General features: G+C 43.7%; 22 protein-coding genes, 2 long non-coding RNA genes and 1 other non-coding gene across 55 annotated transcripts in view; 14 read left to right on the top strand and 11 right to left on the bottom strand.

Annotated features, from left to right (window-relative positions):
* Positions 1 to 20,349: 20,349 nt before the first annotated feature.
* LOC135500013 (uncharacterized) lies at positions 20,350 to 24,049 on the top strand. Its single transcript, XM_064791140.1, has one exon. It carries the CDS (start codon positions 21,590 to 21,592, stop codon positions 23,135 to 23,137), a length of 1,548 nt encoding a protein of 515 aa, XP_064647210.1. The 5' UTR covers positions 20,350 to 21,589; the 3' UTR covers positions 23,138 to 24,049.
* Positions 24,050 to 32,243, bottom strand: LOC135500012 (F-box/LRR-repeat protein 6-like). Of its 2 annotated transcripts, none has more exons than XM_064791139.1 (11): positions 32,122 to 32,243; positions 30,361 to 30,502; positions 29,341 to 29,652; positions 28,863 to 29,052; positions 28,563 to 28,694; positions 28,021 to 28,143; positions 27,305 to 27,469; positions 26,622 to 26,734; positions 26,114 to 26,276; positions 25,623 to 25,777; positions 24,050 to 25,200 (listed from the first exon to the last, which is right to left on the bottom strand). In XM_064791139.1, exons 2-11 carry the CDS (start codon positions 30,498 to 30,500, stop codon positions 25,044 to 25,046), a joined length of 1,650 nt encoding a protein of 549 aa, XP_064647209.1. In that variant the 5' UTR covers positions 30,501 to 30,502; positions 32,122 to 32,243; the 3' UTR covers positions 24,050 to 25,043. The 2 variants fall into 2 exon arrangements, with proteins under 2 accessions (XP_064647209.1, XP_064647208.1); XM_064791138.1 differs by lacking the exon at positions 32,122 to 32,243 and adding an exon at positions 30,879 to 31,039.
* Positions 31,924 to 43,932, bottom strand: LOC135500007 (dnaJ homolog subfamily C member 10-like). Of its 5 annotated transcripts, none has more exons than XM_064791115.1 (18): positions 43,860 to 43,932; positions 42,935 to 43,301; positions 42,339 to 42,504; positions 42,036 to 42,086; positions 41,459 to 41,544; positions 41,156 to 41,281; positions 40,743 to 40,911; positions 40,363 to 40,406; positions 39,179 to 39,391; positions 38,471 to 38,705; positions 38,118 to 38,254; positions 36,646 to 36,762; positions 36,380 to 36,481; positions 35,886 to 36,041; positions 35,080 to 35,213; positions 34,410 to 34,611; positions 33,845 to 34,051; positions 31,924 to 33,661 (listed from the first exon to the last, which is right to left on the bottom strand). In XM_064791115.1, exons 2-18 carry the CDS (start codon positions 43,136 to 43,138, stop codon positions 33,578 to 33,580), a joined length of 2,433 nt encoding a protein of 810 aa, XP_064647185.1. In that variant the 5' UTR covers positions 43,139 to 43,301; positions 43,860 to 43,932; the 3' UTR covers positions 31,924 to 33,577. The 5 variants fall into 5 exon arrangements, with proteins under 5 accessions (XP_064647185.1, XP_064647188.1, XP_064647189.1 ...); XM_064791118.1 differs by having other exon boundaries at positions 43,856 to 43,916; XM_064791119.1 differs by having other exon boundaries at positions 43,898 to 43,916.
* A 2,290-nt stretch (positions 43,933 to 46,222) lies between these two features.
* LOC135499280 (band 3 anion transport protein-like) lies at positions 46,223 to 69,404 on the top strand. 6 transcript variants are annotated; one of them, XM_064789958.1, is made up of 24 exons: positions 46,223 to 46,297; positions 48,335 to 48,659; positions 49,824 to 49,965; positions 50,218 to 50,384; positions 51,159 to 51,194; positions 52,565 to 53,162; positions 53,381 to 53,522; positions 53,806 to 53,999; positions 54,251 to 54,402; positions 54,653 to 54,833; positions 55,074 to 55,209; positions 55,580 to 55,738; positions 56,979 to 57,180; positions 57,428 to 57,733; positions 58,499 to 58,718; positions 61,740 to 61,955; positions 62,436 to 62,584; positions 62,777 to 62,971; positions 63,229 to 63,612; positions 63,778 to 63,935; positions 64,201 to 64,454; positions 64,610 to 64,779; positions 65,061 to 65,234; positions 65,647 to 69,404. In XM_064789958.1, exons 2-24 carry the CDS (start codon positions 48,615 to 48,617, stop codon positions 65,833 to 65,835), a joined length of 4,569 nt encoding a protein of 1,522 aa, XP_064646028.1. In that variant the 5' UTR covers positions 46,223 to 46,297; positions 48,335 to 48,614; the 3' UTR covers positions 65,836 to 69,404. The 6 variants fall into 6 exon arrangements, with proteins under 6 accessions (XP_064646028.1, XP_064646025.1, XP_064646030.1 ...); XM_064789955.1 differs by having other exon boundaries at positions 56,979 to 57,192; XM_064789956.1 differs by lacking the exon at positions 46,223 to 46,297 and adding an exon at positions 46,298 to 46,416 and having other exon boundaries at positions 56,979 to 57,192.
* Positions 69,405 to 72,233: 2,829 nt separating this feature from the next.
* Positions 72,234 to 74,613, bottom strand: LOC135499801 (uncharacterized). Its single transcript, XM_064790756.1, has 3 exons — positions 74,404 to 74,613; positions 72,889 to 72,996; positions 72,234 to 72,706 (listed from the first exon to the last, which is right to left on the bottom strand). The coding sequence occupies exons 1-3, from the start codon at positions 74,453 to 74,455 to the stop codon at positions 72,534 to 72,536; spliced, it is 333 nt and encodes a 110-aa protein (XP_064646826.1). The 5' UTR covers positions 74,456 to 74,613; the 3' UTR covers positions 72,234 to 72,533.
* Positions 74,614 to 76,330: 1,717 nt separating this feature from the next.
* On the top strand, positions 76,331 to 79,387 carry LOC135499991 (uncharacterized). Its single transcript, XR_010449378.1, has 3 exons — positions 76,331 to 76,556; positions 78,176 to 78,451; positions 78,840 to 79,387. It is a non-coding gene; the product is annotated as an uncharacterized LOC135499991 (long non-coding RNA).
* A 1,704-nt stretch (positions 79,388 to 81,091) lies between these two features.
* Positions 81,092 to 84,366, top strand: LOC135499561 (mucin-17-like). The gene has a single exon (XM_064790414.1). It carries the CDS (start codon positions 81,110 to 81,112, stop codon positions 84,236 to 84,238), a length of 3,129 nt encoding a protein of 1,042 aa, XP_064646484.1. The 5' UTR covers positions 81,092 to 81,109; the 3' UTR covers positions 84,239 to 84,366.
* A 2,086-nt stretch (positions 84,367 to 86,452) lies between these two features.
* Positions 86,453 to 91,479, top strand: LOC135500014 (uncharacterized). Its single transcript, XM_064791141.1, has 11 exons — positions 86,453 to 86,552; positions 87,097 to 87,123; positions 87,329 to 87,571; positions 87,969 to 88,246; positions 88,447 to 88,536; positions 88,842 to 88,927; positions 89,332 to 89,490; positions 89,661 to 89,855; positions 90,120 to 90,297; positions 90,415 to 90,534; positions 90,874 to 91,479. Exons 1-11 carry the CDS (start codon positions 86,516 to 86,518, stop codon positions 90,940 to 90,942), a joined length of 1,482 nt encoding a protein of 493 aa, XP_064647211.1. The 5' UTR covers positions 86,453 to 86,515; the 3' UTR covers positions 90,943 to 91,479.
* A 28-nt stretch (positions 91,480 to 91,507) lies between these two features.
* Positions 91,508 to 94,981, bottom strand: LOC135500006 (slit homolog 3 protein-like). Its single transcript, XM_064791114.1, has one exon. The coding sequence runs from the start codon at positions 94,959 to 94,961 to the stop codon at positions 91,515 to 91,517; it is 3,447 nt and encodes a 1,148-aa protein (XP_064647184.1). The 5' UTR covers positions 94,962 to 94,981; the 3' UTR covers positions 91,508 to 91,514.
* Positions 94,982 to 95,405: 424 nt separating this feature from the next.
* LOC135500010 (uncharacterized) lies at positions 95,406 to 98,723 on the bottom strand. Its single transcript, XM_064791132.1, has 3 exons — positions 98,572 to 98,723; positions 97,823 to 97,977; positions 95,406 to 97,514 (listed from the first exon to the last, which is right to left on the bottom strand). The coding sequence occupies exons 2-3, from the start codon at positions 97,967 to 97,969 to the stop codon at positions 95,577 to 95,579; spliced, it is 2,085 nt and encodes a 694-aa protein (XP_064647202.1). The 5' UTR covers positions 97,970 to 97,977; positions 98,572 to 98,723; the 3' UTR covers positions 95,406 to 95,576.
* LOC135500008 (islet cell autoantigen 1-like) lies at positions 95,415 to 137,231 on the top strand. Of its 11 annotated transcripts, none has more exons than XM_064791123.1 (18): positions 95,415 to 95,432; positions 106,961 to 107,052; positions 109,606 to 109,780; positions 110,177 to 110,249; positions 110,620 to 110,743; positions 110,973 to 111,171; positions 111,416 to 111,640; positions 111,874 to 111,959; positions 112,258 to 112,404; positions 113,676 to 113,750; positions 114,383 to 114,513; positions 114,700 to 114,828; positions 130,145 to 130,423; positions 131,699 to 131,833; positions 132,452 to 132,526; positions 133,235 to 133,359; positions 133,596 to 133,646; positions 134,347 to 137,231. In XM_064791123.1, exons 2-18 carry the CDS (start codon positions 107,048 to 107,050, stop codon positions 134,458 to 134,460), a joined length of 2,148 nt encoding a protein of 715 aa, XP_064647193.1. In that variant the 5' UTR covers positions 95,415 to 95,432; positions 106,961 to 107,047; the 3' UTR covers positions 134,461 to 137,231. The 11 variants fall into 11 exon arrangements, 10 of the variants coding, with proteins under 10 accessions (XP_064647193.1, XP_064647192.1, XP_064647191.1 ...); XM_064791122.1 differs by lacking the exon at positions 95,415 to 95,432 and adding an exon at positions 106,301 to 106,343; XR_010449382.1 differs by lacking the exons at positions 95,415 to 95,432; positions 106,961 to 107,052 and adding an exon at positions 108,862 to 109,293 and having other exon boundaries at positions 134,347 to 136,476; positions 136,542 to 137,231.
* LOC135500011 (tripartite motif-containing protein 2-like) lies at positions 115,296 to 129,532 on the bottom strand. Of its 4 annotated transcripts, XM_064791136.1 has the most exons (3): positions 124,969 to 125,129; positions 122,294 to 122,338; positions 115,296 to 119,745 (listed from the first exon to the last, which is right to left on the bottom strand). In XM_064791136.1, the coding sequence occupies exon 3, from the start codon at positions 119,721 to 119,723 to the stop codon at positions 117,705 to 117,707; it is 2,019 nt and encodes a 672-aa protein (XP_064647206.1). In that variant the 5' UTR covers positions 119,724 to 119,745; positions 122,294 to 122,338; positions 124,969 to 125,129; the 3' UTR covers positions 115,296 to 117,704. The 4 variants fall into 4 exon arrangements, with proteins under 4 accessions (XP_064647206.1, XP_064647204.1, XP_064647203.1 ...); XM_064791134.1 differs by lacking the exons at positions 122,294 to 122,338; positions 124,969 to 125,129 and adding an exon at positions 128,901 to 129,532; XM_064791133.1 differs by lacking the exon at positions 122,294 to 122,338.
* Positions 137,232 to 138,745: 1,514 nt separating the features above from the next.
* On the top strand, positions 138,746 to 150,947 carry LOC135499539 (vesicle-fusing ATPase-like). Of its 2 annotated transcripts, none has more exons than XM_064790354.1 (19): positions 138,746 to 138,935; positions 139,877 to 139,974; positions 142,645 to 142,741; positions 143,001 to 143,119; positions 143,359 to 143,504; positions 143,722 to 143,756; positions 144,128 to 144,216; positions 144,358 to 144,500; positions 144,851 to 145,050; positions 145,313 to 145,387; positions 145,646 to 145,736; positions 146,151 to 146,413; positions 146,630 to 146,725; positions 146,892 to 147,048; positions 147,469 to 147,602; positions 147,820 to 147,886; positions 148,089 to 148,168; positions 148,520 to 148,716; positions 148,966 to 150,947. In XM_064790354.1, the coding sequence occupies exons 1-19, from the start codon at positions 138,924 to 138,926 to the stop codon at positions 149,096 to 149,098; spliced, it is 2,232 nt and encodes a 743-aa protein (XP_064646424.1). In that variant the 5' UTR covers positions 138,746 to 138,923; the 3' UTR covers positions 149,099 to 150,947. The 2 variants fall into 2 exon arrangements, with proteins under 2 accessions (XP_064646424.1, XP_064646423.1); XM_064790353.1 differs by lacking the exon at positions 138,746 to 138,935 and adding an exon at positions 139,040 to 139,540.
* A 3,465-nt stretch (positions 150,948 to 154,412) lies between these two features.
* Positions 154,413 to 157,610, top strand: LOC135499986 (uncharacterized). Its single transcript, XM_064791078.1, has 5 exons — positions 154,413 to 154,503; positions 155,900 to 155,974; positions 156,170 to 156,336; positions 156,556 to 156,741; positions 157,061 to 157,610. The coding sequence occupies exons 1-5, from the start codon at positions 154,489 to 154,491 to the stop codon at positions 157,401 to 157,403; spliced, it is 786 nt and encodes a 261-aa protein (XP_064647148.1). The 5' UTR covers positions 154,413 to 154,488; the 3' UTR covers positions 157,404 to 157,610.
* A 467-nt stretch (positions 157,611 to 158,077) lies between these two features.
* On the bottom strand, positions 158,078 to 181,065 carry LOC135499584 (thyroid hormone receptor beta-like). Its single transcript, XM_064790445.1, has 8 exons — positions 180,231 to 181,065; positions 167,021 to 167,136; positions 166,524 to 166,665; positions 165,420 to 165,622; positions 164,467 to 164,556; positions 163,025 to 163,171; positions 162,571 to 162,838; positions 158,078 to 162,305 (listed from the first exon to the last, which is right to left on the bottom strand). The coding sequence occupies exons 1-8, from the start codon at positions 180,376 to 180,378 to the stop codon at positions 162,058 to 162,060; spliced, it is 1,362 nt and encodes a 453-aa protein (XP_064646515.1). The 5' UTR covers positions 180,379 to 181,065; the 3' UTR covers positions 158,078 to 162,057.
* LOC135499585 (uncharacterized) lies at positions 172,029 to 179,053 on the top strand. The gene is made up of 3 exons (XR_010449309.1): positions 172,029 to 172,437; positions 175,227 to 175,309; positions 177,011 to 179,053. It is a non-coding gene; the product is annotated as an uncharacterized LOC135499585 (long non-coding RNA).
* A 420-nt stretch (positions 181,066 to 181,485) lies between the features above and the next one.
* Trnan-guu (transfer RNA asparagine (anticodon GUU)) lies at positions 181,486 to 181,559 on the bottom strand. Its single transcript has one exon. It is a non-coding gene; the product is annotated as a tRNA-Asn (tRNA).
* Positions 181,560 to 191,578: 10,019 nt separating this feature from the next.
* On the top strand, positions 191,579 to 218,422 carry LOC135499752 (retinoic acid receptor gamma-like). 4 transcript variants are annotated; one of them, XM_064790695.1, is made up of 11 exons: positions 191,579 to 191,646; positions 193,987 to 194,061; positions 199,180 to 199,289; positions 199,938 to 200,099; positions 210,697 to 210,887; positions 211,338 to 211,509; positions 211,763 to 211,929; positions 212,690 to 212,857; positions 213,223 to 213,427; positions 213,733 to 213,891; positions 214,104 to 218,422. In XM_064790695.1, exons 3-11 carry the CDS (start codon positions 199,190 to 199,192, stop codon positions 214,226 to 214,228), a joined length of 1,449 nt encoding a protein of 482 aa, XP_064646765.1. In that variant the 5' UTR covers positions 191,579 to 191,646; positions 193,987 to 194,061; positions 199,180 to 199,189; the 3' UTR covers positions 214,229 to 218,422. The 4 variants fall into 4 exon arrangements, with proteins under 4 accessions (XP_064646765.1, XP_064646766.1, XP_064646764.1 ...); XM_064790696.1 differs by having other exon boundaries at positions 210,694 to 210,887; positions 211,338 to 211,479; XM_064790694.1 differs by having other exon boundaries at positions 210,694 to 210,887.
* Positions 218,423 to 218,999: 577 nt separating this feature from the next.
* On the bottom strand, positions 219,000 to 222,595 carry LOC135499743 (ankyrin repeat and SOCS box protein 8-like). Of its 3 annotated transcripts, none has more exons than XM_064790685.1 (3): positions 222,570 to 222,595; positions 221,030 to 221,284; positions 219,000 to 220,856 (listed from the first exon to the last, which is right to left on the bottom strand). In XM_064790685.1, the coding sequence occupies exons 2-3, from the start codon at positions 221,255 to 221,257 to the stop codon at positions 220,221 to 220,223; spliced, it is 864 nt and encodes a 287-aa protein (XP_064646755.1). In that variant the 5' UTR covers positions 221,258 to 221,284; positions 222,570 to 222,595; the 3' UTR covers positions 219,000 to 220,220. The 3 variants fall into 3 exon arrangements, with proteins under 3 accessions (XP_064646755.1, XP_064646754.1, XP_064646756.1); XM_064790684.1 differs by lacking the exon at positions 222,570 to 222,595 and adding an exon at positions 221,613 to 221,698; XM_064790686.1 differs by lacking the exon at positions 222,570 to 222,595 and adding an exon at positions 221,418 to 221,440.
* On the top strand, positions 221,793 to 226,580 carry LOC135499742 (syntaxin-17-like). Its single transcript, XM_064790683.1, has 8 exons — positions 221,793 to 221,882; positions 222,296 to 222,528; positions 222,819 to 223,137; positions 223,516 to 223,652; positions 223,853 to 223,903; positions 224,142 to 224,228; positions 224,735 to 224,864; positions 225,394 to 226,580. Exons 2-8 carry the CDS (start codon positions 222,388 to 222,390, stop codon positions 225,507 to 225,509), a joined length of 981 nt encoding a protein of 326 aa, XP_064646753.1. The 5' UTR covers positions 221,793 to 221,882; positions 222,296 to 222,387; the 3' UTR covers positions 225,510 to 226,580.
* Positions 226,581 to 228,342: 1,762 nt separating this feature from the next.
* LOC135499536 (lariat debranching enzyme A-like) lies at positions 228,343 to 234,366 on the bottom strand. The gene is made up of 8 exons (XM_064790348.1): positions 234,226 to 234,366; positions 233,336 to 233,535; positions 233,014 to 233,138; positions 232,749 to 232,829; positions 232,439 to 232,524; positions 231,826 to 232,128; positions 231,377 to 231,519; positions 228,343 to 229,880 (listed from the first exon to the last, which is right to left on the bottom strand). The coding sequence occupies exons 2-8, from the start codon at positions 233,530 to 233,532 to the stop codon at positions 229,085 to 229,087; spliced, it is 1,731 nt and encodes a 576-aa protein (XP_064646418.1). The 5' UTR covers positions 233,533 to 233,535; positions 234,226 to 234,366; the 3' UTR covers positions 228,343 to 229,084.
* Positions 234,367 to 236,308: 1,942 nt separating this feature from the next.
* Positions 236,309 to 245,376, top strand: LOC135499534 (armadillo repeat-containing protein 8-like). 2 transcript variants are annotated; one of them, XM_064790347.1, is made up of 18 exons: positions 236,309 to 236,403; positions 237,003 to 237,076; positions 237,427 to 237,498; positions 237,774 to 237,916; positions 238,890 to 238,987; positions 239,351 to 239,443; positions 239,832 to 239,988; positions 240,077 to 240,167; positions 240,573 to 240,852; positions 241,078 to 241,170; positions 241,435 to 241,599; positions 241,763 to 241,942; positions 242,265 to 242,414; positions 242,812 to 242,907; positions 243,715 to 243,810; positions 244,018 to 244,090; positions 244,492 to 244,585; positions 244,907 to 245,376. In XM_064790347.1, the coding sequence occupies exons 1-18, from the start codon at positions 236,386 to 236,388 to the stop codon at positions 244,935 to 244,937; spliced, it is 2,004 nt and encodes a 667-aa protein (XP_064646417.1). In that variant the 5' UTR covers positions 236,309 to 236,385; the 3' UTR covers positions 244,938 to 245,376. The 2 variants fall into 2 exon arrangements, with proteins under 2 accessions (XP_064646417.1, XP_064646416.1); XM_064790346.1 differs by having other exon boundaries at positions 244,474 to 244,585.
* Positions 245,377 to 246,219: 843 nt separating this feature from the next.
* LOC135499522 (actin-related protein 3) lies at positions 246,220 to 253,146 on the top strand. The gene is made up of 11 exons (XM_064790329.1): positions 246,220 to 246,350; positions 246,900 to 247,068; positions 247,174 to 247,284; positions 247,589 to 247,684; positions 247,842 to 247,949; positions 248,405 to 248,548; positions 248,827 to 249,000; positions 249,271 to 249,363; positions 249,718 to 249,843; positions 250,051 to 250,134; positions 250,525 to 253,146. Exons 1-11 carry the CDS (start codon positions 246,307 to 246,309, stop codon positions 250,618 to 250,620), a joined length of 1,245 nt encoding a protein of 414 aa, XP_064646399.1. The 5' UTR covers positions 246,220 to 246,306; the 3' UTR covers positions 250,621 to 253,146.
* A 1,101-nt stretch (positions 253,147 to 254,247) lies between these two features.
* On the top strand, positions 254,248 to 262,314 carry LOC135499750 (uncharacterized protein DDB_G0283697-like). Its single transcript, XM_064790692.1, has 13 exons — positions 254,248 to 254,364; positions 255,003 to 255,048; positions 255,396 to 255,451; positions 255,768 to 255,911; positions 256,497 to 256,633; positions 256,819 to 256,995; positions 257,270 to 258,297; positions 258,472 to 258,669; positions 258,755 to 258,853; positions 258,983 to 259,239; positions 259,518 to 259,640; positions 261,096 to 261,158; positions 261,657 to 262,314. The coding sequence occupies exons 1-12, from the start codon at positions 254,248 to 254,250 to the stop codon at positions 261,144 to 261,146; spliced, it is 2,433 nt and encodes an 810-aa protein (XP_064646762.1). The 3' UTR covers positions 261,147 to 261,158; positions 261,657 to 262,314.
* Positions 262,315 to 262,842: 528 nt separating this feature from the next.
* The window catches only part of LOC135499695 (NADH dehydrogenase [ubiquinone] 1 beta subcomplex subunit 3-like), a 1,271-nt gene continuing 508 nt past the window's right edge, over positions 262,843 to 263,605 (bottom strand). The window contains exon 2 of the mRNA XM_064790619.1: positions 262,843 to 263,527. Within this exon, the coding sequence (XP_064646689.1) occupies positions 263,374 to 263,527 (154 nt within the window). The 3' untranslated portion in view covers positions 262,843 to 263,373. The remainder of the gene's footprint in view (positions 263,528 to 263,605) is intronic.

Below are 263,605 nucleotides of genomic sequence, written 5' to 3'. Positions count from 1 at the left end.
CCAAGGGTTAGTTGCCCTTAGGGTTAGTTGCCCTATGGTTAGTTGGCCCTAGGGGTTAGCTTGCCCTAGGGTTAGTTGCCCTAGGTGTATTTTGCCCTAGGGTTAGTTGCCCTAGGGTTAGTTGCCCTAGGGTTAGTTGCCTAGGGTTAGTTGCCCTAGGGTTAGTGTGGCCTAGGGGTTAGTTGCCCTAGGGTTAGTTGCCCTAGGGTTAGTTGCCCTAGGGTTAGTTGCCCTAGGGTTAGTTGCCCTAGGGTTAGTTGCCCTAGGGTTAGTTGCCCTAGGGTTAGTTGCCCTAGGGTTAGTTGGGGTTAGGGTTAGTTGCCCTAGGGTTAGTTGCCCTAGGGTTAGTTGCCCTAGGGTTAGTTGCCCTAGGGTTAGTTGCCCTAGGGTTAGTTGCCCTAGGGTTAGTTGCCCTAGGGTTAGTTGCCCTAGGGTTAGTTAGCCCTAGGGTTAGTTAGCCCTAGGGTTAGTTGGCCCTAGGGTTAGTTAGCCCTAGGGTTAGTTAGCCCTAGGGTTAGTTGCCCTAGGGTTAGTTGCCCTAGGGTTAGTTGCCCTAGGGTTAGTTGCCCTAGGGTTAGTTGCCCTAGGGTTAGTTGGGGTTAGGGTTAGTTGCCCTAGGGTTAGTTGCCCTAGGGTTAGTTGCCCTAGGGTTAGTTGCCCTAGGGTTAGTTGCCCTAGGGTTAGTTGCCCTAGGGTTAGTTGCCCTAGGGTTAGTTGCCCTAGGGTTAGTTGCCCTAGGGTTAGTTGGCCCTAGGGTTAGTTGGCCCTAGGGTTAGTTGCCCTAGGGTTAGTTGGCCTAGGGTTAGTTGCCCTAGGGTTAGTTAGCCCTAGGGTTAGTTAGCCCTAGGGTTAGTTAGCCCTAGGGTTAGTTAGCCCTAGGGTTAGTTGGCCCTAGGGTTAGTTGCTGGGGGCCTAGGGTTAGTTGGCCCTAGGGTTAGTTGCCCTAGGGTTAGTTGGCCTAGGGTTAGTTGCCCTAGGGTTAGTTGCCCTAGGGTTAGTTGGCCTAGGGTTAGTTGCCCTAGGGTTAGTTGCCCTAGGGTTAGTTGGCCTAGGGTTAGTTGCCCTAGGGTTAGTTGCCCTAGGGTTAGTTGCCCTAGGGTTAGTTGCCTAGGGTTAGTTGCCCTAGGGTTAGTTGGCCCTAGGGTTAGTTGCCCTAGGGTTAGTTGCCCTAGGGGTTAGTTGGCCTAGGGGTTAGTTGGCCCTAGGGTTAGTTGGCCTAGGGTTAGTTGCCCTAGGGTTAGTTGGCCCTAGGGTTAGTTGGCCTAGGGTTAGTTGCCCTAGGGTTAGTTGCCCTAGGGTTAGTTGGCCTAGGGTTAGTTGCCTAGGGGTTAGTTGGCCTAGGGTTAGTTGGCCTAGGGTTAGTTGCCCTAGGGTTAGTTGCCCTAGGGTTAGTTGGCCTAGGGTTAGTTGGCCTAGGGTTAGTTGCCCTAGGGTTAGTTGCCCTAGGGTTAGTTGCCCTAGGGTTAGTTGCCCTAGGGTTAGTTGCCCTAGGGTTAGTTGCCCTAGGGTTAGTTGCCCTAGGGTTAGTTGCCCTAGGGTTAGTTGCCCTAGGGTTAGTTGCCCTAGGGTTAGTTGCCCTAGGGTTAGTTGCCCTAGGGTTAGTTGCCGTAGGGTTAGTTGCCCTAGGGTTAGTTGGCCTAGGGTTAGTTGGCCTAGGGTTAGTTGGCCCTAGGGTTAGTTGCCTAGGGTTAGTTGCCCTAGGGTTAGTTGGCCTAGGGTTAGTTGGCCTAGGGTTAGTTGCCCTAGGGTTAGTTGCCCTAGGGTTAGTTGCCCTAGGGTTAGTTGCCCTAGGGGTTAGTTGCCCTAGGGTTAGTTGCCCTAGGGTTAGTTGCCCTAGGGTTTAGTTGCCCTAGGGTTAGTTGCCCTAGGGTTAGTTGCCCTAGGGTTAGTTGCCCTAGGTTTAGTTGCCCTAGGGTTAGTTGCCCTAGGGTTAGTTGCCCTAGGGTTAGTTGCCCTAGGGTTAGTTGCCCTAGGGTTAGTTGCCCTAGGGTTAGTTGCCCTAGGGTTAGTTGGCCTAGGGTTAGATGCCCTAGGGTTAGTTGCCCTAGGGTTAGTTGCCCTAGGGTTAGTTGGCCTAGGGTTGGTTGCCCTAGGGTTGGTTGCCCTAGGGTTGGTTGGCCTAGGGTTAGTTGGCCTAGGGTTAGTTGGCCTAGGGTTAGTTGGCCTAGGGTTAGTTGCCCCTAGGGTAGATTTTGCCCTAGGGTTAGTTGCCCCTAGGGTTAGTTGCCCTAGGGTTAGTTGCCCTAGGGTTAGTTGCCCTAGGGTTAGTTGCCCTAGGGTTAGTTGGCCTAGGGTTAGTTGGCCTAGGGTTAGTTGCCCTAGGGTTAGTTGCCCTAGGGTTAGTTTCCCTAGGGTTAGTTGCCCTAGGGTTAGTTGCCCTAGGGTTAGTTGCCCTAGGGTTAGTTGCCCTAGGGTTAGTTGGCCTAGGGTTAGTTGCCCTAGGGTTAGTTGGCCTAGGGTTAGTTGGCCTAGGGTTAGTTGCCCTAGGGTTAGTTGCCCTAGGGTTAGTTGCCCTAGGGTTAGTTGGCCTAGGGTTAGTTGCCCTAGGGTTAGTTGCCCTAGGGTTAGTTGCCCTAGGGTTAGTTGCCCTAGGGTTAGTTGCCCTAGGGTTAGTTGCCCTAGGGTTAGTTGGCCTAGGGTTAGTTGGCCTAGGGTTAGTTGGCCTAGGGTTAGTTGGCCTAGGGTTAGTTGCCCTAGGGTTAGTTGCCCTAGGGTTAGTTGCCCTAGGGTTAGTTGCCCTAGGTTTAGTTGCCCTAGGGTTAGTTGGCCTAGGGTTAGTTGCCCTAGGGTTAGTTGCCCTAGGGTTAGTTGCCCTAGGGTTAGTTGCCCTAGGGTTAGTTGCCCTAGGGTTAGTTGCCCTAGGGTTAGTTGCCCTAGGGTTAGTTGCCCTAGGGTTAGTTGCCCTAGGGTTAGTTGCCCTAGGGTTAGTTGCCCTAGGGTAAGTTGGCCTAGGGTTAGTTGCCCTAGGTTTAGTTGGCCTAGGGTTAGTTGGCCTAGGGTTAGTTGCCCTAGGGTTAGTTGCCCTAGGGTTAGTTGGCCTAGGGTTAGTTGCCCTAGGGTTAGTTGGCCTAGGGTTAGTTGGCCTAGGGTTAGTTGCCCTAGGGTTAGTTGCCCTAGGGTTAGTTGGCCTAGGGTTAGTTGCCCTAGGGTTAGTTGGCCTAGGGTTAGTTGGCCTAGGGTTAGTTGGCCTAGGGTTAGTTGCCCTAGGGTTAGTTGCCCTAGGGTTAGTTGGCCTAGGGTTAGTTGGCCTAGGGTTAGTTGCCCTAGGGTTAGTTGCCCTAGGGTTAGTTGCCCTAGGGTTAGTTGCCCTAGGGTTAGTTGCCCTAGGGTTAGTTGCCCTAGGGTTAGTTGCCCTAGGGTTAGTTGCCCTAGGGTTAGTTGCCCTAGGGTTAGTTGCCCTAGGGTTAGTTGCCCTAGGGTTAGTTGCCCTAGGGTTAGTTGCCGTAGGGTTAGTTGCCCTAGGGTTAGTTGGCCTAGGGTTAGTTGGCCTAGGGTTAGTTGGCCTAGGGTTAGTTGGCCTAGGGTTAGTTGGCCTAGGGTTAGTTGGCCTAGGGTTAGCTGGCCTAGGGTTAGTTGCCCTAGGGTTAGTTGCCCTAGGGTTAGTTGCCCTAGGGTTAGTTGCCCTAGGGTTAGTTGCCCTAGGGTTAGTTGCCCTAGGGTTAGTTGCCCTAGGGTTAGTTGCCCTAGGGTTAGTTGCCCTAGGGTTAGTTGCCCTAGGTTTAGTTGCCCTAGGGTTAGTTGGCCTAGGGTTAGTTGCCCTAGGGTTAGTTGCCCTAGGGTTAGTTGGCCTAGGGTTAGTTGCCCTAGGGTTAGTTGGCCTAGGGTTAGTTGGCCTAGGGTTAGATGCCCTAGGGTTAGTTGCCCTAGGGTTAGTTGCCCTAGGGTTAGTTGGCCTAGGGTTGGTTGCCCTAGGGTTGGTTGGCCTAGGGTTAGTTGGCCTAGGGTTAGTTGGCCTAGGGTTAGTTGGCCTAGGGTTAGTTGGCCTAGGGTTAGTTGCCCTAGGGTATTTTGCCCTAGGGTTAGTTGCCCTAGGGTTAGTTGCCCTAGGGTTAGTTGGCCTAGGGTTAGTTGCCCTAGGGTTAGTTGCCCTAGGGTTAGTTGGCCTAGGGTTAGTTGGCCTAGGGTTAGTTGCCCTAGGGTTAGTTGCCCTAGGGTTAGTTTCCCTAGGGTTAGTTGCCCTAGGGTTAGTTGCCCTAGGGTTAGTTGCCCTAGGGTTAGTTGCCCTAGGGTTAGTTGCCCTAGGGTTAGTTGCCCTAGGGTTAGTTGCCCTAGGGTTAGTTGCCCTAGGGTTAGTTGCCCTAGGGTTAGTTGCCCTAGGGTTAGTTGCCCTAGGGTTAGTTGCCCTAGGGTTAGTTGGTTAGTCGACGAAATACGAAGACGACGAAAGACGAAGACGACAAAAGACGAAGACGACGAAAGACGAAGACGACGAAAGACGAAGACGACGAAAGACGACAAAAGACGACGAAATACGAAGACGACGAAAGACGAAGACAGCGAAAGATGAAGACGGCAAAAGACGAAGACGACGACGAAAGACGACGAAAGAAGAAAACGAGAAAAGAGGAAGACGACGAAAGACAAAAGACGACGAAAGACAAAGACGACGAGAGACAAAAAATCACAATCACAATCACAATCACAAAAGACGAAAGACGAAAGACGAAAGACGACGAAAGACGTAAGACAAAAGACGATGAAAGACGAAAGATAACGAAAGACGAAGACGACGAAAGAGGAAGACGACGAAAGACGAAGACGACGAAAAACGAATGACGACGAAAGATGAACAATCACAATAACAATCACAATCACAATGACGATAGACGAAAGATGAAGATGACGAAAGACGAAGACAACGAAAGACGAAGACGACGAAAGAAAAACAATCACAATCACAATCAGGGTCAGAAGAAACAGTTGTTGGCGCCGATGATGTCAGCAATATGGCGAATTTCCGCCCCACCCGTGAGATTTGCTCTCGTCACGTCATGAGCACATTGAACTGCTGGTGAACCGTACTCAATATGTACCGGCTACCGCTCTCTCCATCATCAACGACGATATATGTCGGTGCCGGCCGTGCGAGGTCGTTTCAATGAAAAAGACGCACGCCACTGCCGTACCCGTACCTGAGAAAACTTGCCGTTTTAGGCAGATTTGCGATGATTGAAACAATACATCTACCTCGTATAATTCATGTACTCGAACGCCCGGAATCAGTATGTGCTGGAGTTTGAAAAGTTTGGGTGCGGGCTATGATAATGATGATAATGAAAATGTTTACATCTGTACATGGATGATTAGATAACAAGACAAGGAAGAAGAAAAAAGGAAAAAAAAAGTTCGGCAGATTCACCGGGGGTCGAACCCGTGACCTGCCGATCCACAGTCAAACACCTTCAGCGCTGAACCATCAAGGCTTTCATGTTGAAATGGAGATTTTATTCGCCTCTTATATGCGGTATGCAAACGAGCGCGCCACAATAGTGACAAGGTCGCGCAGGTGGCAAAGTGATTAGCCGAAATAGTTCCAAGTAATCGTATATTTCGATAGTTGTACAGATTTTTCTCAACATATCGTATGTATATACCTCAGTGATATAAAAGATTATCTTTGCAGTTGATTTAACCTTTGAATGACCTTTTTTAAAAAGTTTTTCAAAATCGAGGTCAGCAGGGTCAGACACAATCATTTATTGTTTTGAAAGACTCCGGCAGGGTCAGAAGAAACAGTTGTTGGCGCCGATGATGTCAGCAATATGGCGAATTTCCGCCCCACCCGTGAGATTTGCTCTCGTCACGTCATGAGCACATTGAACTGCTGGTGAACCGTACTCAATATGTACCGGCTACCGCTCTCTCCATCATCAACGACGATATATGTCGGTGCCGGCCGTGCGAGGTCGTTTCAATGAAAAAGACGCACGCCACTGCCGTACCCGTACCTGAGGAAACTTGCCGTTTTAGGCAGATTTGCGATGATTAAAACAATACATCTACCTCGTATAATTCATGTACTCGAACGCCCGGAATCAGTATGTGCTGGAGTTTGAAAAGTTTGGGTGCGGGCTATGATAATGATGATAATGAAAATGTTTACATCTGTACATGGATGATTAGATAACAAGACAAGGAAGAAGAAAAAAGGAAAAAAAAAGTTCGGCAGATTCACCGGGGGTCGAACCCGTGACCTGCCGATCCACAGTCAAACACCTTCAGCGCTGAACCATCAAGGCTTTCATGTTGAAATGGAGATTTCATTCGCCTCTTATATGCGGTATGCAAACGAGCGCGCCACAATAGTGACAAGGTCGCGCAGGTGGCAAAGTGATTAGCCGAAATAGTTCCAAGTAATCGTATATTTCGATAGTTGTACAGATTTTTCTCAACATATCGTATGTATATACCTCAGTGATATAAAAGATTATCTTTGCAGTTGATTTAACCTTTGAATGACCTTTTTTAAAAAGTTTTTCAAAATCGAGGTCAGCAGGGTCAGACACAATCATTTATTGTTTTGAAAGACTCCGGCAGGGTCAGAAGAAACAGTTGTTGGCGCCGATGATGTCAGCAATATGGCGAATTTCCGCCCCACCCGTAAGATTTGCTCTCGTCACGTCATGAGCACATTGAACTGCTGGTGAACCGTACTCAATATGTACCGGCTACCGCTCTCTCCATCATCAACGACGATATATGTCGGTGCCGGCCGTGCGAGGTCGTTTCAATGAAAAAGACGCACGCCACTGCCGTACCCGTACCTGAGAAAACTTGCCGTTTTAGGCAGATTTGCGATGATTGAAACAATACATCTACCTCGTATAATTCATGTACTCGAACGCCCGGAATCAGTATGTGCTGGAGTTTGAAAAGTTTGGGTGCGGGCTATGATAATGATGATAATGAAAATGTTTACATCTGTACATGGATGATTAGATAACAAGACAAGGAAGAAGAAAAAAAGGAAAAAAAAAGTTCGGCAGATTCACCGGGGGTCGAACCCGTGACCTGCCGATCCACAGTCAAACACCTTCAGCGCTGAACCATCAAGGCTTTCATGTTGAAATGGAGATTTTATTCGCCTCTTATATGCGGTATGCAAACGAGCGCGCCACAATAGTGACAAGGTCGCGCAGGTGGCAAAGTGATTAGCCGAAATAGTTCCAAGTAATCGTATATTTCGATAGTTGTACAGATTTTTCTCAACATATCGTATGTATATACCTCAGTGATATAAAAGATTATCTTTGCAGTTGATTTAACCTTTGAATGACCTTTTTTAAAAAGTTTTTCAAAATCGAGGTCAGCAGGGTCAGACACAATCATTTATTGTTTTGAAAGACTCCGGCAGGGTCAGAAGAAACAGTTGTTTGCGCCGATGATGTCAGCAATATGGCGAATTTCCGCCCCACCCGTGAGATTTGCTCTCGTCACGTCATGAGCACATTGAACTGCTGGTGAACCGTACTCAATATGTACCGGCTACCGCTCTCTCCATCATCAACGACGATATATGTCGGTGCCGGCCGTGCGAGGTCGTTTCAATGAAAAAGACGCACGCCACTGCCGTACCCGTACCTGAGAAAACTTGCCGTTTTAGGCAGATTTGCGATGATTGAAACAATACATCTACCTCGTATAATTCATGTACTCGAACGCCCGGAATCAGTATGTGCTGGAGTTTGAAAAGTTTGGGTGCGGGCTATGATAATGATGATAATGAAAATGTTTACATCTGTACATGGATGATTAGATAACAAGACAAGGAAGAAGAAAAAAGGAAAAAAAAAGTTCGGCAGATTCACCGGGGGTCGAACCCGTGACCTGCCGATCCACAGTCAAACACCTTCAGCGCTGAACCATCAAGGCTTTCATGTTGAAATGGAGATTTTATTCGCCTCTTATATGCGGAATGCAAACGAGCGCGCCACAATAGTGACAAGGTCGCGCAGGTGGCAAAGTGATTAGCCGAAATAGTTCCAAGTAATCGTATATTTCGATAGTTGTACAGATTTTTCTCAACATATCGTATGTATATACCTCAGTGATATAAAAGATTATCTTTGCAGTTGATTTAACCTTTGAATGACCTTTTTTAAAAAGTTTTTCAAAATCGAGGTCAGCAGGGTCAGACACAATCATTTATTGATTTGAAAGACTCCGGCAGGGTCAGAAGAAACAGTTGTTGGCGCCGATGATGTCAGCAATATGGCGAATTTCCGCCCCACCCGTAAGATTTGCTCTCGTCACGTCATGAGCACATTGAACTGCTGGTGAACCGTACTCAATATGTACCGGCTACCGCTCTCTCCATCATCAACGACGATATATGTCGGTGCCGGCCGTGCGAGGTCGTTTCAATGAAAAAGACGCACGCCACTGCCGTACCTGTACCTGAGAAAACTTGCCGTTTTAGGCAGATTTGCGATGATTGAAACAATACATCTACCTCGTATAATTCATGTACTCGAACGCCCGGAATCAGTATGTGCTGGAGTTTGAAAAGTTTGGGTGCGGGCTATGATAATGATGATAATGAAAATGTTTACATCTGTACATGGATGATTAGATAACAAGACAAGGAAGAAGAAAAAAAGGAAAAAAAAAGTTCGGCAGATTCACCGGGGGTCGAACCCGTGACCTGCCGATCCACAGTCAAACACCTTCAGCGCTGAACCATCAAGGCTTTCATGTTGAAATGGAGATTTTATTCGCCTCTTATATGCGGTATGCAAACGAGCGCGCCACAATAGTGACAAGGTCGCGCAGGTGGCAAAGTGATTAGCCGAAATAGTTCCAAGTAATCGTATATTTCGATAGTTGTACCGATTTTTCTCAACATATCGTATGTATATACCTCAGTGATATAAAAGATTATCTTTGCAGTTGATTTAACCTTTGAATGACCTTTTTTAAAAAGTTTTTCAAATTCGAGGTCAGCAGGGTCAGACACAATCATTTATTGTTTTGAAAGACTCCGGCAGGGTCAGAAGAAACAGTTGTTGGCGCCGATGATGTCAGCAATATGGCGAATTTCCGCCCCACCCGTAAGATTTGCTCTCGTCACGTCATGAGCACATTGAACTGCTGGTGAACCGTACTCAATATGTACCGGCTACCGCTCTCTCCATCATCAACGACGATATATGTCGGTGCCGGCCGTGCGAGGTCGTTTCAATGAAAAAGACGCACGCCACTGCCGTACCCGTACCTGAGAAAACTTGCCGTTTTAGGCAGATTTGCGATGATTGAAACAATACATCTACCTCGTATAATTCATGTACTCGAACGCCCGGAATCAGTATGTGCTGGAGTTTGAAAAGTTTGGGTGCGGGCTATGATAATGATGATAATGAAAATGTTTACATCTGTACATGGATGATTAGATAACAAGACAAGGAAGAAGAAAAAAAGGAAAAAAAAAGTTCGGCAGATTCACCGGGGGTCGAACCCGTGACCTGCCGATCCACAGTCAAACACCTTCAGCGCTGAACCATCAAGGCTTTCATGTTGAAATGGAGATTTTATTCGCCTCTTATATGCGGTATGCAAACGAGCGCGCCACAATAGTGACAAGGTCGCGCAGGTGGCAAAGTGATTAGCCGAAATAGTTCCAAGTAATCGTATATTTCGATAGTTGTACAGATTTTTCTCAACATATCGTATGTATATACCTCAGTGATATAAAAGATTATCTTTGCAGTTGATTTAACCTTTGAATGACCTTTTTTAAAAAGTTTTTCAAAATCGAGGTCAGCAGGGTCAGACACAATCATTTATTGTTTTGAAAGACTCCGGCAGGGTCAGAAGAAACAGTTGTTTGCGCCGATGATGTCAGCAATATGGCGAATTTCCGCCCCACCCGTAAGATTTGCTCTCGTCACGTCATGAGCACATTGAACTGCTGGTGAACCGTACTCAATATGTACCGGCTACCGCTCTCTCCATCATCAACGACGATATATGTCGGTGCCGGCCGTGCGAGGTCGTTTCAATGAAAAAGACGCACGCCACTGCCGTACCTGTACCTGAGAAAACTTGCCGTTTTAGGCAGATTTGCGATGATTGAAACAATACATCTACCTCGTATAATTCATGTACTCGAACGCCCGGAATCAGTATGTGCTGGAGTTTGAAAAGTTTGGGTGCGGGCTATGATAATGATGATAATGAAAATGTTTACATCTGTACATGGATGATTAGATAACAAGACAAGGAAGAAGAAAAAAAGGAAAAAAAAAGTTCGGCAGATTCACCGGGGGTCGAACCCGTGACCTGCCGATCCACAGTCAAACACCTTCAGCGCTGAACCATCAAGGCTTTCATGTTGAAATGGAGATTTTATTCGCCTCTTATATGCGGTATGCAAACGAGCGCGCCACAATAGTGACAAGGTCGCGCAGGTGGCAAAGTGATTAGCCGAAATAGTTCCAAGTAATCGTATATTTCGATAGTTGTACAGATTTTTCTCAACATATCGTATGTATATACCTCAGTGATATAAAAGATTATCTTTGCAGTTGATTTAACCTTTGAATGACCTTTTTTAAAAAGTTTTTCAAATTCGAGGTCAGCAGGGTCAGACACAATCATTTATTGTTTTGAAAGACTCCGGCAGGGTCAGAAGAAACAGTTGTTGGCGCCGATGATGTCAACAATATGGCGAATTTCCGCCCCACCCGTGAGATTTGCTCTCGTCACGTCATGAGCACATTGAACTGCTGGTGAACCGTACTCAATATGTACCGGCTACCGCTCTCTCCATCATCAACGACGATATATGTCGGTGCCGGCCGTGCGAGGTCGTTTCAATGAAAAAGACGCACGCCACTGCCGTACCCGTACCTGAGAAAACTTGCCGTTTTAGGCAGATTTGCGATGATTGAAACAATACATCTACCTCGTATAATTCATGTACTCGAACGCCCGGAATCAGTATGTGCTGGAGTTTGAAAAGTTTGGGTGCGGGCTATGATAATGATGATAATGAAAATGTTTACATCTGTACATGGATGATTAGATAACAAGACAAGGAAGAAGAAAAAAAGGGAAAAAAAAGTTCGGCAGATTCACCGGGGGTCGAACCCGTGACCTGCCGATCCACAGTCAAACACCTTCAGCGCTGAACCATCAAGGCTTTCATGTTGAAATGGAGATTTTATTCGCCTCTTATATGCGGTATGCAAACGAGCGCGCCACAATAGTGACAAGGTCGCGCAGGTGGCAAAGTGATTAGCCGAAATAGTTCCAAGTAATCGTATATTTCGATAGTTGTACAGATTTTTCTCAACATATCGTATGTATATACCTCAGTGATATAAAAGATTATCTTTGCAGTTGATTTAACCTTTGAATGACCTTTTTTAAAAAGTTTTTCAAATTCGAGGTCAGCAGGGTCAGACACAATCATTTATTGTTTTGAAAGACTCCGGCAGGGTCAGAAGAAACAGTTGTTGGCGCCGATGATGTCAACAATATGGCGAATTTCCGCCCCACCCGTGAGATTTGCTCTCGTCACGTCATGAGCACATTGAACTGCTGGTGAACCGTACTCAATATGTACCGGCTACCGCTCTCTCCATCATCAACGACGATATATGTCGGTGCCGGCCGTGCGAGGTCGTTTCAATGAAAAAGACGCACGCCACTGCCGTACCCGTACCTGAGAAAACTTGCCGTTTTAGGCAGATTTGCGATGATTGAAACAATACATCTACCTCGTATAATTCATGTACTCGAACGCCCGGAATCAGTATGTGCTGGAGTTTGAAAAGTTTGGGTGCGGGCTATGATAATGATGATAATGAAAATGTTTACATCTGTACATGGATGATTAGATAACAAGACAAGGAAGAAGAAAAAAAGGAAAAAAAAAGTTCGGCAGATTCACCGGGGGTCGAACCCGTGACCTGCCGATCCACAGTCAAACACCTTCAGCGCTGAACCATCAAGGCTTTCATGTTGAAATGGAGATTTTATTCGCCTCTTATATGCGTTATGCAATTGAGCGCGCCACAATAGTGACAAGGTCGCGCAGGTGGCTAAGTGATTAGCCGAAATAGTTCCAAGTAATCGTATATTTCGATAGTTGTACATATTTTTCTCAACATATCGTATGTATATACCTCAGTGATATAAAAGATTATCTTTGCAGTTGATTTAACCTTTGAATGACCTTTTTTAAAAAGTTTTTCAAATTCGAGGTCAGCAGGGTCAGACACAATCATTTATTGTTTTGAAAGACTCCGGCAGGGTCAGAAGAAACAGTTGTTGGCGCCGATGATGTCAACAATATGGCGAATTTCCGCCCCACCCGTGAGATTTGCTCTCGTCACGTCATGAGCACATTGAACTGCTGGTGAACCGTACTCAATATGTACCGGCTACCGCTCTCTCCATCATCAACGACGATATATGTCGGTGCCGGCCGTGCGAGGTCGTTTCAATGAAAAAGACGCACGCCACTGCCGTACCCGTACCTGAGAAAACTTGCCGTTTTAGGCAGATTTGCGATGATTGAAACAATACATCTACCTGGTATAATTCATGTACTCGAACGCCCGGAATCAGTATGTGCTGGAGTTTGAAAAGTTTGGGTGCGGGCTATGATAATGATGATAATGAAAATGTTTACATCTGTACATGGATGATTAGATAACAAGACAAGGAAGAAGAAAAAAAGGAAAAAAAAAGTTCGGCAGATTCACCGGGGGTCGAACCCGTGACCTGCCGATCCACAGTCAAACACCTTCAGCGCTGAACCATCAAGGCTTTCATGTTGAAATGGAGATTTTATTCGCCTCTTATATGCGGTATGCAAACGAGCGCGCCACAATAGTGACAAGGTCGCGCAGGTGGCAAAGTGATTAGCCGAAATAGTTCCAAGTAATCGTATATTTCGATAGTTGTACAGATTTTTCTCAACATATCGTATGTATATACCTCAGTGATATAAAAGATTATCTTTGCAGTTGATTTAACCTTTGAATGACCTTTTTTAAAAAGTTTTTCAAATTCGAGGTCAGCAGGGTCAGACACAATCATTTATTGTTTTGAAAGACTCCGGCAGGGTCAGAAGAAACAGTTGTTGGCGCCGATGATGTCAACAATATGGCGAATTTCCGCCCCACCCGTGAGATTTGCTCTCGTCACGTCATGAGCACATTGAACTGCTGGTGAACCGTACTCAATATGTACCGGCTACCGCTCTCTCCATCATCAACGACGATATATGTCGGTGCCGGCCGTGCGAGGTCGTTTCAATGAAAAAGACGCACGCCACTGCCGTACCCGTACCTGAGAAAACTTGCCGTTTAAGGCAGATTTGCGATGATTGAAACAATACATCTACCTGGTATAATTCATGTACTCGAACGCCCGGAATCAGTATGTGCTGGAGTTTGAAAAGTTTGGGTGCGGGCTATGATAATGATGATAATGAAAATGTTTACATCTGTACATGGATGATTAGATAACAAGACAAGGAAGAAGAAAAAAAGGAAAAAAAAAGTTCGGCAGATTCACCGGGGGTCGAACCCGTGACCTGCCGATCCACAGTCAAACACCTTCAGCGCTGAACCATCAAGGCTTTCATGTTGAAATGGAGATTTTATTCGCCTCTTATATGCGTTATGCAATTGAGCGCGCCACAATAGTGACAAGGTCGCGCAGGTGGCTAAGTGATTAGCCGAAATAGTTCCAAGTAATCGTATATTTCGATAGTTGTACAGATTTTTCTCAACATATCGTATGTATATATCTCAGTGATATAAAAGATTATCTTTGCAGTTGATTTAACCTTTGAATGACCTTTTTTTTAAAGTTTTTCAAAATCGAGGTCAGCAGGGTCAGACACAATCATTTATTGTTTTGAAAGACTCCGGCAGGGTCAGAAGAAACAGTTGTTGGCGCCGATGATGTCAGCAATATGGCGAATTTCCGCCCCACCCGTGAGATTTGCTCTCGTCACGTCATGAGCACATTGAACTGCTGGTGAACCGTACTCAATATGTACCGGCTACCGCTCTCTCCATCATCAACGACGATATATGTCGGTGCCGGCCGTGCGAGGTCGTTTCAATGAAAAAGACGCACGCCACTGCCGTACCCGTACCTGAGAAAACTTGCCGTTTTAGGCAGATTTGCGAACAATACATCTACCTCGTATAATTCATGTACTCGAACGCCCGGAATCAGTATGTGCTGGAGTTTGAAAAGTTTGGGTGCGGGGTATGATAATGATGATAATGAAAATGTTTACATCTGTACATGGATGATTAGATAACAAGACAAGGAAGAAGAAAAAAAGGAAAAAAAAAGTTCGGCAGATTCACCGGGGGTCGAACCCGTGACCTGCCGATCCACAGTCAAACACCTTCAGCGCTGAACCATCAAGGCTTTCATGTTGAAATGGAGATTTTATTCGCCTCTTATATGCGGTATGCAAACGAGCGCGCCACAATAGTGACAAGGTCGCGCAGGTGGCAAAGTGATTAGCCGAAATAGTTCCAAGTAATCGTATATTTCGATAGTTGTACTACCTATTCAGGTTGCCTCAAGGACAATAGGTTGTTCTCTTCAAAGGGTGAGATGTACTGGATGAGGAGCTAGCTATTCAAAGTGTCCCAAGGACAGTAGTTTGTTCTCTTCAAAGGCTGAGATGTACTGGATGAGGAGCTAGCTATTCATGGTGTCTCAAAGACAGTAGGTTGTTCTCTTCAAAGGCTGAGATGTACTGGATGAGGAGCTATCTATTCATGGTGTCTCAAAAACAGTAGTTTGTTCTCTTCAAAGGGTGAGATGTACTGGATGAGGAGCTAGAGCTATACATGGTGTCTCAAAGACAGTAGGTTGTTCTCTTCAAAGGGTGAGATGTACTGGATGAGGAGCTAGCTATTCATGGTGTCTCAAAGACAGTAGGTTGTTCTCTTCAAAGGATGAGATGTACTGGATGAGGAGCTAGCTATTCAAAGTGTCCCAAGGACAGTAGTTTGTTCTCTTCAAAGGGTGAGATGTACTGGATGAGGAGCTAGCTATTCAAGGTGTCTCAAAGATAGTAGGTTGTTCTCTTCAAAGGGTGAGATGTACTGGATGAGGAGCTAGCTATTCATGGTGTCTCAAAGACAGTAGGTTGTTCTCTTCAAAGGATGAGATGTACTGGATGAGGAGCTAGCTATTCAAGGTGTCTCAAAGACAGTAGGTTGTTCTCTTCAAAGGGTGAGATGTACTGGATGAGGAGCTAGCTATTCAAAGTGTCCCAAGGACAGTAGTTTGTTCTCTTCAAAGGGTGAGATGTACTGGATGAGGAGCTAGCTATTCAAGGTGTCTCAAAGACAGTAGGTTGTTCTCTTCAAAGGGTGAGATGTACTGGATGAGGAGCTAGCTATTCATGGTGTCTCAAAGACAGTAGGTTGTTCTCTTCAAAGGGTGAATTGCACTGGATGAGGAGCTAGCTATTCATGGTGTCTCAAAGACAGTAGGTTGTTCTCTTCAAAGGGTGAGATGCACTGGATGAGGAGCTAGCTATTCATGGTGTCTCAAAGACAGTAGTTTGTTCTCTTCAAAGGGTGAGATGTACTGGATGAGGAGCTAGAGCTATACATGGTGTCTCAAAGACAGTAGGTTGTTCTCTTCAAAGGGTGAGATGTACTGGATGAGGAGCTAGCTATTCATGGTGTCTCAAAGACAGTAGGTTGTTCTCTTCAAAGGATGAGATGTACTGGATGAGGAGCTAGCTATTCAAAGTGTCCCAAGGACAGTAGTTTGTTCTCTTCAAAGGGTGAGATGTACTGGATGAGGAGCTAGCTATTCAAGGTGTCTCAAAGATAGTAGGTTGTTCTCTTCAAAGGGTGAGATGTACTGGATGAGGAGCTAGCTATTCATGGTGTCTCAAAGACAGTAGGTTGTTCTCTTCAAAGGATGAGATGTACTGGATGAGGAGCTAGCTATTCAAGGTGTCTCAAAGACAGTAGGTTGTTCTCTTCAAAGGGTGAGATGTACTGGATGAGGAGCTAGCTATTCAAAGTGTCCCAAGGACAGTAGTTTGTTCTCTTCAAAGGGTGAGATGTACTGGACGAGGAGCTAGCTATTCAAGGTGTCTCAAAGACAGTAGGTTGTTCTCTTCAAAGGGTGAGATGTACTGGATGAGGAGCTAGCTATTCATGGTGTCTCAAAGACAGTAGGTTGTTCTCTTCAAAGGATGAGATGTACTGGATGAGGAGCTAGCTATTCAAGGTGTCTCAAAGACAGTAGGTTGTTCTCTTCAAAGGGTGAGATGCACTGGATGAGGAGCTAGCTATTCAAAGTGTCCCAAGGACAGTAGTTTGTTCTCTTCAAAGGGTGAGATGTACTGGATGAGGAGCTAGCTATTCAAGGTGTCTCAAAGACAGTAGGTTGTTCTCTTCAAAGGGTGAGATGTACTGGATGAGGAGCTAGCTATTCATGGTGTCTCAAAGACAGTAGGTTGTTCTCTTCAAAGGGTGAATTGCACTGGATGAGGAGCTAGCTATTCATGGTGTCTCAAAGACAGTAGGTTGTTCTCTTCAAAGGGTGAGATGCACTGGATGAGGAGCTAGCTATTCATGGTGTCTCAAAGACAGTAGTTTGTTCTCTTCAAAGGGTGAGATGTACTGGATGAGGAGCTAGAGCTATACATGGTGTCTCAAAGACAGTAGGTTGTTCTCTTCAAAGGGTGAGATGTACTGGATGAGGAGCTAGCTATTCATGGTGTCTCAAAGACAGTAGGTTGTTCTCTTCAAAGGATGAGATGTACTGGATGAGGAGCTAGCTATTCAAAGTGTCCCAAGGACAGTAGTTTGTTCTCTTCAAAGGGTGAGATGTACTGGATGAGGAGCTAGCTATTCAAGGTGTCTCAAAGATAGTAGGTTGTTCTCTTCAAAGGGTGAGATGTACTGGATGAGGAGCTAGCTATTCATGGTGTCTCAAAGACAGTAGGTTGTTCTCTTCAAAGGATGAGATGTACTGGATGAGGAGCTAGCTATTCAAGGTGTCTCAAAGACAGTAGGTTGTTCTCTTCAAAGGGTGAGATGTACTGGATGAGGAGCTAGCTATTCAAAGTGTCCCAAGGACAGTAGTTTGTTCTCTTCAAAGGGTGAGATGTACTGGACGAGGAGCTAGCTATTCAAGGTGTCTCAAAGACAGTAGGTTGTTCTCTTCAAAGGGTGAGATGTACTGGATGAGGAGCTAGCTATTCATGGTGTCTCAAAGACAGTAGGTTGTTCTCTTCAAAGGGTGAATTGCACTGGATGAGGAGCTAGCTATTCATGGTGTCTCAAAGACAGTAGGTTGTTCTCTTCAAAGGGTGAGATGCACTGGATGAGGAGCTAGCTATTCATGGTGTATCAAAGACAGTAGGATGCTCTCTTCAAAGGGTGAGATGTACTGGATGAGGAGCTAGCTATTCATGGTGTCTCAAAGACAGTAGGTTGTTCTCTTCAAAGGGTGAGATGCACTGGATGAGGAGCTAGCTATTCATGGTGTCTCAAAGACAGTAGGTTGTTCTCTTCAAAGGGTGAGATGTACTGGATGAGGAGCTAGCTATTCAAGGTGTCTCAAAGATAGTAAGTTGTTCTCTTCAAAGGGTGAGATGTACTGGATGAGGAGCTAGCTATTCATGGTGTCTCAAAGACAGTAGGTTGTTCTCTTCAAAGGGTGAGATGTACTGGATGAGGAGCTAGCTATTCATGGTGTCTCAAAGACAGTAGGTTGTTCTCTTCAAAGGGTGAGATGTACTGGATGAGGAGCTAGCTATTCAAGGTGTCTCAAAGACAGTAGGTTGTTCTCTTCAAAGGGTGAGATGTACTGGATGAGGAGCTAGCTATTCATGGTGTCCCAAGGACAGTAGTTTGTTCTCTTCAAAGGGTGAGATGTACTGGATGAGGAGCTAGCTATTCATGGTGTCTCAAAGACAGTAGGTTGTTCTCTTCAAAGGGTGAGATGTACTGGATGAGGAGCTAGCTATTCATGGTGTCCCAAGGACAGTAGTTTGTTCTCTTCAAAGGGTGAGATGTACTGGATGAGGAGCTAGCTATTCAAAGTGTCCCAAGGACAGTAGTTTGTTCTCTTCAAAGGGTGAGATGTATTGGATGAGGAGCTAGCTATTCATGGTGTCTCAAAGACAGTAGGTTGTTCTCTTCAAAGGGTGAGATGTACTGGATGAGGAGCTAGCTATTCATGGTGTCTCAAAGACAGTAGGTTGTTCTCTTCAAAGGATGAGATGTACTGGATGAGGAGCTAGCTATTCAAAGTGTCCCAAGGACAGTAGTTTGTTCTCTTCAAAGGCTGAGATGTACTGGATGAGGAGCTAGCTATTCAAGGTGTCTCAAAGACAGTGGGTTGTTCTCGTCAAAGGATGAGATGTACTGGATGAGGAGCTAGCTATTAAAAGTGTCCCAAGGACAGTAGTTTGTTCTCTTCAAAGGCTGAGACGTACTGGATGAGGAGCTAGCTATTCAAGGTGTCTCAAAGACAGTGGGTTGTTCTCTTCAAAGGGTGAGATGTACTGGATGAGGAGCTATCTATTCAGGTTGCCTCAAGGACAATAGGTTGTTCTCTTCAAAGGATGAGATGTACTGGATGAGGAGCTAGCTATTCAAGGTGTCTCAAAGACAGTAGGTTGTTCTCTTCAAAGGATGAGATGTACTGGATAAGGAGCTAGCTATTCATGGTGTCTCAAAGACAGTAGGTTGTTCTCTTCAAAGGATGAGATGTACTGGATGAGGAGCTAGCTATTCAAGGTGTCTCAAAGATAGTAGGTTGTTCTCTTCAAAGGGTGAGATGTTCTGGATGAGGAGCTAGCTATTCAAGGTGTATCAAAGACAATAGGTTGTTCTCTTCAAATGTTGAGATGTACTGGATAAGGAGCTAGCTGTTTAAATATGGGATCTGTAAAAGAAACGGAAATGGATACAAATTTCCAATTCACAAGCCCAAGCCAAGCCTTGTGAACAACGAAAAAAATTCCAAGTCCCAAAAGTCAACAACAAAACGTGAGTAGGATCCTTAAAAAGATACAGTCCAGCCCCACGAATTCCCGCTATTTGTGGCAGTCCATAAGGAGACCAAATTAGGATGACGCGATGGGCTGCCAAGGGAGTCTAATCAAAACATGCTCTCTCCCGCCTATTGGTGCTTAGGTTGTGTAGCGAGAAGTAAGGAGCATTTTAATCGCTTTTAAAGCATTTATAATTTATATATGTCACCGTCTCTGGCATGAGACCCACGATATGGTTGGTAGGTCACGACCCCTCACGGGGGCTTTGAGAGGAGTTCTCGCTCATTTACCCAACTTGTAAGAAACCTTTGATAAGTTATCGATGTGAAGGAAAGAGTTCTGGCAAGACAAAATACGCTATCGTCATTCCTTTTTAAACCTCTTAGCATTGGTCTCTCTCACCATGCTCCCGTCAATACGACAACACATCATTTATATAATCGATGAATACTGATAAATAGTACGCGCACAGCAGGAGTTCCAAGTTTTTTACCAAAGTGTCATCTATATTCCTCGATATAACATGGCCCCTGGTTCAATGGCAACAACCAGCCAGTGTTCGAACTCAGGTGCCGCCGGGCGAACGTTCGTACTAGAACAAGACCTATCTCCTGTCTGAAAACAAATCGAACAGGCCGGTAATCAAATCAGTAGAGGCCAAATGTAGGCATTCCACGGTTTGTTGCATAGGAAGACGTCATTTGCGTCATTACCATTAGGAAAACCAATGTCACGTAGGTCGTTCTAGATCTGAAAAGCACGAGGTGGAGAAGCCTTAAACCTCCCTCATCTGCGCGACTATGCTCACATTGTCCCAGGGAGTTGTACAACTCCCCGACTGTCAAAGCTGTTAAGAGTCCCAGGTAAATCAGCTTGAGTGGCTGTGAATGAGGACATTTTCTATTCAGCCTTTGATAGCGCATATATCATGATCTACTATACGCCCACATCATAACTCAAGCAAAGTTAATTGGTTTTGCTCGAGTGACTCCATTATGGTTTTGAGATGTGGTCTGTTTGTCTTCACAGCATTTGAAGTGGCGGGGACACCGCTGGGGACAGCCGAGGAAGATTGTCGACATGGTACAAGCACTTGAAGTATATCATGGGCCGACTGAGGACAGACGATATGACGGTTTACGCGATGTAAGTCACGATCGCAGCAACAATTCTAGACATCAGTGAGCACGTGACAACCAAGTAATGCAGTCCTTAGCAAGGTGTACATACCGGTACGTTCAATGGACTGCGGAAACGACGAGCTGAGAGAGCCTGGTTTAGTTCACAGGATTCCTTGCTGTGCCGCTGGACAATATAATCCTGTCACGTATGGACAACAGATCAGATTTCGTGAACAACATCCTGCCTTGCCTTATCCCACATCTTTCAATCATAGCCTATAGCTATGTGTCAATTAAGAGACAAGAGGCGTCTCTTGTAGTCAGTCTTGCCAGTATATGGCTCGAATTTGATGCTGGCATCTCAAAAGCGCATTTCTCCGCTTTCAGGAGAGCATCGAACCGTTCAAGTTCGTCATGGCAGACCTTTCAATAATGGATCTCTGATCCAATCTGCGAAATGCTGCGAGTCGTTCATAATTGATACTTCTTCGTTGATTGCGAATTATTATAAGCGCACGTTCGGAGAAAAAAATATGCACTCTTACTCGAAGGATAGCGATGAATAATTAGTAGTTTAAAGGGATTTGTTTCGATCGTGAGTCTTGTTTCCAATTCATAACCAGGTTCATCACGACATCAGGAGAGAAATGTCGAATCTCACGGGATACACAGAACACCAACTCGAGTGGTAAATAGGTTGGTACGTCCAGAGGAAATCAGGGGAGACAAACCCAATATTTTATTCGTGTTGACACATAAGTATTCATTGTGCGTTTCAAAACCGGTAAGTTCCGTCATAAAATGTTACATTCGAATCCAGCGGCCGCAGTCAATTTATGACTTCGTCTCAAATAATTTCACCTCATGTGAACCAACTGGATAGCAGTATTCACTTGTACTTTGATTTCTAACACGTCGTTTCAATCGTGGGGCGATTGACAGGAAATATTGCCACCGAGGCATTCATCTGGCTATGTCCTCAAGTAATCACATACTCAATATCACTCAATGGACCGAGGACGGACGCTGGCACCTATTCAAAGGAAGTGTGTGAAACGGAAGGAATAATGTGACTGGTATAGCTTAATGCTATAGACAATGCGTTACTGAAAGTGACTTGGCTTGGTCCTTTAGACAGTGTGTACTGAAAGTGACTTGGCTTGATCCTTTGGACAATGTGTTACTGAAAGGGACTTGGCTTGGTCCTTTAGACAGTGTGTTACTGAAAGTGACTTGGCTTGATCCTTTGGACAATGTGTTACTGAAAGTGACTTGGCTTGATCCTTCAGACAATGTGTTACTGAAAGTGACTGCTGGTAGGTTGATGCTATAGACTGTGTTACTGAAAGTGACCAACTGGAATTGGTAGTGGATATAGGAGGAAAATTGGAATATTGAAAGTGACTATTTAGAATAAGTGAAACGATAGTATTTAGTATTAAAGAAAGTCAACATGGGTGAGGATTTTGTGGCACACCGGCAGCAACGGACGGTCGAGATGGTCCGCATGATGAACGAGCGCGAGGAGAAGAGACTGGCGATGAGACTCGGGGTCAAGGGGGGCCTGGAGGGCGCTAGAAGGTATGAACTGAATAGGTTTAAGAAAGAGAAGCAGAGGTTAATGAGGGGGTTGGACAGGATGAAGAGTCTAAAGGCAAGACCTAGGTATAGTGACAACCTCCTACCTGACATACTGACTGTCAATGGTAAAGAGGAGCACAATGCAATTGGGGACCAGAAGGGGCTAGGAAACGATGAGAAAGGACCAATAGGGGAAGAAATGCATGTGGAGAATGACGCTAAAACTTATGATAGGACGAAAGCTTTGATTGGGTATTATGCACTCGATACTCCTAGGAGAGACAGTGATCAGAATAACCAACTACCTGAACTTGGCCACAGTTCAGGGTCGCTCCCGGAGACAGAACCCACAGATCTCGACTCGAAATCTCCTCAACATTCAAATCCAGAAAAGTCAACTGAATGCACAACTGTCGCGCCACAAGGTGATACTAACTCTTGGTCTAACATGTCCAGTTGCACTTCACCACGTTCTAAGACGAGGCACAAGAAAAGTAAGATTGAACGGATGCATGAGCGGAGTACCGCCGAATTCAAACGGGCTGAAGAACGGATGTATACCTTCATGGAGGCCTTGGACGACGGGGAGAAGTGGGAGCTCTTCTCTATGCTAAATAGTACTCTTCATAGAAAGGAAAGAGGAGATAAACCACCAAACATGTCCCCAAATGAACAAAAGAGGATAGAAGCATTGCAGAGAAAATCTAGTGTCCCATTGAATGAGATTAACATCGAGGCCATAAAGGAACATATTGCGAAAAGATTGAGTCTCGGGCAGGAGAATCAGGGGAGTTCAAGCTCACCACCTTACAGGTCGAGTCCGAGGTCAAATGGACCGAGGAAGCCTGTCATCGCCGTCAATACACCAACAGAGAGTGTGCAGCCTGTTGGTCCCAGACCCGAGCTTCCTCTCATCCAAGAACATAAACATGATAGGGTCAGACGGTGGAATAACCAACAGCAGACGATCCCGGAGGCAGAGGAGCCAACAGAGGAGAATCTCCACGGTGATCACAAACCCCGGCCGAGGAGGAGGATGTCTCATCGAGGCAAGCTGGGCACCATCCAAGAGGTGGAGCAACAAGTCTTACATCAACAGAACGGGGACCATGGTGACTGGAGTAAACGCCCGCCACCCTCACACGGCGTGTTCATTGACAACTTTGACGGACAAGTTCTATACGACCCGGAGATATTCAATCCAGATGGAAGTTTCCGGGCCAAGCATTTGGTGCCAGAATTCGCGCAGTCTTTGGCCGTGGCGCAAAAGGCGAGGTATATTCGTTACGGAAAGGACGATATCCCCGAGCATGAAAAAGACTTATCATTGGATGAAATCTTTGGCAAGTCGGAAGCGAACGACGAGATTTATCAGTTAAACGAAAAGGAGGGAGAGGCAACAGAGCACTTGTGCTCATGAAATACTTGTGTCCCCTGCTTCCAGACATTGTTTTCCCTAGGCCACATGATTTGGAAACAGAGTATTGTACATTTTACATGTAAGCTGCACAATAACCCATTTCCAAATCGTGCGACACAGGGAAAACAATTCTGGGCCAACCTGTACAATCAGCAGCTCTTCAGTCATACCTGTAGCTTTGTTTCTGTGAAACTTCACTCAGGACTTCAGAACGTGTGCAATGGGAGGAGCATGCGACTGGGATGATGAAGCAGTTGATATATATAACGGTATCTCTAGCACCCACTTAGCTTTGTCCAGAAAATGGAGATATTTTTCATAAAAGTGCACAAGTTCTAAACGGTTAATTCCATACTGAGGCCAATCAGTTACTTCCTTGTCATTCTGAAACTCAAAGAGAATATTCTGGCGTTTCAAAATGAAAACACCCCTGACACTTATTTATTGCACACAAAATGAGACTGGCCAAGAAAAAGGAAGGTGCTGCATGCTGGGAAGGGAAGTATGGAAATCAATGGCCAATGGTTAATCATGAGGTTGTGGGTTCGACCCTCCAAAGGATCACCGCCGTTTCATCTCTGTGTCCTTGGGCAAAACACTTAATCCTACTTCCTTCTCTCAACCCAGGAGTAAATAGGCACCAGGCCTGCCTAGGAAGTGGACCTGCACTGGATTAGCATCCTGTCTAGGAAAGTGATTCTCAGTTGCTTAATGCTTCCAGAAACCAAGACAAGCTGCAGCCAACATGAGCTGTTCAGTAGCACAGGGAATAGCCCAGCCATCTTTAACTGATGCTTGGTGGCGTCCTTTTGAAAAGAGGATGATCTTGACCCTTGCCCTTGGTCTTGTGCTCAATTAGAATCTGGCCAACAATCACCACAACAAGACAATAAAGTCATGTTTTATAATAGATTAGAGTACACAAATAAATTTATTTTAAAAAAAATCTATTGGTTCATTGCATTGCATTTTCTGTGTAAACGTCTCATTACATTAACATTGGTCCACGATAGAACACAGCTGCTTAAAGCCAATCAACCAACTCCTTAGTACACTTCAGAAAACAAGAGTACATCATTGTGGGGTACAAATAAATCATAATAAAATAGCGTAACATGAGCATGCAGTTTATTCAGGTGTGTCAGAAATAACTTAAAAGTGATCCTCTAATGTCGGATTTCATGCTGTTATGAGTGTTTGAGGTTCACAAAGGTGCTGCAGTCAGTCTCAAAATGAAACACCCGTACTGTAACCTTTCACTGACCAGCGGTCATTACGATGGGAAGAAGTGTTTCCCTTGTGATTATCAGTTGACCATCAGACGGAGTCATCTACAATTGCAGTACGAATACCCTGTTTTGAGAGTGACTGTAAATGGCATGCAGTTTGTGTGAGAATCTCCTCGCTTCTACCTTTAGGTGATAAACGTTCCCTCTCCTTCAATGACATGAATGAAGAATGAAGTGTTATCTGACACATCCAAGTACCACAGCTCTCCTTCAATGAAGAATGAAGTGTTATCTGACACATCCAAGTACCACAGCTCTCCTTCAATGAAGAATGAAGTGTTATCTGACACAGCATATCCAAGTACCACAGCTCTCCTTCAATGAGGAATGAAGTGTTATCTGACACAGCATATCCAAGTACCACAGCTCTCCTTCAATGAGGAATGAAGTGTTATCTGACACAGCATATCCAAGTACCACAGCTCTCCTTCAATGAGGAATGATGTGTTATCTGACACAGCATATCCAAGTACCACAGCTCTCCTTCAATGAGGAATGAAGTGTTATCTGACACAGCATATCCAAGTACCACAGCTCTCCTTCAATGAGGAATGAAGTGTTATCCATATATTGTATCTCCAGTTTTAAGTTTTCGACTCCAAAACAAGAAGCAGGTGTCACCTCCTGTCATCATGTTCATCACCAAATGTCACAATCTCCTCCCTCAGTCTATTTAAAGTTTCTCCCTCAAAGTCCTTTTTCATACCACGTGGTAAACCACGACACGATTGAAGGTTTAACTTCTTGAGATGAGGACAGCCTTCCAGAATAGACCTGAAACAGAGACTTGAGTTGAAAGCTTGGTTGCAGAACTGAAATTCAGGCTCTCCTTGCAGTGAAAGGAAGGCAGGAGCCAAGTATGGCATATCATGTGACCAATACATGTCTGAACTGTCTCACACAGAACCAGCACGATTCACACTGTACAAGGACACTGTTCATTGCTTCATACGACCCAGTTTCCTTCCTGCATGGTCACCTGGAGACCATTTGGTCATGCACTCCACACAATGCATTGCTCACACACTTTACACAATGCATTGCATCATGCATTGCTTCATTGGGACATGCACTGCCCTGTATTGCATAATGATGTCAAGACTTAGCAAAACCTGTCATTGTACTTAAAGTATCAAATATTTGTTGCAAAGCGCATCAAGCGAGTGGTTAAGGCACTGTCAAATGAACCAACTTACTTGAGCCTGGGGAAAGCTATTGACGTTCCACTCAAATTGAGGATTTGTAGTTTGGAGTGTTGTGGGTTGCTAGCAATCTTATTCATGGCAATGTCGAAAGATGCACCAGGGTAGATATTCCATGAGAGGTCCAGCTCCACCAGACTGTGCTGCCACTGGAATAAAAGAGGTGATATTGTAGAGGATTGCTAATAAGTGACATCATTTATACAAGCTCGGCTCATCATTTTGGTGTGATGGAAACCTCTTGGACCTTTATGTCACATATGTGATTCCTTTGAAAGGGTTCTCTGGCTTCAATTGCTGGGTACGTACCAACAAGGTCACACTCTGGACCAACAGTCAGGCAGAATTAGTACCAGGCTGCATTGTTTGGAAAACATAAACTTGGGGAAGGCGAGGTAGATAAACCTTCTTTCCAAGAGACATCACTTTGACATCAAGATACATCAAATCTAGCAGCGGACTACTGACATATGTGCGTTGTTTACCTTTTGCATAATGACTTGAATGCCTTCAAATCTGGCGATGGAGCACTGGGATATGAAGAGCTGTTGGAGATGTGTCGCCGGGAGGTGCTGGATGCCGTGATTGGTCACGCTGCAACAGCTACGTAGATCCAATAACTTGAGGTGCGATGATGTCTTCAGCATCCTGAAGAAGGACAATGAAACAAAACATGCAATTCTACATGGAAGAACTTTAAATTACACTATCAGGCTTAGCTGAGACTAACTACAATAGAAATCCAGTCTGATGACATCAACTTTGAAATAAAGGGTTATAACATGCAAGGGTTACAAAGATTACAGTGGGAACAAATTGTGTACAGTTGAACCTATCATGGCAATGATTTCCAATTATGATGGCTTACTTTGGCAAATTGACATAAAGAAGTTTCCCATGAAGAGAATCCTGAATTGATCATCAGATTCAACGGCCAATATTGAAATGTTTTGAGAAATAATCTAGAGAACTATATCAGATTGACTGTCATACCTTTGCAAGAATTCATCATCAATGCCGATTCCTCCAGCACTGGTTACAGGAGACACACGGGCACCAACTGCCAGGCTCAGCTCCTGCATATCGGTGAAACCAAGTGATTGGTCCTGGAATGACGAGTCGCAAATCAAATCACAAATAGACTTGCAGAGTTTATCCCAACCATTTACAATTGGTCAGCAGCGAGCTGAGATGCAGCGGCACGTCATAATGGACCGACCTGGTGTCATGCAAACAGCTAGTAGACTGCACACAACAACGCCTCCCTACGCTGCACACAACAATGCCTCCCCACGCTGCACACAACAATGCCTCCCCACGCTGCACACAACAATGCCTCCCCACGCTGCACACAACAATGCCTCCCCACGCTGCACACAACAATGCCTCCCCACGCTGCACACAACAATGCCTCCCCACGCTGCACACAACAATGCCTCCCCACGCTGCACACAACAATGCCTCCCCACGCTGCACACAACAATGCCTCCCCACGCTGCACACAACAATGCCTCCTTGCAGTCAATGGTTGCACCTCAGGCACCACAATGTGCTGCACAGTCTCAATGAGGGGAAAAGATGTTCTAAGGTCTCCTGAAGTTGTCTAGGGCAGATAGATAGGAGAGACTACTTTCACTTGTCACACCTGCACTTGAGTAATGTATTCAAATGCCTACCTTGGCAGCATTCGTTACGTTCGATCCTCTCAATCTCGTGTTGGCCAAGCGAAGAATGCGTAACTTTGGACATCCCATCTGGAACCTCTCAATATTCAGCGAGAAGAAATCTGACATGAAATTGGCATTGGACGCATCAAAACACAGGAGATTTGAACAATGTTCCTGAAACAAGTTGAAGGGAAGTGAATGTAAAGAAATGCATTTCAACAAGGTATGGTGCTAATTTATCCGAACATCCGATATCTGAAAAGCTACTCTCTGTGGTCATTTTGGAGTCTGATTCAGAGTTATTTACCTCAACACAACCATGTGTTGCAGCAAGCACAGTGCAAGGGAGTCTGTTCCTGAGCAGGGTTAAGGTAATGGAGATGAAGTGCACCTGTAGGAGAGAGCTGAGCAGGGTTAAGGTAATGGAGATGAAGTGCACCTGTAGGAGAGAGCCGAGCAGGGTTAAGGTAATGGAGATGAAGTGCACCTGTAGGAGAGAGCTGAGCAGGGTTAAGGTTATGGAGATGAAGTGCACCTGTAGGAGAGAGCCGAGCAGGGTTAAGGTAATGGAGATGAAGTGCACCTGTAGGAGAGAGCTGAGCAGGGTTAAGGTTATGGAGATGAAGTGCACCTGTAGGAGAGAGCCGAGCATGTGCTAGAGTGAATGCGAAGAAGACTTCATAGTCAACATCTGATGATTTTTGATGCATTTCCTGAATACATACTATAATACTGTTAAGTGAATTATTGAAGCCTTTCAGCGTATTACAGCCAACAGCCAAGGCCTGGAGCCGAGGACCAACTTTCTCCACCAAATATTTGAGAGATTGGCTGGATACAGCATCTGTCTGAAATCATCAAGAAGAGGTGTCATTGAGAACAAGGCACAAGTATGTGAAGACCCAACATGCCAGCAAGAGTATATCTCACCCAAGGTGACAAAGTGTCTCTCTCACTGATCACATTTTTCATCAGTGCAATCCTATGCCTAACGTCTCACATAATGCACAGCAACACAGGGCCATAACCTCAGGCAATGCAATAATGACAAGGCCAGCTGGCCAAACTTTGTACCGTTAAGGACTGATTGTGGCTGAGGGATGTCATCAACAACCACCTTCCAGGAGACAGTTGTTGTACCACTGGTACATGCAGTGTACAAGTGTCACCACAAACTGAAATCAAATTTCCTCAATGCCCGTTTTGTTTCGTGATAAATGGCCCAAAAGCCGTCATCAAAACAAATCATCATATTAGCCAGACTTACTGAGGTAGCAGAGAGGTCCAAAGAATGAAGACAGTCACATCTGTCAACAAGTACTTTTACCCCAATCGAGTTGACTTTGCTGCAACCGGAGAGATTGATGGTGTGTAGCTCTGGGCAGTTGTCAGCTATGGCCTGAAAGACAATATATAGATTCAATGCCACATGACGTCATTGTGTTGGGCAGTAAGGTTGACCAATGACTGGTCAGTTTTAAACTCAGATTGGCAAAGCAGGGACCAACCTCACAGAATCTGCTCTGTAGTGTGGACCGACTAATAGGTTATGCCACTGTCAACTTACCTGAACACCTGTATTGGTGAGATGCTTCCATCCATTCAGCTTGATTTCCCTCAGACACTTGAATCGATTTGGACAGAGATACACGAGTGTGCTGTCAGTGGACTTGACCCAGCCAAAAGACATGTCCACAACATGCCAGAGGACTGGACTCTGGGACACCTCCCTCCACAGGCGACACGTCTTAGATGCTCTGAAATAGTAAACAAGCTGGATTCATTCCTGGCCACCATGAAGTGCTCTCATGGACTGCAAGTCCAAACCAGCTCACACGTACCACTTTCAAGGCAGCACCTGGCACACTAACAAATGCATGGTCAAGGAACTTAATAACCCAATGTGATGCTCAACTATCCCTCTAAATCATTACACAGAAAACAGAATTATTAGATGACCCAGAGACTGTTTTCAGAAGAGAAATGTATCTCTAGACATCCTTATCCTGTCTCAATGCTGTGTTCTGACCACTAAGACAACCAACCTGGCTAAGAAAGGTAGTGCCCCGCCATCCATCCGACAAACACACTGGAAGATCTTGAGCAGAATCTCTGGAGGCATTTTCTTCGCCCAGACATCAGTGTACCTCTCTCCACCTGATTCGAACGTTGTCTTCTGACCATTATTTGACAAGGACGACTTATCATCAAGTCTACTGGGTTTCTTTCTCCTATCTTTGGAAGACAGTCGTTTCATTGATTTGGAACGCTTGCACCGTTCACTCTCTGAATCAGTCTCTTGATTTCCCGAAGACTTTCGTTTATTTTGAGCCTTCTTTGAGCCGTTGTCAACTGGGCTGAAATATAACACGCATGACTTAACACATTGACCCGGGATTGAGCCTTTTACTTTTTAGTACCAAACCATTGATATCATCAAGCAGAGATTGATATTAGTCCGCAGAGGAAACAAGCAATGTGTAATAGTGTAGGCCTACCAATTAATTTAATTAATTAGTAGCGGTTGATCAATTGCTATCATTCTGAACTATCTTCATTGCACCGGAGTCGACTCCACTATATCGGAATAAGATCACAACCTGTGTTGGCAGTTCGCCAGTTGTGTAACATTGTAGTCTACTAGTACTACCAGTAATACCAGTCATGATCGGACGGTACGGGGTACTCAGTCGGTGTCTACAGGACTGCGCTGAAGGGCCTACCTGTCATTCTCGGAGGGTACTCAGTCGGTGTCTACACGACTGCGCTGAAGGGCCTACCTGTCATTCTCGGAGGGTACTCAGTCGGTGTCTACACGACTGCGCTGAAGGGCCTACCTGTCATTCTCGGAGGGTACTCAGTCGGTGTCTACACGACTGCGCTGAAGGGCCTACCTGTCATTCTCGGAGGGTACTCAGTCGGTGTCTACATGACTGCGCTGAAGGGCCTACCTGTCATTCTCGGAGGGTACTCAGTCGGTGTCTACACGACTGCGCTGAAGGGCCTACCTGTCATTCTCCGAGGGTACTCAGTTGGTGTCTACATGACTGCGCTGAAGGGCCTACCTGTCATGATCAGAGGGTGCCCAGTCCGAGTCTGAGCTATCAGACTGCCATTCCTCTCCCTCGCGTACACTGAATGAAAACAACATCGGATTCTTGCCATCTCTCGGTGCTCCCAGGATTCCCTTCTCACGACGTGGCATGGCTGCAGAACAAATATCACCAAACAGTGTAAGGGGATTGTAAACTCGTTCCCAAATATCACCAAACAGTGTAAGGGGATTGTAAACTCGTTCCCAAATATCACCAAACAGTGTAAGAGAACAAAATAGTATAAAAGTAGGAAATTCTTAAACTTTAAGAATTTCCTTCCCTTTCCACAGGGCTTCAGTGGTGCCGCCATCTTGGATCAACGAAAGTTGGTCTGAGAGAGGGCCAACTATTTTTGCCTACAACTGAATGATATTGTCATTGTCATTCAAATAAAAGTAGTTTTTGTGAAAGAATATTATTTGGACTAGTTAGAAATATCACAGTTTCAACAAATTATTTGATAATTAGTCCACATTTGGAGACTAGACCTCGCATTTCCCCGTCCACAAAGTCAAAGGCCACTTCGAAAACCTTCAAAAAAGCCCGTCCACTCATTGATCAAAATCACCCATCAAAATAATTTTTTTTTCTTTTTATTTCGCTGACCCATTAAAAAGATTATAATGCATAATATACTGCAATTTCTTTTAAATATATTGAAAGACAAAGAAATGCCAGCCCACCGTCCACACTTTCGTCCACAGTTTACACATACCCGGGAAGGTCAATGTTATTTTCAATCCACGACTGCAGGTCACGTGATCATTGAGATTTGGCGGGAATGAAATTGTAAACAAACGCACGTGCGCAGTTCAAATGTCAACATGGTTCGATGGGATGTTTTGAAAAGGATTTCTTAGCATTTGTTAAGTGGGGGACGATCGGTAGGAGCTGGGTGACACATTTGTGGTAGTTTGTCCAGTTAGGGGATGAGGACTGTGTCTTGCAGCGTATATTTGTCTTTGTGTATGTACTACATGCAATACTCGTACATTGGGAGCGAATAGGCCTACTGCCCATGCCGTACTGGCAGCCTGAATAGTATCGACTGTATCGTTGTTGCTTTGAAGACTTGAGATTTCGCAGGAAATGTAATTGTAAACTAACGCACGTGCGCGGTTCAAAGTCAAATGTCACCAAACTGACGCGGGTGGTTGCTGGACTTGGGTTTTGGCAGGGGCTGAGGGTTTACGTAACTAATACGGTATGTACAATTAGGAGTGGGTTGACCGTGGACCGGTGGTGGTGGGGGGGGGGGGGGGATTTTGTGTACCGACACTGTACATTTTTTTAAACGATTTTTTGGCATACGGGGATTTTTGGGTACGTACTTTATAGTAGGCCTATGGGCCCTTAGAGATGAATATATCAAGAGGCAATGCGAGCCGGAGCCATTCGACAAGATATTGAATTGGGGGTAAGCTGGTAAGATGATCTCGACAAATGTGCAAAACGTGTAGATGTATTGCCACTAGGCCTATATATTGCAAAATCAGCTGAAAGTCACCAGTTAAAAAAAGGTTAATCACGATATTCCATCAAGAATGTATTTATTGCTAGATGCATGTACATGGATCAAATATTATGAAAAAACAAAAACTTTCAGATTTAACACTGTCATATCCAGTGAAAACATGTGAGTAAAAAGTTCTAATGGTTTAATCAATACCCCACTTTAGAAGTTGGCCCGTACCTGACACTGGTACGGTTTGAGTATAGTCTCGCACGTACCGTATATGACCTGTAAGGCATATCTCCTTCAAAGAAAACACTGTTGTTTCGTTGGGCAGGGCCAGTAGCAATAGAACAGAGACTTATATCGGAGGAAGACTTCCAATTTATTCTTGCTGAGCAACCACGCTGTTACAACGACCACAACAACACTAATTCCAGAACGACCGGGTGTCTCACACTTCAACCGAAGACAGAAGCAAATATTGATAACTGTATAATAGCATCACGCAACAACTGTGTTGCGCTCAAATCAAATCATGCATAATCGGCATCCTCACTTTGCCAGTTGTCAATCATTCCTGAGTCCACATTTTAGCAGTCTGCCATTATCTCAAACCGTACCGTCGTCATATCCGGGCCAACTTCTGAAGAGGGGTTAGCCCATCATATAGCCTCAATCCACCACGCTGTACATAGAGTCTATGTGCTACCTCGAAAAAAGCCAGGAATTCCAGCCCAAACGATGAAAAATGGGAAAACCCCTCGGTGTAAAAATAGTTTGACATCACAAGGCTAGCCAACTAATCAGGCCATTGTTTCATCAACTTATCATTTTCGCAATAGGCACCTAGCACTTCGTCCCATTTTGGGACGAAGTGTTGGTCTAAAGAGGGGTATGCATGCCAACCTGTTTAATTCCCGCATGAAATTCCCAGGGGATAATCCATATCCATATATGGTATTGAAATGTGGGCCACGTGCGTTTATAATATACATCACATGACCTGGGATCGCATATTGAAAATAACATTGACCATCTTATGACAGACATTAATACAGACATCTGGGAACAAGCTTACAACCTCCAGTCCCCAAAAAGTCCCTAAGCAAACATAATATTCAAGCATATTACAATAAGTTACCGCCTCATCACACTACCAGCACTGCGCAAGGAGTATGATTTGGTCCACTACGCAGTCTTTTGTGTAGATGATTTACATTTCCTGCACTATGGATGGGGGGGTCTTTGAATGTGACGAAATACAAAAACGGCTTGGTATGCCGAGACGGAGCAGGAGTTCGGCATGTGCCGAGGACTGGTAATGATTCTGTGCGCGACCGTCATGGGCTTCTTGGTTGGTAAGGAAAAGGCAAATTTCTTGTGAGAAAAATCAGAAATAGAAATGAGATTTGTGCTCATTTACAGAAGAAGAGGCTGGCATATGGCAAGACTAGGGTGTTGAAGTTCATCTTCTCACAAAACAAAACTCGAGGTTACCAGTTACGAAACCTTTCTTCATTCAGTACATGCATACAGGCAGATAAAACCTTAACAATTGTAAGAAACCAAGAGGTTCTTTCTAAATATGACTTCCCCTGACATTTCTCTCCCCAAACTCACAAGTGATCCTTCTTAATTCATTCAAGTCACAGAACCATGGTTTCATCCATAAAAAATTGCCTTCTTTCCTTTACTGCATAATTTCACGAAACTAACGAGGAAGTGGAAAGGTCAAAGTTCATCATGAAAAAACATGTCCATGAAGTCATCACCATCACCTTCACTTTCACTTTCTTCCTGTGTGTGTCCATCTCCCTGAAACAGAAATCAACATGTCATTGAGAAAGAGAAGTATTGCTTAGAGAGCTGGGCTCATGATCAGGACATTGCTTGTTCTTTGAAGGACCCCTGTCACAAATTAAGCACACTTCTGGCAAACTGTAAAGCACAAAAAATGTCCGTGTTTACCGTAGCCAAAGTTTTAAGTATCCAACTTACCCGAGGAAAGTGATGGTTAATAAACTGTATGATGTAGTCTCCATCCGCCTGTAAATCCTGTCCGACCGGACTCTGCTTCCTGCCATTGCTAGCCCCGCTATAGAAAAAGACTGATGGGTAACCTTGGATTCCAGCTCGCCCACACAAGTTCTGGTTCTTCCTCTCATCACAGTTTACCTTCCCACAGCGGGCTCGACCTGCTACCTCCTGAAACACACCCAGTGAGATCAGTAAAAATAGAGAGACAGTTTACAGAAATGGGGGGGGGGGGGTTCCTGCAGAACAAACTTAGTCTTATCGGCCAGAGCCGGGATGCAGATAACCCAACTCCCATATCAGCATGGTTATCATCTACAGCCTGGTTGGTGGATAGTCTCGCCTCCCTCAGGAACAGACACAGAGTCTAACCCTGGATTGAAGAGTTTATCAAACTGATGACTGGCCTCCTGCAGGAACAAACTCGCATACTCTAGGAGGGGACAGCGAGCAGTGACGACTCATATACTATATTCTGTGCAGTTCAACAGAGGGCATATCCATGGTTACCGGTACTGAGTATACTTACATGAGCAACTCTTTCAAAGTTTGGTGCAAAATGTTGACAATGCCCGCACCAAGGGGCAAAGAAGTCAACCACCCAGGGTTCTTTACTTGATAATACAATTTTATCAAAGTTGCTGGCATCTATTACTCTCACTCGACTTGGAAGGTATTCGTAGATCCATGCCCTGAGGTTTGGGGCATTTCTGAAGAAGCCGTTGTATGTGCTGGAATAAAATAGAAAACATGCGAGTGCATCAACAATGAAAGCCTAACAAACATGCCTAGCTTGGCATGAAATCAAGTGAGCATTGTTTGATGGTATCCTTATGCACAGTTAAGACTGTCTTCTCCTCTATATACATGTAGGAATATGTGATGACCCCCAGCCAGTACCACTTGCTTCACTTGGCAAACTCATTCAACAGAGCTAGGCTTGTGTCATTGGTAGAACAGAGAGTTGGTACTAACATGAATGAACAGCACATCATTATTTCTTTGAAGTCTCTTGAATGCTTAAGATGAAGCAAGATGAAGCAAGATGTGGATGATATGATGCGCTACCACGGTAATCGAACAAATCAATAGTCATCAGTATGGCCATTTACACTCTGCTGAAATGACTTTAAAAGTAGATGAGAAATGAAGGTATGAAATCTTTTAGAGGAGGTTGACAAGAGTTGGACATTACTTACTAATACGTGCCAAAAGGTCCGTTTGGATATAAGCGGATGGCTGGATAAGACTGGACACCATTACTCACGCACAGTGGCTTGTGATCCTGGCAGTTGACATGGCCAACTTTGACCTGCTTACTACCAACAAACATCTGAAATGAAATAGCGTTGATCAATCAGGGAGGTTTACTTGAGCGTTGATCAATCAGGGAGGTTTACTTGAGCAGAGTGAAACTTGACAGTAAAAGTTTAACTGGCTGGTCTAGGCATGTGACCTACGTGAGAAAGCTCGCCAAAGGTCATCCTGGCTGGTCTAGGCATGTGACCTACGTGAGAAAGCTCGCCAAAGGTCATCCTGGCTGGTCTAGGCATGTGACCTTCGTGAGAAAGCTCGCCAAAGGTCATCCTGGCTGGTCTAGGCATGTGACCTACGTGAGAAAGCTCGCCAAAGGTCATCCTGGCTGGTCTAGGCATGTGACCTTCGTGAGAAAGCTCGCCAAAGGTCATCCTGGCTGGTCTAGGCATGTGACCTACGTGAGAAAGCTCGCCAAAGGTCATCCTGGCTGGTCTAGGCATGTGACCTTCGTGAGAAAGCTCGCCAAAGGTCATCCTGGCTGGTCTAGGCATGTGACCTACGTGAGAAAGCTCGCCAAAGGTCATCCTGGCTGGTCTAGGCATGTGACCTTCGTGAGAAAGCTCGCCAAAGGTCATCCTGGCTCAAGGCATTGTGCTACCAGTAACCCACTGACACAGCAACAATGTCGCAAGGAGCAGTGCACAGCTTACTCCAAATTGAAACTTAAACCTGAGTGCCGTTTCGTTACCTTTGCCAGTCGTGTCCATTCAGGTGCTAACTGCTGACATGGACCACACCACGGCATAAAGAAGTCAATCGCCCACATTGTGCCAGCATCTTTATTCTCAACGAGGGACTGGAAATTTTTGGGCGTCAGGATGATCACTGGTGGATTCAATGTATCCTACAAGTAAAAACCTCATTATGATAACCATTTCGTTACAGGCCAACCTTGTTCAGGTTAACATAGAAGTTTCTTGTAGCTCTGATGAATCTGGTAAGGCAAAAGGAAACAATCAATAAGACTTCAATGTATAAGCCATCATACTATTGTATGTTACACAGTTAGATAAGTCCTATATAGACTTGTGTTCTGTGTGTGGTGCAGTGTTTGTTACGGCGCCTTGTCAAGGATACGCCTATTATGTAAACTGTCTCCCTGCGGAAAAGGTTCAGTTTTATCTCAGAATGTTGCCCAACACCCGCACAGGGCTAGAGATGACAATGCAGACACATTCTTACCCTAATAAACTCTACAATACTCCTCGAGTTATGGCGACCCCTGAATGTATGTGGGATGGATCCATTATAGAATACTGTTGTTGGATACGAGCGGATGTTGTACTGAAATCAATCAAATAATAAGATATTTTGATAATAAAATAATAATGACATATTTTACAAAGCGCCACTTAAAAATTAATTATCTGTGGCATCAGACTGTCTATTCATGATGGGAAGGGTTTGAAGGATTGGGGCAAGCTGTCTTCGCAAGAGCTCCCACTTACATTTTGACATAGAGTACCGTGAATCGTACAATCAACTGTTCCAAACTTGGTGTTTATTTCTGGTTCCTTTGATGCCTTCCTAAACTCCGGCAAGAGCTGCATACATGGAGGACACCACTGCAATGAAAGGAACAGGCTTATGTCTACTACTTCTCTGACCAGTATAATGTATCCCTTGGTTCATCATTACATAACAGAGCCAGGCATGCATCGCAACCTTATACATATGTATCCCTTGGTTCATCATTACATAACAGAGCCAGGCATGCATCGCAACCTTATACAGTGGAACCCCGGTCGGCGACCACGTCAGTAACGCGACCACCCCGCGAACACGACCAAAATTCTCCGGTCCCGAATGGTTTTCTCTCTAATTCCCATTAACTGGCCCTCGCTAACACGACCACCCCGGTACCCAGACCGCGACCACCAGCTTGGTCGGTCCCAAACTGCAAATTAACCCCGCTAACGCGACCATGAGGCCTAATTGCCGTAATCAACCATGACTGCATGGTATCAATTGGCACCTTCTCGCAAATCCGTGTTGATAATTAGCACCTCGAACACAATGACCATGGGAATCCATATGAAAATAAATGATGTGTAAGTGAGTTTGATCTTGGAGGAACTATACTTCAAGTATAATTCCTCCAAGGTTTGATCAAATGTAAGCGCAAATAAAATGAAGAATAAACTTTCTTTTCGACTCACGGTTTGTTTTTTCATCATTTAGTATTAAATGATGTCAAGAGGCATGCACACGTAGTTTTTAGGACAAATAAATTATGTTGATTAGTAAGAGTACCGATACTCAAAGTAAAGAATGCTTACTACGTCGTAATGTTGATAAAATATGTTATTAAAAAGATGATTTAATCAGTACCAGTTCAAATTGGCTAATGTTAAAGCAGGAAGACATCAGGAAGAATTCTCAACATCTTCTCACATCACCTCTCTCAATGTTAGCGGGAATATTAGCTTGACATCAAGAAGGGCAGCTGCCGATGGTGTGAATTACATGCTTGTTCTAATTAGCATGCTCAAGTTTTAATGTAATGTTTGGTCTAATTAGCTCTCGTCAGTTTATTTACTCATTTACATAAGTTGCAAATTAAACGCAAAACACTCAAGAAAATGATTTTTTATTCGTAATATACACACAGAATTATCGAATCACCCGGTGGCGTAGTCATTAATGCATGTCAATGTACACACAGCAGGACGATGTTTTGGCGGGAAAACCTACTTATGATTCTTAAATTCACTAACGCGACCACCCCGGTAACACGACCACTTCGGCTTAGTCCCTTGGGTGGTCGTGTTACCGGGGTTCCACTGTACATATTGATATGTTGCACTAACTCTAGGTGTCAAACAAGCTTTCCTTTCTATCTGAACACGCAGTATTTCATCTTATGATGTCCTCGCAAATGCTCTGTCATCGACGAAAAACAAGCATTACTTGTACTTACTGGAGCATAGAAATCGACAAACCAGTTATCCTTACTCTTCACAACGCGATCAGGGAAGTCGCCAGGGCCAAGGATGACAACTGGAGTGGTTGCACTGTCCCTGGCAAACACAACAATATCATGGGCAGTCTGACGACCTGTATTGGAGAATAACTCATCTTAATCCAACAAGTCATCATAATGAATTGATCTACCATAAGTATCACTCTGTCAACTTGGGCACTGGGAGACATACTGTAAACCAGGAGACTTTGTTCCATCGCAAATTAGTCTTTACTCCCGAGTACAATTTGAGAAATTTCAAAACCAGCCTTTTGAAAATTGCCGGCAAACAGTGTGATTTGAATACCTACCATGGTGTATTTCATGACCTCCACCCTTCTTGAACATGGTAAACGTTGGTAACTTATGAATGTGGAGATACTGACAATCCTTTATCTGTATCCTGCAGTCCACCCTACCAACATTAAGTTGGTGGTTGTCCAGCATTGCAGGCAGTTTACGTAGTTCTAAGTCATGTGTATCTCCATCCGTGAAGTGGATCAACCATGGCTTACCCAGGTTTGCCTTCAGGGCTGTGCGAGCTTTCTGTAATAAACATAAACATACAATAATTGGTCTAAAATCCAGATCAGAACTAAATTGGATGGTTCTAAATTTAAGAAAGGTTGGAGCCTATTGAGGTTTAGGGTGACCATGGACATAGCAAGAGGGAAGTCAGAAATCACCAAAACATGATTTTGGCCAAAATATTTCAAAAAGTGTCATTTTGTCCTTTGCGTCTCCAAGCCCCAAAAGACGGCTACGCCCCTTGACTGATGCACAAGTGTTTTCACTAACAATCATGCCTGAAACCTTCAAGAACTAATCACCAAAAATAACCCACTTAGGACGTCTGTTTGGTATTCCAACAAAGACCAAAACAGATTTCAAAACATAAAGACCTGGCTGTCACAACTGAAGCCAAGTCGCAAATGCAAAGCCTTTTTGTAACTGTAGAACCTAGCCCCTGCTTACAGTCCCTTTAAGAGTACATGGAAGTTACAAAATGGTCGACTCACACTGAATGCATCAGCATCCAACACAGGCATATCAGGTAGCTTCTCAAGGACGATGAAGGCCAACTCCTTCGCATCAAGTGTCGTCATCACTTGACCATGTTTCTTTGACACCTCTCCGGCTGGGAAGAAGTATGTTCCATATTCATAGCCAAGTTTTGAACACAACGCTTCTTGCTTGTGGCAGTCGACCATACCAACATTGATCAGCTCATTCTGTAAGCAATACCAGAACATTTACCGACACAGATGACAAAAAGTGGGGAATTCTAAGCACCCATTGACATCGGCACTGAACATCACATTTATTTGCCCCTGCTGGATTAGGTCGGACTATAAATAGAAAGGCGGGAATAGGGCTCATTCAGTTTTGTTTTTCCTGGTGGCTCACTAAAGTCACTTTCTGCACATGGAGCTCACGCATATGGCAGGGCAGATGTTGCATGCACATGGAGCTCACGCATATGGCAGGGCAGATGTTGCATGCACATGGAGCTCACGCATATGGCAGGGCAGATGTTGCATGCACATGGAGCTCACGCATATGGCAGGGCAGATGTTGCATGCACATGGAGCTCACGCATATGGCAGGGCAGATGTTGCATGCACATGGAGCTCAGGCATGTGGCAGGGCAGATGTTGCATGCACATGGAGCTCACGCATGTGGCAGGGCAGATGTTGCATGCACATGGAGCTCAGGCATGCGGCCGGGCAGATGTTGCATGCACATAGAGCTCAGGCATGTGGCAGGGCAGATGTTGCATGCACATGGAGCTCACACATGTGGCAGGGCAGATGTTGCATGCACATGGAGCTCACACATATGGCAGGGCAGATGTTGCATGCACATGGAGCTCACGGATATGGCAGGGCAGATGTTGCATGCACATGGAGCTCAGGCATGTGGCAGGGCAGATGTTGCATCACATGGAGCTCACACATATGGCAGGGCAGATGTTGCATGCACATGGAGCTCAGGCATGTGGCAGGGCAGATGCACATCAGTTTTCATGCAAATATATGCTGTTCTGATCATGTAGCTGTCGGTTGTTACACGCAATGGAGGAAACCCAAACCCCACTTTTCAATAGCCGGCAGAAGCGGGCCTCCAAAAAATGTTGTTCCTTATTCTGACCAAAAGCCGAGTTGAGCAAGTTTTCTATGAGGGTCAAAGGTCGTGACTTACCAACATAGCAGCCAGTTTCAGGCATGTTTTGCTTTCCAAGCAATCTGAAAAGACAATTTCATAATGTTCAGGGTGGGGCTGAATGTGCAACTGCTTGTCTGGAGTCATGGCACAGAGTTGCATGCGTCAGTGTTGCTTTGCGCTGCAGTGCGTCTGGACTTCTGGGCCAGAGTTGCATGTGTCAGTGTTGCTTTGCGCTGCAGTGCGTCTGGACTTCTGGGCCAGAGTTGTATGTGTCTGTGGGTGGGTGAGTTGGCCAAGGCCCTGATCTGTGTTTCTCTTGGGTCATCAGACTGTACACCTCAACTAACATGAATCCTCACCAGGTTGGGTACATAATACCAAAAGAAAAAGAGAACAACAAGCGTTGATTTCCTTACCACCTCCTTCACCACAGAATGTAATCAGCCACGGATTGTTCACTCTATTAGCACTCTTCAGCTCAAGATCAAAGTTGGACAATGTCAAATCAGCAAATGATGCCTTGAGAAACTTCAGCGCATACTCGACAAGGTTCTCTGTGTTGCGTTGTCCGTGGTATTTCTCAGCCTGAAATTACAAATATAATTACAGGAAACGATATGCCTGATCATCTGATTTGATTGTTTCCCTCATTACACAAGCTTTGTTGTCAAACCAATAACTTGACACCAACAAAATAAATCAAGCGGTTCCCAGTGTAGGGTGTTGATTTTCTTAACTTTGTGGATCACCACATCACTGATTGTTGAATTATCTGCCGCCCTAACCCAAACTCTCTCCCAAACAACCCTAACACTAACCCACAACTTACCGAGGGGTACATAAGTAGGGATGGATATCCATTGATTCCCTGCTGTCGACACAGTTGCCAATCATCGCCACAGTTCACCGCACCGATACGCACCACACCCTCAAGTTCTCGAGCAACTTCACGCCACTGAAAGAGGGAACATGCTTCAATATGATTAATAACACTGACAAGGGAATCCAACATCACAAATGCGAGCAGAAACTAACTCATCATAAAGAAGATGAAGGGAATTCACATTGAGCTCACAGGACACGGCTGACTCTTATCTTAACATACACAGCCACACATGCATTGTATACTTACAGATGGTGCCAGATCGTGACAATGACTACAGTGGGGCGAGTAAAAATTGACGAACCAGATGTCATCAGAAGCCTTCACAGATTGTTCTGTAAGAGATAACAATGGGAAGATAAGCTAACCCTGCCACAGGTGTCACTGGATGACAGATTTGATTAGCACTGATCAAAAGATATTGTGCTTCAGAAGAATTACACATGAAACGTAAAGGAGAAATGTAGGCATTTCAAAACCCCCAAAACTACACTGAAGATGTTAAAAAGGGTTAGGGTTAGTTGCTACCAGTACCATAGCTAGGTCATGGCTAGAGCTGCTACCAGTACCATAGCTAGGTCATGGCTACAGCTGCTACCAGTACCATAGCTTGGTCATGGCTAGAGCTGCTACCAGTACCATAGCTTGGTCATGGCTACAGTTGCTACCAGTACCATAGCTAGGTCATGGCTATAGTTGCTACCAGTACCATATCTAGGTCATGGCTAGAGCTGCTACCAGTACCCATAGCTAGGTCATGGCCGGAGCCCCTACCAGTTGTACTGTACAATAGCTAGGACTAAGCCAGGGAACGGATTCTCCTTACCAAAATCTATTCTGCTAAGAGTGATGATTTCTTTATCTTCATCATATAAACCTGAAAGAAACCAAGGTCACAAATAATAAAAGATGATCACAAGAGACTCGAGTCGTTCTTCCTTCTTTCCATATATCTCCATTATGATTATTTGTTGAACATGGTTATCAAAAAAGTGCTCACAGATGACTTTTGATCTGGAATAGTTTTGGTATTTCTCATCAATGTTTCATAACGTTTCTTTTCGTTCAGGTTGAGCCTTATCTATCATATGATAATAGCCCATAAACCAGTTGCCATGGTAACACGTACCAAACTCCTCCTGATAAAAGTTCCAACTTTGATACTGATTACTGGGGTGATCATCCTTCAAGCCGGCCTCGCCGTATGTGTCATACTTTTTACGAAGATCTGCATCCTTCAACACTTCATAAGCTCGGTTGATCTTCAGAAACTTGTCGTGAGCTTGTGGATCATCCTGAAGAAGAAGAAGAATTCTATAATGGTTTTTTCAATATACAAAGTTCATTTCCCTTGTCAGGTTGTCACACTTGCCTGGAACTTGACCCAGGTGCATTTAGAAATGGATTCCGGTGCCAAATGCTTATGTTGTAATGCTGATTGTGCTTATGTTGTAATGCTGATTGTGCATCTCATCGGAGTTCTAGAAACTGGGCTGACGTATAGAGTCGGATAACATCCCCGCTTGATATCAGACTTTCAAACCAAGCTTTAACTTTCACCTATTCAGAGACAAAGGCACATCCACATCCATCTACACAGCGACCATTGACTTTAACTTTATTCAGAGACAAAGGCACATCCATCTACACAGCGACCATTGACTTTAACTTTATTCAGAGACAAAGGCACACCCATTCCCAATCCCATAGTGACCAATGACTTACCGTATTTTTGTCCGGATGATGAGTGACCGCTAACTTTTTAAACGCTCGTCTTATATCTCGGTTATCAGCATCCTTGGCGACGCCGAGTAACTTATAATAATCCTCGTCTCCATGGACTCGTATTGAGTCCATCAACAAGAGCAACGTTAATAAGAATATTAGAGAGACTTTGTTAAACTGTCGACGAGATTCCCACAGCACCATGTTTGATCAGAGATTATGCGGAGATTGGAATGTAGAGCGTCTGCTGGTAAACCAGGCTGAGCAATGATACTTCGTTGTGGACAATTTGTGGTTCAGTTATTGTTCCATTTTCATGTGGAGATGTTAAATCACGAGACCAGTTTTCTCAATCCATTCTCTACACCTGAAGTGAAATATAAATGTGAGATGAAATTCATAATCTAATTCATAAAAGAAATTCGGCAGAGATTTACTGAGAATTGCCATTTTGGACAGACACAAATGACAACACACATATCCACACTAGAAACAATCAACTAATTCCTTTTGTTATTAATATCATGACGTTTTTGACTTCCAAAACCTTTCAACTGAATACAATAATACTAAACACAAACCACATTTGGCTAGCCAATACTATAATATAGGGCCTAATCACCACAGAACAAGAATACGACTGGCCTACACGGACCCACATAAACGGCCTATCACATTATTCACAGTTCCACACGTGGCACACTGTCACTGTCCCATGTGTTGAGGACATCAATAAACATGAGTGTCGAGCATGTGTCGTCCTGTTCATTGATCAGTCAAAGCAGGACTGTCATTGAAAGTCAAAGCCCAAACCAAAACCATCCAATCAAGTTAATTTTGGTTATGGCTGTAACACAGTTACAACATGTTTGATCAGTCAAATGGTCCAAGAGAAATCACAATATATCTTAGGAATTGTACCAACAGCATATCTTTAGACTTTACCACAAGTGGACAGTTTACCCATTTCGGCCATTTTCACGGCAGGGTCTATTCTACAGACCAAAGACTTTACAGACCTCGTTTTTTGGCTCTCACTTTTTTATTAGTGGAGATTTTCATAAAATCTAAAGTGATATTAGACCAGAAACAGATTCCGCATATGCTCAGAAAGAATTTTTTGAAAAAAATTAAATTTTAGTACCTTGATTTTGAAGAAATAAAAGTCTGTAATTCTCAGAATTCTAAATATGAAAAAACAGACCAACTTCAAAGGCAAATAAAGATATGTTAAAAACATTTTTTGAATAAAAGATTAAGTTGATTATGTGAAGTGATACAAAGATTATGAATATGTCAACAAACAATCGATAATTTCAATAGTTAAAGAAATATCACGAATTTTCTGAACACTTTTCAAAACGTCAACAACAAAAAACATGGTCGCTGTATGGTCCAGAGAGGTATTGCGGTCATGTCTTATCTGTGCTGTGTATGGCTCATCAAACAAAAACAAAACATGCATTCCAGATGTCTTTGATGTGGCACACATAGGAGTATCAATCTACGTGTCCTTGATATGCTACACAAGTGTCTTTGCTTTGGTTTGTCTTTATTTGCGGTAATAACCGCCCATAGTAAAGGCCTTGACACAACCTAAAAACTCTGAAACAACTACCCTCTGCCAGCTGGTTATCTGGTCAGGTTGGGAAGACCTTGACACAACCTAGAAATTACACCAATGTTACCACAAATAAACTTTCGAGACGACAGGACAGCCTATACGTGACAACCATAATCTTCCAGCTGGTTATCTGGTCAGGTTGGGAAGACATTGACACAACCTTCAAAGGGTCATTTAGCTGTAGGAGACAACATTACACTTGCGTTCTACATGGGTGACACAAGACAACTGATTTGGTTGTACCATGGTAATCATCTCACAAGGACGGACAATGAACAACCAACCTCTGCCAGCTGGTTATCTGATCTCACGAGACTGGGAGTACACAATATCTACCTGACAACTCTTTAAGTACAACTTGAGTACTACTTGGGACCACAGTCATCTTGAACGTGCCACCAAAATAACGTCAATATCTACATAAATATACTTTACTTGATCAATTTGTCTACAGTGTAATTTTGGAAAGAAGCTCTCAAATTCGTTGTCAGTCCTCGTTTGATTTTTAGCCGTAGCAGCCAATAGCTGGTCTCAAATCATCCACAACAATCAACAGAACATTGGGTTTCTGGGAATGTGCGAGACCTGAAACAAATGCCAACACAACCGAGATGAAAGTGGATATACAGGATCGTGACAAAGATACTGATGATAACATCACACATGCCAATGGAGTATTTAATTGTGCTGACTCCTCAATTAAAAATTACTCGAAGAGAAATTTGTCCAAGAGACATCTGCAATAATCATATGGACAGTCTCATCAGTCAGTCGGTCCTCAAGACATTTCTAATAAACATGGGGACAATCTCTTCCGAGTGGTAATCTGTCTAATTGACCAGGACCAAGTATCTGATTTATAGTAGGGGCCTATATGTAGACTAGGCCTGTGGTCTGCTCGTATGACCCATATTTTGGGTATTGTAAAATTGTTATGACAAATATATTGAAAAACTCTTACATTAGAATATCGATTAGTGTAAGAGGTATCTATCGATAAAATCAATATCACTTTCAGGTTGATATTTCTTGAGATGAAAACGAAAGAACATATTATTGAAGGCACATTAGCAAAACCACAATATTGATCTTTTAGAAATTAGTTATTTAAAGTAGACGTGATCGCGTAATAGACGAACGCCTGCTGACCAAATACTCGTTGCACAGTGACATGTGCATATCTTTGTTTATTTTGCTTATGCAACATGTAGTTAATTTATTCTAAGACTGCCTCATCTCTCTCACCATGTTGACAACTTGGCAAAGCAGCCAAGACTAATTTAAGTTGGTCTGTTTTTTCTTATTTAGAATTCTGAGAATTACAGACTTTTATTTCTACAAAATCAAGGTACTAAAATATTTTTTTTCAAACATTTCTTTCTGAGCATATGCGGAATCTGTTTCTGGTCTTATATCACATTAGATTTAATAAAACTCTCCACTAATAAAAAAGTGAGAGCCAATAAACGAGGTCTGTAAAGTCTTCGGTCTGCAGAATAGGCCCATAATTCAGACCAATCAGAAGCCAGAACGTCTCAAATACTACCTATCCTAATATTTCTGTTCGTCACTGGGCAAGGTATCAGTCAATTGCATCACATGGTCGAAATCGCGCACTTTGATTGGTTCCGAGCAATATGTGGTAAACACGGTAATAATGAGTTGGAACATGGCGCACGAACTCTAGTAGGGTTGTGAATGATTTGCTCTACGAAAGCGTTGTATGTTGTGCAGTGTTGGTTAGTATCCATGCTTACTAATATCAACATTGTAGAAAGGAGTATCAGGCATCTTGCTGATATATTGTTATCGATGCATTTGTTGTCGATTTGGAGATATCTTGTACGAAACTAGGCACGTGAGTGGGCGGTTTTATTTATTATTTTCATGTACATTTTGTGTACAAATGCACGTAGTCGCAAGACATGCAAATTTCAAATTCGCCTACTAGGCCTAGCCTATACCTACTGTACACCCGGAAGTATTTGAGATCTCATTTTATTTCGTGGTTCAACTTGGCATACTGCAATGCAATCTATCAGTCGTAGGCCCTGTCAGTGTCAGTCGATCCTTTAACTTGCTGGCAGTGGCAGTGACTGCCAAATGTACAAGCTAGATCATTAGATGATGGGATGTACCAAAGTATGTAAAAATGTATGACTTGATGTTGATGATGCAAGCTATCTACCATCATGCCGTAAGCCTTGTTAGTCTATCCTTTAGCTTGCTGGTAGTGACCGCCAAATGTACAAGCTGGATGATGGGATGTACAGAGAGTGTATGACTTGATGATGCAAGCTATGTGCCGTAAGCCTTGTTAGTCTATCCTTTAGCTTGCTGGCAGTGACGTCATTTTAAGTCCTACATTGTGGGACTAGTCAGCACCATAACAAACTTCTTTGCATCAAATATAGAGAAAAATGCACTGCTGGTTTGTCCTATGGAACTTGGAAGCGAACAAATTGTAAAATACGCATTGATTGATTTGTGCGTACACCACAGACATGACAGAGTAACCAGCTGGTTAATGTAGAGTAGTGCATATGATGACATATTGTCCATGTTACCAGATGGACACAGTTTAATTTTGGCCAACAAGTGCACGTTTTGGATGTTTTCCTTGTGAGGCAGCCATTCCCCCAGGCCTCAAGAAGAACTCTCCAGGGCAGTCTGCTCTGTTAGTTGGAAGGCCTGCTAATGCTCGGCAATCTGGGAAACTCTCCAGGGCAGTCTGCTCTGTCAGTTGGAAGGCCTGCTAATGCTCGGCAATCTGGGAAACTCTCCAGGGCAGTCTGCTCTGTAAGTTGGAAGGCCTGCTAATGCTCGGCAATCTGGGAAACTCTCCAGGGCAGTCTGCTCTGTAAGTTGGAAGGCCTGCTAATGCTCGGCAATCTGGGAAACTCTCCAGGGCAGTCTGCTCTGTAAGTTGGAAGGCCTGCTAATGCTCGGCAATCTGGGAAACTCTCCAGGGCAGTCTGCTCTGTAAGTTGGAAGGCCTGCTAATGCTCGGCAATCTGGGAAACTCTCCAGGGCAGTCTGCTCTGTAAGTTGGAAGGCCTGCTAATGCTCGGCAATCTGGGAAATTCATTCTCCACCTGGTGATCTTTGTTCTGGTGCCCTTGGTGGATAATCTTAGATTCCAGGAATGTGGGCAAAACATCCCGTGAACCGTGAATTTGATGTGGGGGGTAATGTGAGCTGATCACTTGTGCCATCTTGCCTGGACAGAAAAACTTGAGGCGTGGGAATGAGTCCTTGTGCGAGGAAGGTGTCATGTTTGATATGCAAAAACAACTCGATGCTTCAGGGCTGAGAAAATAGAAGAAAGTGTGTTCTCTGCCCCAGGATGTTCACTCTTACATTTTCAAAGGTGAAATATGATCTGGGCAATTATGAAATTGTAAGTTGTGAAAAAGTCAGTAAAGTGGGTGCGGGTGCATGTGAGTAGCCTGGCCTGGGAATGTTAGGTTTATGGTTTGGGGTAATGAGATATGAGAGCAGGTCTGCTCACTGATGTTCCATGGGTATTCTATAGTCAAACTGAGCTGAAAGGGAAACAAGTGTAACGATGTGACCACCAGAAGGATTTATTGACAACTCTGGCCACCTTTCCCTGTCAGTATCAGCTAATTTGACTTGTTCCTGGCAGCCACGACAGCTGGTGCAAACCCTTGCATTTTGTGACAAATCATAAATGGACAAATCTTTTTTAGTACAGATCGTGATTGACTTTTTTCCACCTACATTAATTTACATGTCATTGTTTTATTTTTCAGGGAGTTTCTGCAAAATTTGATGCCGATTAATTTTTCGAGTTAGAAAATTCATGAGTCAAACCACGCACAACGGCGAACGAAGTGGGACGTGGAATACCTGAGTTGACGAAAGTCATCGGCGGCAGGTTTTTATTGGAGACAATGCTAACAGGGTCTGTGCTGTTGGAGCTTATCCTCCACGGTTTAGCAACGCTGTGCTAAGCTGCGGGTACGTCCAGCACCCGCAGTCATCTCTTTCAACGAATCCCTGCACATCCTCACAATAAACACAAACAGCAAGATGGACGAACAGATGAAAGCCCAAGAGGACATTATTAAAGCTAAGGTAAGAAGACTTCAGCAGCTGTAAAATGAAGCAAGGTCATTTTGGACAGTCAGTTTGCTCAAACACTTCACTAAACTATCAGTAAGTGGATACAAAATCATGATGGGTCAAATGTGGGTTTCTTGATAATTGTCCAAGTAATTCATGATCAGTCATTGACCTGGTTTATGTGTTTCCTTCTGTCGAGTGACTGATTAATTCAAATGTAGATCAGCTGAAGTGAATCAGGCGGATGTGATCGAACTCTTTATATGGTATCAACATTGATCTTAGAATAGGCTGACTTAAAACAAAACTGATTTCAATTCTTTCAAAGTGATAAGCTTTTGTTTTGTGTTGAAATCTTAATCACTTAAAATTAACTAAAGAGTGGGTGAGTACAATACATCCATTTTAAAATTTTGGCTATTTGTTGAAACTACTCGTACCTCACAGTTACCAAGTTTTAGGTAAGGGGGGGGGGCTTTGTGTACATCTGTCATTTGCTGGCAGTGTCATGATCATAGAACTGAATCTAACATCAGTCTAGACAGTATGCGTGGGCTCAGTCACCATGGTAACGATATGGCTACTGGCGTGTTTGAATGGGATACTGATGGATCCAGTGCCAATGCTGTCATTCATGTTAAATGTGATCAACATAATCAACGGCCAGTGATATTTTTTGGTAAATCACCCAGCCATTTGACATTTACTGTTACAGGCTGTGGTTTCATTGAGTGGGGTTCATGCACATGATGTCAGCAGGCAATATATCTGCAAACCTCCCCAAAAACATGTTCCGCATACCCTGAAGATCTTGAATGAGTTTTTAGAGTGATGTCTTGGATTGTGGGATACACAGGAGTACAACAATTGGCCTTCAAACTTTATTGCTGTATTAATGTTATCATCTGCGCCCAGTGACGCTGGCTAAATTGATAAACTGAAGGAGATTACAAACAAGTTTTGAACAACCTGGCCCTGGGTACAAAAATGTAGTGCTGAAGCTCGAATCCTCCACTTATTGCAACCAACCAAGCCTTGGGATAAGCCAAAGGAAACCCATCAACTTGTTCATCTTGGCCTTTGTTTTATCGGGTGGCGATTGATCTAAACCGTTGGCTATTTTCAATATTTTGTTTTTGTTCCTGACCAGCTGAATGATTTGTCATCTTTCTTTAGGAGCTTGAAGAGAAGAGGAAGATGGACCGCGAGGAGAACTTCCACGATATTTTCAGACCAGTCGGAAAGTTTGACGTCTCGTATGCAGACTGGGAGCCAGTGCCTGAAAATCGACATAATTTCTCTGAGAGGGATTATAGTGGTAGGTGAATATTGACTGCCGTCAACAGTGATCAGGTGATCAGAGATAACCAGTATGTGGAGCTGTCTCTTTCACTAAGGTCTAGTATAAGTACAGGTGTACCCTTTGTGGTGTGCTAGTTGTTGATCATATAGTCTATCAGCAAACATCAAAGATAACTACCAAATTGGAATGATGCATAGGCCAAGTAGTTCTGAATAGGTATTGATTGACTTTCATGTGTTTGAAAGCAGCTCAATTGCTTGTTTTCAGTGCACAGAAAGCGTGAGTTTCCTCATGTCCATCATCCCCTCAAGTCACTCAAGAAGAAGAAAAAGCGCAGGGATCAGCGCAAAAGGAAGAAGAAAAAGAAACATGAGGTGAAGTTTACCCCGTCTTTACCTGGAGTGGAAGAAGATGATGAGCCCGATTACTCGTTGGTAGGTATATGGCGGTGGTTATCTCTTGCTGTGTGTTGCAGTGACTATAACACTAGCAGTGATAGTGACACTCTTCTTCATATCATCATCATCATCATCATCATCATCATCATCATCATCATCATCATCATCATCAACACCGGCATCGTAACCCTATTGGATTTTTGTGCCTGAGGTATGGAGTCCACTCCAGGCTGCTGTCAACCTATGCGGGATCTTTTACTTGCCCTGGCATAGGCACTCAGATACAAGGGACCACAGCTTTCAGTCTCATCCGACAGGCCCACGAGTATTTCATACGTTGTATGTGTTGTGAAGAGCCAGGAAATTTTAGTTACTTGAATGCCATGCCGATTCATCTAAAAATACAATCGTGGGTTCTCCCGAGCCATATTGCGTGGTAGCCAGCAGTATCAACCACTAGGCTATGAGGCTCCTCCAGGAGAAGACTGTCCCCAGGATCTAACCCGGGCCATATTGCATGGTAGCCAGCAATATCAACCACTAGGCTGTGAGCCTCCTCGATGCTAGAACTATTTACATCAGTTTTTGCTTATTCATCGGTTTCATTTTGTTTTTTGAGTATACATGTAGTATTTTACAATCTTAGACTTGATCATCTTCACCCCTGCTTCTATACCAGATGATTTTTTTGCACCTCAGTAGGCATGGCTGTCTTCCAATAATTTTTACTATTCGCCGAAATCGCCCCCCCCCCCCCCCCCCGCCAGTGCTTGCAGCCCGTTTCCTCATTGATTTCTTTTCTTGTGACAGTGCCCCAGAGGCCGTTCATGTAGTTTTGAATCGTGGGTGAGTAGTATTCTCACGTTAGATGTGTTTGTCTGTTTTGTCACACACTTCACCACTTGGGCTTAATATCATCTCTATTCTTCCACAGCCGTGACCAAATAATCTGGACGCATCAGCGCTGTAAACCTTCTAACTTTTGGCATAAAATGCATTCAGTAGTTCACCACTAAGTAAACATGGTGGAGGCGGGCCAGAAAGTGACTGCTTCTCTGGCTTGGAAACTGCTCTCGTCATCCGACACTTAGTTAGACTGGTTTAATCAAAGCTGCAATTTGAGAAGTGAATGCAAGCCTAAAATGTGTAAACCAAGTTACCCAAATGCAGTCACCATCCGCCGAGCTCCCTGCATGGTATGGCCTGTACCAGCCACTATGTGTCTACACATAGACAGACCTTCAGTCAGAATGATCCCTCAAGCTCCCTGCATGACATGACCTGTACCAGCCACTACACATAGACAGACCTTCAGTCAGAATGATCCCTCAAGCTCCCTGCATGACATGACCTGATTTATCAGCTTGGCCACTAAAGGGAGACTTCTCGCTGTCCAACACGTTCCACATAGAAAGTTCAGCTTTGCTATCTTTCCAGTTCACCCAACATTCTTATCTGCAGAAACTCCTGGTGAGCACTACCCAGCATGCTCTATGTTCCTATGGTTACAGTTGTTGTGTCACCTTGGTTACCAATGTTGCAGACATACAAAGTTGCTATTGCAACCATTTATAGTCACCATGGCCAGTTTTCCATACATTTTATTCCTTGGTGACAATCCTCCTGGAAATCATTATCAGTGTTGTGGTGAGTTTGATCACTGCCATCATCATTCACAACAACTGTTGCCATGGTGTTTTCCATCGTGACTTGATCACCCCCCCCCCCCCCCCCCCGAGATGTTCTGACCTTAGTTGATGTGTGTTATCGTAGTAAGATGACAAGTACAGTGATTTTGCTCCAAGGTCTGTTGAGCATTGCAGGTCTAATGGCTCCATGTGGCTCCTTCTATGTCATGATATATTGTAGGTGGTCGGTGAGTTTGGTGTTTGCTGATGATTTGATAAGTCTGTGCTGGCTACATGTCAAGAGAGGCTTTCGTGTGAAGTTGATATACCTTGTTCACAGTTGTACATAGTGATGGTTTGAGCATGCATTCTGATTTCAGCCTGGAAACGGTATCCAGTAGAAACGTTGTGCTGCTGTGTTATTGCAGGGAATCACAAACGTTAACAAACATTCATTGTGGTACTGAGAGCACCTGTCACAGACAGACATCCTAATTAACCTAGATCTACCATAAATTATAATAAAGCTGGATAGGATTGTCTGAAGTAGAATGTCATTAAAGGGAAAATATGCACTTGTTATTGCAGGATTCTGACACTTCCAGTTCGAGTCTCAGTGGTGAAGATTCCGACATCCCACCTGTGTCGAGCGTGCCATCGATCCAGGTCGACCCACCTAAAGATGGTGAGACTAAGAAACGACCGACACATATCGGCTTTAAACCTGAAGTGGGTGAAAGTCCAACACGACACCGACCACCGGGGATGGATGAGGCAACAAGGGTTGGCCTACCATCTGTTGATAGTCCTGATGGTTTATTATCACCTGCAGATGGCACCAGGAAGAAGTCAACTGGCTCACTTCCAGGCAGTAGAAGGAACTCAGATTCTACAAAGCTTCCTGGCACAGGAACACCTCGCAAAAGTTCTATCAAAAACACCGATTTGAGAATGGCATTTTTGAACCGGAAACTTAGTGAGACTGGTCTGCCAAGTCCCATGTCAACGGATTCTTTACGGTCGACACCAGAAGTAGCAGCTGAGGAGTTCCATGTCGAGTCCACCTATGTCCCAGAGCCATCACGCATGTTTGCCAGTGGTAGTGACCCAGTTGTGTCCATTTGTAACCAGCAGGAGTTGCCTGAATTCTCGGCCGACCCTGCCGCCAAAGTGAAGTTTTCACTTGGTAAGAGCTCTGCTTAATACAGTGGTCAAATTGAACCAAATATCATTCAGTTGATCAAAGACTTTTTCTATCCAATTTCAGGTTGATGAGTTAATTCGCGGTTTTGAATCGGTGTATGACTAGATTTGAAATAACTATAAAAATACTTTGAATAACAAATTGTTTTAAAGTTGAAATTGGGTAAAATTGTGAACTATTTCTGTTTCTCTGTTTCCAAGGTGACGATGATGAGGAGGATCATTTACGTGAGACTGAGGCTCTGATGGCTAATTATGACGCAGAATCGCCAGATATCGCTCTGTCCCCGGCGTTGGAGAGTGACGAGAGGACCACATCGCAGCCTGATGCTAAACCTAAGAAGTAAGATTGCCTTTCAGAAGACTATGTTGATCTTGACCTCAATTAGAATAGTATATAGATATCAGCTTTGCTGCAGATAGTAAAACTGTGCCCATCCTCATCATTCTCTTACTACTCTATCTACTGGTAAACTGGTGCCCCATTTGGATTCACAGGAATTCAATCTTCTCTACATTAACCTTGGCAATATTGTCTCAATTATACGATAATCTCTAGGATCAGAGGTAGTTGTCCTTTCAGCATGTAAGCGTGTACATGTAAGTGATCTCTCTCTCTCTTCCAGACACAAGCACCACCACCACCACCACCACCACAAGCGGCGCCACCACTACCCACAAGAGAACTACAACCTGGAGGACCTATTGGAGCGCCGGCACGCTGGCAGTGAGACATCAATCCATCCGTCGCTGAAACGAGTGCCAACAGAGCCTGATGAAGCCGCACTACTACATCTGGCTGCTCTTGATAATATGAAAAGTAAGTGACAGTACTCAGCCGGCCGTTGAAAGGCTAACTACCTCTTACAGCACATACAAGTAGTGACAGTACTCCTCCCACCAGCCGGCTGTTGAAAGGCTAACTACCTCTTACAGCAGTGACAGATCCAATAGAAACCGTGGTTACACAGATGACGTAGGAATGTAATATCAAGCACTCGGAGACACGCTGCCACATAATAGGCTGCTTGGTTTCCCAACAGGGTTTATGTGTTCCTTGCATTGTTGCAGGTCATAGGTTGGAAGATGCCCGCGGTATTCGGCGTCACAAGATCCGCCACAGTGCCATGGCTTCTATCGTCTCCATCGGCAAGGCTGAAGATCCTAGACGACCATCGCACACTCCGGCCAGGATGAGGCAGTATGATCATAGTCCACACGATGTAAGTCATTCCTGTTTTGAACATGGATTGAGCTTTTTATTGTCTGTTAACCGACTCCAGATCAGAGCATCAGCTAGCATTTTAGAAGACGTTCAGTAGTCTTGGTTCCTTGGCAAGTCCATCTGCCGTGTCCAGCAAGAAGCATGTGTTGTGACAGACCTTGAAGGAAATCCAGCTTCTTCACTTCATTGACATTGAAGACGACTCTGTTCAGAAGGGAGAGTTTGATAAAAAACTTGCTTTCTTGCAGGTGTTTGTTGAATTAGACGAGTTGTTTGTTGGTGACCAAAACGAGCTGGAATGGCGTGAGAAGGCGCGTTGGATCAAATTTGAAGAGGATGTTGAGGAAGATGCTGAGAAATGGGGCAAACCTCACGTGGCCTCTCTCTCATTTCATAGTCTGCTTGATCTGAGGCGATGTCTTGAGAAATGTAAGTGACTGAATCACACACACGGGCTCCTGGATAGTGAATATCAACGTTTGGGTTCTACTTGGTCCTGACCCCTTTCTGTCGATGTGGATAGGAAACACCACTCCACAAATAGAAAGTCCCCTTGTCACTTGGACCTTCTTCTCACCATTGCCTCTGTTCCGGCCTGTGAAATGGATACAACGTGAGCACACTCTGAGAAGAATGAACACGAGAGTTTTATCTTGATCTCCATTGCAGGTGCCATCCTCCTAGATCTGGAGGCCAGCGACCTCACCTCCATCGTGTCACAGACCGTAGACAAGCTGGTCATCGCTGATCAAATCACTGATGACGACCGTCCCAAGGTGTTCAGGGCGCTACTTCTAAAACACAAGTAAGTCAATCTACTCATTTCTCGCATGTCAAATGACATGGATTAGATGTTTGAGTTTTCTAACTATTGCACATCTGTCGGCCAAAGTTCAACCGGTGAGTACAATGGCCTTTATTCTTGTAAGACGTGCTGACGAGGGCCATACTGTTAGCACCATGTCCACTTCATACAACAGTGGTTAGTCTTATCTCATATCTGTCTCTCCATCTAGACATGTCGAGACAACAGTGGTTAGTCTTATCTCATATCTGTCTCTCCATCTAGACATGTCGAGGCAACAGTGGTTAGTCTTATCTCATATCTGTCTCTCCATCTAGACATGTCGAGGCAACAGTGGTTAGTCTTATCTCATATCTGTCTCTCCATCTAGACATGTCGAGGCTCAGCGTATCAGTCGTCGCCGTACTATGCCAGCTGTTCATATTGAAGCTCTCAGCGAACTCGGGCGCCGTTTCTCTTCATTCTCACCAGATAGAGGGCGCTCAGCTTCTGTTGCTAACCGTGATGCGATCGAGTTGGAGGAATTAGTGTAACTTGATTTCGTTATCTGCTTCACCTCCATTGGGAGAGTCACAGAAATTGTATTGTAATAGGAGGCATCTGATTGGTTGGAAGGTTTTGCTTTATATAAGCCAATCCGGTCTCTTATTACAAAACATCTTGCTGCAAGACTCTTTCCTTTGAATGGCTCTGTCCATGTATATGTCTCCTCCATGTCCTCTGTGTGGAGCTCTCCCTGCTTGGTGGTGACTGACATTCCAACATCACAAGCTCTCAAGCTCCCTGCTTGGTGGTGACTGACATTCCAACATCACAAGCTCTCAAGCTTCCTGCTTGGTGGTGACTGACATTCCAACATCACAAGCTCTCAAGCTTCCTGCTTGGTGGTGACGGACATTCCAACATCACAAGCTCTCAAGCTTCCTGCTTGGTGGTGACTGACATTCCAACATCACAAGCTCTCAAGCTTCCTGCTTGGTGGTGACTGACATTCCAACATCACAAGCTCTCAAGCTCCCTGCAAGCTTCCTGCTTGGTGGTGACTGACATTCCAACATCACAAGCTCTCAAGCTCCCTGCTTGGTGGTGACTGACATTCCAACATCACAAGCTCTCAAGCTTCCTGCTTGGTGGTGACGGACATTCCAACATCACAAGCTCTCAAGCTTCCTGCTTGGTGGTGACTGACATTCCAACATCACAAGCTCTCAAGCTTCCTGCTTGGTGGTGACTGACATTCCAACATCACAAGCTCTCAAGCTCCCTGCTTGGTGGTGACTGACATCCCAACATCACAAGCTCTCAAGCTTCCTGCTTGGTGGTGACTGACATTCCAACATCACAAGCTCTCAAGCTCCCTGCTTGGTGGTGACTGACATTCCAACATCACAAGCTCTCAAGCTTCCTGCTTGGTGGTGACTGACATTCCAACATCACAAGCTCTCAAGCTGAAGTGTGTGAGAGTTGAAGTGACTGGTCATGTATCCCCTTACTTCTCCAGAGCCAGCTTGTTCAGAAAAGACTTGTACATAACCAAACATCCTTGCCTCCCTCTTCCTCTGTCTGGACATAATGTTTCTCCTCCCAGCATTTTCATATCTTATATTTCGTCGTGATTTGCAGATCTGATATAAAACTTGTCCAACCAAGGTGCACCTACGACAATGCAGCATAGCTTAACATGACTTTATGTTGGGTTGAAAATTGGGTTCAAAATGAACTGATATTTTCAATGTTTTGTAATTTGATATGAAAATGTCCTGTTTCAGGCACATGCACGATGATAAACAAACAGCTGCTAATGTTGTTAGGAACCTCTCCTCGGCAAGCCTTACTAGGGTCCTCGGCTCGAGCCACAGCCTTAAGGAAAAGGAGAGCAAGTTGCCATCAAAAGGTGACTCCACCAGTACTGTTGAAGCGATCTCATACACTAAAGTGGACGATGTTCATGTTGATATTGATAATAACACAGTAAGTGCACAAGTATGTACCAAAGGTTTAACTGCTTTTTACACCATTACGCTCCACTAGGTGATGTAACCGTGAGTCTTTCATATGGAATGTCTTCAACGTATTGAGCATGCTGTCAAAAACGTTGACTAAGCCATAACTGAATTGCCAGTCAGTTACATACATGTTTCAGAAAATGTGTCTGCTCACTTTCAAGTTGTTTTATTGTTGTGACAGTTAATAACATATCTGTTCCACTTTCATGAAGGATGAGACAGTATCATTAGAGGTACCTAAACTGAAGCGGCCAGAGACAGCTGGTGGCAGGCAGCAGCATGACATCATGAAGAAGATCCCCAAAGGTTCCGAGGCAATGACTGTGTTAGTCGGTGCTGTGGAGTTTCTCGACAAACCCATCATGGCTTTCATTCGCTTGGCTGAAGGACAGTATTTGGCTAATCTGACTGAGGTGCCATTGCCAGTGCGATTCCTCTTCATACTGCTGGGACCTGAGCATGCTGGTCTTGACTACCACGAGATGGGCCGCTCTGTTTCTACACTTATGTCCAATAAGGTGAGCCTCTCTCTTTCTTGGTTTAGGAATCAACTCTCAACACCCTAACCTTAAACCTAAATTTGTTTTTCACTGTTTTTTTGTTTTCTGTGCCTTGAAATGAATGCCCACAAGCCTCTGGTATGAGCTCTGTCGATGTCCGTGTGCCTTGAATGCCCACAGTCCTCTGGTATGAGCTCTGTCGATGTCCCTGTGCCTTGAATGCCCACAAGCCTCTGGTATGAGCTCTGTTGATGTCCCTGTGCCTTGAATGCCCACAGTCCTCTGGTATGAGCTCTGTCGATGTCCCTGTGCCTTGAATGCCCACAAGCCTCTGGTATGAGCTATGTCGATGTCCCTGTGCCTTGAATGCCCAGTCCTCTAGTATGAGCTCTGTTGATGTCCCTGTGCCTTGAATGCCCACAAGCCTCTGGTATGAGCTCTGTCGATGTCCCTGTGCCTTGAATGCCCACAAGCCTCTGGTATGAGCTCTGTCGATGTCCCTGTGCCTTGAATGCCCACAGTCCTCTGGTATGAGGTATGTCGATGTCCCTGTGCCTTGAATGCCCATAGTCCTCTGGTATGAGCTCTGTCGATGTCCCTGTGCCTTGAATGCCCACAGTCCTCTGGTATGAGCTCTGTCGATGTCCCTGTGCCTTGAATGCCCACAGTCCTCTGGTATGAGCTCTGTCGATGTCCCTGTGCCTTGAATGCCCACAAGCCTCTGGTATGAGCTCTGTCGATGTCCCTGACTGATATCTCAATCTCGTCACTTCCCATCTCTAGATGTTCCATGACACTGCTTACCATGCGGACCGGCGCCAAGATCTCCTCTCAGCCATCAACACTTTCCTGGATGACTCGATCGTGCTGCCCCCTGGTGAATGGGACAGGGACACGTTGCTGCCGATGAAGGTGAATGAGGTGCGTCAGCGGAGACGGAAACAGGAGAAGAAGGAGAGAGAGGAGAAGGAGAGGAAAGAGCCAAAGGACGAGGTGGATTCCAGTAAGTATGGTTGGTCTGTTCTCCGAGCTTGACTTGTAAGTATGGTTGGTCTGTTCTCCAAGCTTGACTTGTAAGTATGGTTGGTCTGTTCTCCAAGCTCGTCTTGTAAGTGTGGTTGGTCTGTTCTCCAAGCTTGACTTGTAAGTATGGTTGGTCTGTTCTCCAAGCTTGACTTGTAAGTATGGTTGGTCTGTTCTCCAAGCTTGACTTGTAAGTATGGTTGGTCTGTTCTCCAAGCTTGACTTGTAAGTATGGTTGGTCTGTTCTCCAAGCTTGACTTGTAAGTATGGTTGGTCTGTTCTCCAAGCTTGACTTGTAAGTATGGTTGGTCTGTTCTCCAAGCTTGACTTGTAAGTATGGTTGGTCTGTTCTCCAAGCTTGACTTGTAAGTATGGTTGGTCTGTTCTCCAAGCTTGACTTGTTAGTATGGTTGGTCTGTTCTCCAAGCTTGACTTGTAAGTATGGTTGGTCTGTTCTCCAAGCTTGACTTGTAAGTATGGTTGGTCTGTTCTCCAAGCTTGACTTGTAAGTATGGTTGGTCTGTTCTCCGAGCTTGACTTGTAAGTATGGTTGGTCTGTTCTCCGAGCTTGACTTGTAAGTATGGTTGGTCTGTTCTCCAAGCTTGACTTGTAAGTATGGTTGGTCTGTTCTCCAAGCTTGACTTGTAAGTATGGTTGGTCTGTTCTCCAAGCTTGACTTGTAAGTATGGTTGGTCTGTTCTCCAAGCTTGACTTGTAAGTATGGTTGGTCTGTTCTCCAAGCTTGACTTGTAAGTATGGTTGGTCTGTTCTCCAAGCTTGACTTGTAAGTGCGGTTGGTCTGTTCTCCAAGCTCGTCTTGTAAGTATGGTTGGTCTGTTCTCCAAGCTTGACTTGTAAGTATGGTTGGTCTGTTCTCCAAGCTTGACTTGTAAGTATGGTTGGTCTGTTCTCCAAGCTCGTCTTGTAAGTGCGGTTGGTCTGTTCTCCAAGCTCGTCTTGTAAGTATGGTTGGTCTGTTCTCCAAGCTTGACTTGTAAGTATGGTTGGTCTGTTCTCCAAGCTTGACTTGTAAGTGCGGTTGGTCTGTTCTCCAAGCTTGACTTGTAAGTATGGTTGGTCTGTTCTCCAAGCTTGACTTGTAAGTATGGTTGGTCTGTTCTCCAAGCTTGACTTGTAAGTATGGTTGGTCTGTTCTCCAAGCTTGACTTGTAAGTATGGTTGGTCTGTTCTCCAAACTTGACTTGTAAGTATGGTTGGTCTGTTCTCCAAGCTTGACTTGTAAGTATGGTTGGTCTGTTCTCCAAGCTCGTCTTGTAAGTATGGTTGGTCTGTTCTCCAAGCTTGACTTGTAAGTATGGTTGGTCTGTTCTCCAAGCTTGACTTGTAAGTATGGTTGGTCTGTTCTCCAAGCTCGTCTTGTAAGTGTGGTTGGTCTGTTCTCCAAGCTTGACTTGTTAGTATGGTTGGTCTGTTCTCCAAGCTTGACTTGTAAGTATGGTTGGTCTGTTCTCCAAGCTCGTCTTTGCTTGTTGAGTAGGATTCCCAAGTTTATATTACACTTCTGTTTGACAAAGTTAAACAACTTCAATGTCAGAGCTGGGGTAGCTAATCAACTTCCATTAGGGGGCATTCAGTGAATCAAATTTTTTAAAGATGATAGATGAAAAAGGGAAGTGATGTGATTTGTGGCATATAAGCTTGTGTATTTATGCCAGCCATCTTATTTCCATCATTGCCAAATCAAAGGAACTGAAGGAATGGATGTGTTCAGTTCAAAGTGTAAGTACATGCTCTTGGTTTGTAGCGAGTAAAGTTAGCACCTCTTTCCTTGTTTCAGGGAGCGTCTCTGTTATTCTCAATCACCTGGAATTGATACATCAAGGTTGACACAGAGTTCTCTTTTGTTGTGTTTTTGTTGACCATTTCAATTACATTTGAATGTTTCTTGAGAGGTGGGGCTTGTTCTAGTTTATGCTTTGGTTTCTCGTTCATCTATAGCACTGTACCTTCAGGTACTGAGGATGCGGGCCAGAAAATAAACCCATTCCGAATGGCCGTGCGTTCTGGTTCTGGTCCTCGACCTGGACCGACACCAACACTCTTCTCTTCTTTAGCCGTGGATGAGACTTACACTTCCCATTGCATTGTCGAACATCGGCAAAACTTGGCCTGGTTTACCTAAGGAGTCCTCCGGCCAGACTATAGTAACCCGTTATTGGTTTCCTTGACCTTGAACATCTCATGATATTACACTTCATGACATTGAAACTCATAACCCACAGTTCACCTAATTCGACTAGTCTATCTAGGTCTTGCTGTGGCGCTAGTTGGTCCATTAGATTGTGAATGACTCTGTACAATAGGCAGTTATCTGCGAATAGCCTTGATGTTAAACTGATGACATCCGCTAGGTTGTCATGTGGACCAGGAATATCAAGTGGTTTAGTTTCCTCACAACCTTTTTGTGCCGAATGGCATTGTTCATTCCTGCCCCGTTACCGTGGGAGATCATGGGTGGTTGTCAACAGCTGTGTTTCACATGGAATCCGTTTATGTTTGGGGGGAGAATATTATGCTGGTTGAGGTGGTTGTGGATCTGCTTGTAGATGATGCGTTTGAGGACCTTGCATGTTATACACCCGAGGGATACTGGACGGTAGTGGCATGCTTCGTTCCAGTTTCCCTTCTTGAAGATTGGTGAAATGTTGGCCTGTTTCTGGTCTTGGGGTAGTTTGCTGGTAGACATCGATTGCTGTCAGGCAGGGTGCCAGCTCCTCTGCTGGTTCTTTCAGCATGCGGGTAGGTTGTCGGGTCCCGAGGCCTTGTTTATCTTCCATTGATTGTTTAATATGTCAGTTGATTTTGTTGCATTTAAAATGTTCCAGTTGTGTTAGTTCTAGAATCAACTGCATTGTGTATTTGTGTGTATTTCCTTATAATTGGAAGCGTGAGTAAATGGATGTGGTGTTGTTACAGATGCTGTGTCCACTATAAACCTCCGAGACGTTACCGTGAAATGACAATATCATTCCATTTCAGCGTCACTGTTGGAGGCTGAGAAAGCTGCAAAGATGGATATGGATCCTCTACTCCGGACCAAGCGTGTGTTTGGTGGCCTTGTCAATGACGTCAAGATCCGATACCCATTCTACCTCAGCGACATTAAAGATGGTCTCAATAGTCAATGTTTCGCTGCATTTATTTTTATATACTTTGCGTGTCTGGCTCCTGCTATCACATTTGGTGGTCTCCTTGGTAAGTTAGCAATTCTTACTTTAGAGATACCAGACAGTTTTCGAGCAGCTCATCAGTATAAAATGTTATTGATCCAGCCTAGACACGTACTCACATGACAGCAGTTTCCCAATGGGCAAATCAAGCTGCGAGTGAGCCGAGTTGTCCCAGTTCACAGACTCTTTGCCTCACTGATAGTCACAGACTCTTTGCCTCATTGATAGTCACAGACTCATTGCCTCACTGATAGTCACAGACTTACTGCCTCACTGATAGTCACAGACTCACTGTCTTACTGATAGTCACTGTCTCACTGTCTTACTGATAGTGACTGTCTCACTGATAGTCACAGATGCTAACTGATGCTCACTGTGAGGAGAGAAACTCAAGGTCTTCAGTTTATTTGGAGTCTGAAACATGCAGTGGGGCAAGTTGTTGCACTTCTTCTTTCTAAAAACCCATTCCTGGACTTGAGTTTACTCTCGGTCATTTACATTTCAGGTGAGAAAACGAATGGTTGGATGGGAGTAGGTGAAATGTTTGTCGGTGTTTGTGTTTGTGGCCTCATCTTCACAGTCTTCTCTGGTCAGCCCCTCCTCATCCTTGGACACACTGGACCCCTCTTGGTGTTTGAAGAGGCCATGTATGGGGTAGGTAACTTTCATGTGTAGTTGACTTGAGTGAGGGCTATGTTGCTTTTCAGCCCATCTGACTGCATGACATACTCATATCATGAGGAGAATTCGACTTCTTGCAGTTCAGGCTATGACATGACTTGATGTTGCTGAATAACTATGCAAGTTCATCCTTGACAATATTTGAGGTTTTATTCTTGATTTCAGTTCTGTTCGAGTAACAACCTCACCTACATGCCGATGCGAGCATGGATTGGCATATGGGTGATGCTCATCACAATCGTGGTGGTGATGTTAGAAGGCAGTGTCCTTGTCCGCTATATAACAAGTTTTACAGAGGAGGTCTTCGCTACCCTTATCTCGCTGATCTTTATATATGAAGTATTTAGAAAGCTTTATGTGGTGAGTATCCAAACTGCTACTCTTTGGCTCACATATTGTATTGAGGTTGCGACTGGGAGGGGTATTCTGTTGGCATAGCTATGAGATATTTGAGGTCATATGATTATGGGGGGACAGTCTGATGAGACAGTAAGCCGTCGTACATATCTCGTCATTGCAATTGAATGGAAACTTTTCTGAAAACCTCTTGCATGTTATTGTATCGCTATAAACATTGAAATTGTTCCGAATTTAACACGTCGCATTGTTGTTTTCAGATATTTACCCAGCATCCTCTGCTGTCAGTTTACCCAGGTCCGTGTCTGGTTCCTGAGGCATCGCTAAACAACACCACAGATGTCTTGAACGCCTCCTACCTTGTCATGACCACACTAATGCCCTCGACAGTGGATTATGCAAACCTGTCATTGGGGAACGAGACAATAGTGAAACCAGCGGAACCATTGAACCAACCCAACACGTTCCTTCTCTGTGTCATTCTCACATTTGGAACATTCATCATCGCAAATCTTCTACGGAGGTTCCGCAATAGTAATCTTCTTGGCCGGACAGCTCGGCGGGCAATTGGTGATTTTGGAATCCCGATAGCAATTATTATTATGACATTGGTGGATTATTTCATTGCCGATGTTTATACACAGGTGAGGTCATAGATCCATCCATTACTTTGTACCATGACTGGAGAAGTGCACTAGGCAATATCTGGAGTAGCCGTGTCTCAAACTGAAGTTACCATGAAACCTTGGCAGTGTAATCTTCTCGTAGAAATCTTATACATGTAAACAAATAATGTTGTTTTGTTCCAGAAACTGAATGTTCCACCAGGAATCCAACCAACATCTGCTGAGCGGAAGAGTTGGTTTATCAACCCAATGGACGAGATCGAAATTTGGCAGATCTTTGCTGCTATCATTCCAGCTTTCCTCATTTTCATCTTGTTCTTCATGGAGACATCGATTACAGGGTAGGTCCCCCCCCCCACAACATCCCTTACAACGTTGGTACTTCTTCAGACTTGTCACAACCGTCATGGTTAGACACATGTTGCTCAGCGGAGAATTCGACCTTTGAGCCAGTAAACATAAGGGCTGAACATATTATTGTCAGTGAAGGTGTGCTACAATGAACAAATACTCATCTATTGAAGACATGAATGCTATATTTGCTTCTACGCATTGTAAGGAAACATGTCCAGGAAAATCTCTTTGCAACTTGATGTATCTTTCCAGGGTGATCGTTAATAAAAAGGAGCGGAGGTTAAAGAAAGGTTCAGGCTTCCATCTTGATCTATTCATCATCGGTATCTTGAATGGATTCTGTGGCGTCTTCGGCCTGCCGTTTATGACAGCTGCCACGGTGCGGTCGGTGACTCACGTCTCGGCACTGACTGTCTTTAGTAAAACGCACGCCCCTGGTGAGAAACCAAAGCTTTTAGAAGTGAAGGAGCAACGTCTCACAAACTTCCTTGTCCATGTATTGATTGGTAAGTACATGTTAATCAACAATCATTTCCTCTACTTGAATTGTAGTCATTTTACAATGAAATAGAGTTGTAACAGCTCGGAGGTGAAGGAACTTGCTGGAAGCGCGGTGGTGATGAGGGCCATGTCTGCTATAACATTACCCACTGTTTTTCAGGTATATCGGTGCTAATGAGTCCTGTCCTGAAGGAGATTCCTATAGCTGTACTATTCGGTGTCTTCCTCTACATGGGCGTGGCCTCTATGAGTGGCATTACATTACTTGATCGGTGCTTGTTGGTCTTGATGCCAGAGAAACATCATCCCGAGGTGGATTATGTGAAGAAGGTGAGTGATCTCAGAGTGGCACTCTGATGAATTGATGAAAGTGGCCTCTGCTCTAGCTGGTCATCTCGTGCCAGAGACTGCATACACACTCTAGTCTTCATATTGTTACATGACATTGTCTGTAAACACTGCTGCCCTTGCTTGGCTCTCAAGTTACTATCAAATGTCTTCAATGTTGGATTCTTGTAGTGTGACCAGATAAACTCACTCAATCCCTGAGGATAAAGTATTTGAAAATGTTGTGTGTTTTCAACTTGAATGCATTTGAGATCATGTTTCAGGTGAGAACACGTAAGATGCATTTGTTTACGTTCCTGCAAGTTCTCTGGCTGGTCATTCTCTGGATCGTGAAATCAACAGCCGCTTCACTAGGCTTCCCATTCTTCCTGCTGATGATGATACCATTCAGATTGTTTCTCCTCAAGTTCATGTTTGAGAAGAAGGAGCTTGCCGCGGTGAGTACAGCAGTCTCTGAGCAATAAGCTCTTATAAGTTCAGGTTGTTTCTCCTCAAGTTCATGTTTGAGAAGGTCGCTGCAGTGAGTAGAATCAGAAAATCGGATTGAAATTTGGTGTGCGGTGGCAGAGTAAAAGATAGTCTGACTTGGGATTGGAAGGTCATCAGCTCGAGGCCGGGCCAGTGCCAGACACTCACTTGATCAAACTGGAATGGCCAGGGCTTGGTATGGTAGAAACGACTCGTCTTCTTTTATATTGACCTGGCAACTGTTTTCTGCTGGGAACGAAATGAGAAGGTCAGTCTTGAGGATGAACGTACACCATTCTCTATGGTGAGAATGTGGTAGAGAAGACTCTCCCAACTTCTCTACTAGTGGCCAGATATTCTCAAGTTTGTCTTCATTTCCAGCTTGATTCTGAAGAAGTTGAGGTTGAGGAGGATGATGGGAACGAGGCTGATGACGAGGCAGGTGATGACGAGCCTGATTTCTACCAAGGCAGCCATCTTCCCTCTCACCCCAGATTGTCTATGGCCCACTTGTACCAACACCCTAGCAATGCCAGCTTCACGCGCACACCAAGCCTAGTGCCAAGTTAGTTATTATCTTATCATGCCAGTTGAGATTGTCTTGATGCTCCAGTGGTATGTTGACCTGATGACTGTCGACATCCATTCAGGCACGTTAACTTGGCCATTTGAAGCTGACTTGTGCTGCTCTAGCTCCGTGTACCTATAGCACTTGGATTACTCGAGCTCAGCTCTTGGTTGAAGTTTGACTCGTTATAAACTAATTTGATCTTTGTGTATCGTTGTCATGCTGAAGTTGGGAGTGTGCTGGTCACATGAACTATGGAACCAATGTCTGTCTGTCCTATATCCAAGCTCTCTTTATTCATGCTAGCTAGACTTGAATAGAAGCTTGCTACACCATGGGGTGTATGACATCGCCTGCTTGTACATGCCTTGCCTGTTCCCATTCTTTAGCCAAGCTTCACTTTACTAAAAGATGGGACCAAACTATGTACCTAGGAAATCTGGGTTGCTTGCTAGACAAGTTCATTCACCTTAAAACATATACATGTAGCTAATTTTCCAACAATGAGCATTTATTGTGTATGTCATTTGTAAAGCTTGCATGCTGTTTTCTACTTGTTCCTTTCACATTTTGTAAATTTTATATTTTGTACCAGTGTGACTAGGGCTTTCTGTGCTAATTTCTAAAAGATGTTTGGGATAGGGGAAGTGTCTGATAGAGCTGTTTATAGTCAAATCAAATAAAATAAGTTCATTGATGTCTATTAAAAAATGACATTTCATATGAGCAGAAGATCCACTAACCTTGTTAGAGAAGAGGTGAAACTGTCACATAGGATGCTGAGCATATGTCAAAGACATTAACAGTAAAGTGCTGACTTTTTATAGTGTATATTATAAGAGATATTGTAGAAAACTAATCATATATGGAGATGCGTAGAATTTGTCTGACAGTCAGATGGAAGCGATTGGCTTCTGCATGGTGTGCAATAAATAAACATATGGAATGTTAAAATAAATATACTGTGCAGGCACTATTTAACGTGTTTAGTGGGTCTGACTCACATTGGCCTAATACACTTCATATTACAGGCCTTCTGCACAGGCACAGGCTAAATAGTGTCTAAACAGTATGCTATGTCTAAATAAACACATAAAATGTTAAAATAAACCTGTGTAATATCTATTGAGTTGAATGTTTGGGATTCATAGGAATAGTAAGTGGGTGGTAAGCACAAGTACTGGTAGTTTCTGCACACCATGACCTAGATGTATGAAGAGGATTTTGCTTCTGCTAATGGGAATTGTAACCTTGGTATTTTGTTCATTTTGCTACAGTTGTAGTTTAAAGATAAAATAGTGTATTTCATCGATCATGTGAGGATGAAGTTAACCTTTACCAATATAATTGGTAGTTAACTTTGTTAATGAATATGTGGTGAACTAATGTTCACTTTAAGGATGGAGGTTGCATTCTTTGAGAGAAAAAAAATCGTGAAATCTATCATCTGAAAAGATGAGATTTTCTGCTGGATTGACCTCGATCATTGAAGTGTCCAAGAGCGGCCATGTTCCAGAGTCCTCCAGAGACCTGGCTGGTTTTGTAAGTTAAGCATGTGATGCTCTCATAGTACTTGTTGATAGTAGAGGCGAGAAAATATGACAGGTATTTATTTGTCTCTTGTTGTTTGCTTGTCGCAATATGTATGGTGTGAAGTGGACATTCTCTACTGATCATTGAGGGAGCAAATGATTTATATGTGTGCTGTTCCAAGCGTGTCATCGAACTGTGTGTGAAATATACTGTGTTCAATGCTCAATGAAGACAGTGAATTCAGTTTGTATAACATGTTTGGTTGGCCTGACTTGTTTATAAAGGTGATTCCTCCAGAGGCCATCACACTCACTTGTAGACCTGTTCTCCTCAGGCAACACTGAGGTGCCACCATCAGTAGAGTGAATAATGTTGGGTCCACACTTGCCTTACAAATGAGTGATTGCCTCAGTATGTTTTACACACCAGATTGACATAACCACAAGTAGTTTTTTATGTGTTCAGAGATACATTCTTGTAAACCTGCGCAGAGCAGTCAATGTGTAGCAAAAGGATTCAACGCTTAGATTTATATTTCTAAATGACAGACTGTAGTGCATTATTTTATGGAAAATAACTTTTGTAAATAATGTACATTTGTAAAAACAAAATTGTACAGAAAATAACCTTGGGAACTTTGAGTAGTTGATGGGGAGAGAGTTTATTATTATGTGGGCTGTGCAAGTGTTTCTAAAACATATGATTAGTATCAACAGTGATCGGCTAGCAGTGTCAAGCTGGATATAGATGGTGGATGCAGTCTGAGGTCTAAATCTCGCACAACCAGCTGAGGCAAGCAGACAGAGAAGCAGCGAATTGGTGCATTTCTGATCTGCACCAATAACTCTCCCCTTTGCCCAATTTCTGGACAAATTGTTTTGAGAAATTAGAATCATTCAGCTGCAGTAAATGTTAGCACCTTGTCAATGATGACATCTGGCAACAGATAACCCAACTATCAAATTATACCCTGGTTGTTTATCCAGTTGCCAAGCTGCAGAATTGGTGATGATCATAATGCCACTCGGCCTGGAGGAACTTTATGTTTACTTGACCAAAAGAGGGAAGTGCCTTCATCATTAAGTCATAGTGGGAGGTTCTGACTGATGGCTTATCTCTGGTCCACGTTGGTAATTAAAAAATTAGAGAGGGATCTGTAATTATGGCCAAATTTGTAGTTCAATAGACTGGGATAAAAACATATGTACAAATTTTCTGTGATGATAATCAAGACTGCTTTGTACATAATAACGTGTATGTATTGTTTGTATCTGTGTATCATATGAGAAGACTTGATAGTTGTCAAGTGCCTGTGTCTCATTTATGCTTAGACATGTTGTCAGCTTAGCTGAACTAGTTCACCACTGCTACAATAGCCAGGGGGGATCTAGGCTATTGTTCACTTCTTGAGGGGGGCCTGCCTCGGCACCAGCGACCAGGAACCTTGATTTTACATTCAAAGGATAAAGCTTTCGATGCGTCTGCACGATGAACAATACGAGGTGTTATCATTGAAATGCTTCTCTCCTGATGTGACACAATGCCAGATGTTAAGTGGTTTGTGAGCTTTGTTATATTCACCCTTCAATGTTTAGGAATGGTCACGTCTGCTGGGCCGCTCTGATGACTAATGAAATCCATCATATGTGGATCAAAAATCTACTCGGATCAATTTCCACTTCATTTTAAAACCATTGTCAGACCAAGCTGATGAATATTTTTGAGTATCAGAAATGTATAATTTTACCAAAACTCCAAATATGACACCAATGTACTGGTATGGTTGTGTTGGTGAGTTTCAACAATCTTAGGACAATTAGACTTGACATCTGTTGTGATATGATATTGGCCTGAAGCTGGTGTGTAGTACATACATCATCAAACATTGAAGGGTTGATCATTTTGTATGCTTTGTTATATGAATAGCACTTGTTGACCATTTCTGTGCACTTGTCATAACTGATTGACTGGGTGCGCAAGCCCAGTCTGCACAATTAAAAACAGAAAGAAAAAAATTAAACAAAATATATTTTGAATGCATTTTCTTTGGCTTTTTTACTGATTCTGGAAATCACAGTGCCCAATGGAATGAACTAACATTGTGGTGTTCGGCATCCAAATCATGGGTGCCTGACCATAGGAGACCACCAGACAATCCTTGAATCTGCCTGTACGACCATAGGAGACCACCAGACAATCCTTGAATCTGCCTGTACGACCATAGGAGACCACCAGACAATCCTTGAATCTGCCTGTACGACCATAGGAGACCACCAGGCAATCCTTGAATCTGCCTGTACGACCATAGGAGACCACCAGACAATCCTTGAATCTGCCTGTACGACCATAGGAGACCACCAGACAATCCTTGAATCTGCCTGTACGACCATAGGAGACCACCAGACAATCCTTGAATCTGCCTGTACGACCATAGGAGACCACCAGACAATCCTTGAATCTGCCTGTACGACCATAGGAGACCACCAGACAACCCTTGAATCTGCCTGTACGACCATAGGAGACCACCAGACAATCCTTGAATCTGCCTGTACGACCATAGGAGACCACCAGACAACCCTTGAATCTGCCTGTACGACCATAGGAGACCACCAGACAATCCTTGAATCTGCCTGTACGACTATAGGAGACCACCAGACAATCCTTGAATCTGCCTGTACGACCATAGGAGACCACCAGACAACCCTTGAATCTGCCTGTACGACTATAGGAGACCACCAGACAATCCTTGAATCTGCCTGTACGACTATAGGAGACCACCAGACAACCCTTGAATCTGCCTGTACGACCATAGGCGACCACCAGACAACCCTTGAATCTGCCTGTACGACCATAGGAGACCACCAGACAACCCTTGAATCTGCCTGTACGACTATAGGAGACCACCAGACAACCCTTGAATCTGCCTGTACGACTATAGGAGACCACCAGACAATCCTTGAATCTGCCTGTACGACTATAGGAGACCACCAGACAACCCTTGAATCTGCCTGTACGACCATAGGAGACAACCAGACAACCCTTGAATCTGCCTGTACGACCATAGGAGACCACCAGACAACCCTTGAATCTGCCTGTACGACTATAGGAGACCACCAGACAATCCTTGAATCTGCCTGTACGACTTGAAGACAGGACTGGTGACTGCACCATTGGAGACTGCTAGACTAACGACCTGTCATTGTGACTTGAAGACAGGATAGCCATACAGTACAGTACCGACCTCCTCAGACAATGCACCCTTTCAATGGCTGTGTTGCCCCTCTTTTTGGAGTACTTCCATTGCTGTAATAGAGTGGCCAATGCTAGTTGCAGCTTGCAATGACAGTGAATGCAATATAAGACCGCAGGTATATTCCTCTCCTTTTGATTTGGACGACCGCTGGCTGAGTTTACAACATGTCATTTTCCACGTATTTGCATTTGTATGCTATACTGAACGAAAATAGAAAATTACGGCGACTGATGACTGTTGATCTTTATTTACCACTCAGTTATTGAAATACCCAAATGAAATTCCTTGTTCGATTGTTCTGCATATTATCAAGATGTTGAAGTACTCATACTTGGGACACACTTAACAACCATATGTGGCTACGACATCAGGCCAATGCTGGCATCGGCCCAATGTCATTTTGCTCATTGGTGGCCAAGAATATGGGATGGTGGCCTGGAGACTGTAGGGCCGCTCTGGAACTTGGATTATCATTTATTCATTTAGATGATCCGATTAGGTTAACCTTTCCTTATTTCAGCAAGTCCCTCAATCAGTGAGACCCTGGGAGTTGGGGGAGATGGTGAAGGGTAACCCTCCCGGGGTAATCAAAGGCCCAAAGTCGTCTGCACTGGCTTTGTGAAGTGGCTTGTGGTCAAAGGGCACCAATTATGCCTGGAGTTGACCGCATTGAAATTGAGATTATTTACAATATAATCAAAAATGTTTTTTTCATCCGATTGGTTTTTGTAATGACGTGGATCGTTTCTTCTAGCAACCCGTACATTAAAGTGGGCTGCACGTTTTGCAATATTACGTGTTATTTCGGTAAAGGGCGATATTGTGTACTTTTCTGAAATTTTAGAAATACTTATTTTTCAATGCTTATAATATTTTCTGATTAGGGCAGCCAAACGGCCCGATCTTGGCCCAACGTTGGCCCAGAATATCGCCTGAACCTTGGCTGGAGTCTGACGAAGAAACATATTCCTGCCGATACTGACCCGATACTGGCCGGCACCTTTGAGTGAAATCTGGAGGGAAAGTGCCGAAATTGGCCCGATATCCGGCATGTGTTTATAAGTCTTTAGAAAAAAAGCCACTTGAGACAAGATCAATCAATGAGGCATGTGTTTCGTGTGAAAGAGAAAGTGATATATCGTGAAAGGTGTCCCGTTTGGGGTCTCCAACCGCGTGGAGAAGGTGCCTTTGCTATTGTATTGAACTCGCAGTCTCAACATGAGTTCGGCAAGTACATGTTATTACTGTAACATTAGACAGTTCAATATGTTTACTGGATTCAAATTTACTGGAAACTGTCTACATTTTCCCCGCGCAGTGTGTTCTACTGTATTCAACCCGTTGCATCATTTCAGCAACAGGTCTGCAAGTTAGAATTCAAGATGGACAACATATGGCTGACCCCGAAAGGGAATTCAGTCCATTTGAATCAACTGCGCCGGGAAGCTAAGAGGAAGATGGCCGCCAAACCTTGGCGCCATATTGGGTGAGCCCGGCACAGCAACATCGCACACCACCGTACACAGTGCCTCCGCAAGTGATTGGTTGGCAAAGACCGGTGGTTGAAGTCCTTTATGCTTCATTGAGAAAGAACAAACTACAGAGAGTGTAACATGATTGATCGCCTGTTTATCATTAGGTGTCCTCAGCTCATCACAATCAATTTCTCAATGTTGAATGTTATAAGAGATGTTGAGATCCAAAACCTAAATTGTTCTAGACGTATACGGATCGAAATTACCAGCCGGTGTCGGCAAATCAGAACTGTGCATCGGTATAACTTATCCTCCGTAGTGGGGTTTAGTGTAGCGGGGTTTAATACGTATCCGTAAACATACGTTGAGGATCTCAACGTCTCTATTTATGTTGTTGTCGATAACTATTGCATGAAGAGACCACCCTTGGTCTATGATTCTACTTTTCCTCGCTGCTTTTGGCGACTTCCTTAGCGAACATGTCAAGATTGAAGTGTTTAGTCTCGAAGACTGACGCTCCGTTCGACCCGACCGCATTACAGCACTCGGCGTTACTCATCTTCCCAGCGACGATCCCGTTCCCGATCTCGGCTCCTTTGATATTACAGCACTCTGAAAAAAACGAGGAAGCTGACCGAGGTGTTTTAATTGCGTGCATTAATTGAAAAGTTGAGTTTAAATAAGGCATACCAAAGACCTGCTTGGGTCAAGGGAATAAGGTTTGCCGCGGCGACCACCAAAGCGAAAAACTGCAAAAGTGGCATCAGTGCTTTACACCGGTCGTCTGAACCTACCAATCACGGAAGGACAGATGTTGTTGTTGCAGACGATCATATCATAGCCGCTCTTCATACAGTTCTGGACACATTTCCTCTCCTGTTCTGGTGTGCCGGCATTGCCGCCTGGAAAGACCGAGGGGAGAAGGGCATCACATATATTCCCGCAGCACCCGAGACACCAGGATCTAAACCGCCCGCCCTCCCACTCATGAAAATGACACAAAAAGGTGTGGCGTCGGCATCACCTCTCGGTGATCTATGTACAGTGCAGTTACATTTTCCCTGCAAACTGGATCGCATAGGTTTGTGTCAGGGGAGTGAGCGTGGTAGAGTGCGGGCCATATAGGATTACAAACACTTGCCAATCTGTTGAAGATACATTACATGAGCAATCAATCGTTTGTATAGAATTTCACAGACGTTGAGTTTGAGGCTTTGTGTCTTCGGTTACTTTGTGGTTGAATGGGCTTGTACTTAACAAACCAACAATGCTTCAAAACAAGGGGCGTATGTGCCGTATTCACCACATGTCCAGGTCATCAAACAAGGGGCGTATGGGCCGTATTCACCACATGTCCAGGTCATCAAACAAGGGGCGTATGGGCCGTATTCACCACATGTCCAGGTCATCAAACAAGGGGCGTATGGGCCGTATTCACTGCGCACCTGGTTACCGAACAAGGGCCGTTTTCACTGCTGACCTTATCAAGGAATAAGGGTCGTGGGCCGTATTCACTACTTTTCAGGCTTCCAAATAAGGGCGAATGGGTCGTATTCACCGCTAACCTGAAGGGGCGTATGGGCCATATCCGCCATGTGTCCAGGTTACCAGATAAGGGGCGCATGGGCCATATCCGCCGTGTGTCCAGTCCAGGTTACCGTATAATGGGCGTATGGGCCATATCCACCGGAGTCCAGGTTACCAGATAAGAAGCGTATGGGCCATATCCGCCGCTTGTCCAGTCCAGGTTACCAGATAAGGGGCGTATGGGCCATACTGCCGTGTGTCCAGGCCAGGTTACCGGATAGGCTAATGAGCAAATGGGCCATATCCACCGCTTGTCCAGGTTACCGAACAAAGGGCATATGGGCATTGTTCCTTGCTCCCAGGTTACCAAACAAGGGCCTTTTGGGCCGTAATCACTGCTTTTCAGGTCCCAAATATATGAAAGGGGCGAATGGACAATATTCGCTGCTTGTCCAGGTTACCAAACAAGGTCCCAACGGGGTCGTATTCATGTTTTTCGTCGCGGGTGGGACTAATGGGCCATAGCGCTATTAGTGCAAGTTTTAAGAAATTCACCATGGTAGTTTTGATCACAATCGAAGGGATACACTCAGCCCCAAAGGCAACCATCATCAAAAACATCAAAGCCTTTGCAAACTCGGGGAATTTAAAAGGTCATTGACAAAATATTTTGGATAAGAGATTTGAAATTCCAATCGGGAGTCTCTGGCGTTCATACTGCCACAGACGAGAGTTCAGATAAAAAGTTTCTTATTTCTCAGAGGAAATCAAATTGTACTTACATTTCAAATAAAGAAGTCCCAAAACCAGAATCGCCGCGAACAGTCCTTTCATTTTGTTTGATTTCCCTAAAACTTTTTCGGTTTACTTGTCCAAACTAGGTTTTTTGATGGAGACTTGTGTGAGAAGTTCGGTATGCACGGCAGCTGCTGGGGTGCAGTGCGACCAAGCTCGGTTCAAGGGGCTTTCAATTCCCCCAAGTTATCACGTGATGTTCGAAGCACGTCACACGATATTGACCCCCTCATACTCCGCGCAGCAGAGACGAGAAGCGCACGCTCGAGCTGTGATATCATGCAGGGAGTTTGGAAGTCTCAGCCTTTCACTCGGTTCCCCGCAAGAGATGCGGATATCAACACGTAACAAGAGTAAGAAGTGATATTGTAGGGACTGAATCGAATCCACTATAAGTATGAGAGCATCCCTGTACAAATATACAGGCTTTTCTTGTAGTAATCTACTGTCATGTTGAGGTGGACGAGTTGGCTCTTACCAACACATGCTGACGGTGCTTGAACTTGCGTTATAAAAAGGGTGGACTTTCACATATCGACCACGCACATGCTTTGCCAACATTTGGTAATACAACTCTCTCGCCACTCAATTAGAGTTTCGTCACCAGGACGGAGTACAGCTTTACAATAAAGCGGGGTGTGTACTGAGATAACACATATTGGCCTTTTGCAGCGTGAAAGGACATTCTGTCCTAATAAATAAAATCCGCGGCAGCAAGGACGTCATTATCATCAAGATAACGGTTTTTGGTTTCTAATTATACCGATTCACTACGATCCGTCATCAAACACATTTCAAAAACTCTAGATCTGTTACAATACACTGTAGCTGACGACACACTTCATAGAATAACAATGGAACGAGACAGAGGAGTTCTCTATTGACCTGGGGGTTATGTTCATTGTCTCCAATAAGGAGAAATGTACAATACACTTTAGTAAGATTATAGTCATAAACATTAATTTTATCATAAAGTTAGACGCGTGCATATAGGACTACTCTGGTGACAATGTATTACAGACAGTTCATCAATACAAACGCGTTCTAGTTGAACCGGGTATCGCAGACACTACGCATCAACGTTTCCCGACTCCAACATCTGTCTTGATGACCCAGAGCTCGTGTAACGAGACACTTGGACAACCCTGTTGTAAGGAGGCGACACCTTCACTAACAGGCATACGTCTGAGATACCTTGTCACAGTCATCACCACTCAGAAAGACTGAAAACTAACAACTGCGGTTGTTAGAGACGGCGAGAAGTCCACTTTGTCATTGAGAACTGTACATATTATCTTGTGCCCATGTTAAGGCTTAAAGTCATGGTCGTAGTATACCGGTGTGCAAGGGATAGTAGTCCTAGGGCTGATAGTCCGTGTAACAACAGCCCGCATTGCTAAATGTTTTGGTTAGGGTTAGCGGTACAATAGATCATGCTGCTTAATTGATCAAATACAATACTACCGGACTATGACTCCAGGGGGACTATATCCGCTGTCACACCGGTTACTTTCAAACATTTCTCATTCCCGAGTGCTCGACTTCGGCTTTACTCGGGAGAGTATAGTTGACCCGCCAGCTATAAGAACTTTGCATTACACTAAAAGGACGATAGGTCTGTGGTTGGGTCCTGTGCTAAAGTCTTTTCGCGACGCTCATTAAACATCTTGTAAATTGGGCTGTGGGAGCAATCGAGGAAATGCTAAAAAGTCGTCGATAAAATGCTTTCAGATGCTTCGTCCTTCGTAGGTGTTTATAAGGCTTGCGAAACCTGCCTATTGTCTTTCCATCCAGTACAGTGTATGTACGCTATGGGCCTATCCCATATTTTGACAATGCCAGTCAACTGTTCCAATGACAGAACAAGCTGATAAGCTGATAAAACATAATGTGCAAGTTGGCACTAAGCCGGTCTGTCTTTAGAGGGGTGGAGGAAAGAAAGGACGGAAGGAAGAAAGTAATGCCGGGTGGTGTGACGTCAAATGTATTGTCTCTGGTCATAATCGGTCGCGGTTGATTTGAATGCCAGCCAGTTGGTGTGTGAACTGCGAAGAACAGAGCTGGAACACTTCCTCCGATTTCAAACAAAATTACCCTTTCTAATTTCGGAAATCAAGTCAAAACTGCTGCCCAGCAGAAGGTAGGGCCATATACATATATCTCTGCCTGATGATGGCCTGGTTTCTCGCAGGTTTTTATTGTCGTATAGTCAAACAGTCAAGTCGGGATGAACTGCGCAGTTAGAAATTTCCTGGGACATTTCAGCCACAATTGAAGCCATTCACGGATTATGTACATTACTGCACTACATGTACAGGTTCAATGGCCATGCCTTATCAAAGACCATTTGCTCTTACAAACTGCGTCATTTCCGATTTTAACCACGTAATCTGACAAACTCCAATGAATTGATGAAGGTTTGTCTATAACATGCTCGCCTTTATCACTTGCAATAATTCCATTAACTGTGGAATTGGTCAGGAGCCGTTGAGGCTGTCAATGATTGCGATATGTTGGCATGTGCCATGTAAACCAGAGAAAGCTTTCACTGAAGTCAAATCTCGTCCAACAAGGGACGTTCAGAAAATAATATTTGCATATGTATATGACTGAAGGGCATTGTGACATTCAATTCTTGTCTGTCATATTATTTTAAATGATAATGTAAAATAGAAATAATCATTATTCGTTTGGCTCCACTATCCCGACTGTGGTGTAGCATCCGACTATAACTGGCATGAATAGGGAATACGCTGGTTATGGATGTCAGATCGTGGTTCCCTGATATTTGCAAACAATTTCACTGGGCGTATCCCACGCGGCGACACCAAGGACCGCTGGCTGATCTATTGATATGTTCGCAGTAGGGTGTCAAAGTCGGAGAGACGAAGGGCCACTCGTCTCTTGTAGGGGGTTCATTGGAAGTGTTTGCATTTGTTAGCCTATAAACACAAGATTTTAATCCTTCAGTCTCGAGTTTGGCGGAGAAAACTAATCTTACATAAGTCCCAGAACAATATCATATGTCTTTATGGCAATATTTATTACTGGGAACTAGTACAGTGCCGTTCTATCCAATATTCTTTGAGGCTGTTGGAGAGACTTCTTGTCTAAACAGTACCATTCCGCCCCCTCTAAGGCATACAATGGTAACTTATAAACACAAGATTTTATATCCCTGTCTCGGGTGTCTTTGAGAGAACTGATCACACACAACTCCCAACCTACTCGTCAGCCAGCTGACAGATTACCTGGGTCGAACGTGTTGCTGAGATGTTTTTGAAGAGATTCTTGTGGCTGTTGGAGAGACTTCTTGTCTAAACAGTACCATTCTGCCCCCTCTAAGGCATACGATGGTACCAAATAATTGACTGCGAAATGAACGCAGGTTGAACACTTTGGTTTGATAATTCAGTCTCGGGTTTCGCGGAAAAGAAGGCCGAAGCAATATAATTTGTTATCCTGATAACATTTATTTCTGTGAGACATTGAGTGAATATGTTTGATCCCACATACTTGGACGTGGTTGGAGATGCTTCCAGTCTCAAGTTTACCATTGTGCCTCCTCTGATTTTAAAGGTATACTATTGCTACCTGCTGCTATTCTGATAGACCATCTGCGGTCATCATGAGACTGAAGTGGCAGTCCTGTAGTCCCAAGTCGCATTGTGATTGTCTGAGTGGAAGTTAGGCTTTTCGGTTGTTTTATTGGAAGTTAATTTTGTTCTTGTCTCTGACCCTGACTCTGACTAATTTCAGATGTTTGTCCCTTGAGCTCGCCCCATGAGATGTGAAAGAGAGACGATGTTTGTCCCTTGAGCTCGCCCCATGAGATGTGAAAGAGAGACGATGTTTGTCCCTTGAGCTCGCCCCATCAGATGTGAAAGCGAGACGATGTTTGTCCCTTGAGCTCGCCCCATCAGATGTGAAAGCGAGACGATGTTTGTCCCTTGAGCTCGCCCAATCAGATGTGAAAGCGAGACAGAGTGATTAAAGTCTTCACAGTGACGAGGTGGCAGTGACCAGTTAAAAAAGGTAGGAATACGTAGACATCGAATTCCTCGATGATAACTTCATGTGAATGAAAAATGCAACGGAGATCCAATTGCACTATGATCGTATATATATCAAAGTGCAAGAATAGAAACCGCAAAATGGAATCGCGAGTTAACGGGTTTGAGCACAACCACCCTAGAGCGAAGAATTAAAACACATTTAAAACTTACAAGCTAGATGCATGAAGACTGTCTTCAGCCACCAATAGCAAATGACGATCTCCCAAAACTGCTAGTCTCTGCTCAGTTAAAAACCGATCTGCGACCCTAAAATATGTTTTGAACCAAACTCTCGATGGACTTTTAGGATGAAGCTTCTAAGACACTCCCTCCGATATCGATATAAACATATCTTATTTCATATTCAGGGCCAGAACGACTGACCCTGTCGATGTACACAAGCCTCGAGGCCAGGGGAGACTAACTGCCTCCAACGACTGACCCCACTCGATGGACACAAGCCTCGAGGCCAGGGGAGACCAACTGCCTCCAACGACTGACCCCACTTGTCGACTCGATATACACAAGCCTCGGGGCCAGAGGAGACCAACTGCCTCCAACGACTGACCCCACTCGATGGACACAAGCTCTCGTGACAAGACCTCCTCAACCGAGAGTATACTGATAAATCGATCAGGATGAATCGGTGTAATACGCTACAAATCCAAGATATTGAAAGTCTTTGGTATCAGTAGAACCATATCCATTCAAAAACAATAAAGGACTCTTTTTTCAGGGGAGCATTCCAAACTGCTACACTTGGATACGAATTCTACCAAACTGGAGCGCCACCTGTTCCCACACTAATTTCGGCACTGAGGCGAGTTTGTGTGCGAGTTTGACGGCTTTTGTTGGAAATCTTTTTGTTAAACCGATCAGGGTTATTGGTGATCAAGACACTAACTTATTGAGTGAAATGGACATTTGAATGAATTTGTCTTCTGCATATCAAATAATAAATGCAATTTTCACAATCTAGGTTATTGTTTGTTCATTTCATGATGATCCACGACAAAATTTGTAAAAAAAAGTGGAAAGTAACGGGCATTGGCAGCCTTGACCATTTTACAGCAATGTGGTGATGCTGGTGTGCCATCTTACGGCATTTATATAAACTGAAGTGTGTTCTGGTACTCACCGCGTACTCCATTTCACCACTAAAAATCGTAACATTTGACGTACGACAATGTACGAGAATAGAAATTAAAGGTACCTTTTGAGATGTGAACATCTTTCATAACAGAAGAGCCGTACGGGTTGGTTTGGAAATCTGAAAATTACCGGTATACCCACTGCCACAGGCACAGATCATTCATATCATGCAGATTGAGATTGACAAAGCCACACTCGCTGCATATACTGCAATACATACTATAGCCTAGTCGATAGTGCATGCTACCAGTCGTCACTGGTCATTCTTACTCCATCCCCATGGCAAAGGCCGGGGTACATCATGTCAACAGTATCCTTGTATGGAAAAAGACCCGTGTAACGCCATCCTGAGATCAGGTTTTTGATACTCCGGTACCGCGGTACCTCGGCCTACTCGGCCTTGTATACAAAATTTGAAATGGTTGAAATATAGTTTGAAATATTTTGAAAATCAGTGGTTAATATGTCCAGGCCCTGGGTCAGGGACAGTGGGTAATATGTCATGAGGTGGTGTTGGGCAAGTCAGACCTCTTGTCAGTCAACTCGAGTCTCCAGCCCTGCCATAAAGCCAGGCCCTGGGTCAGGGACAGACACCGGTATGCCGTCGGTCGGCTAGGTAGCTAGGTCACTTATTTTCGACTCTCCCATCTCAGTTACTGACAATCAGATTTGGTAAAACTTGAGTTGCAGGACGTACAGATTTGCCTGTAAAACGAAAAGGGTTTTCGTATGCAACTGTATACCATATTTACCAGGGGCACGGCAATAGCCTGAATAGGGATGAAAAATATGTCAGCAAATTGGTGCCTGGGTGGGGATTTGAGATTTTGGAACCGGCTGGAGGGGGTCTGTCAAAAACTCTGGGCACAAAGATGCTCTGCACATGATGATGAAATTGAAATTGCCACTCTAGCTCTGACCTCGGAATTTAACTTAAGCCATCTTGTTCCTCAGCATGCTCCAGTGGGTGATTAGAGTAGGCCAGACGGGCCACAGCCACCACACTGACATTCTCTAAAGTTTTACTGATCATTTCAGCCCCGGTATCCGTGAACCACAATATCTACAGAGTTGCTATGCAGTCATTTCTCAGCTCCAGTTGTACTCCTTCTTATGAAGATGTAAGTGTGGTGTTAAAAAACAACATGTCATTTAATTTCTCTTTTACATGTTTAATTGTAGGTGTCATTACTAGTCAACCAGAGATCAGCATGGCCGGCGTCCCAGTAGCTGGAGGACCCACCACACAGCCAGAGATCAGCATGGCTGCTGTCCCAGTAGCTGGTGGACACATCACACAGCCAGAGATCAGCATGGCTGCTGTCCCAGTAGCTGGAGGACCCACCACACAGCCGGAGATCAGCATGACTGGCGTCCCAGTAGCTGGTGGACCCATCACACAGCCAGAGATCAAAACAACATGTCATTTAATTTCTCTTTTACATGTTTAATTGTAGGTGTCATTACTAGTCAACCAGAGATCAGCATGGCCGGCGTCCCAGTAGCTGGAGGACCCACCACACAGCCAGAGATCAGCATGGCTGCTGTCCCAGTAGCTGGTGGACACATCACACAGCCAGAGATCAGCATGGCTGCTGTCCCAGTAGCTGGAGGACCCACCACACAGCCGGAGATCAGCATGACTGGCGTCCCAGTAGCCGGTGGACCCATCACACAGCCAGAGATCAGCATGGCCGGCGTCCCAGTAGCTGGAGGACACACCACACAGCCAGAGATCAGCATGGCCGGCGTCCCAGTAGCTGGAGGACACACCACACAGCCAGAGATCAGCATGGCTGCTGTCCCAGTAGCTGGAGGACCCATCACACAGCCAGAGATCAGCATGGCCGGCGTCCCAGTAGCTGGAGGACACATCACACAGCCAGAGATCAGCATGGCCGGCGTCCCAGTAGCTGGAGGACCCACCACACAGCCAGAGATCAGCATGGCTGCTGTCCCAGTAGCTGGAGGACCCATCACACAGCCAGAGATCAGCATGGCTGCTGTCCCAGTAGCTGGAGGACCCACCACACAGCCAGAGATCAGCATGGCTGCTGTCCCAGTAGCTGGAGGACACACCACACAGCCAGAGATCAGCATGGCTGCTGTCCCAGTAGCTGGAGGACACACCACACAGCCAGAGATCAGCATGGCTGCTGTCCCAGTAGCTGGAGGACACACCACACAGCCAGAGATCAGCATGGCTGCTGTCCCAGTAGCTGGAGGACCCACCACACAGCCAGAGATCAGCATGGCTGCTGTCCCAGTAGCTGGAGGACCCATCACACAGCCAGAGATCAGCATGGCTGCTGTCCCAGTAGCTGGAGGACCCACCACACAGCCAGAGATCAGCATGGCTGCTGTCCCAGTAGCTGGAGGACACACCACACAGCCAGAGATCAGCATGGCTGCTGTCCCAGTAGCTGGAGGACACACCACACAGCCAGAGATCAGCATGGCTGCTGTCCCAGTAGCTGGAGGACACACCACACAGCCAGAGATCAGCATGGCTGCTGTCCCAGTAGCTGGAGGACACACCACACAGCCAGAGATCAGCATGGCTGCTGTCCCAGTAGCTGGAGGACCCATCACACAGCCAGAGATCAGCATGGCTGCTGTCCCAGTAGCTGGAGGACACACCACACAGCCAGAGATCAGCATGGCCGGAGTCCCAGTAGCTGGAGGACCCACCACACAGCCAGAGATCAGCATGGCCGGCGTCCCAGTAGCTGGAGGACCCACCACACAGCCAGAGATCAGCATGGCTGCTGTCCCAGTAGCTGGAGGACCCACCACACAGCCAGAGATCAGCATGGCTGCTGTCCCAGTAGCTGGAGGACACACCACACAGCCAGAGATCAGCATGGCTGCTGTCCCAGTAGCTGGAGGACACACCACACAGCCAGAGATCAGCATGGCTGCTGTCCCAGTAGCTGGAGGACACACCACACAGCCAGAGATCAGCATGGCTGCTGTCCCAGTAGCTGGAGGACCCATCACACAGCCAGAGATCAGCATGGCCGGCGTCCCAGTAGCTGGAGGACACACCACACAGCCAGAGATCAGCATGGCCGGAGTCCCAGCTAGCACCACACAGCCAGAGGTCATAGACATTCCTGTTTCTGGAGCAGGGATCACTCAGAATGTTGAACTGATCAATATCATAGACTTGAATCTAAAAAATTTTACCAACCTATTTAAGAGCTCTGATGGAACCTTCATTCTGGTTTGTTCAGACAATCAGAGTCGGATGGATGGACAGTCACCAACCAGTATATCAACACCTCAACCAACACCCAATCAGAGTCAGATGGATGGACAGTCACCAACCAGTATATCAACACTTCAACCAACACCCAATCAGAGTCAGATGGATGGACAGTCACCAACCAGTATATCAACACTTCAACCAACACCCAATCAGAGTCAGATGGATGGACAGTCACCAACCAGTATATCAACCAAGCACCCAAAGCTGAATGAGATGGAAACAAAGCCAAGAGTTTCGAAAGCACGTGTAAAGAGCTCTAAAATGAAACAGAAAAAGATTCCTACCACTTCAGACGTTACATGTAAGATTGCTAGCAAAGACAAGCCGAAAACTTACGTATGTCAAATTTGTTATAAGAGTTTTTTAAAAAGTGATCATCTCGAATCGCATTTGCGTATTCATACTGGTGTGAGACCATTTGAATGTGAACATTGTTATCAAGCATTCAACACTAAGAGTAGTATGGTGAGACACATCAAGATCACCCACTTGTTTGAGAAGACCTTTCTTTGTAGTCACTGTGACAAGAAGCTCTCATCCAGCACTCATTTGAAACAACATGTGATGAGGAATCACTCCAACGATCGACCTTTTAATTGTGAATATGTGGGTAATGAGTGCGACAAGAAGTATTGCACCAAAGAGGAACTACTGCAGCATATCCAAGCTGTACACAGTGTGAAGCGTGCTTATCAATGTCAGTTCTGTCAATCAAAGTATGCCTATAGTCGCAATTTAAAAAGGCACCTGCGGAAGGACTGTGCTCTGGTACCAGCTGAATATGATCATGCGAAATGTGATCGTGTGGTTAGAGAGTGTAAACAAGACAAAAAGACAGTATCAGGTGAATCATCAACTAATGCCATTGAAAAAGAGATGAAGGTGGAACCTCTACATGGTTCAGATAGCAACCCTAAACGTTACCAGTGCCATATTTGTGGCAAGAAACTGTCTAAAAGTGATCACCTGACAATTCATCTTCGGATTCATACTGGCGAGAAACCATTCAAATGCAACGATTGTGCCCGCTGTTTCAATACCAAGAACAGTCTCGTCCGACATGGGCGCGTCCATTCAGGGGAACGCCCATGGAGCTGTGAATATTGTGATTTTACATTCTCTACAAGTGGACATAAGACTGTCCACATGAGACGTGTCCATACGCATGAAAAACCTTATCATTGTTTGTCCTGCCCAAAGAAGTTTTCAACCCGTGATTGTTTGACAGTTCATATGCGATGTCACACAGGCGATATGCCGTATTCATGTCAGTGGTGTGAGAAAGAGTTTGCCCGCAAACCAAACATGAAGAGACATGAGAAGAGTTGTGTCCTGCGGGAATGATATACGAAGCTTTCTTTGAAGGTGTTGGTCATTGGGCAGGCACATGTCGTATGCATTACCGAATAGGAGTAGCTGTTGTACAAATGTACCATTATCTCCAATGCATGAATCCACAAAATAAAATATTATCATAGAGTAATGCTAGTACGTGTGTCTTCCAGTTTATATCCGTATATCTTATTGTACCTGCTCATCAACATGAGCATGGTGAGATGATAGCTCAGTCTGGTATGCATGTCGTCTGGAGCACATTGAGACGTTAGGTCAGTCCAAAGGCACCATGCCCAGATAACTTTCTAATTAAGCTTGGGGTAACCAGCCTATTTGAAGTGGCTGTTACTTTGCAAAAGTCATTTCTTTAGAACACAGTCATCTCCAGCAGTTGTATAACATCGGGCCATGGCATATGAATCCATCTGACGTTTGAGCTTGTCGTAATGGCCCATGTATCATGACCAATTATCCAGGGACGAATTTTCCTTGGGGACGAATTATCCGGGGACGAATTATCCTCGGGGACGAATTATCCGGGGACGAATTTTCCTAGGGGACGAATTATCCCCGGGGACGAATTATCCGGGGACGAATTTGCGGGGACGAATTTTCCGGGGACGAATTATCCGGGGACGAATTTTCCTGTAACCTTTGAGGATAGGTAAGGACATAGTCAATTGAGACAGTACCCATTCTGTCGCTGGATGGTTGAAAGATCGGGAACCATCATGACAATAGGTCTCAAACTGACCTGTCTAAAAGATGGATCTTGTCCTCCCATTAGACTGGTGCCCAAGAGAGCACTCGAACTTATCAGTCTCCAAGATGGATTGTTCCCCCAATACACCGCCGCTTAGAGCTGGCACTGATCTGTCTTCAATTCAAGATAGGGTGGTCCCCTGATACACCATCGCCCAAAGTTAGCACTGAAGCTTGTCTTCAGGATGAATTGTTCCACCAGTTCACCACCGCCCAGCGCAAGCACTGATCTGTCTCTAAGATAGGTCCCCCCCCCCCCAATAAACCATGGATTGCCTCATGGATAACTTAAGAGTAATAGTCGCGATACACTATATCGTGACGTTGGGCAGTGGGAAGGGGCCAGGCCGTTACTGTCTCATTAGCAATAGTCATTTCTGAAGAACATGGCCCTCCCCAGCAGAAGTACAACCTAGGGCCACGGTATATAAATCGATATGACACTTGCCGAATCTTTACGAGTCCGTCACTGTGAAGTGCTGCCATCTGAGCTAAATAATTGTAACTAGGCTTTTGAATGGAATAAAAAAAATCACGCCCATTTTTGGGCGGGGGACGATCTATAGCGGAGGTGCAGTAGAACAATTCGACCCCAGAACGTAGCGGATCCAACCTTTTTTAATGGAACGACCGCCGTTTGAACTTTCCCACTGCTTTGGGAGTGTAACTATTGGGCGGCAGAAGCAGATAACGGCATGAGATTGCCCTGTCTCGATGACACAGTAATGACACCACCATCCTTAATTGAACTGCTCGGAACAGGGTGCGCATTCCCGGAGGTCAGGCATCTTCCACTTGCCGAGTCATTCTATGGCTCATTCTGTCTCAGTTGTACTATGTAAATCTTTCCCAGCGTAAATCATACACTCGCCACTTTCTTCAAGAAGCATTTTATTACACCCCATCGTATTGTCAAATCGGCAGTCCTCAACCCGGCTTCCCAGGAGCAGGTTTCAGAAGTGAACCAATCAGCGACCCTCAAGCATGCTTCACCGCTTCAGTTCTCAGAATTGAACCAATCAGTGACCCTCAATGCTGCTTTACCAGAGCAGTTATAAGATTTGAACCAATCAGACGATCTATTGATTTATGACTTCTGGTCAATCTTGCTTCAGGAAAGTGGTGAATGCATTATGGCCGATGGAAAACGTGTCAACCATCTTTTACCAACGCTGGTACAAGTGCAAGGAAATTGACTTCCTATGAAAGGAAATAATTATAGACCATAGACTGGGAGGGTGGCTATAATGGTTCGAGAGGTTGTGGCAATTGTAGGTCTATCATCCCGTGGAACATGCACAGACTTCGTAATAAGCGCTAGTATTTTCGGACATCAGTCGTCATCTATCACAATACTAGAATAATAAACGTAGAATATAACTGTCAATTACCCCTATTAGCTTGATAAAAATGCTCCAGGCAAATATTAGTTGATAGTTATGGATGGAAATGCTACTGAAATTGGCTATCTGTTCCAAAACTTTGTCGATCTGTGTTTACTAACTAAAGGCATCTGTCACAGCCATGAACTCACGTGGATACCGCTGGTTCACATTAATACGTAAGTAGGCTTGATCAGAGTAGTTGCATTATGTAGAAAGGTGACATTCCTTTCTAAGAAGGGTAAAAGTTGGCCGAATAGAGTATAAACGTAGACCGCAGTAGATGAGCTTTAGTGCTTGATCAGCGCTACAGGCCAAGCATTTCTGACCGGTCCCCATTCTACACCAGGTTGTTGGAGTATAAGGAAAGTTAGACAAAGATACTCTTGCCCAGAGTCTCACGTCGTCAACGAGGGACCTCTTGCCATAACTGTTAGCGAAGAGTCAGTGCTGCCAGTTCCTAGCGGCTCCTTTTCCACTACATGTTCTGCCATCAACTTGCTTGATGGTAGAGTGAACATTCACCGTAGGGCCTACTCTCGGTGAACCTTTGGGCGCGGTCCACCAATGGTTATTCTTGACGAGCCAGCTAATGTGCTGCATGTAGTGAGACCTTTTGCCAATTCCAGCGAGAATGGGTTTGACAGTATTTTGTCAGTGAATGCAGGAAAAGGGTTAAGGGTATTGTGGGTGTTCTAAACCTTCTGCATTTCTCATTTCCAGTGATAACACTGACACTTGTATTCGAAGGTAGGTAGACACGGTCAAAACCTAAAAAAACCCCTCTGAATGAAGCTTCTCACAGCCAGCCCATTTTCGTTCCTTTCTTGGTATCTACCCTCGAGAGTTTTAAATTTCCAACCCTTTCACCCAAAGTTTTATTCCGTCAATTGTACCCTTCGAAAAACGTTTCAAGTATGGTTAGCATTGAACTGACTGTCATCTTGCTCTTCAGTTGAAGGAGGCTGGAAACCTTACAAGAAGAACCTAGTGAAGAAGTTTTGCTACAGCGTGTCTGGCGCGCGCAGATTCATCCACCCTCCTTCCGTTAGAAAGTGCTTGATCTTCTGCCGGAAGTATGGCTTCCGATTCTGTGAATTCGGCAAACAGGACGGGTTCTGCTACGGGAAGGACACATGTACTAAGATGAGAGAGTCGTCGTCAAATAGGGTGCTTAATGTTTACATTTTCACCAAAGGTAGGAAACCTTCCTGAAGTTTCTCATGATCAGTGGGCGAGTGGATATCACCAAGGTTTGACAATCGCCTTGAAACATGCGAGAGAGATGTCTTGGTCAACACCCTGGGCCAACACCGACTCGAAAGCCCAAGTTACCGCTCGCCTGGAGGAAAGCGACGATCGTTTGCCGCCTTGTCATGAAAAGGTAGGCCTGCCGGTGTAATTACAGCCCTGAACTTTACGACTTTTCGAGATGGCGATATACTGAAACAGCAAACTGCCCGGTATTCAAACCATCTCATGCTGACCATGTACGTTGCATGTCTCTCGCGATATTTGTGAAATGATGTTTGCCCGGTTGCCTCGGTGAAAACGGGTTACTTTGTATTGGTTTATAATTTAATCATTATTTTCAGGCAACATCAAATTTCCAAATCGACCTCAAAAGCCGAATAGGCCGGAGATACCTAGCAATCCGAAGGAAACAGGTCCTGGGAATAAACCGAGCAACCCGACTGACTCTAAAGGCAAACCGAAGCAGACGAGAGACCCATCGCGCCCTCTAACGGTCAAGATGGGGATACTGGTGGCGAGTGATCTGGCGGATGCGTTTTACCGTCTGTACGGCATCTCGAGCGAGACGAACAAGGAAGAAATACTCAAGGCGCAGGTTCTCACCAACTACTTAACTGGGGTGAGTCAGACGTGTCCTCATGCGTGAGTTACCAGACATACGCATTCAACATCAACTGGCCGAAACGCTTTCTGTGTGGACCCTGACCATGAGTTTGTAGACTTGATTGCCCTGCCCGGCCAGCCTGTTGATGGGATTTGGCGAATCTTTGTTGCGTGATGATGCTGTCATCATACAGCTGTATTCTTTTTCCGTTTCAGTTAAACATGGAATATTCGCACAAATCACTCGGAAACTTGAATGTCAAGGTTGTCTTCACTCTCTTCAGCGTCATTTCTGAGTCAACTTGGGTGAGTAGCCTCGATGTTACACGGGGAAAGCCACGGTCTGTAGTGGCAATGATGTCATACGAGAGGTAACCAAAATAATTAACCTATCTTTGGGCCGTCACCAGACTTTCAACAGGGACATTCAGAATGGCCAATAACAAGCGGCTATATTCATCATAATCTCAGCGTAATACTTCGAAAACACTACAGACTATTCTAAAGAGTAGACCGTTACACTCTCTTCTCTGAAGTGCTTGATTTGGCAATTCCACCACCACATGATACCAAACCAAATTCACTTCTCTCACTTTCCTGTTCTTCCGCAGAGACAATGGAACGATGTCTACTCTTTCTGCAAGTCCTCCTTCCAGACGGCCTTAACGGATGTGGATGTCGTCATGTATCTTGTCAAGTGCGTAAATCAACATAATCATGATAATCATCGTCATCGTCCAACATCATCGTCATATATGACATCGGCATCGTTGTTATCCATCGTCATCGCGTCGTCGCTGCCGTCGTCATCCTCACCATTTGCAGCTTCGTCACGTAGAAGCAGAAAAGGCGGCTAATGCAACACCAAGTGTTGGCGCATTCCGTATCAGGTTCTGTTGTCAAGTTAGAAGTAGTTTCAGAATAGGCCCATTTTGATATCACATGACGAACTGGGGCAGTGAAGAATAAGCTGAAATTCATGAAGACAGACGCACTGGATTTGAACTCAAGGTGCATCTTTATCTCCATTTGCCTCAACCGCCTTCCTCCTTCTCCAAACACCTTCCCTTTTTTTTCTCTACCTGCCTCTTCCTTATAAAGGAACGGAGGCTCATCATCAAAGGGGGTGAGACTGACGTCTGCAGGCCGCTCCATCACAAGTGGGATATGCAAACTTGAGTCCAGGTGCGGCATGGTGAACGAGGTTGCCTCTGTTGATACAGCCTATAGGAAGCTGACCGCGCACGAGCTTGGTCACGTGTAAGTATGCATTTTACATTGTGGATGATGATGGTTTCTAAGTCGTTAAGGCGTCCAGCTCGAGTAGCTGAGAGTGAAAGGTTTGATCCCGGTCTTACTGGTGTTTAGTTCTCCACAGTGCGAGATCACGAGAGCGCTGCTTAGACATATAATACTCCACACTCTTTCAGTATCGGTTTGATAGATGATGGCCCGGGCCTCAAGAGCAAACTGCGGAGGAGTCGTACAGCGAGGAAAAAGGCCACCAATGGAGAGTACCCGTATGATGACATGCGCTGTGACGGGAAGAATGTAAAGAGCATCATGTCCGGTAAAGCTGACGTGTGGTCGGTATGCAGTAAAGATCGATTCAAGACAGTTTTTGGGTAAGATAGGCGACTAGATCGAACACACTCCTCAACAGCAACATAACACTTGCATTCAGTCTATAGGTTTACTGGGAACTGTCTACAGTGGTTTCCTCTGGTTTGATGTTGTCTACGTTTGATCTCACAACCGTACATGAGAAGACTGAAGTCACTGTCCTCATGACACAGTCCCACGAGTGGGATGCGTTGAAAGGCAGGCCGCCGTGTCTATCGAGGGGCCACACCCTTAACCAAGACTAACACGTCCATGATCATTTCCAGCTCCGACTTAAGCAGCTGCCTCGACACTCCTGCCAAGTCTCCCATTCTGCCCAAGCCATCGGACCTGATTGGCCAGCACAAGACATTCACTCGGAAGGAGATGTGCGAACAGTTGAAAGGACAAGACCCGACCACAGCTTCGTGGAGCATTCATTACAAGAAACCCGTCACACAAACGGTCAGTATTCAGTCGGTGAGGTCGACTAGCGATACCAGATAATCGCGGACATTAGTCGCTGAGGTAGGCTTCGCAACACAGTTAGCCTCAACCAATTCTTCACCTTATTCCTTTCAGGAATGTAAGTTTTCTAAAGGTGAATGCTACGTCCAGGCGCCCTCTCGCGGCGGACGCTTTGCCCCCATGAAGATGTTCGATGACGTTCCATTTATGCAGGGAGCAAAGTGTTCAAAGGGGGTATGTTACAGCCGTATTTCTCTTTGTTGGCTGCCTTGGGTTGGCCGCACCCTCACTCTTCGAATGGTTTTTGTAATGGGGTGATTCGTATGAGATGGTAGACCCTAACCTACGCGACCTGGCCGAAGACCTTGAGCGAAATTTGAGCTCGACCCTGTAGTGTGGTGTGAATTGGAATCTATCAGACCTAAAATTAAAATTAACAAGTTGTCCTCAAAAACAAACTGAAAATTCCCTTCATTGCCGCCTTTCAGCAATGCTCAGCGAATGTCCAACACGAAACTGATAGGATATACTACTTCGATGACCGATATATGTTTCTACTCTGTTTCCTTTCAGTCCTGTTACTTCGGGAAGTGTCTCACTGGCGACCAAATCATCGCCAAAATGAAGAAAATGATCAGCTAATCTATTGGTGACATGAAAACATCAACTGTGAACTGAAGGTGAATCTCAATCGCTCCACATCCTGGTGCACCTCGTGGCTACCATTTATGAAGGAATGACCGAACTTTTTCGAAAACTCATTCCGGAGTTGTGATATTCTGAAGCAGCTGAAGAAGACATGTGACGTTTCTTCTCCAACTTTTTCCGTTTCGAACGAAGCTGCTTTAGATGGCCATTGGACCATTGAACCATGGCACTGTTGGTCTTGTTCGTTTCGTTTTGGTAATGACAGGTGAGACAGGGTGTGGTTAGACTGATCCACTAGAGTAGTCGAATTCGTTGATGTTGATCTGACGGCGATAGGTGTATGTCCGCATCATCGCTGTGGGCACAGGAAAGACGAGCAGGAACACAAATATTAACAAGCTAGTTATCAGTCATTGGCACGAATCCAGAGCAGACCTTTGCAAAGGAAGCTTTAAGAAAAACAAAAGACCTTCTTGCATGAGGACAGAATTTCGTCTGCCTGTGTCATAATTTCTTAATGAACATGGTCTTCCACAAATATAATAAGCATTGTGCTATGTAAACTGTTAATTCATATTATTCAAGAGAATCGCCTGGTGCTGATGACGCTTCTGGCGCAACCGTATGTAAAACACTAACATGATGACAACAATTATAATAACAGTCACGGCTACGCCAACCCCAACATAGGTGGCCGTATGTCCTGCCAAGTGGTCGTCAGTGGGCGGTGTGTAATCACGACTGACCTCTATTGTGTACTTATTGAAACTACTGCCCATCTTATTCTTTGCAACACAGCGGAAAGTCCCGGCATTCTCTGACCGGATGCTGTGAATGTTCACTTCCTTTTTGTCTTCGGAGTAGAATGTCTGGTTTTCTGGGAGGGGGTTTCCATAATCTACGACGTAGGTGATGTTAGGTTTCGGGGTTCCCTCCGCCCGGCATTTCAACGTTAGATTTGTTCCTAACGGTACTTCGTATTTCCATGTACAGCATTTACTTATAGAGGGCGCTAAGCATCCTTCAACGAACTGCTCGTCTGGTATTTGACGGATGTTCTTTTCCTTTAATGCTTCCGGGCTTGTACATATGATGTCCATACTCGCTTGTGTGTCTAGAATCCATTGCTTGACGTCATACATTGCGCAATCACAAACAAACGGATTCCGGAAGATATCAAAGTCTATTGTTGTCAAGGTCAGACGCGAAAAAGCCTCGGTTTGGATGGTTTTAAGTGCGTTGCTATGGAGGTTTAGACGCTTCAGATTTGGAACATCAGTAAAGACCTCTGTTTCTATGCCTGTGATTCCACAATTGCGCAAGTTCAGAGTCAGTAAACCTGTGAGACCAAAGAATGTTTTATCCTTCAAGATCCGGAGTGGATTATTCTCAAGGGTGAGACTTCCGAGGGACCTTAGCCCCCAGAATGAGCCTGGTGCAATGCTACCGATGCTGCAACTACCAAGGTCTACTGTTTCAAGGTTACCGAAGACCGTGAAATCGTTTGCTAAGAGTTCCACGAAACTGTTCCTGCTGAGGTCAAGACTGCGTAGACTGATACTGACTGGACCCCAGTTGATACACTGCATGCAGCTGATTCCATTCCCACTTAACGCAAGCTGCATCACACTCTGCAGCCCATGGAATACCCACTCTGGGAATTTTCCGTCCGCTGTGACTTTACTCAAGGTTAGATATTGGAGGTTTCGGAGGTTCGTGAACGGCATGACGTCTTCCCGCCCAAATAAACCATAATTACGTCCTAGGTCGAGATTGACAAGTTCCGGGAGGTTATCGAATATATCAGCAGTGACATCTTGTAGTTTGTTATTGCCAAGGTTGAGCTCTTTTAACTTCAGTAGGATGACCTTGGTGAAATTCTTAATAGAATTTCCACTCAAGTCTAACGAAAATAGTCCCTGGCACGTATTAAGTTGTTCGGCGGATACGGAAGTCAACTGGTTTGAGTCCAAAGTCAAATAGGTCAAATTAGCTAACGCATCGGCGGCACAGAGATTGTCAGGGATCACCTCAATATAGTTTCCAGGTAGTGTGAGCGTTCTGAGGTTACCAGTGTTGGAAAAGGCGTTCGATTCTATTATGGTGATGTTGCAGTCGCCCATGTTCAAGGATTCAACGTTCGGTAAAGAGTGAAGGAAATTGTCTTTCAACGTTCTGACGTCACCGCTGAAAACCAGTTTCTCCGTAGCGACCGGAAGTTGCACAATAACCTGCTCAAATGTATCAAACGTAACCATTCTACAATCAATGCTGCGTTTTCCATCGGTCAAGGTGTCGCATGTGCAATGCTTGGGGACATCGCACGTTTTCACCGATAAATGGTAGGTTTTGGTTCGGTTTTCTTTGCTGAGGAAATCTGAGGCGAGACAAAAGATGTCGCCACTGTCGCCATATTGCACATTGACAATGGAAAGCGTGTATTTGCTACCGATGTGAGAAAGGAATGTCCGATTCCTTGGCAGATCCCCGGACACCATCCCGAACTTCACTCCCGGTGTTGGTATGCCCGACACTTGGCATTGAAACACAGCCGTATCGCCACTGTTTAGTGCTAACTCTTCGCTGCAGCAGTCTTTAATCGTGGGAGCAGAGCAGTTCTCGAACTCGGAATAATGAACACTCATCAAATCCTTGTTTGAAAGTGAGGCTGGTTCAGAACAAGTGACGTTGACGGGGAACGAGGTGCTCTCGAGGAAACGTTTGAAATCTGCGAAACGACAATCACAGAGCCATGGATTACGATCCACGTGAACTCCACGTGACAAAGGCCCAGTCATATTTCTGAAGTCTTCAGGAGTCAAAGTTGTCAAGCTGTTGTCCTCCAGATGGAGCTCCTCTAGTTTCAACAACGAATCGAAAGTGTCCGTATGTAGTGCGAGGAGGTTGCATCTGACGACGGTCAAGGATTGTAAACGAATCAGCCCAGCGAACGTCTGCGGAGTTAGATATCTGAGATAATTTCCGCTGAGGTCAAGGGTCACGAGGTTCGAAAGTTTTACAAAGCTGAAAGGGACTATTGTTTCGATTCTACAATGTTTTAATGAGAGTAATGTTAGGTTAAAGTCTTGGAAAGTTGCTTGGTTTACATGACCCGAAGCACCAAAACTATTGTTGTCGTAGACTAGTTCCCTCAACGAATCCTTGAATGACGTCATGTTGATAGAGTCAAAACTGGAAATGTTATTTTCACTTATATCTAACTTGATGATGTTCTCTAAATTTGCCAAAAGCCCGTTGTTCAAATTGCCTGTGTCCGTGATATGACCAATCGAAAGTGAAGTTACGTTTGGAATCGACGCCAAAGTCCCCGGGTGTAGATTGATTCCGAGGCGAGGGTTGTCTGAGAGGTTGAGGCTCTCAAGATGACGCAGTCCTTGGAACGTGTCCAAAGAAACTTCTGCCAAGTTATTTCCGGACAAGTCGAGCGATTTAAGTTGGTCTTGGTTTTTAAAAGTTCCATTCCCCAATTTCTGCAGAAGATTGTTTGCCAAGTTTAACTCACGGAGACCAGGACACGCCGTAAACGTAATCGGGTTAACGTCGGCTATTTTTGTTTTCTCAAGGACCAAAGTTGTCAGTTGTGGAAGTGCAGTACATAGATCCATTGTTAGATTAGCAATGTTGTTATCAGAAGCTTTTAGGGTGGTGAGGTTGACCAGTCCCATCAAGCCATCTTCTTCAATCACCCTCAGCGCTGCACTGGCTAGTTCGAGATGTCGGAGTGACGCAGCGAAAATGGCGTTTTTGAACGTACCTTTGGCAACGGTTCGGAATGACCCTTCAAGCGTTACAGACACTGCCTGCTCTGGGATCAGTCCAATGATGGCAGCGAAGTTCGTGTCGGTGACATCTTGGCAATGCGCGGCGTTCCCTATAAACGTGCATGGAGGTTGCGGAGAAACGGCAGTCGCGTGCGGAACTATGACGCCCACCACGGACATCAGGAACAAGCGGTAAAATGCCGCCATTCTGCTTTTTAGAAACAATGTCATTGTGGTATGGAACGGACTTATCAGCTGATTTGGTGAAACTGGGCCATTAGATCGATAATGTCTATTGATAATGCATGCACACATCTATATTTAGACCAAGTGTCATCACTTGTGTCGTTTGTGCAGGCTATAGATCAATCATGAATTGTCCACGACCTGGTTGTTTGGAGTGGTTGAGACGATTTCCCTATCCTGCTGCTGTCACACCCCATGGCCATGCCGTGATTGGCGGTTATAGGGACACTCGAAGATTCTAGATATTCTGGGTGACAGCACTCATCACTGTCCCAAAGGGTTTTTCGTTTAATGACGGATTAAAAACCTGAGAGTAAATCATGCAGTGTGTTACATCGACATCATGATGGAGAGCGTTCATCACCACGTTCGATACATCTTGGGGGGGGGGCCCTGATCGGTGTGCATAAGAAACAGCAAACACTTGAGTATCATTTACAGTTCTTTATTTCTCAGGTAGGTCTAATCTTTCATTATTTACACAGTTTGAGTTCAACAAGCTTAGGCGGCTTCTGCTGACCTGCTCGGTTTGTGCTCGTGATGACCCACCCAATACCAGTCAAGTGATCATAAAGATAGGCGCCATGGTTGTTCCTATAATTACTCTACAAGCACAAGCGTGACCAAGGCAACATGCCCAAGGTGATCATTATAACCCAACAAGAGCTTATTGTCTCTAACATCAATGCTTACCCTCCAGCCATCCGCCTTCAAGCCCAACTCTGCGCCCTTTCCATCGACAAGAGCAAGACCCTTCATCTCCCAGGCCTTGACTCCGTCACGCTCCGCCTCTATCACTTCAAACACCCCGACCTCGCCCTCACCAGCCCGGCCTGCCACATACACGTGATCCTTGAGGGTGCAGATGTCAGTCACAGTAAACACGCCCTCCACGCCGTGCTCAAATGACATACTCTTCTCCACTGTATCGCCTTGGACCCTATAGGCAGAGATCTCCCACTCTCCACACGAGTACAGCACCATGCCGTAGCTGGCAATCCTCCAATGCTCCCCCTCGACATTCAGCATCTGCAGGAGCTCTCCCGACTCTGCTATGACCAAGACATGGCACTCAGGCCAGCCATCTAGTACAAGGAATCTTCCTCTGCTGTCGACAGCAATGGACCACGGACCATCTAGGTCGTCTTTTATTTTGATGGATCGACTGTTCCCATTCTCTGGATCGAAGAGCTTGATGTAAGGCTTCTCTCTGCGCACTACAACCAGTTCGCCTCTAGTGGTGACAGCCATGTCCTCTGCTGGGCGGACACCATTGCTGATCATTCGGCAGACATGGCAAACTCCATCCGGACCTGCTTGCGATATGAAGATGGTGTCCACCTGTTCCACCCATGGGGAGAGGAGAGGATTTCTGTCTGCAGGCTCAATCTCGCCAGGTACTGCTGCAAGCACCGCGAACCGTTCATAAGGGAGATACGTCACACTCCTGACGTCATGACACTGAAGATTGACAGGGAAGTGTAGACTGAGAAGTTTTCGGAACGACTTCGTGGTGAACCTAGCTTCTTCTGCTTCGACCTTCTGCATGACTTGGGGTTTCCGCTCCGCCACGACCAGGTCTGGCTGCCGGAGAGTACCAATGTTTACTTCAGCAGCGCAAGGTTCAAATGAAGACATTTTCGCCAGTCGTTCCTTGTATTGGTCGTAGTCAATACTCTTCAGATTCGACTGTAACTCCTTCATCTCATCTTTCAAGTTTCTGATCTTCTTAATGTCCTCCAGGGTAGTAACATTGGTCTTCATCTGAACCTCCCCACGTTCCGTCGCATTTTCCATCTCCTGTCTGCTGCCTTCTAAATCGGAAATGACGACACACACATCCGTGACATCACAAGCTGTTTTGATGCGTGAAATAAGCTTCTGTTTTTGTCTTTCGACTGCTGTTTTAAACAAGTCTGCATGACCTTCGACTTCCTGCACCAAACCACCCATTTCCTCATAAATAACATTCCTAATGTCAACCATTTTGTGCTCTTCGGCAACAACATTCAAGATGGTGGATTTTGTTTCTGAAATCTGTTCTGTTAGTTCGGTTTTTAAATCTTTGATGACCTCTGCTAACTCCGCGATGTTCTCCCCCGCGTGACCTGGTTTGCACAACTCACACAAGACTTTGTCACACTCCAAGCAAAATAACTCCAGTCCCTGGCCTGGATGCTTTTCGCAGACACCAAAGTTCTTTTTAACCGAGATCGGGACAATCTTATGTCCAGAGGTTATCTCATTCGTTCCATGTGTGGCTTTACATTTGACACACAGACGTGTATTCTCACAGGTTTCGCAGACGAACTCTGCTGCTGTAGCTGTGGAAACTCCCGCGCTTTTACACGACGTGCACTGGTGCTCTGCCGTCACTTCACTGCTGGTTCTTGACAGTGACCGTCTCCGCAGTGTCCGGGAGAGTACATTTGAGATGTTAGCGATCAAGAAGTTATCAGGTAAACCCGAAATCCCCCCTGGCGGCATGGTGCAGCCCTTATGGCAGAGAGGACAAGAGAAGTTGTCGCCTTCTCGAACCTGCAATCAGGAAAATCAAATTGTCTACAGTTGTGTGTATTTGATGGATCATGCATCCACGAAATGCCCTATTTGGTGCAAGCAGTAACAGTAGCTGCTTTGCCAGCGTAGTGTTAATTTCCCAATGATGACATGCCCCAGTCACCTTGGGTCGAGTAAATCTCCCATAGCTCGACATCACAGAAACACTAACCTGTCTTTCTACATTGCTCCTGAGACATTCCTGGCAGAAGGTATGGTGACATGCCCCGGCCACCTTCGGTTGAGTGAAGCTCTCATAGCAGATTCGGCATCACACAAAAACTAACCTGTCTTTCTACATTGCTCCTGAGACATTCCTGGCAGAAGGTATGCTGACATGCCCCGGCCACCTTCGGTTGAGTGAAGCTCTCATAGCAAATTGGGCACTGAAGGTTCTCAATGATCTCACTCCGTAACAGGTCAAACTGCGACATCGTGGTGCCTTAAAATGCAAAGGCCAATGTGTCAGTAAATGTATTTGACACGACCATGATTGCCAACGCCATCCTATTGAACAAGAATGTAAACCCAGACGTTGCAGACCTGAGTGCGAAGTTCTGGCCATCCAGAACCTGTAAGGCAGGAACAGCTTACCGACCATGACCAGGATGAATATGGATACGACAACCGTTCGACACTAGAACATGTCCATCTGAGATTGAGAACGCAGAAGCACAGGACTCTTTGAAAAACCTTGGACTTTCCTTGCCATTGATTTGATGTAATCAGGAGAGTTGTAACGTTGTTCTTGAGAGCCAGAACCTTATTTTCATTTACATTTTGTTCTTTGTCTTTGGGTTAACCACCTGCCCCAACCGTCATATTCAGCAGATCTTACCAAAAGAATCGGTTGGCCTCAATAAAGTAATAGTTACTGAAAGACTTGCTACAAATGCTGAATAAAAGGTCACATGCCTGTATCCTGTTGATATATGTTACCATGGACCAGGACCACGTCGCCCACGTTCGTCAAATAGGCCTAGTCTTAGTGTGGTTTAGGCCTTTCCTGTCTAAACCCCAGCCACCCATCACTTACCTCGTCTAATGTCTAAATGGTGTCAACCTCTGCCGATCAGCCTCTCCAAGTCTTTGAGGTTATTATGATGAAAGATTTGTGAAGTCTACAGTAAAGTCTGCTTAGATTATGGTAATGTCCATTACCAAGCTGGTTTCGTCCGAATAAGAAAACAGTTTGCTTTTATCTGATATACTCGTAATGCAATGTTATACATTGTGTGTTGAAACGCCTTGGCATATTTGAACACAATCAAATCGTCAACGAACACAAAACGCATTTACTATACGAGACCTATATTGAGAAGGACGGGAATTGGTGAATGGTGAATTGATATGATAATCTTATAATATGGCAACTGTTATAAGCGACAAACCTTATATCAGATATGGAACAGGCCTGATCTTTTTGTGGTTATGAAAAAGAGGCCTATCACTCCCCCCCCCCCCCCCCCAAACTTTTGGGAATCTCGATGTACGATGTTGTCAAACTGTTATCGATGCCAAGTAAGGGAAGGCATCCCCAAACCTAAATCAAAGGCCAACACTAACAGTCAAAACATACTCATACAAAAACACGATAACGACAAAAACAAAAGGATAATGATGTGACTTTTTGGATGATCACTATTTTCAGTCTCCCAGATAACTTCCTGGGGATTCAAAGAGCAACTACGAAGTACTCATTGAACTCAACCAGTCATGCTCGTTGGAGAACCAACTGAAGCAGTGACTCGGCCGGGAGTCGAACCATCGACCTCTCGATCACGAGGGAGACGCTCCACGGCGCATGATCATAACATTTCAATACATTATACCGACGCAAGGCAATACGATATAAAAATGCATGTATATCACAACGCAAAATAAAGTGCAAGTGCAGACTGATGTCTTCCCCTGTTTAATACGATAAAACCTAATAGGTGAAAGGGATGGGTTGTAGGCCCTCTCACACCAAGGCGCCACGCCCCGGGCCGTATCCTCACTCGAAATATCCCAAGTGAAATCCCAAGATGATGGGACCCCGATATTGTTACACGACTGTGATTCCCCCTCCATTGTCCTGCGCCCGATCAACAGAAAGATTAAAAAGCTTTTAAAAACTTTTCTTAATCTTTCTTCGCTTTTCGGGACATTTCCCACGGTTGCGAAGAGCCTGGTATGAAAGTGCCTGGCATATTAAGAAAAACAACAGGGGACATTCCACGATCTGAAAGAAAGACGAATGTGCAATTTCAAGACAACTGATGGAATGTCCCCAAAAAAATATATAACTATAGTGTACTTACTTGGTCTTGAGACTCTTCTCATTTGAAAAGATGAGTGGTTGTCCATTTCACAGATGTTGGAACCTAAAGGTCCTCCTTTGAAAAGATGGCTAGTTATCCATGTCACAGATTTTAGAATTTGAAGGTTCAGAATCTCCTTTGAAAAGACGGCTAGTTATCCATGTCACAGATTTTAGAATTTGAAGGTTCAGAATCTCCTTTGAAAAGACGGCTAGTTATCCATGTCACAGATTTTAGAATTTGAAGGTTCAGAATCTCCTTTGAAAAGATGGCTAGTTATCCATGTCACAGATTTTAGAATTTGAAGGTTCAGAATCTCCTTTGAAAAGAAGGCTAGTTATCCATGTCACAGATGATAGAATTTGAAGGTTCAGAATCTCCTTTGAAAAGAAGGCTAGTTATCCATGTCACAGATGATAGAATTTGAAGGTTCAGAATCTCCTTTGAAAAGACGGCTAGTTATCCATGTCACAGATGATAGAATTTGAAGGTTCAGAATCTCCTTTGAAAAGAAAGCTAGTTATCCATGTCACAGATTTTAGAATTTGAAGGTTCAGAATCTCCTTTGAAAAGAAAGCTAGTTATCCATGTCACAGATGATAGAATTTGAAGGTTCAGAATCTCCTTTGAAAAGAAGGCTAGTTATCCATGTCACAGATGATAGAATTTGAAGGTTCAGAATCTCCTTTGAAAGGATGGCTAAGTATCCATGTCACAGATTTTAGAATTTGAAGGTTCAGAATTCCTTTGAAAAGATGGCAAGTTATCCATTTTACAGATGTCTCTGCTGCCACCTATTGTATGATTTAACAACGAACGTTTTCGATCCTGTGTTCAGAGGCCAACAAAACTGCAACATGGAGTAAAACATCGTTGTCATAATATTGGAAGAGAGAATTTTGGAAGATGAATGAAACAGAGCGGTAGCCAGTATATAGTCAGCAAGGTTCAGCAGTTCAATGTGCTCATGACGTGACGAGAGCAAATCTCACGGGTGGGGCGGAAGTTTCAGATTTGTTCCTTGGGGCATTTCTACCTATCAGTGTCAATTCATCAAATAACTTTTCTGCTAGAATGAAAGCACAGGTCTAGGACAATATTACTTGACAGAGGAAAACTGTTTTGTCTTGTTTTTATCAAAGGTACTATCATGGCTTCTAAAGATAGCTTAGCTAAACACCCCGTGAACTCCCGTGAAGTATGTCTTGGGATATTGCTTATAATTAAATTACCATAGAGACCTGGGTGTAGAATAAAGAGGACCCTAGGATTTGGAATTGAAAATAAAACCCTTGGGTGGTCTTATCAGAATCGTGTATTGACATGTTGAAGTTGCTCAATTTCACGTCGTTGGGGACCGGTGGGATTCGAACCAGCGCAAAAAGAGAAACCAATCGGGTCAGCGCCTCAGACCACTTGGCTACCGAAGTACAATTGGAATGGAAGGAGCCGTAGCCACTACATATTCAGTCCGGTTCAGCAGATCAATGAGCTCATGACGTGACGAGCGGGTGGGGCGGTTGACCAATGTTTCGTCCCGGTGGGGCGGTACACCAATATTTCGTCCCCGTGGGGCGGAAGTTTCAGATTTGTTCCTTGGGGCATTTCTACCTGTCAGTGTCAATTCATCAAATAACGTTTCTGCTAGAATGAAAGCACAGGTCTAGGACAATATTACTTGACAGAGGAAAACTGTTTTGTCTTGTTTTTATCAAAGGTACTATCATGGCTTCTAAAGATAGCTTAGCTAAACACCCCGTGAACTCCCGTTAAGTATGCCTTGGGATATTGCTTAGAACTAAATTACCATAGAGACCTGGGTATTCACACTTCATATGTAGAATAAAGAGGACCCTAGGATTTGGAATCGAAAATAAAACCCTTGGGTTGTCTTATCAGAATCGTGTATTGACATGTTGAAGTTGCTCAATTTCAAGTCGTTGGGGACCGGTGGGGTTCGAACCAGCGCAAAAAGAAAAACCAATCGGGTCAGCGCCTCAGACCACTTGGCTACCGTACAATTGGAATGGCAGGAGCCGTAGCCACTACATATATTCAGCACGGTTCAGCAGATCAATGAGCTCATGACGTGACGAGCGGGTGGGGCGGTACACCAATATTTCGTCCCCGTGGGGCGGTACACTAATCTTTCGTCCCCGTGGGGCGGAAGTTTCAGATTTGTTCCTTGGGGCATTTCTACCTATCAGTGTCTATTCATCAAATAACTTTTATGCTAGAATAAGAGTACAGGTCTTAGACAATATTACTGGACAGAGGAAAACTGTTTTGTCTTGTTTTTAACAAAAGTACTATCTTTTTTTATAGCTTACCTACTCCCATGTGATACACCTTCTGCAAAGTTACCTATCTCATTGGCAATACAGTGGTGTACAAAATACATTAAATGTAAATCTGCCAAACTCAGAATCTGAGTTAGGCAATTAGTCACGGGGAAAATATCTGCGATAAGGACACAAACCGGGGTGGCCCACTCTACCGTCTGAGAATAGACACTGCGGCCAGCCAGCCAGGACACCTGTACCTGAATAGACTCAATTCAACCGAGCGCCATGTCTGACAAGCAATGCTGACACCCAGTCCATGACACACTGCTTCATCACCTATACCGTATAAATCAAATGGATTAAAAATCGATCACACGATAGGCTCAATGCAGAAGAGGGTACAACATTTGGCTCGGTAATTTGTCTGTGCCGAGTCCCGACATTTTCAAAACATCGTCGTACCTGCATCAGCATGCGCCTGCATGCATGCGCCGCCGCGCCGCCATTGCTTCAATGTTTTGTATCAGCACGAAATGTTAAAAACGCTGTAAACGGAACAAATCAGAATGGCACCTACCTTATCTCGTTACTTGTCGCCGGCAACAACATTTGAATGGCCTTAATTATACGAATTTTTCATCAAAATAGTGCGTCAACAGTAAAATCCAAACTCGGGAACACGTGCAAATCTGCCCGCCGAAACATACGATGTGTTATTAACCGTACTATAGATAAGCGGCGCAGTGGGCGCGCTGCGAAAATCCAGCGGTAATGAAAGTGGAATGGCGATAACGTTGGATATTTAGCCCAGAGTATAGTTTACAGGTGTGAAAGTGATAACCCATTGGGCGTGTGTCATGGACTTGGTTGCAAAAAAATTAAATCGACCCATTTCTTCCCAATTGACCTCATACGGTATCTTGTAGTTATCAGAGTCATCTCCAAAGGAACTTTTGTAATCAAATTAACCGCTTTATTCCAAAGGACGGTAATTTTTTGGTGTGACTTTGTGTCAACGTATCATATCACTACCACTAGTCAGATTTTGGCTCATTAGTGTTGGAAGGGCCTGATAAAACTGATCTCTGGTCCATGTAGGCACGCCCGGGCTAGTTCGCCCCCGGGCACGTTCGCCATTTGCGTTTTCTTCGAAAACCACCATCCTGGCGTGATTTTCACACGAACAAATCCACAATGCATCTTCTAACCAAAGTTTTATGCATCTATCCGATCCGGATTGATTTTTAGGAGCATAAGTTAATTTTGTGCCCCAAAAGTGAAAATCGTTTTTTGACATGTAGCATTAAAGTCCTAAATATTGTTCCTATATCATATGTTTAGCTGACTGATGTAGAATAAAAGATACAATTTTATGCCAGCATTTGGATTCTTCGCCAAAAATCCCCAAAAGTGCTCGTGGGGCACATTCGCCCCTTCCATTCGGGGCAAGTTCGCCCCCTCCTTGTGAACAAAAAAATGTCCTCCAGCTTGTTCATTAAGTGTTTGTGTTTTCTATAGCAATAAACTATGTCCCTCATTGCTTTGAATGGTCGATTTGCACCTTTTCCCACTGAATTGGTCCTCTGACCCCAACCCAAACAAGAGGCTAATGGCGAAATTAGCCCGTTTGGGGGGCGAACTCTACTTCGACCAAAAAAATGTAACGTTCAATAGTCGGACAAATCAAGGTACAAGGATCCAAAAGTGTGTTCTATTTATAGCCAAGACCCGTTGGTATCACACAGAGGCCATTTGGTTTCATTCATTCCAATATTGTGTGAAATATGACCATTATTCTTAAAAGTACGCGAACTAGCCCGGTCGCGAATTTATAATTCCCAAACAAAACTGACACGGAGAATAATTCTCGGAGTTTGATTGGCTGATCATGGTCACGTGGTGTAGCCTCAACCGCGCACACTTCTTCAGCGATCTGGGGGCATCCTTTGGCGTGGGTTCGAATCCGCCATTGGGATGTTTTTTTCTTTTTCTTATTTTGCTTTCATTCATATCTTACATCATGTATGATAATTTTTTAACATGTATTTTCATTTTTAGATTATATCAATTTCATACCACTAATTTCAAATAAAAATCTCTTCTCATGCAGCCTATTCTATTAGACCTATATGATAATTTAGATGCCTCAGCTCTGTTACTGGTTACACAGGACATCCACTCCATGAAGGACAATCATTATAATGTCCTCAGTCATCTGGAACACCTCTCTATAGAGGAGAGCACATTCAGTTCCAAGGCGGAGGCTGTTGAAGGATGTTTGATAATATCGGGATTTTAATTATTTTGTTTGCAGACGAATTCTGGTGGGGTGGTTGTTCCGTTGTCTTTTCAAAGACAATGCATCCATAATATTTAAGCCCAAATGCTTTGCTGTAATCCTTCCTTCCCGCTTTGTCCTTCATGAACAATAATCTTACGCAGCATTTTGCATCCCCGTACTGCAATGTCAATGAAGGTAATAAAGACAAAATAGTCAGCAATTTAATTCAAACAATTGGCTTTATTCAAAATTGCTGGAGAATCTTTTCAAGATGACATCTTGGAAACAGTCAGAACATTCATACATACGTATATATATATACATACTATATTTATTTTAGTTTTATACTATTATGTAAGTGCAAGCTCTAGTGAGCTCACGCGACTGTTTGACAGTCGTGGCTGCTCCACCGTGCTGACAACATGATGAGAGAGATGAGGCAGACACAGCCAGGCCAAAACAGCCCTTGCTGCTCCACCGTGTTGCCAACATGATGAGAGAGATGAGACAGTCACAGCCTGGCCGAATCAGTCCTGGCTGCTCTGTCAAGTTGTCAACATGGAGAGAGAGATGAGACAGTCACAGCCAGGCCGAATCAGACCTGGCTGCTCCACCGTGTTGACAACATGGTGAGAGAGATGAGACAGTCACAGCCTGGCCGAATCAGTCCTGGCTGCTCTGCCAAGTTGTCAACATGGAGAGAGAGATGAGACAGTCACAGCCTGGCCGAATCAGTCCTGGCTGCTCGATCGTGTTTACAAGGCCGACACTAATACTTTTTTTGCCCCAATGTATCCTTGAAAATACCAGCTGCCGATTCGAACAACCATCCTCGGTAGTACTCGAACGCCCGGAATCAGAATGTGCTGCAGTTTGAAAAGTTTGGGTGCAGGGTATATGATAATGATAATTATAAAAATTTCGACATGTGTACATGGATGATTATATAACAAGAAAAGGAAGAAGAAAAAAAGAGAAAACTCCGACATATGCACCGGGAGTCGAACCCGTGACCTGCCGATTCACAGTCAAACACTCTAAGCGCTGTACCGTCAAGGCTTTCATGATAAATCGTGATTTTATTCGCATTTTATATGCGGTATGCAAACGAGCGCGCCGCAATTGTGACAAGGTCGCGCATGTGGCAAAGTGATTTGCCGAAATAGTTCCAAGTAATCGTATATTTCGATAGTTGTACAGATTTTTCTCAACATATCGTATTTATAAACCTCAGTGATATAAAAGATTATCTTTGCAGTTGATTCAACCTTTGAATGGCCTTTTTTTAAACTATTTAAAAATCGACGACACCAGGGTCAGAGTCAGTCAATCAATCAATTGTTTTTGAAGACTCCGGCAGAGTCAAAGAAATAGTTGTTGGCGCCGACGATGTCAGCATTATGGCGGATTTCCACCCCACCCGTGAGATTTGCTCTCGTCACGTCGTGAGCACATTGAGGTTGCACTGAGGTGCTATTACCACCTTCAGATAGCCAAATGCATTTAGTTTCTTTATTGGATGTGAAAACATGGAGTCATCTCAACTATTTTTTCGCTATATGGCATCTAGGAAACATGTCGGCGCTTGTTGAACATAATTGACCTGATAACTATTTCTGTCCTTACAGTTGGGGACGGCCCCTAGCCGAGTTTACAGCCATCACAGTGCACGGCTATCGAATCGCCGTCGACCTACAGGTTGTGACTACGTCTATAGTAACTGTCAGCTTGGAACTGAGATCGACAAAACCTGATATAACTCCCGAATAGGTGGAAAAATGGTCCCGAAAGCGGCCAAGAATGTAAGAATATTAATGAAATTGATAAATTCGCGTCGTCTGCTGCTGATTTATTCGGCAATTTCCGTGATCAATCGGCATCCCACGTAAACAACATCACCAATTCAACATGGCGGACGTTCTTCCAAGTTCTTAGTTTGGTACACTGATTTTTGCAAATATTTCAACTAGGAGCCGCCAAAATTATATATTAAATGCCAATAATGAAAGAAGGGGTTGATAACCATCCATAAATATCAATTACACTACCCTAAACTCTGCACGCGCTCTAGATAATCGCAATTTTTGAGACCACCTGGCACCTTTTCTAAACCTACTGTATATTCGTGTGTACATCATACATGTACATTCATCATACATGCATTGTCAGTGAGCTCTGGCATGTTACCTGAAGACAAACAATCTTTGAGGAGAGGGTGCAAGTCACAGCCCTTCTTAAAAGACAGTCGCAATCGTTGAGAGACTGGAGGTGCAAGTTTTACAATCTCAGTCGGAAGAATACGTTCACTAATTCAGTCACAACTGCGTGAACTGGACTCGAGATCGGGAGGAGACACAGTCATCACTGGCCTGAGGATGCTTAGATGGTGTATAACATATCAAGGGTGTCGCCTGGCAAGCTTACAATATATCTTCCTCACTAATGATGACTATGTCTTCACTAATGATGACTATGTCTTGTCTAAATGACATTACTAGCAAGCACTCGTCTGTCATCTCAAGCTTCTGTTCTGAATTATCTTTTATCACTTTTCAGAGTTGTCTCCTGTGTGGGCTGTGATTGAAGTGTAATAAGTGCCAGTTGTATTTTCACGTCACAAGGATTACAAATAAACACATCAAAATGAAGTAAGTAGCTTTATTGTCGATCTGTCACAAATCTTTGCTACTCGTGCATTATCATTGACTTTGTACGAGTCCGTGGAGGCCTTAGAGACGGCTAACAGCACACGATGTCAGCGCAAAGGATAGGACGATCGGGGAACAAAGGGTTAAATGTATGCGTTCTTAATCTCTTGAGGTATTGACATCACAGTCTCTCTACAACCATTTGCCATGATCTGTCAGAATACAAAAGGGCCTTAGACCCTTTTTCGAGAAGGGTCCCTACAGTCTCTCTGAACAGCTCCCACCAACTCTTACTGATACAAAGTCCGCTGATGTACTAAAGTGATTTGAGACAAACTGGTCAGTGTAAACTGGCATAAAAGGAACTGTTATTTTACTTGTAAAATGAAATGCTGACCAGCATTTACCTGTCTAATCTGACAATACTATTGTACTGTTCAAAACATGCAAAAAGCATGGGAAGCAAATGCCTCTGACCAAGTATAGATCTTTAATCCATACTTGCTCTGACTGACATTGACAAACTGAACGTGAAACAGTTAAAGTAACATTGCAAAATTTCAAATAAAAATGGAATTGTTCTCATATTATGGTCATACTATGGTTCTATAGTTCCAATCCTCTTTGTTGATACAGGTGGCGCTTTATTGATCTCATTAACAACAACACCAGGCCTCGTCTCGACTGATTGAATTGCATCAAAACCTCTCTGGTAGCACATGGTACCAATCATACACAACTTTGAAAATGTAGACTTTTGGGAAATTTCATTTCGTCTAGGTTACATTTAGTGCTATTTTAGTTACATACCATACATGAATTTGCGACCATATTTATCTGAGAAAATCAATGACACGGAATCGGTATCTCTTCTAACATTACATACAATAATTGTTTGTTATTTTATTACCAGTCCATTCATGTTCATGTATGTCTGTGTATGATATTGATGAGAACTGATTCAACAATTATCATCAGATGGTGCGAATGCTCCTCCATTCAAATGCACAAATATTAAAGAAAAGTTATCGCAACAAAACTCTTGTGTGAATTATACATGAAATATCTTGGTTTGGCTCTTTGTGTGGTGTATGGATTTCACAAAAATTGTTTCTCTGTGATATTTATAATTCATAGTGTTTGTCCAGTCTTATACAACACCTGTACACTGCAGTTGTTTTATTCAGTGAGGACTTGTGGAGAGACGTGACAGTGTGTTTGGTACCTTTGCTGGATATTACCTATGCAATTCTCTTGGTGTCAAATCCATTTCATTATCGTTACAAGTCCGATGAGTTACATGACATCTGATGTCTCTTGCGGTGTCGTCAGTCAATGAATACAGTTTGTTGTAGCCTGCAGCAGTAGCATTCAGAGTGGACATATCTGCTGGGGGCCGCTCGATGTTCTTTCCTGATGTTCATGTCAGGCTTATGCCAGGTTCTGTCCATGATGTTTTCCAACATCTTATTTCCTGTGTCACTGTGATAAACTCATGGCTCAAAGCAAGTCATTTCTAATCATCTGCTTTCACTATGGATAATTGAACTTGGCAACTTTGCCCCTCATATTCTTCAACTGAACTGGAGGTTGTAAGGTGACCAATACCAACCGCACACCACAATGGTCTTTCTGATCATTTTTCATTCCTGGAATGTGTGAATCACTGTTCAACTCAAAACACAACGACTGCATATGCCTGACTGGCTAAAGATAGGCAAACAGCTGGGGGAACCATCTGTGACCCTCATTACAGCCCACAGGTTCATTATGCCATCATATGCACAATCATTCATATAGGCCTATCGATGCATCAGTGAATACAGTAGCATAGGCACTGTGCACCATTTATGTACACAGACAAGGACTTAGCAATGTACTGTATTGTATGGAGATGATCCAGCCACACCGGTATAGATGACACTACACTCACACACCAGTATAGATGACACTACAGTCACACACCAGTATAGATGACACTACAGTCACACACCAGTATAGATGACACTACAGTCACACACCAGTAGAGAGCATCTGCCAGGATTTAGGAATAACACAAACATAATCTGGATATTTACTTTAATACCAGTAACTATGGAAGTTCAGCTTACTTGTTGACAGTGCTCTCATAAAGATTGAAATCTGAAACTGTTTTGTGACGAACAAAATTCCATCTGGATTATAAAAACATTAACTTGACCCAATGTTGCGACTCGATGATGCTCTTGCTAATATGCGACAGTAGGTATACGTACATGAAGGTCTCTTTCTTTTCAGGACTTTTTGAAACAGAGTTTAGGTGGGCTCATATGACAAAGCCTGTATCATCATCGCCCTTGTCCATGATAGCTTTGCTGACTGACTGCCTGTCAGAATCTCGATTTCCCCCTGGCCTCTTTTAGGTTGTTTCAATTTGAGTTTTCAGTGAGAGGTGTGATACAACTTTTGTGAGGGAAGTTTTAAAACCACCTGACATGACCATTCCTTGGGCACTTTCTCATGGTACCAGTTGTTTCCTGAGTGATTTGCTGATTGATCCATTATGATTTCCAGTCAGGGTTACAGTGGCAGTAACTATGACCGCTACGTCGAGCGCAATGAGCAGTCGACCCTGCATCAGATGAAGAAGACATACTACACCACCAAACAGGCCGTATACAAGAAACTCGGAAAGAAGGAAGATGCACATGTGGTGGCATCCGATTCAGAGCTGGATTCTAAAATTGAGGTGAGTGGGAGGATGGAGCGGGTTGGTGTATAGGTGAAGATATCCTGAGGTAGTTACCAATCAGAAACCATGGTCATCCACCATGTATACAAGCACCTGTGCTTCAGTCATTTCAAATTCAGCTTTAATCATCAAATGGTTGCAATGACGATTAAAACTCCTGCATTCTGGTTAGACAGCTGCTTAATGGTGGGTGAGCCATATGCCATGGATTACTGCTCTTTGAGATGATGGGTGAAACTATTATTAACTGTGGTAGTTGGATGATATGAGTTTTGTGAGTGCCTTGAATTGAATTTAATGTCCATGCTCAATCTGCATCAATTCATAAGTGATAGTTGACCATTTCAGAGATAAAATCATTCCAAGTGATTATACTCCTATTGTCTTTTCCAGGTCTTCAAGGCCATTCAGAGGTCATGCATGGACTTGCTGAGGAACATTGAAAAATATCAGGACAGACTATGTGGTAGGTTGTGCCTTTGTCCTTGAAGGCAGAATATGTTTTAGGTTGTGTCGTTGTCTTTGAAGGTACCTGAAGACTAGGTGTTGGCAAGGAATGAGGTGATGTCCTTTACTCAGTCTGTACACAACAACAGTACTGGTTGTTCTGTACTTGAGTGACTGGTTGAGACAGCCTATGGACAAGACCATTCATCAAAGAGATCTCAGTCAGATAGATTGAAGTTCAGGAGAATATCAGTAGTTTCTCCTGCTTTCCCTTGAACCTTTTGGGATGTTCCATCGTGTTACTCCAGGTGAGAGTTTCTGTGATGCTGACATCCCATGAGGTTGAGCTTTGGTCTTCTTAGATATAAAAGGATATGTTTTGGTTGTAGCACTTTCACAAGAAGAGAACGCGATGGGTCGCTTCCTCAAGACACAGAGTCAGCTGGATAAGACACGAGCCGGCAAGATGATGGCGGCGGTGGGCAAGTCACAGAGCTTCTCCTCTCAGCAAAGGTAGGTGATCGATCAGAGTGGCTGGCCTGGACGTCACCAGGTGTGATTTAAAAGTCTGGCTGGCATCAGTAGAGAACTTTGGAGTATGTGAACCATGATATCCACGTGGATTGCTCGAGATATAGAGGCGTCCTCTCCTCAATGAACTTCGCCTGGATATGCAGGTTTCCTCCTACTGTTGCATTATGCTACCCTCCTCTGCACTAACTTGCATTTCGTCTGTTATCAGATTAGCCTTGCGAGTTCCACTTGTTCGACTCTACCAAGAAGTTGAGACATTCCGTTACCGTGCCATCTCCGACACACTGATGACCATCAACCGGATGGAAGCGGCCAGGACTGAATACCGTGGTGCCCTCTTGTGGATGAAGGATGTATCAGAGGAGTTGGATCCCGACACGTATAAACAGCTAGAGAAATTTAGAAAGGTATGGTTGGTTTGTTGGTTGGTTGGTTGGTTGGTACCAGACGTGTCTGGCTGATGCTCTGATCCTCCTCCCACACTTAAAGTGTTACTTTCCAGGTGTCTCTCATGTAGCACCAGTCAGTGATCTTCCAACAGTAACAGCTGTTTAGAATACCCAGTCATGAAACACATTAGTGCCATCTCTAGGGTCTGTTGGCCAAGGAAGCTTTCTAACCTCACTGATGTCAGTGTAATGCTACTTTCAGGTCCAAGCTCAAGTGAAGAAGACAAAGGCCAAGTTTGACAAACTCAAGCTCGACTCGATGCAGAAGATCGATCTGTTGGCTGCGAGTCGATGTAACATGTTCTCACACGTTCTCGCTAACTACCAGACGACGTTACTTCACTTCTGGGACAAGACGTCACGTACGATGGCGGCCGTGTCGGAGAGCTTTAAGGGATATCAACACTATGAGTTCAACATGCTGAAGGTAGGCTTGGGTCGGTTTGAATGACGGGAAAGGATGACTGTGTGTTGTAAAGTCATGTGTCACATATTTGCTGGTGTTTTTAAGAATGGCATCGGATTAGAGAGATGTAAGTCTGTGTTCATGGTAGTCCGGTAACACGCATTGTTACATCTATGCTATAGATGGTTTCTATAGAGTCAGTTGCATGACATCATTCCTAGGATGACCTTGGAAATCTTTTTGGCATCTTTCAGGAGTTAGCTGAACCAAGTCGTAAACTTGCTGAGGAAACGAGTAATCATGAGGCTCCGGAGCGGGACACAGATCGCAAGAAAGATGGGTAGGTATGGCTGTGATAGGTGGCGCTTCAGTATGATGATGTATATAGTTTGTGACCAAGTCATTTCTCCTTTACCTTGCCTACCATTGTAAATATTTTAAAATTGGTTAATGTTGTAAATTCCTTTGTCTTGGAAGGGATGTTGTGTCTCGGTCTGAACAAGCCTATGTGTGACATGATGTTGTGGTTTTATGTTGGAGTGGGCACAGGTTTTACACTTGAGGCCAATGTTTAGCAGATCCCGTGACCAGGGCTGGCACTCTCTGAAATATCAACAACTCGTCTTCAAATTCTTCAGCCGAAAGCAACAAATTCGTGGGGACATAGTCGATAGTTTTGTAGATGAAAAGTTTAGCCTCCTTGAGCCTGGTGATCCTACTCAGGATGACAAACCTGAAAGAGATGTTGGTGATGAAACTGACAGTGAGAAGATTCACCGTGAACGGTATGAGTCCTATATGGAATATGCTCGGGTGTGGTAATGGTTTCTCATTGTGGCGGTGGTCTAATCTCCTTGAAATCTTTCCTATCCTTAATCTGTGCATCATCAATTAACCGTTCAAAACTAAATTAGCTGGGCTGAAACACATTCCATTTGTGCATGAAATGTGTTGTTAAAGACCCCTCTCTCAGTTAAATTATGGCCAATGTTTTGAACCTTGTGTTGACAGTTTCTGTCATTCGGTTGATTTTATCTTTTTTTGTTTTTTTTTCTTTTTGAATTGGCTGTAGTGATAAGACCCTCGTTATTTCACTCTCCCCTTCCTCACCCTCCTCTTCTACTCTCCCACAGAACCCTTGGTTTGTGTTTTATTTTGGGCACATGTTTAACCAGATAACATCATGATTATCATAAAATCATACGTGAGGACAGTTGCTTGTAAATTACTCCATAAACTTGTATCACCCCTTGGTTGTTGTCCTGTAGAGTGCCATCGATGTCCATCGCAGACATCCTGTATCACCCCTCGGTTGTTGCCCTGTAGAGTGCCATCGATGTCCATCGCAGACATCCTGTATCACCCCTCGGTTGTTGTCCTCTAGAGTGCCGTCGATGTCCATCGCAGACATCCTGTATCACCCCTCGGTTGTTGCCCTGTAGAGTGCCATCGATGTCCATCGCAGACATCCTGTATCACCCCTCGGTTGTTGTCCTCTAGAGTGCCATCGATGTCCATCGCAGACATCCTGTATCACCCCTCGGTTGTTGCCCTGTAGAGTGCCATCGATGTCCATCGCAGACATCCTGTATCACCCCTCGGTTGTTGTCCTCTAGAGTGCCATCGATGTCCATCGCAGACATCCTGTATCACCCCTCGGTTGTTGTCCTGTAGAGTGCCATCAATGTCCATCGCAGACATCCTGTATCACCCCTCGGTTGTTGCCCTGTAGAGTGCCATCGATGTCCATCGCAGACATCCTGTATCACCCCTCGGTTGTTGCCCTGTAGAGTGCCATCGATGTCCATCGCAGACATCCTGTATCACCCCTCGGTTGTTGTCCTCTAGAGTGCCATCGATGTCCATCGCAGACATCCTGTATCACCCCTCGGTTGTTGTCCTCTAGAGTGCCGTCGATGTCCATCGCAGACATCCTGTATCACCCCTCGGTTGTTGTCCTGTAGAGAGCCATCGATGTCCATCGCGGACATCCTGTATCACCCCTCGGTTGTTGTCCTTTTGTTGTTTATGTTTTGTTGTTTTGTTCCTTCTAAAGGCTATCGGTAGAGGAGGAGGGGCAAGATGCAATATGTCACAAATGTGAACAAATTAAATCTTCAGCAGAGTCTTCGTGAGTATTCATGTGTGTTATGTGTTGGTTAGTCGGGCGGTTTGAACTTTTCACCATCGGCAACATTATCAGGTTTCATAATCATATGGGCTACGTTGTTTATAGAGCTTCAGTTTGTGTTGTCTATAGAGCTTCAGTTTGGAGCAGCTCACCTCTAAACATCAGGAGTCATTTCTGTCCACATTTGCACCTTTTACCAGTCATATTACACCAGCTCTGCATGATCTAGGTTCAAGATTCTCCCCGGACACAGGGCTGATACCAACACACTTCATGCCAGCGGCCTTCAGAGGTCTGACAACTGTTGGCATGTATGTTTATTCTGGTGCAAAGCTGCTTTCATGATGGTGGAAGGAACACTCACTGGCCATGGCAGACAGTACTGGAAGTGCATGTGGCTTTTATTCTCCAGTTTTCCTTGTCGAAGAACCTACTAAATGTAACAAAACATAGATTTTACGTTGGGTGTCCAACACACAATTGACGTCAGGCAGATGAAAACTTTATGTTGGAAAAGTTTCTGAAACCAACATAGCATCTTGCTTCAACATAAATTTGACATGCCAGCCTTCAACGTCAATTTGATGAAAGTCTAGCCACAGAGCAGTGCTATAAATAGGTCATCATTTCAGGTTGATATCGTTTGGTGAGGAGGAAGGTGCTAGGAAAGATGGCATGGATGCTGATCGCGATAGTTTAGAGAATTTCTTTGATGATGATGAATATCATGATGAAGTGCCAGCAAAACCAGCCGGGAAAGGAAGTAAGTCACAATAAACTGGCAATGCTGTGGTGGGCTTCACTAGTAGATGTTAGAATTGGTGCATATCTCTGGAGCAGGCTTGGTGCTGACTGTGTCTGGGCCCATTTCATTGCTACCCTCTCAAGCCAGTGGGGGTCAACAGTTGCCACTTGTCCAATCATTTCATGGTTTGGTGTTGTTTTTCAGCTGGGGATTCAACAGATTCCAAATATTCCGATTTCCAATCGAAAGATGGCAAAATGGAAGGATTCAATTTTACAGGAAAAATAGACAAAAAGGAACGAAAGGCGAGAGAAAAAATGGAAAAATTACAAGGTATGTGACATTTACTGTTGTTTTTTCTGACTCATTATTTTGGTATCTGAGCTGCACTGTCTTTCTTCTTTCAGTGTAACTGTATATTGTTTGAATAGTTGTCCTCTTGAGAGACAGGAGATAACTCACTTTATGCAGTTACCTGCGAATGGTCTTCCAGAGGCCTGGGCTGTAGATTGGTTAGTTCAAGGAACTATAGAAGGCAGCACAAGTTCTCATTCTCCTGTGATGCTCATTTGATTTCAACCTCTGTGCTTATCTGGTCTGGGGAAGGGGGTGAAAAGTAAGCAGGATATCCCACTGGGGCTTTCACTGCACTACTGTGTCCAGGTGTCCAGGGATTGATGTTGTGAGTGCTCATTGTAAACCAAATATCACGTGGAGATGTCATTGTCACTGTTACCTGGTGGGGTGATCATGGTACATCTAACCAACAGGAAAAGATTGTTTAACAACACAAATTAGAATTTTGAAATCGTTTATTTTGTTATAATATTTTACAAGCTGAAAAGGATATGTGAGTGATGCCTTGTTTGACATTAGAAAGAAACAAATGATTGGATAATACATATTGTTTAACATTAAAATGAAAGAAAATAAAGCGTTAATGAAAGTTCTCCAGGCATCTACATACTGTAAAGTCGGCAAGGAGCCATCTCAGTTTTCACGACAGCAGCACTTGTGCTGTCAAGAAGTGGAATACTACATTTCAAAACAACTATGGCTCTTGACTGGTTTCACAGTATCAACGTGATTGAAAAGAACAGTGTGCAGCATATATTCATATAACATGATTACACTAGAGGACATTTAAGTTATTGAATAATTATCATATTTTCTCTTCAACATCAACAAATTATCACACATTTGACAAAAAAAATCACATTTTTCAAAGTAATCAAGGCTGAAAAGATCTGAGACTGTGGCCACGTTTGGCCTTTTTGGGAGACTTCGGCCCATCAGTGTGATCGTTTGACCTCATAAGCCGTGACACCAGATGATCGTTTGAGCCAAGATGACTTCCTCGACTATAAAATTATACAACAATGTTGATGTTTCCACAAAACACAATTATATACTTGCTGTAAAGTGTCCGTCAAGACCATTGGCATTTGAGTGCTCAGTCGACTGGCACTAATTCCTCTATGTGTTTGAGGTCCCCTGCTTTCTATCAAAGACTAATCAAGACCATGTTAGTCCTACGTGGACCATTGTTTACTAACTAAGTGTATTTATGTATTGTGAGTGGTCTTTGTCTCCTCTGTTCAAATAAATGTGTGTGTGTGCTGGGACTGATTTATTGAAAACTCTACAACATCATGAGTTTAACATGAATTATAAACCAAATTCAAATTGACCAATTCAGACATAATCTCCACATATGGAGCCAGTCCCTACATTCACCACCAATGCTTCAGAGTCCATGTTGCATTACTTATACCAGTAATCTTACTTATAATCTTGGGAAACTGACATGAGGGAGGTCACATTTAGGTAAACTGATACGGATCACTCCAATTTTCTCATTGAAAGTTGTCAATAAGCGCTCATGAGAGCTTCAGAGAAGAGAATTAGCAGCCAATGCAGCCTCCCTGGGTCACAGGCCTCAGGCAGTCAACACTACCAGTCATCTTCCTCTTCTAACACAATGCCACCACTTTCAATAAAACATTCATCATGAAACATGCTGTAAAACGGTGGAATCGTTTTGTGAGTGCAATCAGGTTATAAACTGAATCATTATCAAAGGGTTAATCCAATGTTGAAATAAGAGTGTACATGGTGCATTGTGTTGAACAAGTGAGTTCATATTGGATGAGATCAGCTGGATAATCCTGGCACATAGCCCCTGATCGGTGATCCATTCCGCCTCATGTACCCCTCTATTGAACCACCAACTATTCATATCACACTCCATGCATCCACAGATCCTCTATTGAACCACCAACTATTCATATCACACTCCATGCATCAACAGATGTGGTTTTATTGTCGATGGCACTCAGTGTTTGATTACAGTTCATGCACATGTTGGGTAGTGAATTCTGTAAAGTGTCTTTTGAAGCATGAACATTGGCCTGGCTAGGAACCTCACTTTTAAAACTCTTAACTTAGAAGTCTGTTTCAGGACTTCTGAGATTAGTTTGACTCCTGATCAAAAAGTCAAGCTTAAGCCCTGCCATTGTCGGGGGACCCTCTTGCCAACCCTGTGACTGACAACCAATACAATACTTATCCCAAAACGTAGGAGTTACAGTACAAGTCAAAAGTAAATGATCTCACTCTTTCGTTGGTTGGTAATCATCAGTATCAAAGGAAGTGCAGCGTTCTGACCGTATAACACCAAAAAGTAACTCAATGTCAGATTCTGTAACCTTCCCCGTGATGAAATAGTGCCCCAGTTTGTTCAGTAAGGCCTTTGTGTCTATGTACAACACCTGTGAAAGTCTAGAAGTAATAGGTTTATGAAGGAAGATCACTTCTACTGGTTTTCCATGTCGTTTGAGTCCATCAATAAACTCTGCTTTGACTGGGGACAAAGTGTTAGAAACCACATTCATGGCGCTTATCTTTTGATGTATATGTGTCCTTTCTTCCACTGTGCTGTTCCGAACTGTGCTGATACACTCAGATTTCTTTATGTCTATCCTCTTATGCAGCATCTCTGCATGCTGGTCGATCATCTCCACGACCATCTTCTCCTGGTGGTGGAGGTAATCAACATATTCCCTAAACTCATTCATGTAATCCATCATATCCGGTATACGAGTACGAATCCTAGGCTTCATCGTGTCCATCTCATGGAGCAAACTCTGTGATGTCCCAAACGTCACTTTCAAACTTTGATAATTGACGCAGGACGGGGTAGGTTTATCTCAAATATACTTGAACACCTTGACTTTGCCCAGCCCCTCGGTCACTACCAAATGACCCTGGTTGTTAATAGCAACGGCCATCGGATGCCAGAGTCCGTCGAGTTTTGTGAGAAGGAATTTGAAAAATCGCCCATCAGGAAGAAGAAGGTGGATCCGATTATTCTGGTTGTCTGCAATGAAGATGTATCCGAACTCATCAGTGCAGACACCGTACGGTTGGAGCAGTTGATCTGCCTTGATACCGTACGTACCGGAGCTTGCCAGACATTCGCCGTTAGCGCTGAACACTTTGATGTTCGGAGCCGCCCAATCAGTGACAATGATGTTGTCATTCTGCATGACCGAGATGTAGTATGGATCAGTGAAGTACTCGACGCCCTCCTCGTCCTTCCCCTTAATCGTATCCTTCAATGTGCCATCCTCATCGTGAATGGTAATCTGCTGGCGGCCGCAGTCAAGCACGATCATGTGACCTTTGCTATTGACCGTGATCCCACGTGGATGTTTGAACGGGCCTTCGATCACGTTTACAAACCGACAGTCGCTCGAGAATATCTTCAGGTTCTCTTTGCCATAATCTGTGATGGCGATGTTGCCGTTTTTCAGAATGGTGACATCGTAAGGACTGTCTAACGCGAACCTGCCATGACCTGCGATACTCGTCTTGAAACAGCCTTCCTTGTCATAGATCTTGACGCGTTTGTTCCCACGGTCAACGACCAGGAACTCCCCTTTATCATTGATCGCTAATCCAGTCGGCCAGATGTCCTTGACATCGTGATCACTTGATGCATCAAAGTGCATCAGTTGCTCAACTTTGGTCAAAGCTGGTAAGATGCTTTGCATGTGAAGCATCTCCTTGGACGGACCGTTGGGGATCGCGCCTTCCTTATCCACCGTCCGCATTGCGGTGTGGATCCTACCAAAGAGTAACTCGACATTTTGTTCTGTCGCTGTCCCAGGCAGGAAGTTAATGGCAAGTTTCTTCAGCAGTGGGTTTGTCTGAATGTACAACAAACGCGAGAGTCTATCCGCGATCTGTTTATATAGGAACAACACCTCATCTTGCTTGCCGTGTTTCATGATAATGTCCAAGAACTCAGCATTACCTGTCAAGCCACGGAGCGTATGGTTCATACCTTTCAGCTTCTGCTCGACCCCAGCCATCTCCTGCTTGCTACCATTCTGCACCGAGTCAATCAGTTCAACCTTACTCTTGTCAATCATCTTATGCAGCATATCTGCATGCGCCTGAACATTCTCTACGATGGTTTTCTCCTGGTGATTCAAGAAGTTCATGTACTCGCCCAAGTTTCGAAGATAGTTTTTCATATCGGGGATCTTTCCCTTGATACTGGCTTTCAAAGCTTCTAATTGTTTAAGGATTTTATCCGAAGCAGGTTTCATGTCCATCCAAGTGTGATCATCGTGGCTCTTCACCTTACACTTGGGACAGATCAACTGTTTACAGTTCTCACAATAAAGGCTAAGGTGTTGTCCATCGTGGAGCGGGCAGCTGATCTGCTGTGCCTCGCGGAGATCATGATCATAGCGGTGATTCTTAATCTCACGGAATGGTGCAACACGATGATTCCGCGTAACTTTCGTCTTCTTGTGCGCATCCGTGCAACCTTCACACATGTTATCCTGACAGTCTAAACAACGGTTACTCGCGACCGTACGCTTTCCCTCAAACGCACAATAATCACATGGCTTTGGATCATCACTCTTACATTCCGCTAACTCATTCAAACTGTGCAGGAAAAAGTTTGTTTTGAGCTCCATGAGGCCTTTCACTCCGTTGGGGAACTTGGTTTCCTCCTCGCATAACGGACACCTGAAGTACAGGGCCTTGGAGCCATTTTTGTTTCCCTTTGGATGCTGGGAGATGTAGTTATTAAGACATTTCTGACAGATGGTGTCCAAGCACGGGAGGAGCTTGGCATTCTTCAGCGGCTGAGTGCACACCTTGCACTTGATGATCTCTGTCTGGATGATCTCAGCGAGCGTTTGGTCCATGGCCCTGGTTGCGTTATTTCATCTACAACGATAGAGACAAAGTCATGTTACAATATGGTGACAACAGTGTCGTGTAGATACTGATTGCTTGCTGAATCCTGGGTGATTAACCTGAAATAATGAAAGTACTTCTCTGTTAGATTTGCTTTGTCAATCACAGACGAGTGGTGTGGTGTATGAGCTGTGGGTCCCAGACCTAGAGAGCGGCTGTTGACACCCAGTGACAGCTGTTGTATTGCATGTCATATCCAGCGAGCTGGCATCACTGTCATTTGAAAAAGGGCGTATTCCATTCATCTATTATTTGTCGAATGGACTGTGTTACATGGTCGTCATCTGATTTGAGTCCTCTTCAAAGTGAGAATCGATACTTTGTGTCGCTTCCCAAGAATTTCAACAAATAATTCATTATCCTCCACCAGTTTGCCGAGTTCAGTTCTAGCAAGTCATGCAAAATGCATGTAATTGTGGGTTGAACACTTGAAAACGCTGGTGGACTTGCTGAATATGAACAAATCATTAACAAATCAATGTTGCGTGGTTCACTGTCATGTGCCTCCCTTTGTTCTGTGTCCTCTCTCAAGTCCTTGGGAGTGCTGATAATATATGCTCAATGCATCCTTGGGAAAGCCAAATTGGCTGCCCTAATTTCAGCTAAAATCACCATCAAGGTGGACAGTGGTGGCAAAGAACATGAAAAGAGAGATTTCTCCCAGCAGTTTGATGTGGGAGTGGGTCAGAAGAGACTCTCAGGAGAAACGTACGACTCCACAGGTTGGGACCTGCTCCTGCATACCCTACCCAGCCCCTGCTAGGTCAGCTTGCTCATCCTGAGCCTGTCCTTGCTATAATACAGCACTGAAGCAGTCATCACAGTCCACCTGTTGCAATTACCAGAATTGGAGTGAAGCAACTTACCAATGGTCTCAAATGTACATGCCATTCTCCCCACTGAATCGGGATCCGCCAGACCAAGAAGTGAGTGATGGATATCCAAGTGAGCTGGTCAGATGGTGGGATGGTATGAGATGCATCCTCAGCCTGCACCTACTCCAGCATAGATGATCTGCACTGTACTCAGCTGTACATGGACCAATATCATAGCGAGCCCTATCCCCAGTACTCTCAAATTTGATTGTCGAGCTTACATTATGATTTACATATTGGCAGCTGTTTGATAACATTTTATATTCAATATGGGGTCGTTAGGCTTCTCCCAGGGTCTCTATGACTATTAAGTGGTTCTTCAGCCCCTTTTGGCAGCAAGGTCATTGATAGCCATGTTAAAGGGGAACAGGCCTCTGTCTCATTCATTTGGTTTGTTCAGCATTTTGGGCAACATGCCCTCAGTGGTTTTGGGGGCAGATGACCTGTTTCTTCCTCCGTCACCCCTCCTGGCTTACACCATGGAGTGAACCTAATAGAAATGATACCATGGTCCATTGGCTTGGCAATTGCCATCAACTAAAAAGGCCTGAGGAAGCAGTGAAACCGCTGTGATAGAGTTGGCTTCCTTTTAATCTGTGAATCCTGAGGTGAAGAGAACGAGAAAAATCTTAACAGAACTAAACAAAATATTTTGGGCAGACAATCGTCTAATTGGTTGTTTACAAACTCCTGGGTTTGCTACTAACAACACTAGTTACGCTAGTGTACCACTGGGGCATATGGTTAAATTGTTAGCATTTCAGAGCCATGTTGTGTTGTTGGTTAGGGGCAGTGTAGCGTAACACATGGCCAGCACTTCTTCCTCTCTTAGCCTCTAATGCTTTGGGCTGGTGAGGCTATAAGCAATGAATGGTTCGAGCCTTAGGTCCTTGGATGCCCACAGTGGTGCAACTCCAGTAAAATAGAAGCCAAACTTTGGGCTGGAACAAGGAAAGAAAAGCAGTGCCAGTTCTGGTGCCGTGGTTAGCATCCAACAGAAGCTCATTCAAAAACTCCACCACATTCGTTAAAACCATCAACACCAATTTGTAGCTAAAATTGACACTAATTGAATTAAATCAGAAAAACTTTTGGTTGATTTATAGAAAACATTAACAGCGCTCTGTCGGTGATTTGATTGTTGCTTCAGCCTTGTAGTGTAGTGAATCAGGGATGTGTCCCACACTCCTCATAACATATCAGCGAAATGGCAACAGCCGTTGGAAGCCGTTCGTATGGTTTCACTGCTTGATTGCTGGGCTCTGTGGTTATTAGCTTTAATTGGGCAGATGTTTGGTTTGTATTATATTCAATATGTAAGACAGAGCCTGTTGTACTTGTAGCACTGCAGGTTATTCTACCGTTGATTGGAGGCTCTTTATGTCTTTATGTTATTATGCAATGGCCTAATTTATTTTAAATCCACATGTGCCATCTGCGATACCTGGGTTTGACTCCCAGTCCTGACTAACAGGGGAGATTTATGGAAATTCTGGCATGTCAGTTTTGCCTTTATAAATCAGAGCACCTAGCACCAAGCTGTTACAGGACTGAAGACTCGAGAAGGGATAATAAGGCTCGGTCTGATGTTCAAGAATCCTCTGTTCGAACCCCTAAAGGCTCTGGGTGAATGGCAGACTTACCTTGGGTATAAAAACTTGAAATTGTTATCCCAGTAGCTGTGTCCCCTTGAAACAAAAGAGCACATTTTCACTCAATGCTATTCAATGCCTCGTCAGTGATAATTTCCGAATGATTCTCTCGGTGTTTCCTCCGCCCAAACTTTCCTTCTGTAATTGGCAATTGGTGTCAACCGAGGATGTTATTAACTCCCACTGAAGTGTCCTCTGAAATATTGTGACATTCAGTAACCTTGGTAACAGAAAGTCTGTCAATTTGTTTACACCAAATCCATACTAGGAGCATAGTGAAACATTTAGGAAGAGCTTTAATGAGTTGTATTGATTTGAACTTAGTGTGTCAGGGGTATGATTGTTGACATGTTGTCGCTAGACAAGATTGTGGCGACTCCTGCTGGCTTGTCTGAATGGTGTTATTTGTTGTTGAACGATATGTATAGATTACACGTTGACTTCTTGCTCTCCACTGCAGGCGTGTTGCCTGATTGGTCTACACAGACAACATGGCCTAAAGGGCCAGAAATGTAACAGAAGATGGCTGGCTGGGCAGGATTGTCATCTGTTGCCTGATTGGTCCACACAGACAACATGGCCTAAAGGGCCAGAAATGTAACAGGAGATGGCTGGCTGGGCAGGATTGTCATCTAGATGAAAGCAAGTAATGTTTCGATAGCATGCCCCACAGCCATTTTTCAAATTCTCTCATATGAGAATACCATTGCCATTGATTGTACATACCATGGCATGATTGCATCCTAAATATGATGAATGGCCTTCAAATTATATAGCACTAGCAGTTTTTTAGTGGGGAAAGAAACATGTTTCTGCAACTATTTTGTTTCAAAGCTTGCATTTGATACTGGTTGTGGTTGGTGATTGTTACAAGTCTGCTATCACGAGGTATCAGCCATCTTACCACATCACTGCCATAGTTTAGGACCTGACTGCTTTACCCATGGCCTGCAGGGATGTCTTTTAAGGTTCTCGATGCCCAAGTCCAAGGTTGCTAACTCCTGAATAGCGCTAAGTATGAATGCTGTCTCAAGTGACTATGAGTAGAACTGCTTCTGTTCTGAACAGTTGGCAGACCGATTCACGTTCTTTCAATTATCAATATCACCATCTTCTTGTAATGTTCCTGAGTTGCTTGAGACAAGCATGCAGAGTTCTTGTGAACTGCACTCTCTGCTTGGAGAATAAAAATGAAGTCATTTACTTTTTAGCGGTTTACCTGATATCACTTTCACCTGGGGAGATGTCTACATCAGGTACACTAACCAGATTGAGAAAGTGGATCGCTGGAGTCCCGAGCAGGAACTGTATGATACACTGGGGTAACCCTGATTGTGAAGAGCATTTGAGAGAAGTATGAATGGGTAGACTGAAATAAGTGCTGGACCAAGTCTGGTAAAGAGGGCTGTATGAGGTGACCCATGATGATAGATTTTGGCTTGATTGCAGAATCCCTGACAAATGCCTCAAGAGCTTTGATGATCCTCCATTGTTTGCATTGCGTTTACACCAACCAAGGTATAAAAACGACTGCTTTGACAGGAGGAAGTGGAGGAATGTTGTTGCAACAGGGTTTAAATCACTTGTTCCTATTAATATGACAGGTATGCTAAGAGGAGATTGAGCTGGTTCAATGTTAGTCATAATCCATGTGTATATTGTATTGTTAGTCTATAAATATATAGGTTTTGGTTCAATACTTTATGTAACTCTAACTCTAAGCTGGGGATTAGCTCCAATGTTAAAGCTGAGGAGTTCCTTGTTATGTGTCGCACATTGACCGGGTTTGGGGACCTGGTGGTGTTGAGATGGTCTGGGGGGTGTGAGCCAACTATCTCGAAATGCCTCGCATGGTCTGGCTAATGAAATCAACAAAAACTGTTGAATTGGTTCACCGCTTAATCATCTATCTGATTGAATACATGAGGAACTCATTTCTTAAAGTCATTTCTGATGGCATTTTTATGGTTAAGCAATATTGGTGTTGCAATATGGCCGGGTAAGATTGCATTGGCTGACAACCATAACGTGATTAATGTGTTGTAGACCATCTACCTGTTTGAATCTCGAGTAAGCAGAATGATTAGGACAGCGCATCAATAATCAAGTCATTATGATGAGTTATGACTTGGGTACATTTGGGACTCCACATTGGTTGGCATGACGACGTTCAGCAACATGATTTGCTCACCCACTGAATACAGAACTGGTCACAACAAGTAGAAATCCACAAGCACTCAGACCAATATCAAATGTACACAACTAACCAACAGCATCTCAAAATCGCTCTGATATCTGTCAAAATGATTTGATGGATTGTTGGCGATGCATATCAAATGATGGTTCAATGTTTAATGGTATTGATCCCAGATCTCGAATGACACTTGATCAGTTGTAGGTTTTGAATGCTGAGGATGTGATGACTGGCATTGGTCTGAGCTCAGACACTCTCTCAGTCCTCAGTTGGACTGTTATGGCAGTGAATAATCTCTCCCATTCAACCAGGCAAAGTACACATGCAGGCTCAATGCTTTAACCTTTGGTCAGGGTGCCATGAATGAAGTATAAAGTGGCATGATATGACAGTGTGTATCCAAGTCATTTCTAACCAGCTCTGCCATTCTCAAGTTCAACCTTTGATAAATCAGTTATTATTGAATACTTACTTGTGATTATCTCATGATTTCACCCAACTCGGCATCAACCTCACGACTGTTGACATAAGACCAACTCCATATCCAATGGCTACATAGCTCTGCGGCCAAGGCTAATCCCAGACTTTCTCTCTCACCAAGCCCCGACACAAATCTCCCCAGCTAACATGTTATTAGACAGTTACTAGGCCTTTCCTTTTCAAATGGTAGCTTTTGTTATGTTGTGAATGGTGCATGTCAGTCTGAACAGTTTGAATGAAAGTTGAGCTCATATGTGCAAACATGCGGCTAGGAAAATAAGGCTGAACATTAGACTCATTCTCTAAGGCCTTTGTCGGCATCCTGTTGTCCTCATCCAAGCCGTGTGTGAGACCAGCTCATGGTAATGTTACCCTTGGATGCTCCAATATGTTTGGATTATCTGATAATGAAAACAAGTGACCTAGATAGATTGATGGGTCTGATCATTGATGGCTGGAATTGTATTTGATCATGTTATTCAGGTTTATGTCTCTCCAAATATTGGATGAAGAAAAATGCCATCATATCTTCGTCATGGTCTTTCACCTGATTATTCAGATCTGGCCATATCGTAAAGCATGACTTCGTTACTCCCCACCTTAACCTTCTTAATCTGTCTCCCATAACATTTGTAGTCTTCCATCGGGTGCAACACATTTGCACTTGCGATTGGGGGAAATCTCTCCTGAAGGATGGCCAGTCGTCCCTTTCAAGAGGCGGCTGGAGACCAATCACCTGGGAAGGCACCTCAAGCGCTGAAGTCGCAAACCAATGTATTGTACAGTAACAGTCAGTGTAACAGGTTGCTATCATCATTGATTAGTCTGGATAGCCGTTCAGTTCCAGGCTTAGTGTACTCAGTATTCTTGATTCACACTGCTGCTGGAACGTGATGCAAAAACCAGTTGTGTGGGGGCGTGAAGTAGAATGGATGCAGTGGTTGTCATCAATTAGCACTGGCTGCTGGACCTCCCACTACGGTTGGTTCAGGAAATGAGAAAAAAAATGAATGGGCAGATAAATATGAATAGATATAACGGCATGTTTGATGAGGAATATTGAAGTCATCAAGACAAAGAACATAAAAACATCGTTCCAACTACGAGATTCATTGATATGAATGTGGTGCGGCCAGCTGTCAACAAATGGTGATGAAGAATGTACAGTGAAATGTATGAGAAGAATGCGCTGATGGTTCCTTGTATGATTTGTATGATTTACCTTGGACATAGGAGCAGTTGGCCTCCTGTGCCGTGTTAAGTCAGCAGACGGTAACCTGAGCTCCCTTGTTACTCTCCTCGCAGAGATAAACGCCTCAGGTTGGCTTTTCTTAGCAAGACTTAAAAGAGGCTACAAAATACAAGTCAACGTCGTTTGAGCCGTGAGAAATCCTGTTGGTGATTCTTGTGCAAGGCTCGATGGCATTGTCACACTGTGTACAAACATCACACGTTTGGCCCCATTGACCTTGCAACAATTGATCATGACATAAACAGTGAACAGCGTCTGACGTGACACTGGGACATGATTCTTGAACGAGGTGGAAGTCAGTTATCCCTTGGTGCAATATTTCAGCACTGCACTGTGATATTGTGGTCAAGCATTCCATGAGAACAGCCACATTCAAACCTGCCCCACACATTACATGCATTAGAGGTTAAGACACCAAGATGTTGTACATCACAGTGAAGATCAACTTGACTCGCTTCCAGTTTACAAACCTCAAGGAGGTGAAGTATTCGGCTTTATCGATATTCATGTTTCAGAACTTACAGATCTGGCTTTATTCTGCTCAGGATTAGATATTGAGGAGAGAGCTTACTGTCAACTTGGACATTATTAGATCTCTAACAGTATTGGGTGATTGTATTGTAGGAGGAAACCGGAGACCCCGGAGGAAACCTATGCTTTAAAGAGTCGCCCTCTCTGTCACTTATCTCTTGAGTACACCACGAATCAAACCCAGGACCTGAGAGGTGAAAGACCCCGGCACCTGAGAGGTGAAAGACCCCGGCACCTGAGAGGTGAAAGACCCCGGCACCTGAGAGGTGAAAGACACTGATATTACCGAAGTGCCATTCTGACAGCTCAGGGTTGAACACCTGAGTCTCTGGTTTCAAGATGTTGATGTGTTCTGATCAGGTCTCATTGTTATGGAGATGAGTGTCAGTTGCTAGCGTTCTCTCCAGGATGCATCATAGAGATCCATTTGATTGTAACCTCCACCAGGGTCATGCATGTTTTCCATGGCCTTTGCTGCATATAAAGACTGAATCAGCTTTATTGGCACTCTTATTATTTACGCAGACATCTTCAAGTCAATATATCCTGGAGTGAGAGTCAATCATTGATCCAACCTTTCAATCATCATTGGATGAACCCTTTATTAACCGGCTGCAATTGTGTAGTAATAGGATAGCGATCTGCCACTCAGGACCTAGAGGGAAAAGGTCATTCTGTCTCAAGCTTGGCAACGAGCTTTGTAGATGGTACGAACTTACATTAAAGCTTGTTTGAAATAACACGTCAGCTCACTTTGTCACTCTCAGATCAACATCAAGCAACTTCAAATTTATGAAAACTTCAAAGAGAGTTTTAAAAAGTTGACATGTAGAACAGTACAGTGTGACATGGATAGCCCTAGATATGCAGACTGTGTGTTATATTGCTCCATATGGTCTCCCCTCATACTCAGCTGAATTCCCAATAATGCCCAACCAGGAGCCATTAGTGTCAAAAACAAGAGAAAAAATACACTCAAACAATTGATGTTTGAAATACAAGACTCAAGTATAAAACTAGTTAACGACACAACCCAAACATGTGTCAAATTGTGGGACACTCCAGGAATCTCCAAACATAATGGTCTTGCGGAGTTTCCTTTGTTTGTAATTGGCCTATTCTTTCCTTGTTTCATACTTGTGTATTCCTTTGTTCAAAGTGTTTTATGAAGTGTGGTCTGGTTTGACAATAGTGCACAGTGGTAATTGACAACATTGACAAGTTATAATAAACTATAATTTCCCTTCAACATTGAATGGAATGTAATTGTCACCACATTGGAAGGCAGTCCCAAGGATCAAATCTGGAGACCTGTTTCATTGTGATACTACTGTGATGGAAGACATCTCTCAGTCTGAGTGAAGACTTCCACGTGCCCTCAGTAGTGAGGTTCTGCCATATTCATTGTGTGTGTAATATCATCAATGCACTGCCTTCCCATCAACTTGGCTCTGAACAGTTCAAGTCATGTTCCGCGATATTCTCTCTTGGTGGTGATATTGGCGTGCGATATTGCAAACTACACAACAGCAAATGTCGCTCGTCGCTCACGGAGCAAACACAAGGGTTATTCGATGCCAGATACAAGTGTTATTACGCAGGCTACATGCTGCATCCCAAGTTAGACGATTATTGCGTGTCGTTCAGTTGGGCATCTTTGCCTCGATCTAGGTTAATGGTTTTCTGATTTCTTTAACCCACTTTGGTCTAGCAGATAATTATTGCCTGAAGTTGCATTCCAGGTGTTTCTGCCCAACAGTTTCTGGCTGAAAACCCCCAGTAAATCTCTGGTCCTATTGGTGGGAAAGTATGATCAGTAATTGGTCCAGTTTGAGTTGATCATCCCTACAACCCCCTCCCCCCCCCCCACACACCCCATCTTGGCAAAGCATTGCTTCTACCGGACCATATTGAGAGATGTCACAGACAACCCCCCCCCCCCCTCCTGACCAAGATCATACACACATCCATGTTCTCAGGGAGAATTCATAAACACTGATAGTTTACAACAAACATTAGAAGTTGCTGATTGATTCCCTTTTCAAATACTGTAAAGCTGAGTTGTAGCAGTGATCAGCCCTAAATATGTACATGTACTTTATAGTGAACTAAAAACGTGAACTCAAACCTGTCATGTTTACCTTTAAGAAGTGACCTCCGGGCCTGTTTCAGTAATACCAATGGTTCACTTGATTATCCTAGTAATCCACTTGCAGCCATCCCAAGAATGATTACAAATCCCTGAGATGAGTGAAGATTATAGCGAAATGATGCGTCTGTCGGTGTAGAGTGCCCATTGACAATGATGAGAATCCTGTCTGTAATTGATTGGATACCAATACGTGGCTGGATGGAATATTCAGGAGACGCGTGTGTGTTCTCGATATGCTATTCCTTTTTTATGTTTCTCACAGCTGGTCTCTTGTTGTGGTAAACATTCGCGGAAGCATCCACCTTGAAGACTGTGCTGTCTGGAGTGTAAGCATCAATGTCAGGCGGTGGGGGGCTGCCTCATTAGCATTGAGTCAGGTTGCTTGTTGATCAGCCTGGTCACTTGGTTCAGAAGATGCACTACAGGACTGCCTCTGGCCAATGTTTTCATCCAGACTGGCCTTGCAGCAGAAAGGTCCTTGCTGGCAAGGACAGCCCTGTATTTTGGTTTGTTTTGAGGGGGGTGAAGAAAGTCACTGTGAAGTCCCCCCCGCGAATAGCAAGGGTAAAACCATAGCAAAATCGTGGAAAGAAGGTTTGGTTGGTACGATGTGTTTAGGGCATTGACAGGGGCATTGACAGGGTGAGATGAGAAGTGACCTTGACTTGAGATACAATGCCGGCTTAGGCCTACTCTCACATGGCATAACAATACTAATGCAATCTCCTATTCAATTGTAACTCATACATTGAAGTTGACTATTCATGTGTAACTCATAGTTGTAGTAATTTGCATTATTTAGGCTCTTTTCACAATTCCATTTGCATTTGCCATAAACATAGAGAATGATTGGGAATGGTGTACCTGGTGTGGATGACATTTTAACCCTTGCAGATGTGAAGTCTGTATGATGCTTAGCTTTTGAAACCTTTATGAAAGCCCCTGTCAGGTTAGGTTTCTTCAAGCTTGGGCTTCAGGATGAAGACTCACCCATTGAGACATGGAGAGTATCAGTGAGATCTAACTACAAGTCATTCCTTTATCAAGAGCGGAAACTGGATGGTTGAGGGCAGCCTGGTCTAGGCAAAGAGAAATCTGTCACACTCCTATAAAGAGGTGTGTAATGTCGACTGAAGAGTACATAGCCAAAGCCAGGAGTCGTCCTGTTTTAAACTTGTTGGATATCAATATCTCTTTGACTAAACACACGCCCATTACCTTTTCTCTTTGCAGGTAAAGATCTCCTCTCCGATGACCTGGAACCTGATGACGCAGACAAGGATGATATGACCTTACTGAATGAAATCCTAAATGCACCGTCAACCGGCGGGGATGACTTCACCAAGGAGTGGCAGGCCGTGTTTGGTGATACGCCGCTCTCAACGACCGGCAACTACACGCCAGTGGAAAGTGACCAGCCACCAGAGTTGAATGAGTATATGCCATCAGCACTGCTTGATATGACGGCGGGGGTGGGCCAGATGAATCTCGGGCAGGCCCAGATGCCACAAGGTGGGTAATGAAGGCGAGAGGCTCTTCTCAATGTTGTCATTCAATGTCGTAGTCTATTTCTTTAGGATTGAACTATGTACCTTTATCTTTAGACTTGGATATGAATTTCTGTTGTTCTCATGAATCAGAGCATTCCTATAGTGCTCACACTTGCTTGACAGAACATGATGAGGGGGCAGCCTGGATTGAAAACTTTGAAATTTAGGAGTAGGCCATGTGCTTGAGGACTCATGATGAAGTATCAATGTGCTGATGTCATGGACTCCCTTCATATCACGATATATTCCCGTCAATAGAGAGGTGCGTTTGCAACATTCCAAGTGTGGGAGTAGGATGACATCACATCCTATTGGATGATGTGACGCTACTCTATCTCCGAACATCACAACAAGACCTCTCTATTGCAAGACCATGGCAACAGCCTGTGCATCACAGGCAAGACCATGGCAACAGCCTGTGCATCACAGGCAAGACCATGGCAACAGCCTGTGCATCACAGGCAAGACCATGGCAACAGCCTGTGCATCACAGGCAAGACCATGGCAACAGCCTGTGCATCACAGGCAAGACCATGGCAACAGCCTGTGCATCACAGGCAAGACCGATGATAACAACCGAAGGTTTGGTTGATTATTCTCTATCATGAAAATTGATTCCAAAATTCCATGCGGGAAATCAAAAAGTTTGCAAATGGCTGTTTTGTTCACTTACCGTTGATGAGCCTTGGGATGGATCATGGGTAATTTCATAATCTGCTGCTCAGAGTCGATCGTTTAGTAGCTGTGGGACCTGTTGAATGTCAGTCGGCACTCCCTGATAAATTGTTTACCACTCAGGGAGTTGTCATGGTGATAATGATATTGTGTATCGTTTCCATGGTGACGGTAGAGTAGATGATGTCTGCTGTCTTGATTGGCATGCAGGAGATACCTTGGGGATGGTGTCTTGAGAAGATATGTGGTTGGTTATTGCCTCGACCTGGGCAAGCCATTAATGGTGATGGTGCATTTCAAAGCCAGCGTAATTTACCGCTGTTGCCAGGGGCAGGGGGAGATCCTGCATGGGTTTTCTGTCTATCATGACCCCAGACTCATTTTCTCCATACCTGATGTAAGGTGATTTCTAGATAAGTTTTTTAAATGTGAAATAAAATGTGACACAATGAGAGCAAGAGCTAAAAACAGGTGGTGGTCTCGATACATGTTGCATGAGTGTGGTATGAGCTGTTACGAGTTATCGCCAACGTTTTATTGAAAGTATTGTCCTTTTTCGCAGATATCACAAATTTCGACAACTTGGAATTTGATAGTTTTGTGAGCGGTAAGGACAGCACAAATGATATAGGGGGCGCAGCAAGCGTTGCTCATCCTGGTATTTTTGGAACGGTGCCCTCACAGAAACCCGCAGGAGGTATTTTGCTAGTTCACATTTGGTTACGGGTTGCCCTGGTTACTGGCTGTGATGTATCTAGGTCACTGCCTGCCTGGTTGCTGACTGGCGGTTGTGTCATATTTCGAGCTTCTTCAGAGCAAGTTGTTCTCTCAGAGCTGCTGTAGAACACTCTCGGGCACCCCAGCCTGGCATGTGAGTGAGGTTTCCTTGGTTGTTCTGGGGTGACAGGCAGCTAGTTATTCTCTCTGAGCTGCTCTCGGGCACCCTAGCCTGTTGGCTTGATCTGTTCTGTAATACCTTTTCTCTCAAGCCTTGTACAAATATGGCGATCATTGACTTGGTTTCTGGTCCAGGGGCTCAGAGGGAGATGTAATATTGTATATAGCCTGTATGTGTTGGTTTTGGGTCGGATGCAGTGCATGCTGGGTTAGGCCACTATCCTCTCTTTATCCATTCTGTGTAGAGTTCCTTAGTTTGATCTTCAAGTCCCAGCCCATCTTTAGCATTCAACAACTCTGAATCACCGCCATCCATCTTGGTCTCATCTTGCTCAAGTGTCAACACCAGTGAATCGTTTATTTCTTTATTACATGTTTTTGGTTTGTTTACGCTGTGCTTGTTTTCTTCTTTTGTTAGCGTCACAATCTGTGCGACCTCCATCCACATCCACGGGGGCACACCCACCCCGTCGTGCACCTCCGCCACCCACAGGTATGACTTCATACCAGTTTCTACTACCAGGGTGATGGTTTGCAATGATTAGATTAGTTCTGTGACGTCTTGCTTTAGGGCTGAATAAAAAGGTTATTTTAAAGTTAAACATAGAATATCACAGTTTGGCTCAAGCACACCTTCATTGTGACCATCAGCCCACACACCAGTGTTTCCTGTGTAAAGCTTCATCAGTGCTGAACTTGAATTGAGCAAATCCTACCACAGATTGAACCGTTTCTTCTGATGATTGTATAAGAAGTCTTGTCTGTCAGTACGTCAATCACCCAGCTTAGAATGTACAGTAGCATGCACTATGGACAGCAATGCCTTCATGTAAACAATCCTGATAACTGGGCCTAGTGAGCATGTGCAGCACCTCTGTCAGTGCTAACTGGGCCTGGTGAGCATGTGCAGCTCCTCTGTCAGTGCTAACTGGGCCTAGTGAGCATGTTCAGCACCTCTGTCAGTGCTAACTGGGCCTAGTGAGCATGTTCAGCACCACTGTCAGTGCTAACAATGCTAATGCCCCCGCTCACTCGGCCCATGGAGTCCTCATGATCGGCCACACACAGGTGTTGCTGAGTGTCTTCGTTGGGCAATAGGCATTTTAGCTGCTGATCAAGAAACAACGGAACATTTGGAGTTCAGCCCGGCCATGTTTAGATGTCGCATCAGTATCTAATTCTCTTCTCTGTCGCACCTCAGGTATGATGCCAGGTCAACCGATGCCAGCGATGGGACAGATGCTGCCCCCTGGTGGTGCCCAACAACAACAAGCCACCCAACCTACAGCAGGACAAGCTCAAGGTCCACGACCCAAGGCCAAGAAGGTAGGTGTTTCATGATGAGGAACCTGTTTGGTGGTGTCTTGTCAAATCAATGTGTGACGTGGCAGCTGTTAATGTCCAGTAGTGTTGATCAAATCATGTGTTTAATCTTAGTCCTGTGACAACTTTGTATTCTGTCTGTCTGGTAGTTCCAATGAATACTTTAATGGGGCTGCCCAAGGGGTGTCCATCTGTTTGTCTCTGTTCATTTGCATCTTATGTTGTGTTATTTTGCTCAGGAGGCGGACTGGAAGGAGAAATTGCGAGAAAAGCAAATGCAGGCCCCGCCGGTAAATCATCTATTCACCCTACTCCGCTTGTATGGTGGGCATCTGATTGGCTTGTTTCATACACAGTGCCACCTAGTGGCGGTGGCTGTGAAGGAATAAAATGGCAGCCGTACAGTCTCTGTTGTGGTGGCATGTGATAACACAGTGTAGGCAACTCAGCTCAGGTCTACCACATCCTCCACCACAATGTTGTACTGGCAGGAAACACACTGTATAACATCTCAATTCAGGATTATCTTGTGTTAGACTGGTTCCACTTCAATTCTATTCCATTCACAGAGGTCTGTGGGTCAGAGACAATCAATATAACTGAACTGGACTAAATCTGCCTTGTTTTGAACTGAGATGTTACACAATGTGGGAATAAAGTATTTTGATCACCTGGGTAGATGCATCGGTGTGGGCCAGAATACCGACCCCAGTTCACTGTACCTCTTCAAGGTTTTATTCCTTTGCTTACTTTGGTGAAGGGACAGTTGGCCCCAAAAGCCCTTTTTCTCCTCATGAAAACGTGACAAAACTGAATCAGAGTAATGCATGCCCCGTGCAGTGGTATCTTATCTTTGGTTGTGAGGTTTTATCACTGTTGGTCAGTTATTATTTTATTGTCCCTAATCTTAAATCACATGAAACGTAAAATCTTGAAACTTCATCATTGTTGATTTCTGAAAATGCTGAAACATTAGCTTCTCTGTTCCAGGGACAACAGAAGGACATGTCGGCCTGGTTCAACCTGTTCGCTGACCTTGACCCTCTCGCCAACCCAGACGCCGTCGGCAAAACGGAGGCAGAATTAGCAGCTGATGCCTTATAAGGCAAGGTCAAAGGTCATGGAAACTGTGATTAAATCATGAAGATGTGGCTATGACATTTCAAAGACGTTCGATGGATATTTATGTGGTGTTAAACCAGGATTGTTTGCAGGAGCCAGGAGTGGCTCTCCACGTGACTGACAGTGAGGCTGCTGGATCTGGTTTCAAGTCCGGATCAGCAGTACATGCTGGAATAGTGGGCCTACTTGATGTAATGTGAGAGAGGAAAGACACCTATTGGCCATGTGGCTAACATCAATGTGACCCACTTGGCTTCTTACTGAAGTCCGACTTTTTCAGATATAATTCTGTTTCTACATTTAGGAGGGCGAAATAGTTCTAGCCCCTGCTGCCCTCTCTCTGGGAGAAGTGGTAGCTTTCTCTGAGGGAGTACCAAAATTATAAATATTTTATCTTTATTTTGTTGAGGAACTACCAATACCTTTTGTGGGGGTAGCAGGGGTTGGAACAAGTTTTAGAGGGCTATCTGAGGAAAACCTATTGATGGCTGTCAGACACTTATTACTGCAAAGAGTGGAAGACTGGTATCCATCTTGCCCGTACAGTGTGCTTTAACATCACTATCGCCCTCTAACAAGGAGTGATGTAACTATGAATTTCTGACAGCCATTGTCATTTTCACAGGACCTTCCTTTAAGCATTACTGCCAAAGTCTTCTTGTGATGATTTTATTTAGGATAAATTGATAAAATAAGTTATTTATTCGCAGCTTCCTTGTACGAGAGGTGAGCTGCCAATGGGATATGTGCATGTGATGTAAGCTAGAGATGAGGTGTGTTTAGAGGACGTGCCTGTCAGCAAGAATATAGAAGGACAAAGTGCTGGCAAGTGTGAACTTTATTGGCCAAAGTTAAGCTCTCTCATTATAGTATGGGGGCTAGACATAAGACCAATAACATTCAAACTTCCTGCTTGTTAGTCCTCATCTATATTTTCATGAGATAAAATCTTGGTGTAAGTAAAATTTGCAGATGCACTGGTTTTGTATTGAAAGTTGCTTTAAAGTAAAATTCCAAACTGGCCTCATTCTAGTCAATCAATAAGATCATCTGGATACCCAGGCTGTCTTTGTAACCCGATGGTCATGGAGCTTCAAGACCACTCAATGCTGTACATGAATGGCTCATTGCAGCCAGCAGGGCCGGAGCAATAGGACTCCAAGCTTCATAAGGCTCACTGACAAATGACCATTTTGAAGCAAGAGAATTGCAATGAAATCATCTTGTGGTGTTCACATGATCATCTGTTCTAGAAATTGTGCTGTAATATTGTGTTCGCAGAAGAAAAAATTGTATTTATTGAAGTCTTTTTTAATATATCATATCTGTCTGTCTTGTAAAATGTAGTCCCCAGTGATTCCAAAATGTTTTACAGGATTCTGAAATAGATTTGACGACCCATTCCATTAATTCTACTGCTTGATGTAACATTGTTACATAACCTTCAGGAATATAGGCACATGTGTCTGGTTCACTCAGTAAGAGAACTTGGTCTGCTTATCTCGGTAGTCAGTGACTAGACAAACTTGGCTCCACCTGTTAATCTTATTGGAAATAGCTCCATGTAAATATGCTAAAGTCTTCAGCCAAGCGCTGATGCATTTTGGTGACAACGTAGCAGAAATCATATAAGAGAAAAGGCCTGTTTAGTGCTAAATGTGCCCTTCATTTGCATCTGTTTAAAAGATTTAAAAAGTCTGATTTTGCACATTCCTCAAACAGCAGTCTCCAGGTCTCCCTGTTAATGGGTTAAATGATTAAAGACCAGTGAAACCTCAGGTTCATTTACACCTGGCATTTCTGTACATAACTAAGATAAAAGCAATGGCTGGTTTTCATTCTTTTCACCAAGCCCTGTATTGGCCAATCAAAATGCTTCTACCAAGCTGGTATGGTGAAGAGATCATCACCATGATAGATTAGAGGGCTTCTGATTGGTCAAGAGAGCCATGATAGATTAGAGGGCTTTCGATTGGCTAGTTAGGTCAGGAGGGCCAGGTATTCTGCTTGAGGAATGTGTCATTGACTGGGACATGATTGGCTAGTTAGGTCAGGAGTGCCAGGTATTCTGCTTGAGGACTGTGTCATTGACTGGGACATGATGTCACCTTGTAGGCTAAATGATCCTCCATTCGGTGGTAGACTGTACACCAGTGACCAAACATCTGTTGTAATTGTACATTGTTAAGTATTATGTCTACATTTGTATTTATTAGAAAGTTGTTGTTAAGATTCCAAGTGGCAGAATGCATTCCATGTCGTCTTTGCTCTCAAACCTCCAGCCCAGGTGATTAGCAGAACATATTTAACCCCCCCCCCCCTTCACCACCACCTCCATTGGCTCCAAACTAAATCATTCCAGAATCAAATTGAACCACCAAAGATATTAATGTGCCTGTCCAGGACTGTCATGTCATGTCTGTACATTTCTACCGTTCCCTGCTTTTTTGGTGTCCAGGACTTGAAAAAAGAGGCGGACATTCCCAAGAAATCTAAAAGAATACAGAAAGACTAAGCCGAGTTTCTCATTGAATCATGTCAATTTGAAGCCTAATCATTTTGCTAATTCCTGCTTTTGAGAGAGAGCAAAGACACACAATTTGCAGGGAGCCTGGGAAGAAGTTTCTCTCTGTTTATCTTGAACCATCAGCAGTTGCTCTGTCTCATGTATATAAACAAAGTCATGTGAGATGTCTGGGTAAAGGGAGGAGGCTGTTTGTGTTGGCATTTAGAAATAAACAATATTACATTTACATACTGTGTTACTTCATTAGTATAGGAAGATTCCAAGGATTGGAATTTCTGACAGCTGTCACAAATGCTTAGTTATGCTGTTCCTGTATAGAGGGCGATACTGCTGCATCTCAGTCAATGTACATACACATTGTAGCATAGTGTACATATTGCGATGTCCAGTATCGGTCACTATAGAGGAAGTGTGGTAATGAACTTGTGACGGCAGATTCTTATCGGATGAGACACTCCGTAGGATACTGCAAGTCAGAGAGAACTAACAGAATGACCAAATACCACACCAGGGCCTCGGTGTCTCTGCCCCATGGGCATATCGATTATCGTCCAGTGATGAGTCCTCAGAAATGAGGTCCAGATTGGAAATGGTTTGCAAGCTGTTTGAGCCCGAAGGGGTGGGGACTAGTTTGAATACAGGGCCTAGTAGTGTGGGGATGGAGAGGAATTGCAAAACGTGTAAAAACAATGATATTGGAGTTAGATAAGCGGCTTCAGCAGTGAGATTGGGTTTGAACAGGGGACCGTTCGCGAGTTGTTTTTTTACAGGTATGTTCGTACCATTGTGTACATTGACAGCCAATCGGAGCTCAGTAAATTCACCTGACGTCATCAAGTAAGAAACGCACGTGTTGTTAGTCAGTAGATCAGCGATACACAATGGTACGAACCTACCTGTAAAAAAAACTCGCCGCCGGTACGTCCTCCAAGCTGATATATCCGTACGACACTCATCTTCTCTGGTGCTGCCATCTGAGCTAAGAAAATGGAACTAAAAACTAAAAGTTAAAAATATCGCCGGGACGATTTACAGCTGGTACCCCTGAACCAGCTCCCTCAAATCCGTCATTCATCAAGTCAAAGCAAGCATGAACCTGGTTTAATCTGTGGTTTATATCTTATTAATATACTACCTATCGAGTCCGTTATATGCTATGCAAATTCTCTCGGCATTACATCCATGGTGTTAACCCCACTTACGTAGCAGGTGTGTTGCAGGTCAATTGTCTATGCTGCCACCTCTTAGTGAGGACAGAGGACAATAACTAGTAGTCCCGACAGCGAGTTTTTTTACAGGTAGGTTCGCACCATTGTGTGCATTTAATTTATTATTAAAATAATTAAGTAAATGAAAAAAAGCAATAAAAACAAAAAGTGCATAATTGTTTGGGTCCGAGATTCGCATCAATTGTCGATGTGCATCGCTGATCTTGTTTACTGACTAACAACACGCGCGTTTCTGATGACGTCAGGCATAATTCAGACATAATTCGTCGGTCAATTTGACACATACAAGTACTTCCAATATGCAGGATCCCCCCCCCCCTCCCCCAATTCATAACCAGCCTATTCGAAATGGCTGTCACTTTGGCAAAAGTCAGTTCTGAAGAAGATAATCATCACTTCCGTTGCGAGTGTGAAAGGACTTCGATTTGGAGCGATACGATTTCGATTTGGCGTGGAACGACTGGGGGCGAAAAGGTCCGGGAGCGTAACGACCGGATACCGTTGCTGTCGCGTGCCGGTATGAACATTTCCAGCCCGGCTTTGCGGTCGCCATCTAGCGCGAAGTTAAGGAACTGATATACAAATTTTGGGAAGATGAAGCTGAGAGGAGTGTGTCTATGAGAAGGAGGTCTGATTGATTTATCTTTTGCTTTTTTCTCGATCGATCGGAGAAAATAACCGAAGACGCCATGGCGCTGAAGGTATGTTATGACTCATGACGTTGCATCAGAATGTCCAAGCTGTAAATGGCCACGTTGGCCTGATCTAGGCCTACATAAGTCTACAGACATGATGACAGAGTACACTCCCTACAGTACAGTATGAGTAGTCGGACTGACTACACAACAATGTATACATTTAGTTGTGTATCGCATTCATGAGAGTCCATAATTCATTCAATCTGTTTCCGCTATCGTAGATGTCACAGCATGAAGTGAGAGCATAGCTCATTCACACAGAGTTTGTGTCTATAAAAAAGAAAGAGCTGTGATTTGTCGAGACCAAACTGTACTCATACTGTCGATTGTGCTTTCGATAAATTCGCTATGGATGGCCGGCCGACTTGAGGGATGTCACAAACCGTGACTGACCAATGACGACGTTGTTTTAGATCAGGTTGTGACTCATAAACTGGATCGTGGTCATTCTCTATATTTATGACCGGTCGTGTGTCATCAGTCGATTTGCCACATAACTTCTCTTACCGAGTCGACATAAACACATATTTATTAAAAGTCTTTCAAGAGATCGGTCAGTCATGGATTCAGACAACTCGCGTCTCTGCAGCAAACATCTCTCACCAAAGGTTTGTATTCTCCTTGGCCTATCCCCAGTTAGGGTTCTGAATGACCGTGGTTGGAGTGTGAGTTTCAGTGACTGAGGACGGACTGTTTTTCTTCAGTGATGGCGCCCCTGAATCCCATATCCTTACTATAGATTCATGCACTTGATTGGGAACAACGTTTACATAGTCTTGGCCGTCGTCACATCACCATGCATTGCAGCTCTGACGGTTTTACATTATTGTGACGTGACGCGACGTCTTCGTGAATGTTGTCCCCAATCAAGTGCATGGATCTATAGTATCTTCACAGGACCAAACAACTAATCCCGTGTGTGATATCTTCTTTCTTTCTCACAGAACCTGAAGGCCACTCGATGCCCGACTGATGACCTCTCTATCACCAACTGCGTGGTCATCAACCAGGCCGACTTCAATGCTGACAACAAGGAACAGAAGTAAGGCAGATTTATTATTAATCCGCTGTTTCCTTGTCCTCAAAATGAAAGCCAGGTGTTCTATTTTGGAGTGTGTTTTCCCCATTGCATCAGTCATTTTCACATAGCTCAAAATAGAGCTGTATATATGTGGCAGAGGGTAGACGACTTGGCTAATTCTTGTTTAGACTCCACCTTGCTGCTGTATGTGGCAGTGGGTAGACGACTTGGCTAATTCTTGTTTAGACTCCACCTTGCTGCTGTATGTGGCAGTGGGTAGACGACTTGGCTAATTCTTGTTTAGACTCCACCTTGCTGCTGTATGTGGCAGTGGGTAGACGACTTGGCTAATTCTTGTTTAGACTCCACCTTGCTGCTGTATGTGGCAGTGGGTAGACGACTTGGCTAATTCTTGTTTAGACTCCACCTTGCTGCTGTATGTGGCAGAGGGTAGACGACTTGGCTAATTCTTGTTTAGACTCCACCTTGCTACAATCACTATACGCTCCGCGCATGGTTGCAGGCATGAACTCCTTGTTATGTAGCATTGCCTGTGCTGAGTACTGCTTCTGTAAAGGCTGTCATCAGATTAATCATGAAATCAATATTCTTTATTGCTATTGCATGTATTGGTTATCTTGCAAAAACATTGCCAGTGTTGGTGGTACATGAATTAATAAAGGCAAACAGAAGCCTGTCCAGCTCAAATGGTCGCACACTTTGAAAGCAGCGTGTCCTTGTCTTCCTCACCTTGCTCGAGCAATGTACTTACTAGTACCAGTCTGAAGTCAGTGTTTATCTGCTTCTGCCACTAACAGCTAACAGATCTTGTAATGATGTAGCAAGAGTCTCAACTTCGATCTGATCAATATTTAATCTCGAGTGTTGTTACATAAAATCTTGAGCATGTTCAGTGTCATACGGTCTCTCCATAACATGATGCTAGTCGCAGTGTTCGAGTCGATGTATGAAGCCCCAATGAAGCCAGATCAATATCAACCTTTCATTGATTTATAGGCAATGGAGCCAAGGTTGATGAGAAACGAACCACTCTCTGTTTGACCTTGTACACTCTATACAGAGAGCACCCTAACAACAGCCATCTATTTGGTGGAGGACTACAGACAGGAGAGAGCCACAAGGCTAGTCCTCAGGTTACCGGAGCGCACCGTGAGGGACTGGGTATTGCGTGATGCATTGATCATCATATTCCTCTTATTCTGTCCTTCCTGGCTCCTGCCTGCAGTCAACCTTTAAGGATTACATTGTTGGGTTTGATTGCTAGGTCAGCCAGCCTTCAATACCATGTATCATGTAGCTTACTAGGTCAGCCAACATCCTTATAACATCATATTTCATGTAGTTCTTTATAGTCTATTACAAGATCAATACTATTTATTCTATCAGTTCAATATCCTAATCCAGTATTCAGCCCTGTGGATGTTGAGATGCTTGTGATGTACATGGTTGGTCATCATGTGATGTACATGGTTGGTCATCATGTGATGTACATGGTTGGTCATCATGCAGCTCCAGTCATATGAGCTTCAACAAGCCTGAGAGCATGATATGATGTTGTCTGTTTATCTTGACAACTGTCTTTCTGCCGTGTGTCAAATGTGCTTGAAGGAAACACTACGTTCTCCGCAGACAAACCAAGTCACACAATCTATGCATCTCCACATGTTGCCATGGTAACAGAGGAGCCTGGCGCTGTGCTATGTTGCTGACAGTAGCAGAAGGATGAATTGAGATCTGGAACATTTATTGGTTTTCTTGATGATGGATGGCCATTGTTGTGCTGTTTGCCCACTGCTGATGGCCATTGGCCCACTGCTGATGGCCATTGGCCCACTGCTGATGGCCATTGGCCCACTGCTGATGGCCATTGGCCCACTGCTGATGGCCATTGGCCCACTGCTGATGGCCATTGGCCCACTGCTGATGGCCATTGGCCCACTGCTGATGGCCATTGTTGTGCTGTTTGCCCACTGCTGATGGCCATTGGCCCACTGCTGATGGCCATTGGCCCACTGCTGATGGCCATTGTTGTGCTGTTTGCCCACTGCTGATGGCCATTGGCCCACTGCTGATGGCCATTGGCCCACTGCTGATGGCCATTGGCCCACTGCTGATGGCCATTGGCCCACTGCTGATGAAGTGATGGCCATTGGCCCACTGCTGATGGTCATTGGCCCACTGCTGATGTAGTGATGGCCATTGGCCCACTGCTGATGGTCATTGGCCCACTGCTGATGTAGTGATGGCCATTGGCCCACTGCTGATGGTCATTGCAGCGAGATAGTAGGCAAAATAACTAACTGCCGCTGTTTTTAACAAAATCTCCTTTGTGGAATCAATCCTTCAGAAACTGTTGAAATAACATGAGGACCATGCTATTCAACCAGACACACACAGCCATGCTACAGAATCCCATGTCTAATAGTTGCTGGCCATGAGTCCCCCTTGAATTGCTGTGCATACCGACACTTAGTAGACCACTGATCAATAATGAACATGAGCTCTCTGTGCAAACCCAACAATCTCTGATCCCATCAAAGATAATCGGTGTGTTTGTTTTGTCGTCTAATGCTAGAAGGTTGTGACAGTGCAGTGGTGCTAATCCTAGATCACTGTGGCCTATGAGTATCAGGTGGCAATATTGAATCTGTTCATTCTCTATCGTTTCAGATTTGTCTCAGTGAACACTGGTGTGCGTGATTTTTATTTCTGCATCAAGAATCACAATGCTGTCCCTCAGGGACAAATTGGCTTCAACCTTCCCCAGGTGAGTGTTGTGAACAGTGATATGTGTGCCCACTGATTAGAAGCAGGACAAATCATTCATACAATTTTATCATTCCGATCCACTGAAATCTTTTCACCCCAAAACGAAATCGGAACATGTTCTTAGAATAACGACTTGTTAACTATCGAGAGGATTTCACTCATGTGTTCATGGTTCACTCATGTGTTCATGTTTCACTCGTGTTCATGTTTCACTCATGTGTTGATGTTTCACTCATGTGTTCATGTTTCTGTTGCAGCGGAAATGGTCAGGCATTTCCCTTGGTGCGATATGTGGGGTCCAGGCTGTCACCTTCGACCGTAAAAAACAAACAATTGCTCTCATGTCGCTGGAGGCGGACTTTTTCAATAAAAAGGCGTAAGTGAAGGGATTCCCAGATGATCAGTATCCATTTCATGATCGTTGCCAGGTGCTCACTCACACAGTCTGTCATGTAAGTGGTCACACTTCAGAGCAGAGGTCTACAACACTGACCTTATGAAGCTCGAGTTCACTATGCAGTTCCCCGACCAGGTGTTCAGTGTTGGTCAGCCACAAGTGTCCACTGATCTCACCCCCCCCCCTGGAAATTGTAACCGTTTTGATTGTCGTTGCAGCACGACGACCGAGGCTTACGACACTGACCTTATGAAGCTCGAGTTCACTATGCAGTTCCCCGACCAGGTGTTCAGTGTTGGTCAGCCGCTGGTCTTCAAGTTTATGGAGAAGAAAATGATAAGTTTGGTTGTAAGAGAAATTGAAGGTTAGTAGACGGGATGGAGTTGTAATGTAGGAGAAAATTGTGGTTGATTGATTGCAATTGAAAAGAGAATATTGGGGACAAGACTCTTATCTTAACTCCAAAACACTGAAGATCTTCAATTGGTAACAGTATGTGCACTGTTTATTGATGCTGCAGGTAGCGCCACACATTGGCCATTTGTGTCCCTTTTCACTGTTGTCGTTTGTTTCTCCTTCAGTTGCTGACTTTAACAATCCCGGCAAGGAGAAGAAGGTAAGATGGCTGGCAAGCCAGGTATCATTGTCCGTACATAAGAAGTCTTGCTGAGCCGTCATGGATGACAACTATGATGATACAGATTGGCTCCCACAGTCGTGCTATGCATGCATCAAGCACAGATCACATGGTGTTATGAACTATTGGAATTGCACTGTAAAACGCATATAAGCTGTTACAATACCTCGTAAAGAAAGTGATTCTCTAATTGGTAACTCCACAGGTGTGACCACATCTGTGTGATGGAGACCTGTGGGGCTATGATGAAGATGGCCATTGATGATGGTTTCTCGACCCACTTTTCAGACAGAGTTGTCAGTGATATGATGAGTTTACCACAGCATGAAACATAATCATTTTGTTTCCAGGCAGACCGTGGAGTTCTCACTGGCAACACGCTCATCATATTTGAGAAGGCAGAGAACTCGTCCATCAACCTGACAGGGAAGGCCAAGGGGTAGGTAGACACAGTGTCAGCCATCGTCTGATGCAACTCAAACTGTACGGTGTGTACCATTGTCTGCTTGTTATAAGCAATATCACTGACTGATCATAGTCCGTGTTCAGTCTGATTAAAAAGTGCTTTCATTCATTCCAGTAAATCAGCACAGCACACGATTATCAACCCCGACTGGGACTTCAATAAGATGGGCATCGGTGGTCTTGACAATGAGTTCTCAGCCATCTTCAGACGAGCATTCGCATCGCGAGTTTTCCCACCAGAGATCATTGAGCATTTAGGTAGGATTACTGGCAGGATGTCAGGAGCAGTAATGCCTTGTTGAAGACTGGAAAAAGTCGGCTAAGATTGGTACTGGTAATAACACAACTGGTTCAATCATTGCACATCAATGTGGGTCCAATGATTCATGCTGTGACAGTGACATCAGACTTGATCACTCACTCGGCTACAGCCGACAATAACAGAAATTTGATTGATGTACTTTCATGGGATAATGTCATTTCAGTGATTTGGCTCAGTCGGGCCTGTGATCGAGACAGTCATTGTAAAGTGCTTTGATAAAGACCTTGGGAAGTGGATAGTGCTTATACGGCACAATTGAGATGTTCTTCTTGATAATCATTTGCAGGTATGAAACACGTGCGAGGCATCCTGCTGTTCGGTCCACCTGGAACAGGGAAAACATTGATGGCCAGACAGATCGGCCAAATGTTACAAGCCAGAGAGCCTAAGATCGTCAACGGGCCGCAGATTCTCGACAAGTATGTTGGTGAGTCGGAGGCGAATGTTCGCAAGTTATTCGCTGATGCAGAAGAGGAAGAAAAAAGGGTATGTTTGCGAATGTTGTTTGAAGGTGTATCACTGCAGTTTATGGCCCTGAGCCATTCCAGAAAATGACCCTGGGACTTATATTCCAACATTATATTAAAAGGCAGTTACGCATCCCCCAGGCTTGGTGAGATCTTCAGATTGCACTCATACAGGTGTCCAAATAAGGACTGTAGGGAGCCAAGAATATTATACTATTTGAATTCATGCCAGAACATTCACACACAAATGAGGATGTATTTACCTTTTGCTGCCCTTTCAGTGTGGCCCACAGAGTGGACTTCACATCATCATCTTTGATGAGATCGATGCAATATGCAAGGCTAGAGGATCTGTGGTAAGTGTCTTGTTCGAGGACCAAGCCATAATTGAAAGCAATCATGTCGCAGCCCAATCCTGTTTCAGGTAGCTAGTTTGATTTTTGGAGCCAATCGAGGGGAGACAACGCGATAAGCCAACACTAACTTGGAGTTGTCAGTTCTTCTTCCTTTGCTGTTGTGAGGCCTCAATCACACCAGTGAAGATCATGGAGGAAGAAGGGTTGGCAGTCTGAGCGTTCCTTATCAAACTAGTAACGTTAACTTTGACTTTTCAGTCTGGGAACACTGGTGTTCACGACACTGTGGTGAACCAACTGCTTGCCAAGATTGACGGTGTGGAGCAGCTGAATAACATACTTGTTATAGGTGAGTTAGACTCGCAGACTGACATTGGGCGACAGCTTTACTCCAATCGGAGCTGCATTGCTGTCTTGGAGCACAGAGACTATAAACATAAAGGTCTTATTACCTGGCCATGTTCACAGCAGCAAGGAATCCTATACTGAAAAGATAAGTCTGTGTTCATCCAGATAGTTTGATATGATGCCAAGTTGGTGTTAAACGCACAATACTTGTTTTTACTTGCAAGGTTCTCTGATTTTATTTTGGGATGAAAATAGGTGTACATGGAGGCCTACAAGGTACACCTCTGATGGTATACACCCTGCCAGGGGGACGAGAGACACTGGTTTCATGCTTGCCCTCCAAAGCCGTGAAGGGGATTGCTCTGGATGTTGACTTTCTCTTTGGGGTGTTTTTATATGTGTTGTTTTCTGACAGGAATGACCAACAGGAAAGACATGATAGATGAAGCATTACTGCGACCAGGTCGTCTTGAGGTTCAGATGGAGATCAGCCTACCAGATGAACACGGCCGTGTCCAGATCATTAACATCCACACGGCCAGGATGAAGGACCACAACAAACTCGCGCCTGATGTCAACATTGCACAACTCGCCGCTCACACCAAGAACTTCAGCGGGGCAGAGATTGAAGGTCTTGTCCGAGCTGCAACATCAACAGCTATGAATCGATTAATCAAGGTCAGCTGGGATACTATTAACCTTGGGGTTGAGGGTAGTTGTCCTTTAGTGGGAGATGTCCTGATTACCGTATTACCTGATTACCAAACCCTCAGCTTCTTATGCAGAAATCAAACCACAGATCTTCAGGCTTCCTCTTAACTCTTCCCTGGATTGTGGTGTAGAGTTGCACGACTTTCTCTGAATGGTTTATCAGTCAATGATTGTTGATTTCAGGCCTCGTCTAAGGTGGAGGTTGACCCTGAAGCTGTGGAGAAACTCCAAGTGACCATGGACGACTTCAAGAGTGCTCTTGAGAACGATATCAAACCAGTACGTATCATTATAGATATTCAGACCAAATGCGAATTGACAGAATGTGTCATCAGAGAACCTCTTCAAGGTGGAAGCATTGTTTTGGATCCGTTTTTGCTTCATCTAGGTCAGTGCAATATATCTGTTGTTTGTGTCAATACATAACTGACCTTGTCACTTTCAGGCATTTGGTGTGAGCAGCGAGCAGTTTGACAGTTTCCTCAAGAACGGCATCATCAGTTGGTCGTCAAACATCACGAAGATCCTGGAGGATGGCAAACTGCTGGTCGAACAGACACAGAACAGTGTGCTGACTCCACTGGTCACTGTACTGCTGGAAGGTGAATATATTCCTAATCTGTACTAGGAACAAGACCAGAACATCAATGCCAGTGGATACAGCCAGGCAAGATGGTTCCGTATAGTCTGCCGTCTGCTTCCTCAGTTGCTCAAAAGATATCCCAGCAATGGGTCCCCAATGAGTTACCAGAAAACAACCAACACTGCTACACGGGGCTGACTGTCATGAGAGTTTCCATTGTTGTGACAGAGGGGTGATGTTGTCGCATATCGTTGTAGAAATCAGCGCTGCTGAATCGGGATGCAGATACCCTGTTGTTAAGAGGAAAACACTGAGCAAGAGGTCCCCTTGAACCCCAGTGTAAAGTAGTAAGTCTGATTTAGGAGTGATGTTCTGATCTATGCTTGTAGCAGTTGTTACTTTATGTATGAAAGTGAAACATGATTTCTCCCAAATCCAGGCCCACCTAACAGTGGGAAGACCGCTCTAGCTGCGAGAATAGCCAAAGATTCAAACTTCCCGTTCATCAAAGTGTGCACACCGGAGAATATGATTGGTTACCATGAGGCGGCAAAATGTGCAGCTATCAAAAAGGTATGTTGTCAGGGATTAACAGCCAGCATTGGCATGGAGACGCCACTTCAAGTCCCTTTTGGAGAGTGGAGAATCAGACATCTTTGTTCCTGAAAGCTCATCGTCCTTAGATGGAGACCTGTGTTCTCCGCTGACTCCAGCCTATAGGCTAACATGTTATAGATGCGTGGTACTACCCTTGGAGAGAAATCATTCACCAATTTGTATTTATTTTCAGATATTTGATGATGCCCACAAGTCAGCCCTGAGCTGTGTAATAATCGACGATATTGAAAGATTAATAGGTAAGGAAAGTCAACCAGACTGAAAATGTGAAATGTCAGACAAAGTTGATGGCTCAGACCAAGTGTGGTGTTCCTTCCTTCGTCATCCTTTATCAATATTATCAGCCGTACCCGAGTGGAGAAGCTCGATATGTTCTTAGTCATGCTCTGGGACAACGGGCCAAAACAGAACCATAATACCAATGTCTCGCTTTCCTTCCAGACTATGCTCCGATCGGACCAAGATTCTCCAACCTTGTCTTACAAGCCTTGCTGGTGTTAATGAAAAAGCTACCTCCTCATGTAAGTAATCTAAGGTGAATGCATTGAAATACTGAAGTGAGGACTGAGCATCTGCTGAGAGAAGAGCCAGCATAGTTTATAATCGTGAAGCCTCCCTTGATGGGAGTTTGATGTGGCCCGTTTGGAAGCTTTCACCACCCCATACAGCTAAAAGGTCATGGGGACAACCCTGTTGATAACACCATGCTGTGCTGATGGTCATGGGGACAACCCTGTTGATAACACCATGCTGTGCTGATTCACAGTCCCGAGGTTGTAGCCTGGATGTCAGCATCTCATCACCTCTCAGTCCTTCACAAGTTGAGCATCAGTCTTGAGCCTTATATAAAGCTACTTGTCGCCCCCTTTCAGAACCACAAGTTATTAATCATCGTCACGTCGAGTAAACTGAGTGTTCTCCGTGAGCTTGGTCTCTATGCAGTATTCGGTGCCAGGATCCATGTCCCCGTCTTGACGGAGGTCTCACATCTGACGGCCGCGTTTGAAGAACTCGGGCAATTCGACGACAAGGAGACATCAGAGGTAGCAACACGCCTGAAAACTGATAAGTACGTTCACTGAGAGCATGTTGGTGCGGTTTGCTACCATCTGAAAGGCAGTGGCAGGCGATGATACACATGGTTGTGTGAGAAGAGTTCTGTGGCAGTAAGGGAGTTGTTGGTTGAAGGGAGGGATGGATGGCAGTAAGGGAGTTGTTGGTTGAAGGGGGGGGAGATGGAGAGGTTCTCATCAAGAGTCCTAAAGCATGTGATCTGACATGAAGAGTTAGAAAGTCATTGCCCTCTTTCTTGTTTCAGGTTGTGGATAGGAATCAAAAAGTTACTTGTTCTTGTCGAAATGGCTCTGCAGGTGGATCAGAAATTCCGCGTGAAAAAGTTCATATCGCTGCTGGAGGAACAAGACTGCTTAGGATCACCGGACTATGACTAATGAAACATCATCCACTGGTAGATGTGGCAAGCTGGGATGCCCTGACACTCTTGTTGCAGCATAGCATTGTTTTCAACGAAAAGTGCATCAGACCCTGTTGTGATGTTGTAATTATAACTGCTTGGGTTCAGACATTATTTTGAAAAAGACAGATGTGTTTTATGATAGAAACTGTGAGCTGTTGTAATTGGTCGTCTCATGAAAGACCGCTTGGATGGAGTCGTGGTATCACCTGCTCCCTGACGTGGCATCTCGGTCATGGCTGCAGCGCCATCTTTATGGTGTTTGGTGAGACAACCAATACCTCAATTTCGGTATCAGTTCGTTTAGTCAAGTATCAAGGCTGGGCACATTTACCTGTGGTTTAATGTGTTAAAATGTGCTAATATCAACAGAGTTATTCATCTGATACATTCCCAACTGAATTCTAAATGATCGCATGTGACGGTTTGTGTCGTCTGGTTAGGTGAAGTGAAATATGAGCATCACACTCGTCCACGTTTCAAGTGATTTCTGATGAACACTCCTTTCAGATGAGAATGGACACCTCCAGACTTTCAATGGAGAATCGGGTTTAAGGGTGAGACTTCTCGTGTCGTGCACGTTTGTGGTAAGCGGTCTTTATCACAATTCACACTTTAAAAAGCCGTGCTGATGACTCGTCTCTGTTCCCTATTGAATTACATCATGTCTTGACCCAAATCTGTGCTCTAGCTTGACATCAAGTGGCTTTCTCTTCTATAAACATCTATAAATGCAGCGTGGATGTGTTTTGCAGACCACACTTTGTCTTGACTGTGTTCACATTGACATTCTGTGGTGAATTCACCTTGAAATGAAGGTTGACATAACCAGCACAGGTAAAGACAACGTCAGCCTTCAAACATCATACATTCTTGCACCAAGTTTACAATGTATTATTTTATTACTTTATGTGTACATGTATATGTAGATGTGTAAAAATATAAATAAATAGAGTAGCAATTAGGATGGGTAAAATGTAATGACACGTTAACGAGAAGATCTTGGTCATGTAACACATGGTGTAAATTTTCATTATTTATTGTCAGGTATGAAATGTACAATGTTATGTAGTTGTGTGCATTTCTTGAAACACTGCTGTTGTATAGTGATACAAGTGTAGCTTGTGATTGTAATACTGTGTCCACAGAGGGGGTCAACTCGGTTGATGTAACGTCCTCAGCATTTATTTCCTAGAATAGACAGGCTTTGAGAAATAGACCCATTCTTCGTCCTCCATTTGATCCGACAGGATCTTTCGAAGAACTGAGGTGGGATCTTATTCAAACCATTTCTCTGAATTAGGACACCATGAGTGATAGCATTGTAGTGATTAGAAACTCACTCTGCAGCGTGTAATTGTGTATTGATTTGTCTCCAGATATCCTAGAACATGCGAGAAGCCTTGAGCCATCAGCCTCGCAACCATTCTGGAGTACCAGGAAGTAACTAGTCAATGCTCCAACTCATTTGTAAAGTAGATTGTTAGTCACTGTGTGTTTTTACAAAGTTCTACGTGTATCATGACATCAAAGTTGTTAGCTGTTCGTGACTGGAAGGTAGCCAAACTCAGGAATAGTCAACGATAACTTTGAAGTGAGTTTCAAGACCGGTTGAGACCAAAGCTTGCAGCTTGTTGGATGGCAGTATCTGTGGAGCATCGAGATACGTATTGCTAAAGTGCATTTGAAATCAGTGTAATGTGATGTCAAAGACTGCAAGTCGGTTTGACCTGTAGCTTCAAGTATGCAAATCCGTTGCTGTACTTTAGGACTTGTATTTCTTCAGAGTTGACAGTCATCAGAATAAATAAGGTCAGATTAATGAATTTTTACTCGAGTTCATTTGTTGAAACTTGTGCAGTGAGAAGGTGCCGATTGATCCCCAGGGCCCCAACTCTCCTACATTGGAAGTAGAGCCTGTTGTCCTCTCCTATTCTGTGCATCTCATTATCATCATGGAGCTGATAGAATGGACCTTCAACAGGAAAAGGTCCGTCTGACAGAATGTACGGAGGATCACTGGCATCATTTCCCTCTTCTCTTCTTGCTGGCCAAGCTCCAGTGGCATGTCTCCACCCTAACCTCATTTCCCTCTTCCTGCAGGCCAAGCTCCAGTAGCAGTGTGTACTGGCCAAGAACAATGTCTCTCATGATGACACCTGAGAACTGACATGATGTCCTTGCTAATGAGTCTGCTGTGTCAATGACAGTGAAAGCTGGTTACATTTACAACGTACTTCACATTGGGTACCGTTTTGCGTGCTATTTCAGCTCTGAGCCGATGTATATGTCGGCCCATTTGGTCATTCTGTTATATTTTCACAGACTACAAAAATAAGAAGTCCTGAATTTGCCTTTTGCCTTCCGGATCGTTTATTCTAAAACTGTTTCACAAGATTTACTACGCCAAAGTCATAGTTGATAAGGTAGTCCGTCGGAATGACGATTCGAGGACATGGCTGAAAGACGCCCAGAGCGTGCGAACACGCTGCTTTATATCGACGCGCAGCTTTGTCTGCACCAATCAGGGGCAACGTTCATGCGTCTCCATCCAATGAGGAGCCGCATCAACGCTGACGTAATCGATTACGCCGGGGAGAATTATAAGTAGTCCGAGGTAATTTTCCACGATTTCCCGCCTCTCTGAACCCAATTCCTTGGACCCCGCACACATTACAGTGCTACTAAAAGAAAGGTTTTACAATTACTCTACAACAATTCCACAGACCGAGCAAGAGAGTGAATAAATGTGCGACAAGGCCACTAAAGCTCCCAGTGAAGACATTATGAAAATATTGAAGTGCATTGGTCCTGCTTGAGGTGGTGAATAAGTAGGAAGGACAGAAGGACAAACCAATGTCAAAAATGGACAAACCAATCAATATGGTGTGCTGAGTCCACAATGGTTGAGAGAGACTGTGTCCTCAATGGTTGTTACTGTGTCCTCAATGGTTGTGACTGTGTCCTCAATGATTGCGACTCCCTCTTTCTCTTGCGTGACCTGATGTCAAGGACATAAAAAATGGAGGCATGTTACACCATCGTGTCTGGTCAATGTCTTCCTGGCTTTGCTGCAATTTACTTCACTGATTCATGGTGGCCTGCAGGTCTTCTATTTATGTGTTCTAGTTTGGCTTCCTTGACAGTTCCTCAAGTGTCTGTGATGAGGACAAGGCCATTGACTTATTCCCAGTCGATGAACAAGGCACCTCCACTCGCTTCTCTCCTCCACGAAAAACCACCAACGAAAATAGTTGTGCCAGCTGAGTGAGTTGTCGCCAACCAACACAAAATTAACCGGACAAAGTCAGAGTCAGATGGGACGGGCACAATCCCCATGTTACACCAAGAGTATGTATGTCTGGAACTAGAGTCTGAAATATGCCAAGGCTGCACGGCATCAAGCCAAAGCAAGCTTTCCACCAAACAATTACTGTCCTTTGGCCTGTGTTTACTCTTTGCTTGAAAGGCCTGATTAGGATGTTTTCTTTAGAGATTTAATTGCCTCAAGAATTAAGATTTTAAAGTTTATTGACAACCTGTACGACACAATGGAGATGTTGAAAATAAATGTGCGTGCTTGTATTCACAAGGCCCTACATATTAATCTGTTGAACAGACAAAATTGAAATAAGAATTTCGAATTTGTGGAAGTTCATTACAGAATGAAAAGACCACAGAGTGTTGTTAGGTTTGGAGTGTTGAGGACGACTATGGACCCATCAAGTAGACGGATAACGAGGTTGATGTGATTCTGTCCCCAGGGCAGATGGAGTGAGGAAACTTTCTCTCAACTGTCCTTTAGGAGGACTAAGTTTCCTGAACAAATTCAACTCGTAGCTTGAGAGGAGGTAAGTCAGTTATAGGCCTATCGTTTGGTGGTAGTGAGGACGACACGTTTTTAAAAAAATTATTAGTATGAAAAATGGATTGTCTAAGATGTTGGACAGAAAGCTAATACCATCAACTATGTAGTTTCACAACCACTAAGACGATATCTGTTTCTCAATTAATCAAAAAATTATATTTGAATTAGTTCAGTGACAGTGACGTATATTTGACTTAGTTAAGTGACTCCCGGCAGAGTCTGCTGCAAACTCGATCCGGAGCCGACTCAGCCTTCATGTGCATGACCACCACGTAGTGTCCTCGACAGCCTCTACGGCGTTTGACCTTTTCACAGTGACTATTCATTGTCGTTGGTCGTCGTCGGACATGACAACGCCGTAACCACCTTGGGACGGGATGGCATTTGGGAGTGACGGACAGTCATTGCTGAAATCTTTAAATCCGTAATAGTATGTGCAATGTCCATTGCACTAACATAAGAGCATTATTACGCAAGGTGAATTGTATGGCCGAATACTCAATAAAAGGTGTTATACCAATTGGATTACATTAACTGTGAAAAATGAAAATCAACTTGGAGCTTAGGCCCCCATACTAATTCTGCTTGCCTATGCACAATCAGTCGACCGTTTTCTATTTGGGCCTATAAACCTATCTGAGATTTCTGTTGTTATTGTATTCGAATGTTCAAAAAGTGGCAGGAAATCTGTCATTGGCAGTGAGAGACAAGACAATCATGATGGCGGTGAGTTTACTCCAATATGCACTTCTCCATCTTATTGAAGGGACTGGTACGACTTCCTGTATGAAATAGCAATCAAAACGTCACAATCGAAAGATATATATGCTATGCTAATCATGGCTATTTAAAGGGGGTGGTGTATAAGTACCTTACAGAAGATGTGCCGTCGATTACCGCAAGAATCGTATGGACGAAGTTGTCCATTTAACAAGATGATGTGAGGGAGTGGTTGTGACTGTGTCTTCAGATCCTTCCCAAGGACTGATCCACTTATTCATTAAATCAGGTATTTATTACTGATTAACCCTCCCCCATTTTCATTTCAGCGGACGACGTTGTTCCAAGATGGCGGCCCGCGTGTCGTGGGAACGCGCCGTTAAAAGTGTCCACGTGACCGACGACAGACCGAGACTCATCAAGAGGGCGTCAACTTTGAAGTCAGAATTCGAGACCAAGAACAGTATCATTAAAGCTGCCATAAAGCCAGTGAGTAATCTTTAATTCTGTCACCGAAATGGCAACACAATGGTCCCAATCTCTCGGGAAGTGGTGGCAACCTCCGTCCGTTTAGAAGTAACACTTCAAGAGAAGACCGGCGTATTTATCTTCACGAAACTTCCTTTCTGTCTCTGTCCGAAACCATGAACGTACACGTCCGAAACCTCTTTATTTATCATGGTTGCGTATACTTTCAGGAATCTGCCGGAAAGAAAGGCTGGGACCGGATCCGTTTCGACAACGCAACGCGAGGCTGGCAGGGCACTGTCACCAAGATCATGGCTCTGACTACGGTGAGAAAACTGAGGTTAAAGGAAGTCCCCCCAGTTATTGTTCCTGTGATGATGTCACATCAGTATTTTTCCGAGGCATGGCAGACTGGTTGTTCTGCTTATCATTTCACCCTCGCATAGCACTCGGTGAAGCGCCACCCAGTGTCACTCATGGGTGTACGACTTATCCCACTCCTCCTTTAACTGGGAAATAAGATGTCCCGTCTTCATGTCTTTCTTCAGTTCAGTAAGATTCCGAAGGTGAACCTGCATAAGGTGACCTTTGAGAAGGACAAGGGATGGTCAGGGGACATCAAAGAGAGGCCAGAGGCGACCAAGGTAGAAGGCTGGAGATTGCTGTGTTGCTCGTGTGCACATCATTCCGTATCATCCACACCTTGTTTCACATCTGTACGTCTGTCATCCTCCGCCACCTTTCTGACAATTTGGTGACGTCGGAGTCAAATAGTCCGATTTCACTCGGATTCATCATGCACGCGATTTCCGTTGACGACAATAGCCAGTCATATCATCACCTATCCCTATATACCTACTATGAGAGTTTCACTGAGCCGTCTTAAGCCTGGTCTGGGATGGAATCGGTAACCCTGGCGGCGTGCATGAACCAACGCCATCATTGAGATTATTTGAGATGGACGGCTCAAGGAAACACTTACAGTATTCATTTGCACTTGGTGTCATGACGCGCAACTAAATCATTGTGTTTCAATAACAACGCGCTTAGTTATTGGAGTTTGTGACTATGACTTACGTCCTCCATCTAACGAATTGTCATCACAGTAGGAAGTGTCTTTCATCTTCTTTAGGGACGTGTATTGCATCGAGAATAGGACCTCGTTTATGCTAATTGGTCGAACTTGTAGTCACATTGAACAAGAGGATTGGCCAAGTCTACTTCAATGAAAGGAAAGCCAGCTTTGCATTAAGACGATTAACATGAGGCTACCCATGCACCTACCCATGCATTTGGTAGCTTTGGTCAACAAATCCGCGACGAATGCTTTGGTCAGGTTTATTCAACCCACACATACCCGGTGCTGAGTTCTCGCTCCGTTTCATGTGACGAGAGAGGACTTCTCTCCAATGAGAAAGAACCTCCACATCTCTTCATTCGTATTGCCTGGTGGTGTGGCAGTTTAATGTGATCGCTTGGAACAATACGACTTCGTCTCCAATGATGTCATGGATTTGAATGGAGCATGTCTCTGGCATGTTGCTACGGAATGGTAAGATGAGACCCTGTCACGACTGCCTTCTTTTCCGCTGTACTGCTCCAAGACAAAGCTACTGTCTCACACGTTGACAACACGGACAGTTGTTGTCACCTGAGTTGACAAACCAATGGGAACCATACGTGCTGTACATAAATCCTAACCCATTTTGCACTGACTTTCAGGTGAGCAAACGCCGGCAGAGTAAGATCCAACAAGACTTTGATGGTCGACAGAAGGACCTCAAGGTCAACAAATCGGTAGGTACATACATGTATTATACAGCTACGTCAGTTATCGTACGGAGATTCAGGGGACGGTTCAGTCGGGTATAGCGTCTCCGTTAGTGTTTCCCATCATTGTTGGAGAACGCTGTGAGATAGATTGATACGTTTTCCACTGTTTCTCCTCTTAAAAACTCATGGTCTCTCTAGCTGTCTTCTATATTCTTCCAGAACATCCATGTAAACCTCGACATGGAGAAAGAGCCGGATGTAGTCAGCATCTCCGAGCAGCCTTTCGAGGAGGTGCCCATCATCAGGCGGCCATTCTCCAGCAAAGGCAGGGAGCCCAGCGACAGGAGGGCGAACTGGAAGACACCTAACTTCCCCAAACAGGACAGGTGAGTGCGCGAATGAGTCTTGAGCCAAGTGAGTGCAGAACGCAATGTGGCGACAGTCCATAGCTCCGCTCAGCCTACACATACAGTGCAGCGGATTTACTAGTATATGCGACTGTACGACCTTGGTGTCTTTCGGAGAGAGGTGTCCTTCAGCGGATGAACGAAAGGACAATGCGCTCTCGCCATTGCCTGATGGTCATTTAACTAATCTCATTGCAGGGGCGCCAGTTTCAAGTGGGACAAACCCCTAAACTCGGAGGAGTCCACGAGTTACTCCTCGCCGGGACAACAACTCCAGCGGCTGAATGTGCTGCTGCATGAGAAGGACAGGGAGCTGGAGATCGTGAGGAACCAACTGAAGAAGGCACAGACGGACAACTACAATCTGATCAAGGAGCTACAAGGGTAGGTAGCGTACAGCAGTGTTTCATCCATGTTCTGCGTCTCTGTCCGTGAGAAGTCGATGGCCTTTTGTTTGGTTTGGTTTTTGTCCCAACCTCATACGTCTAGTCTTTGTGGGTCATCCTCGCGGTAATCCATCCTTCCACCCTGTCTGCCTATGTATTTGCTACATCTGTAGGCACATGCGACGTCAGTAAGTGAGAGCGTCGGGACCTAGAGGGCTGTCTGCTCTAGTCAGGTTGTGCTATTGTCTTTAGTAGTACGTCTCTACGTGATATCACATTCTCTCTCTCAGCTCAGCTCAACTCTGTCTCCTTTCCAGCTACAAAGGCGAGCACTATGACGACCTAAAGAAGGACAATCTCGTCCTGAAGGAGCAGATTGACAGAGTCATTCGAGAGAACATGAAGCTGTGCGGCCTCCGGAGACAGGATCAGAACACCAAGCTACAGGAACTGAAGCTCAAAGAGGAGCTGCAAAGGAAACATGGCGTCCGGAACCGGAACGCTACGCCAAGGAGGTCCGTTCCGAATGAGGATATTTGGGCTGAGCCGAATGGTTTACTTGAAGGGGATGTTAGCTTGCATCTGAGTAACTCTGATGGTGGATTGGACGAGGACCATTTGAAAGACAAGAAGGTTTCTTTCGACGAGAAGACGGAGTAGATAATGAATAGATCATGGGTGGTTTAGACTCATGCAGTCCGTTATCATTGTCGTTCTTCCTCTAGGTTGAGGAACGAGGCCGGTCCACTGACTTGAGCCACGGTAGTTTTTCATACATACCATCCAAGGGATGGATCCTTAAGCACTCGGCCCCTTTGACACATTTTAAGGCCTGCGTACACTGCGTATGTAATGCATTGTTTTGCATACACTCGACGGGCCAAATTTTGAATAAATAAAAAACTTTATTATTACATTGTTATTTTCCTGGTTTTCACTGTCGGCGAACTCCATTATCTTATCAAAAGAGGCCGGAGCAGGAGCTCATATAAAACACTGTTCTCTTGAAGACCAGCCCAAGCTTTTCAATTGGCCAACTTGAACAAGCTCAGGGAACTCCGGGCACCAGAGGCACTCCATGTACGGCATCAGAACCCTTCTCAACCTCAACCTCTACCTCAACCAATGCGAACAGCACATGTAAACAAGAGAGCATGTAGGCAGAGAATATCCTTCAAGCCACCTCGAGAATAGAAGAATGGCTGATCGCCATTCTCCGGAAGATCCTATCCTCTTTAACGTCAAGGTCAAGGTCAATGGCGAGGTCAAAATCAATGGCGAGTCAAGTGCAAAAGAAGGAAGACGAAGATGGCGGTAGTTTGTAACTTCACTTATCTTACACTGGATATAATATGCAAAACCTAAACTACATAATATGGCCACTATGTTGTGTTGTACACATTACAAGTACGAAGACCCACAACAATTCTCTTACATTTCTGAAGAAAGCAACTGCCGATAGGGGGAGCGATGCGACTGAGGAACCAGAAGAAAATGTAAAAGCTACTTTCCACCGATGATAATGTTCGATGATTCTTCCCCGTAAATAATACAGCCCGTGTGAGGTACATGTACATAACCGACATCACTCTTTAAGAGCTTCAAGTAATATGTAAAAACAAATCTTTGTCAGGGTATTCTCAAAGAATATTTTAATTTAAACGTTATCAGAACGGAACAGTTTCAAAATGGTAAATAATGTATTTCCCCAAACTCCCTCTTTGAGGCATGGTGTAGACATTTGGGCCTCTTCTTGCAGCTGTTTGGTAATTTAAAGTCACATCGCATCCCCTAAAATGTAATATTCCTAAAAGCATATCCACCTATTCTACCTTTAGACAAAACCGACTTAAAATACCAACGTCAAAAAACCACTACAAATAGTACTGTACTTCTGCATGCAAAATAATTGAAGGGCATTTCGTTTACGCCAGATTTGACACTTAAGAAGTATACAGATTTTCAAACACCATCTCGTTTTATATTATCATTTGCCCCCACCCAACCCTAACAGAGAAACGAGTGGAACCAAGAACCCAAGCACATTGGACCATGCATTTCAAATGCTAATTTATTAGACCGAAAAGAGTGAGGTCTTTATCTAATGGCACTCAGATATAGATTATAGTAAGACTGGCCAATACAGGGTGACCCAAAACACTCAAGGCTAACCTCATCCCCAAGTCCAATTCACACGAACCATATTAGCACACGATAGTATGAAGACTTGCCCTTGGGGACCAGATAGATATAGACGTTGAGAAACTTTAATGCCCAATGAATCCATTCTCAGTACACATTTGACTCTCGGCGATGAGACAATGACATATTCTAAAACACACCACATTCCTTCTAAACTGTTTCGAATGGCACAAAATGTGAAACTCTCCCAAAGAATTTCCCCTATCCCATCAAAAAACCTTTTTGAAATCTCGGTATGCTAGAAAAACATGTCATTCCCAACGTCAAAACGAGTCTAAGTGTGTACATACATTGTAATGACGGACTATTAGTAGGTTATATAAGTAAGCGTGATCGACATGGTCATAAGTGGAGTCGGTATTTTCTTCAGCATCTCCTAATTAGGATTTCAGACGACACCATCTTTGACCACGAGACCAAAACCAGCGATCACAGGTCATGTGACTATTGCACATGTCACATGACATAAACATGGCTACCACAGAGTTTGACTCGCCATTTGTAGTGTTATCACACAAGTTTTCTTTCCAAAATCAATTTATATATTACACAATGAACATAATTCTTACAAGTGGAGTCCTTATAGGAGTATAATACAATAATTCTATAATTACAATATATATATGAAATGTTCAATAAGATTTCCTTTGTACATTTGTTTGCGTACGACTTCAATGTAGAATGGTTAATGGATAATGAAGGTGATGCCGTCCTATCCCAAGGTTACCAATCAGATATACATCAACAAGACCAACGCAAAGCCAATATACATGTATAGGCTCAAACAATAAGACGGATTACCATCCGTGACAACTTAACCATGATCAACAGCAAGTTGTTCTTTCCACCATAATGACGCAATGTGATTGGTTCATTCACAATCACAGACTCGCAACAGCAGAGTTGAGCGCTACCGATTGTCAGTCAATTGGAAGTCAATTGGACCTGTTGTCACAAAAACGCGTTCTGATTGGTTCATTTTTCTAACAATGCTCTGGGAAGCTTGATGAAAACTTTGATTAGGAAATAAAACACTCGAATATCATGATGGCCCTTTGTGAAGTGCTCGCTTGGTTGATACATAGGCTGGTGTATATCTCTGATGACAGTCAAACTGGTGTCCTCGGGAAGAATAGAAAACGCCGTTCAAGCATTGTTTTTACAACTCGCATTCGGAACCTTTCACTTCGTTTATTCATTACCGGTACTATTCAAAATGACTATTCAAGACGACCTAGTTTCATCTACTTTTATACACGCATTGGATACACTTAACAAAATCATTCGTAAGAACCAAATTTGGAAATCTACGAAATAAACTAATCAAAGTCAGTCCTCCTTTCCCCCAATTCGCCCCTGGACTTGTTTGAGATGGCGTCCTTGAGACACAGAAATCGCACAATGCAAAACGTCTTGATGCACAGAACTGTACCCTCAGGTTTTAAGAATGTGCAGTTCACAACACTCAGTCACATCTCGTTTCATTTAAAGGTAGCATGTCCTTCTAACACTTCATTCTAATTCTCTCTTTCATTCAGTCAACAAGTCAGACCTTGGGTGGGAAATCACGATAGGTATTACATCAAAATATAAGATGATGTCGCTAGGTGATGACGCCAGAGCAGCCTCGTTATGACAGCAATAGCTAAAATGAACATTTCGTCACATCTTCCATATACCTATTGTTGGGACTGTGCTCCAGATCACCAAAGGTCTCACTTGCACCAAATGTTAACTTCTATCTGTACATTCGCTTTCTTTATCTCATCTATCGTTCATCTTTTACTTAACATTCTACAACCAAAACACCTCCCCCGAATGAGCACATACAACTATAAACAAACAACACAAAATGATACCAGAAGCAGCGTCCTACGTTGCAAACAATGAAGAACCGTGACGTAGTAGTGACGTCATAGCACAGTCGCATAATGACAGAATATATTACATTTTATGGATAATTCAGCACATGTTTGAACTGTACATAAAAATAAACAGGTTGCGATGATAGCGTAACGTTCTAATTTAGCACACTGCGTGACAACCGACTGTGAAATGGCTACTGGTAAGAAACCTCGCACGAGGGGTATAAACAAGAGATGAAGGCAAACCCTTCATTCCCTGTGACTAACCATTACATGGTACCAAGCTACAAAGAGCCAAAATGATGCTATTAAAAGTGGGTGAAAATCTGGGGCTTAACTTAGCAGGCGGTTGCTATTATGGCACACAAAAAGCGATGCGCTTCAGAAAAATTCTCCTCTTATGTACATATAGACTTTTTATATCTTCTTCGAATGCCACGGTGATTATTTCTCTATTGCACAGGTATTTCATTCTACATTATCCATACTAACATCACAAGCAAAATATGACGTTACTAATGACGTCATCAACGGACCAGCCAATCACTGGGCAGACCAGCACATCCCTCCATGTATTCTCCAGGAAACGCCTGCATTTTCTGTGATGGAGCCCAATGGGTTTCACAAGTCGAGCACCGGAAGTGAAGAGCGGTTTCTTCCCACACTCCGAGCCGAGGCCCCGAGTGCAGGGGCGCGGCTGATAGGAACACTTGGGTGCTTATGCCCCACATCGGTTATCAACCAATCCTTACAAAAACGGCGACAACATTTGAAGATTATCTCCTTCATAAGGTGCCCGAAGTCCCATTTAATGGGTGGATTTGTGAAGGTGCTTTCTTGGCTTCGCCAAATTGTTATACATGATATTGATAGCAGTGAATGTAATGGATAAAGATATCCGGGAACACTGGTCTTAACAATTGATATTAACGATACTGGTCTCAACATATTGATACATTGGCTATATGAATCTCTGATATCCTGGCACAAAATCAATGACATCTTCGACACCAATAACAACATCGTATAATATGTCAATTTGTTACCTTTCTACCATCTGGCCATACTTCGTTGATATAACTGACATCTTTCAACAATGCCCGTTTTGTAAATAACATGGCTGAACAGACGACATCCAGGATGTGTCACCATGGTTGCCAATGTTGTCCGTGGCGAGCCATCAAAACATACACCAAGTCAGGTGGCACAATGAAATAAAACAGTAGTCGGCCGCGGACTTGTTCAGCTTAGCTGTTCCCCTCGTTGAACATTTCCAAGAACATTGGGGGGATTTCACCGGGACAGTCTAGTTTAATACACAGCACCCGCTCAGCATGCCGGGTACTGATCGTGCGCAAGTCCGTCACTTTCATAAGTATTTTCGCCCAGTGGACAGGTTGGCTCGGCCGCTCCTCAGCTATGTATCGTTTGAAAGCACCTAAGACTGCATCCTGCAGCTTCTCAACTGCTTCTGGCTCTTTTAGACCCGAACGATCTGAAAAATAGAGTTAAGTTCAAGCTAACAACATACTAAGGCCTCGGCCTGCGTTAACAGTACTGGTATAACTCTTCATACATTGTGACGTTTGAAAACTAGTACCGCTGTCCCGTCAGTTTGCAAAATGTTCATTTGATAATTGGGCATTTTTCAAGAAAATCTCGAGCATTTTCGTAGGACAAAGCTTTTAATTCGCTCCTACGCGGAGGAATAAGGGGGGGTAGTAGGCTCAGGCGCCATTAACTATGGTTGTGTCACTTACCCGACTGGATGAGAAGAACCGCAGCCAAGAGCGCTATCTCCGTTTTGTCCAGTTTTAACTTGGCTAGGCCCACGGCAAAGTCGAAGATCGGCTCAATCAACAACCCTAAGCTCCCATTACCGCTGTTGGCCAGGTCCTGCTTGCTAACCATCATGCCGTTGTGCAGCGTGAGGCCCTGTTGCTCTGGGTCATACCGGCATGCCGCCCTCAGACACATTATCTCCATACAACAGGACTTCAGCAGAAGGATCTGATCGTCAACATTCAGCTGGAAAAAGAAAGCATTGTTGAGTTAAACGAGCAAAAGTTTTCCCACTTTACATAGCAAAATTTGATGTTGATTTTGGTAGATTGTCCTATCAATAATGGCAAATTCTGCTTCCCCGGCTTGCTCACTGCGCTCCAACAATGGATTAGCCAATGGCAGCACACCTCGAGTCATTTGAATACTTACCCCAGTAAATCCCGGTACCTGCTTGGCGAATTCGACCACTCTGACAATGGATGGAGTCATGACTTCAGCTAACTGCTGCCACACCACGGGGTCCGCGCGATCCACTGGGAAAGGCCCTTCTTGGTCTTTTAGACTCTCGCACTCGGGCTGGAAGAAAATCATTCCTCATTTTTATTGTGTCAAGTATTTTCCAACATTAAATGTAATTCAATCATTACCTTTCACAAGAAGCAGTTGCTGGTAAAACAAATAGACATTCTTAATTGAATTTCGTATGGGTCAATTGGACGCCACCAATCCTGCTTCGCCGGAGCAGTCTTCAGAACTCAATTGATCAGATGAGAGGAAAAAGACTTCAAAGTCAATTTTGGTCAAGGAAAGCCGTAAATGGTGATTTCGCGAGTTGCGATGTTTGTTTGTTAGATCTGTCATAGTCAGAAGACGCAGACACCACCCGATGATTTCCATTCATTCCACATTTTATCATTCCCCATGCCATTTGCTTACGGGCATTGACCGCTGGCGTTGACCCAGTGGAAGTGTTAATGTTAGCACATGACACCTGCACCTTACACAGCGCTCCACTTTCGAAAGGAAGTCCTAAATGTCGATCAGCAAATGAACACGTCCATCCCACCCAAGAAGGCTTTCTTGATGTGTGGGCGGGAGATGCTATGACCAGTTTGGGTTCATGCGTGTTTCATGACAAGCATCTAGAGGTCATTTCGGTCATTATCTCAACTTTGTGGCGCCTTCCGTAAGCAGTTCTCATACATATCAGACATCTTGTTAGTGAGGAAGTCAAAGGCGTTTTTCTCTTTCCCAAAGCTGTAGCAATGATCAATCTTGTTTTTAACAATGTTATGTATTTAACTGTTAAGGTCAGGACTGGTTCACATAATTGACAAGCGAAAACACATTCGTCAACACCTTTTCCATACACGTTCCCTTTCTGTTAGTGTTGCTCGAATCCACCAATCAGACAATGCGTACCATAACCATCATGCTTAACACCCAATCAGATCACTCCTAATATTGGTCATCCCCTGTGTTCAAGATGGCTACAACTGTTTATTGTCATGGAGAGGTAACGCTTGATATCACTAAGCCTACGAGTAAAACAAGGTAACATACTTTTTTCATATAATTTTCGAACTTCACTTGAAAGATAATTTGCAGATTTTTCCATCTTGATCCAGCGTTGCAGGCCTCAAGTGATTCTTCAATAATGGGTATGATCCCCAAATCCAAATCAAATATGGCCGCCGCGCCGCCATCTTGTTTTTGGATGACCCTCTTTGGAGTGGTCTGATCCTACAACCGTTTCAACAGAGCCTGACCGAGCCGGCTTACAGCGCATTTCTACACAGTGATTGTATTAAATGCACACGTATTCCAAGCCAGGCTATGAAGATTCGATTCTAATTTTGAGAAGTGGATACCTGATAATAATTGAAGGTTCCAAGTTGACCAGTATCCAAGGCGGGCAAGATGGCCGACAATGCCGCCATCTTGAATACCTCATTGGAAACCTACAACAGAAGGTCTGCATTAGCAAATGGGATTAGCCTACACAGCTTGAATTTTAACCGTGAGACAAGATGGAAAAATCTTCAAACCATCATCTGTTGAGAATGTGATAATGTCTGCCATACAGTAAATCTGAGGTTATAGGGAGTTTTCTTTGTTTTCAAACACGACCCACCAAATTGACAAGGAGCAACACACACTTGACTCTCTTTATATTATAAGATCAGACCATAGATATGTATTGACTAGGGCATGCAATACTAGCCAAAACATCTTATAATCGCAAAAGGGAAAGCAAAGCAAAGAAAAGAAGCAGGGCGGGAAATATGGACTGAGGTTAGAAAATGCTCAGTTTTCGATTTTTCACTTTTCAGAGAAAAATCTGCTGACGAACAGTGTTTTTGATTTTGTTTGCTACGGCGAAAAAAATACAAGAAGCCACGAAAATATTCTCGATTCTAAGGGACTATATCAAGCAGTCGGTGTAACGGTGAACCCAGGTCCACTCAAATCATCAACAATCGAAAAGGGTTTGAATTTGACCCATGTAGTCAAGAATATACCTATTTTTCTTTCATTCAGATCTCTTGCCCAAAAACTACAGATGTAATTTCAAAGACATTATCGATTTCCGAATGCAAATTAATTCCACAATAGAGCTTTCTGATTGTTTCTTGTGGGCACTCCGGGGATGTCGATTTCGGAACTTTTGATTGGAAAGATTCCCGAAACTAACCAGACTTTTTTCTGAATGCAAAGTTACCCCACCACCACCCCTCATCACGTGGAACTGGATTCTTACACCGGCTGCGAAGCAATGACAATAGTAAGTAGGGAAAAAGCGGGTGTGGTATTGTATACACACCAGGCTGTAGCTCACAAGTTTGGGTGAAGTCTCTTCATAGGCCAGCTTGACCTTCTCAATCAGCTCTCTGTCATCCAAGGTGAGGTGATCATGAGGGCAGCTCTCGTGTTTTAGTTTCATCTTGACCGTGTCGCTGCGGCGGCGCTCCCTGTTGTCTTCTATCAGTTTTCGTTTGGCTTTGCGTTGCCTCTCGTTCAGAACGACTGTAAGAAGACAAGCAAGACCAATCAGTTGAAAGACAAAACGACAACCAAAAACTTTTGTGAGCTGAAATGCTCCGAGGAAAAACGGGCTGCAAGGCAATCGTTTCGCCTTTAAGCCCTTCAGCTGTTAAATTGGTAAAGTCTAAATTTGAGTTCGTTTTCAAAGCGCTCGTATTCAAAAACTACTTTACTACTGACATTGGACGATTCTTTCATGAAAACTTCTGTAGGTTTGCTTTGTTTTGCCAGAACTAACGGGGGGAGTTTGCTTTTCGCTGAAAATATCTACTATTTTATTGATTTTTATTCTCTCATTTTATCTCATGCTCGGTGTTGTTGGAAATGAGAAGTTTAGGTTTCATAGATTTGAAAAGAGAAAAGGATCCGGCCATCGAGGCGACAGCCGAGCAGCCCGCATCCAGGATAGGAGAAGAGAAACAGTCGGTGGACTTGTGTGGCATCACCTCATCGGTTATAAGGTCACAAGACAAATTAAAATGCTAATTGATGAGTTTACACGTCAGGAAAGGTGCACCGAACATTCCAAAACATCTTCCACGGGCACCAAAGCGAAGAAACCCGCTAAGGGTGCGAATGAACATGTAGGCGCAGTGTTACAGAAGGCCGTGCCAGAGGGCTTGTTAACACCTGACGTGTGAAAGATAACAAGCACTCCGCTGGAATTACTTGAAGAGAAGAATCGAGTCAAACTGCATTGGCCTTACCCCTCAGGACTTCTAATACACTGCCACCCGGATTGCCATTCGCCCAACAACTGCGACACCTGCCATATTCTTCGGTGGCTTGCTCGAACTTTCTACCCTCCGAGTTTCAATTCTTTCAACTTATTGTCTCCAAAATTTGCGGTAAGAATAGGAAGCAAGAGGTAAAATATACTTACGGTCTGTTGCCATACCGACCGCTACGCACTTCCGGTACCGGCATTGTTGGCACTGGTTTCTGGTTGTCTTATCAATAACACAGTTATTATTCCACTTGCAGTGGTATTGGAGATTTTTTTGAATCGTCCGCCTGAAGAAACCCTGAAAATAGATACAAACCATTCATTGTATGCACAAGACAAGTAATCATCGTCGGAGGCAAAAGTTAATCAGTTTTGTGGAATTGTTACCATAACGTGTCCCGGTAACGGTGACATCAAATACCATGCCTCTGAGAGTGTATCGGAGGCTCGTTTCTTTCTCGTGGCTTCTTCAAGAACTAGCCTAGAACACACAGCCAACGACACGTCTATAACATGTATATAGTTTTTCTCTATCTTGGACATTTACTGCGGAGATACTTGCTGCATCCTAACTCTTTACGAGGAAGAAAGAATGGGCGGACAGGTTTTTGACAAAGTGTCACCACGGTATTTGTAGCTGGAACGCTGCCTACCTTACAGCCTTCACACGTCATACACCGATAGTGGTACCCAGTGGCAGCATCAGTACAAACTACACATGGTTCCGGCCCATTGGTCAAGTCCATATAACTCGGGATGTAAGGTGTTCCTGCAAAGATAGAGATTGTAATATGGTCAGTTGTTTGTAAGCTATTGTTGCTGGTCGTTGGATCCAGGATTCAGGTTGTAGCTTTACACCTCGTTCCACTCCTTTTAAAATGAACAGACCGGCTCCCAGGGAATCCAATATCTGCTGATGATACTAACAATCCCTCGGCGTGCCGGTTGCAGGGATGGGTGCGGTGTTTCCTTTCACCCTGACCGCCAAGTGAACTCGTGCTTATCGTTACTATGGTGACCTCAATGGCGGAGATAACTGTGGCAACCGTAGGGGAAGGTTCATCCATTCTCGGACGGGGAAAAAGCATTTGTGCATCAATCTCGACTCCATGTGGACTCAGGGTGGCTAATCCGACCAGCCATATACTATTGCTTGAAAGAGATAGTTTGATCCACTTTTCCAGAGTACAGCAACCGACACTATTGATAGCTTATCAAGTCAGCTGTTACCTAATCCAACCTATTGCCCCATCACCGGCTAGGACTGATCACATTTAAAAGCTTCCCAAGTGTTCATGTACTCAACTGTCAACTGATACTTCACAAATTAGAACAAATTGGTCATCAGACAGCTTATCTGATTACACAGGCAAAAGTCACCAATACAGGATCTATGAAGGGCCAATGGTAGATACGACCATTGGGTGTCCATCTATGCTTCTTTGTTGGAGATTCTCCATCATTGAATCATGGATGGCCCATGGTAGAACCATGGTGATTAATCTCCGTCATAGGTCATCCGATGGAGACTTAGTGCCCGAGTGTAGAATCCTTTCTTCCTCCGGCATTCTAACTCGGAACATTTCAAACCTATCGGTCGATGTGGAAACTAAGCTGGTGTGGTTGGGAATATTTCATCCCGAGACAATGAGCCGGGAACGATTAATTCTCTAATCAGTAACTAAAAGGGCGCCTATCGTCAGTGCTCAAAGACGACCCATGGGAGCAAGAATCGAGAAGGCGGATGACAAAAAACAGTCGTTCCGAGTGTTTTGTAGGGTCATATTCGATCAATGAATAAACGATAGGGCCAACCTGAAACAGGTCACTGGCATAAGATGTTGATGACGCAGTTGTGACGTCAGCAACTCGACGAACTTGGCCCCCAGACGATCTTGGACATCGAGTCCGCGATGCTGGATGTATCCTGATCAGATTACATCTTTGAGGGTTCAATTCGGTCTCGCCCCGCCCAGCTCGCCCTGGTCATCAGGATGTCAGAGATCAGCAAAATACACTTGTTTAGGCCATTCCACTGTCAGCTCGGGCGGGCAAGTCCAGCAGCATTGTCACTTTCACTTCGGACTTTTTCTTGAAGTTCAAGGAAACTGTAGTGTAAGGTATTATGATCTAAAAGGCCTATGGCATTCAAACCACAAGAGTACATTCTTGAAATCAGTTCATCAATGGTCGATTTGCCTTCAGCCAAAGCGACTATTCACCCAAGACTACCTCACTTGGTTCATGAAAGGGCAATGACCTCGACCGAACCAATGACATATTGATGACGTAGATATATGGCTGTTCCATCAAACGACCAACTCCGCCGAACAACCTAAAATGACCTCGAAAACCCCGGGAGAGACTCCACTGGATTGAACCCACATAAACACACCGGAACGGCTTGAAGAGCGGGTTCAACTGAGGACACTCGTGTTCATGACGCAGTTGGTGACGTCAGAAGGTCAGCCAGGGTCACCCAAAGGGTTGTGTTCTTGTATACCCTCATGTGGTTCAAACAATAATAGAGCAACTCAGGTCCCATCAAACACATTTTACGAAAACTAGCAGAGGGACAAGTCGGATTTTTGTGAGCTCCACAAATTTGGTGGAAGATCAGGATCTCGGATATTATTTGGCAACTGACAGTTTGTGAAAAGCGATCTGGACCTCCCCACGTGCTTGTTGTTATGGAGACCATTGCTGTCAAAAGTTGATTTATGGTGAACCGCAGGGCTTACTCTCAGATTTGGTAAGTGACGTGATATGTGGATTTCGCTCATCTTTGAAACATCTTATTTCAATAGAGGCCTTCAAGCCGATCGAAACCTGAAGAAGAGGCCTTCTGTAATTGGCCCAGGATCAGCTGTCATGAGGCAAAACCTGTAAGCAGCTCTTGGACATTTGAGTCCTATCCAACATGAGAGAGAACAGAGTAAGTGATGATGTTCTGAACTGCCATGCCATCTAGTTGGGCTTCTGGACGAATGGATTGATGACGTTGTGTCTGTAAAAAATTGTCGGCAGTTTCTGGCTACTAACATGGATTAAGAGTCGGCAATGTTATGGCAATTCGACTTTTTTTCTCGCAGTAATGGCTTGAACCGGAGAGGGAATGTTTCTGACGTATGTTCTAGCTTTTTAGGATCATTTAAGTTGCAAATTGTTCGAGCTTGGAATGAAGGGCTGGATGCTAGCTCAGTCAATCTCAGCCCTCGATACTGTCAGCTTTTACAGACCCCAAGTTGCCCAAAGCTGACCGTTCCATTTCACCAAGGATTTGTAAAATAAAGTCAGTCTCATCAAATTGGATTACGGAATGTTTTTACAGGAGATAGTTTTGATATTTGCAATCGCGAATGTGTGGATTGAAATTCGAGAGTTTACCACGAAAGACGCGCCATTTGCATCAGTTTTTGGGAAGATCTGGGCGTATGAAACTGAATTCATGGCCGACCGGTTGATTAATGATTAGGAGACGTCACACCCAAAGGATCAGACAGGTTCGTCAGGGACAGGTTCGTCAGGGACAGTGTCATCTCATGATCCCGTCCCCCAAGGCCATGTTTACCATTGATTGGTTGGTTTCTCGAGGCTTTCAACTTGACATGACGAAGGTTCCAAAAGATGGAAGCGCTGAGAGCTATTATTCTCTCTTGGGTAGGCCTAGGTATGAGGTATGTTTTCTTCCAGTTGATATTCTTTCATTGGGTTGCCATTGCGTTTGATGCATCACTTGCAATTTTGATTCTTATCGATTTGAAAGAAAGTCTACCTGAACCTTCATCATAGCTTTAGTCGTTAGAGGTCTGGAGAATGGGAACGATGGCCGAAATTTATCATTTTCGTATAGATGGCGCGCATTCTTATGCACGCTGGTTCGAGACTATGAATCGACCTAGAAAATGGCATTATTTATGCATGGAATCTTCGGGTACGCTCGTTTAACTTCGGAAAAGCATGCCAAACCCGAAGCCTAAACAACATTCGTTCAATCTCATTCGTGCAAGTCTTGATCTTACTTTAACGGTCCAAACGATGGAAGCTGAAACTGAATCTTTTTCAAGTCCTAGTTTTCATTTTGGATGATCCATAAACAATTTGAAAGAACTTTGACGATAAAAAATAGCGCCAGAGGCGAATACCAGTAGCCTACATGTGTGTACTAAACTCCCGCGCGAACAAGTACAAAAACCTTACCCCGTGTAGCAACAATCACACTCTTACCATAAATAGACCCTGACAATATATGAGAGGCCGATAGTCTAACCCGAATTTAGTTCTCCTGATGACTATTCTATTTTCTAGATTACGAAGGTCAACTTGAGTTGAGTGTGGTCCAACATCTAGTTTTTACCAGCATGCAGAAGCCACACCAATAGCCATTAAAGGCCGAGAAGAACTACAAAGCAATATACAAAGTTCAAGAGTTTAACTTTCAAAGGGTGATTCGTCAAATCATTTTATTCAACAAAAAAATGCCCCAAAAAACATGCATCACTTCCGTGAATTCTACTGAGGCGCCCATCCCTGATCACGTGATTCACCTCAGTGTGTCCTTGATTTTACAAGTGATGTTGATTCATTCCGCCCTGATATTTCAGCAACCTGAACTCTCGCTCACCTCAGACGACACCCGAAATGATATATGCGTGACGTCACGAATTGGGCCGATATCGACCACGTGATATGCTCTGCGCGAGAATGATGCGCATGATGGTTGCTACTGGTGATTTTGTAAACGGATTTGGTGATGTATGGTTCGGTACACGTGGTAGAGATGAAATGTTCGACTGTTGCAAAGGTTGGAATAGAAACGCTAAGCAATTGAGAAATACTGAAAGCTGTATCTGATATAATCATATAATATACTCAGTTCATTCCTCTGCAATACGCTAAGCTGTAGGTGGCCGTTTTCGTGTCTGAAATACTGGTATGTTAATGGTATCTTATGGGAACATCGCAAGACATTCAATGCTCTTGCTGACTTGTTACTGATGGTTCCGACATATCTCTCTCTCAGGGTGGGTGTGCTTTTCATTAATCTATGAAGTAATACACACTTACATCTAAAATAGACAGATATTGCCTTGAACAGAACATCTTGCATCACGTTCCTTCTTACTCTTCAAGAAAAAAAGGTTGGTTTGGCAAAGTGACGTGTATGTTATTCTGCAGTCATAGACTAGGGAAGCTCCTGCACGGGGTAGAAGGGCCAAGTGTGTTCAACAACATACATCAGACCAACAGACGTACAGACGTACGAAATAAACTGCCATACCACTAATCATCATTTTGCTTTAGAAGTCTGCTTGACTCGCAGCTGGTCGTAAAATGGTTGGTAGGAAACAGCACAATAAAGAAATTTCGCCGGCCTGAATTCGACAGACACCATTACCATTCTATTGCCAAATTTCGAATAATGTGTTCCCTGCAGAAGGCTGGTATTTTTTTTACAATTTGTGGAACAATCGCAAAACAAATCCAGGGAATGTCACCATGTCTGCCAGTTACCCCGAGTTATTTATTTTAAAAATCTAGCGAAAAATAAAAACAATGATAAAAATCGTTGAACACGAGCAAGCATGTGAACGGGGCAGTCCACCTCAGATTTAGAAGGGGAGTGCGGTCGTCTGCCCCGTCAGTACAACCATGCAACAATATACACCAGACGAGAGAGCCGAGGTTACATAATGTTACCTCAGGTATTTTTACCTGGTCTCAGTGCCCTGAAAAAACCCTGGCGCATTCAATACTATTACATAACTTCCACGTCTAAACACAAAACAGGTGGCGCGCCATTCGCGCTAGAAAACCTCCCAAAAAACCTCCAAACAAGTCTCAAAAATCTGAAAACGAATGAAATTAATCATGTAAAGTTCCCTTCCCTTGATAAGTTCATATTTTGATATCATTTTTTGCAGGTTGTCGTTGTCAAGGTGAATTGTTGTTGTCAAGGTGACCTGAGCAGGTTGAGGTGGCTCTGTGCCCTCAGCCGCCGAAAGAATGTCTGCAGACTTCACTTGTCTGGCCTGACGTCAGAGGTTGCGCAACTTTTCCATTTTGTTAGGTAAGATATTGAATGAATGTATTGGTGACCTGGCTGAGGCCCTGCCATGTTGGCAAACATTAAACTGGTAGGGTCAAATTAAGGGCACATTGTGGATTCGCAGCGGCTGTTCAAGTATGAAAATGTTTCGGAAAAGCCATATTTCATAGTTTTAAATTGAAAATACCCAGTGTTTTTTTCGAGCTATCTTAGCAAGGCTGCCAAGTTTCCTGCTTTGCTCCAGGATAATTTATGATACTGTACATGTATTGAAGAAAGGATCTTATTTCTAATGACGTCGGCTAATTTCGTACCTTTTGCTCTGGTTTTGCAAATAAGCCCTTCTCTATTGGCTCAATGGTCCCTATCACAAGCTGTTGTAAACTGACCAGTATGACCCAATATTGTCATGAGACATGATCAGAATTAGCAGCCGACCTATCAGCTTGTCCCAGATGACACCAAGAGTTCATGACATTTAACAATTGTCCCGATGGAGTCACATGATATCGTGATGTTATGCAACAAGCCAAGTCCACAGGATAAGCTAGTTGTGGTGGGGGGGGGGGGGGGGGGGACTCCGATGTTTGGCATCATTTTACAAGACAGTGTATGTGGTTGAGCCTCATGTCATCAATTATGGAACGATAAGCTCCCTTGAGGAGAGGGCGTACTCAGATGGCGGAGTATCAACCCGAGTATCAATCATATTTTGGGTGATATGAAATAAATCCAACTTATCAAAAGAACGAGTCGAGAAAAAGATGGTAACTGGAAGAGCAGCGGCGTACCAAAAGTGGTATTCTGTCTGGTTCGATTAGGAGGCCAAGGTACACTTGTGTCAAGTGTTCATCACCTTTAGTTTTCGATTTAACAAAAGGACAAGAGATTTATTTAAATCCAAGATGGCCAACCAAGCAGGAGCAAAGTCTGGACGTTGGCCAATCCATTCATTAAAAGAGAAATTGAAAAGGGTATGACATAGAGAATTGATCGTTTTGATAACGCATACGGAAATACCCCCCCCCCCCCCCCCCCCCCCAAACACACACAAATACACACCACCACAATGCAAGTTGATTATCATTATGGATCATTATGCTAATTAAATGACCTTGTACTTATACCTGGCCACTTTAAACAGTAATGATTTCGTTTCAACATGGCCGAGGTCAACCCGGGGTCAGTCGGCTGTGTGTCTACTTGTAGTTGTAAGTCCTAAAGCGGGCAAAGAGCAAGCAGTAAACAAACTCATGCAAACAAGATTTCTTTCACCAGATAATTTTAGAAAATGTTTGTCGTCAAGGGGTGCAATCTTTAAGCAGACTGTTTCCAACCGGGCTTGATTTCAGCAGATAGCTTTTCAACGATAATCTTGTCGGCGTCATAATGTTGCACCATCCAGTTGATGACAAGAAAGTCGAAATGGCGGACTTTTCAAATGGAGTTCGAGCACGTTCTTCGCAAATTCACCAAATTCATCTCTCCTGTGTTCATCCCCACGGGGTTTGGGGTTTCCACAACGTCAAGTTTAATATCTTGCGCAAGGTGTGGTGTGTACTGCCACGAAATACCGCAGTCTTGGTGGGATGGGATCAATACTATCGAGATGCCGAGTTCAACGAACGGTCACCATTGCACCGTGACGTCACATATCGACATCTGCGACTGTCTGGTTTGCAGTCACGTGACATCAAAACTGGGTCAATCATTAGCATACTGAAACGTACACTACTTCATGGAATGATAAATACTTGTTCAAAAAACATGTTACGCGCTTAATCCTCAAGGTTGTGTGTTTTGTTCAAATCGTTTGCCATGTGATGCGCACTATTTAGTACTGGGCAGTTTTCGCTGAACTTGCTGCACCGTCTGCCTCTCTTGAGTGCTCATTAATAAACAGCCGCTTATATCAATGAGAATTGAAAATCCAGCGCAAAGGTTACCCAGCGTTCACGCGCGTTCTAAAAATAGATTCAAGTGCAAAAGATACTTGTGTGTTTGTCGGGGCTGTCTGCTCCTGCCCATGTAGGGTTGTCGGGTGGGAAATCGAGAGAAAAGATTTGGCCATATCATAAAAACACGTCATGGGGAGTCCCGACAAGTATAAACGAAAATGAAAATGATTTCTGAACTTTTAAACAGACGTTGCTTCAATTTCTAAACAATTAAAATAAAGTGATAACAAGCACATCTAAAGTACATCTCACTAATTGCACCCATCACCTGTCCAAAGGCTATTTATCATTTTCGTGTTCCGGCAAATGCTATTTTAGCCGTGGTTACTTCAGTTCGAGTCACCTCCACGTAACCTCACAAAAAGTTACGCAATTGACGAAATACCCAGGCATCCTGACGATGTGTTTACCGAATGGACCAATGTTACGTAAGGTTGGGTCTGAGCCAGTTCAGAAATCGTTAAAAATTGCAGTGCTGGTGAATTTCATCTAAACAATGGAACTATTTTTAGAAGGGCTGTGGATTTTCAAAAGGAGGATCTCAGTTCGCAAATGAAGACAGATAAAATGAGATAGGTTTATACCAGCGTGAAAGTAAACAATGATGACCGTAATGTAGTTTTTCTTATGATGTCGCACTATTTATTATGAATTGGATGGATATTAGGAAGTTCGAATTCGTTTTCATGAGAACAGAAAGAGAAATATGACCTCTTTGTGAGAATGATAATCGACCATCTTACGCAATAGATTAACATGGTTAGCATACTTATAGTGTTACTAATGATAGAACAACCTGACATCTATATATTTTGTTACGACATACATAATGAAAATTGTGGTTTTTTTCAGGAAGGTCAAGCCAAGTCTCATGAAGGCCAAAAAGAGAAATGCCCAAAGCAGAGATTTTGTAGCGAGTATCAGTCACGGATAAGGTATTCGAGGCTGGCATAACGAAGTATGATGCCTGGTTAACCAATTGCAAGCAATTGATGGGCTTTCTTTGGCTCTTTGAGAATGCCTTCCAATGTCAGGGTTAAAAAACCTATATGTAACTCTTACTTCACAATCGCACAAAAGATTAGCCTTTGCCAACAACAACCAAAGTGTCTAATTTGCTAAGTAAAAGGCAATGCGGCTTTAGTTACAAATAGATGGATGGATTAAAAACAATGAACAAATGACATGTAGAAATGAAAGTATTATAATTTAAGTCGGATTCGAGAACATTTTCATTCAAGTTTTCCTGAAACAAAAGTTACGATCCATCTGGTCTGCTGCTGATTTCTCAGAATCTGGCGGCCATCTTGGATAGTCTGGCTTCATGCTAATGTATCGTCTGCTGTATCAATGACGCTTTAATAATATCACATATTTTGGATGCATTATTTGGCTATTGCGAAGCATTATGAGAGAAACTGGTTGAATTACGTTCCAAGTTGTTGTTGACGCCAGAATGATGAGGCAGGTCATCTCATCAAATGAAATAATTATGGATGAGTTTACTGCAATGTTAATTCGCCAACTTTACCAGGATCTTACAAAGCGGTTTTAAAGTGTGTTCAGAACATCCTAAAAAACACGATCGTTTGAAAGCGATGGCCTCTCTTGGCTCACTTGATGACGCCTCAAGTCTTGAAGTATTGGCTTCATGCAATCAATCGTCAATGTCATGAAACAGGTCATGAAACCGGCCCGGGAATAAGAGAGGTAACCTGGCCCATAGATATCACCTCTGTCGGGATCAACTCCAACCCGAGGGACTAACAACGATAGTTAACACTTAATACATAGTGTGACTAGCGCATCGACACAGAGGATTCATGTGAATTTCTCTCACCATTTCAAGCGGAGAAGGTCGGTTAACAACATCATGTTGACCACCAAGGCTTTGACGACATCTAAACTCCTTCACACTGTTCACCCATGCCAGTCATGAAAGTGCAATCAGAAACTCTAAACTTCTACTGTTTATCACCATACTTTGTTCCAGTTTTCACCGATATAAGTGGTGGAAAGTTGACATATTAGTTATTTATCATCTAGGCTTATTCCATGTTTACGACTAAAACATGTAAAATACGAAAAGATAAAGATAAAGAAACAATCAAGCCAATGTAATATTCGGTAACTTCTAGAAAAGGTAACTGTTCAAAATAAAAACCTTGCATGTCTTCTTAAATGTGTTGGTTTATCACCGTGACCTCAATATCGCCTCAGCGTTCATAATAAAGCATTGACGGTTATTACGTAATCACCATGGCTAGTATTGGTACACAACATAAACCGTTACGTCTGCGGTATAGTAACCTGATAGTCAGTGCAGGAATATATGAGAACATATAGGTCTGGTAGAGAAACAGTCTAGCTCTATTTTGATAAGTCTTGACTGGCTTAGACGTGCTACTTTCTTCTTGGTCAAAGAATCTAACTTCATCAATCGCTCATCATAAAGATGGAAGAGACAAATTTACAGTTTACAAATAGGATGCTTGGCCTCTAAACGATGTGATAAGTTTACCCTGGTTACTCTAAGGTTTGCCAAGCTCATGGATGGCCATTAGAACTACTTTCTTCCCGGCTCTCTCACTTGACCACTTGTGTTCATCCCCTACCTTTCGATTTCCTATTTTCAGCTTCGTCGCCATGATCATGGTCATCAGGATGATGCTCAAGATGACGATGTTCTTGTCCTACCGCTCCTGTCATCAACAAACGACTTGAGAAATCTGAAGCATCCGAACTACCAGACGACATCCCACTATAACTTCCTTCACTCATCACGAATAAATCGTCTGCTTCTATAAATCGTCTGCTTCTAAATCGTCTGCGAACTTTAAAACTTGATTGAGTTATAAGAGGTTATCCAAGTTTCCTCATATACGTTTGGGCCTGGGCTATGAAGATGTTTCCATTGAAGTCTGCTACCCTTGTTGATGTGGTCCGGTCCCTTTCTGGGGATATCAGGGTCTCCAAGTATCAGCGTGACCTGATTGTTCCAAGGCAGACGGAGTAATGGCGCTCCTATGATGTAACAGTCAACACAGCCAGATCGACGGACTGGTGCACTTCTCAAGGGGTGCAGGCTTGTGGAACTAAGGTGAAGGACGTTTGGGCTAGCCAGACATGATGTTTAACACCATGTCCACCGACTACACACACAGTTATACCCCTGCCAATAGTCCTTTGTCCCTTGTCTTTCTGTTGCATCAAATGTTAAATAGTTCCAAGCAACAGCTGAGATATATAAAAAAGAATGGGTAGGAAGTGGGACTATACCTAGGAGTGGGTAGGAAGTGGGACTATACCTAAAAAGTGTATGCTAAGTCATGTATTCTGGTTATAAATAGCCTTTGAAAGGGATCAAGTCTGAAGCATGGGGTCACCAATATGTCACCTAGACTAAGTTGCCGGGCTAAGTCGTAGCATAGGCTTTTTATTGTGAACCCCTTTATTACGTTTATTGTGAAATAGGGTTGTGATTACCCTAGTTGTTACTAGTAAATCCATCATCACCACCCAGGGCCTGAGGGCAGATAAGGTGTCATTATCACAATAGGTGTTACTGAACTAACCATTCAGTTATTTACTAACTTCTTGGCGATGAACACCTCACAGGCAGCTGACAGGCACGACAGATATGTTGATGAAAGGTTGGGCCCCTCCTTCACCCACTCATACCCCCTGCGATTACTAAAACAAAACATCATGAAGTGCATCCAAGTCCAACTCAAGGCAAAGATGATCAAACCGGGCTTTGATGTTCGAGTCATTCGCCACTGCACTTCAGATTCCACAGCTGATCATAGTTCGGGCTAGTCATCATCAGTTTATACTATGATAAGGGTTGATACCATAGTTCAGGGTAGTCGTCATCAGTTGATACCATAGTTTAAGGCAGTCATCATCAGTTTATACTATGATTAGGGTTGATACCATAGTTCAGGGTAGTCGTCATCAGTTGATACCATAGTTTAAGGAAGTCATCATCAGTTTATACTATGATTAGGGTTGATACCATAGTTCAGGGTAGTCATCATCAGTTTATACTATGAATAGGGTTGATAAAATAGTTCAGGGTAGTCGTCATCAGTTGATACCATAGTTTAAGGCAGTCATCATCAGTTTATACTATGATTATGGTTGATACCATAGTTCAGGGTAGTCGTCATCAGTTGATACCATAGTTTAAGGCAGTCATCATCAGTTGATACCAAAGCTCAGGGTAGTCGTCATCAGTTAATACCATAGTTTAAGGCAGTCATCATCAGTTTATACCATAGTTCAGGGTTGTCATCATCAGTTGATACCATAGTTCAGGGTAGTCGTCATCAGTTGATACCATAGTTTAAGGCAGTCATCATCAGTTGATACCATAGTTCAGGGTAGTCGTCATCAGTTGATCGTTAGTTCGTGACATTTATGAAAAATTCCGCATGTCCAGCACAATTGGCTGTTTAGTAGTTTTAAATGCCCTCCTCGCGGAAAAAGAAAAAAATGTATCATCAACCATTCCGCAAAACACGTGGTTCGAGCCACACCCACTTTGCACATGGCTCGAGGATAATTATAGAATGGTGTGACGTCACAAACCTATAAATAGATATGTCGCTTACGAAACTAACATTCGGCTCGGAAGACAGTCAATGGGCGTCAAGAGAAAATGTCATAGCTTTCTTCATTTTACTTTTTTATTTTTCTGGATGCGTCTGACGTTTGTTGTAAGAAAGTATCACACTAAATATCTAAATATATAATAACTAAGTTCACTGTATTAAATTAAAAGTCCATATGAAATGAGGAATCGACTTTGAAGCCAAAGTAAAGTTGGGTGATATTAGCCTGGTCGTGCTAACAGTGACCACTATATGGTATGAAATGTAATGTTACAGTACTAAAAACTTGGTTATATGGATTTTTAGTGAAACAAGTGCATTTGGTAGTATATGGAGAGGGCTTAAATCCGATCGCCACAATATCCCAAATACGGCCGATCAATAACATTTAAAATCAACGAAAAAATAATTTACTCAGTATACTGATGAAAATGAAAGAAGCGAAGCGGGTTGAGCGTAAAATCTTTAGAAATCAATACAAAAATGGCGACCAAATAGAATCTGAAAAGGAAGCTGGCACCTTAACAAATATCACTGGGAATTTCACACAACATAAAGATTTTGTTCCGCATTTGTCAGGTCATTCCATTTATGACGGAAAATCAGAATTCTGATTTAGCCGTGCCAGTAATATGTGCAGGCGAGCCCCTCTCAGTTCTTGATGAGGTGATTTTGGAGACGATTCCGTTGTTTTGGCCGGTGCCTTCGTGCTCGATGAGGAATACACCAAAATAGGCCTTTCAGTTTACTCAAGTCGCGACATACGTTATTCTCTTGTTGATTCTTTGTGTGGCCACCTTCTTCAAGCTCATAATCATCATATGGTAGTTCACATACCAAAGGTCTAACTTTTTTCAACCTCTTACAAAAATAATTTGCATAAAATTGCAACAGAGTGAAGGTATATATATGGAATAAAGTCTGGGCAGAGAAATGTTTACGAATAGGCTATGGCGATGATACTTATGAAATAATATTTGATGAGCATAATATAGAACATTTCCCAGACTCACACGTCAAATGTTTTCGAATTTTCTTTTCATCTAATTTTTTCTCGGCCAGGTCGCCAAGCGGACAATAAACACTGCACGTAATTTAACCCCCCCCCCCCTTAATCCCTGCGTTAAAAAATGTATTCGGTAAGCTGACCGCCTTGCGGTCTGGCGCCATTCTCCTATGTCCTCAGTCAGGTCGTTTCGTAAAAATGAGGAGAAAATCGGTTTAAGAGAAAACTACTCACCTTGTGAACTGCTGGAACTGGTTGAACTTGCTGATGATACATTTGAACAAATACTGTCTCTTCTCCCATCCGCGTTTTCCCGGCTACCTTTCTTTGGTTTTTTCAGACTCGTGCTGTCTGCCAGCGTCCTTGTGGTGGTCGGAGCCATCTCTCTCCTTTAAACTCGTCTGATCATATGTGGAAATTGGAAGAATTTGTTATTTCACCCTGGTGCAGAGGGTGACATGAGGACACGCGAAGCAGACGAAGTAAACAAGTGGTAATGAGGTCACTTTATACTCTCGAAGCTTCGAAGCCGCCATGTTTTTCAGTGCATTGGCAATGCATTGAGATATTTGTAACTGCAGTCACCAACAGACGGCGAGACCGGCGAGTTGACCTGATTCCTTGCCTGCTCGGGTCAAATGTTCACGATTTGATAAACCCGTGATTGATGTGGGAAAAGTGTGGTCTGAAGATTACCATATTTTGTTTGTTTTTCGGTTCTAATATTTCTGAGTCATACTACACATAAAGATTATGATATTTGAGAAGTTTTGTCAATTAAAAACAACTTAACGCAGGCAATCTGGGTGATTTGTATAATCTCTCTGGTGCTCCCGCGATCCTCCTGTTGTATGATGTGTTGCCTAGTTTGCCAGGGACTTATCGGATGATGTAATTGATAAGTTATTACCTTTGTTTTGGGAGACGGAGATGGTTATTGTTTTATTATCATATTGTCCTCCATCAAGCTGCACGACATGAGTTAATTAGTAAAAGAACATTTGATTGACCTCCCCGGACCCCCACCCCAAAAAATGAAATACAAGTTTTAATTTACAAATTCAGCCAACCACATTAGTTAATGTGGGCAAAGAACGTTCAATTCCCCCCCCCCCCCAATTTCAAGTTATAATTAACAAATTCAGCCAACCATGTATGTAAACACATCCTTTACACCGAGTATATGTCAATACATACTTGTTTACACTGATTGTGAGGAAAGTACCTTCTAATTCAGCCAACCATGTATGTAAACATCTTATAAACCATGAGATTGAAATGATCATTTCATATTGGAAAGTTCATCTGACTCTCAAAGATGAGTGGCCTTTCTGTCTCCAGCACAGAAACACTGAAATTATCCAAATAATGGAACACCCAAAAATGTTACATCGGCACCTGGTGGTCACAGGAAAGCTAACTGAGACGAGGTGTCTGGACTCGGAGCGACGGTCCCTTTCCGGAATTTACAGTTTGTAAAAAACGCACACGTCCCTGGGTGGGCTCGAACCACCAACCTTTCGGTTAACAGCCGAACGCGCTAACCGATTGCGCCACAGAGACTTGCTGATCGTTGCAGAACATTTGTACGTATTTCTAAGCATTTCAGATCCGCCTTTGGTGAGTTGCCCCACCTGAGCCACTGACCAGCCGAGTCATTTCCCCGCAGTTCCCGTTCCCAACCACAGGAATTCGAAATTTATGACCTTATTTCGGGCGACAGTGGTTAATGATCACGTCCGCTGAGGGCCATTGTGGGGAGGTTGCTATTTTGAGAGAATGGGAGCTGTTATGTAATAATGCGAGGTGATTTATGATGATCGAGGACAGTAGGTGTCACTCCACCAACTGTGACCATTTTATAACAAGATTAATAAAAACTGAGATTCCCATTGTAGTGAAATACATGAATACAAAAGGATCGTATTACTAAAAAAACTGGTCCATAAACTAGTTGCAGGAAATCCCATTTTGACATCCATTGGCCCTGCATGAACCTGCAGGTAGATCCTGCATGTTCAATGGGTGTCAATTCCAATTAAGTTATTTGAAATACGTTTGTAGGCCTGCAGACAGAATCACGTAAATGGGTGTCCGCTCATTTGCCTGTGTCCTTCAAGAGTTCGTGAAAATCAATCGAATTGTCGTCCTAAGTAACTGGCTCAATCCGGGTTTTTTCCGCCATACAATCGACGACAGTATCAAATACATATGTACCTGTCGCGGACTTGGGTTGGCCTGATGAGTCTAAAGTTTAGGTCAAATCAACAATTGATCGTGCCATTGTTATTACATAACTTTAATAAGCGTAGTTAATAATAGTTTGCAACATGATGGGCCAGGCCACTTCAATGACATCATAATGTGCTGTTATGCAATATTTTTGCATGTGCTGTCACCCAACGCCATAAGGGGCCATTGTTATAGTTATGGTCTAAGGAGAGGAGACAAAAATAAAACTAAGAAATGGGATAATCAAAATATTCCTTGTTTACTGTGATGTGTATTCGTAAATATCGAGCATGATCCTGATTGAGAAGGATCGTTGGGTTGGTGAGAAAAAAGGATGTTCAGCTTTCAATAATTTGAGTTTTATTTCCAATATGTAGTAACGTATAGTATGCTTCAAATGAGGAAATTGAGAAAATTAAGATTTCCAACAAGTTGAAATCCAGCTGGCTGGCAGGTCGTCACGTCATGGTACGACCCAACAAGACATTCTGAATCCCTCAGATGGTCGGAAATGTTGAGGAATGTGTGGATCTAATGCAGTATTTGGCAGCAGCAGAGGTTAAGTGAGAGGGTCCCTTCGTCTAAAATTCAAAAGAATAACAACTTCGAAGTGAGCATTGGTGATTTTTCTCATAATCATTTATGTAATGAGAAGTGCTGTAAAAGTTTGGGGGAAACCTAATATGGTTTTACAGGAACGTGATTCAACCCTGGCAAATTGGCTCTGATGTCATCTTAGGTAGTGCTTCTTCTTGTTCCACTGTCTCACCATGATGAGTTAGAAGATGGCAGTTGAGGAGAACCATACCATTATGTCCACTGTGTTCCAGAAGCTGTTGCAAACCCACTAAGAGCTTCAGCAAGGTGTCTACCCAGCCCCCCATCGCAACACCACCACGTCATCCAATAAAACCATCAAAATAAATCACCAAAGACCGTTTACCAGCAACTTTAAGGCACCCTAAGGGCCCGATTGACCTAATTTTGCAGCTAAGGGTCCAAACTCATTGTTCCTTTGTCCTCAGACTCCCCAACTTCCCCAGAATCCAACATCTTGGAATCTCCCGATTCTTCAGGGGACAATGGAATGGATATTTTGAGATTCGGGTGTCCTTATGAGGGTGCAATTTGGCCCTCTCCACGGGATCTCCGGACCATAACTCACCTGGGATGCTTCATACTCCAGGGGTTTTATGTGTGGTCCTTTCATGGGACCGGGGCCAGGTGACCACCAATAACAAACCAGTTCCTTGCAAGAGCGCTCTTGGTGTTTTTGAACTTGGAGGGCTCAGTTTGAAACAACCTTGCTGCGTTGGTCGGAAGAAGTATAGGCCTACCTGAGTTATGTATGTCATGTATTGACCACAGTGAGATCCGAAAAACACATTTGGGTATTCTGTATCTTTATATGTGAGTTTATCGGCGGGCAGATTATTTGGTCCCCATTTCCACAGCTTCCACACTCTATCGGGACTTGCATCATTCATTTCTTTCGTCTCCGTCCATCTCGCGAGGCCTGGGACCAGATATATACAGGCCAATAAAAAGTCGACCTGTTGGTAAGAGTCACATCATGGTAGGTATGTGGATGACTATATCATTACCTGAAAGTCAAATCATGAAAGCGAGTGTCTTTACTAGTAATTCATTTCACCGTCTGCATGACTCTAACGAATCCAGAAGTTATAGGGAATGATACAGGCAATGGAATGATGACGGCAACCATCAATTGGGCACCAGAGATCATTAAAACGACTCTGGTTTGAGGACCAGTTGACCAGAAACTTGACTGCCGAGAAGGGAGGTATTCCAGGTGACATAAAATAGGAGACCTTTCACGGTATGATGTAATCTCCCAGGTTATTTTTAAGGTGCACAGAATGCGACCAAATCAGGCTGCGGCAGGTGATGGGTTCCCACTGGTTTGATTGCAGCCCGTTTAGAAAATAGCCCCAGAACATTTCCATTCTAAACACGAGGTATTTGAGGATTAGAAAATATAGAAAATGTTTCCTAATTCATTCTGGGTATCCTTATGTCCGATTTTAGAAATACCACTTTGATCATGGGTTGATGTACGTGTAGGCATATTCTTTGAGCTCGTTTGTTGTAATGTTCTTCATCAGGATCATGTAAGTTTACTTGACGATGAAATATCATCACCAACCAACTACACATTCACCGTGAACCAAATGCGTTCACCAGTATTGCTAAGAGATAGGACATACCTTTGCTCGCTCAAATTATTGCCAACAAAATATATTTCAACCCCTTGCACTGCCCAGGTCGTTCGGTTGATTCAGGAGTACATCACCTCTGAACTGATGGGGTGACAGATTCCCTTGTATCGGGCGGGGAGGCTGTTATTACCACTTATACCTACAACTTCATTTTAAACCAACGTTCGAAGTATTTTTTTCGCGATTGATTTGGGAATGTTGTGACTCATCTTAGAAGACATCACGTATGTCCAATAGGAAGAGAACATGTATGGAAAAGTTTGACGGCTGGGAAGGGATGCCTTTTCAGGGTCCTTTTCCCGCGCTCGGCTTTACTGGCATCGTCTGCTCTAGTAGCTCATTGTTTCATTTCGTTATTTACCCAGGGGGCGGATGCACAATGAAGAGTGCCTGATCAAAGTGGCGACGCCTCGTTCTGATGATCAGTGACAACACGCTCTCCTTGGAGGCGGGTCGAACCTTTGAAAAGCCTTTGCAAGACACACCCAACAAGTAACTGCGCATTTATGACCTAGTTCCCAACCACACAGCGCATGCGCGACCTAACTGCAAAACGAGGACGCCCCGAAAGTGGCCTTGACCTTGGTTCTTGTTTACTACGTTGTGAGAGGGGGCGCGCGCACTTACTCCTCCACATTTGATGAATAACATTTCTCCGAAACAGGAAGCTTTAGTTAGACATTTGTGTGATATATCGAAGTGAAATTCCACGCGACACAATAGCTTTGATATTTTGGAACAAAGGGTTCGATTGGGCCTTTGTTTTCGCGTCCTGTCTGTGCGCACAGCTGGCGTACATCCTTCCGCGGTTATATTTATCAATGAAACCAAAATACTCTGTGTTACATCATAGTGTATGTTATTAATTCTCAGAGGAAGCCATAATGATTTCCAGTTGACAGGGATAGTGCCTGAAATTGGTGGATTATGAGATTTACCACATGCTAACTTCTCCGCGCTTTCTCAAGTTTGCCTCATTTTCAACTTTATTTCGTTTACTTTGTTTCCCTTGAAGACGAAGTGGGGTTTAAACGTGAGAGAGTGGTTGAGCCCTTCAGAGAGGTTGGCCCACATCAAGCCGCAGTAAACTAAAAAGAACGAAAAATAACTAAATCATCACCCTGGTGATTTTTCTATGAATTTTGATGTCGTTAGAAGAGAGGATATAATTGCTATTGTCTAAATGCTGATGGTTCCTGGTGGTGTTGCGATCATAACCTCCCACCATATACCAGCATTGTACTTTATTGGGAGAAAACTTTGCAATTGAAGTGCTGAAAACTACCTGAGTCCTTCTCTAAATCCATGGGCTTGTGCAGTTATAATTCTACAATTAGAGTCGACATTTTGACAACAAATGCCATATTAACTGCGGCCGAAATCATTCATTATTATTATGTAATAATTCTAGGCATTACTAATTAAACTACCAGATTTCTATTTCTATTCAGTGACTGATCAACGTGACTCATGATAAAGGCCAACGAAAAGGTGCTGTTTGATTCATTAAAGTCAATGATTACGTCAACATTGGTTTTTCGGGAGTTGGTAATTGGTATTTCCTGAAAACCATTGGCAATATGTCCAAGGTTCAGTGATCTCACGTCAAAATAAGCTCGACCAATATCTGTGTGTTGAATATAAGAGGTGCATCTGTTGATTATGGCTATGGCGGCCAAAACAATGGTAATTTGGAAATCCTTTACTTTGATAATGACGAAGGACATATAACAAAATGTGTTGATGCTTATGCCGCCACATGCAATTGAATAAAAATGCGTTATCAACCCTGACGTCGAACCTTAAAGGAAACGCTTCAAGTGCAAGTGATTTGATAAGCAACAAATCGTGTCCGGCTGCCTGACCCTTCCTCAGCAGCCACACCTTCCCAGAATATACTCGGTGACCTCATTATAAGCAGACGATCGGTGAAATTAACATAACCCTTATCCATATAATATGGGCATATGTCATAATTGGTCCAAGGTTGTTCTTCGAAATAATCACATATTCTTGGAAGCAGAGTCAGACGAGACAGAATGAAATTTTGGAGAAAAAAACAATGAAAAAAACATTTGGACTCAGAAATTTTTCCGGGTTAGGGTAAGGGTTAGCAGAAAAAAAGGCAAAATTCTGAAAAATTTTCAAAGTCAAAAACGTTTTGGGACTGGTGATGTTGGTTCATTTTTCACTACTTTTTGTTTCTGCTCAAAATGAACCAACATCATCTGTCCCAAAACATTTTTTACTTTGAATTTTTCAGAATTTTGACTTTTTTCTGCTTTCCCTTACCCTACCCCCGTAAAAAATGTCTAGAGACAAGAGACACATGTCCATCGCCCGGAAGAGTTAACCTCCCATTGCGGTGTCAAGGACAGGGAGACAGTGTCGCCCCATCAGGTGGGATACACCCAGAATAATGACCTTATTCTTTCATGTTACCGTAACCTCTTGGTCACCCACATTCAGACTGGGCGAGGCGTCTGTTGTGGATACGTTAGGTCGTCTGTTTCACCTGGTACCTGTCGGCAACTTTATGGATGTCTTGTGACATTTGACTTCGTACAAGCAAGCCTGTTACAAAGAATAAATATCATTTTTATCATCACAAACTTCCTTCTCCAGTGTGTCATGCCAGTGGTCATGCAGTATGCGTCTCGTCCTGTTGCCACCATCAAACAGTTGACAATACCATCGGTTTGTAATGTCAAAATGTCGGCGATTTACCATTGAAATCGCTTGGCATGCTGCCATGTTACATTTAAACGAATATTTGAAAGAAAAAGCTAATTCATTGTTAATTCCATTTGCAAAATATTTAATGATAATCTATGATAGTATTCCAGAACTGAAAAGCGTATTTCGATAAAATCTTTTCTCGCTTTATCAATTGTCAGTAAGATATTTAACTGAAATGAATACAGCCAGACATTAGGCCCATTGTTACTTTTTTCTCCGTGGTCTATTTTTGATATGTCACCACCAGACAACCTAGTTTCCACGGCATTAACTCCCTTAATAATTCCCTTTCTTTGTCTGCTGAAAGGGCGGTCCGTGATATGAAATAATAAAATAAAAACGGCTTTGGACCAGTCGAGTTCTGAATGGGAGCGCCGTAACGTGTCCAAGATGGCTGCGCTTTGTGATTGGTTGGAAATAGGGTCAAGGTCGACCAGTATTACATAATTGTCTGGTGATATCGTCTGCCCGCGGCTACTGCCGTGCGCATGCGTGTAGTGGTTGAATTGGACGATGATTGATGGAGAGGGTATGTGATAGAAGTTGACAACTGACTTTAAATTGCTAAAGCAAAACTGTATACATCAAAATTATCAACTATTGGAGAGAGCTAGAACAGTGACTGAACCTTTCAGAAACATAAAAAAGCGATGAAACTACCCATCTCTCACACATTGCCAATTAAGCAGAATCGTGCTCATGTGTTTGGATGTCCACGGCCTTATCATTTCCCCATCCTTATTGACGAGCTGCTGATAGAAGGGCTCTGAAACCGTTAAGTGGTCGCCCTGCTTCCTGCCCGCCAAGACCCCTGTGTCCCACTCACTTATTCCACATCGACACAAACTGTCGGTAAAATTCACCAGAGCCGAAGATTTCGCTCTAAAATGGTGAAAAATGAAAACATGTCGAAATGACCCTGAAAGTCTGTCATCTTTGTTTGCCCGTCCTCGGGCCATATTGCGCCTCTCTGGGAATACGTGTCGGCGCATGTGGGTGCAACCCCACAGCCGGAAATTCAGGGCCACGGACCTTATTTCGGACCCAGGATTTAGAGCCAGGATTAGCCAAGATTTGATGTTTTTGTTGGAGACATGCGTTTCGCCCCAGGTTTCATGTGTTGTTCTGTATTCCCTGGTGATTTCATTGCGCCTTCATGCCGGAGTTGTATATTATCTCTCTAACTTGCTGCTGAACTCAGAGGATTCATAAGACAGAAAACTCTTCACCAATTCGTCTATATTCACTTTGGAAAATGTTTATTGTAGATTCAGGTCAAAGTACCCGCGAAACAGCAAGACCAACACTTCACCCCAGATGACGGCCATTGTCCAAAATTACGTCACACCCGATTGTCAACTCATAAACAAATAAATTTAGCGCGTTGCGTAATATCGGAATTCTTCTTGCGAATTCGCGTGTGCGCATCTCGTCTCGCTGAACACAGTGGCCTCATCTAAATATAAAACTCGAGCAAGTGCACGAATTGCTGCTGAAAATAGCTTCGCAGACAAAGGATATTCTTCCTTTGAGGAGATGTGAGATTGGGCCCGGGGCGCTGCTGTCCCAACCGGGCTCCGCGGACGCAATGAGATCTCATCTTGCGCCCTTTCGCCGTAATCCCGCGCAAGCTGTCACGACATGTCCTTGCGGGACAAAGAAAGTAGGTCAAGAATTCCTCGACAGCTATTTTTATCCCTGGTGTTGTTCTCGGGAGGGTACCGCCCTTTCTTTGTTGATGAAGACCCCGGGGGTTGGACGGAGTGACCTTATACAGAAAGCGGTCTGTCGGAGCGCATTGTCCATTGTCTTCATTGTTGGGGGTGGTTGTGAGATAGCAGGCGGGACGCGGACGGGATGGAGCTTGATATTCTGATGAAGGGCCTGTGGATCGAACAGAGAGTAAAACGAAGGGATCCTGAATGGAGAAAGCGGAGCATTGAGAATGGTCCGGACAGGAAATAATAAATGTACACATTCTTAAGAATTACGAAAGGGGTCTATTAATTGGTCAAAAGCCAGGCATCAAATTCCGTCAAATAAGACGAATTATCAAGGGTTTCACACCCACTGCCATCTGAGATCCGACGATCTGCGACGACACGGGAGGCTCCTGGCGTGATTGGGTCGAACCGAAAACGAAGAGGGACAAATATGGACGGCAAGACGACCGTTACTCCCACTCAGTGCCGCCGCCTCTCCGTAGAAGATTCAACTAGATGATCATGACCATAGCACCCAAACAAACACGAGCCCTGGTGATGCATCCTTTGAATATACATGTACTCCGTCTCTCGATATTTCGAACGATGTATAGGAGTATCAAAAACCTGATCTCAGGATGCTGGTGATGATGATGATGATGATGACATCATGTTGTCCTCAGTGGTGACATGATCCCAATGAGTGCCAATATGAGTGCGGCATATAACACTGAGAGTGATACGCTAGGGCCGGGGCAAGGGGAGGAGCATGCGACTGACCTATGTTATGTAAATAATAAAGTATAAAATGTATAATGTAATAGGGCCTAAGTAAGTACCTCTTTGACGTTATCTATGTTTGAAAGGTTAAAATTAATTACAGGCCCTTACTGTAAACTCATTCGGGAGCTGTCCGACCTTCAAATGGCAGCACTTGCTGTATCTGTAATATTATTCGTCCCCTACTGTAAACTCGCCCGGCCAGGAGCTGTTCGAACCTTCAGATGGCTGCAACTGCTGGATTTTTATCAATAGTATAGGCTAGCCCCCCCCCCCCCCCCCACCACCACCACCACCACCACCACCACCACCACCACTATAAACCCACCCAGAAGCTGTGCACCAGTCGGACCTATCCTACGTGTCGGTCCCTACTGTAAACTCACCCAGGAGCTATCCAAGATTTCACCTCTTTATCTTAATAAAAATAGGCCCCGCGTGGTGGCGCTGAGGCGGCCGCTGCCGCTCAATCTTGACACTAGAGGCGCTGATTTCGTTCCTTGCCACAATTTTCTCTACAATTTTTACTCTTCGGCACTGGGGCGAGTTTGCAGCCGGGGGCCTAAATTAGCCGTGACGTCAGCAGATAGCCATGTATAGCTTAACCCCTTTCCCTGTTAAAGAGATTGAATCGTCTTACAACCGACAGCAGTAGTGACATCTGTAGCGAAATTACAAACTACTGTGATCGACTATGTTGTAACGGCTGCCATCACGTATAGGCTATGTATATCGGTTATGTGTTTTTCTCTGTACTTTTAACTAAGTGGAGAATAAATAAAATTGAATTGTTGAATTGAATTTCCAAGTAGACTCTTTCACCATACAGTCTCCTCCATTCACTCATTATGTACATTATGTACATTGAGATTCGAACCCGGGACACTCGCATCGTAGGCAGGTGTCTTTTTCATCATCAGGCCACGGGGATCATCCTGACTCTCAAGCGTTTGCGCCACTAGTATCGATCTCCATGATGAGATGAGTGATTTGGCGATCTCAAAACATTGCTGGTCAAGATGCGGGGATGAGCTGGGGGGGGGGGGGGGCTCTTACTTTCTTATCTAACTTCCAAGTCTTGAACATTGCTTTTCGTCCCGGAGTTGTAAAGAATTCAGATGCAAAATGTCGCCGGACACCATTTCGAAACGATGAAAATTGTCGTGGATGGTACGGCATTTTCGGGCGTGCGTTCCCCCCCCCCCCCCTCGACCCAGTAAGCACTTTGTATGCAAATTAGCAGTACTATTACGTGTTCATCCTAAACAGCGTCCACCACCGTCCACCAGGTGTAAAGTCATCAAAATAAAATTTAGTTGCCATACACGAAATAAGTACACCATAAAGCACATTTCCAGAAAATCTCATGACATTTGGGTTTAAGATAAGGGAGGTGTTGTCAAAAATCACAGGCTCCTGTAGTATAAGGAAGCCCTTCATTTCCCTCATGGCCTCAAAGTCAAATCCAACATGCCCGGCGACTGGGTGGTGGTCGCTGGTACATTTTAGACAACAAATCACTAATCTAGCACAAATGTCACGAAACGTTCAGGAAATGTGGAAAATGTCCTGCTTATTTCGCTTATGACCCTTGCTTATGACCATTAGGTTTTAGTTTGATGACTTTAAATATGCTTTTACACCTGGTGGACGCTGGTGGGCGCTGTTTAGTATGACCCCTATTACGTAATACCCGTATTGCTGCGCTTTTGTTTTTGAACGCGTCTAATTACTCGCTATGCGTGGATTTTGACAACCACTCGAGACAAACCCCGGAGAGAAACACGTGTTAAAATTGGACGCATCGTATTTATATGAATGATAACGATTCTGGTTGAGTGTTGTGGCTTTCTGTGTCGTGACTCACGTGCCCACGAATACAACAATAGCTGTGATGCGGTTGGATCATTCTGAAAAATACTCTACTTAGACTACTAGTAACTACGTCTACGATTAGTAAGTGATCATTTATTGAAATCGACATTTTTCCTTTCTATTGTCATTAAACCTGTGATTATTTCTTGAGGTATTAACCCTTTGTGATGTAATCTCTCGGCACGTGCGAGGTGCCGGTAGTCGGTTAGGCCTACTGTGTAATGTGTACACGACTAGCTATGTATATTCCACTATGTATTGTGTACTACATAACATGACGTATGTAGGCCTGTTCTGTTGAACTGTGTGGGACCTAGCACAAGTGTGGGGTTGCTTAAGGTCTATAAACTGCTAGTGGGGGTAGGGTGGCATAGGGTGGGGTCGAATCAGTGTGAATGGAGGTCCATGAGATGATGAGGAGAGAAGTCCAGGAAATGATAATAATTGTGTTAGGCCTTGACCTGCTGATTGGCAAGCCATGGGCTGGGCACACTCACTGCAGGCATGTATGTGGAATAAGAGAGCAATCCTTGTACACGCCCTGGATCCGCCGTCCCCGTTCCATCGGGTATGCAGCATGCCCCTAAAGCTACTATATAGTGCTGCTGTGGGCTGTCACCCAATTGGCGATAACTCGCTAAACGGGATTTTTGCCTGACTGATTACAAGGTTGGTCATTTTCATTAAAAGAGTATTCGCTTCGAAACTATATAGCACTCGTAGGAAGTGCAAAGTGCTATGCACAACACAACTGTCAACTCTACCAAGAGTCTCACTTTGTGTCTGATTTAGTTTATTCCATTTCCACATGGTGGCAGCACTAGTTGCTGTAACCTTTCTTTGACCTCTGGTTATGTAATACCTTATCTTCAGTCTGGGAATGCTGCCAGCTCAGAATTCATTTCGGGACAAATTTAGATCTCGCGATGTAATCACTTATTCAAGGTCTGGTAGTGGGCTTATTATTCTTTGTATATACTATGTACCAGAATGTTATGATGTACCTTGAATGTGGGGGCACTAACCGGAGCAGGACTAGGCCGGTACACACAGGAAAAACTCACCTAGCTTATAAAAGCAGGAAAGGATTTCCTTGACACAACACCTAAAGGCTAAAAACATTTTGTAAAAAAGAAAATGTCCTGTGAAAATCCTGTGTAGGGAAAGCTTTGCTGGAGACCAGTAGATCCTTTGGAAGAAACGATGACCTGATATGATTGGTGATGCGCCCTAATGTGTTAATACGTTGAAAAATTCTGGGCAGAAATATTACATCCGAGGCCATTTCCCATTTCACTTTTGTTGGTAACATTTCTCCATCAGTGGTATCCCTCAGCCTATCTGATGTAGTCCAGATAAGGCTGACCTGCTGGTAGTGAGAACTGTAAAACACCAAGGTTATCCAGTCCTCTAAAAACCATCCGGGGATCCTCACAGTCTTCAGGTCTGCAGCTCCTGCTTGCAGGGAGGATGGACAGTGAAGGGACTGAGGTCAGTGGTGACATTACATTAGGACATTACAAAACAACTTGGGCTAAAATTATCTCCCTCATAGTAAAACAGAATTGTCATTTTCCCTCTCTGGGGTCCTTGAAGTGACCTAGTATTTGAAATTGCCCTCCCCAGGTCAAAATATCTCACCATTGACATGTTTTTTAACCTTAGTGGGGGGCCCTGGAATATTCTGGTTTCTTACTCTGGTGTTAGTTGATAATGCCACCACATTGTCATATTCACACTCACAGTTGTCAGCTGTTTGACCTCTCATCCTCAGGTTGTAAGGTAATCTGACAAGTAAGGAGGTTATCTTTCATCCTGAACAACAAACCATAAGAAATGTGGGTCTTCATCCTTTGAAAAAGGCCCAGGTTCCTTGTACCTGGTGTCTATACCAGGGCAAGCAAGAGACCCCTCCAAGTGGACAGTAGCTCGGCCAAGAAACCGAATTGGTGCAGTGGCATGCAAAAATGCTCATCCTGTCATGGAGGAAGACATTTTATTCCAATCTTTTAGCTAAGCCATGTGTTTTTCTGGTGGTCAGCAGAATGAACCATTGCTTACTCCATCAGAACCAAGTCCTGTACCCTTGTTGAAAACTCTTGGCAGTAAGCGGACCATAGATTGTGCTACGACCCCCAACTGGCCGAAAGTTAACTCGGCCAAAGGGTTGGGAGACCCATTTTAAAACTGAACGGTTGTTTTTCTGGTGGTTAACAGAATGGACCATCACTGGTCTCTGCCTTGTAGCTCTGCTGAAAAAACTTTTGGCGGGAGGGGGACGGTTGTGTCGCAAGCACCACCGGCCACCAGTACGCTTGAGGGACCAGGCATTGTCCAGACCCTTTTGCACAGATTCATTTGAAAAGGGTTTCAGCCTATTATCATCCTGTCTCATTGTCGGCTGTTTGATGCTATTTTCAGAGCCCTTGTGTGTTGGAGGCGGAGTGACCATGTGATACAGGAACGAGGGACGTGAGGATGGACGCACTCATCATGGTAAGTCAGCCACTAACTCCACTAAAGTAGAAAATACACACAGCTCTTTGGTGTCTTTTTCCTCTTTTTGTCTTATTCAGTATAAGTTGTTGGTGACAGCTATTTTGACATAGTTATGTTATCATTTATGTCTAACATTGCTCTCTCATGCGTTGTGAGGCATGGCATGTTTAGCTCATCATTCAGTCACATGGTTTACATGGGATATCGGTCGGCTTTTAGGGAGATGCAGAGGTAGAGATATTTTTTTAATTTGGAGATACATGCACATATGTTTGTCATTGGTAGGATGACCTCTCTTACCCAGGAGAATGACCTTTGTTGTTGATACATAGGTAGGCAGGATGACCTTTGATGGTACATTGGTGGGGTGACCTCTGTTGTCCTACAGAATGACTTTTTTGGTACATAGGTGGTAGGATGACCTCTGTTGCCCTAGAGATTGACCTCTGTTGATATCTTACAGTTGCTAGATCTAGAGAATGATCTAGGTTGACCTACCAAGAAAGGTGACATTCATCAACTAAACAGTGACCTCTGTCGACCTAGAGATTGACCTCTGTTGACCTAGAGAAGGCCCTATGTTGATATTTTACAGTTGTTAAACAACTGTATATTTTACAGTTGTTAAACAACTGTAAAATATCAACATAGGGCCTTTTGTAAGATTGATCAAGCCAACTAAGAAAGGTAACATTCACATCAACCTCGGAGTTGACCTCTCTTAACCTTATAATGCATAAGACTGATTTACTATGAGAATGAGCTACCTGTGGTCATGGGAGCGATCAAGGCCTAAATGTAATGCTATTTATCCCGAGCCAGCTTTATAGGGAAATGGAGTCTTTTTTAAAAAGTGTCAAAATTACAATTGCAGCAAACATAGAAGTCTGGCCAAGTGAAAATGAGCCGTATTCGCAATCTTTTTGCTGAGCAAAGATTTTACAGTTTACTGTAATCAGCATCCATTAGAGGAGAAAACTTGGGTCCCATCTCTGAATCACTGCTCCTGATAACATATGCCTCATCCTCTACCGAGGACAATGTTAAGACACATAAAAGGATGTCTACGATGTATCATTTGGCATTGTTGGGGCCCTCCGCGACGAGACTTTACAATGAGAGTTTCCCTCAGGTCTTCGGTGAAAGGGTCCAACGTCTATTTTGGGGGTCCAAGTTGAACTCTCGCAAAGGCCACGTTTTGCGTGTTTCATCCCATGTAGATGATATTCTTCCGTCTATTTCAATGTAGTTCAGTTACGTTAGGTATAATCTTCGGACCATTTGAGGTGAATTACAAAGTGTTGTGTCCAGCGTAGAAAATAAGAGAAGTTAAAGAAACTCATTACAGGAGCCTTGTTACCCCTCAGGTCACACTGCTGCCACCAGGCAATACGCTGGTACAGACAGTCTTAGGTCATTACAGGAGCCTTGTTACCCCTCAGGTCACACTGTTGCCACCAGGCAATATGCTGGTACAGACAGTCTTAGGTCATTACAGGAGCCTTGTTACCCCTCAGGTCACACTGCTGCCACCAGGCAATACGCTGGTACAGACAGTCTTAGGTCATTACAGGAGCCTTGTTACCCCTCAGGTCACACTGTTGCCACCAGGCAATACGCTGGTACAGGCAGTCTTAGGTCATTACAGGTGCCTTGTTACCCCTCAGGTCACACTGTTGCCACCAGGCAATATGCTGGTACAGACAGTCTTAGGTCATTACAGGAGCCTTGTTACCCCTCAGGTCACACTGTTGCCACCAGGCAATACGCTGGTACAGACAGTCTTAGGTCATTACAGGAGCCTTGTTACCCCTCAGGTCACACTGCTGCCACCAGGCAATAGGCTGGTACAGGCAGTCTTAGGACAATCATAAGGGGCCTAGCTGCTGGTGGGGGGGGGCCAAATTCAAATGCAGAACCCAGTCCATAAAAGTGCTTTAGACTGTGAGGAGTATCTTGCTCACAGTTGATGTGATAGGGAGGCAGTACAGGTCATATCTAAACGTGACATCTCAAATGCATGAACCAGTCTCTCCTTGCTAGTTTGATCAAGAAATTTCCAGATGCGGCCAATTTTGTAAAGGCTTGCATAGGCTGCTTTGCATGTCATCTTAAGGTGCGTCTGTTCTTGTCAGAACATCAATCGTTATTCCAGGTGTGGAACCACAGGCATCTCCCGGAGAGGTGATGGTTGTTACGTTTGTTGCAACGTTTTTCATGAAACACCTCCTCCACATATCACACAACAAAGAAAAAAGATCTGTTTGATGTCGAAGATTTGTGTTTTGAAATGACGTCATTCAGAGCGGGCATTCAGGGACACGGTACCATTGAGTAAGATGGATCCAGGCCCACCTCGGTGTGGGGTGGGAGCGGAGGGGCTTTATGAAGGGCCCTTCAACACACTGAGAGTCACAACGACTTCGTTAGCTCTACTGCTGGAGTTTCAGTTTACAGGTTTGTTTGAAATTAATTTGGACTGGAGCTACTTTACTTAGAGAAATTTTACATTTGAAACTTTAACACCAGGAAATTGCTTGCCGTTGTTTCGTTTCCTCTTGTATGATACTCTCATCAGAGAAGTCTTTTCTTGTTTTACTATTCTTTTGTTTTGCATCAATAAAGTTGTGTCAGATTACTATTGACGGTCTTTGTGCTACTTGATCACATTGGTTAGCCGTCCTACACCAACTGATCTAATGCTTTACCACTCATTACAAGACCAATGTCCAGAAGTTAATGTCAGATCTAGGGTCAAATGACACCTGATAAGCAGAGCAACTTGAGGCTAATGGCAAAAAGTATAGGGGAAAAAAGGCTGTAAAAACACTCAGGATAAGTTAGTAAAAAATATGTTCCCCAAATTAACCTGCTTCCTTGAAGTTATTTTGTGTGGATTTTGAACAGATTGCCTTTGGAGCTAGTAACTTAAGATACTTCCTGATCATGGTCTTCTACCAGGAGTCACTGTGTCAGAAATCATGGGAATGGCATCATTGGCCCTCTCTTACAAACAGTTGTGAAAGTAGGATGCTTGGTGAGGCATTAGTTAAGCAACTCTACTGATCTGACCACAGAAAAGGGTTCCACATTCAATATGTTCAGCTTAAGAAGCGTTCTGCGTTAACATTTGCAAACATGCCATGTTATCCAAATAAGGCAAACGTTACTCATTCACCGTCACCATGCTTACTTCACATTACAACAAATTATAACCCGATTGAACAAAGTTTTTAGACACTTTGACTTCATTTGAACTTTTGACCGTAACCTGGACATTGCTGGACTTGATGAGTGGCCAATACCTATCAGAGGTGACGTAATCATCTGGGCGCAGATCGTTAGCTGATCAGCTGTAGTGTTGTTCATATAGTTCATGGAACTCACGCAGACAAGTTGGTTTGGGAAAGCTGCGGCAAACTCAATCTTTAACTTGTGTTTCTACGACTTGTGCAGACGAGTTGGTTTGGGAAAGCTGTGGCAAACTCAATCTTTAACTTGTGTTTCTACGACTTGTGCAGACGAGTTGGTTTGGGAAAGCTGCGGCAAACTCAATCTTTAACTTGTGTTTCTACGACTTGTGCAGAGAAGTTGGTTTGGGAAAGCTGTGGCAAACTCAATCTTTAACTTGTGTTTCTACGACTTGTGCAGAGAAGTTGGCTATCTGCAGAACGCTGGCAGAACTTTTCAGTTTGTTTTTTAAATTTTTGGTTACTCAGGTAAGTTTGTTGTGTACTTTTATTTATGTATCATTTTGATATTCAATCATTTCTGTCATCAGTTCAGTTTTGTAAGTAAAGCTTGACCTGGTCTTCATGGGGTCCCCTCACTGATGTATATTCGAATATTGAAGGAAAATTTATTTCTTCTTCAATTTCTCAGATCCGCCGACGTCCACATGACTGAAAATGAAAAAAAACCAAAAAACATTTTATTGGGTTGGAGTAGCATTAAAGTTGTTTGGGGTGAGCAGCCAAACGGATTGTTCAACATGCACTTTAGTCGCCATTGCCAAATGATATTTTATCCTCCGTCCTTCAAGGGTTAACTGTGATTGCTAGGCCTACGTGATGAAGTAGTCGTTTGATAAAGTCTAGTCATGCTTCAAATATTTGGAAGTTGTTGGTTAGACAATAATATCGTTTAAATAGCGGACATCATTTGTACATTTAGAGAGCTATTTCTTGTTGGCCTGGTTTGTCGTGTTTGCCTGTTTTGTAGTAAGACCTGTTGGAACGAGGCTTCTAAAACATCTATTTTATTGGCCAAATATTGCAAAATTTCTTTTGGTTTTTCCAATCAAATTTTTTTTTTCTTGCAATTTCTATTTTCACAAATCTGGATTATTTTATTCGTGAAAGTGTAAATGCCATGGAGTATTTGTTGGTTGGCAAACTTGAATCTTTAGAGGTGGCAGACAAAGGCAGACAGACACCTCCAACCAAACGCTCCCTCATGGAGGCTCCTAAGAATAGACGCAAAGTGCCTTCAGTTGTTTTTTCTAGGGCTTGTCCTACCACCGTCCGCCCTCCAGTCTCGTCAAACCCTCCATCTCAGGAGGGATAAATCACACACCTGAGGTCAGACCCTGTTAAGAAGGGTCAGACCCTGTTGAGAAGGGACACATCCTAATATAGATTGGCTCTTTTGTCCTTCTGCACTGGCATGGCAGTCTCGTTGAAGATGTGTTTATCAAAGGTACACCCCCAACTGGTTTTTGAACACTCGGACCCAGTGATGTCAGGGCATGCGTGCTGTCCCGGAGATGTGCCCTGATATGTCCTGGTGTTGAATTATTTCAAGTTGGATGGACCTTGGAGTCTAGGCATGATGAAGTACAATAATACTGGAATATGACTTATGATCAAGGTTGCTATTACTTTGTGTTTCGAGTTGTTCGAAGCAGATTCCAATAACTAATTACATGTAACAACGGGACAATCCCAGTGTAGTAGGATTAAGAGCTTTTGATTGGCTCTAAAAGCAGGACTATCTTGGTGAAGCTGATTCGAATGGATCTGATTGGACAAATAAGACAGGAAAGATATTTCTCAAACTGATGGATATCTGATGTTTGCTTTGCTTACGTTGATGCCATGTTTCCTTATATTTCAGACTCGTCCAGATGTACCTGTACAACCCCATCTTCGATGACACTGTGATGTATCACAAGCCCCATCACGGGGACATCGCGTATGAAAGCTCATACAGTGATCATGATCCGGGTAAGTGTCCCACATAAATGATAGCTGGGGTCTCCCAATGCTGTCAAACTGTAAGTTTCCCTCCCCTGCAGGATCAGGCTGTTCCACTGTAAGTTTCCCAACCCCTGTAGGATCTGGCCGTTTCACTGTAAGTTTCCTGCCCCTGTAGGATCTGGCTGGTCCACTGTAAGTTTCCCAACCCCTGTAGGATCTGGCTGTTCCACTGTAAGTTTCCTGCCCCTGTAGGATCAGGCTGTTCCACTGTAAGTTTCCCAACCCCTGTAAGATCTGGCCGTTTCACTGTAAGTTTCCTGCCCCTGTAGGATCTGGCTGGTCCACTGTAAGTTTCCCAACCCCTGTAGGATCTGGCTGTTCCACTGTAAGTTTCCTGCCCCTGTAGGATCAGGCTGTTCCACTGTAAGTTTCCCAACCCCTGTAGGATCTTGCTGTTCCACTGTAAGTTTCCTGCCCCTGTAGGATCTGGCTGGTCCACTGTAAGTTTCCCAACCCCTGTAGGATCTTGCTGTTCCACTGTAAGTTTCCTGCCCCTGTAGGATCTGGCCGTTCCACTGTAAGTTTCCTGCCCCTGTAGGATCTTGCTGTTCCACTGTAAGTTTCCTGCCCCTGCAAGATCAGACTGTCATACTTTGTGTTTCCCTCCCTCTGCAGGATCAGTGATAAAGGCCCATCATTATTCACATTGTGGAAACGGATTGTTTGACTACGAGTACAGGATGCAGGACATTAATCGAGACTTACAGGACGCTCTTCACATGCCGTCACAGACGCACATGTCACAGGCGATGGAAGTGGCTATTCCAACAGAACAAGGTAGGATATGACCTTTGGCACACTGCGCTTAACCACTATTACTCTGTGGTTCATTTCAGTGAGATTGTCATATGAAACACCACGTCTAAAAGTCACTGCAGTCACGTGTCAGCCCCTTCTTGGTGGAACCATCTTTTCCATGCCACAGAGCAGCGCATGACATCGTGTCGGCCCCTTCTTGGTGGAACCATCTTTTCCATGCCACAGAGCACCGCATGACGTCGTGTCGGCCCCTTCTTGGTGGAGCTATCTTTTCCATGCCACAGAGCAGCGCATGACGTCGTGTTGGCCCCTTCTTGGTGGAGCCATCTTTTCCATGCCACAGAGCAGCGCATGACGTCGTGTCGGCCCCTTCTTGGTGGAGCCATCTTTTCCATGCCACAGAGCAGCGCATGACGTCGTGTCGGCCCCTTCTTGGTGGAACCATCTTTTCCATGCCACAGAGCAGCGCATGACGTCGTGTCGGCCCCTTCTTGGTGGAACCATCTTTTCCATGCCACAGAGCAGCGCATGACGTCGTGTCGGCCCCTTCTTGGTGGAGCCATCTTTTCCATGCCACAGAGCAGCGCATGACGTCGTGTTGGCCCCTTCTTGGTGGAGCCATCTTTTCCATGCCACAGAGCAGCGCATGACGTCGTGTCGGCCCCTTCTTGGTGGAACCATCTTTTCCATGCCACAGTTTTAGCAGTATTCGTATTTTATATGAAACATGACCATGTTGGTTTTTGAATGCTCCCCGGAGGTAACTGCTCACATTTGCATCAATTGACTCTGATTGTTTGTGTCGTATATTTTGATTCAAGGATGATATAATGATTACATCCCATGAATGTGAAAGAAGAGAAGGGTCTCGGATGTAAAATGTTTGTTGACCAGAGCAATTAGTTGAACATGTGTCATTACTTAACGCGGGATATGTATTGTTTTGGTTATGTAATATTGATGATACGATAAGAGACTCTAATTAGCTTGAAGTTGTGGGACGAGGCCATTCAAGGGGACAGGCCAGATGAGGTCAAGCGCTAAGATCAACTAGTGTTGACAGGAACCACTTCATCTGGCCATGGGAACCACAGTCTAGGATGTTGCTGTAAGGACTGGTGGCGACCTCTATTGTTGGCAAGAAAAATTGTCTTGCGGATGCCAACTTAGTTGTTTGATACTTCTGCATACATTTTTTTAATTGTCGTTTGAAACGACTTTGGTAGGTCTTGATAATGACTTCTGATGAAAAGAAAATTGTTTTATCGCCGGGTTTATAAACAATCGCAGTTGGAGTGCATGCGACAGGATACTCAGTGATTCAGCTAAGGCGGGCACAGTATTTACTGCCACACCTCTCATTATACATGTTATATAGTTGCTCATTAATGCAGACCGACTTATAAGGGTTTTAAACGCACCCTAGTTGAAGTACTTATATCTGAATTGAGTGATATCTCGAGTTGAGACTGAAATCCTGCCATTGAAGAGCTCTGTATGGGCACTCTCCTAAGTGGATTACAACAGACATAAATAATCTAATTCAATTGGTATTTACTCCTCTCTCAATCGCCTCCAACCCTTTCCCTGATAGCATTCTAATAGCAAAGTAAAGCGGCTTGAACTCTTCAACCCGTTGTTATGTAATCCCATTCAGGGTTCGTATAATTTACTGACATAACTTACCAGGCAATGGCGGTCCCTCGCCTCAAATGACCGCTGAAGTTATGCAAGGCGCGCATAACTAGAACTTGTTGAGAGATTATCTTGGGTAATACTCTGCTATAACACAGTGTTTTTTACGGCTTTCCTGTTGTATAGTGCGAGTCCTTTGAGGACATTTGAAGACAGAGGCTTGGGCGGTTTTTTATGCCCGGCAGAATAGCGACACCTGTCTGTAGACGATTATCTCGTGGCTGTCCAATGCTTTGTTTGTACATGCAGCCTATCATACAGCCTATTAGCATGTTGGTCTCCTTTTTTGTGCAAGACGTTTCAAAAGCGTGTTATTGGCATGTCTAGTGTTTTGAGTGCTGGTTCTGAGAGACAGGTGGTGTCACTCATAGGCTAAGCAGAAATCACTATCGCTCTTGAGGGGGGGGAGGGGGGGGGGACAAATAGGAAGCAAGGGAATGTCATTTGTCTTGGCCCCCCCTTCATAACATTTCTTGCTAGTGGCCATTTCTCAGCTTGGAGTCAACAACTGGCCTGTTGTTCACTTCACAGCTGATTACCTGCGACTTTGTTTACAAACTCAATCGATAGCTATCTTGAGTAAACTTTAATCAAGACCGCCATATGCCCCCCATTCTTCACACTTGGGACTTTACTCATGACATTGTGATTATCAACATGAAATGGTAGGGAAAGGCTATCAAAACAGTTGGAGAGATTATTGAATTGCTGAAAGAAGCAGACATGCCAGGTAGTCAAACACTGTTGTGGATGTTCTTGGATTATGAGAGTGTCGTTAGGGGCTGTGAATGAAGCCATTTGATAAGCTTTGTTACCATTTGCCTTTGGTATCAAATGCAACATATACGGGCGATTTTCAGCAAAGTGTACCGGTAACATAAAAGACACTTTTCAGAAATCAAACCTATTTTTTCCTGATAATTTGGCCTGATTTTGCTTATTTAGTGAATTTCTAAGAACACTAAATAAGTTGCAAAGCAAGAACAATTCTTAATTACAAGAAAATGCATTTTTAAATTTCATGTGTTGTCTTTTTTGTTACCGAAGTAACAGGAAAGACATGTCTTTGTTGTTACCATGATTTTTTGGTCGAAATGCTTAAAATAGTTAAAACTGAAATAATAACTTTTCTATCTATTTCAGAAACATTGCTTCTGATAAACTGCACTTTGTTTCAGGAACAGATATTGAATTGTTAAAGGGGAAATGCGTTATGTCTGTCGAGTAACAAAAAAAAACATATTATGGTAACAAGAAGGACAAACTATGACAATGACGTTTTAATAAATTTTTATTTAACAAGTTTTAAAATATTTTCAACTTCCAAAGTTCACATAACAATTAACAATAGAAAAAAACCCTTTTAAAAAATAAAACAAGTTCTTCAATGAACCAAACAAAACCAAATAACAGTTAAAACTATTTTTATCAACAGGTTAAAAAAAATTGCCTCTTCTCTCTGTCACACGTCTGACCAGTTTTAGAGCAATATCAGTGTATAGTAAAAAGGAACAAGAACTATACTAAGCATGAACAGTATAAAAGACTAAACATGTTCAGAAAAACTTGGAAACTACTCTACATCAATGCAATGATCGTACGACACCTCAGGCTCAGTTACATAGCTTCTTTTCCCATCGATAGCATCATCTTTGTTAGAGCAGTGGCTAATTCACTGTCAAGAGTGAAAGGTGGGGGGCCATCAAATACTACCTTATCAATTATGAACTTTTTTTCAACTGTCAAAATATCATCTCTCCTTGGCCAGTCATAGGTATGCTGGGTGCGACTGCCAACACGCTCCAGGAATTTGATTTTGACATTTTCTTCATCAATCAAAATGTCAATAAGCCTCCCAATGTAGAAATTGCGGGTTTGCCCCCGTGTGAAAAGGACCGCATAGAAATTCTGTTCTTCTAGTCTTAACTCACTGGCATGACTGGGCTCTTTTTCTTCACTCACTACTGTTGTCTCAATATTCTCAGGTACTTCAGTGCAGTGGTTGTTGCCCTTTTCACTACGCCAAACCTTCCACAGCATATATTCCTGCTGTTGTTCTGGAGACAAAGTGGAAAGGTCATCAACCACAACATCAAACCCTTCTATCAAACGCTTCTCAAACAGATTCTTCTGCACCATACTAAGCTGGGCTTCTATCTTTTCTATTGCTGTTGAGCTATGCTGGCTGCTGTTTGGAATTATTGGGAACTCAATTTGTTCAGGTGAATGGCAGGTACATACACCACAAGACCCCTTGCAGTAACACGACAGGGTGCGATGTCTGAAGCAACCAGGAGATGCGACATGAATTTGGTGTATTTTAAGGGTTCCTTTGACAGATTTGATCTCATTCTCAATTCCATCTAAACTTGACTCAACACCAGACATGTCTTCCGTAGTGACAACAAACAACTTGACATTCAAATTACCATCTAACTCTTTGAGCATGCTTTCCAGGTCTGATACATCCCTACCATATGCTACCGCACGATCTGCAGCATTTTTAATGGTTGCCCCAACACCATCTGCCGGACCCTTGCCATGACCACTCTCTAGGAAGTTCCATGAAACAAATTCGAATCCAAGATGGAATGGAATGTTACTCAGTAGACAGAAATTTGTTCTATTTCTGTATTGACTGGTTGGTCCGTCAGATACAAAGTGAAGTTTCTTAACACCTCTTGCCCTAATGTCATTGAGGACTGGATTCATATGGGCCCAAATTGGGGCTGCCCCATGTCGTGTGTCAGAACTCAGTGTACAATAACACTTGACTGAATTATGAAATGCTACATGACAGGTATGCAATGAAATTTGTCTTTTTGAAGCACCAAAGTGCATGCTCATTATTTCCTTCGACAGTTTACATTCATAATTTTCAGAGAAATCAACCTGAAGCACACACTCATCAGGTGTAATTGAACTTCTGAGATTCCTGATCTGACTGTACTGGTGGTGCACCCTAAACTGATGAGGCATGAGTTCCTTGAGCTTCGTTTCAAATAAATCACATACATTTTTAACAGTATCATGCAGCAAATCCTTACAGTGAACATTCACACTGATTTCCTGACCCTTGGTGGTGGATCGTATTTCTGTCTTGCTTTGCCATTGATAATAATCAATGGGATCAGGAAATGACTGAGGTACTAGGTCAGTGTAGATGTTCCTCATTCCATCTTTACAGCTTTCACATTTCAAATACATGCATTTGAGCTCAGAAGGAGAACAGACAATAGATTCGACAATGTCATGGATGTTGTCAGTTTTCAGAATTTTCAACTGCCAGAGCTTGTTGGCTAGCAGCTCGCAGTTTGCATGCAATTTACAAGCTGTGGTATTCCTTGCTTTCAAATTTGGAGGTACCACATAAAAAGGCCGTAGCCTTGTGAAAGATGTGTACGAAATGCAGAGATTCGGGTTTTCTGCAAGAAACTTAAACCTCAAGTTTTTCAGCGTGTCACACTGGTAGCGCTTTTGTCTTTTCTCCTTCTTTAGTGTAATTGTTTCCCTTTTGCCAGATGCAGGCCTACTAACATCATCCCTATGGAAAAAATCAATGACCAGTTTAGTGATGGCAGAAGGGGGTTTGAGGTGTCCCTCATTCAAATGTAATGATTCATTGATTTCATTTCTTCTTTTTCGGAGCTGTCGCCTTGACACTGACAGTTCCTTTTCCGCCTTTTCAATCATGCGATACTTTTTCAAGAGTTTCTTTGCACAGTCAACAATAACATTCTTCTTTTTCCTACTCCTGGAGTTACCTTCATTTCTGTTATTCTTGATTCCACTTTGGACAACAAATCCAAAGGTCAGCTGCTTTTTTATCTCGTCTTTATCCCCTGTTTTGACAAGTTGCTCAGCTTTAGTTGCCGGGGATGCAGGAACACCAGCATGAGTGCATGTACCACTTGCCTGTATTTCTGTATCCATGGGAAGTGTTTTGTTTTTTCGCCTTAGCTTTGCCATTTCTGCTTTCAGTCGTTTTATTTCTTCCTTCTGGGCTTTGATCGTGCGGTACGCCTTTTTCGACTCTCTCCGCAGTTTCTTTCGACCTGCAATTTTTTGGTGAGAAGGAACTTGGCCTGGTGTGACAGCACCAGCTGGGGTTGAAGGAGGGGTGAGGAGTGCCTTCCGACGTTCACAAGCTTGTTTGGCTTCCCTTCTCTGTTCACGTTTTTCTTTTCTCCATTTATGTCGCAGTGATCGCTGTTCTCGTGGTTGAAGATCACTGATTGTTTTCACCTTTCCTTCAGCCTTGCATTTGCGGTAGCTGAAGAAAAGAAAAACTATTCTTACTGAAAAATAAGACACACTATCAACACCAGTTACTACACGGACATCAACCCCTACTTCAATCATCAACTTTAGGCAGCAAGAGAATTTCTTTAGAAAGACATTTTTCAGATCGGTACTGAAAACAGGGGCAAAACTTCAGCTTTTGCCCCTCCCCTGCTAACTATCATACACTCCCCTGGAAAATGAAACTGCCTCTTGTTTACTTACTAAGCTCTCTGTTTTTCTAGAGATGCAGCATATGCCTGTGGATCTTCTTGCTTTCTTTTGGCCCTAAGGGCCCTCATCATCTGGGTCTTCGTCTTTTTTTTAGGGGGCATCTTCACACCACTAATCTGGTCCCAGCCACAAACTGAAAAAAATCAGTTTTTTATTTTTATATATTTTAGATAAAAAGGGTGAAATGGGACTGTGTGTTTTGAAGAGAACAGAATTTCTATGGTGGGCCTATTATGTCACATCTTCATCAGTTTGGTGGCAGCAGTGGGTCTGGGGTGGGGGTCCCATTGTCATAAAAAAAGGTCGGGCACTGGCAGGGGCGGGGCAGACTCTAGGGGTGGTGAAATTCGGGGAGGCCTAGTAAGGGCAAACGGGTAGGTAGGTAGAGGGGGAGCTGGAGTGGGGTTCCTTTTGGCTTGGGTAGCTATGGGTGGGTTGTGGGGAGAGAGGTAAAAATTTGGGCAGGGTCTGTACCGAGGCAGTAGGTAGGAGTAGGTACCTACCTAGGTACCTCTGGTAACCTACCCAGCTCCCCTCTCTTGCTCTTTTTTTAGGCCTGCTCCACTAAAAGGAATGAGTGGGTTAAACGATCTAGCCTCTTTACCCAAATTTGTCTTTGATGTTACTAGTTGGTCTTTTATGTTACCCCATGAGAGTAACAAGAAAGACAAGTTATGGTAACAAGAAAGACACACCCAAAAGTTTTTTGGGGAACCCTGTAGAAAATGTAGACACAAACATGCCTTTAATTATGGCAAACTGTGTCAGTTACACCATCCAGGTTACTGTTTCAGATTCTTCTTGGTATCCTCCTCTGTTTTGCAGTAACAAAAAAGACGTTCTATTTGTGAGACACATCAGTTTGAAAAACTTACCAAGCTATTTTCTCCTCCCAACAGCTTTCTGAATTTCAAAAATGGAGCCAAAATGGATTACTTACATCCTGGTACTTTCAGAAACCAACACTGGTGACATCTATTGAACATTATTTTAATTATTTTCCTCAAACTGTAATGATGGTAACAAAAAAGACATTGACCAACTCAAATTTGCGACATAGGTTTTCAGACTAATATTTCTGGAAGAAAACTGGGAAAAGGAGAGCAGAATGTGTTTTATGCAGCTTAACATTACAATAAAACTTATATAAAGTTTTGTATTGAAAAGATTCACAGAGAAGTGAGAAAAATCATCTCTAGTAAAAGTGACCCAACTAAATACGGGTAACAAAATGGACATTTCGATCATAAAAACCGTCCCATATTGATGTATTTTCACGTAAACTTGACCAAACAATTTTTTTAAAGTTGAAAAATGTATTTTCCAACAAAATAATTTACCTCTGGGTGTTTATTTTTGTTTAAATGGCTTTTATGTGATAATACACTTTTTACCTCTAAATTGCACACTTTGCTGAAAATGGCCCATACCAGCATTTGAATCGAGAAAGAAATCACATTCACATGTTTATCTGAGTGACAAAACATGTTTTTCTGCCAGCTTCTTTTAAAGGGAAACTAGGCTTCTAACACCCAGTATAACCTGATAATATGGCACATTAACATTTCATCATCACAGTTACATTTTGTTATGCACATCTCTCTCTGATTGTTACCTAATATTTGGATGGAGCATGCATGGGTGTATGGAAGTTCAATAGAGCCTGTAAAGTAAGTGTTCCCTCCTGAGCTTTCAGAGAGCTGGACATATTTGTTGTCAGGATTGAAGGTGATTTCATCTTGTACATATTGTCTGCCTGTTTTGGTACTCAACATTCTAGACTGTCAGTTTTGCCCAAAAATGCAGCTACAATCGATACACTCAAGAAATAACACGTGCTCAGTTGAACCTCAACCTGACAATCTCACCAGTTAAAGACTGAGCATTTTACCAACTCTCAAGTCATGGCACCACCCTGTAGAGCTTTACCGGCCTCATAGATTTGCCGAGCATGACTCAACTGGTAGCGATGACTTCATTGGACAGAAACCATTGCTTTTCACATCTCCATATCATCCACCACTTATTTCATGCTTTGTGAATACCAGGCGAACAATAGGGGGCCTACTGATTCTATTGAGTGCGAGGATTGATTATATTCGCCAGGAATGCCAGCTATTATGTTCCTTGCAAGTCATGTCTCGACTGTTATGTCATTCAGAGAGTATGCATGCGTATTAGTAACTGGGTCGTTCTATGGTAGAGGAGCTTGTGTGGACTGGCTTGATGGCATAGCGATAGCGATACAGGACATTTGAATTTTCTGTGATATTTTGGATCAGAAATGTTGAATTTTGAGCAGCCTCTTCAGATTCATTGTCATGGTATGTATTGTTGATTATGTAATCTGACCTCAATTAGTTTGTCAGCATCTATTGTTGGTTGCTGGTCATTCTTCTGTTTGGATCATTTAGTGGGTGAGTACTACAAATGAACTGCCAGGGCGGGGGGGGGGAGGGTAGCTGACGTTTTGGTCGGGGGGGGGGGGGGCAAAATGAGACTCTTTGAAATTTTGGGACCCCAGATTGCAAATCTTTTTTACAGCATTGTCCAAAACCATTTCAGTTGTCCAAAAGTTCTCATCTCTATTGTTTGGGATGCTGGGTGGTGTATCATCATACATCCGCTATCACATATTATGTTGTGGCATTATTTCTGCTTGATGATTGGTGATAACTTGAGATGATGTTACCAAGAAACAGCATGATTATGAGAATATCTAAGAATTGTCAAAAACCTCTCATCAAGGAGTACATGTTCTTGATATGTTCTTGAGTGAGAAGGGTAACTTATTGACAGCCTTTAGTAATTCAAGCAACCAAGTTCCCCCAGTGTAAACAGTGTAAATGAACCAACATGGCATTTACTCTGTTGATATCTGCTTCAGGGAAGTGCATTGCTCACATATTTCTAGCCAGTCCTGTGTCTGCATGCTGTTAGTATGTAGACGTGTTTACCTCCCACCTACCTGGTCAGTATTGACCAGATGTTTTTATTCTTTCATCTTGTTGATGTTTCCTCTCAAGCAAGGTTACCACACTCTCGATGAGAGAAGTAGTGACAGGTACAACTGTTGAAGGTTCAGAGGGAAAGCACCCTTTATTCGAGCAGGTACAACTGTTGAAGGTTCAGAAGGAAAGCACCCTTTATTCGAGCAGGAACAACTGTTGAAGGTTCAGAAGGAAAGCACCCTTTATGCGAGCAGATTTTTGGGTCTTCCTGGTGGAGTATTTGAAGGCTCGACTCATTGATAAAAGCACTTGATCTGGTCAACTGAGAACATTAGTCCACCCTTTTCCATGGTCATGTTGGACATGTTCTCCAATGAAAGAAGTTGTTTACTTCTCGTCAACCAGAGCATTTCCAGAACAGGATGTGGATGAGTTTATGCTCAATCAAGGTCAGAATGACTCAATGATCTCAGACAAATCCTTTTGAAAGCTACACTTGCTTCAAACAGAAAAAAGGTGATCTGATTTTGAGCAGCTCTCATCATGGATCTGTTTGTGTTCCTGGCTGTCCCTTCCTGATGAAGCAAACAAGTCTAGCCCACCATTAACATCACGTATAATCACTGACCTTGAATCTCCCATTCATGGCTTTACCAACATAAGCTCATTTCAAGCTGTTGTGTTGAATGGACATATTGGTTCATTCTGAATCGGATGTGTTATTACTGAATCAAACAAATGTTGTCCATTTCCTGGTGATTAGTTTCAAAGTTGATTATGTTTGGGATATTTCAGTTGATAATTGTTCCGTCCACTTGATTATGATCAATGACATTGTCAGACTGTGGCCGTGGACACTGATGATTGGTCCAGTCATTTCAGTCAGTTCTATTACATAATTGCACCAATATCAAAGTCCATTTTCCAGCAGTTTTTGGTATTATGGTTCCTTACTTACTTACTATCGCCATCAGTACGATAACAGTTATGAAATGCTTGCTATCTCCTCCACAAAACTGTACACATCTGTGTTGCTGTCCTGGCTCAGTCAAGTGTGAAGTGAACCAGTGTACCGTCATCTGGCTGGGACAGCAAATGTGTCAATTTGAATAGCAACCTGTGGTAATAGCAATTGGCTGTAATAGCATTGAATATATCTCCCTGGTGTTACCACATATTACCGTTTCACATGAGATCGATGGCATAATGTTGTGTTGGCAATGACCTGCAATAAATATTGATATGGTGATGTTTGAAATGTTATAAAATGACCGACAGGTTCAAGGTCTCATGAGCCTCTTTTCCTGGAAATGAGTAGATCTGACTCGAGACATTAGACCCGTGCTTGAGTGATTGCTTTTGTTAGACCATTCCTTCTTTCACCTGCATTTCAGAGATTAAACTTCAAATTCTATTTTTGGCTAATATCGCATTGCTCTGTGTCGTTTCAGCAGCACACATGTATGGTGCACCATGTGGGGGGATGTACAGCAACGGCACTCGCCTCCACAGCCCTGGTGGCTTCACAGACTTGAGTCCAACGGGCTCACCCCCTCCTCCACCCCGAGTCTACAAGCCGTGTGTCGTCTGCAATGACCGCTCATCAGGATATCATTATGGAGTCAGTTCATGTGAGGGATGCAAGGTAAGAGATTCGGCATATGCTTACCATCTATATTTATGTTTTGTCGGATGTAATTCTGGAATATGTTGATAGTGCGTAGGGCAGGCTGTGGTGTCCTGAAGATGGTTCACTGATGAGACCAGTTGGAGTCTAGTTCGTTCCTTTTTCTATCAGCCACGTTAAATACACCAGCTGAGTGCCAGACCCTTAGGCCTCTAGTTACTCTTTCTTACATTTCTCCCCTTGCTGACAGCTCAGGATCCCTATGAAATATTCCCCTTGCTGACAGCTCGGGATCCCTATGACATATTCCCCTTGCTGACAGCTCGGGATCCCTATGACATATTCCCCTTGCTGACAGCTCGGTATCCCTATGACATATTCCCCTTGCTGACAGCTCGGGATCCCTATGACATATTCCCCTTGCTGACAGCTCGGGATCCCTATGACATATTCCCGTTTACTCTGCAGGGTTTTTTCCGTCGAAGTGTTCAGAAGAATATGCAGTATACGTGCCACAAGGAGAAGACGTGTGTCATCAACAAGGTGACACGTAATCGCTGTCAGTATTGTCGCCTCATGAAATGCTTTGCCAAGGGGATGTCCAAAGATGGTAGGTGCCCTACGACTTCTGAAAAAAAAGGTACACACCGTCGTCTGTGCCTTTCTATGTGGATTTTTGCAGTTTGCTCAAACGAAGCATTGTCATGGTGCAGTTATTGTGCATGCAAATTCCCTGAAACTTGGCATTTATAGTATTTGTATATCTGTCAATATAACAGCATGGTTGAAAGTGTGTCTTTACACAACGGGAAATATTGTGTTTTAATGGAAGTCTGGATGAAACTCATTCAGTGCCAATGATTTACCTCATGTGGACTTCACGTCTTTTCCAGCCGTGCGAAATGACAGAAACAAGAAACGAAAACAAAAGCCCGACTCATGTGCGTCGTCACATTCAGTTGAGGATCTGACGGAGGACGAACTTGGGCTCATTAGCATATTGGAGCAGGCTCACACGGAGACGTTTCCGATGGAATGTAACGATGAGAGGTATAACCTGGTAAGTGGAAGGGCACACATCACATGAATCTTACTGTCTTCTTTTTGAAATGGCTGTCATGCTGGGTAGTTAGGGATATTTGAGGGAACTAGCATCACTGACAACACAGGTCTGATGGTTGTATTTGCCCTAGGAGGACCTATAGACAAGCGTTACTAGCATCACTGACAACACAGGTCTGATGGTCATATTTGCCCTAGGAGGACCTATAGACAAGCGTTACTAGCATCACTGACAACACAGGTCTGATGGTCATATTTGCCCTAGGAGGACCTATAGACAAGCGTTGATAACACTATGAATGTATGAGACCAGTCTGCCTCTTGACAAGTTTGGACATGAACGTTACCTAATCACAAATGATTTACCCATATCGAGCATGTCAGAGCAATCAAACCCTTAATAGGCCTTCATCAATCCATCCTGACCATAAGTACGACCAATTTCTGCTGCCATTCCCACGAGAAAATAGAAAATCATTTGATGTGTTCAGGTCATAGGAGGGTTTGATGTTTTACAAGAAAAATTTGAGAGATCGAGTGTCAGACTCGTGACGCAGTGGTTGTGGTCGCATGTCAATGCCAAGCTTAAAGAGAGATCCCATCATGACTTGTAAAACCGAGGGTCGTGGGGTCAAACCCCAGTCTGGGTGCCACGAGCTCAAATGGGCCTTGTGTCCGCTGATCTGATAGTTACAGTGGCTGTCATCACCAACATGATCAGTGAAAGTCGTTATCAACCGTCACATCTTATTTGACAGGGTCCACTCCAGGAAGGTGATGAGTTAATCCTATGGGAGAGAGTCTACGAATTGTCAACTGCTGGCATTGTGTGTATTGTGAACTTTGCCAAGCGAGTGCCCGGTTTCTTGAGTCTCAGCAACTCAGATCAGATCACTTTACTCAAGTCTGCTTGTTTAGAAATAATAGTAAGTATTGGATGAACATCCCATCACAAACCAACAAACGATGTTTCAATCCCATCCAAGAAGAGTATTGCTCCTGGTCACTCAATGCTGAGGAATCTGGGTTAAGCTTGAGCTTAAAGAGCTTCTAGGCTCTGGCAACTAACATTCAAGTGAAACCCTGCTCAGTGCACTACCTCCCCTCAAAGCCAAATAACCAGAATGGCACTTTGAAGCTGAAATCGACTGGACTTCTCTGCCGTGCTTTAGCCAGCTGTTCTGCAGAAGAGGACCACATGTATAATGGCAGTTATCACCTAACTTGCTTTTGGAGTTAGCCATGCAGACTTTAACTTACAACTTATAAATTCTGAATTTGTCTTCTCCAGATTTTGCGTCTTAGTTCCCGGTTCAATGAAGTAGACAGCACCATCTCCTTCTCAAATGGTTTGACTCTCAACAGAGAGCAGCTCCAGTGTGGTGGGTTTGGTGTCATCACGGAGACCATCTTTAACTTCGCTGCCTCCATGAAACAGTTAAACGTGGATGATACAGAGTATGCGTTATTGTCGGCTGTTTGTTTAATAAGTGGAGGTGAGTTTGGCAGATAAGATGCAGACCTGAATTTGTGGCAGTGTCTTGCACCCTGGGAAGGTACACTGGGGTATCAAGACTAACTCGTACAACACAACTCGGCCATTGAGCACCAAGAGTCTTCACACCCTCAACACTTGGATGAAGAGATGATGGTCCGATCCCTGTTTTGGTGTTCCATCTCTCACCCATGTCGCAGAATGGCCCACTGTAGTGATTCCACGATAATGCTATCATTTACAGACTTAAGAAGTGATGTAAAGTCTGCTGAGATATAAGAGCTAAATGACGATGATTGCTTTCAGATCGGTCGGGACTTGAATCGAGTGAGCGGATTGAACATATGCAAGAACCGATCCTGGCGGCGCTCAATCATTACGTCAAACAACAACATCCACGACAGTCACATATATTCGCTAAAGTTCTCATGAAGTTGACAGATCTTCGTAGTATAAGTGTTGCAGGTGAGTCATATGGTCTTCTTGTGAGGTGACGGGGGGTCCTGGGACAAGGAACTTCCCTTTCTTACTTCTGTTAGATTGGTGGCTCAGAAGGTCAACAATCACAAGGTATGATTTAATCAATTTAACTTGGTATCTAACTATGACCATGATACTGAATTGATGACAATGATGATTTGGGTCGTGCAGTATTAAACTGTCTTTCTGTTCTCCAGGTGCTAAGACAGTATTGAGCATGCAGAATGAGATGTCACCTCTCATACGCGAGATGCTCGATCGGAAAGAGAATGTACAAATCCCGCCAATCCCGGTTAAACAGGAACAGATGACGCAACTGTAACCGCTGCCTGGCCACGTTTGACCGTGATATATGCTGAAGAGACAAAGCAATGCTGGGATTGCGAACATCCGGTGATATGCTGGAGTGGTGTTAGTCTGATTTGACGCTTGATGAGAAAGTGGAAAAGGTTCCTTTCATATTTGGTTCAGCTAGGAACGTGTGTGAACATTACTTGAAGTCTGGAATATGGCCGAGCACTTTCATTGGTGACAGGCCACAACTTTGAAATAAATGGCTGCTACTTCTTGCAGACGTTCATCCTAAAAGTGAAGTTCGACCAACCATTTTGAAATGGCCAAGGAATTGGAAGTTTCTCGCTGGGGATCAATGGACAGACTCCAAGTTTGCAAAGACTGAAAGAGATGTGCGTGTTAAAGACTTTGCATTATTAACGATTTTACGTTAGAGACTTTATAAAATGTATTACCTGAGGCCATTTGTGCGCATAATATGTTTGAAAATGGGAAAGAAAGCCATGAGATGGGACTTACTATATTTGATATTAGACTACAATGTGGCTAAGGTTGCATGTTCTCCTCAAGTTCCTACATGTCTCACAGAAGGACAGTGCCATGGCAATAGTGGCTCTAAGGGATGTTGACATGTTTATGTCTGAGGAATGTCGGTGTCATTTCCGAACTCCAATAGCCCAAGTAGTCTGTGAGATCAAGAATACCTCATGATGTCAACAAGCCAGGTTTGCCAGTCGGCTGAATGACTCCTGCTCTATGCTGTTGATACACACACCTTGATTGCTGTATCTGTCTAAGTCCCGTCCGTCTGCTCGACTCCTTACAGGTGTAAAACCTGCCCCTTCAGGGCCGACCATGTGAATGTAGTACATGTAGTAATTTCATTGGGCATTTATTTCTACTGGAATGACATGTATATAGAAACATTATAACAATGTATATATCGAACACACCACAAGAGTTAACTTTAAAGAGGCTTGTGTCGATACCCAGCCGTGGGACAATTCTTCAGAAAAGATTTGTAAAAATCTCCTGACATAACCATTCACTGGAATGCTCTTTAAAGGTGAAATCTCAAAATGCTACTTTTGTAATATTTGCTGCTTTCTAGGCTCATAATGACATGCTTCTTGACGCATTTGCTGTGTGCGATGTAAATGCTTCTAACTTATTCAAAAAGAGCTCTCGAATGTTTATGTCTGCGGTGAAAATGTTTTTATAAATGGCCTTCTTTTATTGAGGCAGCGTAATTGAATGATGAATTGCAAGTGTTTAGTCCGCTCGATTCAAAGATTTGATTTGGTCATGTGACATGATCCTCATCAGCTCGAGCTCAGGCTTTCTAGATTACAAATTCATTTGAAGGGACATCAAGTCATAAACTTCAATAGGAAGATAATGATGTTATGCCTGACTGCACAAACCTACTGCCAGAGCATAGGTGTATTTAGATGAAGTTCAGGGTATAACACGCCCTGGTTTTATATGAATGAACAGTATGTAGTGAATTGTATACTTTATATTGCGTAGGTTTAGAAACGAATGCATTGATCGTCCCGGTATATTGTCTTCATATGAATTATACACTCGGAGTAAATCCACTTTTAAAATGTGGGATTTTTTTACTTTCGGGGTTGTGACGTATCACAAAAGAAAACAAGATTTCTGAAAGAGCAGTGATATTCCTGTTTGGTGTACCCCATCATTGTTTATCCCTTGCTGCTAAGTCAATATCAACTTCATAGGTTGAGCAACAAAGGTTCTGTTTACATTTCCCAATTGTTTGGAGATAAGCTGCTAACTGGTGGTGCCTCCTGGCTCTATAGTGGGGAACTATTCCTTGACCATGTTGCACATCTGCTCTTGTCCTATAATAATCTAGTTCAGTCATTTTTTTGCTTCGATTATTTTGATTGGCTGCCGGTGATTGTTGAATAAATGATATTATTATATAGGAGTTGTGATAACGTTACCAAGATAAGCTGTTGCACCAGTCGTGGGTCAGATGCTGTTACAGACCCTGTCATGGGGGTTGATCCTCACTTCAAGAATCTAGTTGGTCTAATGAATGTAACCTCAGGTATTTCCTTCTGTATGTCTTTCAAAAAACAAGGAATTTGTGTTGTATAAATGTAATAGCATCATGTGAGACTGAAATGGAGAGGCCAGTTATTGGAGCTGGCGTCGGGCCAATGTTTGAATTCAGCTACAGACCTGTCTTCACCGATTATGTTGTGTAATCTGAGTGATGACTATGTGGATGGCTGACCACAGTTCTAGATGTGTAGAGGAGGTCTTCAGTCTTGAATCGACCAATCAAAAAAGAATTTATGTAGGTCAAGGTCTGACATTGTGACATTTTCTACCTCAACAACCTCAACTCAAAACTTTCATATTTGTTTTTATAAAATCTTCAGTTTTCTGTCTACTCATCAAAATGGCTGATTGTAAATAGATGATTTAGAATTTAATGAATTATGTCTTGAATATGAATGATAGGGCCTGTCTCGCCAAACAGCCATGGTAGGTGGTTTACACATCAGTCATTGCTCGTGTGTTCATGCTGATGTAAACAATAAGGACCATATGTGTCTCTTCGACTGACAAAATGACATCATCTGCTGAGGCCTGCTGCTCCAAGAGTGTCAACAGGTTTGGGGAAGGTAAATAGTTGGTTTAATATTGGATTAACTGCCATGGCTGTTGTTAAATTTGATTGACACCTGTCAATTTGTCAATCAGTGACTTGCCTAATTGTGAAGGGTGAGATGGGCTGTAGTTTGTGAATGCTGACTATTAACCCCTGTGACTTTTGCATTTCCGGTGGAGATATTACTATTTTTAGGATTATAGCAGGTAGTTTGGCATGAATTTATAGTATGTAACAAATTTTGTGGATTTTTTATTTCAAGAATGATGTTTTGTCCAAACTTCCCATGATCCATGGTTTCCCCTCAAGTCCTCAGGGTCGGAGATTGTTTCATGGTTTTGAAATTCTATAAGATGTTAAAGGAGATATTGTTCCAGTTGTGAGACTTGGGGAGGATTGACCATTGGGTGGTTTCGGGATACATGTTTTCTCACCACATGCCACAGTCTTGTTCGAGAGCCAGAATAGTGCAAGACATGACTGATGGTGCCCTCTCTTGCCATCTGCAGGAAACAGAAAGTCTCCCTTAAGTTAGATATTGTCAAAACCTATTGATGTGACCATTCATTTACAAGCTCTCGATGAGCACTTTCTTGTGGTACCATTAATAAACCTATTGAAATGATCATTGACGATTGGTTGGAATGCACTTCATATTGAGTTTGAAGTAAAAAACGTGGCATTTGGTGGGAAAGAGAAAAAAGCATGATGTGCTAGACTTTGATTAGTGCTGTTTGATGAAATTGTAGTTGATGTATAGTCCATAGACTTTATATTATAGGGTTAGAGTTGAAATGCTTCTGTGTGCTAGAGTTAGTGAACAGTCTGGAAAGACAGCGATTCAAAGATTCAGTTGTCCATTTGGTTGATATAGGCTTTTCAAAAGAGAAATATTTGGTGAAATGACAAACAGAAATCAAGAAGTCATGTTTCCAGTCTTATTCCTGACCTAGTGACGCATGTTGTCATCGTGGATATTTGACCTGGGTTGCTAATTTGGATGTGGGTTCTCGACTGCCTGAAGTCAGTTGACCTCCAGCGTCTTGTCTCTGTTGCTGAAGTCTTTCCTGGCAACATTCAACCATAGGCATGGCACAATGATCAAGGAGAAGAGATCTGTCTCAGAAAAGAAGGTTTACTGGGAAAAGTAGACTTTTGAAATATTGCATCGCTGTGTTTCTTGGCCATGTGACGTGTAAACACCTAAGGTGAAATGTTTTATATGTCAATGCACAGGTTATGGTATGTGCTAAATTGTATTGACTGTAATGTAAGAATGGAGATCTCTGACTTTGATAATACCCCATACTGGGCCCACGCCACTGTAGTGTTGAAGGAGAGCCAATCCATGACCATTTCCAAGCTTGAATTATTCACATCCATAAACAGAACTTCATCAAACATTGGGCTGGCCTAGTATGATGTATAATCAGAAGGAAGGGATCTCATTGCATACATTCACAGTATTAGTGTGCTACATCATCAACATGTCATCTCATTATTATCATATGCCTCACCTGATATGAACAGACTGTTTCAGGAAGCGAGGTGAATAAACATTTTTACATCTTAGTTTGTCTCCGTCCCTTTCTTGTTCCCAGCTGCTGTAAGGATGAGAAGACGATACTGCTGTCAGAGGTAAACAACAGCCAGTCAGGGTGTGGAACAAACTGCCTCAGTCATTGACTCAATCAGTTGCTGATAATATACGAGAGCAGCTGACAGAAACACAAGTCGAGGCCGTCTGAAAGAAACCTGATGAATGATATGGAAAATTCGATGCGGGCACTTGGTCTTCCAACAGTCTTCTGGCCGAGGTGGGTGGAAACCGTCCTCTCTGTGGTGACACAGAGCTGGTCTGGACGTGGGAGGACAAAGTCACATCCAGACCAGATTACACCCTCATCACCAGAATGAGGACCGTTACTGCTGCCACACTTAGAGGGTTAATGAAGGCTGCCATATGAAGAGGTTGACTTCAGATGCTGCCTGAAATGATTGGGGGAAGAGGGCCTGTGTGGTAGCTTGAGCTCTACTACTTGATGTCACATGATCGAGGGATAGATTGAGACTTTCCTGACGTGAGCCAGCCGATGTTGGAAACTAATGTGTCACAACTAACTTGGCAATCAAGAAGAGAAACGAGATGTAAGTATAAAAACCAATCCATTTCATCATCTTTTCAGTCACTGGAAATACATAATCACGTTATCAAGAACAACATCAACATGACATTGTAAATCTTCAAGTATAAAGTCGACCTTTCCGATTGACCAACCGGTAAAATTAACACTAATAACAGAGCCTTCCTTAGTCTGTATTTGACAATGGAGTGCAGGCAGCTCTAAAACTGGTCAGGAGCTGTCCTGACCTTCCAAGTATGTAAGGGTATATTCCATTACGCACATTGCTGCTGCCAGCTGGAAAGTATGGACAGCACCTGGTCGACTTTACAGTATATGGTATACAGCACAGTTCAGAAGCACAATCCCAAAACAAACGAAATCCGTAATAGTACCATGAAACTCACCAGGAGGAAAATCAATTGATTTCATATTCAAGTGTACTAAAGCAGGACCAGATTATGTATCATGCATCACCAATCTCCCTCCAAAGTCAGCAAACATGATGTATTTCATGGCTCAGATTGGACTCCTCTTCAGATATGTAATTACAACATTTCTTCTAAATGTTGTTTTTGGAGCTTTTACTGGAATCAATTCTTAACAAATAACATGGAATGTCCAGACGTAAAACATTTTTGGCACATGTCCCAAGATGTGCCCAGCTCCAATCTACACACTCTAGCTTAGCCAACCAAGATAAACAGAAAACCGAGGGACAGACATTGACAGGTACAGTATTACTGCTGTAAACACAAACTGGTAAATATAACTATATTCAAAACAAAACAATAGCAGGGGTGGTGGCAGCCAAGTCCATCTGTGACTGACGACACCAACACCTCAATAGGACCATAACTGGCGAGGGAGCTCATTCAAAGTACCTGACCAATTCAACCCAATGTGAAGTCAATCAAATAATATCAGAGCACAGTGTTACAGTCCCAACCTCTAAGCCGTGCACCCCCTTACACAGGCTGCTTCAACCTAGCCCGCCGACGGGTTCTTCTGACACTTGTACAAACAATAGTGTATCGCCATGCCAATATGTGACACTGATTTTCACTAAGGTGTGCGACAAAATGAACATGTGATGACCAAAATTTTGTAAAAACTGAGACATGATTGACGTCACGTCTCAAATAAATACCTAGATTTCATTGTAATGGAACAGCAGAGCAATGCTTTGAAACTATGACAGTTATATTCAGTTACTATGGTAACTATCTCCAGTTACTATCGGGTAACTATCTCGCCAACAAGAGGAAGTCCTGTAACATAGAGGGCAGTGGTAATTGCTTCACGGCGTTTGGAAGATACACCGATCCCATACTCTTCCTGATAACATAGCGCGACAGATCAGACAAGCGTCGTGGCTGCTGACAGTACGGCATCAACAACTCACACAATTTATTATTTCTCGTCAGAAAGCCGGGAAGTTCTCCCTCACCGTTTCTCAATTTCAAATCTCCGCTTGCTTTGATTAAAAGTTCCAAACTCGCATCATCCTGATCGGTGTTGAGTCCCGTATTTTGAATCATCGCACATCTCATCAGCGGCGTCTGCTGATTGTAATTGCGAACATCAACATCAGCGTTATATTCTAAAAGTATTTTGAGACTCTGAAGATTTCCGCGCTGGGCAGCCCAGCTGAGGGGATTGTTCATATTGAAGTCAAGTATGTTTACATGTGCTCCATGTTGGAGAAGGACTTTCACACACTCTATGTTATTCTTGAAGGCCGCCCAGTGTAAGGCCGTACCCTGGTTGCCATCGCCTGTGTTCACATCAGCACCGTGGGAGAGCAGAATCTCACAGCATGTCGCATCTTTTTCTGCAGCATAGTGGAGAGCACAGCGGCCATAGCCATCTAGCATATTCACCTGGAAAAATATAGACAATAGAAATAATGGTTTCATAACCCGATTGGGTCTTCGCCGGAGATGTCACAAAACATCACTGCGAACCATTCTCACTTCTCATGGTGTTAAACCACAACCAGACAAGCTGGAGGGCAATTAAAGACAAGAAGCAGAAGCGAGGCACTCATACTTACATCCGCACCCTTCTCAATGAGAAGCCTGAGACAGTAGACATCAGATACCATGCAGGCACAATGCAAAGGTAACAGGGTTCCATGAGATTGATTCACTTCTGCCCCAGCCTCCAATAGCTCCTCGACATCATCATCTACTCCCGCGACCACTTGCCAATTACTGATGGCGCGTATGAGTCTCTCCGATAGGTGGTACTTGGCTTGGGCCTTTGACATAATGTAGTACATGTCCAGAGTGCAACCAAGGTGCAGTATCTGAAAAGGAAGTATACTACATAGATTGATGTGTCAAAGGCTGAAATACATCAGATCAGTCAGTTGCAGGTGGACAGTTGACGAAGCCCATCTCTTGGCACAGCAAAGCCAACAAGAAAACAAAAGAACCTACTATACGAGTGACAGACAGACTGACAGCACAGTGACTGAGCATGGTGAGTGAGTGACTGAGTGACAGTCAGTGACAGAAGAACATTTTCAGGAGATTATCTTCTGAACTGCGACTACAAATCTAGAGCTCTCGTCGGTGAAGTAAAGTTATTGATGATCAATTTCACCGAATGAAGACTTGTGTGCATTCATTTACCTAAAATATGTCGTGAATCGAGTGATATTTGGGCGAATTTATCTGACTTTTTGCATTTTGAGATTTTCGTCCTCCATTAAAAAAACAGTCTGACTCCCAGGAGTCGTACTTCGTATCTGCACAGTGGTACGCGTAGTGTATCTACGGCACCTGCTGATAGGTTGAGAAAGCGGAAGCGTACGCCATCGCCACCTGTCGCTAGAACAAGGAATCGATTCACAAAGTCTATGAATGTTGTCCTTATTTTGTCTATTTATAACCCTTTCTTATGTAAGTATGGTGTCTATTTCTTGTTTGCTGATATGGTATTATCCTAGTACATGTATTTATAGCAAATAATGAGCACTCAACTGTGTCAATTTAGGGAAAATTCACTTTTATTTCATGAGAGAAACTGAAGCACTTGACTTTCACCAGTCACTGAGTGAGACATGTCAGAGTGAAACTGAAAGTTCACACTTGCATGAAGTTTGTCACTCACTGAGTCTATCAGTCATCATCCCCCATCATCCCCTAGAGCAGCCCATAGAGCAGCCCATAGAGCAGCCCATAGCACCCTGGCCTTGGCACACAAGCAGTTTTAGTCGTGGCGACCTGCACCAGACTCCAGACTGTAACCGACCAAATTAGGCTTGAAGTTGAATTAGATCAGCCACAGTAAACGTTCATTTCACTCTTTCCAGGTTCTTCTGGATCGGAGAACTGAAAAGATGTGAATAAGTCTTTCCTCGTCCTCCAACAAGTTTATATTCAAGAACCACTTGTGTATCTAAAGATGGCGTCATCGGCTGGACAATCGGCCGCGATGCCCCAGAAGTTCCCTCTTAGGCGACTTGAACAAACTGTTCAGAAGTTTATCAAGATTTTACAGATCGATCTGGAGAGACTTCAAAAACATCAAGTTAACATTGAAAGGGTAAGTCATGCCTGGCGTGTCCGGGCAGATCAGTTACTTACTGACTGAGTGATGGAATGAAAAACTCGCTCCCATGTCGGAGGGCGGGCGGGCCCGAGTTGGACTGTCATAGAGCAGTAATGGCGGGAGGGGTGTGTCCATCTTCATTATGCAACTCGCCCTTGATTGTCCAGATTCAGAGTGACTTGGCCAGCAATGACACCCATGGGTCTCGATTTGGCCGGTGGTGATGCCCATTCTGGCATGGGTCTCGCTTTTTCCTGAAACTAATAATGGATGTTCTGGTTCAGTTCCAGCGTCTCGAAGAGTGGACGCATCTCAACCGTGAGCACATCAACTCGAGTCGCACAGTCCAACAGTTAAAGGCGAATATCCAGGAGATTGAGAACACACGCACAAAGGTGCTGGACTCAGATGTTGAGGCGTTTGATAAGAAAATAGAAAATATTCGCCAGGAGGCATCAATGAGGATAATCGAATTCTTGAATCTTTACGGGCATGATAAACATTTAGAGAAAGCGATTCAGGAACAAGGCTCGTCTCGTGTGGATGTTGTGCCAGTGGTAGAGGAGAGGTCGAATGAGAGAGCACAACCACAGAGTTTACCAGGTGCGCTACAGTAGGTCTTGTCAGTGTATGACACTCTCTAGTTTGTGTTCAGTATGAACATGATGAATTGTGATATTCCTTGGAGGCAAGACATTATGGGGTGAATCCCTTGAATGGGAAGAAAGCCGAACTGGCCATGTTGGTGAAAAGGTGCCTTCGACTCTTCAGTTCTCAATCAAGTGCTTTATTAAAGAGGGTCTCCCTCACAGACACTCAAGGAATCTAATCCCTCTCTATTAGAGCAATACTGTCATGTGATGATGTCCAGTCAACAACTTGTCAGTCCTTCCTCTCATGACTTCAATATCAACTCTACATGTTGGTAATAACAATGCTGAAGATCTACATTGATCTCATGTTTTCCTCCTCATATTTCAGTGCATTTAATGTTGATTGAGGACTCAATCTCAGAGCCCGACTATCATCGCCATGACACGCCCGAGTCAATACAGTTAATACAGCAGCAACATCGACAACAAATGGAGGCTGAGAGCTCCTCGGAAACTCTTCATCAGGTCAGTGCTGTCTCGTCTTTCACTGGACTTGAGCTGGGATTTAGCACATACGGAGCAGTCAGACCCTATGCCCCTCCTGGTAAACGGTAGAGCAACGTCTCCCCCCTTCTGGTGAGGTGAGGAGTTGATTCCACTAAGACAGCTTTGTGATTTTTGTTGTTGATCCTGATGCTAATTTTCCTTTTTATTGTGTTTTCCAGAACCTTGTCGAGCTTGATGGTTTGATGACAGATTTTTCCAAACTCGTGCATGTAAGTCGAATTCCTCCTCCTTCGATTTGAGCTGGCATCTTACAGGCCAAGTGTTGAGAGGTGTGGTGGGGATGAAGCCAGCTGTCCACACTTGGTGGTGTCTTACTCCGCTCGACAGAGATGACCTAGCAGTCCACCACCAATCGCAGCAGTGGGTCGGGGCTAAGCAGCAGCAGCTACCAGGCCGACTGGTCCTCCAACTACACCACTTAATAAAGTACCCGCTGTCTCATTTAAGGAACAGAAAGAAAAAGTCGACACGATTGAAGACAATCTGACTGAAGCTAAGAAGAATGTGTCTGGTGGAACAAGATTTTTAGCTCAGGTAAGTTGTCTGTTTCTGTGATGTTGTATCTGTTCGTCTCATTGTAGCACATGTTGATGCTGACATTGGTGGGTTCGTCTCATTGTAGCACATGTTGATGCTGACATTGGTGGGTTCGTCTCATTGTAGCACATGTTGATGCTGACATTGGTGGGTTCGTCTCATTGTAGCACATGTTGATGCTGACATTGGTGGGTTCGTCTCATTGTAGCACATGTTGATGCTGACATTGGTGGGTTCGTCTCATTGTAGCACATGTTGATGCTGACATTGGTGGGTTCGTCTCATTGTAGCACATGTTGATGCTGACGTTGGTGGGTTCGTCTCATTGTAGCACATGTTGATGCTGACGTTGGTGGGTTCGTCTCATTGTAGCACATGTTGATGCTGACATTGGTGGGTTCCAATCAAGTGTATTCTTCTTGTGATTTTAGAAACTCTGTGTATCATATCTTCATGATTTAGATGGTTTGACCACCTCTACTTATAGTTCTCCTATCTTCCAGGCAGCCAAGTTGAAAACTGCCGCTTATCCTGTCGCAGGTGCCTTATTAGGTGGTGTAGTTGGAGGACCAGTCGGCCTGGTTGCTGGTGCTAAGCTTGGACTCGCTGCTGCGATTGGTGGTGGACTGCTTGGTAAGTAATGGATCTCTGGTTTGGCACATCGGCAACAGAGTCAGCAGCTGCTTGGTGAATGTTGCTCTTGATTGGGCCAGCAATGTGCACCGGACTCAAAGGGAGACTCCCGAGAAGTGACTGGAGGGCCAGATGAAGTTCTATGGAGTCATCAATAGGTGTCTCTACCACTTCTATCTCACAGTGCCTCAGCACTCTTGTGAGGAAAGTTTGTGTGACTTGTTCAGACCAGACCCCGTTACCTGACTGAATAATCACCCATAGCCTACCAGTTTGGCTCCCTAGTTTGGCCCCATGTCTCTATGACATGATAAGCATCGTGCCGCCTGAAAAAATGGCATTGGGAAGGACTTCGGTGAGGACCGACAACCGTCACTTCTTGGCTGAGTTATGTTTTTCATTTGTCATTCCAGGTCTCGCCAGTGGTGTCGTACTGAAGTGTATCAAAGATGGACGGCCAAAACGCAAACAGCCGTAAATTTAAAATCATTTGCATGTTTGCTTTAGTTGTGCACTTTTCTGTTTGTAGGCTTAACGAGCGGTGGTTTGATAAAACGTCATCGAGACAGACAAACAGACATGGAGATGAAGAAGTTGGAGAATCGATCATCGTCGTGTCCGGAGAATTTGGACAAAGTTTCCTAAGGAACGTTGAAACAGTGATAAAGAACAACTAGTGAAACCATGAATGGTGCTGGATGCTGGATGCTGGATGGAGTTGGAAGGTACTTAGGACAGGAGATCAAGTCTAGTCTTGTGGTGGAGGTAACAGAGAGATCAGTCTTCCTTGCTGGTCAGAGCTTTTAGCTGTGAGTGGCACCACCAGGTTGGGGGATTCAAGGCCACTCATTTTCACTCTAGTCTCTGTGAGAAACAAAATGCTCTGCCTCTGCCAGAGCTCGTGAAAATGTCACAGTTACGCATTCTTAATTGTGAAAATGGTCTATTTCTGGGCCTGATATGAATGGACATGTTCATGGTTTTAAAGTAAGGTAAGGCAGTACACATATATAGCCTACGTACAGTTATTACCGTAGTGTGCATTATTGTCTACTGCCAGTTGTTTTATACGCTGTCAAGGCTGTGTACCTGTGTTATAACTCTACCTTTTTATTGCATATGCAATGAAATGATTTCTAATTGAAGGTATTTATGGTATAATAATTGTTCAAGGCAAACAGTGGTGATTTAGAGATCAGACTGGACTTATAACCTGACATATACATCGTGCATGCATCATCCTCAAAGTGTAGCTCAGATGTGTAGCTGCTACTTTAGTCTCCATGACAACTGATGTTAAGTGTTGCCATGGGAATGATGGCACTATAACACTTAGTGTTAGACTTTTAACTTTCTGCGGTAGAATATGTTCATTGTTTTTACAGTCAAAATGGCTCTTGCTTACGAAGCCTGCTCACATCTAAGCCTGCTCACATCTAAGCCTGCTCACATCTAAGCCTGCTGACATGAAGTGCTGATGGTTCTTTGAATAGTAATGTTTGTTTCTGCTATTGCAAGGGAAACAGCTGATGACCTATAAGTGTCCTGGTCTTGATGCTGTCTGTCATGACTTGATGTCCTGCATCAGTGGGTTCAACACATCAGTTGACGCTCCTCATTAAAGAGACAAAGCAGAGTGTCTGCACCGTCATCTAAAAAACCTGTTAAAATGTTGCTGTATTTATTTTCTAGTCTTGATAAAAATAGATGTAATTTTATATTCTGAGGTTCTTGGTTTTTTGTCAAGGTCACCCCTGCCCGGGAGTGATGGCTGAGAGACCGTTATTTGTTGTGGGCAAAGGACGACCCACCACAAAGTCACACATACATGATGGAAAGCCTGCCTTACCCGAGGCTGATCAAATAGCTAGTGACTGTTGTGAGTTGGCCTGGGAGGCTTAAGGATTGGCTGCCTTGGCCCAACTCATGTCCCCTTGAGACCCCCCTCCCTCCCATTCTGCTCCTGACAACCTGTGGACAGCTGACAGAGAGCAGGGATGTGCCAGTGTCCTATCACAATCTGGAAAGGCGAAACGTCCAGAGGCAAGAATGGAATCGTGTCTGTGTGAGAGGTAGCCAGCTCGCTCTGACTGGATACATCGATGATAGAGGAAGGATCATGTCCCTGATCTTGCAATATTGTAACAGTCTCATATTGCATTTGAGGACAGATTGTGTAATCTGTAAGAGTCTCCTTCTTTACTACAGAAGACACTCACAACAACATCAGGGCCTACCACAACCTGGCTGTAGGGACGTCTCTAGTACTGGGGACAACATCAGGGCCTACAGCCTCAGATAGAGATGTGCTAGCTCACTGTACTCTTGAAGACAGTCACAACCTGGCTGTAGGGAAGTCTCTAGTACTGTGGACAACATCAGGGCCTATGGCCTTAGATAGAGATGTGCTAGCTCACTATACTCTTGAAGACAGTCACAACCTGGCTGTAGGGACGTCTCTAGTACTGGGGACAACATCAGGGCCTATGGCCTCAGATAGAGATGTGCTAGCTCACTATACTCTTGAAGACAGTCACAACCTGGCTGTAGGGACGTCTCTAGTACTGGGGACAACATCAGGGCCTACAGCCTCAGATAGAGATGTGCTAGCTCACTGTACTCTTGAAGACAGTCACAACCTGGCTGTAGGGACGTCTCTAGTACTGGGGACAACATCAGGGCCTACAGCCTCAGATAGAGATGTGCTAGCTCACTGTACTCTTGAAGACAGTCACAACCTGGCTGTAGGGAAGTCTCTAGTACTGTGGACAACATCAGGGCCTACGGCCTTAGATAGAGATGTGCTAGCTCACTATACTCTTGAAGACAGTCACAACCTGGCTGTAGGGACGTCTCTAGTACTGTGGACAACATCAGGGCCTATGGCCTCAGATAGAGATGTGCTAGCTCACTATACTCTTGAAGACAGTCACAACCTGGCTGTAGGGACGTCTCTAGTACTGGGGACAACATCAGGGCCTACGGCCTTAGATAGAGATGTGCTAGCTCACTATACTCTTGAAGACAGTCACAACCTGGCTGTAGGGACGTCTCTAGGGACAACATCAGGGCCTACAGCCTTAGATAGAGATGTGCTAGCTCACTGTACTCTTGAAGACAGTCACAACCTGGCTGTAGGGACGTCTCTAGTACTGGGGACAACATCAGGGCCTACGGCCTTAGATAGAGATGTGCTAGCTCACTATACTCTTGAAGACAGTCACAACCTGGCTGTAGGGACGTCTCTAGGGACAACATCAGGGCCTACAGCCTTAGATAGAGATGTGCTACTCTTGAAGACAGTCACAACCTGGCTGTAGGGACGTCTCTAGTACAGGGGACAACATCAGGGCCTACGGCCTTAGATAGAGATGTGCTAGCTCACTATACTCTTGAAGACAGTCACAACCTGGCTGTAGGGACGTCTCTAGTACAGGGGACAACATCGGGGCCTACGGAAAACAAGGACAATACTATGTTTGATTTATAACTTCTCAAGTAATGCTTGTTTATTCGAAATCATTCATTAACAAATACACACCAGTTTTTCGAAAAACATATTTCACTATGGCTAAATTGCAAAAAATCTTGGATAAGTTACTAAAATTTAATTATCAAATCTAATATTTCTCACAGCCAAAATGTATTCCATAAAATAGCCTTATATATAAATATTAAACAGTTTACTTCACATGATTCCATGTGTTGGAATTCACTTGTGAAGTCAAGTCCATTTCACAAGAGTATACAGATCACAATGTAATGAAAGTCAAGTCTAACATATTCAATTTGTTTTGTGGTTTTGTTTCATCCAGGTACGTTTTTTAATCAGAGTCTATTTTATCATCAACATTAACCAGTATCAGCAGATGTCTTTCAGCCAGTTACTGGTGAACTAAAGCGCCCAGTGATTTTACCCGACGATTGACATGAATTAGTAGGAGAAAGGCACCTGTGACTGGTCGGTTCTGGAGAGCATTACGCAGGGTTCCATTTTTACCTAATTTCATGGCGGCCAACTTCTTTGAGTTGTGAGGTTGAAACAAAGAAAATATAAAATGTTGTCAATAAACTTTGTCCAAAATCAACAATTCCTTTAAAAAAATGTCAGCTCAACATTTGTATACCAAGCCAATAGGTCCCCTCCTGAACAAAAACTCCAGGTTTCAAAACATTTGACTTAACGCCAAGACGAAGGTCACTGAAAGTCAAGTTTATAATCAGCTGTCGTTATTCTGCAAACCATAAAGAGCCACGTTTCTCCGTTTTAATTTCTTGGGCCGCGGGGCGCCAGAGTCATCTGATTCATGTTTTGAATCATCTAAGCCACTTGAAGTCTGTCCGCCATTATCCGATGAAGATAACAAACCGGACACACCGCTAACCGCAGAATCGTTTTTTGGTTGCGGTAAGGAGAGGTGGATGGATTTGATTGATGTCCGTAATGGTGACTGATCACTTTCCGACGACGCTTCACCGAATTTGGGCTCCGGCAATAAAAGTCCCGACTGATTGAACGAAGAGACTGAAGACTCTGAATCAGCACTCTTGTTTGGATCATCCTCTAGTGAGGAGTCTTGCAGTTTATTGTCTGTGACAGGAATGGGAGAACTCTCCTTTAGGAAGCCAGATTTGTTGCCAATGACATCATCATCTGCATCGTCCTCATTCTCAAACATTGTCGAATTTATGAATGTTAAATTTTCATCGGGAACATCGTCGTCATCGTCTGAATTATTATCCAATGAGATTTCATCTGGATTCATTGAAAGTTCTGCGAGCTGATAATCGTTAGCTTTACCAAGGAAGACAGCGTTCGGGTCGGTTAGGCCCAACATGGCACAAATCAACTCTGTCTGCGAGTTTATGCGTGTCTCTGGTGGTGGTGGGTTTCCTCTTGGCTGTTTTGGGTCGTACGCTGGTGTTGACATCTGGAAGTTTTCTGGTACGGTCAGTTCGCCCCCAAAATCATCTTTGATGGTTTCCATTTCGTCATCTCGAGCCTTGAAATCCCATCTGAAAATGTGAATCGAGTTATTTCTGCTGCTCAAAGAATAAATTGGCTGTGACATCAACAGCACAACATCATAATATGAAATGGCCAGGGCCATTGTGCTCACCTCATGTGGAGGAAAGATGGATAAAGAGCATGGTATTGTGTCATGTAGTGTTAGGTTTGATGTAGGTCCAAGCAATTACAATTTCCCCAAAATGGCCAATTTACAGTACATTCGACCTCTGTGACCTTGAAAAGTAGGTCAAATCAAAGAAGACCCAGGTGACACATTGAATGGTTGTTAGAATTAGATGTACCTATGATATAAAATTGGTGCCAATCGGGCAAGTCATTACTAGGAATAATGGCATTTTGAAGAATTTAGGATTTGGCCCCCTCCCTGGAGGCCAAACGGCAAATCAGATCGCACCAAACTTCGGTACCTGAGATCACCTGACCAAGGGGTACATGTGTACTTAATTTGTGATCAATAGTCATTGCAGTTAAGAAACGTGCCATAGTTACGGCCTGACGGCGAATTTATGCCATTTGACCTCTGTGACCTTGACAAGAAGGTCAAATTAAAAACCTGTGTGACATATACTGTATGGTGGTTAGATGTACCCATGATATCAAATTGGTGGCAATCGGGTAAGAAGTTAAGGAATAATCACATTTTTAAGGTTTTTGGATTTTGCCCCCTGGTGGTCAAGTGGTGAATCATATTGGACCAAACTTCGGTCCCTGAAATCACCTGACTAAGGGGTAAATGTGTACCAAATCTGGTATCAATAGTCATTGCAGTTTAGAAACGTGCCATCGTTACATCCTAACGGCCAATTTACACCATTTGACCTCTGTGACCTTGAAAAGGAGGTCAAATCAAAAACCCGGAGGATATATGATGCACCTTTGCTAGAAGTACCTACCATATTTTTTTCAAAATTTCCCGACTACTATTAAGGGAGATATTGCATATTTTCACTTTTAACGTTTGGCCCCCTGGTGGCCAAACCATGAAACGAATCGGACCGAAACTTGGTCTCCAAGGTGTCATTACATAAGGGTACATGTGTACCAAGTTTCAACTCAATAGCTCTAACAGTTACGAAACGTGCCCTGCTAACGGACGACGGACGACGACGACGACGACGATGACGACGGACGACGGACGCCACGGTATGGGATAAGCTCACCTCTGCTAAGAGGTGAGCTAACAAACAGAAGAAGGGTGAAGTCTGTCTCAAGCTCTCCAAGGACGAATGCCATCACCTGATGTCTGGTAACAGACACCAAGCTGTCCCAAAATATACACAACTGTCCAATCCTACGAAGATTCATTGGAAAACTACAACTCTATATATGCATATATTTCTGTTGTGTCAAGCTACGTCAAAAGCTCTCGAACGATATATTTTGATATTCCTATTTGAGTCAGGATATATCTAATTGTGGGTTTGTTAGGCAAAGAATGTTTGAACACATTGGATCACCCACAACACGATCATTGACCTACCTCTCCGCACAGCCAGGGCCTGGCATGAATGAATAGGACTTGTTCATACTCATGAGATGATTGGTCGACTTCAGGATGGTCAGCCACTCAGGGTCCAGCTCCAGTTGAAGGGGTTTGCTCTTGTCGTGTGGAATCTCAACGATCTGCCAATGGAAAGTGTGATTAGGATGATGACTGGTAGCCACATTGAACGAGGCTAACAAACCAAATCAACAATATGAGACCGACGTCACAAGCCAACTCAAAAGGGAATGCCGACAGGAGCTTGATTTTAAGATACAAGAAGTCACTGAAATGTGTCACAGCTATCTGACATTACATCATCAGGGGTACTGAGACTTGGAACGAGAATTAGGAATGTTTGGTCAAAATACATGCATGTGTCTCTGATAAAATTCAAACCGGTGACTCGCATCAAGACTAGTAACCAAGCATCTACTGCTACTGACCTGTAGGAAATCCCGATGTGGCAGACATTTGTCGAGAGCTAGAAACCGAGTTGTCTTAGACTCCTTGCCTTCACCTTCTTTATGTTCAACGAGAGCAGCAAATTTACAATGTAAATGAGCTGAGAACCAGTAGCTTGGTTTAATCGTGTTGAGCACCTCCTCGGCCGGAGGACTTCCCAGGATGCCTTTCTCCATCTCTTCACGGAAGAACGACTTCTTCCGCAGGAGTGCTTCCATGTTGCCATGGTTATATATGCCACGTGGCCAGTCATGTGACATCATTATGTCCACAGGGTGTGTGATCTGAAAATCAAACAAGAATGATACAAACTTATATTTGAATCTAAAGTAAAGTTTTAATTTGTGTGAAAATCATAACAAAAAAGTCAAAGAAGTGAACCAATGTTAGGTTAAAGTGGATTTCCTGAGCAGTGAGTCGGCAGACTGCTCACCTATTGATAGATATTCAATATGAATGTGGCTTACATGCTTCAGTCTGAAGACGTCGACATTACAGATGTGATGAGTTATGTTAGGTTAAAGTGGATTTCCTGAGCAGTGAGTCGGCAGACTGCTCACCTATTGATAGATATTCAATATGAATGTGCCTTACATGCTTCAGTCTGAAGACGTCGACATTACGGATGTGATAAGCTGATCTGACGGTCGAGTTGTCATATGGGGGGCGCTCGAAATGACCTGCAAATGAATGGAGAAATGAAACAACATACATGTTCTTTATCTGAAGTACCTAATAATGATGATGATAACAATAACTGGGGTCATTCATAGTGACACCGTGGCCCTCCAGGGAGTCTGCCTCCAACTAATGATGATAATTGCCTCTTCTATAGGACTTGTTTCAGATAGTCTTTGTTCACAACTGCACCGTGCCAAGTAGTGACTGAGCCACTAATACATACCTCTGTTGTAATCATGACCTTTGTAAATTCCTGAGAGACCCCCGATTCTAATGCCACCGTACTGAATGACATTGGCATAGCCTGAAAGGGTTAATGTGAAATATGAGTAACAGCATCAAGAACGGAACAAGTCAAATTTTGCAGTGTGGGAATTACTTCAATTGTGATCCACGGCTAGAAATCGTTACCCAATGATAACCAATATTGCCCAAGGACAGGTACTATTGCATGCGTATTATGATGGTGACTTCAAATGATCACTCACCAAGATAATAGATATTCGGCGCTACCCAGCCTCCATACGGCAGTTCTTGTAGATAGTTAGATGCTTCGTGGTTCCCTCCAATAAATATGGTCAGAACTGGAGCTTTCTTCTCACCAGAATAGTACCTGAAATTAAGATACTGAAAAGTTGAACTGTGTTCATTCCAAAGTGCAACATTGCCAGTGAAATAAATACCACTGAGGTGTTAGAATTTTAAAGTTAAATAAAATCACTTGTTTTTCATAAAGTGATGCAGAACAGCCCCCCCCCCCCACACACCGCTGCTTAAAGTGTCCTAAGTATGACTTTAGCAAAAACTTACTTATAAAATGTGTTCATCTTTTGGTATTTTGGAGGGACAGCCATACATCGGAGGTCGGACTCATTCCGTACCGCCTGGAAGTCACCACAACAGAGCATGAGGTCCACTTTCACATCTTCTTTCTTTTCAAGAAATTCTAAGGTTTCATATATTTTGTCTAGCTCTCCGTGACAGCAACCTTCAACAGCAATCTTCATGATCTAAAATACAAGTTGTAAGTTATAGTTTTCCTTATTCGCAATAATCATGCTCCAACACTAACAATCGTGTAGGATGACCTAGACATTAAGTGTAGTCCTTGTCCTCACAATCAAAACACAGACTGCCACACTCATTTCATGTGTTTCACCTGGAACAAAAAGGGTCACAGAGCGTCAGAGACTTGGCACTGTTCTAAGTAAAATTCTCATCTTTGCTTAGTAACTTAGGCCTTCTCGAATGCTTCTGACGTGTTTAGGGTTACGCCATCACATTTGTTACGGTCATTAAACATACCCGCCGTGGGTAATTCGGCAAACCATGTAGGGCCTATTGCAAGGGTCTTGAATTGAAGATCAAGATAAAGGAAAGAGGTCTAAAATGTTGTCATGTAATTGTATGGCCAGGCCCAATAGGCCGGTACCTACGATCGAGGCATTGTCTGACGTCATTGACCGTAAAGATCTATTGTGAAGACCGTTTATTGGTCCTACCCTAGGTGGTACCGGCGTATCTGGAAAAGGGCCCATGCATGCATGGGTCAGCTGCAATGTAGCCTACCCTACTATAGAAGGCTACACGGAAATGCACAGTCAGCACACATGCATTTGCCTTGGAATGGATTCTTTGTAAAATGTAAACCACATAAAGTAATCGTCAACATGAAATCTGCACACAATTGTAAAACTTACTGGTCGATAATACTTTGTTATATTTTAGGGGAACAGTTTGGGGTGATGATTAATTCAATAATTTGCCATTTTAGGTGATATTTTCGTAAATTCATGAAATTATTTTTTTGAAATTCCAAGATGGCCGCTTCTCGCTATCTCCCGGGCCGCGAAATTTTTTTCTGCAGGATACTTCTGCCACAGTGTACATCTGACAGCCAATCACAATTGGCGCGATCTTTGACGTCACACTGTTTATTTATGCATGATAATGCAAATACAATGGACGATACTGAGTCGCATGCCGAGTGCCACTTCAACTGTGAATGTGACAATAGTTCATTGTCTGACCCCAATTATGCTCAACTCAAGGTTTGTGTCGTAGTGTTTAGGAATGAATTGCGCAGATTCATTGTAAAATTGATGATATTATGCGTACAAAAGAGGCATCAGCTGATCTGATCGCTACATTGCAGTGCATGCATTGATTTGTGAAATTTTAAGGGGCAGTGACACTGCAGTGTTGCCAATGTTGATAATTATTAAAGGGACAGTGTATCCGATGTCTCGCGATTTGTGAAATTTTAAGGGGCAGTGACACTGACAGTGTTGCCAATGTTGATAATTATTAAAGGGACAGTGTATCCGATGTCTGCTGTTGAAGGTATCAGGCCTATTTTGGTAGTTTGAACATTGTTGAAGGACCATTGTATAAAACACATTTTGACAAGCAAACAAAATAAATTGAATGGTGGCGCCACCTATGCATATACAGCAGAACTAGTTACACGGTTGACAGATAAACATTCAACCTCGGCTATTTTGCCGAGCACAGTGCGCCTTTAACAGACAAGTCCAATAAATACAGTCCACTCGACAATGAAAATACATGTTAAGATACTGCAAATAAATATATTTTAGCTAATATACTCCTCTAACCATTTGCTAACTTGTTCTTTCCAAGATTATCAGAAGACGTGGCATTGTTGACATTATTGCGCCATGTGGAAAGATGATGTCAACAAAGACACGTGCTTGCCTTGAATTCTGATTGGCTGTCAGATGTACACTATGGCAGAAGTATCCTGCAGAAAAAAATTTCGCTCCCGGGCCGACTTCGATTGGGAATCGCGTCGAGTAGAGTCGTACTCGAGTAGGTAGAGTTACAAACGAACATGGTCGAGTTAGGTCTCATTAGGGAGTTTTTTTTGTTATTCATGCGCGGCCAAGCCCTAACCGTAGTTCCTAAAATCATTGATTTCTCGGTCCTTACAGTATGTCAGCGTTGATTCAGCAGTTGTTTTGGCAAAGACATGTTTTTTTGGAGTTTCTGAAACCTAGAGCGCTACTCAATAGGCGACTAACAAGAAACTACGCATTTATACTGTTGTTGCCGACGTATGTGTACACTGAACTTGGGATGTGCGTCGGCCCCGTGTTGAAATGCCGTCCAGTGCCAGTTGGTGCGTTTTTCGCTGATTTGTGCAAAATTCAACATATCTCAAAAGTTCAATGGTTGACCCTCGATTTTTTTTGATTTTTGTGTAGCGTAAGCAACTGTCTTTCATGGGAGAATGGTCTCTGTAAGAATTATTCAGGAAGAAATGTATAATATTTGGGGGTTTTCGTGATTGTCCGGCCCAATTGGCAATATTGCCATTTGGGATGGTGAACATAGCTAGGAGCAAATGTGACGCTTATGATTTATTTAAAGAAATAAAATGCCCGATTTAACATCCTGCAGAATCAGGGGAATCGGGCGTTTCCAGTGATATACGACACAAATGGGTTGTCCTCATGCATTCACTTTGGAAATGCATTTTAAAATAGATGTTATGCCCTGTTAATGGGGCACGTCTATGCACACGTCATCATCGCGTACATATGGGAAAAACTCCCTAACGAGACCGAAGCGCTACGCGCTATTTGTTAATTCGTAGCACGCGATTACAATATCGAAAGAAGCACATAAAAAATCATTTATATAAAACGACTTATAGAACAATGGAGAGTTTAGTGGAAACTGATATCTTTTTGTCAGAAATAATCGTATAGTGAGTAAAACAGTTGTAAGATAATTACTGCATCGGTAACTGTGAATCAACAGCTAGCCAAATAATAATTTGCCGGTTTTGACATTTTGCATATATAAAATCACCTTTTCTGTCAAAACTGAAGGAAATGATCCCATCAATGATGGTTTGTATGATTCTCACATCCTTTAAGTTCAATTATTGCAACATGACGTAATTTGAAAATGTTGCTTTGTACTAAAATTTCGAGATTTTGTTGACAAAAATTACATTTTTTCTTTTCTTTTGGTGTTTCTCAATCTCAGTTTTTTGCTGAAAAACAAAGTCATCACCCATTGTCATCTCATTCTTATCATTTACAAGATCCGCTACCACTCTCCTTAAGAAATCATTTTCATAGTGTTGCTATCAGCAGTAACTTTAACTTTCAAGGTACATGGATGATTATTATTGTTGCTTCCTTATCTAGATTAATCGACATGGTTGGTACATGTCAAAGGCCCTCTTGTTAGATATGCCGTACATGGTACCATAAAGGGTCGGCCAAGCAAACCTTCATTACAACAGATCTTTATGGTAAAAGATGCCAGACAAGCATATCGGGCAAGGGGTCATGTATCGTATGTATGGGATGTTGTCTGACATGTCCGATTTCTGGGAGGTTCTGGTGAAAACACTGGCAAAATAGTCATCGTCTCGGGATTGTCTGTCCAGTGTAACTTGTGAATAGCATCTTTCATTCATGCTGACATTTACATTTTTCAGGAAATTGAGAGTGGAGCTGATTACGTGGATCAACTTTTTGGCCCCGAATCTGAGAAGTGGCATAAAGCTATTGTGTAAGTTGCTCTTGAAATATTAATGAAGAATGTTCATTCTTTATATTCCCAGTCAAAAGGGGACATTGTGCTGTGCATAAGAGGAAAAGGGCACATGGATACAGTCTATCAGGATAGAATGCTCAATAAGCCAAGCCAAGTCATAAGCGAAAATAGAACTGGGAAAAACTGCAAAAGCAAAGAGTTTGTGGATATGCAGCCTTATGTTTGAGAATAGATTCACAGGTTATGACAATATAGATGTTAAATTATCCATGTGAACCTTTATCTTATCCAAGATTAGAATACAAGACATTATGTATTAAGTGAAGCGTAGGAAAAGTATTTATTCAAGTTTCTACATTTTTTAGTGACATGAAAAATGCAGTGATTGGTAACAACAAACAGAAGTCTTATCTGATGACTTTGGGGGTTGTTCCAAGGTGAGTGGGCATGTCGGTTACGGTACTCATTATTTCAACTCTTAGTCTTTTCGAGAACAACTGGGCTGAGGATGTTTCAGAGGTTGAGCCAGTCTTGAAGCCAATGATGCGTGACTGCTCATGTCAGTAGGTTGTGTCTACTCCTAATGTTGTGGAACAAACAAACTTTGGAGGAAACTGATACAAGGGGCAAGGTGACCATCCTGCACAGCGCTCTTGGTCGACTCTTAGTTTCCGTCACTTTCGTATTCATGTGCCTATTTCTGTTCTTGTAGGTTATTGCAGTTGATGATCGAGGAGAAGAGTGGTCCAGAGATGATGACAGAGTCGGCCGTTGTGCTGGGAAGTCTAGCTAAAGGCACAGAGGAGAACGTGCAGGGTCTCATAGATACTGGCTGTGTCTCCGTGCTCCTGAAAGGTAAAGAGTTGTGGCTGGCAAGCTTGTTGGCATTGTGCAAACTCTTAATCACCTTTTACATCACTTTTGTCTTGATCATCCAGTTTGACAGAATTCCCTACTGTTGTATTTGCACAGGTTACAAACGTAATAAGTCCTGAATTTGCCTTCTAACGTCCGGATCCTTTATTCTAACACTGCTTCACAAAATTATACACACCAAAGTCATAATTGATAAAATAGTTCGTCGGGATGACGATTCGTGCACGTGATTATAAAATACTCGGGAGACTGGAATAACTCTCTATCGCTCTCTTCTCTCTCTCTCTCTCTCTCTGCCGAGAGCGTGCGGACAGCTGTTTTGTATTCACGCGCAGCTTTGTCTGCACCAATCAGGGGGCAACGTTGAGTAGCACTGTAATGTGTAATTCTTGGAATTAAGTGTGCGAGATTATTGGAATTGGGTATCAGATAAGATACCTGTGAAAATTCCCACGGTCTACTTTTAATCCTCCATTCTCCCCAGCGTGATCAATTACGTCAGCATTGATGCGGCTCCTCATTGGATGGAGACGCATCAACGTTGCCCCCTGATTGGTGCAGACAAAGCTGCGCGTGAATACAAAATACTCGGGAGACTGGAATAACTCTCTATCGCTCTCTTCTCTCTCTCTCTCTCTCTGCCGAGAGCGTGCGGACAGCTGTTTTGTATTCACGCGCAGCTTTGTCTGCACCAATCAGGGGGCAACGTTGATGCGTCTCCATCCAATGAGGAGCCGCATCAATGCTGACGTAATTGATCACGCTGGGGAGAATGGAGGATTAAAAGTAGACCGTGGGAATTTTCACAGGTATCTTATCTGATACCCAATTCCAATAATCTCGCACACTTAATTCCAAGAATTACACATTACAGTGCTACTCATAAGAAAGGTTTTACAATTACTATACAACACTACTTCTCTGATATCAACCTGATTGTTTATAATTCCAGGTCTCTCTCACAACAACCTCAAGTATGTCGAAGCGTGTTTGCGGTGTTTGAGGACCATATTTCTGAGCCCATCAGCTCCAGTCACTGCCATCTATCAGGTGAGCTCCAACAGTCATTAAGTGTTCTCAATACTCTGGAGAAGAGTTAGGCGAGACTTGTTTATACCTTGTCCTTGGTTAGCATGCCTGAACTGAAGAGGTGAATTTTTTTTTTTTTAGGAAGCCTGCCTCACTCAAATTGCCAAAAACCAAGAAAAATTATTATTTTTTATCCTGGTCAGGTCCGCGAAGCCCAATATTTGTTCTTTCATGTAAAAGTTATATTGGATAGACTTCCACACGTTTAGTCTCATGCTACTTTGAAAAAGGTAAAAGGCCAGTGCATTTCAACCTCCTTTCTTCTTTGCCCAGCTGTGACCATCTGCCACCGACTTCACCCATGATATTTTGTTTGCCTTTCAGGACCCGCTGGTGATTCCCCTCCTAATCTCAATCATTCCGAGGTCCATCACTACCCAGGAGTGCATCACCAGCATCTTAGCCAACTGTTGCTCGGTAAGCCAGCTCTTCAATGAACGGGTGGTGTCTTCGTCTCCCGTTTTCACTCAGTGGTGCAGAGGCCTGTCACAACTGTTTTAGAGTGAAATCCATCTTTTAAGTGATTTCAACTTCGGCTTATTTTAATTGTCTAGCCAGCAGTAGGTCATACATTGATACGCTCTGTTCCATCTTGTGTTGGCAGTCAAGCCAGCAGTAGGTCATACATTGATACGCTCTGTTCCATCTTGTGTTGGCAGTCAAGCCAGCAGTAGGTCATACATTGATACGCTCTGTTCCATCTTGTGTTGGCAGTTGAGAGCAACGAATAGTGGAGAGCCACATCTTGTTCAGTTTCATCTTCCCTGTCAGAAGTCCATCTTGAAGTACTATTTATGTTTTTCAGACGGAGACTCACCAGGCGATCCTCTGCAGTAATGGCCTCGTGCTGGCGTTGGCTCCGCTGCTCTGCAGCAACATTTACAGAGTTCAGATGCCGTCACTCAAGTGCTTGGCTGGTCTGTGTCTGCAAAACCAGCAGGTGGCAATGGCCATCGTATCAGGTGAGTCTGCTGAGACTGTCTTCCTAGATGTTGTGGCATCAGGCTGGCACATTTGCGACAGAACCTGATCTTGTCCTTTTCATTCCAGCCAATTACAAAGGTGAAACCATCCCCACGATGCTCGTCAAGCTCCTGGCAAGGGATAAGACGTCAGAGATGCAGATGTCGGCCGCAAAATGGTAAGTTGAAACCTTTTAGAGTTCCTGCTTTGAGGTGTATCAAGATGTATCATATATCTGTATAAGCGAAGCTCGGGGAGGATACAGGGTACAAGAGAGGCCATGATGTTGCATCTAAATACGAATCTTATATCCGCAGACAGAGGTATGACTGATTAACCTTGCCTGGTTAGAATCTATGAGAAGGGACAGAACCTGCTCTAGTTGAGGTTAGGTAGAGAACACTGATAGGAAGCTTTCATATGAAACAGGAAAACCTCACCACTGACCTGCAACAGGTGAAGTAGGCATCCACTTTTTGCAGGTACATGTACTTGTTTGTGGCTCTTTCTACTCACATGTCTACTTTATTTGCTGTTTATTACTGTGATACCATTCAATACAAAGCATGTCTTCCTTTTCCAGCCTGACATATCTGTGTCGAGCATCTATCCTGGATCCACAAGACCCTGTCATCATGTTGAAGACACTCCCGACTCTGATCCGAATGTGTAAGAAGGACAAGCCAGTGAGCGAGAGAATTGAGGGTGCAGAAACGCTGGCATATCTCATCGAAGTCAACACGGAGTTACAGCAGATCGCCAGCATGTCAGACCACATCATCTCGACGTTGTCGGATTACTTCAAGTACGGAGGAGCGGCCTTGAATAACAACCTCCACAATGGTGATGCTCTGCTGAAGAAGGTGAGCAAGCTCATTTTGTCAAAACAGGTTAAAGGTTGGCTGGGCAGCTCTCATCATGCTGGAGCTTGTCTTTGAGGCCTGAGTAAGCTGTTTGGAAAGCAATGCCGTAGTTATAGTCCTGGCTCAAGAGAAGGAATGTCTGTTTAAGTGCCTTACTCAAGGAGACCAAGACAACCGTAGTGATCCTCTGCAGATGCCTTGGCTACTGATGTCTCAATCTTTCAGGACAAGGAGGATCAGAACATTGATGGAATGCGTCAAGCAGCCTTCCGGGCGTTCGCATCTCTGGGGGCAAATGATGAAGAAATTAGGAAAAAAGTAAGTCCTATTTTAATAGTGTTGAGTTATTGCCTTCACCGTGATGCCTTGTTTGTCTCTGTCATGGGGTGGTAATAACATCATGGGACAAGTGTGTAACCAGTCATGATTAAATAGGCAGTTTGAGCCAGGGTCAGAAATAGTGACAAAGCTGTTAGAGGTTGTGATTTAAATTGAACTACAAGTTCCTTGCCTTGTATTTGATAGAGAGATAGCTTTGCAGTTCCTATATCATTGTATTCAACGGCTCTTTTTCCTCAACAGATAATAGAAACTGAGAACATGATGGAACACATATTGAACGGCCTGAATAGTCCGACGGTCAAAGTTCAGCTTGCGTCCGTGCGATGTTTACACAGTCTCTCTCGGTCAGTGCAGCAGCTTCGCACAAGTTTTTCCGATCACACAGTATGGAAGCCTCTCATGAAGGTAGGTCTCATCAACAATTTGATCTGTTGTTTCAGAGACAATGATGGCCATACAATGGTGTGACATGATAATCAATGGATGGAAATCTATGATGAATTGTTGATGTTCTATTCACCAAATCACCGCAGCGTCGAGGATGACATTTTCTCAGATTCTTTTCCAGCTGCTCAACAATGCTCCTGATGAGATTCTGACGGTGGCTTCTTCAACGTTATGTAACCTCCTCCTCGAGTTCTCGCCAAGCAAGGAGCCGATCTTGGAACAGGGCGCCGTCGACCTTCTTGTTGGTCTCACCAAACGAGATAACGCTGCGCTCAGATTGAATGGGATATGGGCGCTCATGGTAAGATTCTCACAACAAAACAGTTCTGGTTTGTTCAGCAGTGTTGTTTCCATTCTGGGTTGTCGATACTGTCAATGTCTTAGTGTCAGCTGCTGATTGGCGTCAAATCCTCTGAACAGAAAGAAACAATGTCTGGATATCTACTAAAAGTTGAGAGTCCAATGTATTAGAGGAAAACAAGCAGATCCAGTTACGATTTGAACCAGGGACCTTACTGATTACAAGGCAGTCACTCTGCTGACTAGGCTCCCTCCGGCCAGGGTGGGGAATGATGCCACCACAACAGGAAGATGCAGTAAGACCTCTCTTTGCGCTATTTCAGAATATGGCCTTCCAAGCAGAGCAAAAAATCAAAAGTCAAATCCTATATTCGTTGGGGACGGAACAGCTATTCCGGTTACTCTCGGACCAGGATGTTCAGGTGCTCATGAAGACACTAGGCCTGCTGAGGAATCTACTGTCTAATAAACCAGTAAGTTATAGTTGAAGCAGGACGTGTTCTGCCCTTAGCCTCGTCTGCACCAGTTAATCAAGACTGACCTCTTAGGAAGAGTGCTCCAGTCACAGCCTTCCTGCCCTCATCCAGATTCCTTAGGCAGTCAATGTGTCATCCTTTACATACTTCCTTAATGGACTGCACCAAATGGCGGAAATTGTCCACTAGGATTCTGTTTGAAATAGGCAATCGTCTTAAACGTGTTGCTGTCAGTGTTTTGTATGAAAGGATGAGTGTCTCATCAGGGCAGTGATACTCACTCCTAGCCCCTTCAAGCTGAGAGAAACTGGAAACTTAGGTCAGTGCATGTGTTGATTGTTGTTGCTTTCAAATTGCGCCAGTCCTCAATTCTGTCATTTGCTCTCATTTCCAGCACATAGACTACATCATGAATATGCACGGCAGTCAAATAATCCAGGCTGTGATACTAATCCTGGAGGGCGACCATCCAGTTGAGGTGAAAGAACAGGTATGTGGTGTAACAGCATTACTGAGAGAGATGCCGAAGGACCCAGGACCCCTGACCGTCTGTCCAACCCAGGACCCCTGACCATCTGTCCAACCCAGGCCCCCTGACCATCTGTCCAACCCAGGCCCCCTGACCGTCTGTCCAACCCAGGCCCCCTGACCATCTGTCCAACCCAGGCCCCCTGACCATCTGTCCAACCCAGGCCCCCTGACCATCTGTCCAACCCAGGACCCCTGACCATCTGTCCAACCCAGGCCCCCTGACCATCTGTCCAACCCAGGCCCCCTGACCATCTGTCCAACCCAGGACCCCTGACCATCTGTCCAACCCAGGACCCCTGACCGTCTGTCCAACCCAGGCCCCCTGACCGTCTGTCCAACCCAGGACCCCTGACCGTCTGTCCAACCCAGGACCCCTGACCGTCTGTCCAACCCAGGCCCCCTGACCGTCTGTCCAACCCAGGCCCCCTGACCGTCTGTCCAACCCAGGCCCCCTGACCGTCTGTCCAACCCAGGACCCCTGACCGTCTGTCCAACCCAGGCCCCCTGACCGTCTGTCCAACCCAGGCCCCCTGACCGTCTGTCCAACCCAGGACCCCTGACCATCTGTCCAACCCAGGCCCCCTGACCATCTGTCCAACCCAGGACCCCTGACCGTCTGTCCAACCCAGGACCCCTGACCGTCTGTCCAACCCAGGACCCCTGACCGTCTGTCCACCTCACGACTCCGACTGACACTTGGTTAGGTAGAGTAACCCTTTCCTAATGAATGTCTTGTTGATAGCAACCTCCTCTTGTTATTTTTCAGATTTTGTGTATATTAGCAAATGTAGCAGACGGTGACTCAGCCAAAGATTTCATCATGAGTAATGAGGATGTGTTAAAAAAATTAATGAATTATATGGTAAGTCTTAGAGTTTGTGGCAACCGGATGCAATCAAACCCATCAGTACACCCTTAGATTGCAAGTGGGTCTCCTATAGCTGTACAACACCACTCATACTAAAGCATTCTGTAAGAAAGATCACTTGCACTAAAGCAACGAGTCTGTTTAACTTGACTTGGTTCACAGTTTTCATAATGTTCACTTTTGCAACATTCTTCATTTTAGATACATGCAAACGTCAAGTTACAAACAGCCGCCACGTTTTGTGTCTCAAATTTAATATGGAATGAAGAAGAAGGTGAGAATAGATGAGATCAACATGCCCCCCCCCCCCTCCTCCACCTTGACAGATACCCTTTCCTTGCTGATGCCATTTGATATATCTACCTTGAGTCACCAATATCAAAGTCAAGGGAAGTGATTGAAGTTACCATTAGAAGTACCTCCTCAATTTTCCGTTGAATGCAGTAGTACTGTTCCAATTGCCTTGTGCCCTCGCACTGACGTCAAAAGCTTTCCGATCGTATCCTTTATGATGTTGGGGGGAGGGGGGTCAGTTTGAGGGTAGCTGTTTGTAGTGGAACGCTCTCCTTGGTTAGCAAACTGATCAACCTAAGTGTTGTTGCCCCTTCTTCTACGATGATTTGACAGATCCCGTCTGTCATTTTAATCCCATGTCAGATCTTGATCTATTTTCAGGTGCTATGGAACGACAAGCAAAATTACGCGAGATGGGCGTTCAAAAATTATTACAGCAGTTATTAAGTACGAACGATACAACGTTATTTGACAAGTAAGTTTGTTTGTTATGAATGTGAGGATGGGAGTATGAATGATGGATGTGCTCAGTGGGTGGCCCATTGACTTGTTCTAGACCAGAGCATCTGCTTGAAGGTGTTCAGATTGAACAACTCAAGAATTGGTTGCGGTAAATTGTTGCACCCTGGGATTGATCTTGTACTCTTTGGCTGATGATCGTCAGTGTCTGCATGTTCGATTGTCTTTCTTTAGACCAGTCGAAGGTTATCCAGTGGGCCCCTAAAGCTCTGTCATCTTGCTGATCTGCTCTGAAATTTGCAATCCTCTTACAATCGTTTTAATTTTTTCATTGCAGAGTAAAGACAGCTTTACAGCAGTTCAACTGAGACACATGCAACCACTCTGGAGCTTTCATCCTGTGAAATTCGTGTGAAACTCGATAAACTATGGATCAAAGTCTGTGCTATTTGTAAAGGGACCTTCTGTGCTTGTACATAAGTGCTAATACATGTATGAAAGTTGGTGTGCGTCCGTGGGCCCTGGAGCGCAAACTACTGGTAGGGTGAGAAAATAGAAGTTTAATAAAGTTGTGGCTGATCAAATCCGTTACGTCAGCAACTGCTGGTGTTATTGCGACATTTGTCAGGGCCTTGAAAAGATACACGCCTTGTTGGGTCATCTGCCGGGATCTATCGGAAGAGGTCAAGTGCCTATTTTCTAAAAAATGGATTGTTCTCAACAAATGGAAGACATGCAGTGATCAATTGTGGCACTGTCTTTTGCTGTTGGCAAAGATTTTGAGGAATGAAATATTCAATGTGAAATAAAATTCTATGATACAAGATTCATCTTAGTTAACTTTTTCTATATATTGTGCATTGTTGTCGTGAGGACATATCTTAGGATATGACATTTCAGCAGATATCCCTGGGTTTTGCCTCCACACTTTATTTTGGAAGGTGTCAGCTTTAGACAATTTAGTGGATGTGACGCAGCTAGGTTGAGATGTTTTAAGTGAATGAATGTGACTGGTTGACCTATAAAGGACAGTTGTGACGTCTTTAGGACAAAGGTCTCTTAGGGTTGGATACATATCAGTGGATGGATGCTGTCACAAATAATATTTTCTGTTCTGTGATGGTTATGCAATGCAATTTTCTTCATTACACATTGCCCTCTTGTTACCAAAGCCGCATATTCGGAAAGAAGAGGGTTAATCGATTTGAATTTCCCGCCACCCCGCAAGACCTTTGCACAACCAGTAATTTTGATATTGTTGCGCGGATAAACCACTGATAATCAGGACAGACTATTCTAACTTCCAATGCACTCTGTTATCACATTTTCAGAGTTCTTCTGATGGGCTGATGTCAGGGTTTTTTGATAAATCGTCTTTATTCGATATTTCAAAAATAATATTGAAATTACTCCGCATGAGGAAGTAACTACTTTCGACTTAGTCTCCGATGTCCGGGTGTTATCTGATTTAAATCAATTTAATCAAAACTCAATTTTTATACATTTAGAGCCAATATTCTTCAAGAAATTGATAAATTCTGAATATCTCTGTCAACACTGTGACTTGTTAGTGTAAAATTATGTTTCTATAGACATCGTTAATCTCTACAGTTTGTCCCCCTCAAACCAGGGTGAGGTTAAATCGCCATTTTGGAAGTCTCGCATGGGTGTGCATTTCCAGCAAAATTTTGTCAACAAAACGTCAATTTTCTGCCAAACTCGTTGATAAAAATCGAAATGGCTGGTAGACTTCCTGCGGTGGTTCTGGATGGTGGTACCGGGTAAGCATCATCTTGATTAGTTTGTGCACAATCTGCAAAATAGGCGATGTTTGCTCGAGTGGGCAGTGCCGGTTTAAGGGTTGCACTGCAGAAATGTATAGGAATTCGTAGTGCATTTTCATGTACATTCACTTCCTGATTCCATTTCCAAGGCCGATATTCCTGCTCGATCTGCAGAGCGCTGGGGCGGAGCGCTGTACGTGTATCTTTTGAGTAATGCATTGAAAGCTAGCACATTCCTACCAAAGGTCAATAGTTTTTTTACAGAATTGTTATTTTTGGGCTTACTTGAAGTTGAATTGATGTCAATCAATCATAAAATAAAAAAAGTGTGCGTGTGAGAGCAAGCCGTCATTGTTGCTGCACTGCCCATAGACCTTTTCGAAGAAGACGTAGAGCCCAAGCAAATCAAATGCGCAGACTCAGAACAGTCAATGCTGTGTTTTCCTGTGCCGGTTATGTAGCTTGCTTGGCGCCGACAGATTTGGTCCTTAATGAATTATCCTGGTGCAGCCAATCATTGCTGTATTTCAAGCGTTTAATTTTCAGCTACACCAAAATGGGCTATGCTGGGAACACCGAGCCGCAGTTCATTGTGCCGTCTGCCATTGCCGTCAAAGAAGGAGCGGAGGCCGCCAAGAAGGTTAATAAAGGTGTCAGCGACCTTGACTTCTTCATTGGAGACGAGGCCATAGATGCACCAAGATATGCTACAAAGGTTAGTAGCAGAGATGATACTAATGTGCCAATCTCACCTGGATGAATACTCAATTCTGACCACCCGAGTGGTGCGATTTAACACCATTTACATGTCTGCTTTCAGTGGCCCATACGTCACGGTATTGTCGAAGACTGGGACTTGATGGAAAGGTTTTATGAACAGGCAATCTTCAAATATCTCCGAGCAGAACCAGAGGATCACTATTTCCTTTTGGTAAGATTAATCCAGTCAATGTCGCCTCAATAAAAGAATTCCAATCCCTAGGCTGGTTGTATGAGGTCTCAGTTATTACAACATTGACATGTCTGGAAGTGAAGGGTATTTCTGGGCAACAGGAATGCCCTCCTTGGCATCAACTGTTCCTCCTTCTTGGCCTTCAAATTGGTTTTAAATACAACAAAAGGAGACATCTGAATAAGCCAGCCAGGGCCCTTGTTTGCAGTAAACCAAGGCAACGGCATATTTTGCAACCAAATTGAATCGATTCTCTTTCGCAGCTGCTCTTTCTTTCTTTCAGACGGAACCTCCACTAAATACACCAGAAAACCGAGAGTATACTGCTGAAATCATGTTTGAGTCTTTCAATGTTCCTGGCCTTTACATTGCCGTACAGGTAAAATATGCTTTTGACACATAATAGTTAATTGGATTTCTATTCCTTCTGATCTGAATTCAAACTTTCGAGATATGAATAGAGTAGAGGCTGTGAGCTAGTATTTAGCAGAGAGGGTGAACAACCAAATGTTCTTCAGCTACTTGTTGTCTTGTAGGCTGTTCTTGCCCTTGCCGCGTCGTGGACGTCACGACAGGTTGGAGAGAGGACACTCACTGGGACGGTCATCGACTCTGGGGACGGTGTCACTCATGTTATACCAGTGGTAGGTAGACAATTCTTCAAGAAATATGCAATTCAAGCCATTTCATTTTGATCACAGGTTTTGCTAATGTCTCAGACCAAGCCTATGTTTATCTTTGTTTGTGGCATCTAAACAAGATGTCTGGTTTGATAGACAGTGTTGATGATCCCATCCAGCAAGGGTTAATGTTGGCATTATCCTCGGTTATTGACACCAGTTTACTTAACGTTAATAATGGTGATCTAGTAATTAATCATGACCTGGATCTACAATGGCTGCTTCCTGTGAATGGGTCAGTAATTAACGAGCCCAAATATCTACCATCAGACGCTCTGTGGCACAGTTGAGCTATTAACCCTTTGAATACTATTGCACAGTAAAAGTGTTATCTCTTCAGCTTTGCCATGTCATAGAATCCAGCATTGTCCAACCTTTTGGGAGGTTGCTTGATATGTCACATTCCTGTTTGGTTTCAGGCCGAGGGCTACGTGATTGGTAGCTGTATTAAACACATCCCAATCGCTGGGCGAGATATCACCTACTTCATCCAGCAGCTATTGAGAGAGAGGGAAACAGGCATTCCACCAGAGCAGTCTCTGGAAACTGCTAAAGCTATAAAGGTAGGAATTGTGTGATATTAGACATAGTTTATGATGTAGTATTGATCTGAATGAAGATTATTAGGAAAGCGGAATAAAACACAGGGTTTTTAATGAGTCGAGTTAGCGTGTCTTTTCTGGACTGAGGAAAACTTATGCAAAGTAGCAATAAAAGGATTCACGTGGTGCAGTAAGAAACAAAATTCCAGGGGGATAAAGTTAAGACATTTTCTTGCTACCAGAAAGATTGAATAGGACCAAGTTACTCCACCTTTCAAATGCCTGTTGTCCCTTTTCAGGAAAAGTTTAGTTATATCTGCCCAGACATAGTGAAAGAATTTACCAAATATGACCAAGACCCGGCCAAATGGATCAAAAACTTTGATGGCAAGAATTCAATAACGAAGCAGCCATTCTGCGTGGATGTAGGATACGAGCGATTCTTAGGCCCAGAAATATTCTTCCACCCTGAAGTAAGTATACTGACTGATCAGCGGGTTCTCAAAAGCCGTGGATGGCATTGCTGGCCTGCATAGTTGACACACTGTTTGATGGTGTAAGAGAGTGTTCTTGTTTTTATTTGCGATATCTCATCCCCCTTTTGGCACCGCAAAATGTTCCGTTCCATAATTTGATCCCTGATAATTGCGAGTAACTTGAACAGTTTCTCTCCAAGTTAGGCTGAATAGTGCATTAAACATGACACCACATGCTGTATTTGTTCATTATTTGCTAATTTTCAGTTTGCCAACCCTGATTTCAACACCCCCATCTCAGAGGTGGTTGATACTGTGATCCAGAATTGTCCAATTGATAATAGGAGAGGGTTATATAAGGTAAGTCAATGGGGATTACAAACTGTTATTGGTAGCTCCTGCAGCCACCATGTTGAACCAGGGAACGCCATCGACAAGCCACCAAATTAGGAAAGCAAGTCAACTCTAACCAAGATTATTATAGCCTAAACTACACCCCCTTATTAGGGCTCAAGAATGCAGGCAATTAGTCCTCAGAAATGAATTTGGGTCATCTCTCTTCAGCACTTCATGAGGAACTTTGAGACCAATAGTACTACCCAACTTGGTCAGGGCTTGGCCTAATCTCGGCTGTTGCAGACAGTTAGAGATTTTGATATCGTGTTAAGTGCTACTCAGCTTTGGTTATTCAGCATGTAATGTTTTCCTCTTCAGAATATTGTACTCTCTGGTGGCTCAACAATGTTCCGAGACTTTGGCCGACGGCTGCAACGTGATGTAAAACGTGTCACAGATGCCAGGTTGAAACTTAGTGCTGAACTTAGCGGGGGTAAATTAAAGGTAGGAAATGATTACAGAAGGAGATCATATATCAAGAGCTTTCCAATGAATGGTCATGTCAGTAGGTCCAGTTTACCTCTCTCCAGATGAGTTCTGAGAAAACCACTGAATGGAATTAGCTTCTGCATGATTCAAACATTTGATTGAATATCAGTCGTTCTATCTCATTCTCCAGCCATCTCACTGAACATCTCTTTATCTTTGTAGCCAACACCAATTGATGTGCAAGTGATCACCCATCATATGCAGCGATATGCCGTCTGGTTTGGGGGCAGTATGTTAGCATCGACGGTATGTGGCCTGGATTATGATTGGAGCCTGTTTAAGCATTTGTTATAGCAATCAAGAAGTTTGTTTTGGCAGGTGGCTTGTTCTTTGAATGAGACATTAAACAGTGTTCTTGTGCGTGGCTCCTAGATCAGGTTGAATGAGAAACATGAGTAGCATTTGGTGACGTTTGCTCTGCCCAACCTGAAGTGAAGCCCAACCATGGTGGCATTTATCAAACACGAGCCAACTCAAGGTACCAAAAGGGATTGTTTGTGTTAATTAGTAAAGTCCTACTTCAGACCTGTGCTCTGTCTTTTGACACCTTGGAAACAATTATGTGAAATCTGCAGTAATCGTACAAATTTGAATTTAAATATGAAAATTAATGTGGTGAATGCCTTTCCATTTCAGCCTGAATTCTATGAAGTGTGTCACACGAAGGCAGACTACGACGAGCATGGTCCGAGTATCTGTCGTCACAATCCTGTGTTTGGTGTTATGTCCTAGACAACGGTTACTATGGTGCTCAACTTCAACAATCGTCACCAGAGGACTCTGTTCAAGACCACTCTCTCTCGGCGTACTGCGTTACATTCTGGATTCTGATTTGCTTTGTATTATTTGCGTTGGTCGAATGAGACAGAAAACACACCTCCAGTAGTGTTGGATCAGATGTTGGCAGAGCCCTCTGGTGAGAGATTGTCTGTCATCTCCAGGTTTGCCTGGTTGTAATCTTAGGGTTAATCACATGCCCCAGGATATCGGAAGGAGGATACGTTTACCCTAGCACACACCTATAGAACTAACACAATTGAAAACTGTTTCTGTAGAAGAACAACTGATTTCATTATTTTCAGTCATGATGGTTTGTCTTTAATCCGGGTCAGCTTCAATTTCATCTCGCAAGATCCATTCCATCGTCAAGTAGGATCTTCAGAAATGTTACACCATACGCTGGCTTTGTCAGCTGATTGAGTTAGATTAGTTTGTAATGAAGTTCTACTCAAACCTGGGTATTTAGACTCAAATGTCAGCCGTTGACTGACCAATTATGATTGAATCTAGGCCCACTCATCACTCTTAAAGGAAGTGTATTATTCAGGGGGTACTAGTTAGGATTGTGCATGCTTGCTTTCAAAAGTTATGCTTCTTTGGGCTTTGCGAGTCCTTTTGAACAAAATATGAAATCTTTAGGAAGGAAACAATACGATGTCTACAATTTCAAAAGGGTCCTTCATATTTGTCTTTGTACTTTGAATCACATTGTTATAGCGTGCATGAAGTGGCATTGAATGAATGCCTTCGACTATAGCAAAACATCCTATCATCAAGGTGTAACCTTGAACATCTCTTGGATTATTGTCTTGTGTGGATGGGACCATTCTGGGGGTGTTGATGACTTCTAGCTCAGCTGGCTTTAGGTGAAGAAGTTTCTAGTGAGTGATCTTAGTTTCACAGATACTGTCGAGCTCGGTTATAATGAAATATACTTATAACGAAGATTTCACAATTCCTCATTAATAACTCGCATATTAGCAAGTATAAACCATACTTGATATTAGTAATATCAAAAATGGAGTCTTGGTGAAAGTGATTGTTTATAACTTAACCAAAATCCTTAGAATCGGGTTCAACTTTACCTATCAACAATAGACCAGACACAGAATAGTGGCAAATGTAATTAAAGCATGTCATAGCTGCACACACCCATCTTGATGTACAGTTGTACTTGAACTTTTGTGTCAGCCATAATTAGGATAACTGGTATAGTTAAGGAGGGGGGATTTGGTGGTACAGGGCCCTAATTGTGATAAATGGTCTCGTGTCCGTTTCGTATTTTATGCATAGATCTTCTGCTCAGAATTGAAAGGGCAGACATGTTTTTCCTTATTCAAAATAAATCATTGAATGGAAGTATTTTTTAGGTGTGAAATTGAGTAATGTGCGATTTGTAAAAGCAAAGGGTACTTAAAATTTCCTATCAAATTATGTGCTAAATTTCGTGATTTTCCTTGTTGTTAAAAAAATATCACAAATGAGGATTCAGACGAAAGTTGTTGTGACTCGCGTCGGAAAGATGTCTGGTGGTAAATATGGGTGATTATGAGTTTCTTTCCTTTAGTTTTGGCCATTTGCAATAAGGTTCTGTTGTAATATTCCAAGATATTTGTGGTGAATTCCACAGAAATGCTTCAAAAGAAGCTGATTGTGTTCTGTGTAAATGAACAGTCTTCATTTCAAAACAGGATTTGTAAAGTTCATATATTTATTTGGAAATTGTGATTTCAATTCACCAACAGTGTTATCTCCGCTTTAGAAATGTTTGGTCAACTCTTTTATTTCTGGTTGCAAATATATTCTGACATCCATAATTGGTAGCTTGATGATCACGGCTGATGCAGAGAGTTGCTGGTGTAATCTACTTATTAGATAGACTTAGGTCACTCAAGTTGTAAGAAGGATGTGTTGCAAAGAAAATGAAGTTCACTGGTCTCAGTGTTATGGTCTCAAGAGTCTGATGACCTTGGTTTATTACAATACAACTGCCCACATTGGCTTCTTGGAAACAAGGCTGCGGCATTTCATTTTGACACACCCTGTAATCCCTATTGAGACGGATACTGAAGTGACAATTGTCATGGCACTTCAGAGAGGTGCAAACCAGGTTTATTTCAGAAAAATTATTAAATTTTGCTGTGAAAAGAAAAAGACGAGGATTTTCAGCGTGAGAAGCGCCCTTCTTTCTCCAAATCCTGAATCCACATCTGATAGGTAATTGTTCGTTTTGTTTTGGTGAACATCATTTGTAATTTCCAACTAAAACTTCTGTTTCTTTGTGCGAGATCTTTCTTTCAAATTATTACGCTTTTGAAAAGAAATAGTTTTAAGTAAACCATGATATGTTTATGATTATAGGTTCATAATTTAGTTAATAATGACATGAATTATTAAGGATTGTATAAAGTTAATGTATTACTTGTATATGCAGAGGTACTATAAACTTTTTCATAAGAATAAATCGAACTTAACGAATTCCAAGTTTTGGTTTGTTCATCGAACCTGTTTTTGAATGTGAGAGACTGTCAATTTGTGATGTACGTCGTCGTCGGTGCATCACAATATGTTGGACATCACACTTGCTGTGGAGACAAACCCTCAATGCAAGGCATTCTTGTCCCTGATGGTGGGACACATGATCACGAATTCGCACGGAGATTTAGAATTCAGACGTGATATTGAGTACATCTCTGCCTCAATTGTGCTAAAAGGTTCCTTTTGTATGCCTGCTGTCCACTATTTTGCCCCGAAACTGCCAAAGACAGGTTCCGGCAGGTTGTGAATACTAAGGTCTCATTAGGGACTTTTTTGTATTCATGCGCGGCCAAGCCCTAACCGTAGTTCCTAAAATCATAGATTTCTCGATCCTTACAGTATGGCAGTGTTGATTTAGCAGTTGTTTTGGCAAAGACATGTTTTTCTGGAGTTTCTGAAATCTAGAGCGCTACTCAATAGGCGGCTAACAAGAAACTACGCATTTACTGTTGTTACCGGCGTATATGTACACTGAACTTGGGATGTGCGTCGGCCCCGTGTTGAAATGCCGTCCAGTGCCAGTTGGTGCGTTTTTCGCCGATTTGTGCCAAATTCATGCAACATAACTCAAAAGTTCAATGGTTGACCCTCGATTTTTTTTGGATTTTTTTGCAGCGTTAGCAACTGTCTTTCACGGGAGAATGGTCACTATAAGAATTATTCAGGAAGAAATGTATTTGGGGGTTTTCGTGATTGTCCGGCCCAATTGGCAATATTGCCATTTGGGATGGTGAACAGAGCCAGGAGCAAATGCAACGCTTATGATTTATTTAAAGAAATAAAATGCCCGATTTAACATCCTGCAGAATCAGGGGAATCGGGCGTTTCCAGTGATATACGACACAAATGGGTTGTCCTCATGCATTCACTTTGGAAACGCATTTTTAAAAAGATGTTACGTCCTGTTAATGGGGTACGTCATCATTGCGTACATTTGGGAAAAACTCCCTGACGAGACCTAACCCGGTGGGTTAGGAATATAACTAAAATCTCGTAACAACAGCCAATTTTTCGCGGTAATTCACGAGATTACCTGCAATAATGGCGGACCGTCGGCGAAGAAGAAGAAATTCCTCACATTCTGACTCCGAAATCACAGACGAAGAGGCGTCTTCAGATACCATACCAGCCGATTTATCAAAGAGTATATCTGAGGGAGTATGTACCGAAAATTGTATGGCTTTACGCTTTGGGGTTATTGCAAAAAATCATTTTATACAGCGAAGACATATTTGGATTAATGACAACCTGAAAAAACATGGCCATCGCCCATGCATCTGCGTGCAATCATGCATTGTTGCATTGCATGCATGCTGTTCACCTGGACTGAGTGGATGAGTAATGCTGCAGAAGTTATGGATATGTCATTTAATTTAACTTAACATAGCTAGATAAATGCACGCCCTACAGCAAAGGCAGCGTAAACCAAATGGAGAAACTCTTCAAAAAAGTTTGGGGTGTTGACTGGAGAATCCCTGCTCGGCTGCTGACAATGACAATTGACATTGACAACAATTACAATGGCATCGACAAATGCTTCAAAGAGAGGTTTTGGTAAGGTTTAGCCATAGAACCTTGTCAGGGATTCTGCAATTGAGCCGTCACCTTAGGCCTTCCGATGACGTGTGCTGAGTGTGTGTATTTGTCTGATTTGATTTGTTTGGCCTGGACCCTGATTCATCTCCTTGGATAAGATCATCCTCAGTCACCCTCTCATTACTCACTGTCACTCTGATGACTGAATGAAGCCAACCTTCCTTTGGGTTATGATGTAAAAATGACTTACTCTTTTTCAGGATACAAATTTTGAGAAATCTGTGACGCCTCAGAAAGCAGAAGAAGGTGAGAGGTCTGACCAAGAGATAACTATAGTGAAGGAATGTTGAGCAATCGCCTTGGCAGGTTCCGTCGGGCCTCATCTCCATCCTGATGGTCGCTAGTCTTTGATACCTTCCCACAATCATCGGTTCAGTGTCATATGGTCAGATGTCACTGCAGTAGTAGTAACCTCTGTAAGGACGGTTTTAGGTTGAGCAGTCAAGCAAGTATGATACTAACCAGTGCTGTCTTTGATGGAAGCATGTATTGATTATACATCAAAGCAATGGGTTCTCATGGCTTGATTGCTTCTTGCTTTGATGATCAGGTGAAAACTGACTGTTCTTATCTTTTATTCCCGTTAATTCCAGGTGAACATTCTGAGTACGAGAGTGCAGAAGAAGACCAGGAAGAAGGAGAAGAAGAGGTAGGGTCAAGGTCATGAGTTGCCATAGAGACGACCTTATCACAACTAACTTCTAAGCTACTCTTGGCTCTTGCTTTGTGGTTCTGCTGTCACGCTTATAAAACAATGTTGACCAAAGACTGCTCAGGCAGTTTTGAAAAAGGTATTCAGAACATAGCACTTCAACATTATGTGTGCACTACTTTATTGTAAGCCGTGCTGTTGTGCTTCTTGTGTGTTTGCTTGTTGTAAATTCTTTATCGTAGAAAACCAGTTTGATTTAAAGGTAATTTGAGTGAGTTTTTATTGCTATGATGGTCTGTTGCCATGGTTGCAGGAGGAGGAAACGGAAGAGGAGACAGAGGAGGAGACCGCTACAGAAGAGGAGACGGAGACTGAGTATGGAGATGAAAGTGTCGTGCTCGAGGAGTCATACGATGAAGAGTGCTTGGAGGAAGAACGTCAGAGTGGCGACGGACAGGTAATTATATACCTCCTGCAAGATCTCCTCAAAAAGATAAAAGCGCTGAAGTGTGAGACAGACGTCTTGCTAATATCAGACAAAACTAGAGAATGCATATGATGATGTAATCAGCTCTCTGCCTAGCCCACCTGCAGCATCTGTCCGCTTGCACAACTCACTTCATGCACACTTCATCAAGTTCTTGTTGTTGTTGTTGTCTTGTCTGGTTCAAAATAAGTTCTCATACGAGTCTCCTCTTCAAACTTTAGTAAAAAACCTGCAGGAAATCTATCCACTTGTCATAATCAGTCAGGGTTCAAGGATGACTCCATATCAGAGATCATGCTTTCTCAAGTGGCTTGGGATACTGTTGACCACCTTATTTTCATGCCTCTATATTTGCGTTGGTTGAGTGGCTTCGTGTAGATGAAGGGCAATCTCCAAAATGGGAGGACTGCCATTGTCCAACGTGTGTGATTTATGCTTGCCGATGGCGTTGATCTAAATTCAATGGGAAACTGGCCTGAATCAAGTTAGATGAAAATTGAATACCTCAGTATAAAACTCAGCCGCCATTTCTCCATGACTCGTCTCTTTCTCCAGGAACAACCCGATGAAAACAAGGAACGTCTCGATGATGATGAGGATAAGAAGAATCCGGCGTACATCCCGCGCCGTGGAGCGTTTTATGAACATGACACGAGGATGTCTGAGGAGAAGTTTAAAGAAGAGGAACAAAGGTGTGTATGAACAGCTTCCGGGTGTCGTCTTCTGCGTTTGGGTTTGTAAATGCCACTATGGTTAGGTGCCACTTTTGGCCTGTGATTTCTTTACATCTTTATGATGAGACCAGGGTGTCCTGTTGAATCGAGCTTGAAGAAACTGGTTGTATAAAAGAAGTCATACAAATATCGGTTTCTTTCAGGCCAAAGAAGAAACTGTGGAAAGATGACGGTAAATGGTTACACGATCGCTACACAGATGAACAACAGGCACCGAAGTCGAGGGAGGAACTTATAGCCATGTATGGATATGACATCAGGTCATGTGACAAGCCTCCAGATGGACCACTGCCCCGAGGTCGTGGTGGGGGTCGAGGACGGTATGTAGAAGACTTCGCTCAATAATGAAAGTCGTCCAAACTGAATCTCACTTGAAACAAAGTCTTATTGAAAATGGTTAAGGCTTGCTTATGAATTTTTGGTCTTATCCAAGGAATACCTAATTTCCAGCAGCAAAAGAATATTGGTGAGACACAAAGGTTTCCATTGTCATTGCTTTCTTACCAGTTGGATGAAGCTGACGTCAATGTCATTGCTTTCTCACCAGTTGGGTGAAGCAGACGTCAATGTAATTCCTGAATCGTTTTCTTGCAGTGGGCCTCGAGGAAGACGGAATCTTGGTGACTTTATGGATAAAGACAGACGCATGGATGACGGCTACAATCGGGACAGGGATTACCAAAAGCGCGATCGGGATTATGAAAATCGAGACCAAGATAACCCAAATAACCATGGTGACTATCATTACGAGCGGCGTTTTGACCAGAACTCAGACTCTCGTAGTGATTATGAGAATGTTCGACGTGGTGGCAGTAGAGGACGTGCTGGAGACAGGGGACGAGGTGGCGATAGGGGACGAGGTGGACCTCGTGGCAGGGGGGGCAGGGGACAATTTACAGATCGTGGCAGGGGTGGCCGAGGACAGTTCTCAGATCGTGGTCGGAGAACTGACATGCAGAACTCTGGCGGACGTTTCAGAGATCATAACGAAAAAGAGAATAACGAAGTGATTCATCGACATGTTGAAGTGCAAAGTTCCCCAGAAACCAGGCAGGACAATTTTGTTGTTAATTTACAATTTGAGCAGCCAGGGAAGCAATCGGAGCAGTGGCCCACTCCTGAAGAGGCTGTGGCACCAAGGTCAAAGTCTGAGCCAAGGTTTGACCAGAGGTCAGATCCAAGGTCAGACCAGAGGTCAAATCCAAGGTCAGAACAGAGGTCAGATCCAAGGTCAGACCAGCGGTCAGAACCAAGGTCACCTAGGGCAAACACGAGAAAGCAATGGACTAATAGTAGCTATAAACCGAGAAATAGTCAAGATGCTCGAGGTGATTCTCGTGGTCAAGGTCATCATGAGAATGCTAAACCTGTTACCACGGTGACGACTGATTATCAACGTGAGACGCGATCTGCTTCACCTGTTAGAGACACTAATACGCCAACTGGTGTGAATCAAGAAAAGAAGTCGTATTCTCGGGATCGGCACGCTAGGAATTACACTGGTCGTCGCAGTCAAGAGGGCGGCCATAGTAACCGAGTGATGAACTTGGAACGGCAGATTGATAACATGCGTTTGGAGGAGGATGAAAGACGCTCGGATCAGAAGAAGGAAAGGCAGAATGGTAACAATAGTAATTGAGTTATTTGATATGTCTAGATCCAGTAGAGTTGCTGCTTGCATGCATTCCTCAGAAAACAGTTCAAACAGTAGATTCTTTGAAGGTTCTCACACTGTTTTATCTATTCCACAGGTTCAAGGCAAGGCAGTTCTTAATGCACAAATATTGATTTTCCAGCGAATGAAAAGAAATCTTCTCATCCTCAAAAGTCTGGGCCTCCAGCTGATCAAAAAGGAGCGCCACCTATGGATGCGACATCTAAACAGGATCCGAACCAGAGCCGTCCTAAACGCTACTCATCACAGAGACAGCGTAACATGGCCGACATCAGCTACCAGTCGCAAGAGCAGCTGGCGTATTATGGGCCTGGAAGTGGTAAGCGTTTCTACTCCTACAGTAATCAGTTTCAGTATTTTCCAAATAGATGCACAATTGTAACGATTGTCTGTTGCTTCTTCAGGTTACCCCCCTCCATCGATGTTCCCTTCAGGTGGCCCAGAGGTGAGCACCACCTATCAGCCATCAATGATACCACAGGGCGTTCCATACACAGTGCCAGGTGAGTGCATCTTGACCTCGCATCCCTCACTTTGTGATTTGTGACTGGGTTATTGTGGCCTTTTTTCAGGTTTTCTCTGTTTGACCATAAGATTACCTTGAAAGAGATGTTTGACCTTGATATTTTCAGCCGGGGCCCAAGCACCTCAAGTCAGCACCCAAGCGAGGATCTTCCCTCAACAACCAGTCTCCATAGCACCTGGTAACCAGCCAGTGGCAGCCAACATGTTACCGGGTCAGTTCGTCGCACCGATGATGGGCTACCCACCTCCACCGATCATGGGCCACCCAATAGTTGGACAGATTCCGGTGCCGATAAGTGCCGCTTTACCTGTCAGTGCTGCGCCGTCACAGTCACTTCCTCCTCAGCCTGCCAACCAATCACAGGTATGATATCCTTCAACTTTAGATTCAAAGGTGCTCTGAAAAAAGTGTCTGAATTCAGTCAGTTGGAAGTTGACACTGACTTCCCAAAGCCACATCTTGACATTTGAGTATAGGACTCCACCACCCCGCAGTGTAAGCTTGGAGGGAATATGGAATAAAAAGGCATGGCTAAGTTGGCTCTGATAGAACACATAGTTGATTCATGTCAAAATGTCATCTACTGTTGGCTGGTAAGCAGACATCATCCCTGTGTTGTGATTGGCTCTCATTCATTGCAGACAAACCGAGAGTATAGCAGAGGTGGCACCACCTATTATCCACCTGAGGCACAACAGATCGTCAGTCCCAAAAGATCACCGGCAAGACGGCCGAAGGCAGCCATACCCATCGTAAATCCACAGGTAAGCTTTCAAGGTCAATGATGGCAGTATCCAATCCAAGGTCAAATGACTTTGGTTTTATTTCTCTATCTCTCTATCTGTATTTGTTTTATACAAATGAATTCATTGTCCGAAGCAGCCAACTTGTTATGGTAGTGAATCCAGCGGTAGAGACACTCATGTTATGGTAGTGAATCCAGCGGTAGAGACACTCCCGTATGGTAGTGAATCCAGCGGTAGAGACACTCATGTTATGGTAGTGAATCCAGCGGTAGAGACACTCATGTTATGGTAGTGAATCCAGCGGTAGAGACACTCATGTTATGGTAGTGAATCCAGCGGTAGAGACACTCATGTTATGGTAGTGAATCCAGCGGTAGAGACACTCATGTTATGGTAGTGAATCCAGCGGTAGAGACACTCATGTTATGGTAGTGAATCCAGCGGTAGAGACACTCATGTTATGGTAGTGAATCCAGCGGTAGAGACACTCATGTTATGGTAGTGAATCCAGCGGTAGAGACACTCATGATGGCGGTTATGAACACGAGTTCCTTATCGGATGAAATAGGTTGTTTCAGTAATAGATGTATAATGAATGACCTTTCAAGGCTCGGTTGACATATTCACTGTTTCACATCGTACATGTCATCAAGAACAAGTAAGTCTTTCTGCTTGCGAAGCAAGATGGATGACATCATGGCCCTATGTTAACACGGTCATTGTTGTGAAAGTGTACAAGAGAAATTTGTTGATGACAAATTTCAGGATGTTGAGTCGGCAGATAAAAAGGAGCCTGAAATGAAATCAGAAATGACCCAAACTATTGATGGCCTTGACAGTGGTGAAAATGACCTTGAAGATGACTTTGAGTCACTTGAGGCAGATGTAAGTCACACGCATCGCATGAAGTTAAAATGTTGCCCAGAATTCTGATCAGCAAAATGGTTAACATTGCCTCTTCTGTATTCAACCACTAATCCGAATTTCCAGTCAGCTGGCTTCTTGAATTTCAGTTGCTTCTCTCCTGAATGATTTTGTTCCCGTCTCGATCCTTTTGGAATGAATGTTTTTATTCGATGATAACGTTTTGTTGCAGATTATGCATGGCATTCAGAGTGATCTTGATTTTGGGCAGCTAAATCTGGATGTTTGTTCCCCGACTCTCACTGGAGAGTTTGGCCTGTATTCACGGTGACATGGATCTCAATCTTCCTTGAATAAAGAGGTGTTCTGGCCGCTCTCAACTTGCTAATTTCCATTTTTTGATTCCAGGCTGATGTTTATTTTGTTATCTTGACACGATGGTGAAGTAGGTTTCAGTTGAACCATGTCCACCAACTAGGTCTTCGGTGGACGCAGACAAACTGATCCGTACTTCACCAATAACCTGCTGCTTCTTTTACCATCTTATTTTTCGTTTAACCAGACGCAATTTTTTGCTTTCCTAATTTGTGACCCCCTTTCGTGTTTTAGTTTCCTGAACATGAGAGAAAGACAACTAGTCGTACTAGTTTAAGACAATAACAGAGTAGAAAGGTAATGTTTGTTTTTTATTTCAAGAGATCTTCATTTGTTGGTGAACAGGATCAATCATTGAGTTTTGTTTTTGTTTATGGTTTATAAAGTCCATTGGTTTTGGCTTGTATCTACACTTGTGCTAATGGAGAAAAGAAGCATTTCAAAAACTGACCATCTGATTATCGACTTCTGAAAATCTCTTGGATATTAATAGTGCTTATTATTGTGTTTATTGTGTGGTGTTGGTTTATTGGAGTTTGTTCCTCTAAAAGGTGGAAGCTGTGTCTTCCCTGTTCGTGGCACCGATACCTTCAATCAATGATGAACCTGTCATCCTTATCCTGTTCCATTCTTCAAAAATCAAATCGGCCCAAGGGCACCAATGCTTCAGCATAAGCCTTGGTCATCATAATCTTTAAGTAGTTCATTCAGAAGTCCTATCCCATCGAGCACCAGGGAATGTACCCCAAATCATGAAGTATGCATTTCTAACACCCCTAGTGGCTTTTCTTGCAGGATATTAGGAGGGACATGAAAACACACAGTGCAGCGACCATCTTTGCGGCTGATTCACCACCTCCACAAAGTCCGACGCTGAAGATTAAAATCGTGGCGGAGGCGATGGAGACGAAAGTATGATAGGTGGCGTCACTACTGGGATTCACAGACCAAGTGGAGGCAAAGGTCTTCATTCAAATGGACTGATAAAATGACTTGATAATGAAGACGAGGTCTAGAAAACTCTGACTTCATGTAAATCCTATCGTTCTCCTCATGAAAGAGATGATAGATTGTGTTTTTGCTGTAGGAGTGAGTTGGCTGCATGTACGCTGCTAGGTAGATATACAAGCATCATCAGATGGACCAGTCCTTGGCCGAGATGTCTTCTGAGAACATTGCTAATTACACTCAAGACAGAATGTTGAGTAGAAGGAAGAATCCAGGTTTGCTTTGCTAGTATGTGCTTGGTTTGGGCTTTCCCACGACAATTCATGTGTTATTCTCAAAAAGTAAACTTTAAATTTTGTTTCTGTTTGATCATGAACATACTGGTATTCAGTCAGTGGTACTGCCATTTTCATCTTCTGTTGGTTTTACGAATATTTGTTGCAATATTTGGATCATTTGTTGATCAGCGAGATGCTGGGATCTGAGGTTTTATTGATCGTGATTCATGCATACGGGGGGGGGGGGGGGGGAGAGAAGTACATGTTGTCGGAAATTTGAATGTATAAACATCAGCCATCGTCAAGGGACTCATTTGAAGTGATATGCATGAAATGTTCAAATTGAATCAGTACACAATCACATGCAGAGTGACCATCTGATATCAAAGATTGTATTGAGCATTTTGGCAAACTAATTTCAAATGAAAGCCGAACACTATTATTGGCTCTATGCGCTTGTTGTATCGTGTACATAAGCTGTATATTTGAAGCTTTGTTGCCATGGTTACCGTGTGTTGTCATTTTATATCGAATAGACGCTTCAACAAAGTAGATAATAAATATTTCAAAATTCCACAACTGATCTGTTTCATCTTTTTTTGAATGTGAATGGAAAAGGGTTTTTCATCTGAATGTGTCGCCGCCTTTCTGTATCAGTGTGTGGTGATTCACCCGACAGAACACGCACTGTTGGTTCACCTTCAGCAGAACACCCCAGCTCGACCTTTAGGATGAAGAAAAAGAAATCACTCAAGTTCCAACCAATTCTTATTTATTGTACAAATAAACAATACATTACTCAAACACATTATCCACTGATGTCTCATTTTAAACCAGTCAAAAGTGGCTACATGTATCCCTATTACTGTTGTGTCATTAAGGATATTTAAGACTTGGTAACAAGTGAATGGGCACTTTATTTTCATTAAATGATCTGATTATTGAAGTATCAGTACATCATTGGAAGTCTTTGTGCCTGGTAAACCGTGGGAGATGTCACAACACCATGTTAATGAATGGAAGTTCAACACAGTTTCACCTAGAGTAACATGACAGTGTTCCAGCCACATGAAGTCCCAGCTAAACACACAAGTCCATCTCTACATAAGTCTATTTACAGTTTTGAATAGACACATCTCACAAATGTCTTTCTGAATGCTCCAGAAAGCACAGCACTTTGAATGCAATCAATACTAGAGGTTCATTCAAGATCCCTACAAGATGATGTCCCTGCTGACAAGAATCCCAAACTGCAATGAGATGAATCGGCCTAACAAGGTTTCTTGTTAATGATGGCCATGGTCATCCTTCTTGAACATTTTTTCTACGGCGATTGTTACAACGAATGCAGCAAATCCCCATTTGAAGCCTCGGAACACAGTCCTCAAAGCACCAACTCCAGGAGTCGTGTAGCCCTCACCAAAGCGCCAAGCTTCATTTCTGAAAAAGATGAGAAAGAATTAGAAATGTGAGACAATTCTAGGCTGCCATTCTTACAATAGGAAAACTGATGGTACA

Source organism: Lineus longissimus, chromosome 15, assembly GCF_910592395.1.
Source record: "Lineus longissimus chromosome 15, tnLinLong1.2, whole genome shotgun sequence".
Lineage (NCBI taxonomy): Eukaryota > Metazoa > Nemertea > Pilidiophora > Heteronemertea > Lineidae > Lineus > Lineus longissimus.
This window is presented reverse-complemented; position numbering and strand designations above follow the sequence as displayed.

Bases quoted from the DNA above. Each gene is read 5' to 3' on its own strand.
- LOC135500013 (XM_064791140.1), top strand. From the start codon at position 21,590: ATGGGTGAGGATTTTGTGGCACACCGGCAGCAACGGACGGTCGAGATG.
- LOC135500012 (XM_064791138.1), bottom strand. From the start codon at position 30,945: ATGAGTGGACGGGCTTTTTTGAAGGTTTTCGAAGTGGCCTTTGACTTT. The intron at 30,503-30,878 runs GTCTAGTCTCCA...TTTGTTCTGCAG, and splicing joins TGTGGACGGGGAAATGCGAG to CCATGCCACGTCGTGAGAAG. The intron at 29,053-29,340 runs GTTGGTTGTCTT...TTACTATTTCAG, and splicing joins GCACTACCTTTCTTAGCCAG to AGCATCTAAGACGTGTCGCC.
- LOC135500007 (XM_064791115.1), bottom strand. From the start codon at position 43,138: ATGGTGCTGTGGGAATCTCGTCGACAGTTTAACAAAGTCTCTCTAATA. The intron at 35,214-35,885 runs GTAACGAAACGG...ATTTCATTTCAG, and splicing joins AATGGACACGACTGGCAAAG to ATGTTTGTTGGTAGTAAGCA. The intron at 34,052-34,409 runs GTAAGTATACTC...GGTGTGTTTCAG, and splicing joins ACTTTGAAAGAGTTGCTCAT to GAGGTAGCAGGTCGAGCCCG.
- LOC135499280 (XM_064789955.1), top strand. From the start codon at position 48,615: ATGGACGAACAGATGAAAGCCCAAGAGGACATTATTAAAGCTAAG. The intron at 55,739-56,978 runs GTAACTTGATTT...GTCCTGTTTCAG, and splicing joins ATCGAGTTGGAGGAATTAGT to GCACATGCACGATGATAAAC. The intron at 61,956-62,435 runs GTAAGTTAGCAA...TTTACATTTCAG, and splicing joins CACATTTGGTGGTCTCCTTG to GTGAGAAAACGAATGGTTGG.
- LOC135499801 (XM_064790756.1), bottom strand. From the start codon at position 74,455: ATGAAAGGACTGTTCGCGGCGATTCTGGTTTTGGGACTTCTTTATTTG. The intron at 72,997-74,403 runs GTAAGTACAATT...CGGTCTTTCCAG, and splicing joins GGGACTTCTTTATTTGAAAT to GCGGCAATGCCGGCACACCA. The intron at 72,707-72,888 runs GTAGGTTCAGAC...CGTTTTTTTCAG, and splicing joins CATCTGTCCTTCCGTGATTG to AGTGCTGTAATATCAAAGGA.
- LOC135499561 (XM_064790414.1), top strand. From the start codon at position 81,110: ATGGCCGGCGTCCCAGTAGCTGGAGGACCCACCACACAGCCAGAGATC.
- LOC135500014 (XM_064791141.1), top strand. From the start codon at position 86,516: ATGAACTCACGTGGATACCGCTGGTTCACATTAATAC. The intron at 89,491-89,660 runs GTAAGTATGCAT...ACACTCTTTCAG, and splicing joins GCGCACGAGCTTGGTCACGT to TATCGGTTTGATAGATGATG. The intron at 90,298-90,414 runs GTCAGTATTCAG...TATTCCTTTCAG, and splicing joins AGAAACCCGTCACACAAACG to GAATGTAAGTTTTCTAAAGG.
- LOC135500006 (XM_064791114.1), bottom strand. From the start codon at position 94,961: ATGACATTGTTTCTAAAAAGCAGAATGGCGGCATTTTACCGCTTGTTC.
- LOC135500010 (XM_064791132.1), bottom strand. From the start codon at position 97,969: ATGTCGCAGTTTGACCTGTTACGGAGTGAGATCATTGAGAACCTTCAG. The intron at 97,515-97,822 runs GTTAGTTTTTGT...TCCTGATTGCAG, and splicing joins GGAGCAATGTAGAAAGACAG to GTTCGAGAAGGCGACAACTT.
- LOC135500008 (XM_064791121.1), top strand. From the start codon at position 109,256: ATGTTGCGACTCGATGATGCTCTTGCTAATATGCGACA. The intron at 110,744-110,972 runs GTAGGTGATCGA...GTCTGTTATCAG, and splicing joins AGCTTCTCCTCTCAGCAAAG to ATTAGCCTTGCGAGTTCCAC. The intron at 112,405-113,675 runs GTATGAGTCCTA...TTCCTTCTAAAG, and splicing joins GAGAAGATTCACCGTGAACG to GCTATCGGTAGAGGAGGAGG.
- LOC135500011 (XM_064791134.1), bottom strand. From the start codon at position 119,723: ATGGACCAAACGCTCGCTGAGATCATCCAGACAGAGATCATCAAGTGC.
- LOC135499539 (XM_064790353.1), top strand. From the start codon at position 139,493: ATGGATTCAGACAACTCGCGTCTCTGCAGCAAACATCTCTCACCAAAG. The intron at 145,388-145,645 runs GTAAGTGTCTTG...TTGACTTTTCAG, and splicing joins GCAAGGCTAGAGGATCTGTG to TCTGGGAACACTGGTGTTCA. The intron at 146,726-146,891 runs GTACGTATCATT...TGTCACTTTCAG, and splicing joins TTGAGAACGATATCAAACCA to GCATTTGGTGTGAGCAGCGA.
- LOC135499986 (XM_064791078.1), top strand. The intron at 155,975-156,169 runs GTAGGTACATAC...ATATTCTTCCAG, and splicing joins ACCTCAAGGTCAACAAATCG to AACATCCATGTAAACCTCGA. The intron at 156,337-156,555 runs GTGAGTGCGCGA...ATCTCATTGCAG, and splicing joins AACTTCCCCAAACAGGACAG to GGGCGCCAGTTTCAAGTGGG.
- LOC135499584 (XM_064790445.1), bottom strand. From the start codon at position 180,378: ATGGCTCCGACCACCACAAGGACGCTGGCAGACAGCACGAGTCTGAAA. The intron at 163,172-164,466 runs GTATCCACTTCT...ATTTTCTTCCAG, and splicing joins GAACCTTCAATTATTATCAG to CCCGAGTGCGAGAGTCTAAA. The intron at 162,839-163,024 runs GTAAGTATTCAA...TTCTTTTTCCAG, and splicing joins AGGTACCGGGATTTACTGGG to CTGAATGTTGACGATCAGAT.
- LOC135499752 (XM_064790694.1), top strand. From the start codon at position 199,190: ATGTACCTGTACAACCCCATCTTCGATGACACTGTGATGTATCACAAG. The intron at 211,930-212,689 runs GTAAGTGGAAGG...CTTATTTGACAG, and splicing joins ACGATGAGAGGTATAACCTG to GGTCCACTCCAGGAAGGTGA. The intron at 213,892-214,103 runs GTGAGTCATATG...TCTGTTCTCCAG, and splicing joins TCGTAGTATAAGTGTTGCAG to GTGCTAAGACAGTATTGAGC.
- LOC135499743 (XM_064790685.1), bottom strand. From the start codon at position 221,257: ATGTACTACATTATGTCAAAGGCCCAAGCCAAGTACCACCTATCGGAG. The intron at 220,857-221,029 runs GTAAGTATGAGT...ATATTTTTCCAG, and splicing joins TCATTGAGAAGGGTGCGGAT to GTGAATATGCTAGATGGCTA.
- LOC135499742 (XM_064790683.1), top strand. From the start codon at position 222,388: ATGGCGTCATCGGCTGGACAATCGGCCGCGATGCCCCAGAAGTTCCCT. The intron at 223,904-224,141 runs GTAAGTCGAATT...GTCTCATTTAAG, and splicing joins ATTTTTCCAAACTCGTGCAT to GAACAGAAAGAAAAAGTCGA. The intron at 224,229-224,734 runs GTAAGTTGTCTG...CCTATCTTCCAG, and splicing joins GAACAAGATTTTTAGCTCAG to GCAGCCAAGTTGAAAACTGC.
- LOC135499536 (XM_064790348.1), bottom strand. From the start codon at position 233,532: ATGAAGATTGCTGTTGAAGGTTGCTGTCACGGAGAGCTAGACAAAATA. The intron at 232,525-232,748 runs GTATGTATTAGT...ATTCATTTGCAG, and splicing joins AGGTCATGATTACAACAGAG to GTCATTTCGAGCGCCCCCCA. The intron at 232,129-232,438 runs GTAAGGCACATT...TTTGATTTTCAG, and splicing joins ACGTCTTCAGACTGAAGCAT to ATCACACACCCTGTGGACAT.
- LOC135499534 (XM_064790346.1), top strand. The intron at 238,988-239,350 runs GTGAGCTCCAAC...TTTGCCTTTCAG, and splicing joins CAGTCACTGCCATCTATCAG to GACCCGCTGGTGATTCCCCT. The intron at 240,853-241,077 runs GTGAGCAAGCTC...TCAATCTTTCAG, and splicing joins GTGATGCTCTGCTGAAGAAG to GACAAGGAGGATCAGAACAT.
- LOC135499522 (XM_064790329.1), top strand. From the start codon at position 246,307: ATGGCTGGTAGACTTCCTGCGGTGGTTCTGGATGGTGGTACCGG. The intron at 247,069-247,173 runs GTTAGTAGCAGA...GTCTGCTTTCAG, and splicing joins CACCAAGATATGCTACAAAG to TGGCCCATACGTCACGGTAT. The intron at 249,844-250,050 runs GTAGGAAATGAT...TTATCTTTGTAG, and splicing joins TTAGCGGGGGTAAATTAAAG to CCAACACCAATTGATGTGCA.
- LOC135499750 (XM_064790692.1), top strand. From the start codon at position 254,248: ATGGCGGACCGTCGGCGAAGAAGAAGAAATTCCTCACATTCTGACTCC. The intron at 255,452-255,767 runs GTAGGGTCAAGG...CCATGGTTGCAG, and splicing joins AGGAAGAAGGAGAAGAAGAG to GAGGAGGAAACGGAAGAGGA. The intron at 256,996-257,269 runs GTATGTAGAAGA...GTTTTCTTGCAG, and splicing joins CGTGGTGGGGGTCGAGGACG to TGGGCCTCGAGGAAGACGGA.